The 261,853-nt window shown below is 44.1% G+C and overlaps 1 protein-coding gene and 1 long non-coding RNA gene across 4 annotated transcripts; both read right to left on the bottom strand.

Annotated features, from left to right (window-relative positions):
- Positions 1 to 24,844: 24,844 nt before the first annotated feature.
- On the bottom strand, positions 24,845 to 31,861 carry LOC141094470 (uncharacterized). The gene is made up of 3 exons (XR_012233082.1): positions 30,079 to 31,861; positions 26,370 to 26,418; positions 24,845 to 25,838 (listed from the first exon to the last, which is right to left on the bottom strand). It is a non-coding gene; the product is annotated as an uncharacterized lncRNA (long non-coding RNA).
- A 20,194-nt stretch (positions 31,862 to 52,055) lies between these two features.
- TSC22D1 (TSC22 domain family member 1) lies at positions 52,056 to 176,823 on the bottom strand. 3 transcript variants are annotated; one of them, XM_073580289.1, is made up of 3 exons: positions 173,527 to 176,823; positions 58,576 to 58,627; positions 52,056 to 53,785 (listed from the first exon to the last, which is right to left on the bottom strand). In XM_073580289.1, exons 1-3 carry the CDS (start codon positions 176,253 to 176,255, stop codon positions 53,510 to 53,512), a joined length of 3,057 nt encoding a protein of 1,018 aa, XP_073436390.1. In that variant the 5' UTR covers positions 176,256 to 176,823; the 3' UTR covers positions 52,056 to 53,509. The 3 variants fall into 3 exon arrangements, with proteins under 3 accessions (XP_073436390.1, XP_073436391.1, XP_073436392.1); XM_073580290.1 differs by lacking the exon at positions 173,527 to 176,823 and adding an exon at positions 69,457 to 69,732; XM_073580291.1 differs by lacking the exon at positions 173,527 to 176,823 and adding an exon at positions 58,738 to 58,958.
- Between the last annotated feature and the right edge of the window lie 85,030 nt (positions 176,824 to 261,853).

Here is a 261,853-nt window from a genome sequence, read left to right as displayed (position 1 = left end):
AAATGTGTACAGCACTCTGAGGTCTCCTAGGACTGTATCTAGCCTTTATCACTTTAACACAAAAGACAGCATGAGGATACATTCACATACCTGTGTGATACATCCTAGTGCTGTCAACTTTGTTCTCGGACCCATAAAGTTTCATTCAGCCATACACGCATCAATTTTAAAAATGGATCCGTGTTTCCGGTTCATGAGACTCAAAGCATGTTCTATTCTCATCAGTTTTACAGATCTAACTCGGCCATTAAAGTCTATGAGGAGCCATGTAAAACGGATCACACACTGTTTACACATACTTGGTACTACAGAGGTCTATCTGAGTTTCATTCATTTTAATTGATACATTATTAAACTTCAATGGATTAAAAAGTACAGTCTATTTGCTTCAGTTAAAAAATAAGCACAATAAAAAAATAGACTGCAACTAGGATGACACATTAGCAAAATAGCTCCGTTTGTTTCTGATGGTAACACGCACACATACAGTTATGTGAATAATTGTTTGCCCCTTCCTGATTTCCTATCCTTTTTCATATTTGTCACACTTAAATGTTTCACATCACCAAACAAATTTAAAGATTAGACAAAGATAACACAAGTTATCAAAAAATGCAGTTTTTAAATGAAGGTCTTTATTATTAAGGGAAAAAGAAACACAAACCTACAGGGCCCTGTGTGAAAATCTGACTGCCCCCTAATCCTAATAACTGGTTGGGCTACCCTTACCAGCAAGAACTGCAATCGAGCATTTGCGATAACTGGCAACGAGGAATTGTGGCCCACTCATCATTGCAGAATTGTTATAATTCAACAATGTATTTTTTTTTTTTGCTAACACATAAATCTTCACTGTGGTACTGTCATACTCTCTCTGTACAGTTTATTCAGTGTCTTAGTTTATTTTTTTTTTTTTAACTCTATCTCAATGGCATTAAGCTGTTATGAACTCTCAATCCCCAGATTCACCCAAAAAAAAGCAACCGTATTTTTCGGATTATAAGACGGCCTTTTTTTCCTTCAAATTTGGGAGGAAAATGGGGGGGGTGTCTTATAGTGAGCTTACAGCAATGGGCCGCAGCAATGGAGTTGGGTCACAGGAGGCAGGGTCGCTGCTTCAGGAGACTGGTGGCGGCAGGAGTTGCTTGATGCTGCGGTGCCTGGACTTTCAGAAGATGGAAAAGGAATAGGTACAGATTGTCGAGCGAGTGCAGGACACATGCTCGGGATTCTGGAGCCACAACTGCACATCACAGGTCAGTGTGACGTGCATGGGAGGGGGGTCATAGAGTAATGAAAAGCGGAGACAGGGATTTCTTCCAAGCACCGCACGCCCCGGAGTCTGGAAGAAATCATTAGCACAATGAAATAAAAGTCTATTTCTCCACATCTAGACAGCATCTACTGTATGAGGCATACAGGTAAGACTAGATTAACACTTATATTACCTGTATGCCCATAGTAAAGGTACCGTTACACCTAGCGATGCACCAGCGATCCCGACCAGCGATATGACGCGGTCAGGATTGCTGGTGCATCGCTAGGTGGTCGCTAGTTGCTCGTCGGCGCCACAGGAAGCCCAGCAGGAAGTGGCCGACGAGAAATGATCCAGGAGCTTCTCGCGCGATCAGCGATAACCAGCAGGGGAGCCGGTTGGAGGTAAGTATCACATGCAGCGATATCACTGCAATGTCACAAAGTCGGTGACTTTACAGCGATATTGCTAGCGATATCGCAGTGTGTAACGGGGGCTTAATAGCTGAAAAATGTCCCAGGGGGTGACAGATTCCATTTAATTAGTTTAAAAATGGCTAAAAACAGAAACCTCAGAACTCGATATGTTTCTGGCGTACTGAGCCATCCTTATTCATAGGATAACACATTGAGGTGAATGAACTGAACTCTCTCTCTCTCTCTCTATATATATATATATATATATATATATATATATATATACACACACATAAATTTCCTTCTCACCCCCACTGGGAGTGGTCTTTATTGCCCTTTCTCATTCTCGGGTCCTCTACCAGAGGCCTGGGAGTTTGAGGGTTCTGCGCAGGATCTTAGTTGTTCCTAGCATTGCGCTTTTCTGGAAAGAGCTCAGATGTTGCTCCTGGGATCTGTTGTAGCCATTATTCCAACTTAGGGGTCACTGCTCCAAGTGCTCCTATCACCACTGTAATCACTGTTACCTTCACCTTCCACATCTTCTCCAGTTCTCCTTTGAGGGCCTGGTATTTCTCCAGCTTCTCATATTCCTTATTTCCGATGTTGTTGTCACTTGGCACTGCCACATCTATTATCATTGCTGTCTTCTGATCCTTGTCTACTATGACAATGACTGGTTGGTTAGCCAATACCTGCTTATCCGTCTGGATCTTGAAGTCCCACAAGATTTTAGCCCTTTCATTCTCCTCCACTTTTTCCGGGGTCTCCCACCTGGACTTAGGAGGACTTAGCCCATATGCTGTGCAGATGTTCTGGGTCGCCCTCCCAGGGCTGTGGGGTACTCGGTACCGGGCCGGTGTCAGTGGGATGTGTCACCTCAGAGCAGCGGTGACCCGGACCGTGGCCCTGGGCGCCCAAGTAACAGGAAGATGTGAATGGTGGAATGTAGTTAATGGAATAGTTCGTGACGCCACCTGTGTTGTTCGGCAAGGGAGGTGTTAAGCCGACGCTGCAGACAGATCCTCTGGGACAGATGGTGTGATGCAGCAATGATGTTATAGCCCTCCACAGGCAGGGCTGTTGTCCCAGGGCAGGATAGGTGAAGAGATACTTAGATGGTGTAGTGTCCGGCGCAGGGGATTTAGCAGTGCCAGGCGGACGGACGCAGGAAGGAATGGAGGACACCAGGGCATGTAGTTCCAAAGCTTTACTCACAGTCTGTAGTGCCCACTTCTGTGCCGTGTCCTGCGGGTCAGGGACTCAGTCAACCTCCAGGCAAGATGGAATGCTCCCTTCCACGCTCCGCCAACTTATGTACCTTTTCTGAACGTCTCCTCTATAGCGCCTTTAAGTGTGAAGATCTCCTAGTACTGAGTTACACTGGAGTTCCTCCTGACAGATGTTCCCAAGAACTCTACTTGCACGGCAGACAGCTATAGCCTGCTTCGGGGACTCTCTACTCCTAAGTCCCAGCTCTCTATCCGTGTTGCTGTTGTGCCCTCAAGTCTTAGATGGGAGTAGTGCATTTACAGCCCACTACTCCACCGGTGTCTGCTGCAGAACCATTAGTGTCCATACAACCTCGGGGACCGGGCCCCAGCCTTGCGCTTAGAACTTCTAGGTAGGGTTCTTCCTCTAACCCACGTCCTCTGTGTTCCCTTTCACTCCTACGTTCCGTACGTGTCCTTCCCTCCTGTGGAAGCTCAGGCTTCAGTTCAATGTCTTTCTCCTTCTTTCCTTTTCCGTGCCAGCTGGCTCAGATCACTGAGGCAGCTGCAGCACTCCTTCCTCCATCCCTCTTCCAGGGATCCCCACTCCTCTCCAAGTGGCTTCCTCTCTCAGACTCACTTACTGACTGACTGACTGACTGACCTGTAATCCTAAACCATCCCGCTCTTTTATGTATTCTCAACTCCACCCACCTCCCAGCACGTTTAGTGTTCCAAGCAGGGAACCACCAAAGGTGCTCTGCTTCTCTCTAAGCAAGGAGCCGCAATGTGGTTTTGCTGAACTACTCTATTGTGTGGGGTGCGAGTGTTGGAGCGTGGTCAGGAGCCTCCAACTTACCTGGATGGTGGGGCACAACACCCTAGGAGAAGGTGCAGTACCTCTGTGGTGACTAAGCCTCAGGGGTGCCACAGTTCCTGTATGCAATTCCCGATACTTGGTTGTGGCATTCAGTATATGCTGTTCCTTCTTGCATTTTGCATCCTGACACTATGTGTTGGATGGTTTCTTTGCATAGTCTACACACTGGGTCTTGTCTTGTGTGGTATGTTCCTGCTTCTATGGATCTGGTACTTAGTGCTTACTCTTGTGCCGTTATGATTAGTGCCTCTGTGCTGTCTCGGAGTCCAGTTTTCTCCAGCCATTGGTAGGATTTCTCCATGTCAGCCACCTCCATTATCTGTCGATGGTACATCCCATGCAGCAGCTTGTCTTGCCATGACGCTTCATGTTCCTGTTCTTCCTCCCAGATCTGTTGTTGTTGCTGCCTTAGGCTTTCTCTCAGCATCTCATCTTTTGGCGCCATTCTTCTGATGTAATCCTGGATTCTCCTTGTTTCATCCGTGACCACCCTCCTTTCTGTTGGTATACAATCTTTGGGTGCCAGACTAAGGGTGGAGACTTCCATGCATAGTGAGGAGCTTTCTTGTCTTCACATCTGCAGCTTCCATCTCTTTTTTTTTGGCCAGCACACTATACCAGCAGGGTGTCTGATAACTGGCAGGGCATATGTATTGATGGTGCAGATTTTATTCCCATTGAGCTGGCTCTTCAGGACCTGTCTTACCCTTTGATGGTATTTGGATGTTGCTGCTTTCCTTGTCTCCTCATCATGGTTATCGCATCCCTGTGGGATGCCGAGATATTTGTAGCATGTCTGTATATCTGCTACGTGCCACTCCATCAGTCTTGACTATTTTGCCTCTCTTTCTTACCAACCGGCCGCACTTCTACAGTCCAAAGGACATCCCGAAGTTTTCACTGTCGATCCTTGTCAGGTGGATCAATGAAACAATGTCTCGTTCGTTTTTCGCATTCAGATTGATGTCATCCATGTAGAGGAGGTGGCTGATGGTGCTTTCACTCTTGCACTTGTATCCATAGCCAGACTCTGTAATTATCTGACTGAGGGGGTTCAAGCCTATGCAGAACAGCAATGGGGACAGTGCATCACCTTGGTATATGCCGCATTTGATGGTCATTTGTGCTAGTTGACTTGAGTTGACTTCCAATGTTGTTCTCCATAGCCCCATTGAGTTTCTGAGGAAGGTTCTTAATTTACTGTTGACATTGTAGAGAGCCAAGCTCTGGTACCGCTCATTAAAGTCATGAATATGCACATATTCAAGACTTTAATGAGCGAAGCCAAGAGGGGTCACTTTCAGCCTTAAAAAATGGGCTGAAAATATTGGCTTATACTCGAGTATATATGGTATATAAAGAGATACATTACTTGAAAAAAGAAAGAGGACAACACCTTCAAAAATCATACAATGGCCTAATCTATATATGTAGTTGAAACCAGAAGTTTACATAGACTATATAACAAAGACACATATGCATGTTTTTCTCAATATCTGACATGAAATCAGAACAAACCTTTTCCGTTTTAGGTCAATTAGGATTACCATAATTATTAATATTTGCTAAATGCCAGAATAATGAGAGAGAGAATGTTTAAAGGCCCCGTCACACTAAGCAATATCGCTAGCGATATCGCTAAAGCGTCACCGATTTTGTGACGCAGCAGCGATATTGCTAGCGATATCGCTATGTGTGATACTTACCTCCGACCGGCTCCCTGGCTGGTTATCGCTGATCGTGCGAGAACGTCCTGGGCCATTTCTCATCGGCTACTTACTGCTGAGCTTCCTGCTGGCGCCGACGAGCGACGCGTGGACGCGGGCGGGCGGGCGGACATCTTCATCGCCGCGTCTGACAGGTAAGAAACGACCGCTGCTGCATCGCTACATCGCTAGTGAGATCTGCCTGTTTGGCAGCTCACTAGTGACCACTTAGCGATGCACCAGTGATCCTGACCGGGTCATATCATTGTCGGGATCACTGGTGCATCGCTAAGTGTGACAGGGCCTTAAAGGCATTTTTATTATTTGCTGCAAAGTCAAAAGGTTACACACACTAAGATTAATATGCCTTTAAACAATTCTGGACTGCTCATGTGATTATGTCATATATTTGGAAGCTTCTGATAATTATTTTTCATATATTTATTAGTCACATTTGCTTTTTATATTTTATATTGATTAGACACAATTGTTATGTTATTGTAATTGTCTTTTCTATATGTTTCTTCTTCGGATGAACACAGCCTGCGTTCCTTTAATGACATTATATATATACACTCACTGGCCACTTTATTAGGTACACCTGTCCAACTGTGTGTTAAGACTTAATTTCTAATCAGCCAATCACATGGCGGCAACTCAGTGCATTTAGGCATGTAGACATGGTCAAGACAATCTCCTGCAGTTCAAACCGAGCATCAGTATGGGGAAGAAAGGTGATTTGAGTGCCTTTGAACGTGGCATGATTGTTGGTGCCAGAAGGGCTGGTCTGAGAATTTCAGAAACTGCTGATCTACTGGGATTTTCACGCACAACCATCTCTAGGGTTTACAGAGAATGGTCCGAAAAAGAAAAAAAATCCAGTGAGCGGCAGTTCTGTGGCCGGAAATGCCATGTTGATGCCAGAGGTCAGAGGAGAATGGGCAGACTGGTTCGAGCTGATAGAAAGGCAACAGTGACTCAAATTGCCACCCGTTACAACCAAGGTAGGCAGAAGAGCATCTCTGAACGCACAGTGCGTCGAACTTTGAGGCAGATGGGCTACAGCAGCAGAAGACCACACCGGGTACCACTCCTCTCAGCTAAGAACAGGAAACTGAGGCTACAATTTGCACAAGCTCATCGAAATTGGACAGTAGAAGATTGGAAAAACGTTGCCTGGTCTGATGAGTCTCGATTTCTGCTGCGACATTCGGATGGTAGGGTCAGAATTTGGCGTAAACAACATGAAAGCATGGATCCATCCTGCCTTGTATCAACGGTTCAGGCTGGTGGTGGTGGTGTCATGGTGTGGGGAATTTTTTCTGGGCACTCTTTGGGCCCCTTGGTACCAATTGAGCATCGTTGCAACGCCACAGCCTACCTGAGTATTGTTGCTGACCATGTCCATCCCTTTATGACCACAATGTACCCAACATCTGATGGCTACTTTCAGCAGGATAATGCGCCATGTCATAAAGCTCGAATCATCTCAGATTGGTTTCTTGAACATGACAATGAGTTTACTGTACTCAAATGGCCTCCTCAGTCACCAGATCTCAATCCAATAGAGCATCTTTGGGATGTGGTGGAACGGGAGATTCGCATCAGGGATGTGCAGCCGACAAATCTGCGCCAACTGTGTGATGCCATCATGTCAATATGGTCCAAAATCTCTGAGGAATGCTTCCAGCACCTTGTGGAATCTCTGCCACGAAGAATTGAGGCAGTTCTGAAGGCAAAAGGGGGTCCAACCCCTTACTAGCATGGTGTACCTAATAAAGTGGCCAGTGAGTGTATATATATATATATATATATATATATATATATATACACATACATACATATATTCTGACCAGCAACTTCTAAGTATGAACAGATGCAAGCTGCGATAGCTGCATTATATAACATAAAAAAAAGAAAACGCAGCAGCACTCTCCAGCTCTGGCAAAAATTAAAAGACCACCACATCAAAACTCTGTCATGGGCAGCCCATTCTCCAGACCCTGAGCCCCATTGAAAACCTCTGGAATGTAATCCTGAGGAAGATGGATAGTCACAAGCCATCGAACAAAGAACAACTGGTTATTTTTTTTGCGCCAGAAGCACTGTGAAAGACTGGTGGAAAGCATGCCAAGACGCAGGAAAGCTGTGATTAAAAATCATGGCTATTCCACTAAATATTGATTTCTGAACTCTTCCAAAGTTAAAACATTAGTATTGTTGCTTCTAAATGATTATGAACTTGTTTTCTTTGCATTATTTGAGGTCTGAAAGCACTGTTTTTTGTTATTATTTTGACCATTTTTCCTTTTCACAAAAAAAACACAAAATTTATTGCTTGGAAATTTGGAGACATGTTGTCAGAAGTTTGTAGACTAAAAGAACAATTTACATTTTACTCAAAAATATACCTATAAAGAGAAAAATCAGACAAACTGAACATTTGGAAGTGGTCTCTTAATATTTGCCAGAGCTGTATATAAGCCAAGATATATGCAAACACTGAAGACATTGAATCTCAAGTATGTTATCATTCAGTAAGATGTATTACAAAAATGAAGGTTCTTAGCGCATAAATTGGCCAATTCATGTATGCCCATCCACCATGGCAAGGCGACTTCTCTCTGATGGGTGCCTGTTCTGCTGTACTTATTGTACCTCTCTTGAGCTATCACCCTACAGTTAAATGGACAAATTTGTCTCTCTCGGGCCATGAGCCTACAATTCAAATGGGTAAGTAAAACTGATGAAAATCACCTGCTGGTCAATGGGAGGAGTTCAGAGTCAGGCTGGAGGAAGTCACACATTCCATAGTAAAAGGTTGTTGCTTTGGCTAGCTGCTATACTTGTCAAGAATAGTGAAGCTTCCCAATAATGTCTCTGATACCCGAGACTATAGCTGATATTATTGGAAAAATAAACCACCCTCTGCATATGCAAACGTACCTGACTAATCCAGAAGGGTTTTTCTTCACTGACAGGAGTCTGGCTTTACAAGCTGGAATCAGGCCTCCCTGGATGTAATTGACATCTTCCTAACTTGCTGCATTTTCTCTTCTGTGTATGAATTCCCTCACATGCACCCGATTCAACAAAGTGATTACAAAAGAATTCTAGCGTAAAATGCTTTGAAGAGTTGGAAAGTTTTTTGGCAACGCAACGTTTTCCTACAATGTTGCGATTTTTGTTGTTTTCAGGCCAGATCTGCCAAAATGGGTGGAGTTGGGTGGGACTGAAGTGCGGTGGGGCGTGGCACCGATGCGCGTGCTACTTTTCAGAAAAACCTGATTCATTAAAAGGTCTATGACTCCAGCATGCCTTCTCATCAAGACAGGCCTGTGTGTTTGCTTCCCAGACCCAGAAGAGAAGATGGACTATGTTGTGGAGGCAATTTTCCATTAATTATGGACAGCACAGTGGCTCAGTGGTTAGCACTGCAACCTTGCAGCGCTTGGGTCCTGGGTTCAAATCCCACCAAGGACAACATCTGCAAGGAGATATTATGTCTCCCCGTGTTTGCGCTGTTTTCCTCCAGGTTCTCCGGTTTCCTCCCACACTTCAAAGACATACGAATAAGGAATCTAGATTGTGAGCAATTCGGGACAGTAATAATATCTGTAAAGTGCTGTGGAATTAATGGTGCTATGTAAGTGAGTAAAATAAATAAACCAGTCTGTATGTGACAATTTGCAAAGGTGACCAATCTATTGGATAAACAAAAGTCACATGGAGCGCCAATTGTCCCAGAGGCAAAACTTGCACTTATCGGGAACTAATGACTTATCCACAAACAATCAGAATAAGAATACCCATTTTATGTATGTGGAATGCAGAAGAAGAGGTTAAAATATAGCTTTTACCAGGATCCCTTGCTCTGCTTCAGTGTACCAGAGAACATGCTATCAAGCCACAGCTGAGGGTAAGTAATCTACTGCATCATAAATAAATAGACAGTAGACTTTTGGAGAAGTCAGTTAATGGTGATGAGCGAACGTGCTTGAATAATGTGGTATCTGAGCATGCTCTGGCATTATCAGAGTATCTTGGGCATGATCGGGTAATATGTTCGAGTCCCTGCGGCTGCATGTTTTGTAGCTGTTAGACAGCCGCAAAACATGCAAGGATTGCCTGTTTGCTAAGGAATCTCGTGTTGAGGCTGTCTAACAGCGGCAAAACATGCCGCCGCAGGGACTCGAACATATTATCCGATCATGCCCAAGATACTCAGATAACACCTGAGCATGCTTGGATACCACGCTATTCAAGCACGTTCCCTCATTAATACTAGTTGACACATTTTATAGACACCCATTTTAAAAAAAGCCCCAAAAACTTGTTCTATGCAGCAACTCTCTCAGTGTAATACCTAAGTTGCACTTACGATTCATCAAGCTCGCCATTCACTTTCGCACTACTACTTTGGGCCCATGATGTCTTTTGGGTCACTAGTGGGCAGAATAATAACCACACATAGCAGGAACAGGATGTTTACATGCTGAGTAAGAGACGTAAAGTGACAGGTGCTTGTCATATCACAGCAGATTGCTTCCCTGAACAATCTATGCAATGTTCACAACCCAGAACTGCAGCACTATGACAGACAACTGTTATTAAAGCTCATGCCAAGGGCTGATTTGCCCCGTATGTTGCTGCGAAGTTCTTTTACTGTTATTACACTGGTTGACACCAGTCATGACATAATAGCACTTATCAGATCATTGTAATATAAAGAGACAGGCGAAACTAGGTATTTTCTTGAAGTGCTTGATCTTTCCTTTTGTAATCTTATGAGCAATATGTTATGTCACTTTTTGCTTCATCTATGGTCACTTCATACAAGACTGCTGCTTTTTTCGTAGTGTATTTGTAGATATGCGAATGCATCAAGTCTGACCATTGTCGACATCCAGGTTATGTTCTCTTAAGTGTGGAGAAGACAAAGGGAGGGGAGCGTTGGAGATAAGTGCTGGGCATCAGGGAATCATTGTTTGGCAGGCTGCCGAGCCATCTTGGTTGTTTGGTTTCTAAAAATGAAGTAAACAGGAGAGACAGGGGCGTATGATGGAAGAAACGCATCACTACAGCAACAATCTTCATTTAGATTTATCTGTATATTATAGCTATTAAGAAGTATATCACATGAGGAAACAGCCCAATAATCATGTGTCTTTCTGTATAATCACTAATATACACTTATACTTTACTTATAAGTACACTGTGTGCACAATTATCAGACAAGTGAGTATTTTCAACACCCTTTATCAAGGAATGCAGAATGATTAGGCAGCTTGTTTTCCTCATCCAAAATGGACCAAAAAAGAGTAAGTTCTTCTGAAAAGTCAAATATTGTTACAAGTCTTAAATATGGATGCAAAACTCTAAGGCCGGGTGCCCACGATCCAGGACAAGTAGCGCGTTAGACAGCGTATGTTTGCTGCAAGTAAATCTGCATGTGTTCAGTGAACCGTGTGGATTTACGGTAATCAGTACATTTCTATAGATGTCATTTCTGTTGCATCTCTGCAAGAGAAATTGACATGCTGCAGTCTTAAAAGACTATGTTCGCGGGTGATTCTGGAAATCCCATCCACTATGCTGTAACATCTGGCCGCTGCTGGTTTGACACTGCATAAATATACAGCATTAAACCCGCAGCAGTTCCTGATCATGGGCACATACTACTAAAATTGCTAACATATTGGAATGTGATCACATAATCATCAAAAGTCAGGTTGTCAGGTCAAAGGTTGGTTGTCAGGGTCCCAAAATACATGTTGAAGAAAAAAAGCTGCACACTACCAAAGACATGAGAAGAATGAAACGTGAAACGACCAGGAACCCATTATTCTCCAGTGCTGTCATATTACAGAACTGCAACCTCCCTGGAGGACCAAAAGTACAAGGTGTTCAGTGCTCAGAGACATGGCCGAGATAAGGCAGGCTGAAACCCGACCACCACTGAGCAAGACACAGAAGGGGAAACGTCAAGGACCGGGCCAAGAAAGATCTGAAGACAGTTTTTTCAAAGGTTTTATGAACTGATGAGATGAGAGTGACTCTTAACAGACCAGATGGCTGGGTCTGTGGCTGGATCACTAACCGACACAGACATCTACTTCAACTCAGACACTTGCAAGGTGGAGGTGGGCACTGCTATGTGCTCATATTATTAAAGAGGAGCTCCCAAATCTACAGCCAGTTTTTAGAAGACACTTTTTTCAAGCAGAGATACAGGAAAAAGTCCGCATCTTTCAAGAAAACCGTGATATTTACGCAGCACAATGCTTCATCACATACATTGAAGTCTCCACTTCTTCCAGTGATGTGTCACCTACTGGAATGCTTGCTGTAGTTTTGATAGTCACTATTTAATCAGCAAGAGATGATCACTGGAGGACTGAAATCCAAAAATATTCTCTTTTGATTGAGCCCTTTGCAGTAATTCTATATTTTTTATACTTCATTTTTTTTACACTGTCACGCAATTCTGGATCTGAAAGTGTTTCTTGAAGAAATCTAGAATTGTAGATAGTACATTTTGAATATACATAAGCTTCAGTTATTCAGATATATTAAGTTTTAGGTATGATTGTAAGTTAATAGAGAGGTTAAATAAGGTGAATGTTGCTGGAAATGTTAACCTATTTCTCTTGGTTATTAAAATGTCAGCTTGCTGTGGTTGATTGAACACTGTTTGGACTTAATAGGTTTGCGTGTACCTAAAGCTGAAGCTACTTACATTGATAATGCAACAATGCATTAAGCAGACAATAACATAGGCTATAATAGTATTTGTTATTATACATAGATTAATGTTTCTTGACATTGATAAGAAAAGCCATGAACATTTTTATTTGATAACTTGAAATAATCAATTTTGGAATATTTGTTATCAGAGAAATCTGCTTCTTTCTCCTCTTGATCATTCACGCTCACTTCATAGGTAATATCTGTGCTGGTGAAGACCGCTATTACCATTACTGAGATAGGAGATGGTATTTGGTGCTTTTAAAATTCTATAGAGAGTGAAGGTGGAGGAGGAGGGAGGAGCGAGAGGCAGAAACTGACATTCTATGGAGTAGGGAGTAGCGTCAGGCAGACACTGACACTCTATGAAGGAGGGAGGAGCGAGAGGCAGACACTGACATTCTATGGAGTAGGGAGGAGCGAGAGGCAGACACTGACATTCTATGGAGTAGGGAGGAGCGAGAGGCAGACACTGACATTCTATGGAGGAGCAAGAGGCAGACACTGACATTCTATGGAGGATGGAGGAGGGAGAGGCAGACACTGACATTCTATGGAGTAGGGAGGAGCGAGAGGCAGACACTGACATTCTATGGAGGAGCAAGAGGCAGACACTGACATTCTATGGAGGATGGAGGAGGGAGAGGCAGACACTGACATTCTATGAATTAGGGAGGAGCGAGAGGCAGACACTGACATTCTATGGAGTAGGGAGGAGCGAGAGGCAGGCACTGACATTCTATGGAGGAAGGAGGAGGGAGAGGCAGACACTGACATTCTATGAATTAGGGAGGAGCGAGAGGCAGACACTGACATTCTATGGAGTAGGGAGGAGCGAGAGGCAGGCACTGACATTCTATGGAGGAAGGAGGAGCGAGAGGCAGACACTGACATTCTATGGAGTAGGGAGGAGCGAGAGGCAGGCACTGACATTCTATGGAGGAAGGAGGAGCGAGAGGCAGACACTGAAATTCTATGGAGGAAGGAGGAGCGAGAGGCAGACACTGACATTCTATGGAGGAGGGAGGAGTGAGAGGCAGACACTGACATTCTATGGAGGAGCAAGAGGCAGACACTGACATTCTATGGAGGAGCAAGAGGCAGACACTGACATTCTATGGAGGATGGAGGAGGGAGAGGCAGACACTGACATTCTATGGAGTAGGGAGGAGCGAGAGGCAGACACTGACATTCTATGGAGGAGCAAGAGGCAGACACTGACATTCTATGGAGGATGGAGGAGGGAGAGGCAGACACTGACATTCTATGAATTAGGGAGGAGCGAGAGGCAGACACTGACATTCTATGGAGTAGGGAGGAGCGAGAGGCAGGCACTGACATTCTATGGAGGAAGGAGGAGCGAGAAGCAGACACTGACATTCTATGGAGTAGGGAGGAGCGAGAGGCAGGCACTGACATTCTATGGAGGAAGGAGGAGCGAGAGGCAGACACTGAAATTCTATGGAGGAAGGAGGAGCGAGAGGCAGACACTGACATTCTATGGAGGAGGGAGGAGTGAGAGGCAGACACTGACATTCTATGGAGCAGGGAGGAGCGAGAGGCACACACTGGCATTCTATAGAGAGAGTAGCGAGGGGCAGACACTGACATTCTATGGAGGAGGGAGAGGCAGACACTGACATTCTATGGAGGAGGGAGAGGCAGACACTGACATTCTATGGAGGAGGGAGAGGCGAGAGGCAGACACTGACATTCTATGGAGTAGGGAGGAGCGAAAGGCAGACACTGACATTCTATGGAGGAGCAAGAGGCAGACACTGACATTCTATGGAGGATGGAGGAGGGAGAGGCAGACACTGACATTCTATGAAGTAGGGAGGAGCGAGAGGCAGACACTGACATTCTATGGAGTAGGGAGGAGCGAGAGGCAGGCACTGACATTCTATGGAGGAAGGAGGAGCGAGAGGCAGACACTGACATTCTATGGAGTAGGGAGGAGCGAGAGGCAGACACTGACATTCTATGGAGTAGGGAGGAGCGAGAGGCAGACACTGACATTCTATGGAGTAGGGAGGAGCGAGAGGTAGACACTGACATTCTATGGAGTAGGGAGGAGCAAGAGGCAGACACTGACATTCTATGGAGTAGGGAGGAGCGAGAGGCAGACACTGACATTCTATAGAGGAGAGAGTAGCGAGAGGCAGACATTGACATTCTATAGAGGAGAGAGTAGCGAGAGGCAGACATTGACATTCTATAGAGGAGAGAGTAGCGAGGGGCACACACTGGCATACTGCTGCAAGTTCTCCTGAAATACTGTTATCTCTTATGCCAGTAATGGGAAAGTCTGTATTCATTGAAGGAGGGAAAAGAAGCAGATTTCTCTAATAAGATAAACTAAAAAAAAGTTTCGCATTTTCAAGTGCACTATTGATTTATGAAAAAACAATTAAAATGATGGTTACACAAAATCATAAGTATTTGATACACTGCTGATCTTGCAAGTTTTCCCACATACAAAGAAAGGGAAAGGTCTGTAATTTTTATCATAGATACACTTCAACTGTGAGAGAAAACCTTAAAAAAAATCCAGAAAATCACATTGTATGTTTTTTACATAATTAATTTGCATTTTATTGCATGAAAAAAGTATATGATACAATAGAAAAACAGAACTTAATATTTGGTACAGAAACTTTTGTTTGCAATTACAGAGGTCAGAACGTTTCCTGTGGTTCTTTCCTTTTTTTTTTTTTTTATCTTTTCAATGATTTTTATTAAAAGATTCAAAGCATAACAACGTCAATCATAGGTGATTCAATTTTCACAATAAAGTATACAGACGGTGTAATACCAGTAACAAAGAGGTATTATTTTCCTTTTTTTGATTAATAAAAGACATCAGAAGGAAGGTGAAGAGAGGTAAAGAAGAGAGCATAGTGGAAGTAGAAGAGGAACTAAGAGAGGGTATAGGAGGGATAAGGGGGGGGAAGGAATCTGACGATGTCATAAGACAGGCTTCAAGTGGTTCATGAGTTGAAGGATGGTCTGTATCTGATCCATAAGCGCCAATTTTCTTCGAAAGAACGCTGTGTATGATTCACCGAGGCAACAACTTCAGCCATATGAAACAATTGGTCTACCTTTGACTGCAGATGTTGAAGAGTAGGGATCTGGGTTGAACCCCAACAAGTGGGGATTAAAAGTTTGGCCGCAGCAATAATATTGAGAACTAGGACTGAAGACCCCTTCTGCTTGGAACCCATAGGTAGGTTTAATAAAGCTGTTTCCGGCGATAACAACACTGATGCCCCTGTAACTTCCCTAGCGAGCCTTTCTGTTAGTGCCCAGAAGGGTCGAAGGGCAGGGCATGTCCACCAAATATGAAAGAAGTCTCCCTTACCCCCTCTCACAGCGCCAATAATTGTCCTCTGTCCTAGCCCGCGCTGGTGTGGTGTACCGTCGTGATACTATTTTGAAAGCATTCTCTTGTATTTTCACGCAGCTCGTTGGGCCATGTGAATGTGCGTATATGTAATCAATTTGTGGTTGTGAGAGTTTATAACCCAAGTCCTGTTCCCAATGGGCAATATATGCTCTCCTTAGGGGCAAATCTTTAGACAGAAGCATCATGTAAATTGTAGAAAGGACCTTGGTTGGTCTTAACGATTTAGAGCAGAGGATTTCATATGGTGTAAGTTTGCGTGATGTGTCTGGGCAAAAACGTATGTGTTTCAACAACTCTCTTAGAGAGTTAGATTGAAGAAAATTAAGGCTCAAGGGTGTCAATAGGTCGTTCAGTTCCGACAGCGGGAGGAGTGCCCATCAGACATCTGATCAATAGAGATTTGTCCCAGCCTCCACGCCAGTTCTCCTCCCTCCTTTAGTACATCTAACTGAGGTGATAGGGCATCTGAGAGTCTCAGTAGTGGAGACAAGGGGGGGATCAAGAAGGCGTGAAGATTCGACCAGACCCTAAAGAGGCTCAGGTGAGATAACATTTTCTATGTTGACCCAATATTTGTCATTAGTGTTTCTTATTAGGTCTACTGATTGAGATAACACAGCTGCATAATAGTAGTTTTTAATGTCAGGGGCTCCCATTCCCCCTCTGCGCTTCGGCAATGTCAATGTGCGTGAATTTATACGGGGCCTTGCTTCCTTCCAAATGTATTTAAAAAATATGTAATTAACTCTTGAAAGGTAAGAATTTTAGACATGGATGGGTAGAGTTGAAAATAAGTACGTAAATTTGAGGAGTATCAGACTCTTTATAAGGTTCTTCCTCCCCATCCATGACAGAAAAGGATCTCTCCATGACTTAATAGTGGACTGTACTCTGTCCAATAGGGGATAATAATTAAGTTGGAAAAGATCTTTATCGGACCTGGCTATTTTAATACCCAAGTAGGTAATACTTCTGCTAGGCCAAGTAAACGGGTTTAATTCTTTTAGCTTATCCAATGTGTGGACAGGAATATTTAGGTCTAAAGCTTTGGATTTTGGCGCGTTTATTTTAAAGTTGGCAAGGTTGCCATATTCCTCCAGGATTCCCAACAAAGCAGGGAAGCCTCGAAGAGGGTTCATCATCAAGACCAACAGGTCGTCGGCAAAGACCGCAGTCTTACGATGGATTTGACCGATTTTGATGCCTTCAATCTCCGGGCTCTGCGGTATTGCACATAATAGCGGTTCCATTGTTAAGATGAAGAGGATTAGGGACAGAGAGCAACCCTGTCTTGTGCCATTCCAGATGGTAAATGCGTCAGTCAAGGAGCCGTTGACTCCAATACGTGCTGAGTGGTCTCTATACATTTTCTTTGTGGCCGAAATAAGTTGGGCGGGGAAGCCAAAACAGGCCAACGTCTCACCTAGGTAGGTCCAGTCCACTCTGTCAAAAGCCTTTTCTGCATCTGTCCCAAGGAGCACCAAGGGAAGGCCTCTCTGCCTCACAAAATGCATAAGATGAAGAATTCTTTGTGTGTTATCTCTCCCCACTCTTCCCCCAACAAAGCCCGTTTGGTTTAACGAGATTAATTCTGGCAAAAATTTAGCAATTCTTCATGCAACCATGCTATCGAACATCTTTAGGTCAACATTCAGCAAGGATATCGGTCGGTAGCTACTACACAGCTCGGCATCCTTGCCTTCCTTGTAAATTAACAATATTCTGGCTTCTAGAGCCTGAGTAGGGAAAGAGCTGTGCCCCAGAATGGAATTGCACATGTTTAATAGACGAGGAAGGAGAATCTAGGGAAATGTTTTGTAGTAAATGGAGGAGAGACCATCTAGGCCTGGCGCCTTACCTGGCGGGCAGTTTGACAGAGTGGACCGGAGTTCGTCCAGCCGAAATGGTTCAATCAGTTTATAATAGTTTAATAGGTTCAGTTGTTTATAATAGTTTAAGAATTCTGATTTTATCGGATAATAATCAAGGGTGCCGGGTGCCTTTCGAATTTTTAATCGCGTGGATATAGGTACGAGATTGGCGCTGCCGGATTTTGGAGATCATGAGCTTTAGAAGCTTTGTCTCCATGTACAAACATTATAGTTCGCCAAGAAGCGTACCATTTTGCAGACTGTAAATTTAGAATGTCCTTTAACTGTTGTCTTTTTTGCGACAGTTGGGCCAGGGTCTCAGGTTCTGTTTGTTTTTTATGTTGAGTCTCGAGTGTGGCTATTTCAGTGTATAATGTGTTTACCTGCTGTTGTTTTTGTTTATTCAGATAGGAGGAGATTGAGATCAGTTCTCCTCTAATGACTGATTTATGGGCTTCCCATAAAACCGGGGCAGAAACCTCACCAATGTCATTCTGATGAAAATATTGGTTGAGCAATTTAGTAATTCGATCATGAGCAGAGGGAATATTCAAGATTGATTCGATGAGCTGCCAAGACCTACATGAGGGGGAAAGGTTTAGCTAGAGACATTTCTAGCGTTACTATTGAGTGATCGGAGTATATATTGTGTAGAATATTGGATCTTTTTGCATTGGGAAGGAATCTTTTGGGAATAAAGATATAGACAAGCCTGTGGTAGGACCCGTGAGGATGGGAATAAAAAGTGAAGTCTAAGTCGTTTGGGGGTAGGTATCTCCAGATATCAATTATTTGTGAGGATTGGATCCGTTGTTTTATTCTACTAAGATCTCTGAGGGATATTGCACTTTTCTTTTTCGTTGTATCTATTAATGGCTCTAGCGTGCAATTCAGGTCACCTCCCATGATAAGCATACCTTCTTTAAAGCCTTCGACTTTTTTCAAAGTCGCTAATAGCCACTTCAACAGTTTTTTGTTAGGAGCATACAGACTGCAGATAGTGACCAAGTTCCCGGCTAATAGGCCTATAATCAATAGATACCTCCCCATAGGGTCAGACAGCTTTTTGTGTAGCCGAAAGGGCACCCCCCTTGCTATTGCCACTGAGACACCCCTTAAGCCCACCTGCGTGGTGGTTGCATGAAACCATGTGTCGTAGTGTGATCTCTCAAAGTTGAGTTTCTTGTATCAATAGAACGTCTGCTCTTTGTTTCTTAAGTAGGGTCAATGTATGGTGCCTAGTGGACGGTGAGTTCATGCTATGGGCATTGAATGTTGCAAAGGTAAATACCTTATCACGAGAGTCCATGAGTAATGTGGTAGAGGATGGTCGGGCTACGCTTAGTAGATTTCCACTGTTTCCTCAGTTGTGCTGTGGGGTCAGAGCTAGTCAGATGTAAAGGAGGAGAGAAGGGAAAAGATGAAGGAAAAAGCAAAGAAAAGGAGTAGAAAATGAACATCATTAGCTTCAAATTTGAAACAATTCTACTAAAAAACATAGCTATCGATCTGTTAGGCATATTTGTCAGCCAATAGGGGAGGAACTAAAGCTTCAACATGTAGAAAACACCCATAGCCTAGAAGGATTTATACTCTGTGGCAAAATAGAGTAAGGGGGGGGGGGGGGGGGGGAGTAGGGGGTAAGGATAACCGGGGAGGGAAGTTATATCAGAGCATCAAGTGTTTCCTGTGGTTCTTGACCAAGTTTGCACACTAACCGTAATGTTTGAGACTGTGGTCCCAGCTCTCTTCAGGTCATTGACCAGGTCCTCCTGTGTAGTTCTGGGGCGATTCCTGATCTTTCTCAGAATCATCCTTATACCACGAGGCAAGATCTTTCATGGAGCCCCAGACTGAGGAAGATTGACAGTTATCTTGTGTTTCTTCCATTTATTAATAATTGTGCAAACAATTTTGTCACTGGTGTCCTTAGACAGCTCTTTAGTCTCAGCCATGGTGGAGAGGTTGGCGTGTGATTGATTATGTGGACTGGTGTCTTTTATACAGTTAATGAATTCTGACAGGTGCAATTAATACAGGTAATGAGTGCAAAGTAGGAGGGCTTCTTAAAGAAAAACTAACAGGTCTATGAAAGCCAGAATTCTTGCTTGTGATTTTCAGTTTTTTATTTTTAGATTCTGTCTCTCACATTTGAATTGTACCTATGATACAAATTACAGACCTCTCTATTCTTTGTAGTTGGGAAAACTTGCAAAATCAGCAGTGTATCAAATACTTATTTTCCCAACTGCATAAACTTGAGGTTATAAAGGATTTTCAAAAATACGTCAAGTTACGATTAATTCATCCATTTGTATTAATAGATTTTGATCAACTTGTTCAGTGCTGGCCTTAAAGGTTATTCTCAAATTGTTTCTTGAGCCGCTCAGGGCTATGCAGTCTCCTCACTTCCTGGTTTTGGATAGCAGTGGACAGTAGTATTATTAGAAATACCAAGCTTAGCACAAGTTCTGCTGTAACACATTCAGCTACCAGTGCCTTGATCTGTATCTACATTGTTATCACTATTTAGGCATATAGAGATAAGGCATTTGAATAAGCACAAGGGAAGAGAGTAAAAGCCATCATTAAGAGAAGAATCCGATGGTGAGAGCTGGTGATTTTGCAAGATTTAAAACAGCAACTCAACAGGAACTGAGTGAAAAGGCCCCTTTACATTTAGCGATGCACCAGTGATCCCGACCATGATGCGACCCGGTCAGGATCGCTGGTGCATCGCTGTGAGATCTGCCTGTGTGGCAGCGCTAGTGAGCTGCCACACAGGCAGATCTCACAGCGATGCAGCAGCGATACAGCGGTCGTTACTTACACACAAAAAAATCTGACAAACACACATGGTTAACCATGAGTGTAACTGGATTAATGCAGCCTATCATCAACTACCATATAAACGCATCAAGAAGGAGTCCAAAACGCGCGTCGGGGAGGACGCGCTGATCCAGCAGGTGACAGCACCCGATATGTCCGCCACTCAGGAGGTAAATGTACCATTATATAAAATATCATGTGGATTATACTGTGAGGATCGTCTGAGCGGTGGTCATACCGGATTGGCAGCAATTAGTTAATATCTATTGTAAGTGACAGCCATTGTTTTCCAAAAGCCGCTTGGGAGGTGTTAACTGTCCACGTGGAGATACTTTCATGAATGTTTATTTGAGTGTGTAATACGAGTAACTGTTTCAGTTACTCATTAACCCCTGTACCATATTGTAACAGCTGGGAGTATAATATTATCACTGCAAGGATTGTATATTGTGATAGCTATTGTTATCCTAAGCCGCTTGCAAAGTGTCAACTGGTTACTTGGAGATAATAGAGGGGGAAGCCAGCACTGCTTAAGGTTAGAACGCATAAATTGGAGTGCATATGCACATAATGTCTAGCTGTATTCAAAAATGAGATATTTAGCAAAAAAATTGATCAATTCAATTGAGCCACCCCGCCGCGCCAAGGCAATGTCATATGGGGGGTCCTACTCTATATATTTTTAATAAATGCTGTGCCATTACGGCCTCCTAAATACATTTAGAGCATGACCACATCAAGTGCAATCTGTACCTGAACATTACTGGATCGCTCCCATGAAGCAAGTGCAGATGAAGGCCAACCAGGTCTGAACACAGACATATCAGGAATGGCCTCCACACATTACCTGACCAGCAAACATAGATGAAGGGCGATGTTGGTCCAGACACAGGTGCACAATTAAATAAAGCTTGGGGCAGGGTGGGGCTGCCGTGTGTGTGCACAGCAGCCTAATCCATCGCAATGAACACAGAAAAATTATGGCGGACATAACCAAGCGTGCACGGCAACAGTGGTGGTGAGCCACAAACCAACAACAAGAAAATAGAGGGGGAAGCCAGCACTGCTTAAGGTTAGAACGCATAAATTGGAGTGCATATGCACATAATGTCTAGCTGTATTCAAAAATGAGATATTTAGCAAAAAAATTGATCAATTCAATTGAGCCACCCCGCCGCGCCAAGGCAATCTCATATGGGGGGTCCTACTCTATATATTTTTAATAAATGCTGTGCCATTACGGCCTCCTAAATACATTTAGAGCATGACCACATCAAGTGCAATCTGTACCTGAACATTACTGGATCGCTCCCATGAAGCCAGATGAAGCAAGTGCAGATGAAGGCCAACCAGGTCTGAACACAGACATATCAGGAATGGCCTCCACACATTACCTGACCAGCAAACATAGATGAAGGGCGATGTTGGTCCAGACACAGGTGCACAATTAAATAAAGCTTGGGGCAGGGTGGGGCTGCCGTGTGTGTGCACAGCAGCCTAATCCATCACAATGAACACAGAAAAATTATGGCGGACATAAACAAGCGTGCACGGCAACAGTGGTGGTGAGCCACAAACCAACAACAAGAAAATAGAGGGGGAAGCCAGCACTGCTTAAGGTTAGAACGCATAAATTGGAGTGCAGCAATCCAGCAATGTTCAGGTACAGATTGCACTTGATGTGGTCATGCTCTAAATGTATTTAGGAGGCCGTAATGGCACAGCATTTATTAAAAATATATAGAGTAGGACCCCCCATATGACATTGCCTTGGCGCGGCGGGGTGGCTCAATTGAATTGATCAATTTTTTTGCTAAATATCTCATTTTTGAATACAGCTAGACATTATGTGCATATGCACTCCAATTTATGCGTTCTAACCTTAAGCAGTGCTGGCTTCCCCCTCTATTTTCTTACTTGGAGATACCTTGATGAATATCTATTGGAGTGTGCAATAAGAAGTAATTGCTATAGTTCCCCATTAACCCCTGTACTGTATTGTAACAGCCAGTTGTATAAATTATTGCTGCCAAGGGTTGTTTTATTATTAATTAGAAATCATTAATACCCATTATTAGGCATGTAAGGGGGATTATATATATTCATATTGGTACATCAATATTATGGGCAATAGTGATGAACACCATATAGTGCTTTTGGTGATTATATATGTGGCTGTTCCTGTTGGATTAGATGCGTTTTATGTGAATCATGAGTGACAAGTGTCATGTATTATTTCGTCGTCTTCAGTAGATAATTGGCAGTATGGATTTTAATTATGTATTCTAATAAAAAATTGTATTTTTTACGAGAATATTGGCCTTCTGATCATCTGTTTTCTTGATGCGTTTAGCGGTCGTTACCTTTCAGACGAGGCGATCCTGACGACCTCCCGTCCGCGCGTCGCTCGTCGGCGCCAAGCAGGAAGCCCAGCAGGAAGCGCCCGACGAGAAATGGAGCTGCGCGATCAGCGACAGACAGAGGGGGAGCCGGTCGAGGTAAGTATAACACATAGCGATATCGCTGCTGCGTCACCAAATCGGTGATGCTTTAGTGATATTGCTAGCGATATCACTATGTGTAAAACCCCCTAAAGGAAGGTGATCAGATAGTTGCAGAATAGAAATCAATAACTTGGAGAGAGCCGACTGGTGAATTCAGAGTTATCTCCTCTTTTGGAATGTAACTACTATGCACTCTTAGCCATGGAAACTAGCTGTACAATATGTAAGATAAAAGCTCTCACAGCAGGAGAATGACAGCAGATAGCTAAAACAAGTCAATTGCAAACTTGCTTTTTCATGCTAAGGGTACCGTTACACCTAGCGACTCACCAGCTATCCCGACCAGCGATATGACGCGGTCAGGATCGCTGGTGCATCGCTAGGTGGTCGCTAGTGAGCAGCCACACAGGCAGATCTCACCAGCGACATCGCTGGGGACGGGGATCGCTACTTACCTGTCAGACGCGGCGATGCTGCGTCCTCCCGCCCGGCTCCACGCGTCGCTCATCGTAACAGCAGGAAGCGCCGCAGGAAGTGGCCGACGAGGAATGATCCAGGAGCTTCTCGCGTGATCAGCGATAACCAGCGGGGGAGTCGGTCGGAGGTAAGTATCACATGCAGCGATATCGCTAGCAATATCGCTGCAACGTCACAAAATCGGTGACTTTACAGTGATATTGCTAGCGATATCGCAGTGTGTAATGGGGGCTTAAAGCAATTTACTCCAAATGCGTTGTACTGCAATGTCCCACAGTATTAACTACCTTAGATTATTTGATGCTGTTGAGATATCCTGGCACCTCTCTCTGGCTCTTTGGTGCTAGTAATAGTACTATCAGTGCTTGCACCAATTATTTTAATGACACGCAATAATATTTATGAAAAAATACTTTGTGCATTTACTCTCAAGAGAATTTTACTTATACTCTTTGACTCATATTAAAATAAATCTTTAATTTGAATTTTTCTCTCTTCTAGCAATTTTTCAAATTATCCAGAGCATCAGGATGGGTATGTGAGAGAAGAAGTAGAACATCTGTATTATGCTAGAAGTCATAGTGGATGAAGCCATAGCTGCGAGTTGGTGGACATCTTGAGAACCCATTATATATAATGTACATACAAAGTTTATCTTATAGAAAGACAAGTTGGGAGATGCTATCCTTAGTCGTGATGGGCTTAATCATCAACAACTGTGCCAAGGAAAGACTTATTTCTTTCCTAAACATTCGTCAGCTAATGCACGTCAGTTGACTATTACCATACCATTTTTTCATTATTTAATCTATTTAGTATTTTTATATATTTGCTGTGGATGAGAAGGTTTGTGGCCAGTATGCTTAAAGTATACATTAGGGTATCTTCAAACAACGTGGCCCCAAAACACATAGTTCTTCATAAATGCTGCATTCAACAGATATTGCAGCATATCCTATGCCACAGTTGAAGATAGGGGGAAAAAGCTGCCATGTGGTTTAGGACAAAAATAGCTTTAGGAATATATCCTTGTACTCCATCTTTAAGAAAAAAGTGCTGCAAATCCGCAGTAAAGTCTCATATTTATCACATGTAAGCATATTTTATGTGATGTTTTAGGTACTAAAGATTAAATAAAATTTTTTGATGTTTTACTTGGTTAATGTGCTATTCATTCCATTGAAAGATTATAAACGATATATAAATATCCAGAATTAATTCTCATACTGCGCCAAAAATTAATTACAATATGCCACCTCAGGGGAAAAACTGGTGTATTTATATCAAGCAGTGAACGTCACAGAGCTGGACTCTCTTGGGCTGTTTACTGGAAAGTTTCCTACTGCACTTATTGTTCTGTGTGTCACAAATAACAGGGGTATTGGTGGTTTATTATTCAATTTTCCTACTGCTTTATTGGATTATAGACTTATTTAGGATCTGTGCAATGCATATGTGATCACGTTCGTAATATCACTCTGGCTCTGTTTCAAAGGTAATGAACTTGGCACTCAGATTTTGTTGAAAAGGAATGAATTTTATTGGCATCCAAAAATATCTCTAAACGTTTTCGGTCCAGTAAAGGACCTTCATCAGAGAGTTATTAGATAGCTGTTGAAACATATATGAAAAATAGAAAATCAGAAAATATAATGAACATCACATGATGCACATTGAAAAAAATAAAAATAAAAAATTAAAAAATGGTGAGTCAGTCAATACGGCGCATCTTTGTGAGTAGGACACAGGAGAGTGTTCCACAAAAACCACGTGGTCAGAAATTTTCTGTGAGTGATATCTATGTATAACTCGGTGTCAAGAAAAAACCACAATAAAACAGCTAATACTTATGTTCATTCCCATAAAACCATTCAAGATAGTGAAAGGATATAAGTGCTCCAAGAGAAATAGGTGCAAATTGTGGCAGGTTCAGAGAGTGATATTTATTGTATATGCAGGCCGGGTATTTTTTGGTCCTCCTGGGAGGAAAGAGAAGGAAAACATCAGGCTATATATCACATACCATATTTACAGTGCGACGAACATCCTATGGTAAAGTGCTCATATTGTAAATTGCCCATTTTAAGGGGTTAAGTGTGGGGGTTTACCTGGATGCTTTGCTTATATATATGGAAAAACGCTCTTTGGTATGGCGACATCTGTCGCTGTGGAGTAGCGCTGAAAAAGGATACCATGCGGTAAGTGTACATGTTGGGAAAAAAAAGGCGCAGAAAAGATCAGTAGCCATACAATTTACCTGTAGTGATGGCCCCTTCAGGCGTGCGGTCTGTACCGCTGTAAGTGGAGGACGCCATGTTCAGTTATGTGCTTCCGGGTTTTTAACCAGGTGGGTTGGGGCAAAGTGTCGCGTCATCGTGGTCATGTGATGATCACAACAGCGCCTGCGCTTGTAAGTAAAGGCGCTTGGTAAAGCCGTGCTTGTGCGGTCATGGCAACGGCGCCTGCGTTCTAGGAGCAAAGTCGCTTAGTCAGGCCACGTCATAATGGTCATATTATCTGAAGAGGCGCGCATGCGCTGTATGGAAAAAAGGGAAAAGAAAAAGGAGGCGCTAATCATCTTGTGTGTTAGTGCGTTTGTAAGCGCCTGATGATGTGCAGTAATAAATAAACTGTAATCTGATGTCAAATGCGCCTGTATTTGAATTTAAAGGACATGGCTTAGAAGCAAGGGTTAATATGTAAATCTATGTTCTGGATAAGAGATTATCAATAAGAGATTATCATGGCTACGGTATCTATTTCTGTGTCTAGGAGGGTTAAACCCTCGTACCTGTATAAATATATATATATATATACACACTTACTCGCACACATATGTACATACATACATACACATATATATATATATATATATATACACACACACACACACACACACACACACACACACACACACATAGGGAAATATTCCAGATCATATATGGAGCATATAACAATGATATATCAATATTTACTAAGCACTATATGATAGAGTAATAACCCAATGGAATGTGTTCCGAGAAAATAAGGCTCTCTGTATTGAGAGTTAGTGAATCATATACTATACCGAGTGAATAAGGGTGCCCAGTGGGGAGGTAAGAGGCGGATTACCGGTTCTATTAGGGAGAAAAGAAAAGGAGAACAAGGTTATTTTCATACACTTATTCTGTTAAACACATATTCAGAGGTTAAATCATCCCATCTCATAGGAAACTATGTACATCATAGTCTCTATTCAGTCCTTTAGGTTCCAAAGTTTGGAGTGTAAAAATCCAGTAAGCTTCCCTCCTTTTGAGGGCCTTAGTCCTGTTCTGACCCCTCCTGTGGGGTTCAATTTGTTCCAAAACCTGGAATTTGAGTTGAGAAATGCTATGGCCTTTCTCCTGGAAATGATGGGGTAACGGAAGGTGCGTTCTCTTGCATCTAATGTTCGACTTATGTTGAGATATCCTATCTTTGACCATCTGTGTTGTTTCGCCTACATAGGCTAGGCCACATGGGCACTTGATCACATATACTACATGTGTAGACTCACATGTATAGAATCCCCTAATCGGAATGGCTTGTCCAGTTTGGGGGTGAAAAACTTGATTACCCCTCTGTAGGTTGTTACATTGTAGACACGACAGACACGGAAAAGTCACTTGCTTTTGAGTCTGGAGGAATGTCTGCTTGGATACCAGTAAGTTTGAGCCTGCATCTGCTCTGACTAACCTGTCCCTAAGGTTCCTGGGTCTACGGTAACATGGGAGAAAATGTTGCTGGAATTCCAGAATGACAGGATAACTACTAGATAGAATACGCCAGTGTCTGTTAATAATGGCCTGAACCTTTCTTGAATAAGAATGGTAGGTGTTCACAAATGGTATGCGGTTACCGGGGTTTTTTGTTGCAGGATTTTTACTTGATCTGGATTTTGTTAAAAGTCCTATGGGATAACCCCTCTCACTGATTTTTTTTGTCATTTCTTTCAACCTTAGTTCCTTTGTGTCTTCATTAGTGACAATCCTTTCGACCCTGCTAAATTGGGATCTGGGGATTGATCTCCTAATGGCTGGTGGGCGATAACTTTCGTAATGTAGGATGCTATTCCTATCTGTTGGTTTGACGTATAGATCAACTGAAATTTCTCCTTTATCATTTTTGCTGACTAACGTATCCAGGAAGCTCATTTGTCTTGTGCTGTATTGAAGACTAAATTTTAGTTCTGGCTAAATGTTGTTGATATAGTTATCAAATGTAACAATGTATCGCTAGGACCATTCCAGATACAGAATATGTCATCAATGAATCTGACCCAGACACTAGAGTGTCGTATAAATAGTGGGTGGGTGTAGACAAATTCATCTTCAAAGAATGCCATATAGGCCACGGCGTATGGGGGCGCTACGTGTGACCCCATTGCGGTACCCTGTCGTTGGACATAAAATGTATCCTGAAATAGGAAGTAATTTTCCTTTAATACCAATCTCAATAGGTTAGAACAAAGTTTGCGGATTTTGATATCTGTGCCCGCTTCCTCCATAAGTTTTTCAGTGGCTCTCATACCCTTGTCACGTGTAATAGACGTGTATAGGCTATTTACGTCCCATGTCATGAAAATGGATGTTGGTGATAGAGGTCCTAGAGTCTTAATAAGCATTAAAAACTCATGTGTGTCCTTCAGGAATGATTTTGTGGTTTTTACCAATGGAGTAAGGCTCTTTTCTAATAACATGGCAGGTGGTGACAAGATAGATTCCGTGGAGGACACAATCGGGCATCCAGGTGGTTTTTCTAATCTTTTATGTATTTTTGGCAAAACGTAAAATACAGGTGTGATGGGATCTGTTTTAAGAAGAAAATCCCCTAATTTCTTATCTATCGTCCCTTCGCTCATGTGATGATTTATAATTTGTTGAATCTTGTTGATGATAGAATTGAGAGGATTACACTGGTCAACAGCATTTTTGGTGCCAAAGATATTTCATCGAATTTAGGGTATTTTTGGGGTGCTGATTCTGAATATGTCATCAGTTTTGCCAGATTGGCTCAAGTTTTTGAGATTTTTGGTATCTTATTTATAGCACTTGTTGGTAAATGCGACGCATCATCTCATTAATTTCTTTGGATTAGTACTTGAACTGAGCAGTTCTCAATATAGTTTTGTGTTAATTAGTGTTCTAAAAGTTTGTTCATAGCTTGATTTTTGCACTAACTTTATGTTGTTGTCTGTTTTCCAGTGAAAAGCATGAACTCATCAAGAAGAAGTTGTCTTAACGATCCAGACTCATTCTGTTACATTTGTGGTGAATACACACTGCCAAAACATAGAAGAAACATAACAGACTTCGTAAAAAAAGTGTATTTTGCCTATTTTGGGGTTATGCTTGGGGACCAAGACAAGTTTTGGGCACCACACATAGTGTGCAAAGCATGTATCGAATTATTACGAAAATGGAGCAAAGGACAAAGAAAAAGCTTCAAATTTGGTGTTCCAATGGTGTGGAGAGAGCCAAAAAATCATCATGATGACTGTTATTTATGGTAAACACAGGTACAGGCACATCTTCACAATGAGGGACAGGCCTTCTTGCAGATTCCATGTTACTCCCATTTTCGTTTCTTATGCTTATTGAATCCTTGCACTTGCACTGCACAGAAATAACAGTCATCATGATGATTTTTTGGCTCTCTCCACACCATTGGAACACCAAATTTGAAGCTTTTTCTTTGTCCTTTGCTCCATTTTCGTAATAATTCGATACATGCTTTGCACACTATGTGTGGTGCCCAAAACTTGTCTTGGTCCCCAAGCATAACCCCAAAATAGGCAAAATACACTTTTTTTACGAAGTGTGTTATGTTTCTTCTATGTTTTGGCAGTGTATATTCACCACAAATGTAACAGAATGAGTCTGGATCGTTAAGACAACTTCTTCATGATGAGTTCATGCTTTTCACTGGAAAACAGACAACAACATAAAGTTAGTGCAAAAATCAAGCTATGAACAAACTTTTAGAACACTAATTAACACAAAACTATATTGAGAACTGCTCAGTTCAAGTACTAATCCAAAGAAATTAATGAGATGATGCGTCGCATTTACCAACAAGTGCTATAAATAAGATACCAAAAATCTCAAAAACTTGAGCCAATCTGGCAAAACTGATGACATATTCAGAATCAGCACCCCAAAAATACCCCAAATTCATTAAAATATTTTGGACACCAGAAAAAAAATTTTTTTTCGTTGACCTGTGTTATCAGAGATGGATATGTATACATCCCTATCATTAAGCTGTCTGTTGATCTCATTCAGATAATCTATCCTGTCCATAATCACTATGGCTCCTCCCTTGTCGGCTGGCTTGATGACTAGTGACTTGTCTGACGATAGCTGGTCTAAAGCAACTTTCTCTTGTTTGGATAGATTGTTATGGTAGTGAAATTTGCCCTGATCTACCTCCCTGCTCAGGTGGTGTATGTCCCTCTCTACCAAGATGAAAGTTTCCACTGGTGGACTATTTTTTGGGGGCATGAAGCTACTCTGTGTTCTGAGTCCTAGCTCTTTGAACCGTAGTAAGGTTGGGTTACTTTGGCCTGTTGTCATAGTGGGTTGTTGAGAGAAGTATACCTTTAGCCTTAAGTTTCTATAGAATCTGTGTAGATCCATATTTAATTAAAAAAAAATTGAACTTATAAGATGGACAAAATAACAACCCTTTTTGAAGTGAATTTAACTGCTCTAAATCTAGGCTCTTTGATGAGATGTTGATAACTAATGGCGTGTTACCTGTGATCTGGTCATAGAATCATAGAGGACCTCCTGGGCCATCTGGTCCAACCCCCCGCTCAAAGCAGGATTCGCTAAATCATCCCAGTCAGATGTCTGTCTAGCCTCTGTTTGAAGACTTCCATTGAAGGAGAACTCACCACTTCTCGTGGCAGCTTGTTCCACTCATTGATCACTCTGTCAAAAAGTTTTTTCTAATATCTAATCTGTGTCTCCTCCCATTCAGTTTCATCCCATTGCTTCTAGTCTTTCCTTGTGCAAATGAGAATAAAGTTGATCCTTCTACAATGTGACAGCCCTTTAGATATTTGTAGACAGCTATTAAGTCTCCTCTCAGTCTTCTCTTTTGCAAACTAAACATTCCCAAATCCTGTAACCTTTCCTCATAAGACAGGGTTTGCAGACCGGTCACCATTCTGGTCGCTCTTTTCTGAACTTGCTCCAGTTTGTTGATGTCTTTTTTAAAATGTGGTGACCAAAACTGGACACAATATTCCAGATGAGGTCTGACCAACGAGGAGTAGAGGGAAATAATGACTTCACGTGATCTAGACTGTATGCTTCTGTTAATACATCCTAGAATTGCATTTGCCTTTTTTGCTGTTGCATCACACTGTTGACTCATATTCAGTCTGTGATCTATTAGTATACCCAAGTCTTTTTCACATGGTCGTTCTGTTGGTTCTGGCTTCCCCGGTGACACTGGCCGCCCCGCCTTGTCTTCCTCTTTGGCGGCCCCGGTCTTGGCCTAAAAAAGAAGTTGAAGTAGCGCTGTGGGTTGTACCAGATCTGCTGTCCCTGATGAACTTTGTGAAGTGCGACGTCTGGGGAAAAGTTGTGTATCTCGCCATCCATACAAGCGATTCTGCAGGTAATCTGTATCTTGCAAGAATTTCGATCTCTTCCTCTTTTCCAGGTCTAGCCTGTGTTATGACAGACTTTCTTGGTTTTTTTGCTTGATCTCTTGGAATTCCTCCTGTGTCATAGTGCTCGAGAGCTGACTTTCTATAGCACATATTTGAGAATTAATAGTGTCCAAGTTTTTCTGCAAAAAAGATAGAGTCAGGATCATTAAGTCAAAAGAGCACTTGTTCAAGATGTGTTCGAACTTGGTACAGTATTCTTTGTCTTCTTTAAAAAGAGTTGGTTGTAAAGGTACCCTTTAAGCCTCGTGGTATACGTTGGACACGTAAATATTTGGCTAATGTAATGGAGTGAAGCTCCAAATTCACCGCTCTTCTTGACTCCCGTTCTAGGTCCCTGTTTTTGATTTCTCGTACAGGGGTCTGTAGGAAGTCGCTTGATGCAGTTACTATGGAAACGATCTCTGCTGTCTCCGTTGCGTTGAAAGAAAAAGTTTCGCTTGACATCATTGGATGGTGCTCTTGTGAAGGAAAAATTCAAATAGTAGAAACAACAAGGCACTCAAAAATGGTAAGTCTCAGTTTGGTGCTCAAGTAGGGTATCCAGCCCTTATATAGCAAAGGTAATGAACTTGGCCCTCAAATTTTTTTTGAAAAGGAATGAATTTTATTGGCATCCAAAAATATCTCTAAACGTTTTCGGTCCAGTAAAGGACCTTCATCAGAGAGTTATTAGATAGCTGTTGATACATATATGAAAAAGAGAAAATCAGAAAATATAATGAATATCACATGATGCACATTGAAAAAAATAAAAATTAAAAAATGGTGAGTCAGTCAATACGGCGCATCATTGTGAGTAGGGCACAGGAGAGTGTTCGACAAAAACCACGTGGTCAGAAATTTTCTGTGAGTGATATCTATGTGTAACTCGGTGTCAAGAAAAAACCACAATAAAACGGCTTATACTTATGTTCATTCTCATAAAACCATTCAAGATGGTGAAAGGATATAAGTGCTCCAAGAGAAATAGGTGCAAATTGTGGCAGGTTCAGAGAGTGATATTTATTGTATATGCAGGCCGGGTATTTTTTGGACCTCCTGGGTGGAAAGAGAAGGAAAACATCAGGCTATATATCACATACCATAATTTACAGTGCGACGAACATCCTATGGTAAAGTGCCCATATTGTAAATTGCCCATTTTAAGGGGTTAAGTGTGGGGGTTTACCTGGATGCTTTGCTTATATATATATGGAAAAACGCTCTTTGGTATGGCGACATCTGTCGCTGTGGAGTAGCGCTGAAAAAGGATACCATGCGCTAAGTGTACATGTTGGGAAAAAAGGCACAGAAAAGATCAGTAGCCATACAATTTACCTGTAGTGATGGCTCCTTCAGGCGTGCGGTCTGTACCGCTGTAAGTGGAGGACGCCATGTTCAGTTATGTGCTTCCGGGTTTTTAACCCGGTGGGTTGGGGAAAAGTTATGCATCATCGTGGTCATGTGATGATCACAACGGCACCTGCGCTTGTAAGTAAAGGCGCTTGGTACAGCCGTGCTTCTGCGGTCATGGCAACGGTGCCTGCGCTCTAGGAGCAAAGTCGCTTAGTCAGGCCATAAACAATTCTATGCTCTGGATGACTTTTTATACATAACATTCCAAAAAAGCATTTAAAAATTTTGCAGGGTTAAATTTCTCACCCATACACTATTCTGTGGTTTGGGGTAAATATCTGTGATATTATCAAACAGTTCACATCCATACACTATTCTGTGGTCTGGGGTACATTTCTTGTGATTTATAAAGCTGAAAAAAGTGTTAAAAAATTTTGCAGTCTTAAATTTCTCAGCCATACAGGTTCACGTGTTCTGTGCTACATTTCTGTGATATCTAACTCTTCAAAAAAAAAAAAAAAGTTAAAAAAAATAGCTGGATTACATTTCTCACCCATATACTATTCCATGATTGGGGGTAAATTTCTGTGATATTACTGTATGTAACACTCCAAGAAAGCATTACAAAAATTAGCATTAAATTTCTCACTCATACACTATTCCGTGGTTTGGGGTATATTCTGTGATATTATCTAACATTACAAAAAAATCATTTAAATTAGCTGCATTACATTTCTCACCCCCTACACTATTTCATGGTTGGGGTAAGTTTCTGTTATATTATTTAACACTACAAAGAAGCGTTAAGAAAAAAAATCTGGATTACATTTCTCACTCATGCACTATTCTGTGGTAAATTTCTGTGATGTTTACGAACACTATCAAAAGCGGTAAAAAAAATTATCTGGATTACATTTCTCACCCATACACTATTACGTGGTCTGGGGTAAGTTTCTGTGATATCAACTAGCACTACAAAAACGGTGTTAAAAAAAATTAGCTGGATTACATGTCTCACCCATACACTCACTATTTTGTGGTCTGGGGTAAGTTTCTGTGATATTATCTAAGACTACAAAAAAAAGTTACATTTTTTTGTCTGGATTACAGTTCTCTTCCATACACTATTCCGTGGTCTGGTGTACATTTCCTGTGATCTATGAAACTGATAAAAAGCGTTTAAAATTTTTGTAGGGTTACATTTCTCAGCCATACAGTATTATGTGGGCTGGGTACTTTTCTGTGGTCTCTAAAACATAGAAAATGTGATTAAAAGTTTGGTCAAATGTTAGGCTAGCCATAAGGTACCAAGAGATGGCATCCTGGGGGGTGATAGTTACTTACAACCATCAGGGAAAAGTGGGTGCATTGATGAGTTTGTGACCCGTAATCATCACATCTCGTTCAACCATTGGGCAGTAGACAGAACACTTGCCTTGAAGGCTGCAAGAGCTGGCACTGGAACTTGGGTCACAATCCTCAAGATGGAGAGGCAACATCACTGGTATGCAGTGGGTGTGCTCCTAGAAGGAAGACAACATGATGAACCCATCTTGAGGAATGAACAAGCTTGGGAGTGGCTTCTAAGATGGCTCGAGATAGGGCTACTACCACCCCGAGAAATCGTACTGTCCTTGGGGGTTCCCCATCTCCTATGCATGAGCAGCCGATAGTGTAGGTGACACATGGGGCTCTTGCACATTTCTATATGCTTGGGGCTCCGGCACTACCTGAAGCCAAGTCACTTACAGCCCAGGCACCTGGGAATCGGGATCCAGTAAGCAGGTGGAGGCAGTCCCCCCAGCCTCAAGAGGAAGGAGAAGCAGACAACTGAAGATTACTGTATTACCCTGCATAATTTTTTCCTGGCTTTGTACAAAACCTTTACAAGTGTAGGAGTACAGCAAGTACACTTTTAAAACATTTGAATGAAACCCCCCAGCTGTTGCCTTACAAGGGTCTATGGATGAACCTCCTCATAAATTTTGTCTGTCTTTGCACTTTCTGCAAAGCCTTTATGTGTGTATAAGTACATAAAGTACACTTTCAAAATATTAACGCTCAAATTTTTTTTTTTTTTTTTTTTAAGGATTTAATGACTAATCTATACAATTTAGCATAGTTATTGTTGCATTACTGCGGAATGTAAAACTGACAAAAAACGTAGAAAAATATTTCTGGATTAGATTACTCATCCATAGAGTATTATGTGCTTTCTTTCACATTTTTGGTGGTATATAACACTACAAAAAAAAGTTTAAAAATATTGCTTGCTTACATTTCTTAACCATACACTATTCCGTGTTCGGACGTACATTTTTGTGATACATAACACTCAAAAAAAAGTTTCAAAATTTTCCAGCCTCTAAAACTTTCAAAAACGTATTGGTATTATATTGCATATCCATACAGTATTACATGTTCTTGGGTACATTTCCTTGGTATATAGCAAAAAACTTGCTCCAAAATTGATCAGTGTAAAATATTGCTCATCCATAGACTTTTACATATTCTTGGGTAGATGTCGTTGCTATACAAGCCTCAAAGAACTTGTTCAAAAATGTATTGGTATTATATATTATACTTCACACTATACCTTGGAAATCAAGGTCCCAGAGTCTGGAAGAAGAGTAGAGACAGACAATCCAAGCTGCTTGAGGTCTAGTGTGTGGTTTCCACAAATCAGTGATGGTTTGGGGAGCTGTGTCATCTGCTGGTGTAGGTCCACTGTTTTATCAAGACCAAAATCAGCACAGCCGTCTACCAGGAAATTTTAGAGCACTTCACGCTTCCCTCTGCCGACAAGTTTTTAGAGATGGAAATTTAATTCTCCAGCAGGACTTGGCACATGTCCGCATTGCCAAAAGTACCAAAACAACAGTATCACTGTGCTTGATTGGCCAGCAAACTCGCCTGACCTTAACCCCCATAGAGAATATATGGGGGTATTGTCAAGAGGAAGATGAGAGACACCAGACCCAACAATGCAGACAGCTGCAGGCAGCTATCAAAGCAACCTGGGCTTCCATAACACCTCAGCAGTGCCACAGGCTGACCGCCTCCATGCCACGCCGCATTGATGCAGTAATTGATGCAAAGGGAGCCCCGACCAAGTGATGAGTGCATTTACTGAACATACATTTCAGTAGGTCAACATTTCGGATTGATTTTAAAATAATTTTTTCAAGCAGGCGTTATAAAGTATTCTAATTTACTGAGAATGACTTTTCGGTTTTCATTGGCTGTAAGCCATAATCATCAACATTTACAGAAATAAACACTTGAAATAGACCACTCTGTAATGACTAAATCTAATATATGAGTTTCACTTTTTGTATTGAAGAACTGAAATACATTAACTTTTTGATATTTTAATTTTGTAAGATGCACCTGTAAATAATCTTTAGCTGCTCTTTCATCTTGATCCACAAATCAAGACGGTTTAACTTTCCATGCTACCTTGGCTGGTTTATAGCCCGATATAATTCTGTTAACGGACCAGGCTTATGTCTCACGAAGAACTGGTGGCCGTCCTACCAGGCTGGCAGCGATCTGTTTTACTGGTGCGTGTCAGGGTTGTGAGTGTGGTGCCACATCAGTGACTGCTTGGGCCACATCCTCTCACACCCTGCACCTCCCTGGGCACATGTGGACAGGGGATGTCTGTGTAAAGTGTACTAAGCTAACCCTACGTGTTGGAACGTCACATTGGTGAAAGTGGGGATACTGCATTATGTGATCCATCTGACTTAATAGTGACATCAGGCGGGGTGGTGAGGTGCAGGTTCATCACATGTGATGGTAGCGATGGGATTCTTTGTGATCTCTCCGGTGTCAAGAACTGTACTAGCTCAAAAGGGTACTTCTACTTTATACTGAGCAAAGGGTCTGAATACTTATGACCATGTGATATTTCAGTTTTTTAAATTTGCAAAAATTTCCACTTTTTTTTTAAGTCAAGATGGGGTGCAGAATGTACATTAGTGAGAAAAAAAAATGAACCTTTTTTGAATTTACCAAATGACTAATGAAAGAGTGAAAAATTTTAAAGTGGTCTGAATACTTTCCGTACCCACTATATGTACACAGTATATACTATATATACACACATATATATATTCAGTCCAGATATTGCATCAGTGCCCACCTGACTAATTATGCCTCTGCTTAGGGGTGATCTAAGTACAATGTACAACTATATAAATGGTCAGTGCAGTTCTTTCTAAAGGTGTTTCACCAGACCTTTAACCATGTCTAGGGCGGAATGTTTGTTTACTAGGTTTTGCTATCATCCTAGATATTAAATCTTAACTGTTAGGCTACTTTCACACATCAGTTTTTTGCCGTCAGGCAGGATCTGGCTATTTTTAGAAAAAACGGATCCGGCATAAATTTTGGAGAACTGTAGAAACGGATCCGTTTTTCTGCTGGATCCGTCTAGCAGGTTATATCTGTTTCCTGGGGGCTGGCCAATTGGATCTGAGCATGCGCAGACTTAAAAAAACGGATCCGGTGGCTGGATCCGTCTTTTTCTGGATCCGGCGCATTCCGGCGCCAATAGACTTTCATTGTGGCAAAAAGCCGGAAGCGTCGGATCCGGCGCTTCCGGCTTTTTCGCCGGAGACAAAAAACGTTACAGTAGCCGTTTTTTCCAGACGCCGGAATGAGACAAGTAGCCGGATCCGGCAAAAAACGGATGAAACGCAATGCCATCCGGCGCGATCCGGCGCTAATGCAAGTCAATGGGGAAAAACTGGATCCGGCATTGCATTTCGCCGGATCCGGTTTTACAAAAAAAAGCCGGATTGCGCTTGAAGGCAAAAAACTGATGTGTGAAAGAGGCCTTAGGCTATGTGCACACGTAGCGGAACTCTCGCGGAAATTACCGCGAGAATTTCGGATTCCATGGGAAAATCGCATTTAAATTCCGCGATTATCCCGCGGAAAAACTAGCGTTTTGCAAGCGTAATTAGCTTGCAGAATGCTAGCGTTTTCCAAGTGATCTGTAGCATTGCTTTGAGAACTGATTGACGAGTATGACCAACCTGTCAAACAGTGTTTGACGAGTGTGACCAACTTTTTACTAATGAGGCTGCCTATGTATCATCAGTTGATCAGTTGTAAAAGATAGGATGTAAAAAATAAAAAAAATAAAAAATATTGTTATTGATACCTTCCAGTATCCCGCGCAGCCTTCCCGCCTCTCTCCACGCTCCCGGTCCCAGTAATCCTTTGCGCAAATGACCGCGAGACTTCGCGCTCCCATCGCGAATGACCGCGAGACATCGTGCTCCCGCGAGATCGCGACGTCATCGCGGTCGTTCTTGCAAAGGATTACTGGGACTGGGAGCGTGGAGAGAGGCGGGAAGGCTGCGCGGGACGCCGAAAGATAAGAATAACAATATTTTTTATTTTAATTCTATTTTTTACAGGGATATGGTACCCACAGCCCCGAGGAGAGTCTCCTCTCCTCCGGACCGTGGGTACCATCCGCAAATGTTCTGCTTACTTTTCGCATGGTGTGCACAGCCACATGCGGAAAGTAAGCAAAACAATGCATTCCTATGGGTGCGGGATCACCGCGATTCCGCTAAATTAATGAGCATGCTGCGTTTTTTACCGCGAAGCGATTCCGCACAGCATTGCGGAATCCCATAGGATTGCATGGGTGCTTATTTTTCGCGGCAAAATCACGTGTTTAAAACCGCCGCGAAAAAAACGCGACGTGTGAACATAGCCTAAAAGCAATGACATTATTAAACTTTTACCGCACAATCCCTTTAAGTTTGTTTGATACAATTAACAAGAGAAGACTGGTTGAATTTCTTGAAAAACATATTACTAAGTTAAATGTATTTTAGATTTCTGAAGATGGGATGTTGGATGCAGATTTATTTAGATTTCCACAGATGGAGTCAGGAGGGTATTGGATGCACAGGATTACGGGTTGGCCTTTATGGACCTGTGCTTTATTTCACCACGAGTCCATAATAGCAAGAATATAAATTGCTAATGGACAGTCAGGCGCCAAGAGATGTCGGCACGCTTTGTTGGGGTTTATGAAGAGTAAGGGAAAGGGCTGAGCGAGGCGTCAGCTGCCATTCACTGGAATATTTAATTAAATGTCTTCTAGATATTTGGGTGGTTCTTGACTTTTGACCCACCCTGTACATTGAGTGAAGAGATTTACCACTTCACTAGTGTAGAATGTTCCATAACATCCTTTATTTAGTGCAGCAAGTGGGCTTTTACACAGGCCATAAACAATAAAAATAGCTTGAGCTATTCCTGGGTTAGCTTTATGTAACAGATTGCATCTCAACAATTTCTTTTAGTCCAGACACATTAATCCTTGACTCTTGACAGGGAGCATGTGACACTGACTAAAACAAGATGCGCAAAAGCTCCTTACGGTGCTTTCAAACTGCGTTTTGGCATGCGTTGGTTTGACCTGTCGTGGCTTACATCCGAAACCCCCTGAAAACAGGAGTCAGGCGTATGCGCCATCAATTCTAATGGTGCCGACAGAGTGAACGGGTGCTCTGTCATGCATCATTTTCTGGCATACACGTCTACTGGAGAACTACACCCAGATGCAGTCTACTAGGTCTGTGTCTGCCTCCAGTAGGCGTATATGCCTGAAAATGATGCATGCCAGATAGACTCCAATGGACAGAGCAAACGTGCCATTGCCCCAATGGAGCATATGCCCGACTTCCATTTTTTCGGGGAATCATGGTGGTCTGCTGCATTCTGCTAGTGCATTTGTAATCTAACATGGTGTTGGTAAGGCTGTTTCTTTTTCTGCAATGTTTTTTGAATTTATGTCCTTCAGTGAGCCATTTTTGATTTTAGTGCTACGACTCACACGTGTGAAGACCCTTGACGTGGGTTGTGAGCTTGTGTATTTGGCCAAAATGTCGACCAGTACCCAATGTAATGTATTTATCGTATACATTATTTTACATTTTTTGCAAGATGCAGTCAGGCTTTTTAGTGTTGGTTAACTGGGACATCTGTCCCTGTGGAGTGCACTCATAGTGAGGGACAGCCCGACTGATCTAATAGTATGGGCATCATTAATAGGCTGTCAGCCAGACACTGTGCATCAACAACTATCTGTTTGACTGGCGTCCTATGCAAGCCTCATTTGTGTGCATTTTTTACTAGGTAACCAATTGGTAGGTTTTTGAGTGTGTTTTCATCAGTATTTTGCACCTGTGCTGCCCCTGCCTTTATTAGGAGGGTCTGCTGTACATTCCTAATGCATTTGTAATCTGACTTGGTGTTGACAAGTCCATTTCTTTTTCTGGTGGGTTCGGAGGTAGGCCACAACGGGACCAACGAACGAATCCTTATACATTGAAGATGTAGAAATGCCTAAATTTGTTATAGACACAATGAGATCACAAGATGACTCATGTCACCAATGATGACGCTAGATGTTGGTACCAATGGCAGGGCAGGCACTAAAATAGATGGCCAACATACCTGGAAAGATCTAGACTATAAAGTTAAATAGAGGAAATGTTTCGTGCAAACAGAAGGTAATGTCTTATTGTGCCATACCAAGAAACTGTTCTGAAGGAACACTTTAGATGGTCAGATGCACTAATCACAGTGTGAGCAATGAATGTTCCTGTATTTGCTGATTGGCTTTGATGTGACTAGTGAAGTAAGAATGTACAGTACTTAAAATGTCTCATTTATGAGGGCACCGTGTGTCGGCTCTTTATTGCTCATTGAATGCTACGTAGAAGGAGTGAGTTAATGATGCAGCCAGTTCTGTAGAAATCCACACAACACACTATTAAGTGACTTATGAGGTTATTTGCTACATTTTATTTGGCATTCTGTATATAATAAAGCAATCAAATCAACATGTTGTTAGGGTTAGGGTGTGTAGTGTAGCATCTTATGGCCGATGCCTGGTTTTACACAATCAGCCTGTAACATTGGAAGTAATGAGTTCTACTTCACCAAGGAGGTGTGAGCTTTCATTGGAAACAATGCGGCTAATAAAGATGTAAATATATAGGAGTTAAAAGTGTTATCACCATTCCAAGGTTGTTTTTAAGTTAAAAAAAAAAAATTGGGAATTATTAAAGTGGGATGAGATTCACAAGAGAGAATAACTACAGAGTGTGTCACGAAAAACAGAACTCAGATCGTGTCCAACATCTTACTCAATCCAGCAAAGAATTGTGATCGTGCTGAAGATGGGTCACAAACTTGGATGTTTAGGCAATATAGACAAAGAAACACTCCAAAAAATAACCATAGGATACATAGAATATTGTTGGTGTTTTCAGAAATAATTTATCGAAATCTTTATGAGAGATAAAAAACAGACTCAGTTTTAATTCATCGTAATAAAATCCCATTTCACCTAGAGGGTTAGTCTTGTCCGTTGACTTCTGCATCAAGAGGTGAACAGGGCTGGTATTGTACACCTGTCCCATGGTAATGACTAACTGCACGTGTCCCAACAGGTGACAGCATCTGCCCAGCTCACCTAGTGCAGAATTGAGTGGATCAGGACTAAGGCCGGTCTCACATTTGCACATGGAGGAGCTGTGGAGGGCTGTGGACTTCTTCCGTGAAGCTCCGCCCATGGCCGCACCTCCTCCAGTCAGCTCCGCCTCCGTCGGCATGCGACCTGCGTACCCTATCTTTAGCATTAGGTACGCAGGCCGTGCCGATGTTTTGCGGATGTCTCCGCATGTGTCGTTTTGACGGTGCGGCGACCGCACCAAAATGCAACACGTTGCTTTATTCACACTAGTAGGGATGTGCTATTCAGTATGATGTTGCCAGTCACGCAACATAAACAGAGCAGGGGGAAGAGAAGCCGCTGCTTTGTCAATGTGAGGCCAGCGGCAGCCGCTAACGCTGCAGTAGGGGCGGTATGTGACCTCTCTGAGCTGGCAGAGATTGGCGCCAGGAAACAACAGACAAGTAGTCTGAAACTCCCTGCTTGTTAATTTTTTACTACATGTCTATAAACTAAGTAGTCCTGGATAACTCCTTTAAGACAAGCCTTGAAAAAGTACAAAATAATATATTAATGCACATTGGAAGCTTTCCATAGACAAACTGCTAGAATTTACTATAATCCCAGTAATTTACTATAATTACTATGAAGTCAACCCTGGGCTATGACAAATATTAACACTATAGACTCCACAGTATAGAGAATTTTGATGGTTGCCAAGTGGGAATGTATCTGGTTAGCACTGCAGCCTTGCAGCGCTGGGGTCCTGGGTTCAAATCCCACCAAGGACAACATCTGCAAGGAGTTTGTATGTTCTCCCCGTGTTTGTGTCAGTTTCCTCCCACATTTCAAAGACATACTAATAGGGATTCTAGATTGTGAGCCCCAATGGGGACAGTGCCGATAATATTTGTAAAGCGCTGTGGAATTAATGGCGTATATAATTGAATAAAATTAACAAAATAAATCTTTTCAGCAATATATCATAAAAGACATGGAAACTGGATGAAGCCTGAAGAGATTCGATATCTGATGATGTGCTGACGGAGCCTGTGTCATATCATAGTCACAACCAAAGACTCAAGTAAATCACTCAGTGTTATCAGATAGTATACTACTGTCCAAAAATGACCTGGCACTACTACTGTCATTGGGACACATGTCAAGATGCCCAGTGACATTTAGTCTTTACATACCACTCAGTGTAATCTGTAAAAAAGAGCTAGCACTAAGAAACTGCTGATAACATGACCGTAATGGAAGTGGTGGATTTTATTTCAACAAGACTAATAATAATAGGGTCCCATAATTTTAGGAATCGTCTTACAGGATCCTTAAACATGGATCAATTTTAAAGGCATTTTCCCGAAATCCATAACATAATATCTTATCCTCAGGGTAATGGTCATATTGCTGGGATCACCATGATCACTAGGAACCTTTAGTGACCATGGCTTCATTTACCATCTACAGTGGCATGTATAAGTATGGGCACCCCTGGTCAGTGTACAGTTTATATAACTTTAAATTTGGTATGGCTTCTAAATATCTCAGTCATTAATGTCTAAACCGCTGGCAACAAAAGTGAGTACACCACTATGTGAAAATGGCCAAATTGTGCCCAAAGTGTCAATATTTTTGTGGCCATCATTATTTTCAAGTTAGTTCTCTTGGGAATAGAGTTCATTAGAGCTTTACAGGTTGCCACTCCGCCATGACGACATCACGGAGCTAGTGGATATTGGAGACCATGCGCTCCTCCACCTTCCATTCATCAAGGGAACCATGAATGCTAACATGTACCGTGGCATACTGAAGCAGAACATGATCCCCTCCCTCCAGAAACTGGTCCGCAGGAAAGTATTCCATCACAACGACCCCAAACACACCTCCAAGACTACAGCTGCCTTGCTAAAGAAACTGAGGTTATTATTATTATTTATAAAGCACCATTGGTTCCATGATGCTGTACATGAGAAGGGGTTACATACAAATTACAGATATCACTTACAGTAAACAAACTAACAATCACAGACTGATAGAGGGGAGAGAGGACCCTGCCCTTTCGGGCTTACATGCTACAGGATGGTGGGGAAGGAGACAGTAGGTTGGTGGGTTGCAGCAGTTCCAGTGTTGGTTGAGATGATATCACCGGTAGTGGTGAAAGGTGCTGGACTGGCAAAGGATGTCTTCAGCCCTAAACCCTATTGAGCATCTGTGGGGAATCCTCAAATGGAAGATGGAGTAGCGCAAGGACTCTAATTTCCACCAGCTCCATGATGTTGTCATGGAGGAGTGGCAACCTGTGAAGCTCTAGTGAACTCTATGCCCAAGAGAGTTAAGACATTATTGAAAATAATGGTGGTCACACGAAATATTCACACTTTGGTCACAATTTGGCCATTTTCACATAGGAGTGTACTCACTTTTGTTGTCAGCGGCTTAGACATTAATGGCTGTGTGTTGAGTTGAAGGGCACAGCAAATTTACAGTTATACACGCTGTACGCTGACTACTTTACATTATATCAATGCATCATGTCTTCAATGTTGTCCCATGAAAAGGGGTGTACTCACTTTTGTGATATACTGTATATATAATTTTTTTGTTTTTCACTTTAAAAATTAGAAAAAGGAAAATAGGCTGATGCAAAGGTTTGGGCACCCTTGGAAGATATCTGTGCTTAGCTAACTTTGACCAAGGTTTTAGACCTAAATTAGCCTGTTAGGTTTATGGCTTGTTCACTATCATCGTTAGGAAGGGCCAGGTGATGCAAATTTCCCAGCTTTATCAAAACCCAGTCTTCTATAACCTTTCGCCAAAAAACAGAAGAACCTATCACTACTAAACAGCTGCTAGCACCTAGCACCCTGAAAATGAAAATGGTGGAGGCCCACAAAGCAGAAGGCTATAAGAAGGTAGTAAAGCGTTTTCAAGTTGCCCTTTCCTCAATTCGAAATTTAATTAAGAAATGCCATTAACAAGAACAATGGAGGTCAAGTTAAGGTCTGGAAGACCAAGCAAAATTTCTGTGAGCTGCTCTTAGGATTGCTAGAGAAGCAAATCAGAACCCCCGCTTGACTACAAAAAGAAAGATTTAGAAGACTCTGGAGTTATGGTAAATTGTTCTACTGTTATGAGACACCTGGACAAATATGGCCTTCATTGAAGAGTCATCAGAAGACAACTTCCCCTGTGTCCTCACCATAAAACTCAGCGTCAGAAGTTTGCAAAAGAACATGTAAACAAGCCTGATGCATTTTGGAAACAAGTCCTGTGGACCAATGAGGTTAAAATAGAACTCTTTGGCCACAATGATCAAAAGGTATGTGTGAAGAAAAAAGGGCACATCATTACGGGAAAAGAACATCTCGCCAACCATTAAGTATGAGGATGGATCAATCATGCTTTTCGGGTTGTGTTGCAGCCAATGGCACGGGGAATAATTCATGAGTAGAGGGAGGAATGGATTCAATGTAATTTCAACAAACGCTTCATGCAAACATGACATTAACTGTAATAAACAGCTGAAGTTGAAAAGAGGATGGCTTCTACAAATGATAATGATCCTAAACACGTCAAAATCAACAATAGACTACCTCAAAAGGTGCAAGCTGAAGGTTTTACAATGGCCCTCACAGTCCCCTGATCTGATCATCATTGAAAACCTGTGGCTAGACCTCAAAATAGCAGATCATACAAGACAACCCAGGAATCTCATAGAACTGGAAACATTTTCCAAGGAAGAATTGACGAAAATCCCTCAAATAAGAATTGAATGTCTTAGGCCTCTTTCACACTTCAGTTTTTTGCATCAGTCAAAATCCGCCAAAAGGACGGATGGCGGATCCGTTTTAGTACTGATGACAACGGATGCCACCTGTCAGTTTTTTTTTACGGATCCGACAAATGAAGAATTTTAAAGGAATCGCAGGGGAGGGAGGGAGAGAGAGAGAGAGAGAGAGAGAGAGAGAGAGAGAGAGAGAGAGAGAGAGAGAGAGAGAGAGAGAGAGAGAGAGAGAGAGAGAGAGAGAGAGAAATTTTTTTTTCCCCCGGCACCCAGAAAGAATTATTTCGGGTTAAATGAGTGTCTGGAGGATCCGCCAGCGAAAGAAACGTTGCAAGCTCCGTTTTGAAATCTTTGAGGATGGTGACAGGCAGCAACTTTTGACGGATTCTCAAAAAAAACGGATGCAACGGACGGCAATCCGTCACAATCCGCCATTAATGGAAGTCAATGGGGAAAAAAACAGATCCTCAAAAGAAAACTGAGGATCCGTTTTTTTCAAAACCTGGCGGATTGTGACTAATTGTAAAAAACTGAAGTGTGAAAGAGGCCTTAGGTGGTGACAAAGAACATCTACAGGCTGTGATACTTTCAAAAGGGGTGCTACTAGGTACTAACCATGCAGGGTGCCCAAACTTTTGTAATTTTCAAAATGTAAGGCTACTTTCACACTTGCTTTTTTTGCGGTGCGTTTTTTGCGCACACAAACGCATGAAAAAACGCATCATGCGTTTGTGCGCTTTTTTTGTGGGTTTTGGTGCGTTTAAAAACCGCATGCGTTTTTTGCGCATACGTGCGCACGTATGTGCACCCATAGACTATAATGGGTGTTTTGCTGTAAAAAACGCATTGCGTGCGCATGTGTTTTTTGGGGCAAGTTGGATGCACAAAAAATGCAACAGGATGCATTTTGTGCGCCCGAGCGCACAGTACAAAAAAACGCATGAGCATACAAACGCGTACAAATCCATATGTATGCGCACCCATGTAAAAGATAGGGGAAAAAAAGGCATGCGTTTTTTTAGCTAAAAAACAGCGCAAAAAAAAAAAAAAACACAAGTGTGAAACCAGCCTTAAACATGAAATACAACAGTAATGTGTCATCTTTAACTTTAGGCCTTCTAGAGATTATTTCATCTTCAACTTGTATAACTGTTCACAAGTAATTTTGACCAGGGGTACCCAAACTTTTACATGCCACTGTATGGAACTACATGCATACCACCACTGATTCACGGGGGGGGGGGTTGGGTCTCTGTTCTGTTAAAATGTGGATTCTCTCTACAGTCATGAGAGTACAATCCTGAATAATAGAGACCTCAAATTTTTTTCTATTACTATCAGTGGACTGCAGCTGAGAGCACTGGCTGACTTTGCATTTGGGGCAGTGTATATACTGTAGTATTCAGGGGGTATTGTGGCCAGTTTTTTTTAGGGTATATTATTAAGTGAATAATTATGCATCTGGCTGATATGTGGAGCTTCAAGGACTCAGTAGGAATGCCCATTCTGCAATGTCTGTCTTCAGAGCTAATGCCATATTGGATTTCCATTGGAATCCCTGAAAAACTGTATTCTGACGAGAACCCAGACAAAACCATTCACTTGAATGAAGCAGATGGGAGTTGCTGTGTTTGGTCCTGATTCATCAAGACTGCTGTTCATGCCAGTCTTAATAATGAGGCATGGTCAAAAGACTGGAGTAAAATTTCTAGGGCAAGGTATGGCACAACTCATCATGAATTAGATGAACAAGCGTCACCACACTCCATCCCACCCAAGTTCCACTCATTTTTGACAGACCTGGTGTAATAATGGCACGTTGCAAAATTTTTACATTGTTGCAATGAGCAAAAATGTTGCAACTTTTTGAAAAGTGGGTTATGCTAGATTTTTGGCACAAACCTTTTGATGAATCAGGGTCTACAAGTCTAAAAATAATAGATTTTAACATGGAACAAAAAAAACAAAAACCACTTGCCAAAAATTAAAACAGATTTAAATATCGCTATGTGTGATACTTACCTCCGACCGGCTCCCCCGCTGTCCATCGCTGATCGGGCGGCTCCATTTCTCGTTGGGCGCTTCCTGCTCTGTGAGACGAGCGACGCTGGACGCGGGCGGGAGGACGTCAGGATCGCTGTGTGTGAAAGGTGAGTATCGTGCGCTGCGTCGCTGCTGCATCGCTGTGAGGTCTTTCTGTATGAAAGCTCACTAGCGATCATTTAGCGATGCACCAGCGATCCTGACCGGGTCGTATCGCTGGTCGGATCGCTGGTGCATCGCTAAATGTAAAAGGGCCTTTAGACTAAAGTCTAAATCTCTATGGAGGGGTAGGTGTTATGATTGGGTCACCGAGGAGGAAATCAAGACCAAGCTAAGCCACAGAAAACCAGAGAGGTTGGTAACTAAGCAGATTGCAGACCCCTGATCCTATCCACACAATTAGCAGTAGCCGTGGAGCGTACCTACGATGATCCTAGACGCCTTGACACAGCCGGAGAACTAAATAAGCCTAAAGCAAGAAAGGGGAAATCTAAACTGCCCCAGAGCAGACCCCAAAGGAATAGATAGCCCCCAAACATATATTGTCGGTGACACAAGATGAAAACACAAACGCAGATAGGAAAACAGACTGAGCAAACGATGGGGCCCACACTAACTAGACAGGAAAGGAAAGACTGTCTGCAATCATGCAAAAAACCCTGCAAACAATGCCCAACACGTCTGATAGAAAAATACTGAAGTCACCAGACTTCGCCCACTATATCAGCACTCTGGTATATTCTGAAAGACCAAAAAGAGGCCAATCTAATAAGGGACAAAAACAAACTGGCACAAATAGTAACATAAGGATGAAAATTCAGCACAGCCCCAGCCGGGGCTGGCTGACCACACAAAACTGAAATAGACAAAACCAAATCAAATGTGAACAATAGCAAAAGAACACTTAGCTTGAGCATGCAGGGACTGAGCTGGAAACTAAGGGTACCGTTACACTTAGCGATGCACCAGCAATCCCGACAACGATATGGATCGCTGGTGCATTGCTAAGTGGTCGCTAGTGAGCTGCCACACAGGCAGATCTCACCAGCGACATAGCAGCGGTCGGGGGTCGCTGCTTACCTGACAGATGTGGCGATCCTGACGTCCTCCCGCCCGCGTCCACGTGTCGCTCGTCAACGCCACAGGAAGCGCCCGACGAGAAATGGTCCAGGACCTTCTCGCGCGATCAGCAATAACCAGCGGGGGAGCCGGTCGGAGGTAAGTATCAGACTGGCACAAACAGTAACATAAGGATGGAAATTCATCACAGCCCCAGCTGCTGCGTCACAAAACCAGTGACGTTTCAGCGATATTGCTAGTGATCTCGCTGTGTGTAACGGGGGCTTAAGACCTCAGGAGGCAGGAAAAAATCACCAGCAGGGATAGAGGGAGTCGACTGTCTTAAATCGAGTCAGAAACTCCATATCTCCAGTCATCCTCCTCATTATCAGGTGGCAGGCCTCTGTTAATTAGATCAGCTCCATTACCTCCAGTAACCACCAGAGGGAGCCCGGGAAGATAACTCGCGACCCCTCTATCAATATTATTATTATGCATTTATATAGCGCCATTTATTCCATGGCGCTTTACATGTGAAAAGGGGAAAAATAGACAAGTATAATAAACATGTGTAAGACAAAGGACACACAAGTACATAAGAAGAGGGGAACCTGTCCGCAAGGGCTCACAGTCTACAGGTATATCCAGCTCCACTACCTTCACTAGTAACCAGAGGAATGACAGAAAGCGAATTCACAACAGGTAGGATCCTGTTGCAATTAAAAATGCCTGCGGCTAAGGGGCGGAGTGCTCAGTCAGAAGGCTAATACAAATCAAAAGACTGACCGTCACATCCAAACATAAATCAGGTCTGAACAGATGCTTACTAAGAGTAGTCAACTCAATAGTATTTGAGTTGGCTACTCTAGCTAGATAAGCACCTGTTCAGACCTGATTTATGTTTGCCTGTGACAGTCAGTTTTTTATATTTATATAACAATTAATAGTTTCTGACCAATATGGACTTCCATGAACTTCCGCACTGTAGGCGAATACTACATCGCACTGTGTGACATATGCAAATTACTATTTTGATATGAGTGCAAAATGCAGATTTATTTCATGCATCTTCTCATTAGTATCTATTAGGAAGGGATCACACTACCATGTGTGATGCGAGAAACTCGCAGGAGTCTCTCACATCAACACCCGGCACTGCCGCCGGCACTCAGGACCGGAGCTACGGCTGCATGTATTTCTATGCAGCCGCAGCTCCGGTCCTGAATGCCGGCAGCAGCGCCGGGTGTTGATGCGAGAGACTCGTGCGAGTTTCTCGCATCACGCACGGTAGTGTGATCCCGGCCTTAAAGGGATTGTCCAGGCTAAGAAAAATCAGGAGTTTTTCATTTCTTAATATTCTAGCAGAAAAGTCTTGCTGGCATGTGACCTTAAGTACTGAAATCGCATACATGTAGTCACGTGACTGGCCAGCCTCACAAGGAATCGCGGTGTGTACATAACACACTGTCAGGATTTGGCCATCAGCAGACTTTTCTTCTTAGACTGGATAACCTCTTTGACTGAGTCAAATTAATAAAAGGAAAGTATACCATATTTTGCCATTATATATAAAGACAAAATCTATGTATACAAACACTACAACCTGTATGTGCAGCATGGTGGCTCCGTGGTTAACCCTTCCCTTGCAGGTTAGCATGTTCACTCCGGTTTCCTCACTCTACTCCAGTTTTCTCTCCAAGCTCCAAAGACTCCGGCAATTAGGATTTAGATTGTGAGCAATAATTGGTACAAGGGTTGATGTGTGTGATGTCTCTGTACAGCGCCATGAAATATGTTGGCGCTATACAAATAAACTACAAAGAAGTAGCTCATTCCTTGCATATCGTTACATAAACCACTTAACAGACCATACACTGCATATTACAGGACAGTCCCTGATCCCACAATACCCTTATTTATTCCAGGTAACAATGCATACTCAGTCACCCAACTGCACATTATTGTGGCCATACATGTGATAAATGGAGCAATATTTGCTTATGCATTCTGTAATAAAAATACACAATGAGCAAGATCAGACAACAGCAATAGTGTGGGCAGCGACCCGCTCCTGTATATAGGGTCTCAGGCTTCATAATGATGCAAGTTTCTTGCTGGATATTCACAAAGCGTGATAACTATTCTTCACAGATCATACATTAATGGAGATACGTCATCTCTGCAGCAGACCGCTCACCTGGAAGAAATGTCGGCTACTTCATGTCCCAGCACCCACGTAATGGCAGTCTCAGGCCCTTGTGTCTGGTCAGTCCATTAATCCATAGCTGAGTAATGTTCATTGTCACGAAGCTGTGAGCACTCAAACATTTCATTACACGCCATGATTAATCATGCATTAGGCTGATGGCAGAAGTGGCCAATCCTAGATGAAAATACTTTAATACTCTGAACATTCACATATAGGATTTGTTCACATGTCCATTAGCCATTTCTGTTTCTGAGATCATAAAAACAGAAATAAAACATTGCAGTAAAGGAGACCTTCACATCGGAGGGGTCATAAAATGTCATTGGTTTGCCTCATTTCCAGCATATTTATAGCATTTATTTTAGAAAAACATTCTTCAATTTTGCTTTATGTACTAAAGAAGGCAATATAACATGAGCCAGCCAACCCCCTCTAATTCTAGGCTAGTGAGCCATCCTGTGTATAGCAAGGCAAGTAACCTTTGCCGAGGTAGTATAGATGCAGCAGATACGAAGGGAGTCACTGACATTAGGAAGACTCCAGCCATTTCTGAAATGTGCAAAATGAAGTAGATTAGAAAAGAATGCGATCTCACAAAATGAAGATCTGAACAATGATCCTGTAGAAAATCATCTCAAATCTATACCAATACCAGTATGACGTCTAATCTGCTGTAATCCAGATAGGAAATCCTCATCTGGGAGCGATGGAGAAAAAAAAAAAAAAAAAAAAAAAAAAATTTACATGCAGGTGCAATATTTTGGGTTATTCCAGCAGTAGTGGCCAGAAAAAAAATATTTGAGTCTTAGTGGTTTTCCTCTGACTGCACGAAGACCAAATTCTTGAAAAAGAAAAATCTTATTTTTGGGAAGAGAATAGATGCATTAGTTTTTTTTTCCTCCAATTTACAGCATTTGAGATTTAATGAAGCTTTCTCAAGAGTTATTTAGAATCCGATAACCTGGCCTTTGCTGCTACAGCTGCGTACATGTAATGATTTAATATACCTCCTATATTATAAAGGGTTATATATTCGGCTTGGTGCACATCTATGTCAGACTCTTCTTCACCATCGGAAAAAGGCTTCTCGGCAAAAGAGCGACCGCTTTATTTGTACTGTGTCCTGTCAACTTGTACTGTCCTGGGCGTTTTGTTTTTAAATCCACGATACTGATCCAGAGATACAAGCCTTTTTATTGCTAATTTGTATGGTTTTCGCCAAGGTGGGTTTGCTCACAGGGTAATAATGCAGAGCGGCCTAAAGACACGAGGGAAACCAGTGAGCAACGCCTGCTTGGTAAAGACCCTAAAAATTAGCACCAAATAAAACGCCCCATGACTCTGAAACTATATGGGGGATTAAAAAAACAAATGGAGAATTCAAGGGAGCAGGGATAAAATTAGAGCAGACAGGGTCACAGGATAAGTGAATAGGGCCTTACAACACATTTATACATACAGGTCATGGCTAAAAACGTATATATGCTCCCAAACCAACACCAAGTACACAAATGTGTACACTGGAAAATAACAAAATGCTGAAAATAGCCAAGAAACGATGGGTTACGTCTGGTCACCACACCCTGAGAAGACAGAAAATAGAAGGCACGGGGGATATGGAAAAAGGCAGCCGGCCAAATATAGTAAAGGATTCTGAAACTAAATCAGGTACGGAAAAAAATCCTCAGAAATGGCTGAAACCCATATAATATGGCTGTTGTAATAGGCTGTAAGATCTCATGCCAACGCGCTCCAGCCCCTGAAGGATTTGTAAAACCACGCAACATTTTCCATGTAATCTTCATGTGCCTGCAGGCTGTTTGCATGGGAAAGCCTTCATGGCCGGTGATGGAGGAGGAGGGCTGTTGCTAAGCAAAGCTGGGCCTCATAATAAATCTACTGCGATCAGCCTGAACTCCCTGCATTCGGGAATATGCCAGCACAGCACATTTTCCAAGGAAAAGTTCTACTTGTGAGCCTGAGCACAGAAGAACGAGGGATCTGAATGGCTGGATGGACGTCTAAACGAGAAATAAACTACCCTGTGGCCAACTCCCTTTAGACGGGGCGGCTCCATTTGTCATGGGCCCCTCTGCGATGCCGAAGTACTCCGACTCTGCGTTACCAACAATGTATGCTTTATTGAAAGTTGACAAGTGCAACAGTTAAATACAATGACGTGTTACAACTGTTTAGAGAACATGCACGACATATGCATACTACCTTACAGCTCAAATATTCCATGTTAGCAGAAAGTGGTCAGTATCTGGAGTGATTAAACAAAAAAAAAATAAACTTCAGTGAACTGGATTTTACTTCAAAAAGATACTCCAGCCAAGGCAAATCCAATAAAAGACACTAAACGTGGCATGAATCTGCCAGATTGTAATCAACTGTGACTCAATAGCTTTTGTTGAACCACAAGTCTCAGCATGCTACGCCAAGCAATATTGGACAGCGCATGTAGTGAGACTTGTATTTCCACCGGTTGTCTAAGTCGCCCCCTAAACAGTTGTGCGGGTGTGCTCTCGCCTTCAGTGCCAGGAGAACCTGCATCTACAGTTCCTCTAACATAAAGGGTAGCAGCTTTAAAAAGAAAAAAAAAAAAAAAAATTCAGTTCAGCCAATGAAACCACTAAATTTCAATCTGTACAACCTAAGTAGTACTTACAAGTTTTCCTATTTTACAGCGTACTTACACTACATACACAAATATACAGTAGGCAATTAAACTTCATTGAAATAATATTCCTAATTTCCAACAGCATCTTCTCATAACGGATCAGTGCATCCAATCCTAATAATACGAGATATTGCAAATCAAGGGCTCAGCTGACCATCGGTCGATCACCAGGGACTTCATGACACCTTTACCCACTAGGAATGTGCCGATGTGGCAGAAAAGCTTCCTCCTCGCTGCCGAGGAGTGAAAACCTCGAGTTACTTCCAGTCCACTGCTTTCTCACCGCCAAGCCCAACCATACTTGCATTGTTTACAGCCGTGCACATTATGGGCAAAATACAATAAAATTATTTTTAAAAAAACAAACAACTTTTCTTTAAGGAATCACAGCTCGCATACAATGCAGTATCCATGTATTTACAGAGTCGCTTGTAGTCCACAGACCAGTCCCAATGTAACACGCTTCAACAGGAGGTGGAGTGAGACGGTGCTTTAATACTGAAAACTGGATGATTGCAACCAAGCGGGTGGGTAGCCATAGCAGAGTGGGGGGGCATGTATTTCTACCTGTTCCTTATTAAATAAGTGGAGATAAGAGGCACATCCAAGGGAATCTGGCGGATTCTGCAGTCACTGAAATTATTAGGACACTTCATAGCTATAAAAGAAGGCCGAGATTCTGGCCACCTCCTCAGTAAATGTCAAACTCCAAGCTCTTAAAGCACTCAAAACCATGTTACCATCAGATGGTATTATACACAGGGCTCTCCAGAATAATAAGACCTGATGGTAACAAAACTATTCAGCACTTGTCAGGATGGTGGAAATGGATGCTCGCTGGACAAGTCAACTTGACTCAAGCCCCATTTGTAAGGTATTGTGAAGAAATCTGCTATGCGGATGGGCCTGAGCTTTGTAAGGTGGGCTGTGCAGGTGCCGTGGTGCTTGTTGCAGGCTGGGACGATGATGATGAAGATGAGGAGGAGGGAGGAGAACCATTCTGAAGCTGAGCCTGGAACTGGGCGAGCTGCTCTGGGCTTGCCAGGGTCTTTAACAAGCTGTTTTCCTGTTCCAACTGAGAGTTTTTCTCATTCAGCTCCTTAATTTGCTCCTTGAGGACTTCAACTTCCTCCCTGACTGCATACATGAGGTGGCTCTTGACCAAGTCCTAAAATGGAGAGATTGATCATCATTACATACCAAACAATCAGGCTGGATTTCATGCAATTGGGTAAAGGGAAGAATACAATCGTGGGTTAGGAGTAAAAGGACGAGGGAATACTAAAGAAGCATCAGTCCTTTATACATTGTCCTCTTGTGGATCTATCCGGTGTCAAAACCTCAGTGAAAAAAATCTGGCCATGCGATACCAACCAATGCTATACATGCAGTAGAACTAAGGTATGTGACAAACCGTCAGCTTTAACCAACTAAACCAGGAACTAAGAAAGGTTGGTAGGTCTCAGTGATACCCTCCTGTCTTAGGAATAAGGACGGCTATAGATGTTGGCAAAACCAGACAATTTCATTAGTAAGTGATGTTTGGCCATACATTTATTTTGAAAAATAATTGAGTATGTAAATGTTCTCAAAGGAGATGAGTGGCCACCAGAAGAGTCTGACAGTAACAGATACTCCTCTTGCCATTCAGATCAAAAAATGTATGCTCAGCCTAACAGACCATACATGTGTAAGAGAGTAGGGAGAAATATTGGCTGATTGTATATTAATGTGAGGGCTATCAAAGGTGTATGGACACTTTAAAAGAGAAACCATTAGATTCATGCTGCCCTATAAACAACTGTAGCCAGATTTATCCTGCGTCTCAGAGAAAACGTAGTTTAAGACGGGGAAAATTGTATGACATGACCAGACTGGTGTGATCTGGGCTGACATGTCTCTCCCTGTGAGTGCGTACAGTGTCAGACCCCTTAACCAACCACAGCAGTGAGAGAGGTATCTGGCCGTGGGTGCAGCAGACTTGTAAGGTCTTTCCCTATAGTCAGATGGTGGAGGGGAATCTGGCCGTGGGTGCAGCAGAATAGTCAGGTCGATTCCTATGGTCAGATGATGGAGGGGAATCTAGCAGAGGGTACAGACTAGTCAGGTATCTCCTTATTGTCAGCAGGTCGAGGCGAATCTGACCAGGGCTCCGCCAGACTAGTCAGGTCTCTCCCTATGGTCAGCTGGTGGAGGGGAATCAGGCAGGGGGTGCAGCAGGCTATACAGGTCTCTCTCTATGGTCAGGTGGTGGAGGGTAATCGGGCAGGGGGTGCAGCAGACTAGTCAGGTCTCTCCCTGTTATCAGGTGGTGGAGGGGAATCTGGCAGGGTGTGCAGCAGGCTATTCAGGTATCTATGGTCAGGTGGTGGGGGGAATCAGGCAGGGGGTGTAGCGGGCTATACAGGTCTCTCTCTATGGTCAGGTGGTGGAGGGGAATCTGACGGGGTGCAGCAGACAAGTCAGGACTCTCCCTGTGGTCAGCTGGTGGAGGGGAATCTGCCAGGGGGTGCAGCAGACTAGTCAGGTCTCTCCCCATGATCAGCTGGTGGAGGGAAATCTGACAGGGGGTGTCTGGCAGGGGAGTGCAGTAGGCTATTCAGGTCTCTCCCCATGATCAGCTGGTGGAGCGGTATTTGGCAGGGGGGTGCAGCAGACTAGTTAGGTCTCTCCCTATGGTCAGCTGGTGGAGGGGGATCTGGCAGGGGGTGCAGCAGACTAGTTAGGTCTCTCCCTATGGTCAGTTGGTGGAGGGGAATCGGGCAGGGGGTGCAGCAGACTAGTCAGGTCTCTCCCCATGAACAGCTGGTGGAGGGGAATCAGGCAGGGGGTGCAGCAGACTAGTCAGGTCTCTCCCCATGAACAGCTGGTGGAGGGGAATCAGGCAGGGGGTGCAGCAGACTAGTCAGGTCTCTCCCCATGAACAGCTGGTGGAGGGGAATCAGGCAGGGGGTGCAGCAGACTAGTCAGGTCTCTCCCTGTGGTCAGATGATGGAGGGGAATATGACGGGGTGCAGCAGACTAGTCAGGTCTCTCCCTGTGGTCAGCTGGTGGAGGGGTATCTGGCAGGGGGTGCAGCAGACTAGTTAGGTCTCTCCCTATGGTCAGCTGGTGGAGGGGGATCTGGCAGGGGGTGCAGCAGACTAGTCAGGTCTCTCCCTGTGGTCAGATGATGGAGGGGAATCTGGCAGGGGGTGCAGCAGACTAGTTAGGTCTCTCCCTATGGTCAGTTGGTGGAGGGGGATCTGACAGGGGGTGCAGCAGACTAGTTAGGTCTCTCCCTATGGTCAGTTGGTGGAGGCGAATCTGGCAGGGGGTGAAGCAGACTAGTTAGGTCTCTCCCTATGGTCAGCTGGTGGAGGGGGATCTGGCAGGGGGTGCAGCAGACTAGTCAGGTCTCTCCCTGTGGTCAGATGATGGAGGGGAATCTGGCAGGGGGTGCAGCAGACTAGTTAGGTCTCTCCCTATGGTCAGTTGGTGGAGGGGGATCTGACAGGGGGTGCAGCAGACTAGTTAGGTCTCTCCCTATGGTCAGTTGGTGGAGGCGAATCTGGCAGGGGGTGCAGCAGACTAGTTAGGTCTCTCCCTATGGTCAGATGATGGAGGGGAATATGACGGGGTGCAGCAGACTAGTCAGGTCTCTCCCTGTGGTCAGCTGGTGGAGGGGTATCTGGCAGGGGGTGCAGCAGACTAGTTAGGTCTCTCCCTATGGTCAGCTGGTGGAGGGGGATCTGGCAGGGGGTGCAGCAGACTAGTCAGGTCTCTCCCTGTGGTCAGATGATGGAGGGGAATCTGGCAGGGGGTGCAGCAGACTAGTTAGGTCTCTCCCTATGGTCAGTTGGTGGAGGGGGATCTGACAGGGGGTGCAGCAGACTAGTTAGGTCTCTCCCTATGGTCAGTTGGTGGAGGGGGAATCTGGCAGGGGGTGCAGCAGACTAGTTAGGTCTCTCCCTATGGTCAGTTGGTGGAGGGGGATCTGACAGGGGGTGCAGCAGACTAGTCAGGTCTCTCCCTGTGGTCAGATGATGGAGGGGAATCTGACGGGGTGCAGCAGACTAGTTAGGTCTCTCCCTGTGGTCAGATGGTGGAGGGGAATCTGACAGGAGGTGCAGCAGACTAGTCAGGTCTCTCCCTATGGTCAGTTGGTGGAGGGGAATCTGGCAGGGGGTGCAGCAGACTAGTTAGGTCTCTCCCTATGGTCAGATGATGGAGGGGGATCTGACAGGGGGTGCAGCAGACTAGTCAGGTCTCTCCCTGTGGTCAGATGATGGAGGGGGATCTGACAGGGGGTGCAGCAGACTAGTCAGGTCTCTCCCTGTGGTCAGATGATGGAGGGGGATCTGACAGGGGGTGCAGCAGACTAGTCAGGTCTCTCCCTGTGGTCAGATGGTGGAGGGGAATCTGACAGGGGGTGCAGCAGACTAGTCAGGTCTCTCCCTGTGGTCAGATGATGGAGGGGAATCTGACGGGGTGCAGCAGACTAGTTAGATCTCTCCCTGTGGTCAGATGGTGGAGGGGAATCTGGCTGCGGTGCAGCAGGCTAGTCAGGTCTCTCCCTGTGGTCAGTTGGTGGAGGGGAATCTGGCAGGGGGTGCAGCAGATTAGTCAGGTCTCTCCCTATGGTCAGTTGGTGGAGGGGGATCTGACAGGGGGTGCAGCAGACTAGTCAGGTCTCTCCCTGTGGTCAGATGATGGAGGGGAATCTGGCTGCGGTGCAGCAGGCTAGTCAGGTCTCTCCCTGTGGTCAGTTGGTGGAGGGGAATCTGACAGGGGGTGCAGCAGACTAGTCAGGTCTCTCCCTATGGTCAGTTGGTGGAGGGGGATCTGGCAGGGGGTGCAGCAGACTAGTCAGGTCTCTCCCTGTGGTCAGATGATGGAGGGGAATCTGACGGGGTGCAGCAGACTAGTTAGATCTCTCCCTGTGGTCAGATGGTGGAGGGGAATCTGGCCGCGGTGCAGCAGACTAGTCAGGTCTCTCCCTATGGTCAGTTGGTGGAGGGGGATCTGGCAGGGGGTGCAGCAGACTAGTCAGGTCTCTCCCTGTGGTCAGATGATGGAGGGGAATCTGGCTGCGGTGCAGCAGGCTAGTCAGGTCTCTCCCTGTGGTCAGTTGGTGGAGGGGAATCTGGCAGGGGGGCAGCAGACTAGTCAGGTCTCTCCATATGGTCAGTTGGTGGAGGGGGATCTGACAGGGGGTGCAGCAGACTAGTCAGGTCTCTCCCTATGGTCAGTTGGTGGAGGGGGATCTGGCAGGGGGTGCAGCAGACTAGTCAGGTCTCTCCCTGTGGTCAGATGATGGAGGGGAATCTGACGGGGTGCAGCAGACTAGTTAGATCTCTCCCTGTGGTCAGATGGTGGAGGGGAATCTGGCCGCGGTGCAGCACGCTAGTCAGGTCTCTCCCTGTGGTCACCAGCCAGCTGTCTGATACATATACCTGGCACAATGAGCCTCTGATTCTTGCTGCCATCCCAGCTATATAATATGCCACCATGAACAGTAACCCAGCAATCACTAACAGGACAGCCGGGAATATTTTGGGGAGCAGACCGTGACCCGTCAGTTCCAGGAGGACCACAAAGAAGCTGCTGCGCGGCTCAGGTGGCCACTGAATGCCGTCTATGTGGGGCTGCTGTGCGCAGGCTGCAGACACGGCTCGGTGTGGGCTCCGTACACTGCCGTGGGGGCAGCAGGACGTGTGAGGACAATAGCCGGGGAGCGCGGCCGCCCGGTCTACACTGGCTGCAGCCGGTCTGAGCCGAGCAGGTTGCCGCATAGTGTTTTCTTCTCCGTCAGTGACGTCAGAGGAGCCCACCCCGCCCCCTGCACTGACTGCGCGCGGGCCAATCAGCGGGCGAGCTATTTATAGCCGGGAGTTGAAGCTTCTCCTCTTGCCTAGTAACAGGGATGTGTAAGGAGCCGATAACAAAGGGGGCTCTGCCTGCGCCTCCCGTACTCACCATGGCTTGCTCGATCTTGTTGTCGATCGCTACCACACTGGCCCCGGAGGCGCTGGAAGAAAGCAGAAGAGAGGCCGTTAGTACACGATCACACGGCCGCCGCCGCACTGACAGCCCGCCGCCATCACACACATCCCGGGAGCAGGCAGGTGCCGCCATTACCTGCTGTCTAGAGTCACCGAGGCGCTGTCTGTGCCCAGCAGGGAGGACAGGAAGGAGATGGAGAAGTGCCGCAGCTGGTACACGCCGAGGTCCATGGCGGCCGCCGCTCTACATCGCTAGCGGGCCGCGGAGAGAGACATGGAGCGGCCGCGTGTGGTGCTGAGGCTGCTGTGGGAGCGAATGTCCCGGCTCAGCGCTCCGGGCGCCGCTCAGCGCCGGCCTCATTACATAACACACGAGCCGCGCGCTGATTGGCTGCCGCCCGGCTCGGCCCCGCCCACCCGCCACCCTTCCCTGCCCGGGAGAGCAGGCAGCAGCGAGCAGTGAGTGATAGTGGTGAGTGATGGCGCAGACAGCTGCGGAGGTGACCATCGCCAGCGGAGCGGCACATTCCGTCACTGCACACTGGCCACTGCCATCACCCCGGGCAGCTCCGACAGCAGCGGCATGGACGGCGCAGCAGCGCCCTCTGGTGGAGGCAGGCGAGAACCGCACATCCCGCTGCACTGCCGGAATATCGCCGGGGTCTGCTGCCGACACAGCGGGGGCAAGAGCCGGGGCTGCGGCACAAGGAGGAGGGCACTGGGCCAGGCCTCTAATCACACAGGTACGGCCAGTACCCAGCGCCAATCACCAGCCTCCCCATCCAGCACACTGTGTACTGCTGATGCCAGAAACCAGCCCAGGCAGAGAAGGGTGAGGCACAGCTGGATATGGGGGGCCAGAGACCCCCAAATGATGACTGTCTGCGGCCCCCACCCTCCCAAACCAGGGATCGGCTACACTGGAGGGCTTATAAAGAGGACCTGTCACCAGGTGGTCAAAAATGGCCAATTACTGCCACTGCCTTATTCCCGCTGCTCCAGTGCCCGCCACACCGAGTCGGAGGCATTGTGTCATCATTAAGTGAATCTGTATGGTCTTCGCAGGGTAACAAGGCGGAGCAGCCTGAGGCCACGCCCCAGAGAATTGAGCCACGCCCCCGAGCAAAGACCATAAAACTTACTACTAAATAAAGAGTGGGGGCATCACTCTGCTACACTGGGTGGGAATACAGTAAGGACAATTTTGACCTGGTGACTGGTCCTTAAAATAAACCGTTGTGTTCTAAAAGCACTCATGAAATATTCTGTACACAGAGGACAGGCAGAGCGCCCAACGCCCCTACCTCACACCGCCGATCCGGTCACCTTGGCCCTGCAGTCCTGTCTGAGCTCAGCAGGTGGGCGCCATCTTGTATCTACACTTTGGAGTCAAGTGGGCGGTCCTGTTCGGTACAGATAAAACCTACTTGAGAAAAAATCCTCCAATTGATTCATATAAATTTTATTGAACCATGTCTAAAAATGTAAAAGGGATGACAACACACAGGAAAAACAAGGAAACATCGAGCAGGAGGATGAATTGTACCCAACAATAAGGGCAGGTATAGAGGAACTTGCAATGAGATAGTACTGTAAATACAAGGAAATAAGGGCTGAGACCCACCGTGCAGCACAGAGCTGGGCTGCTACTATCGGAACAGAAAGGCTCCACAAACAATGCACAGCAAATGGATGAGGCGAGATATAGGGTGGGGCTGAGCCCTGATTTCCTTGTATTAACAGCACTTTACTGTTATTTATCACTTAGGGATCTCATTGCAAGTTCCTCTATACCTGGTAGAATTCATCCTCCTGCTCGATGTTTCCTTGTTTTTAGCTGTGTTGTCATCCCTTTTACATTTTTTTAGACAAGGTTCAATAAAATTTATGTTTTTAAATGAATCAATTGGAGGATTTGTTCTCATGTAGGTTTTATAGTCCTCACAGTCCTCCGTGTTCAGGACTTGGGCTATTCTTTTCTATTTGGTACATATACAGCAAAGGGCGTCAATCAGCGATTAGGACCGCCCACCGGACTCCTAAGTATAGAAAGCACATGGATTTCATCTGGTAAAATACAGGTTTTCCCCAAAGCTAATAAGTAAATTAATCTGCTTGTCGGCAGTTCTGAGAACAGTCAGATGTTGTATTTCCATAACTGTATCTGAGAGAAGCAGCCAGGACAAGGAATGCTGCTCCGGAGGAATGCCTTACTCCTCAGAGGGTCGGGAGCAGGATGGTAGAAAGGGTGGCAGGAGGGATGAATCGGTAACACCTCGGGTAAAAAGGTCTAGATCTAAATTATAACCAAGCGCATGGCTGGTCTGGGGTGTCTCAAAGGGAGATCGATCTATTTACACACACGTGTACTAGCCTAAAGGGTAGACCGCTCTACTGCCCTCTATAACTTCTAGTACCCCAGCTACATGAAGTTTTACACAAACAGATGGCTAAGGTGACACTAGAGGGGTTTTCCAGACATTGATAACCAGACTTCACAGAGGCGGTGTCCAGTGCCATTTACTTGAGCGGCAGTATCATACTGTGCTCCAGCACACCGACCAGCCAGGTTAGCAGGAGTCGGACCCCCACCGATCTGATACTGATGTCACCATTCCTAATGATTGAGCATATCAAAGTTCCAGAAAACCCCTTTCAGAGACAGAAATAGTCACAGCTGAAGCCTACAAAGGGTCCCGTTACTAATAACACACTACAATACTGCCTGGAGTAATCTTAGCCTGGCGATCCAGGACATGCTGCCGGACCACCCCATTGAGAAGAATGTGGTCATTCAGCACAGTTTTTCCAGTCACCGATTTGCTTTAAACAAATCAGCGGTTCAGCTGTCCGCGACATAAGCAGAATGCGGACAGAGGAGAAGGGGCAGGAGCCGCCAGCAGCCATCACTGCTCATCCTGGCTTCAGTATTAAATGATTACTCTAAATACTTGCATTAAAAATACTGAATGAACCGATGCTGTACGGGGCAGGGGGCGTGCCGCTGTACGGGGCAGGGGGCGTGCCGCTGTACGGGGCAGGGGGCGTGCCGCTGTACGGGGCAGGGGGCGTGCCGCTGTACGGGGCAGGGGGCGTGCCGCTGTACGGGGCAGGGGGCGTGCCGCTGTACGGGGCAGGGGGCGTGCCGCTGTACGGGGCAGGGGGCGTGCCGCTGTACGAGGCAGGGGGCGTGCCGCTGTACGAGGCAGGGGGCGTGCCGCTGTACGAGGCAGGGGGCGTGCCGCTGTACGAGGCAGGGGGCGTGCCGCTGTACGAGGCAGGGGGCGTGCCGCTGTGTAGGCCACGGTCATCAGACTCAACTGGAAACAAGGATCCACGTTCATTTATTAGGCTGTGTGCACACGCTGCGGATTTTGCTGCGGTTCTGCAGCGGTTTTGGCCGCTGCGGAGTATAGTACCATGATTCCCTATGGGAATCAAAAACCGCAATGCAGATGATGCAGAATTTTCCGCGGTTTTCAATCCGCAGAAAGAATTGACATGTCAATTCTTTCTGCGGATTCTGCTGCGGTTTGCCATCTCCTCCATTGAGTAGATGAAAAACCGCAGGGCAAAACCGCAGAGCAATCCGCAGGTAAAACCGCAGGTATTTTGACCTGCGGTTTCACCTGCGGATTTTACAAAATCTGCGAGGATGAATCCGCACCTAATCCGCAGTGTGTGCACACAGCCTTATAGTGCATGAGCAGAGACGATCTATAAGCAGGCTATCTACTTCATGCCCAGTCATTGGTGTCCTGAGTAGAGGATCCTCACCCCGCTGGGATTTTTTTTTAAAGGAACCTGCATATTTTTCCATGATGTATTTTGCTCTTAAATGTCATTTTTACAAATTGTTAAGCTCCACTATGACCGCAGATATTCCCGTGTTGAATAATGTCAGCATCTACAAACAAGTCACTAAAAGAACATTGTGGAGAAAAAAAACCATAAGCTAGACCAAGATTGGTGCTGAGAATGCTGGAGCACAGTATAGAAATTGACTGTGTGTCCAAGTACAGTGGCCTACTGCGCGCTTATACGAGAGCGGCCCAGCGCGCGCTTATACGAGAGCGGCCCAGCGCTGCAAAGTTGCTCACATTCCCACTAGCAGTGCATACAGGCATTTGCGGAAACTGCCACTAATTACTGTGTTTATGCGACATTTGCTCCATGCTGTGAGAAATATCCCTATTACTATATTAGAGCAGCAGATGCACAGCCGCTATATATATTTATCATAGTGGGTGAACTGAATACAGTGGGTACAGAAAGTATTCAGACCCCTTTAAATTTTTCACTCTTTCATTGCACCCATTTGGTAAATTCAAAAAAGTTAATTTTTTCTCATTAATGTACACTCTGCACCCCATCTTGACTGAAAAAAAAAAAAAACAAGTGTAGAAAATTTATTAAAAAACAAAAACTGAAATATCACATGGACATAAGTATTCAGACTCTTTGCTGAGACACTCATTTAAGTCACATGCTGTGCATTTCCTTGTGATCCTCCTTGGGATGGTTCTACTCCTTCACTGGAGTCCAGCTGTGTTTATTATATTTCGGCTAAGTGCACACGTACCGGAACTCTCGCGGAAATTACCGCGAGAATTCCGGAATTCCATTCCGCGGGAAAATCGCATTCTAAATTCCCGCGATTTTCCCGTGGGAAAACTAGCATTTTGCAAGCGTATTTAGCTTGCAAAATGCTAGCGTTTTCCAAGCGATCTGTAGCATCGCTTGGAGAACTGATTGACAGGTTGGTCACACTCGTCAAACACAGTGTTTGACGAGTGTGACCAACTTTTTACTACTGAGGCCGCCTATGCAGCATCAGTAGTAAAAGATAGAATGTAAAAAAAAATAAAAAATAGTGTTATTCTTACCTTCCGACGTCCCCCGCATCCGTTCCCAGTAATCCTTTGCGAAAATGCCCGCGATGGCGTCCGTTCTCGCGGGATCGCGATGTCTCACGGTAATTCGCGATGACGTCGCGCGAATTACCGCGAGACTTCGCGATCCCGCGAGAACGGACGCCATCGCGGGCATTTTCGCAAAGGATTACTGGGAACGGAAGCGTGGAGAGAGGCGGGAAGGCTGCGCGGGACGCCGGAAGGTAAGAATAACAATATTTTTTATTTTAAATTCTATTTTTTTACAGGGATATGGTACCCAAAGCCCGGAGGACAGTCTCCTCTCCTCCGGACCGTGGGTACCATCCGCAATTGTTCTGCTTACTTTCCGCATGGTGTGCACAGCCACATGCGGGAGGTAAGCGGAACAATACATTCCTATGGGTGCGGGATCGCCGCGATTCCGCAAATTAATGAGCATGCTGCGTTTTTTACCGCGAAGCGATTCCGCGGCGGTAAAAACAGCAGCATTAGCACAGCATTGCAGAATTCCATAGGAATGCATGGAATGCTTATTTTTCGCGGCAAAATCGCGCGGTTAAAACCGCCGCGGAAACGCGAAAAAAACGCCACGTGTGAACTCAGCCTAATAGGACTTGATTTGTAAAGGCACACACCTGTCTATATAAGGGTACCGTTAAGGGCCTGTCACACTAAGCGATATCGCTAGCAATATCGCTATAACTTGTGACGTTATAGCGATATTGCTAGCGCCATCGCCATGTGTGACACTTGCCTCCAACCGCTCCCCCGCTGGTTATCGCTGATCGCGCGAGAACGGCCTGGACCGTTTCTCAGCTTCCTGCGGCGCTTCCTGTGCAGAGACTAGCATGGACGCGGGCGGGCGGAAGTCAGGATCGCCTAGTGTGACAGGTAAGTAGCGACCCCCGTCCCCAGCGATGTCGCTGGTGAGATCTGCTTGTGTTGCAGCTCACTAGCGACCACTTAGCGATGCACCAGCGATCCTGACCGCGTCATATTGCTGGTCGGGATCGCTGGTACATCGCCAAGTGTGACAGTACCTTTACACTTAGCGATGCACCAGCAATCCCGACCAGCGATATGACGCGGTCAGGATCGCTGGTGCATCGCTAAGTGGTCGCTAATGAGCTGCCACACAAGCAGATCTCACCAGCGACATAGCAGGGGTCGGGGGTTGCTACTTACCTGTCAGACGAGGCGATCCTGACATCCTTCCGTCCACATCAACGCGTCGCTCGTCTCCACAGCAGGAAGCTGACGACGAGAAACGGTCCAGGATGTTCTCGCGCGATAAGTGATAACCAGCGGGGGAGCGGTCAGAGGTAAGTATCAGACACAGCGATATCGCTAGCAATATCGCTATAACGTCACAAAACCAGTGACTTTATAGCGATATCGCTTAGTGTGACAGGCCCTTAAGACCTCCCAGCTCATGTCAGACCTAATGAGAAAAATGAGGTCAAAGGGACTGGCCAAGGAGCTCAGAGACAGAATTGTGGCAAGGCACAGATCTTTCCAAGGTTACAAAAGAATTTATGCAATACTCAAGGTTCCAAATGGCTGCAATGAAACAGAGTGACAAATTTAAAGGGGTCTGAATACTTTCCATATCCACTGTATATACAGCAGGTAAATACAATTCATGGCAGGTCACGGTATGTCAGCCTGCACTTCATGTATTTTCAAAGAATGCATTACGGACGATCACGATGGAAAAAACACAAGTTGAGCTGAACTGTAAAGCGTTAACCAGCTATACCCAGTATCATCTACTGAAAATAGCCAGGACTGGATGATATGATAGGAGCATGTTCTTTCATATCTCCTGGCAGAAAAACACCGAAATTTATACCAAATAATCCCCTGAGCCATAGACAGATGTCCTGTACACGGAGGTCCCCATAGGAAGTTACAGAGGAGGTAAAAGGCTGGATTATCAGAACACGCGAGTGTGCATGCTCCTCGCACATCTGTGCAGCACACGAGACGCTCCGCTCCCACAAAGTGCTGCCTGACCCACACCTAATCCTTATTGTGACCTGACAGCTCTACATACTTGTTATTTTAGCAAATACTTATATTCTTTATTATACATTATTTTTTTTTTTTAGATCTTAACGTTTCTGGTGTTCCTCTGTTATAACTAGTAGACATTTTACAGTTGTGCTCAAAAGTTTACATTCCCCGGCAGAATTTTTGCTTTCTTGGCCTTTTTCAGAGAATATGAATGATAACACCAAAACTTTTTCTCCACTCATGGCTAGTGGTTGAGTGAAGCCTTTTTTTGCCAAACTACTGTGTTTTCTCTTTTTAAATCATAATGACAATCCAAAACATCCAAATGACCCGTATCAAAAGTTCACATAATCTGATTATTTTAGCCCAATAACATGCACAGAAGTTGACACACGTGGGTTTGAATCGCTACTAAACGTAACATGCTCACCTGTGACCTGTTTGCTTGTAATCAGTGTGTGTGCATAAAAGCTGAGTGAGTTTCGGGGATCCAGACGGAATCTTGCATCTTTTATCCAGCCACTGACATTTCTGGATTATGAGTCATGGGGAAAGCAAAAGAAAAACGGATCTATGGGAAAAGGTAGTTGAATTGCATAAAACAGGAAAGGGATACAAAAAGATATCCAAGGAATTGATAATGCCAGTCAGCAGCGTTCAAACTGTGATTAACAAATGGAAAATCAGGGGCTCTGTGAAAACAATACGGTCAGGTAGACCAACAAATATTTGGTCCACAACTGCCAGGAAAATTATTCAGGATGCAAAGGAAAACCCCCAAATAACATCAGCTGAAATACTGGACTCTCTGAAAACTAGCCGTGTGGCTGTTTCAAGATGCACAATAAGGAGACACTTGAAGAAAAATGGGCTGCATGGTCAAGTCGCCAGAAGAAAGCCATTACTGCACAAATGCCACAAAGTATCTTGCCTACAATATGCAAAACAGCACAGAGACAAGCCTCAAAACTTCTGGAACAAGGTAATTTGGAGTGTTGAGACCAAAATTGAACTTTTTGGTTACAACCATAAACATTACATTTGGAGAGAGGTCAACAAGGTCTACGATGAAAGGAACACCATTCCTACTGTAAAGCACGGAGGTGGATCGCTGATGTTTTGGGGATGTGTGAGCTACAAAGGCACATGAAACTTGGTCAAAGTTGAAGGATAGATGAATGCAGCACGCTAACAGCAAATACTGGAGGCAAATTTGCATTCATCAGCCTGGAAGCTGCGCATGGGACCTACATGGACGTTCCAACATGACAACGATCATGAAAACACAAGGCAAAGTCGACCTGTCATTGGCTACAGCAGAACAAACTGTAGCTTCTGGAGTGGCCATCTCAGTCTATTGATCTCAATATCACTGAGCCACTCTGAGAAGATCTCAAGTGCACAGGTCATGCTAGGCAGTCCAGGAATTTACAGGAACTGGAGGCTTTTTGCCCAAAAAGTAGGCAGATTTACCATCTGAGAAAATAAAGAACCTAATCTACAACTACCACAAAATACTCAAAGCTGTCACTGATGTTAGAGGGGGCAATACACAGTATTAAGAAATGGGATATGTGAACTTTTGATCAGAGTCATTTGGGTTGTCATTATGATTTAAAAAGAAAACAGTAGTTTGACAATAAATGGCTACACCCAACCACTAACCATGAGTGGAGAAAGAGTTTTGGTATTATTCATAATCTCCGAAAAAAAGCCAGGAAAGCAAAAATTCTGCTGGGGTATGTAGATTTTTGAGCACAACTGTATGAATAAAATGGACAACTGGGTGTTATCAGGGCTGTAGCGCTACCACTCATTCCTGTCCAATCAATATTGCCATTGTCAAACCGTATGGACAGACCCCTTTGACAAGGAAAATGGTAACACCAGTTGTCAATTTTTTCACAATTAAGGAGGAAGAACCGAGAAATTGCAGTTATGTTAATGATGCTCCAGAATATCAAGGACTACTTATGTCAGGAGAAGTGACCGGTCTGCTTGAAAGCAAATCTGTCACCAAGCTTTTCCCTCCTAATCGAACAGCAGAGCATGATCTAGGGGATGGGACCCTGTTTCCAGCGAAGTGTCACTTACTGAGCTGTTTGCTGCAGTTTTGATAAAATTACTTTTATCAGCAGATTATCACTAGATGACTAGTAAACCTGCTGCCATGTAGTCCTCCATATTTATCAGCGCTATATAACCCCCATCCCCACCACTGATTGGCAGCTTTTTGCCTATGCACAATGTACACAGAAAGCAGCCAATAAGGGGTGTGGGCAGGGTTATACAGAGCTCAGCATTCAGAGAACAGCTAACAATGCAACAGAGAACAGTCAATTTATCAAAACTACAGAAAGCAGCTCAGTAAGGGATACATCGCTGGAATTAGGGTCTTTTCCCGTATAGCATGTTGCTCTCAGATGGGTAGCAAAAACTTGGGTGACAATCCCTTTAAGGCTGTGCGACCACAATAAGTTTTTGATGCTGCATATTTTTACTGCATCAAAAACAAACTGTCTTACAGTTTCAGCAATGTGGAACACTTTTTTTTTTTTTTTTTTTTTTTTTTTTTTAACACCACATAAACTAACGTGCGTGAGTCAAATCCACGGTATGTTAATTTCTCGTGAGAGCACAGGGTTTAGGAGCAGATTTTTCCTATAAATTTGCATTCGATGCAGAAAAAACAGGTAAAAAAGCAGCAGAAACGCACTAGAAATGCTTTTAATCCGACTGAACATGGCTTTCTCAAAAACAAATACCAGGAATGATCAAAAACAAAAGTAGTTTTATTTAAAAATTGACATGAAAGGAAAAAAAAAAAAAGCAGCATCAAAAAAAGCAATAAAAGCAGGCTAAAAAAAACCCAACAAGTAACCCAATTTACTTAAGTGCGGAAAATTAGCAACATCAAAAACTCCCCACCAAAAGCTCGTTGTGGGAATGTAGCCTAAAGCTCTGGCCCATTGGATCTGGTTTTTCCAAAATCTATTGGCACCTTCCAATGTGGAACCACTAGAACTCACTGGATGCAAGGCCTGGAGAACCACGGCTTTGCCTCATTCATGGGTTGCTTCAATTTCACACTGCAGGAATTAGTGGCAGCTGTAGGGGTCTACATTGTTGGCGATCATGGCACTGATGATACAGATTTTCCTATGATAAAACTCATGAGAACTCAGATATGAAGCATTAAAAATCTCCAAACAATCCGTCCACAGTTTACAAGAAACGTGCCGAGCTCACACCGCCGCCACAATACTTTCTATAAGATCTACCGGCCTTGTGACGCACCAAGGGTTACAGTGAGACTACAGCAAATGCACTGACTCAACCGTGACAGTGAAATGACTGACATGTCGCTGGACTTTAAAGATTTTTAAGAAACGTTCTGAATCTATCATGTGTACTGCGGTTAAAAAAAACCCCTCCAAAATGTATAAACGGTGCCGGATCACCACCCAATGATATTGGTTGTGCCCCAATAGGTCATCATATTGTTACAGCGTCTAGTTATGTCACACTAGTCGTGTCAGTAGGCTCGGCACATCATACAAGGCGTCTTCTTGTCCGCCCTGTGGGAAAGATTAATAAAAAAACAAGCAGTCGTCCCAGGTAATCGGAAGCAGAGACCTCAGGGAAGGGAAGACTTTAACCTTCACGGCAGCAAGTCCCACAGTTAATCCCTTCCTACAACCTCATTTTATTGTACCAGGCGGAGAGATGAAAGACTTCCTGGGAACAATCACTCCCAGCGGTCCATGAACACCCAGCCACTATTGTATCAGACGGCCATTAGTGTGCATTGCTATGTCCAGCACACAATCTGGGGGGAGCCTACAGGATCTGCGGACCAGCGTCGCCATTATTGCATTTGGGTAAAAACATGGCAGGCAACGGAGTTATTTTTTCGGGGGACAAAAAAAAAAAAAAAAATCTACCTTTTCAGATGCTGCTCCAGCTCCAGGACAAGCACCTTCATGGTGACTGTGCAAGAACCTCTGCTATGGTGAATGGTCCATGGCACGGAGCGATGTGGTGGAAACCTTCTGACTAGCTGCCGGGTTAACCCTTCATGCAGTATCATTTCACAGATCGTCCAGCGCTGCCGGGGCACATCTCTACTCTGCGATTTCTATGGAACCAGGGGGTGAGGGGGGAGGAGACGATTTTCCTGCGCCAGGATTCACAGATCTCTTGTATGTTTAGCGGAGATGTTGGTGCCTGGCTTGGCTTTGAGATCAAGAGAAGGAAACAAGGGCAGATGATGACAACGCGAGCTGCGGATCACGTGACAGTGTTACATAAAGCATCAAGAGAGATTAAAATCTTTACGACTGGGAGATTTCACATCCCGCTAACACAGGAGCTCGCTTCTTTCGACGGTGGGCTAATCCGGTTATGAAATCGCCGGAGCAGCCTGGTAACTAATTGGTGCAGATTTTCCCCTTTTCTAATCCACTTACAAGGAGTCTGTTACTACACTTCAGCTCTGAATGTTAACCCCGATCCACCTCCAGGTAGACATGGAGCGTTAAGGCTGGGGAGCTGCTGTCAGCCAGCAGGTGCAACACGACTGAATACAGCGGGGCACTAATCCAGCCAGTACAGGGTTAAAGAAATCCACTCACTTGAGTCACAAGTAATTATGGCTTGGGCACAGAGCTCCTGTCTGGAAGCATTACCATCATGATGAAGACAACCTGAAAACAAGTCACGGCTAAAAAAAAATAAATAAATACATATGCCACGTCTTCCTGACGGAATGCAGACATATGGAGAAGTGCAAGCTGGGCAGAAACGGAGCACAGGGGAAGAGGGGTATGCCCACCTCAACATACCCAAGCCAAACGCTATAAAGCATGCTAATAGATATGGAAGTACGGAATATGTATCCATGGAATATAAAATATATATCGTCTATACAATTTCCAGAAATGTGAGCACATGCACAAGGCTCTCTGCGATTGCTAATGGTTGCAGGTCTATCGTTCTCCCAGGGGTACGGAGAGTGCAGGAACATTAGGAAAACAGTCATGTTCCCTGGGCCGATACATGCAGTCATATACAGCTTATCCTAAAGTCACCTAGAAGGTTTCCCGGAAATAACTAAGGGCAGGAACACATGGGGGGGGGGGGGGGAGATTCAGCCTCATCCGGATCACCATTCTGCTGCGTTACATATGCACGGTTTTGTCCCATTCATTTAAATGGGTGAAAAACACTAAAAGAAGTGACATGCTGCAGATTTGAAAAGAAAAACATTGACGGCTTAAATCCGTAAGGAGAAAATAAGTGGCGTGTGGTGAGATTTCCGAAACCTCATTCACTTTGCTGGTAGGGTAAAAATACTGCATTTTCGGCAGGAAAACAAAACTGCCAAGTGTGAACAAGCCGTTACAGTAACAGCTCTGTGGGTGAAATCTCACCAATTCTTATCACACATTGTATACACAGGCGGATACCGGGGATCTGAAACGTGCAAATGCTGCGGCCCCAGTAATATTGCCGTCGAATCTGCAGCGGCTTTGTCCCTTGTGTACAGTACCCTCTGCAAGCTTTCCAATGCTTGCTGCTACGCACAGAATATTGGCTTTCTGAATATCTTATCAGCTTATACTTACCGAACTGCCAAGGAACACCCAGACGTGGCAGTAATTGACCCCACTTCAAATGTATCCATTGGGTGCAGCTTTCACAAGCAAAACCCTGAGGGTGCGCATACACCTAAGGCTAGTTTCACATTTGCGTTTCAGGGCGCACCAATGGCCTGTGCACGGCCGCCGCTAAGCCCCGCCCCCTGCAGCGCCCCTCCGATAGCTCCGCCTCCGGGTGCATGACGCTGCATGCGTCCCCTATCTTTATCACTGAGGACGCAGGCCGTGCGCAGTATGCGTTTTGGCGGCGCCTGCGTCCTTTTGACGGTGCGCCGACCAGCGCCAAACACAACGTTAGATGGTCCGCCAGTCCCTCAGACACCACCTTAAAGGCCCCGTCTCACATGAGATCGCTAGCGAGATCGCTGAAACGTCACAGGTTTTGTGACGCAACAGCGACCTCTCCAGCGATCTCGCTACGTGTGACAGTGGCAACCAGCCCCCCCCCGCTGGATATGGCTGATGGTGCTCGAATGTCCTAGGCCAGTTTTTAATAGTTGGCATCCCGCTGGCCAGCATGCATTGCTGTGTTTTGACACCGACGAGAGACCTCGCTGGCGACGCAGAACTCAGGGACGCAGGCGTGAGTCATCAGAATAGCTGCTGTGTGACAAGGTCCCAACCGCCGAGGTCGTTATACAGATCGCCGTATCATTGCTGCGCCGTTGAATAGATCTGCCTGTTTGGTAGCTTACTAAGCGACCATGTAGTGACGCACCAACGATCCTTACCAGGTCGTATCGTTGTCAGGATCGCTGGAGCGTCGCTATGTGAAACGGGACCCTTACTCTATGCTAGATCTGAGGTACACATTTGGAGTATGCCCTGTCTGAAGCATGGACATATGCCACTGCCAGTTCATAAACTGGCCTACATGTTCAAAGGAAAGCCCAGCATATACCGAAACGACACTTGTCATACACTAGGTGTTGGAGGGAAACTGGACATATCCATTGTGGAATTCTCCCGAAATACTGACTATCAAAAATGACCAAAGACTAGGTGATGGACTGAGCAGTGATGTGTAGAATAAAACATACTCAAGTTTACATCCACAGACATGGCACTGAGGATCTCCAATGTGTGTTCTTGTAACACCTGCAGAGGTCAGGAGCCGAGGCGTCAACAATTCTAGAAGACCACCACAAACGTCTATTTTACGTAGCAAAACGCCAACAATGAAATTCACATCATTGGAAAAACAACAAGATAACTCAGGGAAATGTAATGTGAGGTAACAGAACGCAGGCCATTGCTTAGTTATGTGTGAATTCTCCTTTTCATAGATTAAAACCAGTTCAATTATTAAACAAACTGGATTAGTCGGAGAGCAAAGCACTGGAAATTCTGTGAAAAACGGCCTGCAGCTACAACCGAACCCAAGTGAAGTGCAGACATGGGTTTTCTTCTGCTATCACATTGAGGAATTCAGCACCAGCCCATTGTCCTGGCCACCGCAGAGTCTGATGTGTAGCGACACGTTGTGCACAGAAGCAGCCACCATACTGGTAAATCAAGATCTTTCCAGCTCTGGCAAGTTTCAGTGAAGAAACTGCCGCTTTCAGCTCAGTGGGATTCAGTATGAACACGTAGCTTGGTAATTATTATCATAGGACTCTTTTCACATGACCCTCCAAGTCACGCACATTACGGGACCTTTCCCTATGCGCAGGCTATGGCTTCTCCCTACCAGGGCTGTGGAGTCGGTAAGCCAAACCTGCGACTCCGACTCCGACTCCTCAATTTCCCTTACACCGACTCCAACTCCGACTCCACGACTCCGACTCCCACACATATTGCTTATATTTAAGTGAAAAATTTATTGTAGTACAATGTGAACCTCAGACATTTAATCATTTTTATGATCCAATAATCAAGATATTTAGATAGAACAGAATATATATTGGTGTACTACCCGGTTTTCATTCTTTTTGGTACAGATACTATATGGATAGACAGATATGGATAAATGGATAGATAGAGCAGATTTCTAATCTGCTTTTGCTATTGAAAACATTATCTATGAGCTCAAAAACCTTTCAGGTGATGCAGTTTTTTAAAAAGATGATCTGCTTTTGCAGCTGAAAAACGTATCCTCAAAAAACACAGGAAAAATGCTGTGTGTGAATGTAGCCTTAGATCAGGAATATAACAGCCATTTATAGGACATTTCATAACTTTCCCAAATTCCTATGAAAAAATATTCAGCACATCCTGCATTGAATTACTGTACCCAATTTATTATATATTTTAGGAGTCGGAGTCGGTCCATTTTATACCGACTCCAACTCCGACTCCACCAAAATGAGCACCGACTCCGACTCCACGACTCCGACTCCACAGCCCTGCTCCCTACACAGGTTTTACCACTAACATCTGCACCCCACCAACGTCAAGAACGCAACACCCAAAACTCCACATGTTAAAGACCAACAAACGTAATAAGTGTGAAACCCCTTTGACTACTTTGTGACCAGGCCAATTTTCAGTTTTTGCCCTCTCTGCAAGAGCCAGACCCATTTTTCTCTGCCGACACCAGGGCTCGTTGCCTTGCGGGACGAGTTGTACAGTCATGGCCAAAAGTTTTGAGAATGACACAAATATTAATTTTTACAAAGTCTACTGCTTCATTTTTTCTAATGGCAATTTGCATATACTCCAGAATGTTATAAAGAGTGATCAGCTTAACAGCAATTACTTGCAAAGTCAATATTTGCCTAGAAAATGAACTTTATCCCCCAAAACACATTTCAACATCATTGCAGCCCTGCCTTAAAAGGACCAGCTAACATCGTTTCAGTGATTGCTCCATTAACACAGGTGTGGGTGTTGATGAGGACAGGGCTGGAGATCAATCCGTCATGATTAAGTAAGAATGACACCACTGGACACTTTAAAAGGAGGCTGGTGCTTGGCATCATTGTTTCTCTTCTGTTAACCATGGTTATCTCTAAAGAAACACGTGCAGTCATCATTGCACTGCACAAAAATGGCCTAACAGGGAAGAGTATCGCAGCTAGAAAGATTGCACCTCAGTCAACAATCTATCGCATCATCAAGAACTTCAAGGAGAGAGGTTCCCTTGTTGCCAAAAAGGCTCCAGGGCGCCCAAAAAGACCAGCAAGCGCCAGGACCGTCTCCTAAAAGTGTTTCAGCTGTGGGATCAGCCACCAGCAGTGCAGAGCTTGCTCAGGAATGGCAGCAGGCAGGTGTGAGTGCATCTGCACGCACTGTGAGGCGGTGACTCTTGGAGCAAGGCCTGGTCTCAAGGAGGGCAGCAAAGAAGCCACTTCTCTTCAGGAAAAACATCATGGACAGACTGATATTCTGCAAGAGGTACAGGGAGTGGACTGCTGAGGACTGGGGTAAAGTCATTTTCTCTGATGAATCCCCTTTTCGATTGTTTGGGACATCTGGAAAACGGCTTATTCGGAGAAGACCAGGTGAGCGCTACCACCAGTCTTGTCTCATGCCAACTGTCAAGCATCCTGAAACCATTCATGTATGGGGTTGCTTCTCAGCCAAGGGAATGGGCTCTCTCTCAGTCTTGCCTAAAAACACAGCCATGAATAAAGAATGGTACCAGAATGTCCTCCAAGAGCAACTTCTCCCAACCGTCCAAGAGCAGTTTGGCGATCCACAATGCCTTTTTCAACATGATGGAGCACCTTGCCATAAATCAAAGGTGATCACTAAATGGCTCAGGGAACAAAACAGAGATTTTGGGACCATGGCCTGGAAACTCCCCAGATCTTAATCCCATTGAGAACTTGTGGTCAATCAAGAGACGGGTGGACAAATAAAAACCTTTAAATTCAGACAAAATAATAGCATTGATTTTGCAAGAATGGACTGCTATCAGTCAGGATTTGATCCAGAAGTTGATTGAGAGCATGCCAGGGAGAATTGTTGAGGTCCTGAAGAAGAAGGGTCAACACTGCAAATATTGACTTGCTGCATTAACTCATTCTGTCAATATAACCTTATGCTACTCATAATATGATTGCAATTATATTTCTGTATGTGATAAAAACATCTGACAAACACACATAAAAACCAGAGGCCAGCAGATCATGTGAAAATATAATATTTGTGTCATTCTCAAAACTTTTGGCCATGACTGTAGATTTGAAAAATGGGAATTTAATTCAATAGTGCAGCAGAATTGTAAAGAAAAATCCCCTTTCTCCAACAATTCAGACACTGGTTTTTGGATTTTGGTTTCAGGGTTTTCATTTTTGGGTAAAAATTACCTGTTATTTTTATTCTCAAAATGTCTACAACTACAGGTTGCGCCGCTATAACGTTTCCCACTGATGGAGCTGCACGGGAGCATGTGGTTTGTGTGGAGAGCTGGTTTCTGTTGGTACCATATTAACGTTCATATGACTTTTTAATAACTTTTTATTTAATTGTTTTAAAGATGCGAGGGGATATAAAGAAAATAAACTTTTTTTTCCCTAACATTTCCTGTTACCATAGCAATACCATTTTTATTCATTTTCAGAATAGGTAAAAAAAGAGCTATCCTTAGTATGGGACCTATACTGTAGGTGATCAATATCTGACTGGTGGGGGTGCAGCATCCAACACGCCTGCCAATCATCTATTCCCGGTGCCAGCTGCAGTGTGGAAGTATATGGCTCCATCAACCGCATCATGCTTATGGTCAGGTACTGCACATCCACCCCTATAGGTATGAATAGGGGGCGGATGTGCAATATTCGGCAAAGGCCTCTGGTGCAGTGGAGCTTAACAACTGGGCACCTTTTGCCACCGTGGGCTCCAGGTGTCTCGCACCCACCTATCAGATATTGATGACCTATTCTAATGATAGGCAACCAATATAAAAGTACCAGACGACCCCGGTAAGGCCCCAATACACTGTCAGCTGAATGCGCAGACATCGGCCAGTTGTCTAGTCTGTATGGGGCCTCCAGTCTCTGGAATTTCCATTCTTGGCATTTCCATTAGTTCAGTGAGGAGTTTGGCACTGTTCTCTCAGAGCACAGGAGTGCTTGGCCGAGCTGTTCGTTCCTAGTCGAGCGAGAGCGCTCAGCCTAAGCATTCTTCATCCAGGAAAAACCATGATGAAATATAAGGCGGAGTCTCAACTAGCAAAAACCAAAAGACAAGACTCAAAAAATATAACTTAATGAAATGTTAAAAGCTCTCCAAAAATACAATTTAACCCCTTAGTGATGGAGCCAAATTTAAAAAATCTGACCAGTGTCACTGTGTGGTAATAACTCTGGAACCCTTCAATAAATTATAGTGATTTTGAGATTTTTTCGTTACACATACTTTATGATACTAGTAAATTCAGGTTGATATGTTTTGTGTTTATTTATAAAAAAAATCAGAAATTTGACAAAAATGTAAAAAAAAATTAGCAATTTTCAAACTGAATAATTATCCCTTTAATTCAGATAGTCATACCACACAAAAATATCAAGTAACATTTCCGCTTTGCATCAGCACCATTTGTAAAATGTTACATTAAAAACAGCACCCCTGACATACTGAAAACTGCTGTCAGGTAGTTTATTAATTCCTGAAAAGTACCTGAAGGCTTAATACAAAGTGGCATGACAGAAATGAAAAAGTTGATCTTTACCACCTAAATGTCGCTGACTTTTGAACAGGCCAATGTAATCGGCAGACTCTAAGGCTGTGTGCACACGTAGCGATTTTTAAGCGTTTTTGCCGCGATTTTCGGCGCGAAAACGTTTAAAAATCGTGCACAGAACGCCCCCCATGCATTCCTATGGCATTCCGCACATGCTGTGCTAATGCTGCGCTTTTTTCCGCGGCGGAATTGCATCGCGGAAAAAATCGCAGCATGCTCATTCTTTTGTGCGGAATCGCAAAGAATTGCCGCGATTCTGCACCCATAGGAATGCATGAGAATAGCTTACTTCCCGCATGTGGCTATGCCCACCATGCGGGAAGTTAAGCGTCTCATGTGCGGTTGGTACCCACGGTGTGTCGGGGTATATTTACCTTCCGGCGTCCCGCGCTGCATTCCCGGCCTAGCGTTCCCAGTAATGCCTTGCGGCACGGTCCAGTGATGACGTGGTCTCGCGAGATCGCTATAGCAACGCGAGACTACGTCATCACAGGTCTCGCAAGGCATTACTGGGAACGCTGTGGCCCGGGAATGCAGCGCGGGACGCCGGAAGGTAAATATACACCGATTTTTTTATTTTTTTTTTAGCATTTTAACATTCTTTTACTATTGAGGCCGCATAGGCGGCCTCAATAGTAAAAAACCTGGTCACACTTGTCAAACACTATGTTTGACGAGTGTGACCAACCTGTCAATCACTTTCCAAGCGATGCTTCAAATCGCTTGGAAAGTGCTTGAATATCGCACACGAAAATCGCGGCAAAATCGCGATCATAATCGGGGTAAAATCGCGGTGAAATCACGCGGAAAAAAACGCGCGATTTCCGGGAAGGAGTCCGGTTTTTGGTGTGCGTTTTAACACGCACCGTGGGCACATAGCCTAAGGCAGCTATTTGCTCATGAATTGCCATGGCAAACATCAGGACCACACAATCATGATCTCGGGGTGCCGATGGGGATAAAGAGGGAGAAGTCACACTCTTTTAAACATTTATGTGAAATTGTCACTATTGACAGCATTTAAGGGGTTAAACAGATATGGACGGTGACAAACTGATCGTGGCTAATGCAGCAAATTATCAGCTATAGTGGACAGCCGACAGCTGCTGGATTGTCACCTGTATGGGGATGCTATTCTCTTATATCTCAGGTCAGTTAAAAGACGTATTGACGGTCATTAAAGTGTTAAAATTACAGAGGTGAATCAATATATGAACATAGAGATAATAGTGGTTCAGCAGAAAGCAAATCAGGGCACTGCATTGTCAGCATGCCAATAGTACCCGATGAACCCTGAAGACGCTGGGGGGGGGTTGAACGCGTCGGGACATGGGATATACATTCACACAACATAGGGTCCGGTCCGATTCTTTCTAAGATAAATAAGATCAGTATTGCTTTATGCATTGCATTTTTCCTGGTATTTTTTTGATAGACAGTAACATTGGTCTTTTGAAATGATTACATGAACTTTTAAGCCATTATCTGTCTTTACAATTGATTTTGGGGATGTTTTTATTGGACATGTATATATACAGGGATTTGGCACATCTTTCAGTGTCTGGGCAATGTTCCTATATGTCAGATTTTCGGATATATCCAGGATATTCTCTCTTAATACCTTACCTGTGCTACTCGTTATTGTACACCTAGACTATAATTAAGTCTTTAGGATTATAAGACGTTGAGCGGGGGCACCATTTTGCATTCTGGTAGGGATTATTAGGAAATTCTAGACCCCCCTTCCCCACTATGCATTAACTCGCTTTGCGCTAAACCGTTATATTAGGCTGTGTTCACACACAGCGTTTTTTTTTAGCGGTTTTTACCGCGGTTTTCACTATAAAACCGCTAAAAATAAGCTGCACAGTCTTTTGATGCGTTTTTTACCGCGAAAAAAACGTATCGCGGTAAAAAACGCAGCATGCACATTAATTTTGTGGATTTTTCCGCGGTTTTGGCTTCTTCCATGCGTTTAGAAACCGCTGAGGTAAAAAACGCATCAAAACCGCGCAAAAACCACCGCGGAAAAATAGGTGCGGTTTCTGGGAAGGGATTCAGGTTTTTGTGCAGAAATTTTCTGCAACGTGTGCACTTAGCCTTATTGATCACATTTGGATTCACCTCTATAATTAAAGTGTCTTTTGGAGAGTTTTTAAAGATATCATTAAGTTATACAACCCCTGGCAAAAATTATGGAATCACCGGCCTTGGAGGATGTTCATTCAGTTGATTTTGTAAAAATAAGCAGATCACAGACACTAAAAGAAATAAAGAACAAAAAATTGGTAGTCAGTAATGGTTACTTTTTTAAACCAAGCAGAGGGGAAAAATTATGAAATCACTCAATTCTGAGGAAAAAAAAAATATGGAGTCATGAAAAACAAACAAAAAAACACTCCAACACATCACTAGTATTTTGTTGCACCACCTCTGGCTTTTATAACAGCTTGCACTCTCTGAGGCATGGACTTAATGAGTGTCAAACAGTACTCTTCATCAATCTGGCTCCAACTTTCTCTGATTGCTGTTGCCAGATCAGCTTTGCAGGTTAGAGCCTTATCATGGACCATTTTCTTCAACTTCCACCAAAGATTTTCAATTGGATTGAGATCCGGACTATTTGCAGGCCATGACATTGACCTTATGTGTCTTTCTCAACGAATGTTTGCACAGTTTTTACTCTATGGCAGGATGCATTATCATCTTGAAAAATGATTTCATCATCCCCAAACATTTTCAATTGATGGGATGAGAAAAGTGTCCAAAATATCAACATAAACTTGTGCATTTATTGAAGATGTAATGACAGCCATCTCCCCAGTACCTTTACCTCACAACCCCATATCATCAATGACTGTGGAAACTTGCATGTTCTCTTCAGGCAGTCATCTTTATAAATCTCATCGGAACGGCACCAAACAAAAGTTCCAGGATTATCACCTTGTCCAATGCAGATTCACGATTTATCACTGAATATGATTTTCATCCAGTCATCCACAGTCAACGATTGCTTTTTCTTAGCCCATTGTAACCTTGTTTTCTTCTGTTTAGGTGTTAATGATGGCTTTCACTTAGCTTTTCTGTATGTAAATCCCATTTCCTTTAGGTGGTTTCTTACAGTTTGGTCACAGACGTTGACTCCAGTTTCCTCCCATTCGTTCCTCATTTGTTTTGTTGTGCATTTCCTGTTTTGGAGACATATTGCTTAAAGTTTCCAGTCTTGACGCTTTGATGTCTTCCTTGGTCTACCAGTATGTTTGCCTTTAACAACCTTCCCATGTTGTTTGTATTTGGTCCAGATTTTAGACACAGCTGATTGTGAACAAACATCTTTTGCAACATTGCGTGATGATTTACCCTCTTTAAGAGTTTGATAATCCTCTCCTTTGTTTCAATTGACATCTCTTGTGTTGGAGTCATGATTCATGTCAGTCCACTTGGTGCAACAGCTCTCCATGGTCTGCTCACTCCTTTTTAGATGCAGACTAACGAGCAGATCTAATTTGATGCAGGTGTTAGTTTTGGGAATGAAAATTTACAGGGTGATTCCATAATTTTTTTCCCTCAGAATTGAGTGATTCCATAATTTTTTCCCTGCTTGGATTAAAAAAAAGTAACCATTACTGACTACCACATTTTTTGTTCTTGATTTCTTTTAAGTGTTTCTTAAAGCCAGAAAGTTGCCATTTGAATTGACTTTAATTTTGTAGAAAAAAAAACAGATCACAGACATGGCACAAAACTAAACAACTGAATGAACATCCTCCAAGGCCGGTGATTCCATAATTTTTGTCAGGGGTTGTATTTTAGGAGCTTGTTTTTTTGATTATGTATATGGGGGCCTTTAGATGCAAGTGCCAGCTATATAATACAGCTGAGCCCGCTCTATGCTTACTGTATGTCCACCAGAAATGTACCACAGGGTGAACAAAGGGGTTAAGGGAGTCTGCTTGGCTCGACAAAACCTCATAACATAACTCTATAACAGGGATGAAATTTGTCTTATTCTGTCGGCATATAAAGTGCTACCCATCAAGTAACTAAGAAGACTTGAGCGAGTAAAGACCCCCTACACAAAAGCAAAAAGTGAGAGGAACATACTGTTTTTAGCAGGACTGAATGACCACCTACAATCTTCTGACTCCCCTGACAGTCAATGTTAAGGTATAACGATCAGGCATGTTGAATTTCAATGCCCAACCTTTTTTCCCTCCCAGGAGAAAATCCGCTGTCGGAGGAGTCTGGCAGCAGTTTACTGTGTTTTTCCCTTTTAAACACATACGAACGATCTGCTGATACCCTTAGATAGCTATGTGCACACAATCAGTAAACGCTGCGAGTTGCACGCTGCGTACTTGTGCAGGGTCCAAACCGCAGCAGCCAGATGTTACAACATAGTGGATTGGATTTCAAGAAATATGCCCACAGACGCCCGCGGAACAGCCACGGAGACGGACATGCGGTGCGTCTTTCCAGACAGCAGCATGTCAATCTCTCTTGCGGAGATAGAAAAGAACAGTGATCCATGGGATAGCTAAGATGAGTGATCGTTGTTAAATACCACTCGGGAATGGTTGAATGTTATGAATGGGTCACCGAGGAGAAAAAAAAAACAAAAAGCCAAATCACAGAAAACCAGAGAAGTTGGTAACTATGCAGATTCCTGATCTTACCACACAACTAGCAGTAGCCGTGGAGCGTGCCTACGATGAACCTAGACGCCTCATCATGGCCGGAGGACTACATAAGCCTAAAGCAAGAAAAGGGAAAACTGCCCCAGAGCAGACCCCAAAGGAATAGATAGCCCCCGCACATGTATTGACGGTGAAACAAGATGAAGGCACAAACACAGGCAGGAAAATAGGCTGAGCAAATGATGGGGCCCAAACTAACTAGACAGGAAAGGAAAGGCAAGTCACTGTCTGCAACCTGCAAAAAAAACATACAAAAATAATGTCCAACACTGATAGCAAAATTAACCCTGAAGTCACTAGACTTCTCCCACTATATCAGCACTCTGGAATATTCTGAGACAGAGCAAAAAGAGACCGAACTAGTAAGGGACAAAAAGCCAATTGGCAAAATACTGATAAATAAGAGTGGAAATTCAGCTCAGCCCCCAGCCGGGGCTGGCAGACCACACAAAAAAACTGAATAGACCAACAAAATCAAGTGAGAACAAGAGCAGAAAAACTTAGCTTTAGATGACTGGAACAGAGCTGAAAACCAAGAGCTGACATGCCAGAAGGAATCACCAGCAACTGAATAGGGCATCGGCTGTCTTAAATCCAATCTGAGAATCCTGAGATCCAATCATCATCCCCATCCTCAGGTGGCAGATCTCCACCGATCAAACTAGCCGCACCACCTCCCGACACCACCAGAGGGAGTTCAGAAGGGGAACCAGAGAATGAACTCACAACAGTTGAAATTGTCCATGTATTCCCTCCATTACACTGTAATCCAGGCAGCCTGGTCATAATTGGCCAGCTATTGCTATATTGGAATATAATAGGCAAGTCAATTATGAAGGGCGTTCAATAAGTTATTTAGCCCAGCATGTTTTGTCAGTTTAAGGCTAGGTTCACACTAGCGTTTGTGTACGCAGCGTATCGTCTGCATGCGCAAATGCATGTTTACGCCGCTTTTTTTATCCACATCAGCTTACACGATGGAAAAAAAAACCCGCTGCGTTTACATGCGTTAGTATTTTTTCAGCGCATGCATTCGGAGAATTTCCTTGACACAAGCCACACCCAATGGGCGTGTCTCATTTCCCAGACATGATTATGTGAAAAACGCATGCGTTTCGCATGCGAACTGATGCAAACGCATGCCCCTGTGTACACCATGTTAAAGACAGGGAAACATGACGCATACGGATTGCTGCGGATGAAACGCTGGACAAACAGACGCAAATGTGAAACCAGCCATAGTGAGGTGAGCTTTTCTGTGCATGTTGAGACATGTCAGGACATGCAACAAAAGACTAACGAAAGCACTGGAAGAGACAGGATGGCAAGTGCAGTACAGTGCACCTCTACAAAGAAAGAGGGATTTGAAGATTCATTCCATGATTATATTCTTCACAAAAGGAAGAAAAGAAGCCAAAAGAAATCCATGGTATATATGGTGATAATACATCTTCCTACTATCAAGAAGAGTTTTGGGCTAAGCAGTTTAAATGTGGCAGGGAATCAATTGAAGATGACGCCCCCATTCAGGGTGACCTGTCGAAGTATCTTCAGAGGAAACGTGCTGTAAAGTGGACGCCACAATTCTCGAAGATCACTGGGCCAAAGTCTGAATTATAGCTCATGAATTAGACATTTCAGTTGGTACGATTTCCAGCATCATTTCTGATGTTTTGATGTCAAAAGGTCAGTTCCCAGAGGGTGCCACAAACGTTGACGCCTGAGCAAAAAACATGTAGCTAGCAATATATTCAAAAGAATTTAGACATGCATACAAAAAATCCAGGAGACTACTATTCCCAAATTATTATCAGAGATGAAACATGGGTCCAGCAACATGATCCTAAGCCTAAACAAGAGCCCATACAATGGAAGCACAAGTGCTCTCAAACACCAAGAAGTTTTGTGTCCAGCAATCAGCTGCAAAGATCATGGCAACAGGTTTTTGGGATACAGAACGTGTTTTATTCCTAGAATTCATGCCACACGAGACAATTACTGGAGACACCTATGCCTCAACAATGAAGGCATTACGTGCGAATCAAAGAGAAACGCCGTAGGAAGTTGCTTGCAGGAGTGATCAAGCTTCACAACAATGTGTCAACTCACAAATCTCGCAAATCACAAGCTGTTATCAGGGAATGCGGACTCATGGAGCGCAACCATCCACCCTACAGTATAGACTTGGATCCCAGTGATTATTTCGCATCCTGAACAAATTTGTCTCCTATTTGGAGGGCATTCGATCACTGAAGGAATAAGTGTTTAAAGGGGTATTCCCATCTCCAAAACCCTATCCCAATACGTACTAGGTGTGATAATATTAGCAAATACTTCCAATTAGAAGTGTAGTAAAGCTTTTCTTATTCATTATGTCTCTTTCCTCATGTGCAGGCATTGCAGGATCTTTGACAACTAGCTAACTGTCACTATCAGTTGTCGTAACCATGAATACCTTAGGTCCTGCAATGTCTCCACAAGAAGAGAGCCACAGCGAATCAGAACATCAAGGGAAATTACATTGAAAAGTAGCAAGTTTAACTTTCTCAGAAAATTTTGTTTTCATATTCAGGTAGATAAACTGAACACCCATCGTATCTATAAATGTGATGGAAGTAGTGATATACAGAGAAGATTGATATAGTAATAGGTAATAAACTGGTTCTTATTATAGGAGGTGCACAAGTCTGTCAGCAGTTGCTCCATCATAGTGCATTTCTGTCAGCCTAACCACAAGGCACAAGCAACTCCAACAAGTAAAATATGTAAAGAGGTAACACACACATCCCAGTCCAGCTAGGTCTACTTCCTAAACGCAACCTCAGAATCCTGAGAGAACAACTTGTCTGTCTCAAGACCAACCAAGCGGAACATACCTTCATAACCACAGGAATTACAAAGCTGCCTCTTCGAGGATATCCAGCAAATATTCTGAAAACACAAAACTGCAGCACCCAAAAGGAACCACAAGCAAGTGATGTCTAAAAGTGAAAAAATGATCTGGATTCTCACAACATTGAAACCCGTAGTTAATGGCTACCACGACCACCACAAAACATGCCGAAACCACTCCAGTCCATGTCATGTTCTCACCGTGCATTATGACCACTGCCTAAGTAATATGGTCAATTCTTGTCCAATATATATTTGTTGAAAAATCAACCATTTTTATATTATAAAAGCAGTCTTTAACCCCTGACATGGCTAAATTTCATTTTTCCACCTTTATTTCTCACCTTATGACAAAAGCCATAAATTATCTTTTCCTTCAACATAGCCTTATTAGGGCTTGTTTTTTTCAGTAGAACAAACTTTGAATTATACCAACCATTTCGCTATGTCATGTAATGAGAAAGAAAAAAATCCAGTGAAATTGCAAAAAAAAAAAAAAAAAAAACAACAGCAACTTAAAGTGCACAGGTATAACCATAAATAAAAAAGATATACATGTGTGTGTATCATTAAAAAAAAAAAAAAATAATAATAATAATAATAATAATAATAATAATAATAATAAATATATATTTTGTGAGCCCCATCTATATCTATCTATCTATCTATCTATCTATCTATATATATATATATATGTGTGTGTGTGAAAAAAAAATTTCACGTGCACCATTTTGTGAAACACATGACATTTTCATTTTTTGGTCAATTGAGCAGCTTGGGGGCTTATTTTTCTTTTAATGCAGAGCTGATGTTTTAATTGATACAATTTTGTGGTATTTACATTTTGATCTTTTCCTATTGCGTACTTTGTAGTGTTGCAACAAAAAACGAAAAAATTCAATTCTGGAGTTTTGATTTTTTTTCTCTTTATGGCCTTTACTGATCGGGTTAATTTGATGTTGTACGAGACTTTTACAAAGATGGCAATCCACATGTATTTTTTAAATTTATTTTTAATCTGAGAAAATGGGGGCGATTTGAACTTTTTTCATTTTTTTATTTTTTGCACTCTTAATTTCTCTCTTTTGGGATATTGTTCTGCGATCATCCATACTATACACTGCAAAACCGCAGTATTGCAGTATACAGTACAAAATCACTGTCATGGTAGGCATGGAGGTCTTCAGCCAGGTCACGGCCATCATGGTCAACCCATCGGCACTCGGGATAGAGGGCACATGGACAGAGCCTCCTGAGTCGCACGCAGTAAATGAAGGTCAGAGATTGACTGTAAGATTTAAGGCGTTAACAGCTGCGGGAGGCCCTCTGCTCCACCTGATACTAGGAAGGCTGAGCTGCAGCTCAGTGATGATATGCCCTGAGACTGATGCTAGGAAGGCTGAGCTGCAGCTCAGTGATGATGTGCCCTGAGACTGATGCTAGGAAGGCTGAGCTGCAGCTCAGTGATGATATGCCCTGAGACTGATGCTAGGAAGGCTGAGCTGCAGCTCAGTGATGATATGCCCTGAGACTGATGCTAGGAAGGCTGAGCTGCAGCTCAGTGATGATGTGCCCTGAGACTGATGCTAGGAAGGCTGAGCTGCAGCTCAGTGATGATGTGCCCTGAGACTGATGCTAGGAAGGCTGAGCTGCAGCTCAGTGATGATATGCCCTGAGACTGATGCTAGGAAGGCTGAGCTGCAGCTCAGTGATGATGTGCCCTGAGACTGATGCTAGGAAGGCTGAGCTGCAGCTCAGTGATGATGTGCCCTGAGACTGATGCTAGGAAGGCTGAGCTGCAGCTCAGTGATGATATGCCCTGAGACTGATGCTAGGAAGGCTGAGCTGCAGCTCAGTGATGATATGCCCTGAGACTGATGCTAGGAAGACTGAGCTGCAGCTCAGTGATGATGTGCCCTGAGACTGATGCTAGGAAGGCTGAGCTGCAGCTCAGTGATGATGTGCCCTGAGACTGATGCTAGGAAGGCTGAGCTGCAGCTCAGTGATGATGTGCCCTGAGACTGATGCTAGGAAGGCTGAGCTGCAGCTCAGTGATGATATGCCCTGAGACTGATGCTAGGAAGGCTGAGCTGCAGCTCAGTGATGATATGCCCTGAGACTGATGCTAGGAAGGCTGAGCTGCAGCTCAGTGATGATGTGCACTGAGACTGATGCTAGGAAGGCTGAGCTGCAGCTCAGTGATGATATGCCCTGAGACTGATGCTAGGAAGGCTGAGCTGCAGCTCAGTGATGATATGCCCTGAGACTGATGCTAGGAAGGCTGAGCTGCAGCTCAGTGATGATGTGCCCTGAGACTGATGCTAGGAAGGCTGAGCTGCAGCTCAGTGATGATGTGCCCCGAGACTGATGCTAGGAAGGCTGAGCTGCAGCTCAGTGATGATATGCCCTGAGACTGATGCTAGGAAGGCTGAGCTGCAGCTCAGTGATGATATGCAGCTCAGTGATGATATGCCCTGAGACTGATGCTAGGAAGGCTGAGCTGCAGCTCAGTGAGGATATGCCCTGAGACTGATGCTAGTAAAGCTGGGGTGCAGCTCAGTGAGGATATGCCCTGAGACTGATGCTAGGAAGGCTGAGCTGCAGCTCAGTGATGATGTGCCCTGAGACTGATGCTAGGAAGGCTGAGCTGCAGCTCAGTGATGATGTGCCCTGAGACTGATGCTAGTAAAGCTGGGGTGCACCTCATCAAATACTGTGTCTTTGGTGCAGTAGGAGCAGTAAGAAGACATGAAATCACTCTAGGTTCCTTTTAAATGGGTTCTTCTTTCTCCCCCATTTTCAATTAACATGTAGCTAGTCACAATTCTGGGGGTCTTAGTGGTTTGTACCTCCAGCTATTAATGTTTTCTGACCCATTTTATATTGGGTTACAAAATAATGTTATTAGAAAACTTATTTTGGTCCATCCAGAGTTTCCAGTTTCATACAGTCAACGTGGTACAGTGTGCTTTATAGAGGAAAAAGTTGACTATTTCGGAACGAAATCAATCTTCCAACACTCTGGCACCTCTCCAGTCCGTCCTTAACTCTGCTGCCCGACCAATTCATCTCTCTCCTCGCTACACTCCTGCTTCCCTTTTTTGCAAATCCCTTCACTGGCTCCCAATTTCCCAGCGTATCCAGTTAAAACTACTAACACTGACCTACAAAGCAATCCATAACCTTTCGCCTCCATATATTTCCAAACTAATCTCCCAATATCTTCACTCACGTAATCTCCGGTCCTCCCATGACCTTCTATCCTCCACACTTATTTGCTCCTCACCCAATTGCCTCCAAGATTTCTCCCGAATATCCCCCATCCTCTGGAATTCTGTGCCCCAACATGTCCGGTTATCCACCACATTTGGATCCTTCAAACAGAACCTGAAAACCCATCTCTTCAAAAAAAAAAAAAAAAAAGCTTACAACCTGTAATGACCACCTTGCCCCCTCAACACCACTGGAGCTACTGCAACCCCCGACCTACTGTCTCCTTCCCCATAATCCTGTAGAATGTAATCCCACAAGGGCAGAATCCTCTTCCCTCTGTGTACCAGTCTGTCATTGTTAGTTTGTTTACTGTAAGTGATATTTGTATTTTGATGTCACCCCTTCTCATGTACAGCACCATGGAACCAATGGTGCTATATACGGTAGGTACGGAAAGTATTCAGACCCTTTAAATTTTTCATTGTTTTATTGCAGCCATTTGGTAAATTCAAAAAAGTTCACTATATTCTCCACACCATCTTCACGGGAAAAAAAACAGAAATTTAGAAATTTTTGCAAGTTTATTAAAAAAGGAAAAACTGAAATATCACCGTCATAATCATAGAATCGTAGAGTTGGAAGGGACCTCCTGGGCCATCTGGTCCAACCCCCTGCTCAAAGCAGGATTCGCTAAATCATCCCAGTTAGATGTCTGTCCAGCCTCTGTTTGAAGACTTCCATGGAAGGAGAACTCACCACTTCTCGTGGCAGCCTGTTCCACTCATTGATCACTCTAACTGTCAAAAAGTTTTTTCTAATATCTAATCTGTGTCTCCTCCCATTCAGCTTCATCCCATTGCTTCTAGTCTTTCCTTGTGCAAATGAGAATAAAGTTGATCCTTCTACAATGTGACAGCCCTTTAGATATTTGTAGACAGCTATTAAGTCTCCTCTCAGTCTTCTCTTTTGCAAACTAAACATTCCCAAATCCTGCAACCTTTCCTCATAAGACAGGGTTTGCAGACCGGTCACCATTCTGGTCGCTCTTTTCTGAACTTGCTCCAGTTTGTTGATGTCTTTTTTAAAATGTGGTGCCCAAAATTGGACACAATTGGACACAATAAGTATTCAGACCCTTTGCTCAGACACTCATATTTAAGTTACATGCTGTCCATTTCCTTGTGATCCTCCTTGAGATGTTTCTACTTCATTGGAGTCCAGCTGTGTTTAATTATACTGATAGGACTTGATTTGTAAAGGCACACACCCGTCTATATATGAGCTCACAGTGCACGTCAGACCTAATGAGAATCATCAGGTCAAATCAATTGGCCAAGGAGCTCAGAGGCAAAATTGTGACAAGGCACAGATCTGGCCTAGATTACAAAAGGATTTCTGCAGTACTCACGGTTCCTAAGAGCACAGCGTCCTCCATAATCCTTAAATAGAAGAAGTTTGGGACCACCAGAAGTCTTCCTAGACCTGGCCATCCAGCCAAACCGAGCAATCGTGAAAGAACCACCCCAAGATCACTGTGGCTGAGCTCCACAGATGCAGTAGGGAGATGGGAGAAAGTTCCCCAAAGTCAACTATCACTGCAGCCCTCCACCAGTCAGGCCTTTATGGCAGAGTGGCTCGACGGAAGCCTCTCCTCAGTGCAAGACATGAAAGTCTGCATAGAGTTTGCTACAAAACACATGGAGGACTCCCAGACTATGAGAAATAAAATTCTCTGGTCTGATGAGATGAAGATAGAACTTTTTGGTGATAATTCTAAGTGGTATGTGTGGATAAAACCAGGCACTGCTCATCACCTGCCCAATACAATCCCAACAGTGAAACATGGTGGCGGCAGCATCATGCTATGGGGATGTTTTTCAGCTGCAGGGACAGGACAACTGGTTGCCATTGAATGAAACAAATTCCGCCAAGTACAGAGATATCCTGGATGAAAACCTCTTCCAGAGTGCTCTGGACCTCAGACTTGGCCGAAGGTTCACCTTCCAACAAGACAATGACCCTAAACACACAGCTAAAATAACAAAGGAGTGGCTTCAGAACAACTCTCTGACCATTCTTGACTGGCCCAGCCAGAGCCCCGACCTAAATCCAATTAAGCATCTCTGGAGAGACCTGAAAATGGCTGTCCACCAATGTTCACCATCCAACCTGATGGAACAGGAGAGGATCTGCAAGACAGAATGGCAGTGGATCACCCATATCCAGGAGTGAAAAACTTGTTGCATCATTCCCAAGATGACTCATGGCTGTACTAGCTTAAAAGGGTGCTTCTACTCAATACTGAGCAAAGGGTCTGAATACTTATGACCATGTGAAATTTCAGTCTTTCCTTTTTAATAAATTTGCAAAAATTTCTACATTTCTGTTTTGATGGGGTGCAGAGTACATTAATGATAAAAAATGAACTTTTTTGAATTTACCAAATGGCTGCAATGAAACAAAGCGAAAAATTTACAGGAGTCTGAATACTTTCAATACCCACTGTAAATAAATAATTTGTTAGGTATGGAGCGCAGATTTTCCCAGAATAGTTTGTGGATTCAATATAAAGAGGCTCTAAGTCGGGGGTGGGGAATCTTTTTTCTGCTAAGGGCCATTTGGATATTTATACCATCCTTCGGGGGCCGTACAAACTCCACCCACAAAGTACATCCTGACTGGCACTGGTTTCATGACTTAATCTTTCATTACATGCCCTTCAATGTTCAGTAGTGAACACTGCGCGTGTGTGCTAACAGAGCAAGAAGAAATTAATGAGCTTGTGGCAAACAAAATACAGCTCCCTGCCCAAGAATGCTGTCCCTGAGAATCTGCTCGGGGGCCTGATAAAAGGTCATTGAGGGCCGTAAATGGCCCAGGGGCCTGAGGTTCCCCACTCCTGCCCTAAGTGATAGAAAAGCAGAATCCCCCCGCAAGTGAACCCATTTTCGAAATTATAAGCCTTAGGGAATTTATCTACAGATGTGGTGAAAATTTTGACTCCATGGGTGTTTTCCAGAAACAGGCAGCAATGGATGTTGGTGAGTGAAAATTGCAAACTGTCGTTGTAGTGACGAGTACATTATGCTCAGCTCATGCTTCTAGAGACACGCACCTGTAAATTAGGCAGGCTCTCATCACTACAGAAATGACAAACATGTGGGCTCTATATGTGGTTTAGGCACACTGGTGCTCAGAAGGGAGGGGGGGCATTCGGATTTGGGAGCGGAGAATTTGCTGAATTTCTTTTAAGGAGCCATCTCGCTTATCCAGAGCCTTTGGGCTACCAGTAACGTGGAAGCTCCTATATTTCCCTTAACAGATGACAGACCTGAGTGGGGACTTGCTTTTTTTGTGGATTGAGTGGAATCTTTTATTGGGAACATTTTACATAACGTTTACGATCATATTTATCTGGCGCTCTACACTGAGCACTTACATCGGGGTTTCCATCTAAATTTCCAAGTGACGTGACAAATGAAACCCCCGATGGTTCTATTCACTATAATGAGGCAGCAGAGTTACTCAGGACTCCATCTGGTCTCTGTTCAGCAGTGTCCTTTTCAGAAGTGCACAAAACTCTATCTGACAATACCGTATTTTTCGGACTATAAGACGCACCGGACCATAAGACGCACCCCAATTTTCAGAAGGAAAATAGGGGAAAAAAAAATGTGTCAAATGGGGGTCCGTCTTACAGTCCGAATTCAGCTTACCTGGGAAGGGATCCGGCACAGGTGGAGAAGTAGTCACAGGGGTCACTCAGTGGTCCAGGCTCGTGCGGTGGCGGCTCTGTGCTGGGGCAGGTTGGTTGTGCTGGGGCAGCTGTGCTGGGGCAGGTTGGTTGTGTTGGGGCAGCTGTGCTGGGGTAGGTGCAGCTGGGGCAGCTGTGCTGGGGCTGGGGCAGCTGTGCTGGGGCAGGTGGGCTCTGCGATGGTGGCAGCGGGCGGGGACGAGATCTAAAGCCGCGCATGCGCCGTCCCCGGACCGGCGGCCATCTTCCCGGCGTCCATGCTCCCGGAGGCCACCGCAACATGACGGCGGCCAGCAAGGGATGTGCGGGGGCCTCGGGGCTGCGAAGAAATGCCGGCGGAGCCGCCGCCCCTGCACCGGAGCACAGCCCGCTGACACCACTGCACCGCAGAGCACCGCCCGCTGCCACCAGCGCACCAGCCAGAAGGTTAGTACCGTGTATTGCGATCATAAGACGCACCCCCCACTTTCCCCCAAAATATTTGGGGAAAAAAAAGTGCGTCTTATGGTCGGAAAAATACAGTACTTTCCTGCAATCCAAAAAAGACGGACACCGACGGATCACAGGACCTATGGCATTCACAGTGACTCCATTCACCTCACTAAAGGGTATCTTTCGCTGGGGGGTTCTGTCTGAATAACGTATTTCAGAGATTTACAAGGAAAACCGGTGTAAGCGCTCACCGCATAGCGCAGGATAAATGTGCGCCAAGCACTTACTGCGATCTTTGGGAGGCAGAATGAAAAAAAAAAAAAATCAACAGCAGATGAAGAATTGATTTTATATATTTTTTATGCCATTCCTCGTGCGGTATAAGTGATTAGGCAACTTTATTCTGTCCACAAATAGAGAAAACATGTATCCGGCACCGTTGTATGATGTATAAAATACCCTTAATTTCGGCACATATATTCTCACATCCACATCAAATATACCACCTTAATCCCATATCGAAAAAACAAGGAGTTTCAATGTTGAAAGGAGAAAAAACAGGATGGCACTCACCGTTCACATAAAGTAGATTACTTTATTTCAACAGGACCTGTTGAAGCGCATTGGGCGCGAAACGGCTGTCGTGCGTCTTTCAGCACATTGCTCCTATGCCTTGTTTATGTGAAATAAAGTAATCTACTTTATGTGAACGGTGAGTGCCATCCTGTTTTTTCTCCTTTCAACATTGAAACTTTATTCTTTGGGTCGGTGTGTTTACAGTGATACCAGATTTAGATCGGGTTTCTGTGTTTGGCTACCGTCACACACAAAGGGTATGTGCACACGCTGCAGATTCCGCTGCGGTTCAGCAGCGGTTTTGGCCGCTGCGGACCCGCAGCAGTTTTAGCTGCGGTGTACAGTACCATTCAAATGAATGGTAAAAAAAAAACCGCTGTGTAGACGTTGCGGAAAAATCCACGCGGATTTGCTGCGGTTTTGAAACCGCAGAAAGAATTGACATGTCAATTCTTTCTGCGGAATCCGCAGCGGGTTCCTATCTCCACCATTGTGGAGATGGTGAATCCGCAGGACCAAACCGCAGGCAAAACCGCAGATAATCCGCAGGTCTTCTGCGGTTTTTGCAAAATCCGTGCGGATTAATCCGCAGCGTCTGCACACACCCTAAGGCTGTGTGCCCACGTTGCGTTTAATCGTTTCTGCAGTGCTTTTAGACAAGCGTTTCTGCTGCGGAAACACTTAAGAAAAGCATCTAATGTAATATAATGGAAAAAGCACATGTGCTAATGGTGCATTTTTTTCCGCTGCGGAAACGCTAAGCGTAAAAAAACGCAGCATGTTCATTAATTTTGCGAAAACGCACGCGTTTCTGTATACATTGAATTGTATTGCAAAAACGCATAGGAAAACGCATGGTAAAACTCTTACAAATGCGCTTCATAAAACGCATGCGTTTTCCCGGGAAGAGGGTGTGTGTTTCCGCTCAGGAATATTCTGCATGAAAAACGCTACGTGGGCACATATAGCCTAAAAGACGCTTTTTATTGCCAAAACTAGTTTTTGCATCACCATATATTGAGAGCTATAATTTTTCCATATTTCGGTTAAGAGTCATATAATGGCTTGTTTTTTGCAGGTCGAGCTGACATTTTTATTGGTACCATTTTCGGGCACATGACATTTTTTCATAGCTTTCTATTCTGATTTTTGGGAGACAGAATGAACAAAAACCAGGAATTTCTTTTTTTTTTTTTTTTTTTTTTTTAAACTGTTCTGCGTGTAGTAAAAAGGCAGTTTTATTCTTCGGGTCAGTATGATTAAAGCGATGCGACATTTATTTTTTTATGTTTTGGTGCTTTTATACAATAAAAACTATTTTATAGAAAAAAATTATTTTTGCATCGCTTTATTCTGAGAGCTATAACATTTTTCTGCTGATGGAGCTATATAGCGGCTTGTTTTTTGCGGCACAAGATGACGTTTTCAGTGGTACCATTTTTATTTACATCCGTCTTTTTGTTCGCGTTTTATTGCACTTTTTTTACGGTGTTCACTAGAGGGGTTATCTGAGGCAATGTGCACATGGTGCGGATTCTGCTGCGGATCTGCCGCGTTTCTGGCCGTGCGGGTCCGCAGCAGTTTCTGCTGCGTTGTACAGTACCATGGTTTCCAATGGTAAAATCAAAAACGCTGTGCAGATGCTGCGGATTTTTCCGCGCGGATTTGCTGCGGGTTACAATCCGCAGCATGTCAATAGTTTGTGCGGAATCCGCTGTGGTTTCACATCTCCTCCATTGTAGAGGTGTCAAACCGCAGGGCTAAACCGCAGCCTAAACTGCAGGTCTCTTTGACCTGCAGTTTTTCCAAAATCCGCACCACAGAAAACTACATGTGCACATAGCCTAATGGGGCAGTTTCACAGAGCGGGTCGTTACGGACTCAGCGATACCAAATATGTGCACTTTTATTTATTTTTTGGGGGAATTTAAAAAAAAATATTTTTACACTTAATATTTTTTTTCATTGTCCTGTTCGGAGGTATCTCACTGTATAGTGTCAGATCACCGATCTGATACTCTGCACTGCAGAACAACACATCAGCATTTGACAGGCAGGGAAGGAGGCGTCTCAGGTCAGGTAAAGCAGTAAAGCTGCTAAAATACCTGCCCTCGCATGGACTCAGAGAGCCTTTCAACCATTTATTTCTAGAAACAGATTGCCATATGACCACCTATTAACATTCCATACAACTCCGCACTGGTCACAATGTAGCCCATTACAGTGTAAAACACATCCACCTGCTTCTAAAGAAAATCCAGGCAAACCATTCTCCTTTAACACTAAGGCCACATTCAGTATTTGACCTCAGTATCTGTAAGCCAAAGCCAGGAGTGGGTGATGAATACAGAAGTGGTGACGTGTCTCTATTATACTTTTCCTGTGATTGTTCCACTCCTGGTTTTGACTTACAAATACTGAGTAAAAAACTCTCCAAACACTGAACGCGTCCTAAGAAGTGATGTGATGGACATTCACAGAACCCAGGGAGTGAATGACACATGATGTTCTCTAATGCTACCTATAACACAGGGCTGGGACTCCAGTGTGCACACCAGAAAGTGTGAAGCTGCAGCACCACCTGGTGGACAGAGTTGAACTGACCTTTACTAAGAAAAAAAAAGAAAAAAAAACATTGTTTTGCCAAGAATCACTGACATTCAGCGCAGAGGTCTCCAAAAGAAAAAAAAAATACATAGGCAAAATTAAACATAAGCAAAGAAGGGTGTGTGTGTGTGTGTGTGTGTGTGTGTGTGTGTGTGTGTGTGTGTGTGTGTGTGTTAAACTCATTCACACCCACAACAAAAAAGTAAAATATATACAAATACGCACTCCTATCTCCACACACACACAGTATATACAGTAGGCATTACACACAGACATATAAACGGTGAAAGCTTTTCAGGACACCACCTACTTATCAGGAGCAGTTTTCCTGTGACAGACGTTCAGTTTGTAAGTCCCAATGGGGACAGAGATGATATCTGTGAAGCGCTGCTGAATATGATGGCGCTGTACAAGTATAATAATCACATAATACGCATACTACTTGAGAAAGCGTGCGTCGGTGTAACGGTGGGGGTCTGGCATCTCTGAATCTTAAGGCTGTGTTCACACAAAGCGTTTTTTTTTAGCGGTTTTCGCTATAAAACCGCTAAAAATAAGCTTCCCAGTCATTTCTATGCATTTTGCACATTGATGCGTTTTTTACTGCGAAAAAAACACATCGCGGTAAAAACGCAGCATGCTCATTAATTTTGCGGATTTTTCCGCGGTTTTGGCTTCTTCCATGCGGTTTGAAACCGCTGCGGAAAAAACACATCAAAACCGCGGAAAAAAAGCGCAAAAACCACCGCGGAAAAATAGGTGCGGTTTCTGGGAAGGGATTCAGGTTTTTGAGCAGAAATTTTCTGCAACGTGTGCACTTAGCTTAAAGGGTTACTGGTCAATTTGAAAGCATTACAAAAGTTCAATAGCAAAGAGAGAGCAATGAGCATATTCTGCATATTTTTATCTCAAAAAAGGCTGAATATTTTAATAAGCAGTAATCGCAAAAATATTGCACGGTTCTAGTGATGAGCGAGTATACTCGTTGCTCGGGTGATCTCCGAGTATTTTGGCTTTCTCGGAGATTTAGTTTTCATGATTTGTGACTGCTGGACAGGCTGAATACATGTGTGGAATGCCTGTTTGTTAGGGAATCTCCACATGTATTCAGCCTGTCTACATGTCGCCAATCATGCAGATGAGACGACAAAATCTAAATCTCCGAGCACACCAAAATACTCCGAGACCACCCGAGCAACGAGTATACTCACTCATCACTACACGGTTCGCCATCTGTGAAGATGGGTATAAGCCATTAATAGGACTCATCATGGTGGGCAGATTTCCTTTCCTGCCATCTCTATGCTCGAGTATGCAGAATCTCAGAATTTGCACTCAGGGGAGAAAAGGTGGCGGGGGGGGGGATCAAGATTTTGTTTTTAATATTTAATGTCTTTTTTTCCTTTTTTTTTTTCAACAGTATTTTGTAAACTCCCGCTTGATCCTGCAGTCACCCGATTTTCCATGTTAGCATATCAAAGTATCACCCTATATTTCAAAAGTCACGGTCTCCTACGAATGCCAGCTAGTGGCTGTCTTTCATACAAGTAGTCATGACTAGAGTTGAGCGATACCGTCCGATACTTCAAAGTATCGTATCGGATGGTATCGGCCGATCTTTAAAAAAAGTATCGGTATCGCCGATTCCGATACCGGAAGTCCCATTCAAGTCTATGGGACTTCCGGTATCGGAATAAGAAAAACCCTTTCCTGCCCTTGTACAGCCTCTCTGGGGTCTGTACGGGCCTTTCGGGGGGCTGTGCCGGCCTGCCAGGGGGTCTGTGCCGGCCTGCCAGGGGGTCTGTGCAGGCTCCGGTGGTCTGTGCCGGCCTGCCGGGGGGCTGTGCCGGCCTGCCGGGGGGCTGTGCCGGCCTGCCGGGGGGCTGTGCAGGCATCGTCCGATGGGACTACAAGTCCCATCGGGCGATGCCTGCTACCATGACAGTGATTGACACATTAGCCAATGATGGGACAGTAGTAGTCCCATCATCCGGCTAATGTGTTAAATGTAAAAAAAAAAAAAAAAATTACATGCTACATACATACAACATGCATACTACATACATGCTACATTCATACTACATACTACATTCATACTACATAAATACTACATGCAACATACATACTACATATATACTACATGCATGCTACATACATACTGCATGCTACATACATACCACATATATACTACATACATACTACATGCATGCTACATACATAACACATATATACTACATGCATGCTACATACATACTACATGCTACATACTACATATATACTACATGCATGCTACATACTACATGCTACATACATACTACATATATACTACATGCATGCTACATACATACTGCATGCTACATGCATGCTACATACATACTACATACATACTGCATGCTACATACATACTACATACATACTGCATGCTACATACATACTACATACATACTACATGCTACATACATACTACATACATACCACATACATACCACATACATACCACATACATACCATATACATACTACATGCATGCTACATGCCACATACATACCACATACATACTACATACATACTACATGCATGCTACATACATACTGCATGCTACATGCATGCTACATACATACTACATACATACTACATGCTACATACATACCACATATATACTACATACATACAATACATTCATACAATACATACATAGACATACAGTACATATAACATAGAGTAACATACTTACCAATACTTGTCACATTGTTCCCCGAAGCCATTGTCTTTTCCGGAATAAATATTAACATAACAAACCACAAAAATACTCACCCACGATCCGAAGCAGTCCACGAGTGTGTCCCACGACGATCTTGGGTAGAGAACTGCAGCATCAGCTGTTGCTGCCGTTCTCTACGGGCTGCAGGAATCCAATGACGGAAGGTAGGTATCCTTCCGCACTGTATTCCTCCGCCACTTAAAAAAAAAAAAAAGTCCCTAGTCTCACTTTATGCCGACTGCTTCGGATCGTGGGTGAGTATTTTTGTGGTTTGTTATGTTAATATTTATTCGGGAAAAGACAATGGCTTCGGGGAACAATGTGACAAGTATTGGTAAGTATGTTACTCTATGTTATATGTACTGTATGTCTATGTATGTATTGTATGAATGTATTGTATGTATGTAGTATATATGTGGTATGTATGTAGCATGTAGTATGTATGTAGTATGTATGTAGCATGTAGTATGTATGTAGCATGCATGTAGTATATATGTAGCATGTATGTAGTATGTATGTGGTATGTATGTAGCATGTAGTATGTATGTAGCATGCATGTAGTATATATGTAGTATGTATGTAGCATGTAGTATGTATGTAGTATGTATGTAGCATGTAGTATGTATGTAGTATGTATGTAGTATGTATGTGGTATGTATGTGGTATGTAGTATGTATGTAGCATGCATGTAGTATATATGTAGTATGTATGTAGCATGTAGTATGTATGTAGTATGTATGTAGTATGTATGTAGCATGCAGTATGTAGCATGTATGTAGTATGTATGTAGTATATATGTAGTATGTATGTAGCATGTAGTATGTATGTAGCATGCATGTAGTATATATGTAGTATGTATGTAGCATGTAGTATGTATGTAGTATGTATGTAGTATGTAGTATGTATGTAGTATGTAGCATGCAGTATGTATGTAGCATGCAGTATGTATGTAGCATGCAGTATGTATGTAGCATGCAGTATGTATGTAGCATGCAGTATGTATGTAGTATATATGTAGTATGTATGTAGCATGTAGTATGTATGTAGCATGCATGTAGTATATATGTAGTATGTATGTAGCATGCATGTAGTATGTATGTAGTATGTATGTAGCATGCAGTATGTATGTAGTATATATGTAGTATGTATGTAGCATGCATGTAGTATGTATGTAGCATGTAGTATGTATGTAGCATGCATGTAGTATGTATGTAGCATGCATGTAGTATGTATGTAGCATGTATGTAGTATGTATGTAGCATGTATGTAGTATGTATGTAGCATGTAGTATGTATGTAGCATGCATGTAGTATGTATGTAGCATGCATGTAGTATGTATGTAGTATGTATGTAGCATGCAGTATGTATGTAGCATGTATGTAGTATGTATGTAGTATATATGTAGTATGTATGTAGCATGCATGTAGTATGTATGTAGCATGTAGTATGTATGTAGCATGCATGTATCATGTATGTAGCATGTATGTAGTATGTATGTAGCATGTATGTAGTATGTATGTAGCATGTAGTATGTATGTAGCATGCATGTAGTATGTATGTAGTATTTTTTTTTTTTTTTTTTTTTTTTTTAACATTTAACACATTAGCCGGATGATGGGACTACTACTGTCCCATCATTGGCTAATGTGTCAATCACTGTCATGGTAGCAGGCATCGCCCGATGGGACTTGTAGTCCCATCGGACGATGCTTGCACAGACCCCCGGACATCAGCACAGCCCCCCGGCAGGCCGGTACAGACCCCCACAGGGTGCACAGACCACCGGCAGGCCGGCACAGCCCCCCGGCAGGCCGGTACAGACCCCGGGCAGTCCACACAGCCCCCCGGCAGGCCGGCACAGCCCCCCGGCAGGCCGGCAGAGACCCCCGGAAGGCCCGAAATGACGGCGCATCATGATGCGCACACACCGCGCATCATGATGACGTCAGGCCGTCAATCAACTGAACTTCCGATTCCGATGCCGAATTCCGATATTGAAAAAATATCGGAAGTCGGTATCGGAATTCCGATACAGCAAGTATCGGCCGATACCCGATACTTGCGGTATCGGAATGCTCAACACTAGTCATGACAGGTATGGGGTCATTCAGAAGACCCCCAGCCATCACTGCCATCCAAGGGAGCATTGCAGGGGAGTCATTGGACGGTTAGAACAGCATACCCCCGGATTGCGGTGTACAGGCAACTGTCAAGAGATGGACAGTTGCATTTAACAGGTTAACAACAGAGGGCAGAGCTATGCGCGTGGCTGTTGGCGGCAGATAATGGCTGACTAACACAGCCATCATATGCCAGGAAAGATGTGGCCTCAGCATCAATGGAGACCCGCCTTATGTATCAGTATGTCAAATCTGATTAAGGGGTTAAAGGAAATCTGTGAGCAGGTCCGATCTGAAAGCAGCATGATGTAAGGGCAGAAACCCCGAGTACTGGGCCGACTCCTGCAGTTTTGATAACACACTGTTCCATCTCCTGCAGATTTGGCAGTTCTCTGAATGCTGAACTCTGTATAACCCCGCCCACACCACTGATTGGCAGCTTTTTGTGTACACTGTGCATAGACAAAAAGCTGCCAATCAATGGTGAGCGCGGGGTTATACAAAGATCATGAATATGGAGGACTACATGGCAGCAGGTTTACTAGTCCTCTAGTGATAATCTCTTGCTGATAAAACGTGATTTTATCAAAATTACAGCAAGCAGCCCAGTAAGGGACATACCCAGGGCTGTGGAGTCGGAGTCGGAGTCGTGGAGTCGGAGTCGGTGCTCATTTTGGTGGAGTCGGAGTTGGAGTCGGTATAAAATGGACCGACTCCTAAAATATATAATAAATTGGGTACAGTAATTCAATGCAGGATGTGCTGAATATTTTTTCATAGGAGTTTGGGAAAGTTATGAAATGTCCTATAAATGGCTGTTCTATTCCTGATCCAAGGCTACATTCACACACAGCGTTTTTCCTGTGTTTTTTGAGGATACGTTTTTCAGCTGCAAAAGTTGATCATCTTTTTAAAAAACTGCATCACCTGAAAGGTTTTTGAGCTCATAGATAATGTTACTCAATAGCAAAAGCAGATTAGAAATCTGCTCTATCCATATCTGTCTATCCATATCGTATCTGTACCAAAAAGAATGAAAACCGGGTAGTACACCAATATATATTCTGTTCTATCTAAATATCTTGATTATTGGATCATAAAAATGATTAAATGTCTGAGGTTCACATTGTACTACAATAAATTTTTCACTTAAATATAAGCAATATGTGTGGGAGTCGGAGTCGGAGTCGTGGAGTCGGAGTCGGTGTAAGGGAAATTGAGGAGTCGGAGTCGCAGGTTTGGTTTACCGACTCCACAGCCCTGGACATACCTGGAATCAGGTTCTCTGTCTCTACATTATGCTGCTCTCAGACTGCAAGACTGCAAAAATCTGATGACAGATTCCCTTTAAGTGTTTTAGTCATATGATCAGTCATTTCTACAATGTAATAAAGATGAATTATATTGCCGTTACTTATCTTGTACTATGTGCTATTGATTAGGACCAGAAACCTTCTGTTGTAGCCAATGTGCATACTGGCTGTCTTTCCTCAGAACATCTCCTTGATAGCCAAGAGTCTTCACTGTAAAGTACACCACATGGACAAAAGTATGCGGACACACATCTTAATCACTGAATGCAGATTTCTCATGAGTTCCATTGGCACAGGTGTATAAAACAAGGTCCATAAAAGGCATGGTTGGGGGAGTTTGGTGTGGAAGAACAGAACAATGGAAAGGACACCATTGTAGGAATTTACTACAGGCCGCCTGTGCAAGCTGAAGATAGTTGTCATGGGAGATTTCAACTATCCTGACATTTGTTGGGAATCTCTCTCAGGCAAAACTAACAGGTCAAGGAAATTCTTATCCTCTCTTGCTGACAACTTTATCTTCCAAAAGGTAGGGGAGAAAACAAGGGGAACTGCTACCTTGGATCTAATCCTTATAAACAAGGAGGAAATGGTTGAGGAGGTAAAAGTGGCTGGGACCCTAGGAGGTAGCGACCATGCTATTTTAGAATTTTGGATAACTAGAGAAGGAAGACCTGTGAAGACTCAGACGTCAAGGTTAGATTTCAGAAAGGCAGATTTTAAGGGATTCAGAAAGAGAATTGGAGGGATCCAATGGCTGGATATCCTTAAGGACAAAAATGTCCAGGAAGGATGGGAAACCTTGAAAAATGAAATTCTCAAAGCACAATTGAGAGGGAAGAATAGGAAGCATTTAAGGAAACCAGGATGGATGAACACAGAACTTAAGAACATGCTAAAAAGGAAGAAAGAAATGTTTATAAAATGGAAAGAGGGAGGCATATCTAAAGAAGAATAAAATGATGTCTGCAGAACCTGCAGGGCACAAATCAGATTATCTAAAGCTGACAATGAATTGAGGCTTGCAAGAGACGTCAAAAGCAATAACGGATTTTGGGGATATGTCAAAAGTAAAAGAAAAGTCAAAGATGCTATAGGATTTTTACAGGATGAAAATGATGAAACGGTAAGACAGGATGTTGAGAAGGCCAAACTTTTAAATTCCTATTTTGCATCTGTTTTCTCTCAGAAAGGAAATGTAACATCAACGGTTCTTCACTGTCCTATTAAGGGATTAGAAGAAGCCAGGATATCTATAAACAGAAAGATAGTGAGGAAACACTTAGCTAACCTAAATGAATTCAAGTCTCCAGGTCCAGATGAATTACACCCCAGAGTACTGAAGGAGATAGCAGAAGAAATTTTTGAACCCCTCTCCATAATCTTTGAAAATTCTTGGAGAACAGGAGAAGTCCCAGAAGACTGGAGAAGAGAAAATGTTGTTCCTATCTTCAAAAAGGGGAAGGTAGTGGACCCAGGCAACTATAGGCCGGTGAGTCTGACTTCTATACCAGGAAAGATCTTTGAACAAATTATTAAACAACATGTATGTCAGTACCTGGATAAGAATGAAGTGATTAAACAGTCAGCATGGGTTTGTAACTAATAAGTCATGTCAGACTAACTTAATTTCCTTCTATGATGGAATCACTGATTGGGTGGATCAGGGAAATGCTGTAGATATAGTATATCTTGACTTCAGCAAAGCATTTGACAAAGTATCTCACACAATCCTTATTGAAAAAATGACTAAGTATGGAATGGACAAGGCAACTGTTAGGTGGATTCATAACTGGCTTAGTGATCGGACGCAAAGAGTGGTCGTAAATGGCTGCACATCCAGTTGTAAGAATGTCTCAAGTGGGGTACCACAGGGCTCTGTCCTGGGCCCTGTATTGTTCAACATCTTTATCATCGATTTAGATGAAGGAATTGAGGGTAAACTGATTAAATTTGCTGATGACACAAAGCTAGGAGAGATGGCTAATACTAGAGAAGAGAGAGAGAGGATTCAAAAAGATATAAATAAACTGGAGCAGTGGGCAGCAACTAACAGAATGGTTTTTAACAGGGAAAAACGCGAAGTACTACATCTGGGCAATAAAAATGAAAAAAGCATATAACAGAATGGGAGGAATAGGGCTAAGCAACAGCACATGTGAAAGACTTGGGTATACTAATAGATCACAGACTGAATATGAGTCAATAGTTTGATGCAGCAGCAAAAAAGGCAAATGCAATTCTACGATGTATTAACAGAAGCATACAGTCTAGATCACGTGAAGTCATTATTGCCCTCTACTCCTCTTTGGTCAGACCTAATCTGAAATACTGTGTCCAGTTTCAGGCGCCACATTTTAAAAAAAGACATCAATAAACTGGAGCAAGTTCAGAAAAGAGCGACCAGAATGGTGACCGGTCTGCAAACCCTGTCTTATGAGGAAGGGTTGCATGATTTGGGAATGTTTAGCTTGCAGAAGAGAAGACTGAGAGGAGACTTAATAGCTGTCTATAAATATCTCAAGGGCTGTCACATTGTAGAAGGATCATCTTTATTCTCGTTTGCACAAGGAAAGACTAGAAGCAATGGGATGAAACTGAAAGGGAGGAGACAGATTAGATATTAGAAAAAACTTTTTGACAGAGTGATCAATGAGTGGAACAGGCTACTACAAGAAGTGGTGAGTTCTCATTCAATGGAAGTCTTCAAACAGAGGCTGGACAGACATCTGTCTGGGATGATTTAGCGAATCCTGCTTTGAGCAGGGGGTTGGACCAGGAGGTCCCTTTCAACTTTACGATTCGCCGAACAGTGCTGACCCCAACCCCATCTTTTGCATTTAACAAGATTGGAGCTTGTGAGCCAAACAGTCTCATCCAACATCAGTGTCTCACCTCACATATGCTCCTCTGGATGAACAGGCAAAAGTTCCCATAGACACTATAAATATTTTTAGAAAACCTTCTAAAAAAAAAAAAGCAAAAGCTATTGTACATGCAAAGGGAAAAACTCACTCCATATTAATATTAAAGGGGTTGTCCAGCCTTATGTTACCAGTCTGCAGCCACTGCATGCTGTGAGGATTAGCCAGGGCCGGCGGGCGAGTGTGTGTGCGCGCAAGTATGTGATTTACATACATGCGGTCAAGTGCCGACTAGCCGTGCACAGCCTCACTCGATGCAAGTGTATTAGACGTCTAGTCGGAATGTGGTCGGAAGTATGCACGTCGCTCCTGCAACCAGTATTGGATAAATCTAACAGCGAGTGCGATGTCACAGAGATACTGCAGACTTGTACCCTATGGCCAGACAACCCCTTTAATGTCTATGGATGTAGTATAGGAGGTCATTAAAGCCTTTGCAGCAGTAATGTGTAGGTGTCCCAATACTTTTGCCCATACAGTGCATATATACATTTTAGAACACGGACAGACAGTAAGAGGGATACAGATAGAGTTATCTGATGATAGATTTTTATATGCAAACTGCAAAACATGAAAACTCTTACCTGAAGTAGCAAACCAAATCGTTATTTCCATGCAAGGAAGGAGAATGAGGGAGAGAAAAAAAAAATAAATTAGTGTCTTGTCCAAGAAATACTAAAAAACAAAAAAGGCTTATACAAGCATCTATAAATCTAAAGAATGACTGACAAGAGGGTCATCATACTCTGAGGGCTGCTAGCTCTAGAAGTACAGATAGGAGCAACCTCCCAATGTTACCGGATTTATCTACAGATGATCCGTTGTAGGATTCTATGCCCTCCGATTACATATACAAGCCACGTGGTCACAATAGTGCCGCACAGTGGGGTGAAGTGGTCACTACATGAGATTACAACATTAAGAACTGTGTGCTATAAGCTAGACAGTACCGATTGGGTAAAATCTTTACAAAAGAGAGATCCTTCCTTTCATACAAATGATGTGGCCGACCTGCATACATTTAAGTTAGGGTACATCAGCATACAGATAGCTAGCAGGCACGTGGCGTGCGGTGACGTGGAACGGCTATGGGGAACAATATAATACCATATTCAGCTTTGAGTTTACAAATCCAGTCCTCCAGAAGGTGGCAGTGTAAGCCCATTTATCCACCGCACTAACATGGATGTATAGTGACATCTAGTGACCATCAAGAGATTGCAGCCAGAGACAACATCAATGTTGATCATCACGTGTTTTATACTGAACTTGATCATAACTTAATCTTATACAAATATCATAGCAAATCAAACCATGACAAAAGAATTCAGATTACATCAGGCCTCATAAATGTTAAGTCTTGGTCCACGCTATAAAAGCATTAACATTCCCACAGTGCTGGTGACATACAACATATATCATCTATATGTGATCAGACAGATACCAGACAATCACTATGTACAATCAGCAATGACGGAAAAGGTTAATGTATGGCTGGACTTGTTTTTCCCAAATGCAGTATACTCTAGGTATGGCATCTATCAGTTTATCTGGTGAGATTACCATAAGATTCTTTTAACATTTAAAAAAAAGTTATAAGGTGCTAATAAAGATGCAATGAAGATGCTGGAAATTTGTGGCATTTTCTACAAATGTTTAAAATAAGTTAAAAAAAAAAAAATGTTGCCAAGAAGCCTTTTCTACAGGACAACTACTGTGAATGAGTAATAACGTAATAATGGATAGGGGCGAGAATGAGAATATCAGAGATAAAACCAGTGACACAATAGAGGAACATAAAAGGAGGCCATAAGGGGGCTTTACACATAGCGATATCGCTAGCAATACCGCTAAAGCGTCAACGATTTTGTGACGCAGCAGCGATATTGCTAGCAATATCGCTACATGTGATACTTACCTCCGACCGGCCCCCCCGCTGGTTATCGCTGATCGCGCGAGATCGGCCTGGTACATTTCTCGTCGTCGGCTTCCTGCTGGCGCTGACGAGCGAGCCATGGACGCAGGCGGAAGACGGACACCCTCGCAGCGTCTGAAAGGTAAGAGCGACCACTGAGCACTGCTGCTACATCGCTGTGAGATCTGCCTGTGTAGAAGCTCACTAGCGACCATTTAGCGATGCACCAGCGATCCTGACCGGGTCATATCGTGGTCGGGATCGCTGGTGCATCGCTAAGTGTAAAGGGGCCTATAGACATTGGATTAGTATCGTCCAAGCCCACCAATCTCAGAGGGATTAGAAGACCAGCTGGGGGTAAAATCCAGCAGCCCAAACTGTAATTTATACATCTCTCATCCTTTTGTTCTCAGAGGAGATAAGCCATCAGCAGAAATGTCTGGCCACTGCATTCATGCCTGACCCATGTGTTCTCAATGGGGAGAGTGGAGTGTTTGTATAAAGGAAGGGGAGAGGATGGTGATGTGTCGCCAGACCATCATCTTAAACAGTTATTTCAAGGTGGACAAGTTATTACCCATCTACAGGGATGACTGCTGGGTGTCCGACCACTGGAACATCCACTGCTCCTGAGAACAGACCCAAATGCTCCATGCATATTTAACGCACACTACAAGGAAACGTGATGAAGGCCGGCTGCAGACGAGAACGGTATCTGCGTTTCATCCAGAAAACTCGGACGATAATCAACAAGTTTTCATTTGATTTTCATCCGTATATCTGTTTTTTTGTTGTTTTTGTTGTGATCACAACACTACATACAGTTTCCAAGGCCTATAACAGAAATGTATCCAGAAAATTCAAATGCCACTTGGATGTTCTGAGTGGGATGGGTTTTTTTTTTTTTTTTATAAGCACCCATAGACTTGCATGTGTGAGTCTTGAGATTCAGAACAAAGTAGAACATGCTACAATTTTTTTCTCACGGATTGAGAAAAAAAATCAATTATCTGAAAAGCACTATTGAATAACAATAAATTAAAATAAACATTATGGGGAAACCCCTGTAGTACAGCTTTATTCTGGTGGTTTTGGAGAAGACTTTATAAAATGCTAAGTATAACCCAGTGGTAACAGGCATGCTGTACAATTATACATACTCGTACATTGAGGATAGGAGGCCTTTCCATGCCCCCTGCAGCCCCCCCGTCCTTTGCGATTTATGCCCTTTACAGTACAGACTTCGTCAAAAACCTAAATAAAGCATGAAACTGAAAAAAAGCCTCAGACTTGTCCATGCAAACTGCTCTGGTAAGATTTCCAACAAAACGATTACCTAAGTACATGCGGAGACCAAGTCATAGATGAATGACCTGAATATCCTGTGCCCAGCAGATATCGGGGGCCGTGATCTTCAGCACCGTAAGGTGCAGACTGTCAGAACGCGACTCCTGAGCTCACAGTACATTGCTTATGGAGGGCTTCTGACAGCTGCAAACTGGAGGCAGAATGAGCTTTCATACTGTGATCTGGTGTCGGCAGCACATCCTCTACTCAAGGGAACAAGAATTTTGCCAATTCACCGCTGATCTGTGGCCGGTTTATAAGGGCCAATGATAGGGGAATGGATGCACCTATAAACATGCACTCGGCAGCCTATCAGCCGCCTGAGAAAGCCTCTCTGGCTGTGTTCACATCGCCACTAAAGCTTTCACTGCAGTTATAGGATCAGACATACAAAACATTGCCAGTACCGGAAAACCACACCACCAGACAGAGCAGGACTGGCACCATCGCTTGTTGCCCAGCACGTATAGTCAATGAGGAGAGGGGTATAACATACTGTCAGACATCCTTGATGGAGGTCTTGCATCCAGTGAGAACAACAGATTAGGCATGCTGACATCCAAATGTCCAATCCCCCCCCCCCCGACATTTGGCAATGGGGAAAAATTTGGACACCCATTCATATTAGATTGTTGAAATCAGCAGGATTTAGAGGAATATTCCCATTTATAGCAGCTTATTCTACCATTTCTTAGACCCTCTAAAGATGTTTATAAATCAGAACCATTTTTCAGTAAACCATCAGGTCACCCCAAATAAAATGCTGTATTAAAGGGAATATGTCACCAGCTTTTTGCTACCCTCTCAGTTTGCCAGCTTATGTATTATGGCCATAATATTAACAAATACCTTACATATATTGATATGTTTTTGTGCACTTTTTATCTTTTCAGGGTGCAGTTTTGCCCAAATGGTTCTGTAAACTGTGGCCTCTGATCACACAGGATACATTAGAGTTAGCACTGGGCAGTCCCCCTATATGGTGTTACTAAGAGGCTGTGAACCATATGCTCTGCATTCCCTGTGTGAACATTGCCACATACGGATTACTTTTTTGCACTGGTGTGCCACACGGCCAATCCCTGATTGTAGGCTGGCTGTTTCATTAGGTATTATTGCACCTGTGCAGTTGCCATTTTACTTGGGTCCGCTGCACCCCGATAGGCCTCAATACAAATGCACTGTCTATACAGGTAAGCATCTCCTCTTGTTTGGGTTTTTCCTCTCAGAGCAGCAGTAGGTAGGGACTGAGACCCTCATTCCAGCAGTGTGTCAATCACTGTGCTGCTTGCTGTCAGTTTGTTAGAATCACTGTTTCAATGTGCTGCGGATCTACCAGTTTTCTCATTGCTGAGCTCTGTACAGTCATGGCCAAAAGTTTTGAGAATGACACAAATTATATTTTTCACATGATCTGCTGCCCTCTGGTTTTTATGTGTTTGTCAGATGTTTTTATCACATACAGAAATATAATTGCAATCATATTATGAGTAACAAAAGGTTATATTGACACTTAGAATGAGTTAATGCAGCAAGTCAATATTTGCAGTGTTGGCCCTTCTTCAGGACCTCAGCAATTCTCCCTGGCATGCTCTCAATCAACTTCTGGATCAAATCCTGACTGATAGTCTATTCTTGCAAAATCAATGCTTTTATTTTGTCTGAATTTGAAGGTTTTTGTTTGTCCACCCGTCTCTTGATGATTGACCACAAGTTCTCAATGGGATTAAGATCTGGGGAGTTTCCAGGCCATGGTCCCAAAATCTCTATGTTTTGTTCCCTGAGCCATTTAGTTATCGCCTTTGCTTTATGGCAAGGTGCTCCATCATGTTGAAAAAGGCATTGTTGATCGCCAAACTGCTCTTGGACGGTTGGGAGAAGTTGCTCTCGGAGGACATTCTGGTACCATTCTTTATTCATGGCTGTGTTTTTAGGCAAGACCGAGAGAGAGCCCATTCCCTTGGCTGAGAAGCAACCCCACACATGAATGGTTTCAGGATGCTTGACAGTTGGCATGAGACAAGACTGGTGGTAGCGCTCACCTCGTCTTCTCCGAATAAGCCGTTTTCCAGATGTCCCAAACAATCGAAAAGGGGATTCATCAGAGAAAATGACTTTACCTCAGTCCTCAGCAGTCCACTCCCTGTACCTCTTGCAGAATATCAGTCTGTCCATGATGTTTTTTCTGGAGAGAAGTGGCTTCTTTGCTGCCCTCCTTGAGACCAGGCCTTGCTCCAAGAGTCTCCGCCTCACAGTGCGTGCAGATGCACTCACCTGCCTGCTGCCATTCCTGAGCAAGCTCTGCACTGCTGGTAGCCCGATCCCGAAGCTGAAACACTTAAGAGACGGTCCTGTCGCTTGCTGGTCTTTCTTGGGCACCCTGGAGCCTTTTTGGCAACAAGGGAACCTCTCTCCTTGAAGTTCTTGATGATGCGATAGATTGTTCACTGAGGTGCAATCTTTCTAGCTGCGATACTCTTCCCTGTTAGGCCATTTTTGTGCAGTGCAATGATGACTGCACGTATTTCTTTTGAGATAACCATGGTTAACAGAAGAGAAACAATGATGCCAAGCACCAGCCTCCTTTTAAAGTGTCCAGTGGTGTCATTCTTACTTAATCATGACGGATTGATCTCCAGCCCTGTCCTCATCAACACCCACACCTGTGTTAATGGAGCAATCACTGAAACGATGTTAGGCTGGTTTCACATTTGCGTTTTTTAGCGCTGGAAAAAAACGCTAACCTGCGCATGCGTTTTTTCCCCTATCTTTAACATGGGTGCGCATACTTGCGCGCTTGTAAGCGCATGTATGCGATTTTCATGCGCTGCGTTTTTTTGGGGTGTGCGATTGGATTTTCCAGACGCATCATGTTGCATTTTTTGGCCCTGCAAAAAAGCGCATGCGCACATATGCGCACGTTTTGCGCTAAAAAGGGCCATTATAGCCTATGGATGCGCATATGTGCGCACTGGCATGCTCATGTAAGCGTTTTTTTGCATATGCGTTTTTTTTTTTAACCATGGAATTTAGGGGTTTGAGTTAGAGTTAGGGTTAGTTAAGGGGGTTTAGGGTTAGGGTTAGGGTCAGGGTCAGGGTTAGGGTTGGGTTTTGGGTCAGGGTTAGGGTTTAGTATGGTTTGGTTAAGGGTTAGGGTCAGGGTTAGGGTCAGGATTAGGGTTAAGTATGGTTTTGTTAAGGGTTAGGGTCAGGGTTAGGGTTAGGGTTAGGGTCAGGGTTAGGGTTAAGTATGGTTTTGTTAAGGATTAGGGTCAGGGTTAGGGTCAGGATTAGGGTTAAGTATGGTTTTGTTAAGGGTTAGGGTCAGGGTTAGGGTTAGGGTCAGGGTTAGGGTCAGGGTTAGGGTTAAGTATGGTTTTGTTAAGGGTTAGGGTCAGGGTTAGGGTTAGGGTTAGGGTCAGGGTCAGGGTTAGGGTTAGGGTCAGGGTCAGGGTTAGGGTTAGGGTCAAGTATGGTTTTGTTAAGGGTTAGGGTCAGGGTTAGGGTTAGGGTCAGGGTTAGGGTTAGGGTTAGGGTTAGGGTTAGGGTCAGGGTTAGGGTTAGTAAAGTCATGGTTTGGGTAGTGTGAGGGGCCACCTAAAAATGTTGGAAAAAAACGCAAACGCGGTAAAAACGCGCTAAAAACGCATACAAACGCATAAAAACGCTGCGTTTTTTTCATGCATGCTCATAAAAATGCTTGAAAAAAACGCAGCAGTTGTATGCTTATGTATGCGTTTTTTCAATGCGTTTTTTTGCGGGAAAAACGCGCTGCAAAAAAAAGCAAGTGTGAAACTAGCCTTAGCTGGTCCTTTTAAGGCAGGGCTGCAATGATGTTGAAATGTGTTTTGGGGGATAAAGTTCATTTTCTAGGCAAATATTGACTTTGCAAGTAATTGCTGTTAAGCTGATCACTCTTTATAACATTCTGGAGTATATGCAAATTGCCATTAGAAAAAATGAAGCAGTAGACTTTGTAAAAATTAATATTTGTGTCATTCTCAAAACTTTTGGCCATGACTGTATAACTCCGCCCACACCACTGATTGGCAGCTTTCTGTGTACACTGTAGAAAGCTGCCAATCAGTGGTGGGGGTGGAGTTATACAGAGCTAAGCAATGATCAAGACTCACCTACATGGCAGCAGGTTCACTAGTCTCTTGTTGATGAAAATCAGTTTCATCAGCAGATTAAAATCACAGCAAGTAGCCCGTTAAGTGACATTGCTGGAATCAGGGTCTCTGTCTCTATATTACGTTGCTCACAAATTTGGCAAAACTTAGGCGATAGATACCATTTACGTCAACTGCAGATAGGGAGGAAGGGGGATGGAGTGGCAGCTTTTATGCTGCAGAATGATCGAAGGAGAAGCTGATGTAGGGAAAAATCTGAATGGCTCAGAGCGTTGTGGAAGGAGGACAAGTAATACATTCACAGAACTAGATGTGCAAAGTCCCCAAAGATGCACTATTACAGCTACATAGCACTAGAATTGCACTTATCCCTTAGGCAACTAGACAGTTTTTATTAAGCACAATATAAAACTATTTCCCTTATAGAAACAAAAAGTCCATATCATTATGGTACTGCGCTAGTAACACAATAATATAGCACTTTACGCTTTTTATAAAAGCACTTTACGCCAGATGTCACTGCTGTGATTGGAAATCCTGTTTCTATAAAGCGCTCACTTTATAGGGCTCTGCTAATGGAAACCGCCAGCAGTGATAGAGTTAATGCTATCTATACATGCAGGGCCGCTCTGTGATTTTCCATTAGAGCAGTTGTAAGCAGCATTGGTCCCTGTGCGATATCGCACAGGACGACACATTGCACATGCCGGTCGGCATCTGGGATAACTTGGTGACAACTCCTGTGGAGCTATAGCGGTGGACCGATAGGTTGTCACCTTGCTTTCCATACACAGTGTCTTCAGCGTTTTGGAGGCATTCATAAGTAGAAACCATCTGCTCTCCGGCTAGCAGACACATATGTGAGATGCACAGCACAATTCCTTTCCAGCTCCCGTTTCCAGCTGCAGGTCCATCTACAGCTCAGTGCCCACATGTCGCTCCTTAGACTATGGCACGCCATCACAAAACACTAGAAACTTCCATCTAGGGTCCAGAAGCATGGCTGCAGGATAAGACCCGGATAAAGAAGTCTGGACAACATCGTGGCCATATCTGCATAACTTTGGTCTCCTGCCTTTGATCAGCAGCAAAGTCTAATCTGTGTGACAGCGAAACAAAGATAAATGGCGCCTTTGTTTCTGGAGGTTTCTATTAAGTTGTATTCAAAAGAACAAATCTGCCTCCGAGTTGCTGGACACTTCCACTGTTGGAAGCTTTAAAGGAACACTATACCCATAGGCAGAGTAATGTGAGTATAGATATCTATAGATAGCAGCCCCATGCAAGAACATGATATAAACATCCCCGGCCTGAAATTGGACAAAAAGTTACAGACTGTACCCAACATATAGGTAAGACCCATTACTGTCCCTTCAATACTATACTGAAATGTATACTTACTCATGGAGCACCAATCATGAAGACACGCAGACTGATGGGGCATATGGCTGTAGATGGGCAGGGTGGAGGGTTCTCACATTTTCTCCACCACCAGCAGACAAACACAATAAAGACACAATGAGGTCACCGTCACTCCTTGGTGATTCAAAGACGACTGGTACAAAGCCCGCGACTACGGCACTGTCTGAAGGCAAGCTGGACGTGGCAGACTATTCGCGGCTTTCTTTCTGTGCCGGGACGGCCGTACATTAGCATATTTGCTTACTGTGGGGGATTAGCTTGGAGCCTGGAATCTCATTTTATACCCTTTGTATTGACAGTATGAATACAGTAACTCTGCCAGATCCCAGCAAGGCAGGAGCTTTTATCATAAAATATTCAGAGACCATTACACTACACAAAACAGAGATAATAAAAAAGCAGCAAATGTTAGTTTACCAGTGCCATTACAATCCCAGGCAATAAGTGCAAGGACTCCAGCTAATGTGGCATCGTGGGCGACACAAGCAGCTTGTCCTTTATGTAGCAGATCCAAAATGACTCTAAAAGCAAGTCTCCTCAGATCCATTAAGCTTGCAAAAATAAAAATCAGTCTATGCTACCTAAATCCAGAAACTCCAAATCCTATTTTATCTAGGGGCCAACAAAAAGTATCGAAAACACCAGAAATTGGCTCAGTTCAGGTGCAAAACTCATGGGTGATTATTATCACCACTAGAGTTGAGCGACTTTGGTCGGATCGGGTTTCGTGAAACCCGAATGAAACAAAATAAGTTTCAGATGAAACTCGTCCGACTAGAGCAAAAAAAGTCGCAGTTTCGTCCGACTTTTATTTCTCATTGACTTGCATTGGGGTCGGGTTTCGGACGAAACTCCGACTTTGTTTTGCTCTAGTCGGACGAGTTTCATCTGAAACTTATTTTGTTTCATTCGGGTTTCACGAAACCCGATCCGACCAAAGTCGCTCAACTCTAATCACCACCGATAACAGCTGATCAGCGGGTCTGTCGGACCCCGGCCAATCACACCTATCTCAACGATAGGCTATCAATATAAAGTAGTGGACAACCTCTGAGTGTTAGTTTAATTTGAAGTGACCTGTGGTTGGTTCAAGATGTTTGGAACAACCTCCCTACCAAGTTCCTTCAAAAACTGTGCAAGTGTACCTAGAAGAACAGATGCTGCTTTATACGGCAGAGGGAGGTCACCACATATTGATTTGATTTAGATTTCCATTTTGCTCACTTTGCACTTTACTGTACATTCATCAATATAAATTCACACTTGTATTTTTGAAAACATTCTTTGTCAGCATTTTTTCCCTACACCTGCCGAAAACTTTTGCACAGTACTGTACATCTAATGTTGTGACCAGCTTTACTACAGAGATGGATACATGCATTGTATGCAGAATTGGAGCCCTATATACATTTTTTAGTGTTCCCTTTAATTGAGCAGTGTATATGTGTACATATCCACAGTTCAAAAAAATAAAGAACACTAAAATACCACATCCTAGATACCACTGAATGAAATAATCCAGTTGAATAAAGATTTGCACTATATAGTGGAATGCGTTGAGGATAATACATTATAATGATCAATGTAAAGCAATATTAATATCCTATGGAGGTGTGGATTTGGAATGATACTCAAAATCAAAGTGGAAAATCAAATTACAGGCTGATCCAACTACAGTGGAAATGCCTTGTAACAAAAGAAATGATGCTCAGTAGTGTGTGTGGCCTCCACATGCCTGTGTAACCAACCTACAACATCTGGACATGGTCCTGATGAGGCAGATGTCTTGAGGGATCTCCAGACCAGGATTAAAGCATCAGTCAACTCCTGGACAGTCTGTGGTGCAATGTGGCGTTTGTGGATGGAACGAGACATGATGTCCCAGATGTGCTTGATTGGATTCAGGTCTGGGGAAAGGGCAGGCAAATTCATCGACATCAACATCGATGCCTTCATCATGCAGGAACTACTGAAACTTTAGCCACATGAGGGCTAGCAATGTCATGCATCAGAAGGAACTCAGGGCCCACTGCATATGGTCTCACAATGGGTCTAAGGATCTCATCCCAGTACCTAATGGCAGTCAGACTACCTCTGGCGAGTACATGGAGGGCTGTGCGACCCTCCAAGGAAATGCCTCTCCTCACAATTACTGACCCACTGCCAAAGTAGTCATACTGGAGGATGTTGCAGGGAGCAGAACATTCTCCATGGCGTCTCCAGACTCTGTCACATCTGTCGCATATGCTCAGTGTGAACTTGCTCTCATCCAAGAAGAGCACAGGGTACTAATGTTGAATCTGCCAATTTTGGTGTTCTCTGGCTAATGCCAATCGCCCTGCACGGTGTTGGACTGCAAGCATAACACCCACTTGTAGACGTCTGGCCCTCATACCACCTTGATGGAGTCTGTTTCTGATTTTACCAGGCACATGGATGTTAGTGGCCTGCTGGAGGTCAATTTACAGGGCTCTGGCACTGCTCCTCCTTTGTGCAAAGGAGGAGGAAGTCGTCCTGCTGCTGGGTTGTTGGCCTCCTACAGCCCATCTCCTGATAGCACAGTGTCCAGAGCATGGAGCAGCTGACAGACAACTACCCTTCTTGCTACAGCTTGCATTGATGTGCCACACTGCACTACCCGAGCAACTTCTGTGGGTTGTAGACACCGCCTCATGCTACTGTACCTCTAGGGCTGAGAACATTGACAAAATGCAAATGTTACCAAAACATCAGGCAAAAAGGATGAGAACAGAGAAATGGTCTGTGATCACCCCCCGCAGAACCACTCCTTTTTACAGGGGTTGTCTTGTTAATTGCCTATCATTTCTACCTGTTGTCTGTTCAATTTGCACAACAGCAGTAGAAATTGATTCACAATCAGTGTTGCTTCATAACTGGACAAGTTCATTTCGCAGAAGTGTGATTGACTTGGAGTTACACCATGTTAAGTGTTCCCTTTATTTTTTTGAGAAAATATATATGTACGCACGCATGTACTGTATATATGGCCTGAACTGCCCCGTGTGCGCACAGGCAAGAGGAGAGTGCTTCTGCCCTCTTGAGCAGCATTGAGAGAGCAGTAGGGGTCTGAGAAGAGGAGTGCTTCTGTCCACAAACCTGCAGGGGCTTTTGACTACAGTATAAAAAATAAAATGTACCAAAATTTAGTTGCAGATTTAAAACTATGGCAGAAAATGTGCTTAAAAAGGGAAGTGTTTGTTACAGCGGCATGACAAGTCACATGCCACAGTGCCCAGCGCTTCCATACATCACAGATCACAAGTGCTTACATTCTGGCCAGGAGCCATTTATTCCTCCCAACCAAATGAACGGAGCTAAACTTTCAGCTACGATTTAGACCGTTATTAAAACATTTGTGGCGCAGGGTGTCACGTTCCAACCAACTAACTGTATTAATCACCCTGTGACAAACCCAAGCAGATGGTTAAGAGAAACCACTCAACACTCATTCACTGAAGCAAAGTTGCTGTGAAAGTGGAAAACCATAGAGGGGACTCATGAATAATTGATGAGCTTGAAAGCATTTCTCAAAGTCCATTCATTTCTTTTAATGTTTAGTCTATTGTGCATATATACCATGAGTAACAGAATGAGCTCACTGAACAGAAATGCAGGGAAATGCAGGGACGAATCCACAGCCAAAGGAATTACAGCACCCCAACACCGATGTGAGCAAGAAGTGCCAGCCTGCTTGTACTAGACAACATGTTACATGATCATTGAGGTTTGTGTGGAACATGGAGCCGAGAAAGCATACATCCAAACCGAGCCAAGAGGAAATGCTAAGAGGAGGGCTAGGTGGGGTCCTGCTCCGTGGAAAACTGCTCACGGCTTAGATGGGCTTTTTTATTGTTACAATAGGGAGCGTGCAGCGGAAAGAGCTGGGTGTTCTCTGGGGGTACGCTGCTACAGAAAGGACGCCACAGCTATTCTGATTGTTAGATCAATATTTTAAATACTTTATTCATGATGCTGAATCATTAGTTCAGTACTTTCACAAGGATCTCTTGGTTTTAATAAATGACTATTACACATGGTACGTTAGTAAGTTATGCATCGGTTCTATGGGCAGAGTATGCAGGCAGTATATGTGAGTGCGGTGGGCACTGATCTAGGGGCACAGGACTGGCACAACAGAGACGAGTGGAGCCATACACTGGAGGGTTCGCAAAAACCAATGCAAAAGAAAAAGCAGAGCATTCGGCCGTAGCAACAAATTAGGTATCCAGTTTTAAATGGCCTGAAAAATAAGGCTGGAAAAGGACCGACTGCTGTGTGGTCACACTAGTTTCATGAATCTCCCAGTTTGAGCTGTATTTCATTCTAAGAAATGGGGGGGATAACAATTAGGGTATCATAGCCACCATATTAACCGGATTGTCATGGTATTGGGAGGGTACATTCCCCTTTAAAAAAAAAGTTAAAATCATCAACTCAGCGATTTCTTTTTTTACTTTACCTCTGGACTGGTGCTTCTAATTTAAGTTTCCTGCACCTACCCTTATACTTACCGGCCATAGTCTTCACTTTCTATCCGTCAGTCTCCAGCAGTTTGTAACCTGCCCAATTGCTCCAGTGTTTACAAGAATGAGCTGAGGGCCTCTATGCAATGCAACTCTATGAGCCTTGTTCTGGGTTTAATAGACAAACAGAGCTTGTGACCATTAATTCTGAATTCTGGAGAGTCAGAAGTTGTGGTCACAAGATGGTACCCCAGGACCGGCGCGGAGCTGATAAAAGGTGAAGGCGGTGGGCAAGTATAAGACAGGAGGTAGAAACCTTAAATTAGAAGCACCACTCCAGCACTGTAACAAAAAAATAAAAAATAAAACGCTGGAGTGGTGCTGTAAATACCGTTGCAAATTCATAGCTAATACAAGGAGAGCCCCTAGTTCCCAGGTTCTGTATATGGAGCGTTATTCAGTCATCTGTTTGTTCTTTTACAGGCGCAAAACTATTTCTTTTTCAGCCGCTTGTATTCCATGTATCCATTTTTACTATCCCGTGTGTCATTGCTTTCTTGTCCACAAAATAGACCAGAGTAGCTTCTAATAGAGGCATGGACATGTGTAGGGTCAGGAAACACGCCTGTCCACCAACATGTTACAAAGGGTTGTCGAAGGGTGCCTAAACAGATAAGCCCCCCCCCCCCACACACACACACACACACACATTAAACAGCAGTTGGCCAAACACTGCTTCAGCCAATTGACCGGCAGACAGCCATCTCTACTGTTTCTCCCACAAAAGCAAGCCGTCGTTCAGCCGAGCACTCCTGTATTCTCTGAGAAAGCCTCCGACTGACAGATCTGCCATCACCTTATCTCCGGGAAAACAGAGCAATTAGCAGTCTGAAATCAGACATGCCCGATCAACATCTTCCCAATCAGCTGGCCGGCAACCCCACACGCAGTGTTGGCCAAACCCGTTGATATCAGCAGGTGCAGCTCAGAGTGTGTGTATGGCTGTATTTGGGGGGGGGCTTAAGATGCTTGGACCCCCAATGACCAGCCCTGTTCATTTTTTTTTTTAAAGTATGATTAGGAGCGTCTTTGCCAGAAACGCAATAGTTTTATTAATTTTTCTTTTCCTAGACATTGTTAATTTAATAGTTTTTTTTTATACTTACCGAACGGACGTGTTGCATTCCCCCTCCCTCATTTTGTTATTGTGGTGCTACACCAGCTGGACCTAGCACCGTCCAGTTACAAGGTTCTCGGCTATCTGCAAGATTTTAAAAACGTATGACGATATTTAACTGGACGCACGTCTCCAGGGAAGAAAAAAAGAAGTGGTTATCCTCCCTGCATCTAGCCGCTGAGGCTGACCAGTAAATGTTCACTACACCCCGAGTAAGTGCTAATCACTCCCCCTGCTCAGCATATACACACTGAGGGTGGGTGGCACTCACTAGAAGCTGCAGGGGAAATATAACTTTATTCTCTCTCCACAACCATGCATCAAAGTGCAAAATGGGACCATGGCCTTAGGAAACCCAGACACTTGGTGCTAGCTGCAGATTTATGCAATTCAGAAAAATCAAATATTTCCTTTTCAGAACGCCATTGTAAGTCAACAGTATGTATATGATCACCTCTGTATGCACAGCCGCCATAAAAGCCTCAAAAGCAAATTCTTCAAGTATAGGATTAAATGTCGTGTGACAGGTCGGTGGTACAGGCCTGACATCCATCAGTGTACTCCATCCTGCCAAACGCATAGCACTGCTCATCTGCACCAACAGTTATTGTATTACAGGGTAAAAACGAAAGACCTTTTCAGCATCTTCTGAAGCACAGGGGGCCAGTCTGACATTTCTGTCCACAAGACGGTTTCCCCAATATACCGGTTTTACTAAATATCTCTATAGTCCATAAATCAGAATTCGGGGATATCCTGTCTTACAACTCTACCCTATGCCGTTCCTGCCATCACTCTTAAAACTGATGGAAGAAATCGACAATTGGACAATATTATCCTAGCCAAAGGGGCGTGTTCCTAGATACTCTGGGACTGTCAACTGATAACTGGGATGTGTCCCTAAACTTTGGCCAATCTACTCATTCATTCGTAGAAGGAATGGAGGGACAATACAATGCAGTGTTTTATATTCATTACTAACACATATACAAGTCTACAGAGCCGAGAGGTCCTATTTCACTAAAGTTACAACTTTCTGGCGGTTCCACATATCTATCTCATCAGGAAAGACTGGAAGGAGTAGAAACCTGCAGATCGATGGTGGTTTCTCTGGTGGATACACCAAGGTCGCTGTGTCTCTACCCGAATGACGCACCGTGTGCCCAGTGGGGTCGATGCGCCGTGCACCCAGCACTGTTTACAAGGAGTAACATGAAAAGATCAATGTCTAACGCATCTGAAAAACACAGAGCAATTCCAAGTCACGGGACTTATTACACTTCACTGATTAACTAAAGAAAATGTTAATCAACAATGTCATATGCGCGACTGTTTACGCGCAACTCCCAGTCCCGTTTAGCTGAAGGCTCCCATTTGGCTGGCAAACAAACCGTGAAGGTGACTAGCACAAGTGCATGACCTTGGGCTCAACTGTCCGGCTAAATTGCTGTTCCCAAGTTTTACAGTAACTCATAATGACTGGATGGATTGTAAATGGTAGATTACTAGGCGTTCATGCGCCATTATAACAAGGTATGTGACCCGGAGACGCCGCCAATAACTGGAAAGTATAAATTGTAGACACACTTTTATTGATTTATACATAGTGAGCTGGCTCGCTCTCATAAGAAAATAATAGCTCTTTGCTCTTACAAGACACGGGAACTTTCCACATTCAACATGTGTTGAGCAAGTGATTTTTTCAGGGCTATTTTTAGAGCAGCACAAACACGGTCTACATCTATGTGCTGGCGATAGATTACAGTAGGAGGATTTCGGCAAAAACTGGTGCACGCGGCGGGCATATTCAACATCAATTGTTTCATCGGACGCCTGATCCCTGTACATGGCAATGCTGTGGCTCTTTGCATCTACAGTTTCCCAGCACGAGCCATTACACCTGTACACGGTAACCGATAACTCCCATCCTGTACACCTATTACTGCTGCCCGCTGACACAATGCTGGCATTATCACAGGCATAGAAACAGGCACGGCACCAGCCAAAAACAGTCAGTGAAGTAATCACAGATTCTTGTGGAAAGTTTAGTTGGAGGACTTCATGTCTAAATATGGTCTCTGGCCCTCTCCAATCTCTCCAGAAAGACAATAAATTGTGATACTGACTGCCAACAAGTGACAACACTTGTGTTAGTAATGCATATCTGGATACTAGAGGAAGGCTTATTAACTCCAAGAGAGGGCTAATATTCTCCACCTTTCCATCAGCAACAATGGCTGCATGTAGGCAGTAAGCCAGCCCCCTTCACAATACAGTCACATGCACACACGGAGGTATTGCTCTTGTGTTGAAACCATTGGATCCGCCGAGACCATAGAAAGGGTGCTGAATCCAGGATACCCAGTAACATTTGACCAATGAACAAGCATCACATACACAACAGAATATATTTCTGTGGGAATGGACAACCCTTTATTCTCTCTCCACAACCATGCATCAAAGTGCAAAATGGGACCATGGCCTTGGGAAACCCAGACACTTGATGCTATCCGCAGATTTATGCAATTCAGAAAAATCAAATATTTCCTTTTCAGAACGCCATTGTAAGTCAACAGTATGTATATGATCGCCTCTGTATGCACAGCCGCCATAAAAGCCTCAAAAGCAAATTCTTCAAGTTCTTCAGCAAAGCAGAGGCTGTGGGCCCGACAGACCTTGTCTTTCCATTTATTGCATTTTCCCTATAGTAGTCTGAAGCTTAATGTAATCTGTAACAAATAATCCTCCTTATTGAAGCTTAATGTTTCAGTATAAAAAAAACAAACATTTTTCACTGGAAATTTTGAACTGCCAAGTGTGTTCCCATGTTCAATGAAATCTGGCCAAGCTGGAAGTTTTCAAAAAGGCCAGTCAATCTTATAAGTATGAGGGTGTAATGGTGTGCACACGCATGGAGAGGTTGGGATGAAAAGCTGTGACCAAATGAGTATCCAACAGCTATCTAAACCATATAATCACTGGTCACAGCCCTCACTCACCTAACATTTAACCCCTTTCTGACATTGGACGCACTATCCCATCCACGTGATTTGGGCCCGTATGACCGCGGGGGAGCGCAGCTGATCGCGGCCAGTTGTCAGCTGATTATCACTGCTGAGACCTGGCACTATGTGCCAGAGGCGGGTCACGGACCGCACCCCGCACATTAACCCCTGGCACACTGCAATCAAACATGATCGCAGTGTACCGGGGGCATAGGGAAGAATCGCGCAGGGAGGGGGCTCCCTGCGTGCTTCCTTGAGACCCTCGGAGCAACGTGATGTGCTCGCGTTGCTCCGAGGGCCTCCTCCTTGCAGGCCCCCGGCTCCAATATAGCCGTGGGGGACGCGGGGGTCCTGCAGGGAGGCGGCTTTCTCAGTGCCTGCTGAGAAAGCCTTCCGCAGTGCCTGTCAGATCACTGACACTATACAGTGATGCCTGGGACAATATAATAAAGTGAAAAAAAAAAGTAAAAATATTTTTTTTTAAAATTCCTAAATAAAAAATATTCCCTAATACTTTTTTTTTTTTTGGAAATTAAAAAAAAAGTACACAGTTAATATCGCGTCCGTAAAGACACGCCCTATAAAACTGTCCCACTGCCACTGGTTAACCCCTTTAGTGAACACCCCTTCAAAAAAAAAAAAAAAAAAACCCAAGGCAAAAACAATGCTTTATCATCATACTGCTGATGAAAAAGTGCAATAGCATGCGATCAAAAAGATGAATATAAATAAGCATGGTACTGCTGAAAACATCATCTTGTCCTGCAAAACAACGAGTCACCATACAGCGTCATCAGCGAAAAAATAAAAAAGTTATAGCTCTAAGAATAAAGCGATGCAAAATAATTCATATAAAATTGTTTTTATTGTATAAAAGCTCCAAAACATAAAAAAAAAAAATGATATAAATGAGACATCTCTGTCATCGTACTGACCTGAAGAATAAAACTGCTCAATTTTACCACGCGGAACGGTGCTGATGAGGAAGTAACCAGAGTAGGGCATCATGTCATACCACGTTTTTGCCACTTACCCACCAAGCACCCACATTTTACATTTGAGAATCACAGATTTTACAATTATTCCTAATCACCATTATAGACATCAGTAAAAGACAAATTGTCTATATTAAGTAAATGAGCCGATGAATGATTTGGGAATCCTTTTCTAGGCATCAGAAGGACACGCGAGCTTAATGATGGCAATAAGTAGATTGTATGTAGGTTTATTCCCAAGAACAGTTATATCAGATGAATAAGTATTTCATAGCCTATTTTATTCACTGAATCATCTTTATTTTTGGTGAGAAGCTAAAAGGGGCCATCACTGCAAAACAAGCAATTGTTATAAAACAACAAAATAAGCAATACTAACCACCAGGATTCCAGCACCGATGAACCGGCGGTCTTCCTGGTCTTTCCTTACAAGAGGCCATCATGCCACTATTAATAGTAGCAGGGATAAACAAAATACTGTTAAAGCTGGATACACAACTTCACAGGGCTGGAAGTATTTTTTTGAGCCAAATACAAAAGTGGAAACAGAATAGATCCAAGTATTTCTATTAAGTAATTCCTTCCCTTTGGATCCTCTCCAGGCTTTGGCCAAAAAGAAGTGCATCAAAGCTGGATGTGAGGCTGCCCGTGCTAGGAGTCATTTTGACCAAAAAGAAATTGCATTTTAATTTATAATAAAAGGGCCAGCAGCAGGTTTCTAGGAAAATGGCAACCTGGCTAAATGTCATCGTCAGGGAACTCCACCCAAATAACCACTAGCTGTAATGTACCAACAAGTTGTAATAACGCGGCAGCAGCTTGTAAAGTTTACACAAGAGAGAGTACTCAATGCACATTGCACTCATTCATCCACTCAATGCCGACTTTTATTCCCCATTGACTGGCATTGGGGTCGGGTTTCGGACAAAACGCGGACTTTTTTTGCCCTAGTCGGACCAGTTTCATCTGAAACAAATTTTGTTTCGCGAAACCCCATCCAACTAAAGTCGCTCAACTCTAGTCTCAACCCCAAAAATTTTATTTTAGACAATTTTTTTTTTTTACTTTCAAAAGAGTAACAGGAGAAAATGAACCACTACATTTGTTGTGCAATTTCTTTTGCGTATGCAGATACTCAATATGTGGGGAAAAACCACTGAGTGCACGGCAAGGCTCGAAAAGAAAGGAGTGACAGTTTGGAGCTCAGACTTTGATAGAATGGTCTGTGTGCACCATGTCACGTTTGGAAAGCCCGTGATGTGCTTAAACAGTAGAACCCCCTTCCAAATATGAACATACTAGTAGGCCCGTGTAAACTTTTCACACATTGGTCGTCGGGGGTGCAGGCAATTTCAGAAAAAGCAAACTGGTCAAATGTAAATGTATTTCATGAAATGATGAACACAGACAGGTATTTATATATGTAGATTGTTAATACAATAAATTTGTTTGTTAAGTACAGGCCAAAAAATGTCTTCCGGTTGAGGTGCCACCTGCAGGTCAATGTGTCTTTTTGCAGTTTTATGAAAATGAATGTTTAAACTGTATTTAGTGATAAAATCGTGAATGTGTGGTTTGATTGGCTCTTTTCTTGCTGAAGGGAGCAAGTTTACCTTTATAATGGTGTATCATTGGTGTGTGTGGGGCGAAGTAATCAGCGAAAAAGGAGTGCATGTTTACAAATGTGTTTGCATATGTGACTCACCAGCAGTGAAGTGTGCAATCCTCCAATGTGCCTGAAATAGGCTGGGCAAGCACTTGAGCAAGCTGGAAAGACCCCAAGGCAAATGTTTGGATTTGTTTGTGATGTCTGTAAGCAGCTTTGGGGTAGTGTGCTGCCACCTGCAGGTAATGTAACCTTTCAAACTGTGTATCATTTGTTTGTGTGGGTGGAGTATGAACAGAGCAAATGTGTAATTCAGTAGGCAGTGCATGTTTACAAATGTGTTTGCATATGTGCCTCGAAAAAATCAATGATAATAATGAGTTTTGTTTTACTGGTTAGATAGTTACATACTTACATAGTTAGAAAGGCCAAAAAAAGACATTTGTCCATCCAGTTCAGCCTATAATCCATCAGATCTACGTCCTTCTAAAGAACCTAATAACTGTAAGATACAATATTGTTACGCTCCAGGAAGACATCCAGGCCTCTCTTGGACCCCTCGACTGAGTTCGCCATCACCACCTCCTCAGGAAGGGAATTCAAGATTCTCACTGCCCTAACAGAAAAGAATCCTCTTCTATGTTGGTGGAAAAACCTTCTCTCCTCCAGAAGCAGAGAATGCCCCCCTTGTGACCATAACATTCCTTGGTATAAACAGATCCTCAGGGAGATATTTGTATTGTCCCCGTATATACTTATACATGGTTATTAGATCGCCCCTCAATCTTTTTTCAAGACTAAATCCCAATTTTGCTAATCTCTCTGGGTATTGTAGTTCCCTCATCCCCTTTATTAATTTTGTTGCCCTTCTTTGTACTCGCTATAGTTCTTTTATATCCTTCCTGAGCACTGGTGCCCAAAACTGTACACAGTACTCCATGTGTGGTCTAACAAGGGTGCGGTTTAACCACAGTGTAAGACTTCATAATGTGGCACTAAGTGTAAGTTACGCGGAGTGTGTGTGTATATATATATATATATATATATATACACACACACACATACACATATACATACACACACATACATATACACATATATACACATATATAGCCAACCAATCACGAAGCATCTTTCATTTCGCCAGAGCTGTTTAAAAGAAGCTAAGCTGTGATTGGTTGCTATGAGCAACAGTTTTCAAACTCCACAACAACACCTCAGCAGACACTGACATGGTGGGAGAAATCTAGCATCCCTGGGAACATAAGCTCCCAGCCATTGTCTGTCCCCCAGAAAGGAGCAGAGAGCACATGACAAATAAATCCCCACTCCCTGCCCATATCCCCATCACACATCCTCCATCCCATAGGCACATCTTCCCTCTTAATGGGATCTCCTGCATGTAAGTTAGGGAAAATCCATCCAGCGCTTTGGTTTGACCCCAGGCCTCTCTTAAAAGGATCCCCGGTATGGAAGTTAGGACTCTTCCACTCAGCTCTGTGGTTCTGACCCCAGGGTCTCTTAAAGGGATCATTGGTATGGAAGTTAGGGCAATTCCACTAAGCACTCCGATTCTGACCCCAAGCCCCTCTTAAAAGGATCCCCCGTACAGTTTTGACAGCAAATCCACTCTGTGCTTTGGTACTAACCCCAGGCCTCTCTTAAAGGGATTATTGGTATGGAAGTAAGGGCAAATCCACTCAGCGCTCTGGTTCTGACGCCAGGCTGACGGGATGATGTGGGATATTAGTGGTAGTAGTCCGGTGGCTCTGGCTGACGTGGGATATTAGGGGTAGTAGTCCGGTTGCTGTGATGGGATGATGTGGGATGTTAATGGTAGTAGTGCGGTGGGTCTGGCTGACGGGATAGTGTGGGATATTAGGGGTAGTAGTCCGGTGGCTCTGGCTGACGGGATGATGTGGGTTATTAGGGGTAGTAGTCCAGCTGCTCTGACAGGATGATGTTAGATATTAGTGGTAGTAGTGTGGTGGCTCTGGCTGACTGGTCGATCTGGGATATTAGGGGTAGTAGTCCAGGAAGAAGCACTTGCGGTGCGAAATGCGCGTTGGGGTCCAAGTGTTCAGCGTGTCACTTGACATTATACTTGTGGGGAACACCATTCAGGTAATATGTATTATCTATGGGTCTATGCGCTCGAATTCGTATAATATGCATGGGTCACTTTTTCATCTGGATATGTGCAAATGTGTGTTTGAATCTGTGCAATATACATGGGTCATTTTTCTGTCTGGACATGTGCAATATCACTAGGAGCAGGACTCCATTGAAAGAATATGTTTAAATGACAGGCAGATTTGGTCTGTTTTTGCACAATTAGTCTTTTTCTGTGTCTGCACGAACGCGGCACTTTTTCTATATACATGCATTTTTAGGAGTATTCTCCAATATTGGACTGCATGAAGGTGTTTAATATTTAAAAACGCATAAGTGTATGGAAACCTTATAGATGTGAATTGTTCATTTGAGCTTTCATTGAGATATATTTCTTTATGACCAGACCTTGCTTTTCCTGAAATAATTTTGTGTGTTCCTCAATTTATCTGTCTTCTTTTGTTCTTTTTGCCTGGTTTGAGGCAGCAACGTTTATATTTTTTTAATTATGGATTATTTTAATAAAAATTATTTTGTGTCTTTTTGAGTAGACACTTCTTGGTCGTATTGTTAGCTCAGTGGCTACATGATCAAATATGTTTGATGATCCCTTTGAAATGAACCAGACATTCATCTAGAGATGTCCCGCTGTACAAGTCAGAAAATTTTCTGCTGAAGTGGTCAACTACTGGCCGAATTTTATATAGATGATCAAAGTAAGGATCATCTCGGGGAGGACACTGTGCATTATCACTAATGCAAAAATGTTTGGACTGCTTCAAAATCGTTTCCTTGTCATAGACATATGGAATACCTGTGTGCTGTAGAGTATCAGTATTCCAGTATTGCCGAATCTCTCGTTTTATGACTATACCCATATGCAGCACAACTCCCCAAAATGTCAGTCTCTGCTGCATTTAGGCTATATACCCACATTGCAGAAATGCTGCGGAAATTTCCGCAACATTTCCGCACTCCCGCCGCGGGTAAAACACATGCGAATTTGCATGCGTCTTTCCTGCGGAAAACAAGCGTTTTGCAAGCGTTTTTAGCTTGCGGAATGCTTGCTCATTCCAAGCGATTAGCATCGCTTGGAATGTGATAGGTAGGATGTTAAAATAAAAAAAGTAAAAAATATTGTTATTCTAACCTTCCGACGGCCCCCGATCTGCTCTGCGGCGCTCCCGGCATCTTCCGGTCCCGTCCCAGTATTGCTTTACGCGAAGGACCCGAGATGACGTCACGCTCGCGAGAGCGCGACGTCATAGCCATCATTCGCGCAAAGCAATACTGAGATAGGAAGATGCCAGGAGCGTGGTGAGAGACTGGAAGGACTACGGGGCCGCCGGATGATGAGTATATCACTATTTTTTTTTTTTTATTCTATTTTTTACAGGATTATGGTACCCAGGGCCTAGAGGACAGTCTGCTCTCCTCCAGACCCTGGGAACCATCTGCACATGATCTGCTTACTTTGCGCATGGTGGGCATAGCCACATGCGGAAAGTAAGTGGATCAATGCATTCCCATGGGTGCGGAATTGCCGCAATTCCGCAAAAAGAATGGGCATGCTGCGGATTCTTCCGCTATGCGATTCCGCAGTGGAAAAATCCGCAGCATTAGCACAGCATTGCGGAATCCCATAGGATTGCATGGAATGCGTTTTTGCAGTGGAAAAATGCCGCGAAAATGAAAAAAAAAAACCGCAACGTGTGCACACAGCCTTACATGAGTCCATCTGGCATACGACGACGTGGGACTTTGGGTGAAAAATTGATGGGCATACACATTTGTCTGGGCCACCATAAGATTTATTATATCCTTGCTGAAAAAATTTGAAAAAGGCCATTTCAGTGAGGCCGGTGGTGTCAAATTAGATTCCTGAGCTGCACATGGAATCCGGAATAACAGGCTGATAATTTTCGGGGGGTGAAGTCCATATGGGATCGATTGCAGAAGGTGTTGCCTGGATGCTAGTGAGCTTTTCTGTGGAAGAGGGACGAGGTCAGAGGGAGGATCGAGGAGGAGAAAGAGGAATGTGGGATCTTCCACACTAACTGAAGGCAGGAAAACGATCCAGAGGCAAGTGAATAGCGTCTTCTTGATGAATGGGCAATTTTTATTTTGTTCTTCAAAATACTGGGGATGTGTGAAGGCTCAGTGTTTAGAACTGTTTTGCAGCGCTAGTGTCCTGGGTTCAGATCCCACCAAGGACAACATCTGCACTGAGTTTGTATGTTTTCCCCATTGCGTGGGTTTCCTCCAGGTTCTCCGGTTTCCTCCCACATTCCAAAGACATACTGATAGGGAATTTAGATTGTGAGCCCCATCGGTGATAGCAGTGATATAATGTGTGCAAGCTGTAAAGCGCTGCGGAATATGTTAGTGATATATAGAATCAGAATCGTAGAGTTGGAAGGGACCTCCTGGGCCATCTGGTCCAACCCCCTGCTCAAAGCAGGATTCGCTAAATCATCCCAGTCAGATGTCTGTCCAGCCTCTGTTTGAAGGCTTCCATTGAAGGAGAACTCACCACTTCTCGTGGCAGCCTGTTCCACTCATTGATCACTCTAACTGTCAAAAAGTTTTTTCTAATATCTAATCTGTGTCTCCTCCCATTCAGTTTCATCCCATATAAAGAGATTATTATATTAAGTGTTGCTTTTACACGTGTATTGTGTGGGTCTTGTGTAATGGGTATTATAAAACGTAGAGAGGAAAAAAAAAGGAAGAAAAAAAAAAGGAAAAATGTAGAAGAAACACTTAGGGTGTGTGCACACACTGCGGATTCTGCTGCAGATCTGCAGTGGTTTCGGTGCTGCGGATCTGTAGCAGTTTCTGCTGCGGTGTAGAGTACCATTAAAATCAATGAAAACTGCTGTGCAGACAGTGCGGATTTTTCCGCGCATTTGCTGCGTTTCAAAACCGCAGCATGTCAATTCTTTGTGCGGATTCCGCTGTGGTTTGGCACCTGCTCTATGGCAGGTGTCAAACTGCAGGGGAAAACCGCAGGTCTTTTGACCTGCAGATTTACCTGCAGCTTTTGACAAATCCGCACGGAAAAATCAGCAGAACAATCCGCAGCGTGTGCACACGGCCTTAAGGAAAAAAAAGGAAAAGAAAAATCAGTACATGTAAGGCTGAGTGCAGACGTACTTTTTTGCCCTGCGGATTTTTCCGCGCAGAATTGAAGAAATCCGCAGGTCAAATGACCTGCATTTTTCCTGCGGATTTCTTCGTTTTCTTGCGGTTTTCCCCTGCGGATTTCCCCCTGCGGATTTGGAGAATGGAGCAGGTGGAAAACCACACAAAAGAAGTGACATGCTGCATATTTTGAACCACAAGAAAACTGCGCGGAAAAATCTGCAGCGTCTGCACAGCGTTTTTTTTTTTTCTATTGATTAACATGCTACTGTACATCACAATGCAGATATGCAGCGTTTCTGTGCGGTAAAATCCGCTGCGGATCCGCTGGATATCTGCATCGTGTGCACATGGCCTAAAAAAAAATAAATAAAAAGACAGATCGCAGGAGACAAGAGGCTGGATAGATATCGCAGGAAGATTGCACTGGCCACCAATGAATTTTCCTCTCAGGGTAAATAAAATAGGGGGGTATGCAACCACTCGGCACGCCAACTCTGAGGTAAAGATGGAGCGCAGTCATGATCGACATTTTAGATGAACCCATTTGATGTCGATTGGCTGAATAATAGTTACTGACCAATCAGCCCCAAAGGGTACAGGCTGTGTGCACACGCTGCGGATTTTGCTGCGGTTCCGCAGCGGTTTTGGCAGTTTCTGCTGCGGTGTACAGTACCATGATTCCCTATGGGAATCAAAAACCGCAATGCAGACGGTGCGGAATTTTCCGCGCGGATTATCTGCGGTTTTCAATCCGCAGAAAGAATTGACATGTCAATTCTTTCTGCGGATTCTCCTGCGGTTTGCCATCTCCTCCACTGAGGAGATGAAAAACCGCAGGGCAAAACCGCAGAGCAATCCGCAGGTATTTTGACCTGTGGTTTCACATGCAGATTTTACAAAATCCGCGCGGATGAATCCGCACCTAATCCGCAGTGTGTGCACACAGCCACAATCAGCCGAGGTGACATCGCAATCAGCTCATCCATTGTGACTGCTGCGATTGATGCGGTCTCTGTCCCAGAGAGAGCAGCCATCTTAACTGTTACCGTGAGATGCAGCGCGATGACCGAAAACAGAGGTGCCATATACACTGTACTTTGCGGTAACGCAGTGCCGTATATTATGACGCATTTCGTGAAGGGGTTAAGGGCTCGTGTACATGGCTGTCTAAATCTGACAAATACTATCGGTGGTTTTCGAAGATAACACTCGTACATAGGTTATTCTATGGGGCTGTACACGTCTGATTTTTCCCTGGCACCAAATGGCCCAAGGAATAAAAATAGAAAAAAAATTGACTCAGCTTATTTTCACAATATTTCAATATTTTACCTCACAAAATGTATCCCCTGTGATTTCTTGCTGTAATGTCAGTATTGTCTCTTGTGAAAGCACAGGTCAAAGAAGAGATGACATGAGAGGAGAAGACAGCAGATGGGGAGAGAGAAGGCGCACTGGGGTGAGACAGCTCAATCTGGACAGCGCATGAGGGGAGAACACAGCACAGGAAGGAGAGAGACAGCAGACAAGGGGGATAGCACATGGGGTAGACAGGTCAAAGAAGAGAGCACAGACGGGAGAAGTCAGCACATGGGGAAAGAGAGAGTGGAAAGGTGGGTGAGCACATGGGGGGGGGGGGGGAGAGAGATTCTCAACGCTGCAAAGCCTGCCCCCATCGTGACATTACCGCCCTCCAGATGCCATCAGGCCTCCATCTAGTTAATGAATATAATTCACAGGTCCTGAAGTGGAAACAGTAGTAACCTCCTCTGAATGTTGTCTGACACAGCAAGCTCCCAATTTATGGGGCATTTATAAATGAAGGCCAGCCACCTACATATTTTTGTTTCAATTTCCTCACACTCCGCAGTTTAAAGGCTATCTCACCGATGCGTGTGAATGGTGATGATGAATTCTCCATTTATCCTTGACCTACACACAGACTAGCACTACCCGGCAGGCTCATGATCTTAGGAAGACTTCTCACTGTCAGCTGACCAGAAAATAAAGACTTGTGAACCCAAGCCCCCATGTGAGCGGCATGCCCCACATGACACAGAGCTGCATCTTGAAGTGACAGTACACAGCATGACGCATATAGGGGTAAACATACACCATCATATTTTAGGTGCAGGGGCCCTTTGAAGAGAAGGAATGTGTTTAGCTTTGCATTTCTTTCCATATTTAGTAGATGTGCTGCAGTGAGTGCTAAAGACTCCTTACTGACAAACATGTAACCAAGTCCATGTAGCTGTTCATCATAAGAAAACACATTAGTACACCTTGTTATACACCTTCTACAATGGCACGTGTATAAAATTAGAATATCAGGCTATAATCTGAATGGCCAGCATACATACCCCCCCATAGCAGCAGATCGCTGCGTTACACCAGGTGCGAAATGTGCTTACATTGTGAAAGGGGACAAAGCTGCTGAAAAACCCTATAACAATTTACCAAAGGATTTTTTTTTTCCTAGGGCAAGAAAAGAACCAGGAACGTTCCCACTGGACATTTCTGCTTTGGATCTACAGCAATGGAAATTTTATAGAAAAAAACGCATGGCAGTATTTACAGTCGAGAAAACGACAGCAAGTAACGGTGCAGGTAATCCGCATGCACACCCCATGCAGTGAAATCTGCAGCATAAACTGAAAATCTGAAGATTTCTAATCCACACTGACTATTCTCTACAGCATAGGTGCGATACTTCTAAAAATGCTAATTATGCAAATTGTCTCTTCAGAGAGGAAGAGGACTAGAACTCTAGTGCCACCTATTGGAGGTAGCAATCCTAAAAGTCAAAGTTGACCCTTTAACGATCATGTAACTAGGCTCGTTAAAGGGTCAACATTGACTTTTAGGATTGCTACCTCCAATAGGTGGCACTAGAGTTCTAGTCCTCTTCCTCTCTGAAGAGACAATTTGCATAATTAGCATATTTCCCAGAGGAGCATTGCGGCTTTAAGTCTCCTCACCTCGACATGCTTAGCATGTCATTCTCCGCAAGGAGAAAGGATACTTCTTGGACTTCTAAAAATCTCATGCACAACATTGGCACTGTAAAATGCCACAGGATTTCAGGTAGAAAAATCCACAATCATAGAATCATAGAATCATAGAATCGTAGAGTTGGAAGGGACCTCCTGGGCCATCTGGTCCAACCCCCTGCTCAAAGCAGGATTCGCTAAATCATCCCAGTTAGATGTCTGTCCAGCCTCTGTTTGAAGACTTCCATTGAAGGAGAACTCACCACTTCTCGTGGCAGCCTGTTCCACTCATTGATCACTCTAACTGTCAAAAAGTTTTTTCTAATATCTAATCTGTGTCTCCTCCCATTCAGCTTCATCCCATTGCTTCTAGTCTTTCCTTGTGCAAATGAGAATAAAGTTGATCCTTCTACAATGTGACAGCCCTTTAGATATTTGTAGACAGCTATTAAGTCTCCTCTCAGTCTTCTCTTTTGCAAACTAAACATTCCCAAATCCTGCAACCTTTCCTCATAAGACAGGGTTTGCAGACCGGTCACCATTCTGGTCGCTCTTTTCTGAACTTGCTCCAGTTTGTTGTCTTTTTTCAAATGTGGTGCCCAAAATTGGACACAATATTCCAGATGAGGTCTGACCAAAGAGGAGTAGAGGGAAATAATTACTTCACGTGATCTAGACTGTATGCTTCTGTTAATACATCCTAGAATTGCATTTGCCTTTTTTGCTGCTGCATCACACTGTTGACTCATATTCAGTCTGTGATCTATTAGTATACCCAAGTCTTTTTCACATGTGCTGTCACTTAGCCCTATTCCTCCCATTCTATATATGCTTTTTTCATTTTTATTGCCCAGATGTAGTACTTTGCATTTCTCCCTGTTAAAAACCATTCTGTTAGTTGCTGCCCACTTCTCCAGTTTATTTAAATCTTTTTGAATCCTCTCTCTCTCTTCTCTAGTATTAGCTATCCCTCCTAGCTTTGTGTCATCAGCAAATTTAATCAGTTTACCCTCAATTCCTTCATCTAAATCGTTGATAAAGATGTTGAACAATACAGGGCCCAGGACAGAGCCCTGTGGTACCCCACTTGAGACATTCTTCCAACTGGATGTGCAGCCATTTACGACCACTCTTTGGGTCCGATCACTAAGCCAGTTATGAATCCACCTAACAGTTGCCATAGTGTCCCACAGAGCACCAACTGTGTACTCCCCAGGTGAGCACTGAGAAAGCAGCACATGCTCCGTCCTCTTAAGGCCTTGAAGGGTTAATCTCAAATTGTCTTGAGCAGATCACAGCTGTGCAGTCTCATTTTCTGGTTGCTTGGGGGGCATGTACGCCTCCTTGAATGACTGCTATGACAAGCGTTCATCCTGCTACAGTACATTAATGCTCTGTCAGTGTTCCCTCTGAGTTTTCACGGTCTTCCCAATATTTACACAATGAGATAACAGCATTTGTACAAGCCCACAGCTCAGGTACTGCAATTAGGAGTACTGCTCTGGAAGCCAACCATGGCGGGGGCTCGTAATTTTACAGCACTGATACAGAGCAGAAGTTGAGAGGGACAGTGAGGGAGGAAAGCAACGAACTGCTGTACAGAAACTAGTGGACTCTATGGACGTGGCTGGGATGTTACGTGTTAGCTCCTCTCCTAGAATTTAACTATTACGCATGCACACTCAGACAGAATATCGGTAGTCTCTAGTGGCCACACTCCATGAAAACCAGCAGTAAAGTATGAAAAGACAAAAGCACTCACTGCAGGAGACAGCAGACAGAAAAGGAAAGTCAATGGCAAACTTTCTTACATCTGTCCAACTAACGCAACTTAATATCATGAAAATACTCCTTTAATAGACCTTTGAGGGGCATTTTAACATTAATATTTACAATTTCTCATGTTACTGGGAGCTTGTATATTAGTCCTAGTTACAGGAGAAATTCAGTCTTGTCCACATAGTCCACATAGGTCCCAACAGCTCAACTTTTTCCTACACCCAGTGATCACATGACTGCTGGGTCCGAATGAAGTAGGGTCATCTATACCATGTGCACAGCTCAGTAATAAACCTTCTCTGCCCTCTCTGTGGGAAGTCCAGCTGTGAGACAGGTGGCTCCCTGCTGCATGATCACCTGCAAGCAATGGCATTTTAGATCATCAGTGCAGAGTGAGGGTGTGTGCAGAGTTTCTGCTGCGGTGTACAGTAGCATTATAACCTATGGAAAACGAAAACCACAGTGCAGACGGTGCGGATTTTTCCGTGCGTATTTGCTGCAGTTTTCAATCCGCAGAAAGAAATGACATGTCAATTCTCTTTCTGCGGATTCCGCTGCGGTTTGCCATCTGCTCCATTGTAGAGATAACCCGCAGAGTAAAACCGCAGGGTAATCCGCAGATAAACCGCAGGTCTTCTGACCTGCGGATTTACCTGCAGATTTTACTAAATCCACGTGGACAAATCTGCAGAGCATTCTGCAGCGTGTGCACACACCCTAAAGTGTGAACCGCCAGGATGGATAAAGTCTATGGGCAGTTCAGAAGCATATAGAATACAGCTGTAGAATAGGTTTGGGGTTTTTTTTTTTTTCACGGTCTGAAGGAAAGCTCATGACATCCAGTCTAAACTGAAAGGAGGCAGCGTTTAGAACAGAGCGATTGTTATAGGAGCTATATCACCTACAGGGCTGTGTGCTTAGCTTATACTTAAATTTTAGACTGACAAACTACCTTTTAAATTGTGTCCAAGTCCCTCAGTGTTTCTCAACACAAATGAGGATAACTTTATAGAATTCCTAAAATGGTCTAAGAATAAAATCTGATTCAGATATCAGAATCTATAAAATGCACATATGGTAGTAGAGCCAGCAGGAGTTGGGGAGCAGTAGTTAGCAAGCAGCAGACTTTACATTCAGATGCCAGTTGGGGGAAGCGATTCCATGTGCGGTCACATTACAGCCACCAAGGCACAGATGCTTCCACAAGCTGTTAAGTCACCAAGACTTTCCTTTTAGGCTATGTGCACACGTAGTTTTAGGTGCTGCGGATTTGTCCGTGCGGATTTGGTAAAATCTGCAAGTGAAGGTACTGTCACACTTAGCGATGTACCAGCGATGCCGACCAGCGATATGACGCGGTCAGGATCGCTGGTGCATCGCTAAGCGGTCGCTAGTGAGCTGCCACACAGGCAGATCTCACCAGCGACAAAGCAGCGGTCGGGGGGGGTCTTTACTTACCTGTCAGACGCAGCGATCCTGACGTCCTCCCGCCCGCGTCCACGCTCGTCTCCTCACAGGAAGCTGACGACGAGAAATGGTCCAGAACGTTCTTGCGCGATCAGCGATAACCAGCGGGGGAGCGGTCGGAGGCAAGTATCAGACATAGCAATATCGCTATAACGTCACAAACACCAGTGACGTTATAGCAATATTGCTAGTGATATCGCTTAGTGTAACAGGCCCTTAAATCCGCAGGTCAAAAGACCTGCGGTTTACCTGCAGATTAGCCTGCGGTTTCACACCTCTACAATGGAGAAGGTCTGAAACCGCTGCGGATTCCGCACAAAGAATTGACATGCTGCGGATTTTTCCACGCGGATTTGCTGCAGGTTCAAATCCGCAGCATGTCAATTCTTTGTGCGGAATCCGCAGGGGTTTCAGACCTTCTCCATTGTAGAGGTGTGAAACCGCAGGCTAATCTGCAGGTAAACCGCAGGTCTTTTTACCTTTAAATCCGCAGCATGTGCACAGCGTTTTTCAGTTTACCATTGAAAATAATGGTACTGTACAACTCACCTAAATCTGCTGCGGACCCGCAGAGCCTGAAACGCTGCGGATTCGCAGAAGAATCTGCAACGTGTGCACATAGCCTTAATGACCAATCCCTAGGGTTGCCGCTGAGATCACAAGATTTGTCCACTTCTTGTACTCTATGATCAGGTTGCTGGGAGTGCATACACTTCATGAACACTGTTAAGTGACAAACATCTCTATTAAAAATGCACGGACTCCTTAAATAACAAGTCTGCCATAACACCAGAACATGGATCTCTCTAATGTCCATTAATGCGCCAACAGTGGCTTTCACCAGAGGTCATGTATCTGCAAATCTAGGTATCGATCTATGTATAGATCTTTTGCATAACCCCATAAAAGTAGTGAGTGGTTGCACCCTCATCTCCAATTAAATGTGGACTTGGGCACAGAGATTGGCAAGAAATTACACACTAGTTATAATTCACATCTCCACATGGCAAATTTCACAGCAGATGTTTGTGTGGCTGAAATCCATCCCATAGATCTATTAATCTGATAAGATTTATATCAGACCCACATGATCCTCCTAATGACCCTGTAAAAAGTGATAAAATTTACATCCAAATAACTGCACCTAAAAAGCAACAAATTACAAAAAAGTTGGTTTCAGGAGCGGTATAAGAGACCATTCATGTGGATTTGCAGATTTCTTCTACATATTTTGGGCCCATCTTAATAATCAACATTTTTTTTGGAACAAAGTAAGAGAGCAACAAAAAAAAAAAAAAATATTCACGGTCATGCCTGAAATGGGTGACATGCACATCCTGTGTCATTAATCACACAATATTTGTTAGATTCAGATAGCAGCCTAAACCGTAACACCAACTAGACACGCTGTATAGCGCCTTTACCTCATTGTATATGCAGTCCGATCTGAACAGAGCAGAATAATATACAGGTTTGTGTGATAAGAATCAGTATAACGTATAATTTAGTCATTAAAATCCGAGGTGCTTGTATACTTATGCATCCAGTGGAAGGTCCTACTAGTAGACTGACAGGATTCTAATGAGCGGTCCCTGTATGGCTGTGCATGCAGGGATGCCTATGTATACAAACACCAGAGGGGGAGGGGGTCGAGACATCTTGTTTTCGGTTTGATGAAGGAGTAGCAGATCCCCAAAACACGCAACGTTTTAAAGAAGCTGTATGAATAAAACAGTATTTTTACTTGACCCCTGGACTGATCGCGCCAATTTTATCGTCTTTTTCTACTACTATATGAATCTACTCTAGGTTGGTGAACAGTCTGAAACTCCTTGGCAGAATGCAGTCATATCAGGGGACTCCAGGCATCAGAACTCTCTCCTGTTACTTTCACCCTATAAGGGTAAGTGCACACATTGCGGATTGTGCTGCGGATTTTGCAAAATCCGCAGGGTAAAAGACCTGCGGTTTATCTGCGGATTAGCCTGCGGTTTGACACCTGTACAATGGTGAAGGTGTAAAACCACTGCAGAATCTGTACAAAGAATTGACATACTGCGGATTAGAAACCAAAGTAAACCCAAGCGGAAAAATCCGCAGCATGTGCTCTGCGTTTTTTGTTTTTCATTGATTATAATGGTACTCTACAACGCATCAGAATCTGCTGCGGATCCGCAGGGCCAAAACCGCTGCGGATCCGCAGCAGAATCCGCAGCATGTGCACATAGTCTAACAGAGCAAGACTTTGCTTTTAACAGTTGCAAAGATGTGCGCCCCTTTGTTGGATACCTTGGCTTTGTACATTAATTCGATGAAAGGTCACAAGACATTGTCGTCTTCCAGTTTTATTTTTACATAAAACACATATCAATCTGAACACCTCCTCCTGCTCTATAACATCCTGCTTGCAGATCACATACCACAGTCAATATGACAGGTCCCCTTTACACAGTTATTCACAAAGCTCCCGAGAGTGCCCTGTCAGAGTAGAGTGGTAGCCACGCATTTGCACCATTCATTCTCTATGGAACTGCTGGACGTATCGAGTCAGACACCCACCAATTCACAAATTACCACCTATACTTTGGATGGATTAGGACCTTTCACCACCAGTTTCAGCATGTTAAATTGGCCACATCATGGGATAGTGACTGCACAGCAGTGTAAAATGCACGGTAATTTTTATTTTTAAAAATTTCTCCTTTTCGTTGCGGAGATATAAGCTTGTAAAGTTTCGGTTATACTTTATGTTAAGTCCAGACAGGTGTTACCAGAGATTAGTCTCTGAAACATGAACTTCTTCTCCTGCATAAGGTTGACCAATCATAAGCAGGCAGCAACATACTGGGAAAATAAGAACACGCCTCTACAATAGCCTTGAACAGACTGTTTGGCCAGGATCACACTACCACGTTATTTCTATGAATCGGTCCTGAGTGCCGGCGGCAGCTCCGGGTGTTGATGCAAGAGACTCATGCTAGTTTCTCGCATCACACACGGTAATGTGATCCCGGCCTTAGACATGCAATAGCAGACAACCACACTTATATGCTTAAACTGGTGAAAGGTCCACTTTAAATGTTGGGTTTAGTCCTATAAAAAGCTTGTGCACCAGGCAAAGTTCTGTGCATGCACTCTGTAAGGCAGCACAATGTGTCACTATTTGGTGCTTCTAAAAAGGCACACTATTGTCCCCTAACAGCAACATGCTTTATGAGAAAACCTCCATAAAATGAGAATGGTACAAGTTTAGGCCCAACGAGGGCTACGAGATGCTTTAAGTATTAAACTAAAATTTGAGCAAAGGGTCCTAGAATAGTAAAGCACATGGAAGCTGTATAGCAGCACAAACGTTACATGATGGCAGTTACATGGCAGTTTGAGAGTTTGTTCCAGCTTGGGACTATCAGAGGGAAAATACACAGTTGTTACAACTGAGTTTTGCAAGACTTTTCACCTACAAAAGTTTGAACTATGATGCAGAGAAATCTACAGAATGCTATGAAATCTGTGAAGCTTTTATTCTTCTTGTGGATGGAGTTTCAATTCCATATTAGAACGGATTGCACTTTATATTGCTGCTGCAGAGTTTGGAACAGGACCATAAATCTGCTTCATACACGAGTTAAAAGGAGTCTTGCATCAAACTGAAAATGTAGCCAAAAGATATGTACCCATCTGCAGCTGGGAACCAGGATCCAGCAGCAAGCGAACAAATGGGCGCTCGAGAGGACTATACTAGCAAGTTAGCTACCTTATGTGCAGATCATTTAGCTATATTTTTAATGGAAATACATGAACCCGTATTTTGGGATAGTGGGCAAAATTTAGTTTATGCTTTTAGTTTAATTTTAGCCTTTTCATAACTTATTGCGGTATCTCAGTGAGGGAGAATTTTAAGAGGATACAAAGATTACTAAAACCACAGTTACCTTTTAAAGAGGTAGTCTCAAATAGCATAAGGACGTCAGAAGGAAAAAAAAAAAAAAAAAAAAAAAAAAAGACATCCAGCTTGGGACCCCTCGTGTGAGCCAGAATGGAGAACTACATAGGGCAGCACGTTGGCTCAGTGATTAGCACTGCAGTGCTGGGGTCTTGGATTAAAATCCCACCAAAGACAACATCTGAAAGGAGTTTGTATGTTCTCCCAGTGTTTGCGTGGGTTTCCTCCCACACTCCAAATACGTACTGATCGGGAATCTAGATTGTGAGCCCTATTGGGGACAGAGATGAAGTCTGTAAAGCACTGTGGAATATGAAAGCGCTATATAAGCAATGCATAATAAAAAAAAAAATAAAAAAAAAAACCACTATAGAAATGGCTCCCAATCTGGGAGAAGAGATGGTGAACTAAAACATACCGTATATACTCGTGTATAAGCCGACCCCCCCTAATTTTGCCACAAAAAACTGGGAAAACTTATTGACTCGCGTATAAGCCTAGGGTGGAAAATGCAGCAGCTACTGGTAAATTTCAAAAATAAAAATAGATACCAATAGAAGTAAAATTAATTGAGACATCAGTAGGTTAAATGTTTTTGAATATCCATATTGAATCAGGAGCCCCATATAATGCTCCATACAAAATACACCCCATATAATGCTGCACAAAGGTTAATCATGGCCCCATAAGATGCTTCATAGAATATGCCCCATATGCTGCTCCATAATGGTTATGGCCCCATAAGATGCTCCATAGATTATGCCCCCATATGCAGCTGCAAATTAAAAAAAATGACACTCATCTCTCCGTCACTGGGGGCCAGGTGCCGGTGTCAGCGCTGGCTCAGGACCTGGCACTTGAGGTATTCACCTGTCCCCGGTCCAACACTGCTTGCCACTGTCTGCTGGGTCCCTCTGTCAGTGACTGTTCAGGCAGCAGAGGCGGCGTGCACTAACTACGTCATCACGCCCTCTGCTGCCTGAACGTCACCGAGAGGACGCAGAGGACAGCGGCGAGCAGTGTTGGAACGGGGACAGGTGAATACTGCATATACTTACCCCCTAACTGGCACGGTCTCTGCAGCCCCCCCCCCCCCCCCCCCGCTCTCCCTTCCTTCAGCGGTCACGTGGTACTGCTCATTAAAGTCATGAATATGAGCAAATTCATGACTTTAATGAGCGGTAGCACATGACCACTGAAGGGAGACCGTGGGAAAAGCGGGGGCGCTGCAGAGATATGCCCGGGGGGGGAAAGTATGATCTGACACCCCACTCCCCCTCCCACCCCCTGGCGTATATGACTTGCGTATAAGCCGAGAGGGGGACTTTCAGCCCAAAAAAAATCCCGGCTTATACGCGAGTATATACGGTACACATTCTTTGGGGTTCCTTGTTGCGAAAGGCTAATAGATCATTGGCTTATCTGATGCGGCAAGTGCAGCACAGATTCATCTCAACTAAAAGATGAGATTTATAGATCAGTAATAGAACAGACATTTATAGGACATTTCATTAACTTTCCCAAATTGTTATGACAACATTTACCACACATCCTACTGTACCCAATTTATAATATATTTTGGGAGTCGGAGTCAGTCCATTTTATACCGACTCCACAGCCCTGATTTCCACCAGACAGGAGAAAAGCAGTATGCAGGCACAGCCGCCATCTGGAGGGCAAAAGTGCAATATTTTGGAAACTCTATAATGAAGTAGTCCTATGAAAACGTTACCGTGAATGATGCAAATTTATCTCATGCATTGGTAGAGAACAAGAGCGAGATTTGAAATGGTGGTTAAATTGCCACATACAGTACAGTATATACCTCTAGGAGATTAGGAGTTTGGCTTTGGGGCAGAAGGGGAAAGTTTAAAAAACAAACGATTTTTAAGGTGTTACGGTATATGGGCAAAAAAAAAAAAAAGGCTTTTTTTTTAGAATTGTTATTTCTACCAAAAAGTTAGTAGTTCTGATTATATTGTGTTACCACATGTAAAAACAAAGCTCAACGTTTTCTTCTTCACACTATTCAGTAAGGAGTAAATTGTAATTAGGACTCATACAGGACTGGGACACTGTTTCACAACCATGTCAAATAAGTGGAATACAGTCTGGCTGTGTTCACACGTAGCGTTTGTGTTTTCGCGGCGATTTTAAACGTGCGATTTTGCCGCGAAAACTCAAAAAATAAAAAAGCATCCCATGCAATCCTATGGCAATCCGCACATGCTGTGCTAATGCTGCGGATTTTTCCACGGTGGAATTGCATCGCGGAAGAATACGCAGCATGCTCATTCTTTGTGCGGAATCGCGGGAAAATCCGCACACATAGGAATGCATTGTTCTGCTTACTTTCCACAAGTGGCTATGCCCACCATGCGAAAAATCTCTGCGGCAATTCCGCAACGTGTGCACATAGTCTCTCAGTTCTGTACGACCACAAACCCAAGCCCAACCACAGGCGTAATGAGCTCTGACAGCGTCACATGGATCAATGGTACAGTCAGTTCAGGTCATTAGATCTGCTACTTTTTCTATATTTCACAGAACAACTACATCCAAACTCATGGCACCTTACAAGCTCATCATCTGCTTTCCTCTGGAGTGCCAGGCAGTCCCAATTACCAGACATATATTAAAGAGAAATCTATCTCCCACTACAGACTTTATTCTGTAAAGCGTACCTGTCATTTCAGGTAACATCAGAACTAGCTGCAATATGTATATAAAGAATAACACCATTTCTAGACATACGACTCATACTGTACTTTTTACTAGTTTCCCTCTCTACAGGTTGTAATTTACAGTTGTCTATGCTGGGGGGATGAGACCATCTGCTCCAATATTTCCCTTAAATACCATAATGCACAAAGACGACATAAGGCATTCCTCTCTGTCGCACACGTTCACATGTAGCAGCAGTACTGAGTAGTGTAGCTATGAATCCAGCTTTGCGGTGACAAACACTAGAAAACATCATCACCCTCTCACTGCTCCTTACTCCTCTCCACAGACTTCAATAGGTGGCTGATATGGGACAACTCACTTTGCTCACAGTCAGTCTTGTTTTGATAAAGACAGACTTTAGGAGTTTGAGAGACATGTGAAGTGGCTCATAAAAGGAATCAGAGTTGGAAGGGACCTCCTGGGCCATCTGGTCCAACCCCCTGCTCAAAGCAGGATTCGCTAAATCATCCCAGACAGATGTCTGTCCAGCCTCTGTTTGAAGACTTCTATTGAAGGAGAACTCACCTCCTCTCGTGTCAGCCTGTTTCCCTCATTGATCACTCTGTCAAAAAGTTTTTTCTAATATCTAATCTGTGTCTCCTCCTATTCAGTTTCATCCTTTTTCAGGAAAAAAAAAAAAAAAATTCTCTGAAAGAGATATATTAACATTTGTTATTTTTGCTTGTACTATGGACTTGTGAAGTGTTTGCTGAAAGAATAGTGAACATTTAATAAATGGCCGTAGACCTGAAACCTCTGGATGGTATATGTCCTAGACTCACCCCTTTATGTATCCAGTATTTTGTGTGAGGTCTTGGAGAACAGTTTTCCAATTTATGTGTCATAACATTTTTTAACCTCGCCTTTGCCTCAGTCACTTTTTTATACAAATTTTAAAAAAAGCAATGAAACACAATGGTAGAGTTGAAAACCTCAAATTTACAACAAAAAAAAAAAAAACCTGCCAGATTGTCAATTTATGTAATGTAATAGTCAAAGCCGCAGCAGAAGCGTGTAACACATGGCTCACAGTACACACAAAGGAGCCAGTGCACAAACAGGTACCGCACTGAATCAGCTGCTCTTTATGTCGTTCCAGTGAGGACCATGCAAACAAACTGAGTGCAATACAGAACAATCCTCCACCAAAGCATGGCAGAGCAATAAAGGAGGGCACAAAACTGCTGCATAATTAGAAATTCGCCAGTCGTAGGGTACAGGGAGATTAAAACCACTCAGTAATGCATTTGCCCATTCTCTAGTCATCCACCACTACCAAGAACTCCCCAATTCTGGGAATATCGCAGGTAGACCAGGACGCAGCGATGCTAATATTAGGGAACTCCCACTCTGCCCATGCTTTTCTGAACGGGACTAGTTTATGCCTTATGCCAGAGACAAGATATCAAAAAACCGTTTTACTACCTGAATGCCCATGACACTCAGGTACTGTGGTCATCTTAGGGATCATGGACCTTGACAAATGTGTACATTGGCTCTTCCCAATATTCGATAATGTGACACGGCAACACAACAAGGAATGAAACTGCAGGCTTCAATACCAACCCTGTGCTAACACTACATTCTCTGCACGGCATCTGTCACTGGAGCAGTCACCATCTCGAACACTGCTATTTCATCACTACAATGACAGATGACCAATTCTAGCATAGAGAAGGATGTACGGCACTCCACTCTGGGATGCCCAAATAGGGTTCCACCCCAATATGGTTATGAAGAACTTTACACGCCTTAGATGCATAAACATTTTATTGTAGAAAGAATACAAAATAAATCAAAAGAGGACGTTATGGTCCATAATCAGACCTTGATTGCTGGTGAAGAGTACAAAGCTCTTTAAGGCTATGTGCACACGTAGATTTTCATCCTGCGGATTTTTCCGCGCAGATTTTAAGAAATCCACAGGCCAAATGACCTGCATTTTTTCTGCAGATTTCTTCATTTTTTATTGCCGTTTTCCAGCGGTTTTTGTGCGGTTTTCTACTGCGGTTTTCCCCCTGCGGATTTGGAGAATGGAGAAGGTGGAAAACCGCACAAAAGAAGTGACATGCTGCTTTTTTTGTACTGCACAAAAACCGCAGCGTCTGCACAGCGGGTTTTTTTCCCATTGATTTACATTGTACTGTAAATCACAGTGCGGATCTGCAGCATTTCTGCGCGGAAAAATCCGCTGCAGGTCCGCAGGAAGTCGTGTGCACATGGCCTAAAACCATTCTAGGATAGATCATCAATACCAGGTAAGTGGGTTTCCAACACCCAGTATCCCATCCATCCAGCCCAACGCAAGCAGATGAATCGCACAGCTCGCCCAGCCATGTAGCGTCTGCTGCTGGATCTACAGATCAGCTCATCCTCGTCTGTAAGCTCCTCGCACAGAACAGCCATTTCGGCTGGGGAAGGGAGCTTGAACTGGCAGCACCTCAGACTCTGGCATAATGCACACCTAAGGGTATGTGCACACGCAGTGAAATCTGCTGCGTTTCCGCAGCGGTTTTGGCTCTGCAGAAACGCAGCAGATTCTGCTGCGTTGTACAGTACCTTTATTTTCAATGGAAAAAAAAAAAACACAGTGCACATGCTGCGGATTTTTCCGCGCAGTTTTGCTGCGGTTTACAATCCGCAGCATGTCAATTGTTTGGTGCAGAAACGCTGCAGTTTTACACCTCATCCATTATTAGGTGTAAAACCGCAGGGCAAAACCGCAGATAAACCGCAGGACTTTTGTCCTGCGGATTTACCTGCGGTTTTCTCTCCAAAATCCGCACACCCAAAAAACTACGTGTGCACATAGCCTAAACTGAAACCATATGGCATTTCACAGCAAACTTGTGGGCATAAAGCTTAGTTTGGGATAAACGTATTACATCATTTTACGACTGGCAGGAAGGTGGGTATATATTTAAAGGGTGTGACAGATGAAAAATGATCCATTAACAACTTATGATTTGGAGGAAAGAGTCTTCCAACCACTGGCAGCCGCATTGATTGGCAGAATGGGAACTTGCATCCCAGTTAGGATGGAGAAGCAGTGTCATAGTCCACCGTTGCTCTATCCATTCTCTATGGGGATACCAAGTGATGTGCTCTGCCTTTTCTGGCAACCCCATAGGGAATAAATGAAACCTTGGCTGGGCGTCCAACCTGCTACTCCATTCTGTAATGGGTGACAATAATTCTGTGATTTACCGATCAGCACGACTCCCAGCTGTGGGTAACCCACTGATCAGCCAGTTATTGCCTATACTGTAGATTGGTAAAACCTTGTTTTCACATGACAACCCCAATGCTAAAGATGGACACCTCACCAAATTAATAGATGGGATCTTATTTATACTCAAGAGCCTGGCTGTATGACACTATCTGGAGAGTAGGGTACTACGGAGTGTGAGCCAGGGACCAGTCTGACCTTCCCCCAGGTATGTACCATGATTAGGACTATCGTATAAGTGACACTTGCTCCATCAGTGACTATAAACTCTGCATGACCAGATTTCACGTCTAGCTCTTTTTCATACGTTGCAGCTTCTGCAATGTATCTGCTCAGCGCTTTGTTTTATCGCTCCAGGCAAGTTAAAGCCATTTAGCTGGAATGTGGATGAAGCCGACTTTCTGCATACAAGCAATTGAAACCTTTACATTCATTTCTCTGTGTGTGGTTCATCTAGGGATCATGGAGAAGACACAGCAGGCCTGTCCTGTAATACATACACTGCAGTGTCTAAACCTGGGCGCTGACATCCATGACATAAGAGAAATAATGTAAGATACAAATGCTCTAGGCTTCATTACTTGTGTTTACTGCACATCAGACAGTGGTGGTCCGCTTTCAGTGAAGGAGCGGCCATACATGCATTACAGAAGCCTATCAGCGAATTCAGGAACTAGCAGGCTCCTATAAAATAGATATTCAATGGGGTTTTCCTACATTCACAATTTAAGATGTGCCACGCAAATTATATGGGAGGTCTAACACCTGGGATTGCTGCTGGTTTCCTGTGCCTTCAGCTAATACCACTTGTCTGAGAGTCTGCCCATTCATTTTAGATATTAGGGGACAGGAGAGGGGTCTCAGTACCCTGGGCCCCACTGATCAGCACTTGGCTGGAAGGGTAGGCAGTCTAAAAGAAATCTGACATGGCAGCATACAGTGCATGTGTGCCTTCAAGGAGTTTGGTGGAAGCCCCAACACTGGAGAATGGTCAGAAGGGCTCGTGTACATGACCGTATAGGGCGAGTGCTCTCCGTTGTTTTGATGAAAAGACTTTGTCTCAATGCTATTCAAAAAAGCAGTGCACATGTCCGATTTATTACTCGGGCCGGGGGTGGGGACGAAGCATGCACAATTTGCCTCCAATATTCGGCTTACACTTGACCATTCATATCTATGGGTGCGAGGAAAACATCAGCCCACACTGACATCAGAGTTCGGTCCGATTTTCATAAACTGACTGAATGGAGAGGATGGAGAAACTTTTTCTTCCTCAACCCCAGAAGAGCATAATCCAACCGTTTTCCCTCGGATAAGGTAAAAAACAGTCATGTGATGCTAGCCTAAGGCAAAGTTCACATCAGCATACGAAAAATGGTTTGATTGGTCATGCATATGGCGTCCTGTTTTATACATCAGCAGTTAATAAATGTACAAGGCTAAATTCAATCTCCTATGTATCCATAAAAGTCGGATGCCCCATATGGGATCAGATAAATTCAATAAAGTTGAATTGGCGAGTTTCATCTGAAATACAGAACGAAACAAGTGTGTGATATTTTTCCCCCACAGACATTTGGTGCTAAAGAAAAAAAAAAAAAAAAAAATGGCTACCTGAACAGCCCAGGTGAATAACATTGGTCTGAGAGCTATCTGTGCGAGGCCAGATTGTGTTTTCACAAACAGCGCCCCAGTCCGTAAATTCAGTGATGTAAACTTGCTCTAACAGATTCACTTTACAAAGGGTTTCTGTTCTTGACAAAATAATGGCATTTACCATTACATGGACCTGTAGTGCCACAGGTTAAATCTGAGGCAACAATATGGCTATGTTGTGAATGTGAAGATCTGCTGCACACCCCTAAAGAGGAGAAGATTGCTCTCTACAAGGAGCCAACGAGGATTAAGACTCCACTCACTTGCTTTGTATTTTTCTGCCGATTTTTGGTTTCTGGACCGCAGACCAGTCACCATAGAAAATTTTTTTGGGAAAAAAAAATAATATATATTTATCTGATTTAGACACTTCACCTATACAAAATGCTGGCCAGAAAATAGGATCCCGGACCCTCAAATGTTCCATGTTCTTGGCAGATTGCCAGAGAATCTCCAATGTCAGTTCAGCAATGTCTACAAATCTATTTAAAGCCATGGCCATGCTGACAATTAAATTCTTCAAGCAGGAGAACAGCTTCCTGAAAATACAGTCCAAATGAATGAATGCTTCGTTCATAGACAGGTTTTTGTTTGGTTGTTGATGCGATTGTGGAGACCTATATTCCCGAGCACAATAAGTCCCAGAAGTCTTTATCTACTGCATCAGTTCTAAATATCAGACTAAATATCATCCTTCTTCTCCGCTAGATTTCTGAAACTCAACATGGACAAAACAGAATTCATCATCTTTCCCCCATCTCACGTGACCCCCCCCTACGAACCTATCAATTACAGTAAATGACTGCCCACTCTCCCCAGTCCCACAAGCTCGCTGCCTCGGAGTAATCCTTGATGCTAATCTCTCCTTCAAACCACATATCCAAGCCCTTTCCACTTCCTGCCGACTTCAACTCAAAAATATTTCACGAATCCGTTCATTCCTCACCCAAGAATCTGCAAAAACCCTAGTCCATGCCCTCATCATCTCTCGCCTTGACTACTGCAATCTCCTGCTCTGTGGCCTCCCCTCAAACACTCTCGCACCCCTCCAATCTATTCTAAACTCTGCTGCCCGACTAAACCACCTGTCCCCCCGCTATTCCCCAGCATCTCCCCTCTGTCAATCCCTTCACTGGCTCCCAATTGCCCAGAGACTCCATTACAAAACCCTAACCATGACATACAAAGCCATCCACAACCTGTCTCCTCCATACATCTGTGACCTCGTCTCCCGGTACTTTCCTGCACGCAACCTCCGATCCTCACAAGATCTCCTTCTCTACTCCCCTCTTATCTCCTCTTCCCACAATCGCATACAAGATTTCTCTCGCGCATCACCCCTACTCTGGAACTCTCTACCACAACATATCAGACTCTCACCTACCATCGAAACCTTCAAAAAGAGCCTGAAGACCCACCTCTTCCGACAAGCCTACAACCTGCAGTAACCACCGATCGACCAAACCGCTGCACGACCAGCTCTACCCTCGCCTACTGTATTATCACCCATCCCTTGTAGATTGTGAGCCCTCGCGGGCAGGGTCCTCTCTCCTCCTGTACCAGTTATGATTTGTATTGTTTAAGATTATTGTACTTGTTTTATGTATACCCCTCCTTACCTGTAAAGCGCCATGGAATAAATGGCGCTATAACAATAAATAATAATAATAATAATAATGTAAAGGAGTGATCAGAGGAATGTGTTTAAGAAATAACAACAATTGTACTATCAAAGGCAAGAAAATCAGTGTCGACCGGCAATCGGCCCATGTAAAACGGCACATGCTACAATCATGCGAACATTGCCGTTCTTGGACCAGAATGGTCATTGCGGCACAAAAGGGACACAGATACCAAAACCAAAGGTTCACATACTTTTTCATCGCTCCGATGTCATATTGGATCATTTTCCTTAAATCAAGGACGGTAATATGTGCCACTCACTTGTTTGAGTTGGTAGTCTATCTAGTTTTAGAAATGTTGTAAAAGTCAGAAGTTTTAGGTCAAATTTAGGCAGAAATATTGAAAATTCTGAAGGAGTTCAGAAACTTTCCTGCACACTTCCTTGGCAAGAAGAGAAAATGATCAGCAAAGGTTTCAGAAGACCGTCCAAAATAGTATCATTACAAAATGGGGTTGTGAGCAGCAAGGCTACATCCAGGGGAGAATATAATGTGCATAACGCTACAACTACTAGTGGTTTCCCCATCAACATTTCATACTGTACAGAGGGTCTTCATAGCAAAGTTCTCAAAATAATAGATTTATCTATCATCCATAGACTTCTATGCAATGAAAAGCAAACCATTTTATAGGCCCAGACACATTGTCAGCCAAAGCTGCAGATTTTGGCTTTCCTGGATAGCCACCTAACATTGTATTGGTGGTCACCAGGGTCATTCTATGGTAACTTGCGTTACATTCACATGCCAAAAACTGAGTTAATAATGGCTACACACTAGACTGTTCTTTGAAGGCAGGCACAAAAATGAGTGAATGTACATTGTACACTAAACTATTCTCAATAGATTTCAACAGTTTGATTTTTCAAGAATACAAATTAAATATAAAATATAAAATACAGTGTTATTACTTGGTAACTTACGTTACAACACAATGTAGTAACTTACGTTACAAAGCTGATGGTAACTTGCGTTACAATACCATTACTTCATATGAGAAGTAAACTTTTTGTAACGTAATTTACTGTGCTGTAACGCAAGTTACCATGGAATGACCCACCAATATTTTCCTTGAATGCAAATGGGCATTTGCTGGCAAAGCCTTTTAACCCCTTCCTGACATCAGACGTACTATTATCCCGTCCATGGGACCCGGGCCCCTATGCCCATGGACGGGATAGTACGTCTCAGCGCTCAGCAGCGCCCACGTGGTGAACGCCGCTGATCGCGGCCGGGTGTCAGCTGATTATCACAGCTGACACCCGGCACAATGTGTCAGGGACGGTCACGGACCGCCCCCGACACGTTAACCCCTTACACACCGCGATCAAACATGATCGCGGTGTATCGGGGATTAAAGGGAAGCATCAGCAGGGAGGGGGCTCCCTCCGTGCTTTCCTGAGCCCCCCACGGCAGCGCAATGTGCAGCGCTGCTGCGGGGGGCTCCTTCCCTGCAGGCCCCCCGAATCCAAGATGGCGACGGGGGCCTGCATGGAGCTGGCTTCCTCAGTGCCTGCAAAGCGCAGGCATGAGGAAATTTGCAGCAGTGCCTGTGACAGATCGCTGATCTGTCACAGTGATCTGTGATGTGACAGATCAGCGATCTGTCACAAGACAGTGATGTCCCACCTGGGACTATGTAATAAAGGGAAAAAAAAAAAAAAAAAAAAAAAAAAAATCGCCAAATAAATTAGAAAAAAAAAAAAAAATATTCCCCCATTTCTTTTTTTTTTTTTATTTCCAAAAAACAGATTTAATGGGGGAATATTTTTTTCTTCTAATTTTTTGGCGATTTTTTTCTTCAATTATTTTAACTTTTTTTATTTCCAAAAAACAATAAAAAGGACACATTAGGTATCGCTGCGTCCAAAACGACCTGCCCTATAAAACTGTCCCATTAGTTAACTCCTTTATCGAACCCCTTAAAATAAAAAACGAAGCAAAAAAATGATTTATTATCATACCGCCAAACAAAAAGTACAATAACACGCGATCAAAAAGACGCATATAAATATCCGTGGTACCGCTGAAAACATCATCTTGTCCCGCAAAAAACGAGCCGCCACACAGCGTCAGAGAAAAAAATAAAATAAAAAAAAAAAAGTTATAGCTCGCAGAATAAAGCGATGCAAAAATAATTATTTTTTATATAAAATAGTTTTCATTACATAAAACCGACAAAACATAAAAAAAAAAAGACCTAAATGAGGTATAGCTGTAACCGTACTGACCCGAAGAATAAAACCGCTTTATCAATTTTACCGCACGCGGAACGGTGTAAACGCACCCCCCCCAAAAGAAATTCTATGAAACGCTGGTTTTTGTTCATTCTGCGTCCCAAAAATCGGAATAAAAAGCGATCAAAAAATGTCACGTGGCCGAAAATGGTACCAATAAAAACGTCAACTCGTCCCGCAAAGAATAAGACCTCAAAAGACTCGGTGGGTCAAAATACGGAAAAATTATAGCTCTCAATAAGTGGTGATGCAAAAATTATTTTTACAATAAAAAGCGTCTTTTAGCGTATGACAGCTGCCAAATATAAAAACCGCCATAAATAGTAAATCAAAACCCCCGTTATCACCCCCTTAGTTAGGGAAAAATGATAAAATAAAAAGAAAATGTATTTATTTCCATTTTCCCATTAGGGTTAGGGCGAGGGCCAGGGCTAGGGTTAGGGCTGAGATTAGGGTTAGAGGTGTGTTGGGGTTAGGGTTGGAGTTAGAATTGGGGGTTTCCACTGTTTGGGCACATCAGGTGCTCTCCAAATGCAACATGGCGTCTGATCTCAATTCCAGCCAATTCTGAGTTGAAAAAGTCAAATGGTGCTCCTTCCCTTCCAAGCTCTGCCATGCGCCCAAACAGTGTTTTACCCCCACATATGGGGTATCAGCCTACTCAGGACAAATTGCAAAACAACTTTTGGGGTCCAATTTCTCCTGTTACCCTTAGGAAAATAAAAAAATGGGGGCAAAAATATCATTTTTGTGGAAAAAAATGTTTTTTTTATTTTCACGCCCGGGCGTTTTAAACTTCTGTGAAGCACTTGTGGGTTCAAAGTGCTCACCACACATCTAGATAAGTTCCTTGGGGGGTCTAGTGTCCAAAATGTGGTCACTTGTGGGGAGTTTCAATAGTTTAGGTACATCAGGGGCTCTCCAAACGCACATGACACCCGCAGACCATTCCATCAAAGTCTGCATTCCAAAACGTCACTACTTCCCTTCCGAGCCCCGACGTGTGCCAATACAATAGTTATCTCCCACATATGGGGTATCCGTATACTCAGGACAAATTGGACAACAACTTTTGGGGTCCAATTTCTCCTGTTACCCTTGGGAAAATAAAAAAATTGGGGACTAATTGATCATGTTTGTGGAAAAAATACGAATTTTTTTATTTTCACGCCCGGGCGTTATAAACTTCTGTGAAGCACTGGAGGGGTCAAAGTTCTCACCACATATCTAGATAAGTTCCTTGGGGGGGGGGGGGGAAGGTCTAGTTTCCAAAACGGGGTCACTTGTGGGGTGTTTCCACTGTTTAGGTACATCAGGGGCTCTCCAAACGGGACATGAATTCCAGCCAATTTTGCATTGAAAAAGTCAAACGGCGCTCCTTCCCTTCTGAGCTCTGCCATGCGCCAAAACAGTGGTTCCCCCCCACATATCAGGTATCAGCGTACTCAGGACAAACTGCACAATAACTTTTGCAGTCCAATTTCTCCTGTTACCCTTGGTAAAATAAAAGAAATTGAACCTGAAGTATTTTTTTTGTGAAAAAAAGTTAGATGTTCATTTTTTTTTTTTTTAAATATTCAAAAAATTCCTGTGACGCATCTGAAGGGTTAATAAACTTCTTGAATGTGGTTTTGAGCACCTTAAGGGGTGCAGTTTTTAGAATGGTGTCACTTTTGGGTATTTTCTATCATATAGACCCCTCAAAGTGGCTTCAAATGTGATGTGATCCGTAAAAATAAAATGGTGTTGCAAAAATGAGAAATCGCTGGTCAATTTTTAACCCTTATAACTTCGTAACAAAAAAAAATTTTGGTTCAAAAATTGTGCTGATGTAAAGTAAACATGTGGGAAATGTTACTTATCAAGTTTTTTGTGTGCCGTATCTCTGTGATTTAAGGGCATAAAAATTCAAAGTTGGAAAATTGCGAAATTTTAAAAACTTGCCAAATTTCGATTTTTTTCACAAATAAACACAAGTTATTGAATGAAATTTTACCACTACCATGAAGTACAATATGTCACGAGAAAACAATGTCAGAATCACTGGGATCCATGGAAGCGTTTCAGAGTTATTACCTCATAAAGGGACAGTGGTCAGAATTGTAAAAATTGGCCCGGTCATGAACGTGCAAACCACCCTTGGGGGGTGAAGGGGTTAAAGAGGACCTTTCACCAAAAGTTGCCATATAAACTGTGCACTCCTGAAAATAGCAGGAATGTACAGGAAAAACACCAAAATTACTGGTGTACAATGTGGGCGTTTCCTTTTGTCCAGTTCTTTAGATGTGTACTTTCATCCCACTGACACTGTCCAATCATAAAAAGGCCAAGTCCCTAGGCATGAAAAAGTGCTGACCTTAATCAAGTGTCCAATGAGGTGAAAAGTGTGCAAGCAAGGTCACGAGACATTGTCTCACATGACTACGTCAATAATACATTCATCCCTTATAGCCCGTAGTTGGCGCATACGTCCAAATCACGTTTTGTGGGAAGTTCGGACGTAAACCCCGACAGGGCCACTGAACGGGTGTACGGACGCAATGTGAAAGCACCCAAATAATTACCCCCAGTCCTCAAGTGTTCTTGCGATGCTATTCTCTCCAGTTCGGCTCCCCGCCTCCTCTCCTGACACTTTACTAACAGAAGGAATGGGGATGCGAGGTAAAATTTGGCGAATGGTCCTCGACAACGTATCCTTATTGAGAACACACACTGGCATCTGCCCACCTTAGAGACCCACTGTGTAAAGCCCCCGTCACACAGCGAGATCGCTGCCGAGTCACAAGTTTTGTGACGCAACAGCGATCTCACCAGTGATCTCGCTGTGTGTAACATGTATCAGCGACCGGCCCCCCCCGCTGGGTATTGCTGATAGTCTTCGAATGCCCTGGACATTTTTTTGATTGTTGGTCTCCCGCTGGCCAGCACGCATTGCTGCGTTTGGCAGCGGGAGACCATCGATCAGCGAGCTGGTATCCAAGGTAAACCGCGGGTAACTAGGCGCGTGCGTCGCTTAGTTACCTGATGTGTACCTTGGATACCAGCGTGCTGGCGCTGGGAGCTGGTATCCAAGGTAAACAGGTTTTGAGCACCGCGCAGCGCTTAGAAACCCACTGTTTACCTTGGATACAAGCTCTCAGCACCAGCACGCTGGTATCCAAGGTAAACCGCGGGTAACTAAGCGACGCGCGTGCTTGTTACCAGCGTCATCGCTGGTCCTGATCGCTGGTGAGATCTGCCTGTTTGGCAGCTCACCAGCAATCATGCAGCGACACACCAGCGATCCTGACAAGATCATATCGTTGTCGGGATCGCTGGTGCGTTGCTGTGTGTGACGGGGGCTTTAGTCTTGTGAAAAGGGATCTAGAAGACCATTAACATTTATTTTGGAGGTTTTTCCTGGCATACAGGCTTACCTCTTTCCCAAGAAACAATCTTGATGTGAACTTCCATGACTCCTATGATAAGATGGAGAATGCTAATGTTCTACAATTTAAAAGGGTTTCCACTAATGGACAGCTTCTTCTTAGCAGCTAAGATGGCCAGATTAAAAAACTCAAAAATCCCAAATAGATATATTTACATTTACTTCTGTTTCTGGCCAGCATGTCTGTCTTCACTAATCGATCAACAAAATACCGAAAGGCTGCAATGGACCAGTGGGATAACAATGTCATGTGACTGCCAGGAGACATAGTGCCAATTAGTGGCGATGGGTCAGGTCTTATCTTATGTAGGAACAATTTAACCGTTAAAAAAAAAAGGATTGACCGCTAGTGGAAACCCCTTTAAATTTAAGGCATTAATACATTACATCTCCAAAGGGCATCATGTGGCCTTCAGAAATATCACACATCAAGATCGTTTAGTTATTACCCTAAAAAAAGGATTTACTACAATTTAATCACTATTACTATGAAAAACTACACTTTTTTACGTTAAGTTTTCATTAACCCCTTCATGACCCAGCCTATTTTGACCTTAATGACCTGGCCATTTTTTGGAATTCTGACCAGTGTCCCTTTATGAGGCAATAACTCAGGAACGCTTCAACGGATCCTAGCGATTCTGAGATGGTTTTTTCGTGACATATTGGGCTTCATGATAGTGGTAAATTTAGGTCGATAATTTTTGCATTTATTTGTGAGAAACGGAAATTTAGAGAAAATTTTGTAAATTACGCAATTTTCTAATTTTGAATTTTTATTCTGTTAAACAAGAGAGTTGTGTGACACAAAATAGTTAATAAATAACATTTCCCACATGTCTACTTCACATCAAGCACAATTTTGGAAACAATTTTTTTTTTCTTAGGAAGTTATAAGAGTTAAAAGTTGACCAGTGATTTCTCATTTTTACAACAAAATTTACAAAACTTTTTTTTTTTTTTTTTGGGGACCACATCACATTTGAAGTCACTTTGAGGGGGTCTATATGGCAGAAAATACCCAAGAGTGACACCATTCTAAAAACTGCACCCCTCAAGCTACTCAAAACTACATTCAAGAAGATTATTTCCTTACAGGAACTAAAGCAACGTGGAAGGAAAAAAAATGGACATTTTAATTTTTCCAACAAAAATTTTATTCACCATCAATTTTTTCATTTTCACATGGGCAACAGGATAAAATGGATCCTAAAATTTGTTGGGCAATTTCTACCGGGTACACCAATACCTCATATGTGGTCATAAACCACTGTTTGGGCGCACGGCAGGGTCCGGAAGGGAAGGAGCGCTATTTGATTTTTGGAATGGAAAATTAGCTCCAATCGTTAGCGCTTGTCATGTCGCATTTGGAGAGCCCCTGTGAGCCTATTTTTATTTTCACAAGCTTAAGAAGACAAACTGGACAACAGTTTTTAGGGTCCAATTTTTCCTGAGTATGCTGGTACCCCATATGTGGGGGGGGGGGTAATCACTGTTTGGGCACACGTCGGGGCTCGAAAGGGAAGCCGTGACGTTTTGAAATGTCGACTTGATGGAATGGTCTGCGGGCGTCATGTAACGTTTGCAGAGCCCCTGATGTCCCTAAACAGTAGAAACCCCCAAGTGACCCCATTTTGGAAACTAGACCCCCTAAGGAGCTTATCCACATGTGTGGTGAGGTCTTTGAACCCCCAAGTGCTTCACAGAAGTTTATAACGCAGAGTCGGGAAAATAAAAAAATAAAAAATTTTCAACAAATATGTTTTAGCCCCCAGTTTTTTATTTTTCCAAGGGTAACAGGACAAATTAGACTCCCAAAGTTGTTGTGTAATTTTTCCTGAGTACGCTGAAACCCCATATGTTGGGGTAAACCACTGTTTGGATACATGTCGGGGCTCGGAAGGGAGGGAGCCATGTTTGACTTTTTGGACGCAAAATTGGCTGGAATCAATGGTGGCGCCATGTCGTGTTTGGAGACCCCCTGGTGTGCCTTAAATAGTGGAAACCCTCTCAATTCTAACTCAACCCTAACCCCAACACACCCCTAACCCTAATCCCAACCATAACCCTAACCACAAGCCTAATCCTAATCCCAACCCCAACACACCCCTAACCCTAATCTTAACCCTAATTCCAACCCTAACCGAAAAATAAAAATAAATATATTTTCTTTATTTTATTATGTGTCCCTACCTATGGGGGTGATAAAGGGGGATTTATTTACTTTTTTGTATTTTGATCACTGTGATAGTTTATCACAGTGATCAAAATGTACCTGTAAAATGAATGAATGAATCCACCGTCTGGCAGGTTCGCAGGCGCACTGCACATGCGCCCGCCATTTTGTAAGAAGGCGGCGCCAATGCAAAGAAGATGGCGGGACACCGGGAGGTACCGGGACTCAGGAGGTATCGGGGGGGGGGCGGAGCGGAGGAGGAGCAAATACTGACTGCCGCTGTCAGGTAGCGGCAGCACATCGCCGCCGTCAGTCGGTGTGTGGGGATGGGGGTTGAATCACGGTCTCCAGCCATGTCCGATTGCTATTGCAGCATCGGTCATGGCTGGATTGCAATATTTCACCAAATATCATTGGTGAAATATTACTATCGCTCTGATTGGCTGTTTCACTTTCAACAGCCAACCAGGGCAATTGTAGCCACGGGGGGGCTAAGCCACCCCCCCCCCCCCGTGGTGAAGTACAAAGGGTCCTGCGACTGCGGGTCAGGTGACCTTTCAGTGATCTCGGTCACCCGACCCGCAGGAGACAGAGGGCAATTAATTCAGGATAATTAATACATAATAATTAATACATAGGGGTCACTGGTCGGATTGGCACAGCTTTTCATGACGCCTAAGTGGCATCATTGGTCGGGAAGGGGTTAATGTGTTTCTTTCTCACTGAAGATATTTGACGGAAAATGCATGCTCATATCCATAGACTTCTATGGGCTCAGTATGCTAAAAGAGTGTCCGAATAACTTCATTTTAAAGTACTGAAAAGCTTGTCACTCACTTTTCTATATAAAGCAATGACATAATATGCATATGATGGATTTTACAATGTAAGTCAAAGGACAGCATATATAAAGTACGGCAAATCAGCAAGCATCCGGGAAATATACAAGCGTATGCACTTGTGTGTGTGTATCAAGCCGACTTCAAGGAGTTCCAAAAGTACACTGCTTAAAAAAATAAAGGGAACACTCAAATAACACATCCTAGATCTGAATGAATGAATGAAATATGCTCATTGAATACTTTGTTCTGTACAAAGTTGAATGTGCTGACAACAAAATCATGCAAAAATCATCAATGGAAATCAAATTTATTAACCAATGGAGGCCTGGATTTGGAGTCACACACAAAATTAAAGTGGAATGTAATGTCCTTAAAACAAGTCAAAATGAGGCTCAGTATTGTGTGTGGTCTCCACGAGCCTGTGTGACCTTCCTACTGTACAACGCCTGGGCATGCTCCTGATGAGGCGGCGGATGGTCTCCTGAGGGATCTCCGACCAGACCTGGACTAAAGCATCCGCCAACTCCAGGACAGTCTGTGGTGCAACGTGACGTTGGTGGATGGAGCGAGACAATGTCCCAAATGTGCTCAATCGGATTCACGTCTGGGGAACGGGCGGGCCAGTCCATTGCTTCAATGCCTTCATCTTGCAGGAACCTCTGACACTCCAGCCACATGAGGTCTGGCATTGTCCTGCATTAAGAGGAAGCCAGGGCCAACACCACCAACATATGGTCTCACAAGGGGTCTGAGGATCTCATCTCGTTACCTAATGGCAGTCAGACTACCTCTGGCGAGCACATGGAGGGCTGTGCGGCCCTCCAAAGAAATGCCACCCCACACCATTACTGACCCACTGCCAAACTGGTCATGCTGAAGGATATTGCAGGCAGCAGATCGCTCTCCACGGCGTCTCCAGACTCTATTACGTCTGTCACATGAGCTCGGTGTGAACCTGTTTTCATCTGTGAAGTGCACAGGATGCCAGTGGCGAATTTGCCAATCCTGGTGTTCTGTGATAAATGCCAAGCATCCTGCACGGTGTTAGGCTGTGAGCACAACCCCCATCTGGGGACGTCGGGCCCTCAGACCATCATGGGAGTCCATTTCTAACAGTTTGTGCAGACACATGAACAATTGTGGCCTGCCGGAGGTCATTTTGCAGGGCTCTGGCAGTGTTCCTCCTTGCACAAAGGCGGAGGTACCGGTCCTGCTGCTGGGTTGTTGCCCTCCTACGGCCCCCTCCACATCTCCTGGTGTACTGGCCTGTCTCCTGGTAGCGCATCCAGCCTCTGGACACTACGCTGACAGACACAGCAAACCTTCTTGCCACAGCTCGTATGGATGTGCCATCCTGGATGAGCTGCACTACCTGAGCCACTTGTGTGGGTTGTATAGTCTGTCTCATGCTACCACGAGTGTGAAAGCACAATCAACAGTCAAAAAGTGACCAAAACATCAGCTAGAAAGCATTGGTACTAAGATGTGGTCTGTGGTCCCCACCTGCAGAACTACTCCTTTGTTAAGTGTGTCTTGATAATTTCCAATAACTTTCATCTGTTGTCTATTCCATTTGCACAACAGCATGTGAAATTGATTGTCAATCAGTGTTGCTTCCTAAGTGGACAGTTTGATTTCACAGAAGTTTGATTTACTTGGTTATATTCTGCTGTTTAAGTGTTCCCTTTATTTATAGACCCTTAGAAACCTGGAACAGGAAGGCAAGCATTTGTTTTTTACAGTACTAAAAATTGCAGCAAATGAAGTTTCCTATACAGCTGGCCACTGCAAAAAAAAAAAAAAGTTTTCAAAAATGTACTTGTCAGAGCACAAGTTGCGGAATACCCCTACTGAGCCCTTGACCAATACCATTAGCTGTTGCAACGGTGACGTTTGGCTCATTCACTCCCTTTCTACCACGTTTTTAGGTTGACGTGCAGGGTCCACCATAATAGTCGCTTATCTTCTAGAAAACACACAACACTACTGAGAAAAAGAAGATTTGCACACTGCAGGATAGAGCTTGTGTGTAAGGCTAAAGATAGTATCAGCAGTGACAAGGAGCCTCAGTGAACAGGTTTTCCTGGATGTCACATTTCTTATGTAATCATAAATATAACTGAGCTTTACACCGAGTCTGAAGCTGCAGCATGTAACATCCTATTCTTGCCAAGAACTCATGAATTCAGCACAGGGCGCAATGGCCATTCAGTAGATACTTCAGGAAAGCTGCCTGTGCATGCAAACATTTCCACATATAATAACGGCAGTAAATAGGGTCCCATTCACACGACAAAGCGCTAAGGCCTCTTTCACATTTCAGTCTTTAGGAGGTAAGTTGAAATACGTCGTTAAGAAAAAATGGATTCGCCATTTTTTTTTGGTGGAATCCATTTTTTTCCCATAGACTTACATTAGTGACGGATGGTCATCCGTTTTTTGACGAATCTGTCATAATTTTGGCGTCCGCTGTCTGGAGTGGACGGACACTGAAATGGTTTTGTCTGCATTGAAACGGCGGATCGCGACGGATCCATCGCTGTCCGCCATGTGCTATAATGGACGCCTATGGGTGACGGATCCGTTGCAAACCGTCAAATGACGGAATCCGCCAACGGATACCGCTTTTTTATGCTGAGCATGCCCAAAGAGCTTCTATTCATGTCATTTAACCCCACAAGCCGTTCTGGCACCGAAAAAAATAAAAAATCTCTCTCTCGTTCTGTTCCTTTAAATTTCATACACTTGCTGCTGCAACGGATCCGTTTTTTTACACTTTGACGGTTTGGGACTGACGTCAAATGACTGAAGTGTGAAAGAGGCCTAAGACTATCCTTTTGATCGTCTCCATTGTGCTGGTAAAGGCCAGTTTAGCTTTCCCACTGATTTTGGCCGAGTCTGTAATGTGTATTGGGGCCACCAGCTCCTCCCCACCATGACAGATTGCAAGGAAAAAAAAAAAGGATTGGGCAGTTGGATTTCAACATGCCCAATGATTATATTTTTAATGAACAAGAGAACATAATTAGAGAAATCCATCAGTGGCTTAAAGGGGTTGGCCAGATTTGGGATGAAAGCCTGCAGACCTTATGCGACTGCAGACTTCTGAATCCTGACATTAGACGAGTGCGGCCATGTGTGTCTAGTCAGCACATAATTGCATACTGTCGCCTTCGCCCTGACTGTGTGTGCTGTATTCAGAAGTGCAGTCACATGGGGAATGCAACTTTTTTCCCCAAACCTGGACAACCACTTTAAGGATCATTTAATAGTCTGTTTACACAGGAAGACTGCTTAACAATGCACCCTGAATGATCCTTAATAGATAATGGCAGCCTGTGCGCACTGAACTGTCCTCAGCAAAGCGTGCTCCGTTTATAAAAGGCAATGCGCTGCAGAGAACAATGTTTTGTGCAGCATGAAAGATCATTTCACCTGACTAACGAGTGATTTCTGCAAAACGCATGAGCCTCACACATTTATCATCTTTAATAATCTTTATTTTTATATAGCGCTAACATATTCCGCAGCGCTTCACAGTTTGCACACATTTTTATCACGCTCCCCGATGGGACAAATTGCAAGCCCCCAAGACCACTCAGGCCTCCTCACCAGGCCAGTTGTCTTAGTGAAGCCTGATGAAGAGACCTGAGCAGTCTCAAAAGCCCGCAATCCGCCACCATCAAAGGACAATAAAACATTCAGACTCCTTATCTATGAACTGGTCCAATATTTATGTTTCTCCCTCTCCCATAATGATAGTTCTCCTTCTCGTCACTTGTCTTAGCTATTGCATTTTTTTCTGTGCTGTATTGTGCATAAATATGTGACTTTTCAGATTTTGTATTAGTCTATGCCTGATGAGGAAACCTGAGTAGTCTCGAAAGCTTGCAATGTGTTACCATCTTTTCAGTTAGAAATTAAATGGTATCAACCACTGAGGACTCTCAATTCTGAATATTTTTCTATCTACTGGCTAACACGGTACAAAGATATACATCTTTCCTGCAGTTCTTATGCAAATTTTAAGCTGTGTTTTATAGTACCAAAGTCTGAGATTTCATTAATCTCAAGCACATACATTGGTTTTATTTTCCTGATCGATTTGAAAAACTGTTAAGTTTTTCAAAACTGCAGCATGTCGCTTATGTCAGTGTTTTTTCACCCATAGGAGACAATGGTTAAGTGCAAAAACACAGGTATCAGTTTTTGCTCCCATTTGTGGTGCAAAAACCTTCAGGAAGTTAAATCATGAATTTGAGGGGCACTTAACTATCAGCATGCATGAGACACAACAAAAATGCAGCAAAAAGACCCACAACAAAAATGCAGCAAAACCTGCTTTTTTTGTATCCGCTTCAAGCAGGTTGTCTGCGGGAAAAAAACACAGCAAAAAACACAATGTGTGAACATAGCCTAGTTTCTCATCTCGTAAGTTATTAATAGCTGCTGAGAAAAAAAAAAAAATGGACTGCAAACGGTTGACAAATGAGGAAAATAAAATTAAAATGTCAAATTTTCTGGTTGAAACTGACAATTTTTTTTAATAAGGTTGTGTGAACCACCTACCCTTAGGCTTGTGCCCACAGTAACGTTTTTAAACGCTCAGGAAACAGGTCTCCTTCCCAGAAAACGCACTGAAAAAAAAACGCGCTTTTTTTGCTGCGATTTTTGCGGAAAAACTGCGCGTTTTTGATGCGTTTTTTTTCCGTGCGTCTTCTGGACTATAGGAAATAGCTAAAAACGCAGACCTAAGTGGAAATTAATGAACATGCTGCGTTTTTTACCGCTAAGCGTTTCCTTAGCGGTAAAAAACGCATCCATTGGCACAAAAAGGCCAAAAATGCTTTAAAATGAATGGGATGCTTCTTTTAAGCGTTTTTGATGCAGCTTGACCCCGAAAAACGCATAAAAAACGCAACGTGGGCACACAGTCTTATAGTAACTTCCAATTTTAAAGGAAGAATAGTCCACGTTACATGTGACAGATCACTTCATAAATCAGGGTAAGTATTCCTGGCATATTAGCTAATGGTAAGGCTCTGTGCACAGCGGATTTCATAAATGGCCAATAACACACTGATACAACTGCTTTACATAAGAGCATTACTAATACTCAAAGCATAAAGTCCACCACGACCATCAATAATCCAAATAAATCCGAACACAAATCTGCAATGTAAAGACACCAACAATGCGACATACTAACTGTATCTGCCTAATACTCTACCCGTCTGCATGGATACATTTATACGGACTTTTAGAAAGCAGATGGATTTACATGTTTATTATACTGCAGGCAATGAACATTACTTATGTAGAATATCATTTTTGAAGTTCACCCGCCACATCTCCATTATTGAAATCAACAAGTGCAAAGCCTTCCAGCACTAAAGGTGTTAACAAAAGGCTTTTGTTCTCAACCTCATCTGGCAACAGAATCATCAACAGTCCCTGTATACAAAGCGGCAATGGAAATTCACCGGCTTATTTCTAGATCACAATTATAACAAGGAAGAGTCAATACTGCCGCTTGGGCTACTTTACTAATGTTTCCTGAAATAAAAGTCCTGGGAAACAATCCTAAAACTGGTTATTCCTAGACATTCACACCACCCTGAAAATGACAATACTCTACGACTCCTTGATGGGGTGGGCAAGATGGCCAAAAATGAGAGTCAAAAAAGACATCTATTGGAGTTAATGAAAGAGTGAAGCCTCAGGTATCCGGAGATTTATGCTCTATAATGATTGGCTACCTGTCTGGTGTGTTGTTACAGGTAGGATAAAACAGAACGCTACTGAAATATCCAGAAGAAAAGAGCCAGTTACCCATAGAAACAGATCAACTTTCATCTTCTAAACTGCTCAGGAAAATTAAAGGGGTACTTCAGTCCCATACAATTATGGTATACATAAGATATGTCAATTGTCTGATAGAAGCAGGTCCAATTGCTGGGGCCAGCATCCATCTCGAGATCGGGGATCTGTCTTGTGTTGCTGGGAATGGAAAGGTCCGAGCATGCGCTGCTCTAGCCAGTCACATCTAAGAGAGTGCTAAAAACTGCAGCACAAGATGGATGGACAGATCCATACATACATGACCACCTCTCTGTCAGAGGAGGGTCCTGTGAATATGCCATGAACACTGAGATGGGGTAACTCCTCCAAGTGAATGATGACTGGGTGCTATTGGCTAAGGCTCATGAAGCTTACTGCACTTTCCAAACCTTGCAGATATGGCAAGAAATTATTCTAATGAAGATATGGCTGCAAGTGAATCCATCACAGTGCTGCCAGAATCATGGCTGTGGCGTTGGTAAGCCAAACCTCCGACTCCAACTCCACAGCCCTGCCAAACTACTGAGCATGGACAAAGTGCAGCACAGATTCATCTCAACTTATCCCAATTAATCATATATTTTAGGAGTCGGTCCATTTTATACCAACTCCACAGCCCTGGCCGAAAGTCCTAGTGTCTGTGCCAAGAAGATCCGTGCAGAAGACAATCCTAGTCTATGGCTTCTCGAGATGCAGTGTGAACACCTTGTTAGCACTCCGACATATTCCCACGGCAAACATCACTTTAAGAAGCCTTACAAGCCCCAGCTCAGTTTGACTAGCTGCCTCGTGGACTGAAGAATGATTTCCCTCTACTTTGAAGGGCAGGCCACCAGATAATGGACTGCTACTCAGACATTTAATGACCAGTTTCTAACAGGAATCAATGTAAATATGACACAATCACTACTATGACTAGTAGCAGCTGCCACCAAAGCAAATAGGGTCATGGGATGCATTAGAAGAGGTCTGGGGACACGAGATGAAAACATAATTCTCCCTCTATACAAATCACTCGTCAGACCACACTTGGAGTATTGTGTGCAATTTTGGACGCCGGTGCTCAAGGAAGACATTACTGAACTTGAAAGGGTTCAAAGGCGGGATACTAAAATGATAAATGGAGTTGGTTCACTACAATACCCAGAAAGGTTATCAAAATTAGGTCTATTTACTCTAGAAAAGAGAAGACTTAGGGTCCATCTGCTCTATTAGGGCATGTGGATTCATGGAAAGAATTTGGCATCATTAGTGTCGGGCCACCCATAGACCTTAAATGTCCAGGCAATCCGCACTTTACTCTGCACTGAAACTATGAAGTGTCAATGCAAAGTAAGCAGCCTGCATGTGTGATCGTGACGCTGCGGCAGCAGGGAGCCGACTACCAAGCCTCATGCCGAGGAGTGTATAAATTGGATAGATCACGGGCATTACAAGACCAATGTTATTCAGTAGCGCTTTTCAGAAGAGCAATTTTTTTTTTTTTCAGTCCAACATTTTTAGTGTAGCTATATGAAAAAAAAAAAAAACAGGTCACACACTGATGTCACATGGGCATCACACGTGCATAAAACAACAGACACAGATGGAACAAAAACACTGAATTTTCGGGATGAAACTCAGGTGATTTTTCATACACTAGTCTTAAGCCAACCTTGGACATAGCCCTAAGATCTATTACCATCTCGGCCATTCCAATCATTGTATATACAGTGCTGAAAATGCACTGTGTATACAGTATAGGAAGCGCTAGCAGCTTGTCTCCTCCGGACCTAATGCTGGGTCCTTGGAGAACCCATGAACACTGCTATTCAGTTAGGAGGCCAATACCCAGCTCCAGTTACAGGGGAAATCAGCAATTAAAAAAAAAAAAAAAAAATCAATACGTTAATATGTTAAAATGCCTCTCCAAAAAGTCCGTTTCTAGCCACACCACAAATAGAAAAAAAGGACTAAATATAAAAGTTTTATAGAGAAATAAAAATTTGTTAAAGGGAATCTGTCACTCCATTTTTGGCCTATAACATGCGGCCACAGCCATCAGGGGCTATCAACAGCATTCTGTAATGCTGTAGATAAGCCCCCGATGTAACCTGAAAGAAAAACGAGTTCGGTTATACTCACCGGGGGGGTGCGGTGGGTGTCATGGTCCGATGCCTCCCGTCATCTAGCGATGACGTCGTCCTCCTTGCTTCTGCCGAAGCTCCTGCGCAGGAGTACTATATCTGCCCTATTGAGGGCAGAGTAAAGTTCTGCAGTGCGCCGGGAAAGGTCAGAGAGGTCCGGTGCCTGCGCACTGCAGTACTTTATTCTGTCCTCAACAGGGCAGACAAAGTACGCCTGTGCAGGAGCCGTGGCAGAAGTAAGAAGGAGGATGTCATCGCTAGAAGATGGGAGGCGCCGGACCGGACCGCAACATCCATCAGACTGGGCCCCCGGGGGAGTATAATCTAACTCGTGTTCAGGTTACATTGGGGGCTTATCTACAGCATTACAGAATGCTGTAGATAAGCCCCTGATGGCTGTGGCCGAATCTTATAGGGCAAAAATGGGGTGACAGATTCCCTTTAAGCAGTTATTTGTTGTCATAAAAAGAAATAGAAAAAGTTTTTTTAATGAAAAATAGACATTTCGTAGTTTTCTTTTCTATTATGGAAAAATGTATATACGTTAATCAGTTGTGAAGATTAGGCTATTCCCTTTCCTGAGCAGGCACATTGTCATTTTTTGATACATATACAAGTGCTTCTCACTAAATTAAAATATCAAAAAGTTAATTTGAGTTCAATACAAAAAGTGAAACCCATATAATATATAGAGTCATTGCAAACAAAGTGATCTATTTCATCAACAGAAACAAACACTTGAAATAGATCACTCTTTGTAATGACTATATAATATATGAGTTTCACTGTTTGTATTGACGAACTGAAATAAACTAACTTTTTGATAATATTCTAATTTTGAGAGAAGTACTTGTAATGACGAAAAAACTCGAATTCTCGCCTGGATATTCAATTTTTTTTTTTCACAATTCTTCACAGAGGGAGAGGAGTACCAGCAAAACCTATGAGATCTCAACATCTCATGCACACACGGTTTCTTTCCTCACTGAATTTGAGAACTGCAGTGTTTTTTAAATCTGCAGCATGTCAATACCTTCAGCGTTTTTTTTTTTTTTCACCCACTGAAAAGCAATGAGGAGGTAAAAAAAACACTGCAAAAAACGTTGAAACCAAAAGTTATTTTTATACAAAGTGCTTTTACTGTAAAAAAAAAAAAAAAAAAAAAAAAAGGTTTTGGCTGTAGAAAAGAAACGTAGCAAAAGTATTGGGTGTGAACAGAGCCTTATTGTGGTTTAACAAATCCGACATTCATGATCTGAGTACAGAATGGCCGCCGGTCTCCTGAACTGAACTCAGTCTCATAAGAGCATATAAGGCAATTTAATTCTAGTCAGGAGACCCTCGGCCAGTCCATACACAGAGGTCTGGACTCAGACCATGAATGCCAGATGTGTGCCCAATAGAGATGAGCAACTTTGGTCGGATCGGGTTTCGTGAAACCCGAATGAAACAAAATTTGGATGAATGTCATCCGCTCAATGCCGACTTTTATTCCCCATTGACTTGCATTGGGGTCGGGTTTCGGACGAAACTCCGACTTTTTTTTGCCCTAGTCGGACCAGTTTCATCCGACTCAAATTTTGTTTCATTCGGGTTTCACGAAACACGATCCGACCAAAGTCACTCAACTCTAGTGCCCAACTTTCTGGAGCAATACAAGGTAACCAAAATTGAATTCACATGTCCACGTTCCACAGTCCATACACAGACCGCAATATAGAAAACAACATGAACTAGCTGCCTCATATACCGTATGTTTATGAGCAACCAGATGATAGCTGCATACATTGCAGTTTCCAATTCATCGGTGGGTGCAAGACCTTTACCGATTTCATATAGACCCCATGTATAGGTGAATTGGTAAGTACTGGGCAACCCCTCTCTGATGTAATGTCATACATGTCAGTGTTGAAGGGAACCTGTCAGCAGGATTGTGCACGGTAACCTACACACAGTGTCAGGTCGGAGCAGTTATACTGATTAAAATGATACCTTGGCTGTTGAAATCCATCTTATGGTTGTTCTTTAATCCTTATTTTCAGTTTTTAGTTAATGATATGCTCATGCCCCGGGGCGGTATGTGAGGGGTCTTCATGTGGTGCTCGGCTCAGGTATTCATAATGCAGACTGCTGATAGGTCACTGATCTCTCACTGACCTGTTCCCTAGTTTGCATAATGAATATCTGTATATACTAAAAAAAAAAAAAAAAAAAGTCTATCAGCAGTCCGCATTCTGAATACCTAAGCAGAGCATCACATACATGAACTCCCGCCTTAGGGCATGAGCATATCATTAAAGGGAATCTGTCACCCCTTTTTTGAGATATCATATCATTCAATTGTGTGTCACATAAGGATTCTCTTAGTACTTTTGCTTCCCCCTGACCCCGCACCTTTCATGCATAAATACCTTTTTTGTATTGGTTCAGATGTATGTAAACCGCCACGGTCCGGTCCGCTGGGCGGGGCTTATTCACCTGCTCCCCCCCTCCCTGTCTTGCTCTACACAAGAAGAAATGCGTAGAGCAAGACAGGGAGGGGGGGGTGGGAGCAGGTGAATAAGTCCCGCCCATCAGACCGGACAGCGGCAACTTACATACATCTGAACCGATATAAAAAAGGTATTTATTCATGAAAGGTGCGGGGTCAGGGGGAAGCAAAAGTACTAAGAGAATCCTTATGTGACACAGTTGAATGATATCATATGATATCTCAAAAAAGGGGTGACAGATTCCCTTTAACACAAAACTGAAAATAAAGATTAAAGAACAACCACAAGACGGATTTCATCAAACAATGGATCATTTTAATCAGGATAACAGCGCCGACCTGACACTGTGTGTAGGTTACTGTGCACAATCTTGCTGACAGGTTCCCTGTGGTTTGGGGGATTGCGGCCCCATGCCCCTGAGCTCCCGAGACAACAGAGTCCAGGGAGTCAGGGGACTGCTGATGACAGTGCATGTTTTCTGCTGGAGACATTCAATTGCCAACTCTATGCACCACAATAGCTATACTAGCCACCGACCAGAGGCTAGCAGCTGATGTCTGCCACTCCAGCTGGGGTGGAGGAAAAGAACGCTCTTCTGTGAGAGAGAAGTCAGGTGAGAAGTTTTGGGGATTTTTTTCCATGTATGTGAACAACATTCAAAGATTTGGAGCAAGATAGGGGACATTACTACAAGATGGGACATTAATACAAGAATATGATTAGGATGGGGACATTACTACAAGAGGAGGACCAGGATGGGGGAAATCGTTACACGATTGGGGCCAGAATTACTATGTAATTGTCAAACAATATTAACCCCTTTCTGACCTTGAACTCAATAGTACGTCCAAGGTCAGATTCCCCGCTTTGAAGAGAGCTCCGGCGGTGAGCCCGCATCAAAGCTGGGACATGTCAGCCATTTTGAACTGACATGTGCCCGCAATAGGCGCAGGTGGAATCGCGAGCCACTCGCGCCTATTAACTAGTTAAATGCAGCTGTCAAACGCTGACAGAGGCATTTAACAAGTGCTTCTGGCCGCCAGGCCAGAAATACGCACATCGCTGACCCCCACCATGTGATTGTGGGTCAGCTATCCGTTGGCATAACAACCTGAGGTCTCCTGGAGATCTCTATGGTTGTTGATGTTGGATTGCAATGCTGTAATTCTGCTACATATAGGACATCTGAGCGTCGCCTATATGTAGCAGAGGTGATCGAGTTGTGGCAGCTTCTAGCCTCCCATGGAGGCTATTGAACCAAAACTTAAAAAAAATGTTTTTAAAAATATGAAAAGAATGAATAAAAGAGGTTCGCCCCATTAAAAAAAAAAAAAAAAAAAAAAAAAAAAACACATTAGGTACCGCCACGTTCAGAATCGCCCGATCAATAAAAAAAAAAAAAGAAAAATAAAAAAAAAAAAAAAAAAAAAAAAAAAAGGCTTGACCCGATCGCTAAATGGCATAGCGGGGAGAAAAAAAAAAAAAGTCAGAACTACTTTTTTTGGTCGCCGCGACATTGCATTTAAACGCAATAACGGGCGATCAAAAGATCGTATCTGCACATAAATGGTATAATTAAAAACATCAGCTCGGCACACAAAAAATAAGCCCTCACCCAACCCCAGATCATGAAAAATGGAAACGCTACGGGTATTGGAAAATGGCGCAATTTTTTTTTTTTTTTAAGCAAACTTTGCAATTTTTTTTCACCACTTAGATAAAAAAGAACCTAGACATGTTTGGTTTCTATGAACTCGTAATGACATGGAGAATCATAATGGCAGGTCAGTTTTAGCATTTATTGAATCTAGCAAAAAAGCCAAACAAAAAACATGTGTGAGATTGCACTTTTTTGCAATTTCACAGCACTTGGAATTTTTTTCCCGTTTTCGAGTACAGGACATGTTAAAACCAATGATGTCTTTCAGGCTGTGTGCACATGTAAGCTTTTTTTTCGCTTTTAAGCGTTTTTACCAGCAAAAACGCATTACATTCATTATAATGAATGCTGCACTTTTTGTGCACATTGATGCGCATCGCGGTAAAAAACGCAGCATGCTCATTAATTTTGCGGAAAAATACGCATTGCTAGCTATTTTCTATGAGACTGGGGCTGAGCGGAAAAAACGCATAAAAAATGTGCGTTTTCTGGGAAGGAGTCCGGTTTTCTGTCAGGAATTTTCTGCATGTGCGTGCACATACCATCAAAAGTACAACTCGTCCCGCAAAAAATAAGCCCTCACATTGCCATATTGACAGAAAAATAAAAAAAAGTTATGGCTCTTGGAAGGGGAGCGAAAAACGAAAACGCAAAAACGAAAAAGGCTGGGGTCATTGAGGGGTTAATGTATGGGACAAGAAAAAAAAAGTTCAAAAATATTTTGCCACTAAGAATGAGGTTTTAAGTAAAAAAGCAAGTAAAAAATTGCACAAAACGATCAGAAAGTCATATAGAAAAAAAAAATGTCAGCAAAAATACCTTGTCCCGCAAAGAACGCGGTCATGTTCAATTTTTACTATGTGTAGCCCTTTTATCAGGCTGGGCTTATGAACCCTGTCTTAGAGCTACCTCAATTTTTCGCTGACCGATGACAGGTGTCAATGGTGGCTTTTTTTGTTGAATGAGTTGAAGTGTCTACCGAAATTATTTTGGGATAGATAGAGTTTTTTGATTGTTTTTACAGAATTTTTGGGAGACAGAATGGACCAGACAAAACAATACCTGAATTGCTATTATTTTTATTTATGCCATTCATCATGCAGAAAAAGTTATCAGACGGATTACAAAGGAGATAAAAATCATCCGCTTTTTTTCTGAATGAAACTAGGATTTTTTATTTTTATTTTTTTTTTTAACACTGTCGTGTAATCTCGAGGGATTTCTTTTTCTGGGGGATGAGTTGCAGTTTTTTTTTTATTGTTACCATTTTGGACTACATTAACAATGTTATCGCTTTTTTCTGATTTTTGGGTGGCAGTGACAAAAAAAAAAAAAAAAGAATTTTTTCCTTTTTATAACACCATTCACTGTGCAGTAACTGCGCGAAGACAGCTTTATTCTTCAAGCAAATGTGTTTACAATGATACCAGATTTACATAGATTTTTCCTGTTTTGCAACTTCTGCACACTAAACTAATTTTTACAAAATAAAATGTATTTTTGAATCGCCCTACTATGAGAAAAATAACTTTTCTTACCAGCTAGGGTTTTTCTTACATAATGACCAATTTGTTTTTTCAGTATTTTTTTACCTTCTGATCACTATTCCATTTATTTTGATGAAAAAACTAGTTTTTACGCAATTTACTTTTGCAGTCTTCATCAATTGCGTTAAAGCATCACTCCAGCATATTAATACCGTGCTGCCACTAACGTAAGGTCCCTTCACTTATAATTACCTGCCGCTGTCTTCATCTATAAGGATGTGTGCACACATTGCGGATTTGGCTGCGGATCCGCAGCAGTTTCCATGCGGTGTACAGTACCATGTAAACCTATGGAAAACCAAGTCTGCTGTGCACATGCTGCGGAGAATTCCGGGCAGATTTGCTGTGGTTTATTTTCTGCAGCATGTCAATTCTTTGTGCGGAGTCCGCAGCGTTTTCACACCTCTGCCATTATAGGAATCAGCAGGTCATTTTACCTGCAGATTCAGCCAAATCCTCGAGGAAAAATCCGCAGCCAAATTCGCAACGTGTGCACATACCCTTAGGCTACGTTCCCACGATCAGGAAGTAGCATAACTTTGGACATAGCGAATGCTGTAGATAAGCCCCTGATGTCAATGACGGCAGCTGATAGTCAAAAAAAAAAAAAAGGTGACAGATTCCCTTTAAGGCCTGTTTCACACTTCCGTTTTTGACCATCAGTCAAAATCCGCCAGTTTTTTAAAAAAACGGATCCGCCTTTTTTTTGCGGATCCGCAAATTTTTTTTCGCTGCAGGATCCGCATTTTACAGTGCGCATGTCCGGAGGAAGGAATGCAGATGGAATTTTAACCCTGAAATCCTTTCTGGCAGACGGAAAAAATTAATTCATTCTCTCTATCTCTCTGACATCCGTTTGCATCAGTTACAAACGGATCCGCTTTCCGCCATTTTGGCGGATTTTAACTGACAAGAAAAAAACGGATGTGTGAAAGAGGCCTAAGCAGGATTGTATGAGCTGTTGCTAACTGAAGTGATACATTTTGCCTACAAATGCTGCACTTTAATATCTCTGTCACATTCTACTCAATTGGTGTCAAAGCAGGTGGAAAAAGCTGGCACATATCATACACTCCATTTTTTGTGAATCTTGTTGAGTACCCATTTCCCAGTGGGTGGGGGCTAAGTGTGTGTGAACGAGACACTAGGTCCCTACAGAACACGTTACAGAAAGTAGATTAGGCCTGTTTCACACTTCCGTTTTTGTGTCCGCCAAACGGATCCGTTTCCGTTTTTTTGACGGAAACTGATGCAAACGGATCCGTTTTTTTTAAAAACGGATCCGTTTTTTTGACGGATCCGCGGTAACCGTAATGGAAGTCTATGGGACAAAAAAACGGATCCTGCAAAAATGGCGGATCCGTTTTTTTACGGAAAACAACGGATTTTGACGGATTTGAAAAAACGGAAGTGTGAAACAGGCCTAAAACCACAGCACCGAACACTTACAGGAAGAGGCGAGCAGCTGCACAGAACCTACAATGAGAAGTTTGATTTCCTGTCACTGGTATCTAGCATGCAATCATTTACACAAGCAGATTTTGTTGCACTTTTAGTGTAATGTTTCTGACCAAAAGCCAAGAGGTATGAATCCAAACAGAAGGAAACCTATGGAGAAAAAAAAACAAAAAAAAACCCACACACACACACAAACTACCAAAAGCGAGTGATCTCTGCCTTACACAAAACTTACAACAAGCAATGGATTTTTTTTTTCAGTGGTGCAAGAATAAACTGAACTTTTCACCCCCGTCGTAGCCGCTAATATAAATATGACAACGCCGGCTTCGTGATGAGCAGGCCTGGGAACGTGATGACAAATCTCTTGTGCTTGCTAATAAAAAATAGTGAATACCTGTGCTCATATCCATTATGCAAGCCAATGCAGATGAGGAAAACCACAGTAAAATCTCAATGAGCTGACATCAATTCCAGACCATCTCAAATAAAACTAAAGCCGGGTTACATGTGAGACTCAAGGATCACGGTCTGCCAAGAAGCCAAGGGACTGAAGCCACCGGGACTGCACTTCTGGGCTGAGGTTGGGTGGGAGCACAGGAAAATCCATACAACACGAAGGGAAATTGTGACATTCAGATCCCACCAAATGAATAATACAGGATGCCTGTTATGTGTCAAGGACAATAGTCCCAACAACATCTCACAGGCCTAAGACACAGAAAGTCTACAATGGGAAGCAAAGACGGGAAACTGACTTCACTGGAATATTTCACGTGACAATAGAATACAATGACAGTGATGCCATTCTCACCTTTCATCTTCTCCATCAACCATAGGAGTGGTCAGGGGTAGAGACTTCAAAGGAAGTAAAGATCCCGCTCCTTGAAGACCACCACTTGTATCCAAAGAGGACCCCTCCAGAACATGCGGTAGGCCCACCATTGAGTGCTCCATCAAACGCCGAGCATCCTCAATCTGGTTTGCCACTGACTGAATAAGAGATGGTGCAAAGAACTGACCAGAACTACCAGCCATCTGAAGAGCAATATTTTGTGCAATAGGGACACTTGCAATAACTGGAGCATGATTTCCACTCTGGACCAAATTCCCATTTTGAGGTGTTGGAAGTTGAGGAACAGTAGGTGGTGGGCCCAGGGTGGTAGCTGCGGGCGATATTCCAGTAGGTACACTCGTCCCCAGCTGTTGAATGGCTGAAACATTGGTAGCTGCGGGTAAAGGACTGACTGCGGGTACTTGCGGAGTGGTCATTCCCTGTACAGCGGTGGGTTCAATAAGTTGAGTCGGAGGTTTTGAAGGGAGCAGAGGATTTTGAGGTGCAATCATTACAGGAGGTGGATGAGTAGGAGCACCAACTGGTATCCCCTGCGTGGAAGGAAGTACCGGCTGAGAAGGAGCTGGAACACTTGGCTGCATAAGAGATGGTGTAGTTTGACTAGTAGATACCTGGTGCACTGAAGTTGGCAGATTGCCTTGTTGCACAACACCTACAACTTGTCCACCAGTTGCCGGTATGGTGGGCTGAGAGTGTACCACAGGCTGTGTTGGAGCTACACAGGTTGGTGGCGCTTGTGCCGATACAGACTGTATCTGCCCCTGCAAAACTTGTGCTTGGATAACAGGTACTGATGCTGCGGTACTACCCGCTCCAGCTGATGCAGACGGTATAGGAGCCACTCCTGTCTGAACAATTTGGGGATGCTGCATGTATTCAGGTAAACTCCCTGGTACAGAACTTTGATTTGTTGGCATGACATGGCCAGTAGTCATCTGAGTTGGAGCAGTTGGTGGATGTGCATACTGTATCGTTGGAGGCTGTTGTTGAACTGTCGGCAGATTTTGTAAGGGCTGTGCCGGTTGAGAATATGGCAACTGTGGTGGGATCATCGTAGAAACTGCTGGTGGCTGATGCCCTATAGAAGATGGGACACCAAGTATGTTAACAGCAGCTGGCTGCACAGCAACAGGGGCATTCATAGCAGCTGGCGGAGCCTGTCCTATTTGTTTCTGGGGAGAATAAGTGGCATCTTGTGAATGAATCTGTAACTGTGCAAGCTGAGGCTGAGAAACACTCTGTGGTATATTTGAAGGTGGCACATTCTGAGCGAGAGGGTTGCTGAAGTCAATCTGCTGGGGTCCCAGTGCTTGAAATCCTTGCATTGCAGGTGCCCCCATTTCGCCACTTCCAACACTTTCTGTGTAGTGACTCAGAGTGCTGATATTGCTACTCACTGAGCTCCCACTGGTGCTCTCTCGCTCAGACGTCATCTCAAGTGGGTTTTGTTTAACACACTCCACTGCTTTGTTGACCGCAGATCCCTCTGAAGCAGCTGCTGCATTTTCTTTGTCATAGAACTCCATACAAGTCCATCTGCCTTTTCTGAACGGTTCTGAACTGGAGTCTAACTTTACAACTCTAAACCTAGAGGTCGCAGCAGCTGAAGGTGCTGCCTGCTGCTGCCCTGCAGCTGGTCCTACAGGGGCACTAGTAGCATTGCTAGGTATACTTGATGCAGCAATATTTCCATTTCCAGAACCTAAATGAGGATTAACATTTCCAGAGACAGCACTGACATTACTAGTACTCGTCACGCTGGTGGAGCCAACATTTACACTAGTGGGCACAGGACCCACAGGGGCTGCCACACTGCTGACATTTTGGATATTGACATTGTGTGTGGTACCACTACCTGTTGCAGGACTGACCCCTGCACTAACAGGCCCACTTGCTTTACGCACGATGGGTGGCATAGTCCCCACAGCTGGCGCTGCAGAAGAAGCAGGTGCTGTCGTCTCTGTAGATCCTTGAGAAGCCAGTTTCACAGATGTGGGATTGTGAGAAGCTGCAGACACAGAGGCACTGGATAAGCCATGATGGGTCGGCATTGGAAGTCCATGATGGTGATGAAGATGGTGCACGTTGCCATTTATCATAATATTCTGGACATTAGCAGGTAAATGTTGATGAAGGTGCGGTTGATTTGGAGACACGGCGCCAGGAGTTTCAGCTTCTTGAAAGTTATTCAAGGTCTCCTCGGAGGAGCTTCTCTCAGGGCCGCCGAGATCTGTAGCCCTGGACAACGACACATCCAGGATTTCCGAAGACGACAGGTCTTCAGTGTGGGACTCGTCCAGGTCATCGTAGCTCTCAGTGTCCTCCGCTATGCTGTTATTAGAGCTCATGCTGGCTGAGATTTGAGCAGGGGTGACACTGGTAATCTGAAAGCCACTCTTCTTTTTAATCTGTGCCCCAGACTGTACCATGGGCTGTGCCATCAAGTTCAAGGTTTGGGGAGGATGCTGCTGAGGTCCAGGTGAGGAGGAGGAGGCGGGAGGCGGGGGCTGCACCAGCAGAGGAGACTGGTACTCATCAGAGGCCAGGACGTGCCCCCCGCCTCCAGGACCACCTGTTATGCTCACAGATGAGGGGGTCGCCCCGGTCCCACTGCCCCTCCTGGGGAGGTCCGCCGGCTGCGCCATCTTCCTGCCTGCTAGATCTGCAGATGGATCGGGCTGGTGCATGCTGACTCTCCTCCTCTCAGCCCACCCACCTTCACTCCCCGAGCTGGGAGCAGGACCCCCGCTGCACGGATGGAGCCCGGGCAGCTGCTGCGGACAATGCACGGATGTGGGGTCAGTGCTGGCACGCCGCCTCCCGGTGCCCAGCGCTCAGCACGCTCCGTGCCCTGACAGCGGGGAGGGCAGCGCGGCTCGGAACCCGGGATCCGGGGCCACAAGGCAGGTGTGGTCACTCTGCTGCCGGGAGACGAGGATGACGAGGATGCGGTGTGCGGAGATGGCCGGGACGATGCAGCCGGTGGCCGCGGCCATCACTGACAGTCCTCAGCACAGCTCCTGGCCGGGGCCCATCCTCCGCACAGATAAACAGCCGTGTCCGAGGAACGCTGAGGAGAATCCGGGTCAGCGGTAGCGAGGCCGGCGGCTCATGGACTCCTCAGCCTGGCTCTGTCCCCCGTGACTCTGCCTTTCTTTTCTCTCGCAGTGTCTCTGGGCTCCGGCTCCCTGTTACACGGCGCCTGTGCCTCCCTCCCCCTTCCTTAATCTTACACGGTATTGGAGGACGGCGCCTGCCAGCCGGGGAAGCAGCTCACTTAGGGGCGGAGAATCTGGAAAAATGGCCGCCGGACATGCGCACTACGACGCTAGCGGAGCTGTAGCAAGACGGCCGGCCTGCAGGGGGAGGGATAGAGTCGAGCATGACGCAGCGGGCTCGCCCGAAGCTTGACGGAAACTGCCGAACGCAGGGCGAGGGTTTCGGGAGCGCTCGGGCTCTCACAGGGATGACGTCAGTGCGGGAGTCATGCAGACGTGTCCTGCTTGTTGAATGTAGGGCACTGTGTGAGACATAGGCCATTGTGCAACGGCCTGGACACGTGGAGGAGGCAGCACCGGGGAGCAGGGACCACCCGTGTGTCATCTGCACCGTCACACTGTGACTGCTACTTGTGTGATGTCAGAGGGAAGTGTCTGCCATCTCCACACTACAGCGTCCCAGGAAGCGGCAGCCAACTGGTGACTGATGTACAGTGGCCATGACTAATAGAAGGTGTGGGTCTCCGAACTCCCCACAGGATCCCTCTACACCGGCCACTGCAGCCCCCGAATTATCCCCCGCCTCATAAGCGTCTGTTGGACTCCCTACAGCTCCTCAGGCTGTTGTAACCTGCTGTATTCACGAGATCCCGAAGGAATCTGAGCCCATTCCTCATCAGCAGCGGCCTCCGCTTCAGTAGTTCCCGTTTGTGCTCTGCAGCCGCTTCCTTTGTATCCCACCAAATACTTTCTAAAGGACCTCTTCAGAAACCAACAATTGGTGGATTTTGAGGTTGTGCTTGGCATGATTGTCCTGCAGCAAGGTCCAGTGATGTCCAAACGTCAGCTTTCTATACTGTAGAAGGCATGGCATTTTCCCATATGATTTCCTGATAATTTGATGATTTCCTGTGTTGTTCTTCACACAGCTGAAGGTTTCCAATGAAAGAGGAAGCAGCCACAGAGCATCACCAAGCTACCACCATACTTCATTGTAGGCAGGGTGTCCTCAGCACATGCTTCATTCTTCACGCACCAACCTGCAGACATAATGCTGATTCATAGGCCCAAAAAGTTCGAGTTATGTTTCATCGCTCCACACAGCATAATCCCAAAACGTCTTGACTTAGTTATATGGTTTTGAGCATAATGTCACCGACTTGTGCTTTTGAATAAGAAAACATGTTCGTCTTGGTGTTCAGGCACTGAGACCCTCAGCATTCAGTATACATCACACCATACAAACTAAAACCTCACTGTTCTTCCAACTGTATCTAAGAACTTTTAGGACTTTATTCATTAAAGGGAATCTGTCACCTATTTTTTGGACTATCACAGCCATCAGGGGCTTATCTACAGTATTCTGTAATGCTGTAGATAAGCCCCCGATGTAACCTGAAAGAGAAGAAAAACGAGTTATATTCACCCAGGGGTGGTCCGGTTTTGGTCCGATGGGTGTCGCAGTCCGGTCCGGCTCCACCCATCTTGTAGCGATGACGTCCTCTTCTTTGATTCCCGTCGTGGCTCCGGCGCACTGCTCTGACCTGTTGAGGGCAGAGCAGAGTACTGCAGTGCGCAGGCGCCGGACCAGGTCAGAGCGGTCCTGCGCACTGCAGTACTTGCTCTGCCCTCAACAGGTCAGAGCAGTGCGCCGGAGCCACGACGGGAAGCAAAGAAGAGGCAGTCACCGCTAGAAGATGGGAGGCACCGGACCGTGACACCCATCGGACCAAAACCGGACCCGGGGTGAGTATAATATAACTCTTTTTTCTTCTCTTTCAGGTTACATCGGGGGCTTATCTGCAGCATTACAGAATGCTGTAGATAAGCCCCTGATGGCGGTGCCGGCAGCTGATAGTCCAAAAAATAGGCGACAGATTCCCTTTAAAGGGAATTTGACAACAGGTTTTTGCTAACCTATCTGAGAGCAGCATGATGTAGGGTCAAAGACTCTAATTCCAGTCTTATATCATTTAATGGGCAGCAAGTTTTGATAACATCTCTGTTTATCTTCTGCAGAAATACTAGATCTCTAAATGCTGAGCCCTATATAACCATGCACACACCACTGATTGACAGCTTTCTGTGTCTACCATGCATAGGCATAAAGCTGCTTATCAGCGGAGGCGTGGTTGGACTACGTAGCAGTTAGTTTACTTGTCCTCTTCTGATAATTTCCTTAGGATAAAACAATGATTTTCTTAAAACTACAGCATGCAGCCCAGTAAGTGATACTTTAATGGAACCAGGGTCTCTGCTCCTACATTATGCTACTCTCAGATTGTGACAAAAACCTTGTGACAGATTCCCTTCAAGACTTGTGTTTAGAAAGGAACAAGATGCACTGAATTCAGTAGCATAGCTACCAAGTCGCCCTGGGCCCCTTGCTCAGAGGGGCTCACCCTGAGATACTGCCACCATTAACTATATCGGCATGCACAGCATATCAATATACTTAAAGGGGTATTCCCATCTCCAAGATCCTATCCCAATATGTAGTAGGTGTAGTAATAATAATATTAGCAAATACCTCTAATTAGAAATGTAGTATAGTTTTTCTGATTTGCTGTGTCTCTTTCCTCATGTGCAGTCATTGCGAGACCTTAGGTATCCATGGTTATGACCACTAGCAACTTGCTGTCACTATATCAGTGGTCATAACCATGGATACCTAAGGTCCTCCAAGAAACATAGCGAATCACAAGAACTATACTACATTTCTAATTGGAGGTATTTGCTAATATTTCACCTACTACATATTGGGATAGGATCTTGGAGATGGGAATACCTCTTTAACCCTTTTCCAACATCGGGCGTAAATTTACCCGTGTCGGACTCCCTCCCTTTGATGTGGGCTCCGGCACGTCAGCTGTTTTGAACAGCTGACGTGCCGGGAACAGCTGCTGGTGGAATCGCGATCCACCCGAGGCTGTTAACCCGTTAAATGCAGCTGTCAAACTCTGACAGCAGCATTTAACATGCGGCATTCGTGCCAGAAATCCACCCACAGGTGACCCCCGTTATGTAATCGCAGGTCACCGATGAGTTGGCATGACAACCAGAGGTCTCCTGAAGACCTCTATGGTTGTCAGTGCTGGATTGCTATGAGCGCTGCCTGGTGGTCGGCGATCATAACAAGTCAGCAATTCTGCTACATACAGGTGATCTGTATGTATGTATGTATGTATGTAGCAGAGCCGATCGGGTTATGGCAGCTTCCAGTCTTCCATGGAGTCTAATGAAGCATGGCAAAACTAAAAAAAAAATGTTTTTAAAAATATAAAAAATATATAAAAGTTCAAATCACCCCCATTTTGCCCCATTCAAAATAAAACAATAAAAGAAAATCAAACATACATATATTTGGTATCACTGTGTTCAGAATCGCCCGATCTATCAATAAAAAAAAGGATTAACCTGATCATTAAATGGCGAAGCAAGAAAAAAAGTCAAAACGCCAGAATTACATTTTGTTTTGTCATCGCAGCATTGCATTAAAATGCAATAACAGGCGATGAAAATATCATATCTGCACCAAAATGGTATAATTAAAAACTGCAGTTCAGTGTGCAAAAAGTAAGCCCTCACCCAACCCGAGATCACGAAAAATGGAGACGCTGCGGGTATCAAAAAATGGCACAATTTTTCTTTTACAAAGTTTGGAATTATTTTTCACCACTTAGATAAAAAAAGAACCTAGACATGTTTGGTGTCTATGAACTCGTAATGACCTGAAGAATTATAAAATCATAATGGCAGGTCAGTTTTAGTATTTAGTGAACCTAGTAAAAAAAGCAAAACAAAAAACAACTGTGGGATTGCACTTTTTTTGCAATTTCACCGCACTTGGAATTTTTTTTTCCCATTTTCGAGTACATGAAATGGTAAAACCAATGGTGTCATTCAAAAGTACAACTTGTCCCGCAAAAAACAAGCCCTCACCTGGCCATTTTGACCAAAAAATAAAAAAGTTATGGCTCTGGGAAGAAGGGGAGCAAAAAACGAAAATGCAAAACCAAAAATACCTCTGGTCGTTAAGGGGTTAAAAGGAATCTGTCACCCCATTTTCGGCCTATAAGCTGCAGCCACAGCCATCGGGCTTATCTACAGCATTCTGTAATGCTGTAGATAAACCCCCGATATAACCTGAAAGATAAGAAAAACGAGTTATATTATACTCACCCGGGGATCCAGTCCAGTCCGGTGGGTGTCGCGGTCCGGTCCGGTGCCTCCCATCTTCTAAAGATGATGTCCTCCTGACTTTTGCTGCGGCTCCTGCACAGCCCTGTTGAGGGTAGAGTAAAGTACTGCAGTGCGCAGGCGCCGGACCTCTCTGACCTTTCCCGGCGCCTGCGCACTGCAGTACTTTACATTGCCCTCAACTGGGCAGAGAAAGTATGCCTGCGCAGGAACTGCAGCAGAAGTAAGAAGGGGGACATCATCGCATGAAGATGGGAGGCGCCGGACCACGACACCCACCGCACCTGCCCTCAGGTGAGTATAATCTAACTTGTCTTTCTTATCTTTCAGGTTACATCGGGGACTTATCTACAGCATTACAGAATGCTGTAGATAAGCCCCTGATGGCGGTGGCCGCATCTTATAGGCCGAAAATGGGCTGACAAATTCCCTTTAAGCTCTGTGGCAGAGCAAAGAGACCCAATCTCCTTTAACTAAGGCTGTCTATTCTGTAGACCACAAGTCACTTTAAACCTGCAGTCTACAGAACAGCAGGTGATGCGCCAGCATAAGTATGGGAATTCAGAGTCCAGGCGCAGTGATATCTTTGTGCCGCACCGGGACTCTGATGTCCTGTGCGTGCAATGACAGCACGTTGTTTTGCCCACTGTCCAGCTTTGTGGGGTGGACTCATCAAGATCCTGGATTAGGCGAGTACTGGATGTTTTTTATTTTACTTAAAATGGTGGGACTGTGGGGTATCATACATTGGGACCCTTATACCGCATGGAACATTTTACAGCGTGGGAGCTAATATGGGGCCATTATACAGTGTGTGAGCTAATATTGTGTCTATTAAAAGGCTGGGAGCTAATATATGGCCATTATATAACGTAGAAGATAATGTGGGGGCTATTATGTTTCATGCTTCTGTGTTCGAACCCTTTAGCCTGTGTTTTGTGGTCGACTTCTCTGTCTGTGGAGCCACTGCAGACATACCTTGGCTCGAGTGTTTAGTTTCTGTTATTGTGGCTGCAGTCTGTTTAACATCACACAGGTTTTTTCATTTGTCTGCCTTATCACCTTTCGGGTGCGGCTTTATATTCTGTCCCCCTGCTGACATTTCCTGCTGGTGATAGTTTCTTATAGATGTTCAGCCATTCTGCTGTAGCTTAAAGCCAGTCAGTGAAATCCCAGCTAGGGTTTTTCTCCTTGCTATTTCTGTTCTTAATTCCGTGGGGAAAATGAGATAATCTTGTAGTTATGATACCTTTCAATGGCTAACAAAAATAAAATAAATGATGTTACAAAGCATGCTTTCAAGACTTCGTAGGTCTCTTCCTCAGGCATGATATATGGTTCTTCTACCTTCTATTTCTTTTTGGGAAGTAGGCGGCATATTTTATTGCTTGTGTTTATTTTACATACTTTAGTATCTTTCCTTTTTTCAGCACACTTTCCCTTTGGCAGGTAATTCACACTCTTCTCTCTGGTTCTTTAGGAGATACATGATGTGCTTGATAGCCTTTTAGGTAGCATAGGTTGCCAACTTCTAGTCTGTGGTTAGCGCGATGTCTGCTCTCTCAGGAATCACTAGGGACTGCGAGATCAGACTCTCTAGTCTATACAGGAACCGGCAGGGTCAGTTGCAGTATTTATATCTACCTATTATTCTGAATGAGTAGCTACTTTAGCATAACACTTTTTACAGTTGGGAGCTAATATGGGGCCTTTATACAGCATGGGAGCTAATATGGGGGTCATTATACAGGTCGGAGCTAATATGGCAGCCATTATACAGCATGAGAGCTAATGCAGAGGCCATTATACAGCGTGGGAGCTAATATTGGGGCCATTATACAGGTTGGAGATAATATGGGGGCTCTAAAACAACTTTGAAGTTAATATGGGGCAATTATACAGCGTGGGAGCTAACATGGCATCTGTTATACAGGTGTGAGCTAGTATGGGGGCCATTATACAAGTGAGAACTAATGTGGGGGCCATCGTACAATATGGGAGCTAATTCGAGGGCCATTATACAGTGTGGCAGCTAATGTTGGAGCAATAGATAATGCCGGGGCCATTATACAACATCGGAGATAATGTGGGGGCCATTATACAGCATGGGTGCTAATGCAGGGGTCATTATACATTTTAGAGCGTACCTTTGGGGCTATCATACAAAGTGGGGACTACCGTGGTGGCTATTATACAGTATGGTAACTAATGCGGACATTATACAGTATGGGAGCTAATGCAGGGGCCATTATACAATTTAATGCTACTTTGAGGGCCATTATACACTTTAGGTGCCTTTATATAGTGTGGGAGCAGCTATGGGGGGGCTGTCATAAACTGTATGTGCCATTCTACAGTGTGGGGACTACTGTGGGGCCCTTTATACAGTGTGGGAGCTACTGTGGAGGTCCGTCAAATTGTGGGACCTACTTGGCGGCCATTATACAGTGTGGAAGCTAATATAATGGTCATTATACAGTTTCAGGGTTACTGTGGGGCCCGTCATTAAAGTGTGGAGGCCATTACATAGTGTGGGGGCAACTGAGGGGACTACTCAGGGGTGAACCTAGCCTCTCTACTGCCTGAGGCGAACTGCAAAATGGCGCCCCCCCTCGTAGTAAAATCAGTACAAATAAATCTGATTTACTCTTTACTAGTGTAACCTGACGCACATGTAAAATACACACACTTTTAAATAGGAAAATATTTGAAACATCGATCTTTACACTTGTCTTCAGAGACTCAATGCCGCTTGAGGCGAAGTGAATAACTTGCTTCATTTTAGTTGCGCCCCTGGCCGGGGAACAGTGCTTACTGTAGCGCTTCTTCCCCGGCGGCCGTCCATGTGGTACTGATGCGGCACAAAGTTGCCACACGTATTACACACATGGACACGGATATCTTCACTACCGTTTTTTCCGGTACCAGAAATATCAGGATGTGTGAAACCAGCCTAAAGCCACAATCACACGTTCAGTATTTGGTCAGTATTTTGCCTCAGTATTTGTAAGCCAAATCGGGAGTGGGTGATAATACAGAAGTGGTGACGTGTTTCTATTATACTTTTCCTCTGATTGTTCCACTTCTGGTTTTAGCTTACAAATACTGAGGTAAAATACTGAACGTATGAACATGGCCTGATAGAGGGTTTCTGCTACTTCTGACTTCCCGCAGACAGAAGGTGCAGTTACAAGATGGCGCCGATAAAAGGTGGAGACGGTGACATTATACACAGGAGCTCTGTATATAGTGTATAGTGTACAGGTAATACAGTGATCACCAGTGACATTATACACAGGAGTTCTGTATATAGTGTGAGTGTACAGGTAATACAGTGACCACCGGTGACATTATACACTTGAGCTCTGTATATAGTGTGAGTGTACAGGTAATACAGTGACCACCGGTGACATTATGCACTGGAGCTCTGTATATAGTGTCAGTGTACAGGTAATACAGTGATCACTGGTGACAGTATACACAGGAGCTCTGTATATAATGTATAGGTAATACAGTGATCACCGGTGACAAGATAGACCGGATCTCTGTATATAGTATGCAGTGTATAGTGTCAGTGTACAGGTAACACACTAACTCATCAGTGACGTCTCTAGGTGAAGTCCTTCATCTTTGCTTTTCATCTTTCATCCAGCACAGACCGCTGTCACATCTTCCAGCCAGGGCTCGTCTCTGCAGGAAATAACACAGTTATCTAGTGCACCACTTCCAGAACACTTTACTTAAAGGGAATCTGTCACCCTTTTTTGCGATATATAATGATATCATTCAATTTTGAGTCACATAAGGATTCTCTTAGTACTTTTGCTTCTCCATGACCCTGCACTTTTCATGCATAAATACCTTTTCTATATTGGTTCAGATGTATGTAAACTGCCGCTGTCCGGTCCGCTGGGCGGGGCTTATTCAAATGCTCCCCCCCTCCCTGTCTTTCTCTACGCATTTCTTCTTGTGTAGAGCAAGACAGGGAGGGGGTGAGCAGTTGAATAAGCCCCGCCCATCGGACCGGACTGTGGCAGTTTACATACATCTGAACCAATATAAAAAAGGTATTTATGCATGAAAGGTGCGGGGTCAGGGTGAAGCAAAAGTACTAAGAGAATCCTTATGTGGCACACAATTGAATGATATCATTATATGATATCTCAAAAAAGGGGTGACAGATTCCCTTTAACTTTATCCCAAATTCTAAACTACACCAGATGAAGAAAAAAAGCAACAGTGTCGCTTTGCACATTAACAGGACCGCCCAACCATTTAAAAGAGTATCCTCAAAAATAAAAAAATACATCACTGCAGTAATAATATTCCTTAATTGGAATGTAAAGCAGGAATAGAACAATCCACAAAATAGATTATCTGTGTAGCAAGGTGGATATTAAAACTTAACCTTTATTAGATAAAATTGTAAAAAGCCAAAATAGTCAAACTAAAACAAAGGGGTACCACAGTGAAGGAAGTGCCCTATAACCAATGAACAGAAAAAGGGGGGGGGGTTGTTAAAAAGGTACTACTGGCCTCTCAGATCCTCAATATTAATCTGACCTGATAGCAAAATGACTATAGTTGCCCATAGGATATGTTATCCACTTGCCGAAGTAAGTCACAATGACATATATGGGTATAACATCTTTTTCTTATAAGCACCGCTTATTTGTACCATATAAATGAGATCATGTATAGACTATTCATCCTATGGGCAACTATAGTCACTTTCTCTCTCCTTTCTTTCTTTCCCCTCTTTCTTTTTTGTTCTTTCTATCTATCTCTGTTCTTTATTTCTTTCCCCTCTTTGTCTCTCCCTCTCTGTTCTTTCTTTCCATTTATTTTTTTCTCTCTGTTCTTTTTTCTGTCCACTTTCTTTTTCTCTCTGTTCCTTTTCTTTCTTCTTTCTTTCTCTCTGTTCTTTTTCTCTCTCCCTCTCTGTTCTTTCTTTCCCCTCTTTCTTTTTTCCTCTCTTTTTTTTTCTGTCCCCTCTTTCTATCTGTTCTTTTTTTTCTTTCTCTCTTTTTCTTTCTTTCCCCTCTTTCTTTTTCTTTCTTTCTCTCTCTTTCTCTCTGTTCTTTTTTTCTCTCTATCTCTCTGTTATTTCTCTCTCTCTCTGTTCTTTCTTTCTCTGTTCTTTCTTTCTTTCCCTCTCTGTTCTTTCCCATCTTTCTTTCTCCCTCTCTGTTCTTTCTTTCCCCTCTTTCTTTTTTTCTCTCTCTCTGTTCTTTTTTCTGTCCCTTCTTTCGTTCTCTCTGTTCTTTCTTTTTCTTTCTTTCCCCTCTTTCTTTCTTTCATCTTTTTCTTAACTTACTCTGTTCTTCCTTTTCCTCATTACTAGTCAATGTGCCAACAGTACCAGCCACTGTGCCCATAATGCCAGCCACTGTGTCCTCAGTACCAGTCAGTGTGATCAGCAGTGCTAAATGGCTGCAGTTGGGGCGTGGACAAGGGTGTGACTAGTTTTGCAATGGGTGTGGTCGGGGCGTGGCCCAAAATTTGCCGCGGCGCGCTGCCCACGATGCAGCCTTTGTCCCTCTTTCCCTTCTTCAAAAGTTGGGAAGTACGGTTTGATGGAGGGGTATTCTCAGATAGTGAATGGGCTACACAAACACACACTTACATATAAAATGACTTTGATCAGGGAACGTGATAGGCCGCGCTAAACAGATGTGGATTTATGGAGCACCTAAAACTATGCAAGTTGTGGATAGTCCTAATTTCTTGGGGCATTCCAGAGGATTGGCGCAACGCGGGAGAAGAATTAGAGCCGGGAGTGGGGGATACGGATTAGTGCAGAAGTTAGTCGAAAGCTGTTTGCAGAGCATAACGAACGGGTAGGCCGATAAAGAGAAATGAGGGAGGAGATGTAGGGGGGTGCCGCACTGTGGAGAGCTTTGTGGGTGAGAACAAGTAGTTTGAATTTGTTAGGGACAGCGGAACGCACTAAATAATAAATAATAATAAGTGCGTTCGCCGCCCGGGGTCCACCGTGCAGGAGATGTTATACTGCTGCTATGTAATGGCAGACACACAATATGGCGATATTACGCACGTGGGTTGAACGTCACCCGGAGTGCGCTGGGCGATCTCTGTTTCTTCACAGAGGCGCCGAGGCGTAAAGTACAAAGACCGAGCCTGTTGACGTCACAGGACTCAGTGGAATGCACGCATGGTATATGGTCACAGGACTTGGGGCCAAGAAACAGGGTCCGCGTCCCTCTAGACCTATCGTGCGTGCAGCATCGCAACCGCGGACACCAAGGAATACTGCTGACTGCAGTGTGGCGACAGACACTGCCGCTATATGATAACGCCCGATAGCAGGCGCACTGTCGGACGCTAGCACTGTGGCGGATGCGTATTGTGGCCTGTAGCTTGCCACTGGCTGGCGCTGACTCTAACACTAGTTCCCTATCCACACACATAATATCAAAGATAAGGGAATCTTAATGAGTCATTTTCAAGTCCATACATCCATCATCATTCACACAGTTAGCAACTAGAGTCTATACTAGCGCATGGCAGAGCAGCCATGCAAACCTTTTATAGCCTGGAGCTTCCGGAAGCTTCCAGATCCCAGAGATGGGCCAATCAGATCTGGAGAAGGACCTGTGTATGTGACACCCGATCTCCAATGGGAGATCGTCTCATGAGCATGCTCAGTGGAGCGACAGAAGGACTTAGCCTCTGGAGCGGTTTGCTGCTGAGCAGCCTGCATTGCTATTGCTGGCCCAAAGGTGGCAGCAACAGCCAGACCCACAGAGCAGGTCTGGGTAGAGCGTCGGGAACGACGGGGCTGCTGAGCAAGCTCCTCTGCGGTCGATGGAGGATGGGAGACCGCAGAATGTGAGGCTCTGGATTCATGCTCTGGTGCTGCAGGAACCTGACGCCTAACAGAATTAGATTCTATAATGAATTGGCAGCCATTGTAACGACTGGCAAAGAGCGGACGCGTCTGAGTATCGCTTAGCCAGATGGACGACCCTGGCTGCTGCATTAAGGATGGACTGGAGACGGGAAAGTCGAGTGAGACAGAGGCCAATTAATAGAGCATTACAGTAGCTAATATTGGGGCCATTATACAGGTTGGAGATAATATGGGGGCTCTAAAACAACTTTGAAGTTAATATGGGGCAATTATACAGCGTGGGAGCTAACATGGCATCTGTTATACAGGTGTGAGCTAGTATGGGGGCCATTATACAAGTGAGAACTAATGTGGGGGCCATCGTACAATATGGGAGCTAATTCGAGGGCCATTATACAGTGTGGCAGCTAATGTTGGAGCAATAGATAATGCCGGGGCCATTATACAACATCGGAGATAATGTGGGGGCCATTATACAGCATGGGTGCTAATGCAGGGGTCATTATACATTTTAGAGCGTACCTTTGGGGCTATCATACAAAGTGGGGACTACCGTGGTGGCTATTATACAGTATGGTAACTAATGCGGACATTATACAGTATGGGAGCTAATGCAGGGGCCATTATACAATTTAATGCTACTTTGAGGGCCATTATACACTTTAGGTGCCTTTATATAGTGTGGGAGCAGCTATGGGGGGGCTGTCATAAACTGTATGTGCCATTCTACAGTGTGGGGACTACTGTGGGGCCCTTTATACAGTGTGGGAGCTACTGTGGAGGTCCGTCAAATTGTGGGACCTACTTGGCGGCCATTATACAGAGTGGAAGCTAATATAATGGTCATTATACAGTTTCAGGGTTACTGTGGGGCCCGTCATTAAAGTGTGGAGGCCATTACATAGTGTGGGGGCAACTGAGGGGACTACTCAGGGGTGAACCTAGCCTCTCTACTGCCTGAGGCGAACTGCAAAATGGCGCCCCCCCTCGTAGTAAAATCAGTACAAATAAATCTGATTTACTCTTTACTAGTGTAACCTGACGCACATGTAAAATACACACACTTTTAAATAGGAAAATATTTGAAACATCGATCTTTACACTTGTCTTCAGAGACTCAATGCCGCTTGAGGCGAAGTGAATAACTTGCTTCATTTTAGTTGCGCCCCTGGCCGGGGAACAGTGCTTACTGTAGCGCTTCTTCCCCGGCGGCCGTCCATGTGGTACTGATGCGGCACAAAGTTGCCACACGTATTACACACATGGACACGGATATCTTCACTACCGTTTTTTCCGGTACCAGAAATATCAGGATGTGTGAAACCAGCCTAAAGCCACAATCACACGTTCAGTATTTGGTCAGTATTTTGCCTCAGTATTTGTAAGCCAAATCGGGAGTGGCTGATAATACAGAAGTGGTGACGTGTTTCTATTATACTTTTCCTCTGATTGTTCCACTTCTGGTTTTAGCTTACAAATACTGAGGTAAAATACTGAACGTATGAACATGGCCTGATAGAGGGTTTCTGCTACTTCTGACTTCCCGCAGACAGAAGGTGCAGTTACAAGATGGCGCCGATAAAAGGTGGAGACGGTGACATTATACACAGGAGCTCTGTATATAGTGTATAGTGTACAGGTAATACAGTGATCACCAGTGACATTATACACAGGAGTTCTGTATATAGTGTGAGTGTACAGGTAATACAGTGACCACCGGTGACATTATACACTTGAGCTCTGTATATAGTGTGAGTGTACAGGTAATACAGTGACCACCGGTGACATTATGCACTGGAGCTCTGTATATAGTGGAGTCCAGTTGGGAGTGGATCAAGGTGACACTGAGGGGTTTTGTTGTTTCCATTGTGAGAAAGTAGCGAATTGTAGATGTTCTTTACGTGTAGGTGGCAAGAGCGAGCAAGAGATTGTATATGGTAGGTGAAGGAGAGATTGGTGTCAAACATAACACCCAGACAGCGCACCTGCTGCCTAGGTGTTATTATGGTGCCACCCACGGAGAGGGAGATCTCAGATTTAGGGAGGTTAGTAAATGGCGGGAGCAGAAGAAGTTCAGTTTTGGAAAGGTTGAGTTTCAGATAGAGAAAGGACATGATGTTGGATACTGCAGACAGACAGTCACTGGTGTTCTGTAGTACAGCGGGGGTGAGGTCAGGGGATGACATGTATAGTTGTGTGTCATATAGCGGTGATATCATTGTTGGTCTTTGTGTAGAGATTTTTTTTCAGTTACAACAGAATCATCTTCTGAGATTTCACTATACCCACGATTAGGTTGAGCTTCCATAGTTGTAATCAGCGTTACCTGGTTAGGGGTCCACTCAGACGTTTCTCCCTTTTGATTTGAACTCCTAGCTATACGTGACTAAATTCATTAACAGGCGCACACCACTTCATAAATTTGGTGCATCTTGTCTTTTGTGTGCATTTCAGTGTGCCTCACCAGAAGCGTTACTCCGGTTAGGGAGCAGTAGTAACAGTTAAACTTATGACATAAGAAACGCCGCCGTTATTGATGAATTTGATGAGCTGGTATAGCCATGCAATGTCCCACCTCGGCTCCTCCCCAGCTCTCTCCATTTTGGCAGAGCTGTCCAAATCTGAGTCACAAAAGTTTTGCGCAACTCTGCATTACGCAAACATTGTGCAACTTTTAAAACTATTTACGCCAGTCTTCTGGTGAGTTTGTGATCTTTTTGTATCGTTTTTCTTGTTTGTGTAAGGCATTGAGCTCTTCTTGTAACTTTTTGGACTACTGTCTTGACAGCCCACGAATATTATTGACTTGGAGGCCGTTGCCCATGAGAAATGTACTAAGATTTCTCAGGAACCCTGTCATACTCTGACATGGGTAAGTCCGGCGTATGACACAGCATACAACTACGGTGGGATGGAAAACGGGAGTGGAAGGGCCAAAAGGTAGGGATCAAGGGATTGGACACCTCCTGACACCTACCTGTGCCTGTCCCTAAACTCCCCTAACGCCCTATGTGGGTCTTTCCTAAACTCCCCTAACGCCCTATGTGGGTCTTTCCGCCTGCTGCCGCCACGTGTCTAGTCCCTGATTGTCTCCTCAATGTACTCTGACTAGTGCACTGCAGATGGTAAAACACAGGGGAAGAGACAAACACAGGACATACAGAGAAAAAAGGACAATATACTCCGCTTCAGGCTCTGCTGCAAAGCTCCACAGCAGCACAGACAACAGCACCAGGAATCTGAACTCCCACAGCTGCAGCAAAACCACTGACACAGGAGAGCTCCTCACCCCAGGCTGGTCTGCAAAGAATAACTATTACCGGCGATCAGCTGATGGGTCATGTGACTGTTTAAAGGAAGGTTGGAGTGGTCACCAACCAACATCAGCTGACCATCCAAAAAGAGACTGACATTAACTCTTTCTGGACCAAAAGGAAAAAAACAGCAGAACAAGAGCTGCCACAAATCTCATTGTAACAAACCCTGCCAGAATCTGGAGTCTGGCTATTTGTCCTGAGGGGGTTGAATAATTCTGAGACTGCATTGGTCTTTAAAAGTGGCATTTTGTAATGAATCTGGAGAAACTCTATGTTATATTACTTGTGTTGAGCTTATAAATTGGTCTTGTTTCATTGATTTATTGAAAACAGTAACAGATGTGTACATTTTGTTAATAAATCGTATTTGTAATGGAGGTTGAATAATTTTGATTGCAACTGTAATTTGTCAATCCAACCATGATTTTGCACTTCGAGCTTCAGTGCCCCTTTACATGGACCAATAATTGACTGAGCAAACATTTGTAAGAACAGTTGTTCCTTATTATTCGCTTGTGTTAACTTGGCAGCAATCATTAAACACTCTTTCGGCAGCTGATTGCACTGCAACCCAAAAAATAATCATTGTTAGCAGCCGACGTCCCCGTGTAACCAGGAAATGTGCTTCCGACAATATCCAAACTGTATAGGGAGCAAATGATCAAATCCAAGGGATGTTCCATGTCTAGTACATGCAGATACCACTACTGAGACCCACAACGATCTTCAGAATGAAGCCCCATCATGGGCTGTGATCAATGGAGAGGTGGTCGGAATTCCCATATAAACACTTGATGAGTTACAGCTTGCCTCAATGGGATTTGCCATTTCTTTTTAACCCCTTCCCGAAATGGCCAATTTGAGTTTTTGTTTTTGCCTCCCCTTCTTTTAAGAGCCATAACTTTTTTTTTATTTTTCCATCCACATAGACGTTTGAGGGCTTGGTTTTTGCGGAACGAGTTGTACTTTTGAATAACACCATTAATTTTACCAGATAGTTTTTTTAAACCTTGTTTTCATTGAATAGAAAAAATGTTCCTCACAGACAACAATGCAAACATTACTTGAGGCATATATGTCAGCAAATCTATTCCAGAAATTGCATTGGTTTAAAAGAGGGTAAACCAAAGCAAAGAAAAACTGGGAAAGGGGAGTGAAGGAGGGGAGAAGAAAGTATGTCAGAAACAGGTACATGTTTTGCATAATGGACACCCAGCATGGGTGCTTGACTTTAATCTCAGGACTAGTGTTGAGCATTCCGATACCGCAAGTATCGGGTATCGGCCGATACTTGCTGTATCGGAATTCCGATACCGACTTCCGATATTTTTTCAATATCGGAATTCGGCATCGGAATCGGAAGTTCAGTTGATTGACGGCCTGACGTCATCATGATGCGCGGTGTGTGCGCATCATGATGCGCCGTCATTTCGGGCCTTCCGGGGGTCTCTGCCGGCCTGCCGGGGGGCTGTGCCGGCCTGCCGGGGGGCTGTGTGGACTGCCCGGGGTCTGTACCGGCCTGCCGGGGGGCTGTGCCGGCCTGCCGGTGGTCTGTGCACCCTGTGGGGGTCTGTACCGGCCTGCCGGGGGGCTGTGCTGATGTCCGGGGGTCTGTGCAAGCATCGTCCGATGGGACTACAAGTCCCATCGGGCGATGCCTGCTACCATGACAGTGATTGACACATTAGCCAATGATGGGACAGTAGTAGTCCCATCATCCGGCTAATGTGTTAAATGTTAAAAAAAAAAAAAAATACTACATACATACTACATGCATGCTACATACATACTACATGCTACATACATACTACATACATGCTACATACATACTACATACATGCTACATACATGCTACATGCATGCTACATACATACTACATGCTACATACATACTACATGCATGCTACATACATACTACATATATACTACATACATACTACATACATGCTACATACATACTGCATGCTACATACATACTACATACATACTACATGCATGCTACATACATACTACATACATACTACATGCATGCTACATACATACTACATGCTACATACATACTACATACATGCTACATACATACTACATACATGCTACATACATACTACATGCATGCTACATACATACTACATGCATGCTACATACATACTACATATATACTACATACATACTACATACATGCTACATACATACTGCATGCTACATACATACTACATACATACTACATACATACTACATGCATGCTACATACATACTACATATATACTACATGCATGCTACATACATACTACATGCTACATACATACTACATATATACTACATACATACTACATACATGCTACATACATACTGCATGCTACATACATACTACATACATACTACATACATACTACATGCTACATACATACTACATATATACTACATGCATGCTACATACATACTACATGCTACATACATACTACATATATACTACATACATACTACATACATGCTACATACATACTGCATGCTACATACATACTACATACATACTACATACATACTACATACATACTACATGCTACATACATACTACATATATACTACATGCATGCTACATACATACTACATGCTACATACATACCACATACATACTACATACATACTACATACATACTACATGCTACATACATACTACATATATACTACATGCATGCTACATACATACTACATGCTACATACATACCACATACATACTACATACATGCTACATATATACTACATGCATGCTACATACATACTACATATATACTACATGCATGCTACATACATACTACATGCTACATGCATGCTACATACATACTACATACATACTACATGCTACATACATACCACATATATACTACATACATACAATACATTCATACAATACATACATAGACATACAGTACATATAACATAGAGTAACATACTTACCAATACTTGTCACATTGTTCCCCGAAGCCATTGTCTTTTCCGGAATAAATATTAACATAACAAACCACAAAAATACTCACCCACGATCCGAAGCAGTCCACGAGTGTGTCCCACGACGATCTTGGGTAGAGAACTGCAGCATCAGATGATGCTGCCGTTCTCTACGGGCTGCAGGAATCCAATGACGGAAGGTAGGTATCCTTCCGCACTGTATTCCTCCGCCACTTAAAAAAAAAAAAAGTCCCTAGTCTCACTTTATGCCATTGCTGTGTGGGAAATTCCCACACAGCAATGGCATAAAGTGAGACTAGGGACTTTTTTTTTTTTTAAGTGGCGGAGGAATACAGTGCGGAAGGATACCTACCTTCCGTCATTGGATTCCTGCAGCCCGTAGAGAACGGCAGCAACAGCTGATGCTGCAGTTCTCTACCCAAGATCGTCGTGGGACACACTCGTGGACTGCTTCGGATCGTGGGTGAGTATTTTTGTGGTTTGTTATGTTAATATTTATTCCGGAAAAGACAATGGCTTCGGGGAACAATGTGACAAGTATTGGTAAGTATGTTACTCTATGTTATATGTACTTTATGTCTATGTATGTATTGTATGAATGTATTGTATGTATGTAGTATATATGTGGTATGTATGTAGCATGTAGTATGTATGTAGTATGTATGTAGCATGCATGTAGCATGCAGTATGTATGTAGCATGCATGTAGTATATATGTAGTATGTATGTGGTATGTATGTAGCATGTAGTATGTATGTAGCATGCATGTAGTATATATGTAGTATGTATGTAGCATGTAGTATGTAGCATGCATGTAGTATATATGTAGTATGTATGTAGCATGTAGTATGTATGTAGCATGCATGTAGTATATATGTAGTATGTATGTAGCATGTAGTATGTATGTAGCATGCATGTAGTATGTATGTAGCATGCATGTAGTATGTATATGGTATGTATGTGGTATGTATGTAGCATGCATGTAGCATGCATGTAGTATGTATGTAGTATGTATGTAGTATATATGTAGTATGTATGTAGTATGTATGTAGCATGCATGTAGCATGCAGTATGTATGTAGCATGCATGTAGTATATATGTAGTATGTATGTAGCATGTAGTATGTAGCATGCATTATTATTATTATTATTATTATTATTATTATTATTATTATTATTATTATTATTTATTGTTATAGCGCCATTTATTCCATGGCGCTTTACATGTGAGGGGGGTATACATAAAAACAAGTACAATAATCTTAAACAATACAAGTCATAACTGGTACAGGAGGAGAGAGGACCCTGCCCGCGAGGGCTCACAATCTTCAAGGGATGGGTGATAATACAGTAGGCGAGGGTAGAGCTGGTCGTGCAGCGGTTTGGTCGATCGGTGGTTACTGCAGGTTATAGGCTTGTCGGAAGAGGTGGGTCTTCAGGCTCTTTTTGAAGGTTTCGATGGTAGGTGAGAGTCTGATATGTTGTGGTAGAGAGTTCCAGAGTAGGGGTGATGCGCGAGAGAAATCTTGTATGCGATTGTGGGAAGAGGAGATAAGAGGGGAGTAGAGAAGGAGATCTTGTGAGGATCGGAGGTTGCGTGCAGGAAAGTACCGGGAGACGAGGTCACAGATGTATGGAGGAGACAAGTTGTGGATGGCTTTGTATGTCATGGTTAGGGTTTTGTAATGGAGTCTCTGGGCAATTGGGAGCCAGTGAAGGGATTGACAGAGGGGAGAAGCTGGGGAATAGCGGGGGGACAGGTGGATTAGTCGGGCAGCAGAGTTTAGAATAGATTGGAGGGGTGCGAGAGTGTTTGAGGGGAGGCCGCAGAGCATGAGGTTGCAGTAGTCAAGGCGAGAGATGATGAGGGCATGGACTAGGGTTTTTGCAGATTCTTGGGTGAGGAATGAACGGATGCGTGAAATATTTTTGAGTTGAAATCGGCAGGAAGTGGAAAGGGTTTGGATATGTGGTTTGAAGGAGAGATCAGCATCAAGGATTACTCCGAGGCAGCGAGCTTGTGGGACTGGGGAGAGTGGGCAGTCATTTACTGTAATTGATAGGTTCGTAGGGGGGGTCACGTGAGATGGGGGAAAGATGATGAATTCTGTTTTGTCCATGTTGAGTTTCAGATATCTAGTGGAGAAGAAGGATGAAATAGTGGACAGACATTGAGGGATTCTGGTTAGTAGGGAGGTGATATCTGGTCCAGAGATGTAGATCTGTGTGTCATCAGCATAAAGATGATACTGAAAGCCATGAGATTCTATGAGCTGTCCCAGGCCAAAGGTGTAAATAGAGAACAGCAGGGGCCCTAGGACTGAACCTTGTGGGACTCCGACAGATAGGGGGCGAGGTGAGGAGGTGGTGTGTGAGTGGGAGACGCTGAATGTCCGGTCTGTTAGGTATGATGAGATCCAGGAGAGGGCCAAGTCTGTGATGCCGAGGGATGAGAGGGTCTGTAATAATAGGGAATGGTCCACTGTGTCAAAGGCAGCCGACAGGTCCAGGAGGAGGAGGACAGAGTAGTGTCGCTTGCTCTTGGCAGTTAAGAGGTCATTGGTGACCTTAGTAAGGGCAGTTTCAGTGGAGTGGTGTGACCGGAAGCCAGATTGTAAGCGGTCGAAGAGGGAGCAAGAAGAGAGATGGGAGGACAGTTCAAGGTAGACGTGTTGTTCCAGTAGCTTGGAGGCGTATGGGAGAAGTGATATAGGATGTAGTATGCATGTAGTATATATGTAGTATGTAGCATGTAGTATGTATGTAGCATGCATGTAGTATATATGTGTTATGTATGTAGCATGTAGCATGCATGTAGTATGTATGTAGTATATATGTGGTATGTATGTAGCATGCATGTAGTATATATGTAGTATGTATGTTGCATGTAGTATTTATGTAGTATGAATGTAGCATGTATGTAGTATGTAGTATGAATGTAGCATGTATGTAGTATGCATGTTGTATGTATGTAGCATGTAATTTTTTTTTTTTTTTTTTTTACATTTAACACATTAGCCGGATGATGGGACTACTACTGTCCCATCATTGGCTAATGTGTCAATCACTGTCATGGAAGCAGGCATCGCCCGATGGGACTTGTAGTCCCATCGGACGATGCCTGCACAGACCCCCGGAGCCTGCACAGACCACCGGCAGGCCGGCACAGCCCCCCGGCAGGCCGGCACAGCCCCCCGGAGCCTGCACAGCCCCCCGGCAGGCCGGCACAGCCCCCCGGCAGGCCGGCACAGCCCCCCGGCAGGCCGGCACAGCCCCCCGGAGCCTGCACAGACCACCGGCAGGCCGGCACAGACCACCGGAGCCTGCACAGACCCCCTGGCAGGCCGGCACAGCCCCCCGAAAGGCCCGTACAGACCCCAGAGAGGCTGTACAAGGGCAGGAAAGGGTTTTTCTTATTCCGATACCGGAAGTCCCATAGACTTGAATGGGACTTCCGGTATCGGAATCGGCGATACCGATACTTTTTTTAAAGATCGGCCGATACCATCCGATACGATACTTTGAAGTATCGGACGGTATCGCTCAACTCTACTCAGGACCCAACGACACCAATGTAGACCCCCAACAACCAAAATGTATCTGTAGCTGTTCTCCCAGAGATATCACTACATAGGTATTTCTCCTAATAGTATCTGCTCTTGATACCAGACTGTTGGTCGAAAACAAGTTTTAATGTCATCCTGGATGCGTTGTGGATGCGGGGAGATGAAACTTTCCCAAGTTTCAAAAAAGGACTGCACCTCTCCCTCTTTATACAAGGAGGCCTCAACCCAATACATCTGAAGCAGAAACAACAGTTTTTTTTAGAAAGATCTTTAAAGGAGGGGCATGGTCGTGGATTCATGTCTGTAGAATGGCCTTAGTACCTGCTGCCGCCACTATATGTAATAGTTTACGGGCCCCTGGAGAGCAGGTGTATTTATCTGGTTTTAAATATCCAAAGTTGACCCATAGTGGTTAGTCAGGAGAAAAGTTTGTCAGATGTGTGGTGGTGAATTGTCGTACTCTGACCCAAAATGGTCTGATGACCGTGCATGCCCATAGGCAATTTACCATATAGTTTACTGGAAAACAGTAAAAAAAAAAAATTCCAAGTACTGCTAAATTGCAAAAAACCATGCAATTCTGACATTGTTTTTTGGGAATTGTTTGCATGACCTACATTGTGTGGTAGAAATGACCTAGCAATAAATATGATTCTCCCCATCAGTACGATTACGGCGATGCCAAACTTGTGCAATTTTTTTGTCATTTTAGTGATGAAAATAAAATAAAAATAACAAATTTGTAAAAAAAAAAAAAAAAAATTTGGATTGTGTCGAAATTTTCTGAGACCTGTAACATTTTTCTGTTTGGTGGAGCTGTGAGTGCTTATTTTTTTGCAGAAAGAAACAACATTTTTATTGATATTATTTTGGGATAGATACAGTATTTTGAATGCTTCTTTGCAGTTAAATTATCAGCTCTCTCTCATTTCTCAAGTTATAATTAGTTTTTCACTTCCCCATTTATTACTAATCCCATGTTGAGAACTGTTCTGTGCTTTCGCCTGGGAATGGATTTGGTTCGGTGCTAAGCTACTCCTGTCCCAAGCACTGCCATTGTCCTGACCTTGGAGACGGGGTTATCATATGCACAGGGAAAATGTCTCAATCTTATGGAGCATTGCGTTCTGGAGTAGTAGGATGTTGAATGTCGTATCTCCCATGGATTTCACTGCCTGGGGAACATAGAACACAGTGTACCTCGGTTGCCAGGCAACGCAGGACGCTGCTGTGTCTAGTACTAGGCAGTGGTGGGCTTGTGTCCACTCTGCGGTGCTAGTTAGCAGGGAGTGATTAACTGGGGGTGATTGGGAGGTATTCAACACCTGATCATTTACAGTGGGGAAAAAAAGTATTTAGTCAGTCAGCAATAGTGCAAGTTCCACCACTTAAAAAGATGAGAGGCGTCTGTAATTTACATCATAGGTAGACCTCAACTATGGGAGACAAACTGAGAAAAAAAAAATCCAGAAAATCACATTGTCTGTTTTTTTTTTCATTTTATTTGCATATTATGGTGGAAAATAAGTATTTGGTCAGAAACAAAATTTCATCTCAATACTTTGTGATATATCCTTTGTTGGCAATGACAGAGGTCAAACGTTTTCTGTAAGTCTTCACAAGGTTGCCACACACTGTTGTTGGTATGTTGGCCCATTCCTCCATGCAGATCTCCTCTAGAGCAGTGATGTTTTTGGCTTTTCGCTTGGCAACATGGACTTTCAACTCCCTCCAAAGGTTTTCTATAGGGTTGAGATCTGGAGACTGGCTAGGCCACTCCAGGACCTTGAAATGCTTCTTACGAAGCCACTCCTTCGTTGCCCTGGCGGTGTGCTTTGGATCATTGTCATGTTGAAAGACCCAGCCACGTTTCATCTTCAATGCCCTTGCTGATGGAAGGAGGTTTGCACTCAAAATCTCACGATACATGGCCCCATTCATTCTTTCATGTACCCGGATCAGTCGTCCTGGCCCCTTTGCAGAGAAACAGCCCCAAAGCATGATGTTTCCACCACCATGCTTTACAGTAGGTATGGTGTTTGATGGATGCAACTCAGTATTCTTTTTCCTCCAAACACGACAAGTTGTGTTTCTACCAAACAGTTCCAGTTTGGTTTCATCAGACCATAGGACATTCTCCCAAAACTCCTCTGGATCATCCAAATGCTCTCTAGCAAACTTCAGACGGGCCCGGACATGTACAGGCTTAAGCAGTGGGACACGTCTGGCACTGCAGGATCTGAGTCCATGGTGGCGTAGTGTGTTACTTATGGTAGGCCTTGTTACATTGGTCCCAGCTCTCTGCAGTTCATTCACTAGGTCCCCCCGCGTGGTTCTGGGATTTTTGCTCACCGTTCTTGTGATCATTCTGACCCCACGGGGTGGGATTTTGCGTGGAGCACCAGATCGAGGGAGATTATCAGTGGTCTTGTATGTCTTCCATTTTCTAATTATTGCTCCCACAGTTGATTTCTTCACTCCAAGCTGGTTGGCTATTGCAGATTCAGTCTTCCCAGCCTGGTGCAGGGCTACAATTTTGTTTCTGGTGTCCTTTGACAGCTCTTTGGTCTTCACCATAGTGGAGTTTGGAGTCAGACTGTTTGAGGGTGTGCACAGGTGTCTTTTTATACTGATAACAAGTTTAAACAGGTGCCATTACTACAGGTAATGAGTGGAGGAAAGAGGAGACTCTTAAAGAAGAAGTTACAGGTCTGTGAGAGCCAGAAATCTTGATTGCTTGTTTCTGACCAAATACTTATTTTCCACCATAATATGCAAATAAAATGAAAAAAAAACAGACAATGTGATTTTCTGGATTTTTTTTTCTCAGTTTGTCTCCCATAGTTGAGGTCTACCTATGATGTAAATTACAGATGCCTCTCATCTTTTTAAGTGGTGGAACTTGCACTATTGCTGACTGACTAAATACTTTTTTTCCCCACTGTATGTCAGCATCAGGCGGGCTATTTAAACCCTGTTCCCAACTCTGGTCTTTGCTGTTTATTGCAGTTCCCACTGTATGTGTAGTGGTGGTGAGTGGTGCTTATGTAAGGAGGTGGCAGAGACCCTCGTCTGTCCCCTTCACTCCCGTGCGCCAGGCCTGTGCACGTTATGCGGCAACCGAATGGTGTATTTATATACATTAATGTTTTGCTGGTGTTAATGCAATCTGTAATGCCCCGTTTACTCTGTATTGTTCTGTGCTTTACACTGTCATATTTGCCCTAAAAGGAATGGGAAGTTCCTGTTCCAGGGAGTGCACAGGCAGTCTTGCCCAGGGCAAGGTGCTCTGTAGTAACCAGGAGCTGACTATACCCCTGGAGGGGGAAGTAAGGACTGCTGCCCCGAACCCACGGGCAGTGAAGTGGGTACCGGGACTGAGTAGTGCCCAGTTAAGGACTTTAAGCATCCAGGAATTGGCTTGAGGACTGTGAATATTACTGCAGCTGCCATTGCCGCCGCCATTGCTGCTGCTGCCGATAAGGCAGTGAAAGAACTAGGAAAAGAGCGGGAAGTTTAACTGAATAATTGTAAGTACATTTTTCCACTTTTTCTACTTTTATCACCTGATCTCTACTCTACGATAAACTGTTATCCCTGTTGGATCCTGATTGCTGGTGTCGCAGTGACTGTGGAGAAGAGGTAAATTGTCTGAGGTCTTCTATCCTGTCTATTTTATGTGCAAGGGGCCAGGGTGCTCACTGACTGTTTTGCTCAGTGGACTCTGTTCATGGACTGTAGCTTTAAGTGACTCTGCCATTACTACCACCTAGAGTTGAGCGACTTTAGTCGGATCGGGTTTCATGAAGCAAAATTCGTTTCAGATGAAACTGGTCCGACTAGGGCAAAAAAAGTCGGAGTTTCGTCCGAAACTCGACCTCAATGCAAGTCAATGGTGTCATGATCTCAGTGCGGGTTTGACTCGCACACGTGGGGTTAATGTCTGGAACCAGTGCTGATGACTGGCATTTCTGGGGTTAAAGGATGTGATCCCGGTGCAGGCTTACCTGCACACCTGGGGCTATGATTGTGGCCTCTCCCTGGTTCTGGGGGAGGCTTCTTATAGCCTCAGGATGCTCCCATCCCTGTCAGTTATACTTCGCCCATGACATTGTGTGGTGACCCCTGAGTGTGTTAGTGCTGTGTTCTGGTTACTTGATTCTCTGTGTATGACTCGGTCTGTTCCATGGATATCGCTTCGGATTCTGCCTGGTACCTCCTATGTCTGTTTGGTTTTGATCTCTGCTTGGCCCTGATTATCCGCTCTGTCTCCTCCCTGGTACTGTACTGATATCTTGTGTATGACCTTCTGCTTTGTCTGACCTCCCGTCTGTTTATCCCTCCTGTACCTCGCTGGTCTGTACTGTGCATGACTTCTGCTTTGCCATAATCTGAGTTCTCTGGCGCTAAGCCCCGCCCCTTGCAGTCACATGACCATAGGTCCTGTGCAAGCTTGCTCATTTTCAGTGTCCGCAGGTCCCGTGCCTCTTTACTTTCCAGCGCTGACTGGGCCCTGACACTATTAGCTTGTAGCACGCTTTGTCACCTCTGCTGCCCTGCTCCCCAGGTAACTCTTATCACTGCTTCTGTACACAGGACACGTGCACTGGCTCTATGAGCAAGTGTAGTGCGGTGTCTCTGACAAATGGGGAATAAAAGTCGGCATTGAGTGGATGAATGTCATCCGCTCAATGCCGACTTTTATTTCCCATTGACTTGCATTGGGGTCGGGTTTCGGACGAAACTTTGACTTTTTTTGCCCTAGTCGGACCAGTTTCATCTGAAACCAATTTTGTTTCATGAAACCCGATCCGACTAAAGTCGCTCAACTCTACTACCACCCCATTCCACCTTGTTACACTTACAGTATTGGTTGCTTTCTTTCAAGGTTGGTCTCAGGGTTCATTTCCCTTTCTCTTTGTGTTACATTCCCAGGGTTTCTCGCAGAGGAATCCACACATCCTTGACTAGGCTCCGGCCCTGTCACCAGGCGCCAGCTGCCGGTGACAGCTGGCCTGGGAAGGGCTTTGCTAAAGTATCCCTCCTAGTTACTGAGAGCTGGTTGAAGAGTCTCCCCGCCCTTTAAGGCTCGCTTAGCTGGGGCAGCTTGCGCCAAGTTCATCTGTGGCTGCTTCTTTGCTGGTTTGGCCCCAGTCTTGCTTGCTGTGATTGTGCATAACAGCCCATATGTTCAATGTGAGGGTGATATGTCCCATCTTTGTAGATGTCTTTATGGATTTTAATTTTCCACTATGACATAGCCCCATTAAAAATCAAACCAGAAATATATATTTTAGCAAATGAGTGGCAGAGAAATTAAATTAAAATTAAATCTGTCACCAAAGCTGAAAAGCATTAGTGCGCCGGTGAAGTATGTCCTGGAACACAGCAAAATACTTCCAGGACATAGTACTTCCTTTAGTGCATGTGCACTAAAGCTTTTCGGCTTTGCCTACAGTTGGGCAAAGCATACTGCGCACGTGCGGAAGAAAATTTGAATGCGCACACGTGGGACCTGTATGCAAACAAAGCTATTCACAGAAAGGAATGCGTACAGCATGCCGATTTGGAGTGGAGAGAGGGACCAGAACCAACACCCATCGGACCGGACCGAGGATATTTACATACAGCCCGAGAGCAATATAAAAGGTTTTTATGGGGGATTCAAGGGGAGTCAGGGGGTTTCACAAGTAGTTGGGGAATGTATAGCTCACACTCTATTAGATGATATTTTTAGTTGATAGGCCAAAAACCTGGTGACAGATTCCCTTTAAATAAATAGGCTGAAAAGTCTGCTCACTTGTAGTAGACTTCTCCGCATCTATCCCCGCAAGGAATAGATTGAGCAACCAGTCCAATAGAAGAAAAAAGAGAAAAATTCCAGCGAGAAGCAATATTTGATCCATTAAAATTCCATAAATTTATTAAAAAAATATTCAGAATTGAGAGTCCTCAGTGGTTGATACCTTTTAATGGCTAACTGAAAAGATGGTAACACATAAGTAAAATGGCTCCACAGTATGCAAATCTTTTCATGGCCAAGCTTGAAAGCGACTTTTTGTCCTCATGCCCCATCAGGCCCCTGGCCAACTACCGCTTCATTGATGATATTTTAATCATCTGGACGGAGTCTGAGCAACAGATAAAGACGTTCCACGAACAGTTTAATCAATTTCATCCCACCATCAATTTAACACTCAACTACTCCAGCACTGAGATTAACTTTTTGGACACCATCATTAAGCTAAAAAACAATGAATAGAGACATCCCTGTATCAAAAGCCAATCGACCGTCCAACATACCTTAAATGGGACAGTTTCCATCCAAAACACATAAAGAACTCTATTATCTATAGCCAAGCCATCAGATAAAATCGTATATGTTCCAACCCCATGGATAGAGACAAACACCTTGGTCGCCTCAAAAAGACCTTTTTGAATCAGGGCTGCCATCCAAGAACAATTGAAAACCAAATTACAAGAGCCACCAGAATGTCAAGGAATCACCTGCTACATTACAAAGCTAAAGAAGAAAATAACCGGGTGCCTCTAGTAGTCACCTACAACCCAAATCTGGAAGTGCTAAGGGGAGCTGCACGGAAATTACAACCTTTACTACAAAAAGATGCCCGATTACAATCCATTTTTCCAGACCCCCCACTGCTGTGTTTTAGGCAGCCCCCAAATTTAAGAAGCATCATTGTCAGAAGCTCCCTGTCCTCTCCAACAGCTGCAGGAACCTTTCCTTGCAACCAGAAAAAATGTAAAACTTGACCATTTATAATGACCACGGACAAGATAAAGATCCCCAACTCACATCAGGACTACAAGATCGCAGGTACTTTCAGCTGCATTACATCTAATGTAGTGTACTTAATTATTTGTACTAAATGTCCAACTGGGGGTCTGTATGTGGGGGAGACAGGGCAAAAGCTTAGAACAAGGATGAATGCTCATCGTCACACAATACGAGAAAAAAGAATGGATCTACCTGTGGCAAAACATTTTTGTATCCCTGATCACAGCAACATGGATATGAAATTACTGGTATTGAAAGGTAACTTCACATCTCAGAGAGAGAGACGCGTTTGGGAGTATAAATTTATGACGACCTTTGACACTCTCAGTACTGGAATGAATGTGTCGCATGGATTTATGTCTCTTTACATCAATTAAGGAATTTGCTTTCAAGACCTGGTGGGGGCATCACAACACACTAGGAGACCCCAATCAGAGGACTATAAAACATCCGGACTCCTTATCTATGTACTGGTCCAATATTTATGTTTCCCCCTCTCCCATATTGATAGTTCTGCTTCACGTCACTTGTCTTATCCATTGCATTTTTTCTGTGTTGTATTGTGCATAAATATGTGACTCTTCAGATTTTGTATTAGTCCAGCCTGAAGAAGAGACCTGAGTAGTCTCGAAAGCTTGCAATGTGTTACCATCTTTTCAGTTAGCCATTAAAAGGTATCAACCACTGAGGACTCTCAATTCTGAATATTTTTCTATCTACTGGCTAACACGGTACAAAGATATACATCTTTCCTGTATCATAAATTTATTAATACATTAGTAAAAGAGGGTTAATCGGGTATACCACTACAGCACTTTACAGCATCATGCACATAGAACTGCATTAACTGACGCGTTTTGACATCTGTCTTAGTCCTGGCAGAGAAATTAACTTTTAATCCATATACAGTACATGTTGTCCTATTTCAGAAAACGTTTGCGGTAGTTATAAAAATAAAAGCAAACCAAGTATTCCCTACTGAGGTGTAGCATCGGCTCTCGACCCCTGCTATGGTGTCTGTTGTTTGTCTGCAGTGCTGACATCACATGGACAGCAGTTCAGCCAGTCAGTCAGCTCAAAAAGAAAAAAATAAATCAAGTTCTACGTACCTCACACTACAGTTGAAAAATACAACTTGACGAGCAAAAAAAAATTGAATATGTTGATAAAAAGTTAAAAATGTTATAGATCTCCTGAAAGGGTTAATCTTAATTGTTAATTTTTGTGATATTTAAATCACTGATCCACTTCAAAAAGCTCCGTGTGAACATAGCCTTAGAATTAACCTCTGATGATTAGATGTCATGTCACATGTCGTCTCACAAACAGGCTGAGGAAGAGAGACTACAGCATGGCCCTAATAACCTTTATGCTGCCTAGATCTGATTTTCAGTGCCTTATAGCCATATGCATACTTCTGCAGTGAAGTGGTCTGAAATTCTATTACAGGTGAATCTTGCTGGAAAACTCCACATCCAATAGTTTGGAGTTTTATTGAAGCTCAATTATATGCATAGTTTTGTCATTTAGGTTCTGGATAACCTCAGGAAATCTGTAACTAACTTACTGCTAATCGTTAATCTTTTGTGTATTTCTGAACATCATAGTGCATTTAACCCCTTTCTGCCATCGGACGCACTATCCCATCCATGTGACTTGGGACTTAATCCCCATGGACAGGATAGTACGTCATAGCAATCAGGGGGGAGCGCCGCTGATCGTGGCCCGAGTGTCAGCTGATTATCACAGCTGACTCCCGACACTATGAGTCAGGGGCGGTCACAGACCGCCCCCGGTACATTAACCCCTGGCACACTGTGATCAAACATGATCGTAGTGTACCGCAGGATTAGGGAAGAATCGCGCAAGGAGCCCCCTGAGACCCCCAAAGCAGCGCGATGTGCTGCACTGCACAGAGGGTCTCCTTCCCTGCAGGCCCCCAGATCCAAAATGGCCGCGGGGGCCTTCAGGGGCCTGCAGGGAGGCATGCAGTAGCGCCTGTCAGATCGCTGATCTGACAGAGTGCTGTGCAAACTGTCAGATCAGCGATCTGACACTAGATAGTGATGTCCCCCCGTGGGACAATATAATAAAGTTAAAAAAAAACTAAAAGTGTAAAAATAATTTATAAAAAAATCCCTAAATAAAAAAAAAAAATTCCCTAATAAATTCATTTTTTTGGAAATAAAAAACCCCCAAAACAATAAAAGTACACATATTTAGTATTGCCGCGTCCGTAATGACCAGCCCTATAAAACTGTCCCACTAGTTAACTTCTTAAAAAATAAAACTAAAAAACAAAGCAAAAAACAATGCTTTATCATCATACCGCCGAACAAAAGTGCAATAATGCGCGATAAAAAAACGTATATAAATAAGCATGGTACCACTGAAAACGTCATCTTGTCCCGCAAAAACCGAGTCACCATACAGCATCATCAGCAAAAGAATAGAAAAGTTATAGTTCGTAGAATAAAGCGATGCAAAAATAATTATTTTTTATATAAAATTGTTTTTATTACATAAAAGCGACAAAACATAAAAAAAGTCATTAATGAGGTATCGCTGTAATCGTACTGACCCGAAGAATAAAACCGCTTTATCAATGTTACCACACGCGGAATGGTGTAAAAGCACCTCCCAAAGAAATTCATGAAATGCTAGTTTTTGTTCATTCTGCGTCCCAAAAATCAGAATAAAAAGTGATAAAGAAAGTCACATGCCCAAAAATGGTACCAATAAAAAAGTCAACTCGTCCCGCAAAAAATAAGACCTCACATGACTCGGTGGGTCAAAATATGGAAAAATTATAGCTCTCAGTATGTGGTGATGCAAAAACTATTTTTACAATAAAAAGCGTCTTTTAGCTTGTGACAGCTGCCAAACATAAAAAGCCACCATAAATAGTAAATCAAACCCCCCATTATCACCCCCTTAGTTAGGGAAAAATAATACAATTAAAAAAATGTATTTATTTTCATTTTCCCATTAGGGTTAGGACTAGGATTAGGGTTAGGGATAGGGTTAGGGCTGAGATTAGGGTTAGGGATGTGTTGGGGTTAGGGTTGGAGTTAGAATTGGGGGATTTCCACTGCTTAGGCACATTAGGGGCTCTCCAAATGCAACATGGCGTCTGATCTCAATTCCAGCCAATTCTGCGTTGAAAAAGTCAAACGGTGCTCCTTCCCTTCCAAGCTCTGCCATGCGCCCAAACAGTGGTTTACCCCCACATATGTGTTATCAACCTACTCAGGACAAATTGCACAACAATTTTTGGGGTCCAATTTCTCCTGTTACCCTTGGAAAAATAAAAAATTGGGGGTAAAAATATCATTTTTGTGTTAAAAAATATGATTTTTATTATTTTTATGGATCTACATTATAAACTTCTGTGAAGCACTTGGGGGTTCAAAGTGCTCACCACACATCTAGATAAGTTCCTTGGGGAGTCTAGTTTCCAAAATGGGGTCACTTGTGGGGGTTTCCACAGTTTAGGCACATCCGAGGCTCTCCAAAGGCAACATGACAACCGCAGACCATTCCATCAAAGTCTGCATTCCAAAACGTAACTACTTCCCTTCCGAGCCCTAACGTGTGCCCATACAGTAGTTTTCTCCCACGTATGGGGTATCAGCGTACTCAAGACCAAATTGGACAACATTTGTGGTCCAATTTCTCCTGTTACCCTTGGGAAAATAAAAAAAATTGGGGATTAAAAGATTATGCTTGTGGAAAAAATATGATTTTTACTTTCATGCCTGGCGTTATAAACTTATGTGAAGCACTGGGGGGTTCAAAGTGCTCACCACATATCTAGATAAGTTCCTTGGGGGGTTTAGTTCCCAAAATGGGGTCACTTTTGGTGGGTTTCCACAGTTTTGGTGGCTCATGGGCTCTCCAAAGGCAACATGACACCCACAGACCATTCCATAAAAGTCTGCATTCCAAAACGTCACTACTTCCCTTCTTAGCCCCAACGTGTGCCCATACAGTAGTTTTCTCCCACATATGGGGTATCAGCGTACTCAGGACAAATTGGGCAACAACTTTTGGGGTCTAATTTCTCCTGTTACCCTTTGGGGACTAAAACATCATGTTTGTGGAAAAAATATGATTTTTTTTATTTTCATGCCTGGGGGTTATAAACTTCTGTGAAGCCCTTGGGGGTTCAAAGTGCTCACCACACATCTAGATAAGTTCCTTGGGGGGGTCTAATTTCAAAAATGGTGTCATTTGTGGGAAGTTTCCACTGTTTAGGCACATCAGGGGTTTTCCAAATGCAGCATGGCGTCCGATCTCAATTCCAGCCAAAAATGTAAAATGGCGCTGCTTCCCTTCTGAGCTCTGCCATGCACCCAAATAGTGGTTTACCCCCCATATATGGGGTATCAGCATACTTAGGACAAATTGCACCATAACTTTTGGGGTCCTATTACCCTTGGGAAAATAAAATTTGGGGGTGAAAAGATAATTTTTGTGGAAAAAATATGATTTTTAAATTGTACGGCTGTACGTTATAAACTTCTGTGAAGCCCTTGGGGGTTCAAAGTTCTCACCACTAGTGTTGAGCATTCCGATACAGCAAGTATCGGGTATCGGCCGATACTTGCTGTATCGGAATTCCGATACCGACTTCCGATATTTTTTCAATATCGGAAGTCGGCATCGGAATCGGAAGTTCAAAGTTGATTGACAGCCTGACGTCATCATGATGCGCGGTGTGTGCGCATCATGATGCGCCGTCATTTCGGGCCTTCCGGGGGTCTCTGCCGGCCTGCCGGGGGGGCTGTGTGGACTGCCCGGGGTCTGTACCGGCCTGCCGGGGGGCTGTGCCGGCCTGCCGGTGGTCTGTGCACCCTGTGGGGGTCTGTACCGGCCTGCCGGGGGGCTGTGCCGGCCTGCCGGTGGTCTGTGCACCCTGTGGGGGTCTGTACCGGCCTGCCGGGGGGCTGTGCCGGCCTGCCGGGGGGCTGTGCTGATGTCCGGGGGTCTGTGCAAGCATCGTCCGATGGGACTACAAGTCCCATCTGGCGATGCCTGCTACCATGACAGTGATTGACACATTAGCCAATGATGGGACAGTAGTAGTCCCATCATCCGGCTAATGTGTTAAATGTTAAAAAAAAAAAAAAAAAATACTACATACATACTACATGCATGCTACATACATACTACATGCTACATACATACTACATACATACCACATACATACTACATACATACTACATACATACTACATACATACCACATACATACTACATATATACATACATACTACATACATACTACATACATACCACATACATACCACATATATACATACATACTACATACATAACACATATATACTACATGCATGCTACATACATACTACATGCTACATATATACTACATACATACTACATACATACATACTACATATATACTACATGCATGCTACATACATACTACATGCTACATACATACTACATATATACCACATACATACCACATACATACTACATACATACTACATACATACTACATGCATGCTACATACATACTACATGCTACATACATACTACATATATACTACATGCATGCTACATACATACTACATGCTACATACATACTACATATATACTACATGCATGCTACATACATACTACATACATACTACATATATACTACATATATACTACATGCATGCTACATACATACTACATGCTACATACATACTACATATATACTACATGCATGCTACATACATACTACATGCTACATACATACTACATATATACTACATACATACTACATACATACTACATGCATGCTACATACATACTACATGCTACATACATACCACATACATACTACATACATACTACATGCTACATACATACTACATATATACTACATGCATGCTACATACATACTGCATGCTACATACATGCTACATACATACTACATACATACTACATGCTACATACATACCACATATATACTACATACATACTACATACAATACATTCATACAATACATACATAGACATACAGTACATATAACATAGAGTAACATACTTACCAATACTTGTCACATTGTTCCCCGAAGCCATTGTCTTTTACGGAATAAATATTAACATAACAAACCACAAAAATACTCACCCACGATCCGAAGCAGTCCACGAGTGTGTCCCACGACGATCTTGGGTAGAGAACTGCAGCATCAGCTGTTGCTGCCGTTCTCTACGGGCTGCAGGAATCCAATAACGGAAGGTAGGTATCCTTCCGCACTGTATTCCTCCGCCACTTAAAAAAAAAAAAGTCCCTAGTCTCACTTTATGCCATTGCTGTGTGGGACCCATGCAGCAATGGCATAAAGTGAGACTAGAGACTTTTTTTTTTAAGTGGCGGAGGAATACAGTGCGGAAGGATACCTACCTTCCGTCATTGGATTCCTGCAGCCCGTAGAGAACGGCAGCATCAGCTGATGCTGCAGTTCTCTACCCAAGATCGTCGTGGGACACACTCGTGGACTGCTTCGGATCGTGGGTGAGTATTTTTGTGGTTTGTTATGTTAATATTTATTCCGTAAAAGACAATGGCTTCGGGGAACAATGTGACAAGTATTGGTAAGTATGTTACTCTATGTTATATGTACTGTATGTCTATGTATGTATTGTATGAATGTATTGTATGTAGTATGTATGTAGTATATATGTGGTATGTATGTAGCATGTAGTATGTATGTAGTATGTATGTAGCATGCATGTAGCATGCAGTATGTATGTAGCATGCATGTAGTATATATGTAGTATGTATGTAGCATGTAGTATGTATGTAGTATGTATGTGGTATGTATGTAGCATGTAGTATGTATGGAGCATGCATGTAGTATGTATGTAGTATGTATGTAGTATATATGTAGTATGTATGTAGCATGTAGTATGTATGTAGCATATATGTAGTATGTATGTAGCATGTAGTATATATGTAGTATATATGTAGCATGTAGTATGTATGTAGTATGTATGTGGTATGTATGTAGCATGTAGTATGTATGTAGCATGCAGTATGTATGTAGTATACATGTAGTATGTATGTAGCATGTAGTATATATGTAGTATGCATGTTGCATGCATGTAGTATGTATGTAGTATGTATGTTGCATGTAGTATATATGTAGTATGTATGTTCCATGTAGTATATATGTAGTATGCATGTTGCATGCATGTAGTATATATGTAGTATGTATGTTGCATGTAGTATATATGTAGTATGAATGTAGCATGTATGTAGTATGTAGTATGAATGTAGCATGTATGTAGTATGCATGTTGTATGTATGTAGCATGTATGTAGCATGTAATTTTTTTTTTTTTTTTTTACATTTAACACATTAGCCGGATGATGGGACTACTACTGTCCCATCATTGGCTAATGTGTCAATCACTGTCATGGTAGCAGGCATCGCCCGATGGGACTTGTAGTCCCATCGGACGATGCCTGCACAGACCCCCGAAGCCTGCACAGCCCCCCGGCAGGCCGGCACAGCCCCCCGGCAGGCCGGCACAGCCCCCCGGAGCCTGCACAGCCCCCCGGCAGGCCGGCACAGCCCCCCGGCAGGCCGGCACAGCCCACCGGAGCCTGCACAGCCCCCCGGCTGGCCGGCACAGACCACCGGAGCCTGCACAGACCCCCTGGCAGGCCGGCACAGCCCCCCGAAAGGCCCGTACAGACCCCAGAGAGGCTGCACAAGGGAAAAACAGGATTTTTCTTATTCCGATACCGGAAGTCCCATAGACTTGAATGGGACTTCCGGTATCGGAATCGGCGATACCGATACTTTTTTTTAAGATCGGCCGATCCATTCCGATCCGATACTTTGAAGTATCGGACGGTATCGCTCAACTCTACTCACCACATATCTAGATAAGTTCCTTGGGGGGTCTAGTTTCCAAAATGTGGTCACTTGTGGGGGGTCTCCAAACGTGACATGGTGTCTGATCTGAATTCCAGCCAATTTTGCATTGAAAAAGTCAAACGGCGCTTCTTCCCTTCTGAGCTCTGCCATGCACTGAAACAGTAGTTCCCCCCCACATATCAGGTATTGGCGTACTCAGGACAAATTGCACAATAACTTTTGCAGTCCAATTTCTCCTGTTACCCTTGGCAAATAAAAGTAATTTTTTTGTGAAAAAAAGTTAAATGTTCATGTTCATTTTTTTTAAACATTCAAAAAATTCCTGTGAAGCCCTTGAAGGGTTAATAAACTTCTTAAATGTGGTTTTGAGCACCTTGAGGGGTGCAGTTTTTAGAATGATGTCACTTTTGGGTATTTTCTATCATATAGACTCCTCAAAGTGACTTCAAATGTGATGTGGTACCTAAAAGAAAATCGTGTTGTAAAAATGAGAAATCGCTGGTCAACTTTTAACCCTTATAACTTCCTAACAAAAAAATTTTGGTTCCAAAATTGTGCTGATGTAAAGTAAACATGTGGGAAATGTTGCTTATTAAGTTTTTGTGTGCCATTTCTCTGTGATTTAAGGGCATAAAAATTCAAAGTTGGAAGATTGCGAAATTTTCGCCAAATTTCCATTTTTTTCACAAATAAACGCAAGTTATATGAATGAAATTACTTTTGGATTAATCTTGGAGAGTGTATAGCTAAACAATAAAGTTTATGCAGGCAAGTTAACTAATAAGACAACCTTGACATGTTTTATTAACCCCTTTACACCCCAAGCCTGTTTGCACCAAATTTTACAATTCTAACGAGTGTCACTTTATGTGGTAATAACTCTGGAACTCTTCAATGGATCCCACTGATTCTGAGACTATTTTTCAGTGACGTATTGTACTTAATGATAGTGGTAAAGTTTCTTCGATATTGCTTTTATTTGTGGAAAAAAAATGAAATTTGAAAATTTAGCAAGTTTCAAACTTTTAATTTTTATGCCCTTAAACTAGTTAATAAATAACATTTCCGACATGTCTAATTTACATCAGCACAATTTTTGAAAAATATTTTTTTTTGTTAAGTTGACCAGCGATTTCTAATTTTTCCAACAAAATTTCCAACCATTTTTTCATGGACCACATTACACTTGAGGTGATTTTGTGGGGCCTATATGACAGAAAATACCCAAAAGTAACACTATTCAAAATAAACTGTACCACTTAAGTTTCTCTTAAACACTTTCAAGAAGTTTATTAACCCTTCAGGGGCTATTATTTTTGCAAGGGTGACAGAAAAAAAATGAACACCAAAATTTGTTGTGCAATTTCTCCTGAGCACGCCGATACCCCATAAGTGGGGGTAAAACCACTCTTTGAGCACATGGCAGGGCTCGGAAGGGAAAGCGCGCCATTTGACTTTTTGAATGTAAAATTTGATGGAATGCCATGTTGCGTTTGTAGAGCCCCTGATGTACCTATATAGTGTAAACCACCCCACAATTGACAACATTTTGGAAACTAGACCTCTCAAGGAACTTATCTAGATGTGTGGTGAGCACCTTGAACCCCCAGGTGCTTCATAGAACTTTATAATGTTGAGCCGTAAAAATGAAAATAAAATCACATTTTTCCCACATTGCCACAGAAATGTTTTTTTGCCCCAAATTTTGCATTTTCACAAGGGTAACAAGAAAATTTGCACCATTCAATTTGTTTTTCAATTTCTCCTGAGTATGCCGACACCCCATATGTGGGGAAAACTACTGTTTGGGCGTACGGCAGGGATCAGAAGGGAAGGAGCTCCATTTGACTTTTTGAACTTTTTGAATGCAAAATTTTTTGGAATCATTAGTAGATGAAATGTTGCATTTGGAGAGACTCTGATGTTCCCAAACAGTGGAAACCACCCACAAGTGACAACATTTTGCAAACTAGATCCCTCAGGGAACTTATCTGGATGTGTGGTGAGGACCTTGAATCCCCAGGTGCTTCACAGAAATTTATAACATTGAGCCATGAAAAATAAAAACAAAATCACATTTTTCCCACATTGTTCTTTTTGCACCAAATTTTGCATTTTCACAAAAGTAACAGAAGAAAATGGACCACAAAATTTCTTGCGAAATTTCTCCTGAGTACGTTGATACCCTATATGTGGGGGAAAACTACTGCTTTGGCACACAGCAGGCCTCAGAAAGGAAGGACTGATGTTTTGGAACACAGACTTTGCTGGAATGGTCTGCGGGTGTAATGTCTTGTTTGGAGAGCCCCAGATGTGCCTAAACAGTGGAAACCTCCCACAAGTGACCCCGTTTTGGAAATTAGACCCCTCAAGGAATGTATCTATTTGTGTGGTGAGCACCGTTTATAACATAGAGCTGTGAAAATAAAAAAATCACATTTTTCCACAAAATGTTTTGATTCTCAATATTTTTATTTTCACAAGGGTAATAGGACAAAGTGAACCCCAAAAATTGTGCAATTTCTCATTAGTACACTGATATCCCATATGTGATTTAAAACTACTTTTAAGGTACAGTGCAAAGGTCAAAAGGGAAGAAGGGCCATATTGGAGTTCAGATTTTTCTGAACTGGTTTGAGGGTGCCCTGTTACATTGGCAGAGCCCCTGAAGTGCCAGAACAGCAGAATCCCCCATAAGTGACCCCCCCATACAAACTCCACTTCTCAATGAATTCATCTAGGGGTACAGTGATCACAGGTGAGTCACAGAATTTTATACCATTGTGAAGTGAGGAAAAGTAATTACATTTTTACCACCAAAATTTAGTTTTAACCCCAGATTTTACATTTTCACAAGGGAAAAAGGGCAAAAATAGCACAAAAATTTGTCACACAATTTCTACCGAATGTAGAAATACCCCATATATGGCTGTCAGGGCCAGTGTTAGCAGCAGGCAGACTAGGCAGCTGCCTAGGGCCCCCACTCCCCCCAGGGGCCCCCAGTGAGCGGCACATCACGCAGCCGCTATGGGGACCGTGAGGCCGGGGGGCTCGACTCCCGCCAGCAGCAACTCCCCCTGCTGCCGCCGCCGCATTAAACTACATTATATTCTATGGGTGGGCTGTATTATATTCTATAGGGCGTACATTATATTCTATGGGGGGAGCTGTATTATATTCTGTGAGTGGGCTGTATTATATTCTATGAGGGGCTGAATTATGTTCTATGGGGGTACATTATAATCTATGGGGGGCTGCATTATATTCTATGGGTGGGCTGTATTATATTGTATGGGAGGCTACATTATATTCTATGGAGGTTACATTATATTCTATGGGGGTGCTGTATTATATTCTATGGGGGGAAAATTATATTCTATGGGGGCTGTATTATATTCTATGGGTGGGCTGTATTATATTCTATGGGTGGGCTGTATTATATTCTATGGGTGGCTACATTAAATTCTATGGGGGCTGCATTATATTCTATGGGGGGGCTTGATTATATTGTAATGGGTGCTTCATTATATTCTATGGGGGCTGCATTGTACTCTATGAGGAGGGCTACATTGTATTCTATGGAGGTGCTACATTATACTATATAAGGGGCTGCATTATATTCTATGGAGTGGCTGCATTATATTCTGTGGGGGGATGCATTATATTCTATGGGGGGGTTACATTATATTGTATGATAGGGCTGCATTATATTCTGTGGGGTGGCTGCATTATGCTCTATGGGGTGGCTGCATTATACTATATGCGCTGTCTGGGTGTTATATTTGACACCAATCTCTCCTTCACATCCCATATACAATTTCTTGCCTGCTCTTGCCGCTTACACCTAAAGAACATCTCTAGAATCCGCCCTTTTCTCACTATGGAAACAACAAAAACCCTCACTGTTGCATTGATCCACTCCTGCATGGATTACTGCAACGCTCTATTAATTGGCCTCCCCGTCACTCGACTATCCCTTCTCCAGTCCATACTTAATGCAGCGGCCAGGATCGTCCATCTGGCTAATCGGTACTCGGACGCGTCCGCTCTTCGCCAGTCCTTACATTGGCTGCCCATTCAATATAGGATCCAATTCAAAGTACTTGTTCTCACCCACAAAGCTCTCCACTTGCGGCACCCCCTTACTTCTCTTCCCTCATTTCTGTCTATCGGCCTAGCCGATCGCTGCGCTCTGCAAACGACTTTCGACTAACCTCTGCACTAATCCGTACCTCTCACTCCCGACTCCAAGACTTCTCCCATGCTGCTCCTATCCTCTGGAATGCTCTACCCCAAGAAATCAGGACTATCCACAATTTGCATAGTTTTAGGCGCTCTCTCAAAACACACTTGTTCAGAGCGGCCTATCATGTTCACTAATCAAAGTCATTTTATGTGTAAGTGTGCGTGTGTAGCCCATTCACTATCTCCATCCATCCTTCACTCCCTCAAGATGGCTGGACCTTCATTGTAAATATACAATTGTAAATACACACCTGTACTTTGCATCTCCCTCGTCTCATTGTAGATTGTAAGCTCTCACGAGCAGGGTCGTCTTATTTTGCTTTAATTATTGTATTGTTAACGTTGTTACTTTTGACTTGTGTTTTGAAACTGTTAAACTGTAAAGCGCTGCGCAATATGTTGGCGCTATATAAATAAAGATTATTAATATTATTATTATATGTGGGCTGCATTATACTGTATCGAGGACTATGGGGAATACATTATACTATATGAAGAACTATGGGGTGCATTATACTATGTGAAGTGAATTGCTCTACATGGATTACTAAGGTGGTGCATTATAATATATGGAGCACTACGGGGAGTGTATTATACTATATGGAGGACTGAGTAGAGTACTATACTATATGGAGGACTGAGTGTATTTTAATATATGGAGGGCTATGAGGAGTGTATTATACTATATGTAGGACTGAGGAGTGTATTATACTATATGGAGGACAGAGGAGTGAATTTTAATATATGGAGGACTATGAGGAGTGTATTATACAGTACTATATGGAGGACTGAGTAGAGGACAATGGGAAGTGTATAATACTATATGGATGACTGAGGAGTGTATTTTAATATATAGGATGGAATCTCCAGCGCTGGACTTCAGTTAAAAATACATCATTTATTGTAAATTCTTAAAATCGAACAGAAAAAAGTGTGGATATGGTTGGAGACCACCAGAGACCCCATCTGCCTGTATGTCCTTATCCACACTTTTTTCTGTTCGATTTTAAGAATTTACAATAAATGATGTATTTTTAACTGAAGTCCAGCGCTGGAGATTCCATCCTTTATTTTGCTTCAGTCAACACCCCTGATCAAGGTGACTCCGTGCGCAGGAGGATTATGGATCGCAACCGAGACTGGTGAGCTGACCTCCCTTCATTTTCCCTATCCTTCTATAATTATTTTAATATATGGAGGACTATAAGGAATGTATTATACTATATGGAGGACCATGAGGAGTGTATTATACTATATGGAGGACCATGGGGAGTGTATTATACTATATGGAGGACTATGGGGCACTGTTGTGAGTTCATTTTCCCCTTCACCGTCGATGTCTGATGAACTCCCTCTTCTGGTGAAGGAAGGTAGTGAGGCTGATTACTAAACACCTGATCTGGTAGATTATGACTGGGTAACAGGAAATTCTGACTGGATATAAGGCAGCCGACGCCCTTCTGAGTCGCTGGTGATTTCTCTGCTGGATTCTTGGAGACCAGTCTGATTCCTGCTTCCCAAAGATAAGTTTTTGCTCTGCTATTTGAACTTATTAGTTTTGTTTTGTTTACCTTGGTTTATGGAGTTCAGCCATCCCCGGTCGGGGGTGTGCTGAGTTGCATTTTTGTCTCTGATCAGTTTGTCTCTTTGCTCTGTCTTCAGAATTTACCTGAGTGCTGATATAGTCTTTTTGAAGTCCTAGCGACTTCAGGGACTGTTTTTCCTATCAGACGGTTGGGACATTTTTTGGTAGGGTTTTTTACGGATTGCAGACAGCAGCTTTTCTATCCTGTCGTTTTTAGTTAGCTTGGGCCCCATCATTTGCTCAACCTATCTTTCTATCTGTGTTAGTGTTTTCATCTTGCTTCACCGTCATTATATGTTGGGGGCTGCCTATTGCTTTGGGGTCTGCTCTGGGGCAGTTTAGATTTCCCCTTTCTTTCTTTAGGCCTATTTAGTTCTCCGGCTGTGATCGAGGGGTCTAGGGCATCGTAGGAACCCCCCATGGCTACTGTTAGTTGTTGTGGATAGGATCAGGGGTCTGCAATCCGATAGCTACCAACCTCTCCGGTTTTCTGGACTTAGCTTGTATTTTTGTTTTTTCGGTGACTCATTCATAACAGGGCACATTACAATATATGGATGACTATGTGGTGTTTTATACTAAACAGGCAAAATGCTGCATTTTCATTGAGTGATTGGATTGTTTATACCGGAACAAAAATCATTGTTTTCAGTAGCACATTTCCCAGCGTGTTGATCACATGATACTGTATGGGGACAGACTGTTCTAATAGTGATTGTTGGTTGGTGTAAAGAGGCTGGGAAACAAGCGTCGAATGACTTCAGTATTGTCGATCATTTGGGACCCCATTTTAAACTTTTGCCTAGGGTGCCACTTTGCCTAAAACCGGCCCTGATGGCTGTGCAGTGCAGCTTAGTCATACGACGAGACTCGGGAGGGATGGAGTGCTATTTGCCGCATTTAGCACAGATTTTCATAGAATAGTTTGCCGACTTCATATACAGAGCCCTCAAGTGGTAGAAGAGCAGAATCCCCATCTTGGATCCTATACCCCCTTGGGAATTTATCTACAGGTGTAGTAGCAATTTTTACTCCATGGGAGTTTTACATAAACAAGCAGCAGTGGATGTTGCTGAGTGAAAATTGCAAACTGCTGTTGTAGTGACCATTATGTTCAGAGCTGCCTTCAGGGCAATAGTGCTCTTACTGGCGTATGAGGACTGGCAAGCAGTGGGGTCCCAGAGTTTCTGTTCACAGGGCCCCAGCAATTCTGACGATTCAGTTACAGAACGTGCATCTGAGGATGCATGATCATCACTTAAAATCTATAGCCGTGTGGGAGGATATCCAGTAAACAGCCATCAGTCAATCACAGGCTGACAGCTGACGTCAGCGCGCACTTCACCTGCGTATGACATCACTGCCATACATCGGAACGTCCGCACCTCAGATGAATCTAGCAGAGGACACCACTGAACCTCGACCAGGTAAGGCCTCTTTCACACTTCAGTTTTTTACAATCAGTCACAATCCGCCAGGTTTGTGACAAGAAATTAGGACTATCCACAATTTGCATAGTTTTAGGCGCTCTCTCAAAACACACTTGTTCAGAGCGGCCTATCATGTTCACTAATCAAAGTCATTTTATGTGTAAGTGTGCGTGTGTAGCCCATTCACTATCTCCATCCATCCTTCACTCCCTCAAGATGGCTGGACCTTCATTGTAAATATACAATTGTAAATACACACCTGTACTTTGCATCTCCCTCGTCTCATTGTAGATTGTAAGCTCTCACGAGCAGGGTCGTCTTATTTCGTCTTATTTTGCTTTAATTATTGTATTGTTAACGTTGTTACTTATGACTTGTGTTTTGAAACTGTTAAACTGTAAAACGCTGCGCAATATGTTGGCGCTATATAAATAAAGATTATTAATATTATTATTATATGTGGGCTGCATTATACTGTATCGAGGACTATGGGGAATACATTATACTATATGAAGAACTATGGGGTGCATTATACTATGGGAAGTGAATTGCACTACATGGATTACTAAGGCGGTGCATTATAATATATGGAGCACTACGGGGAGTGTATTATACTATATGGAGGACTGAGTAGAGTACTATACTATATGGAGGACTGAGTGTATTTTAATATATGGAGGGCTATGAAGAGTGTATTATACTATATGTAGGACTGAGGAGTGTATTATACTATATGGAGGACGGAGGAGTGAATTTTAATATATGGAGGACTATGAGGAGTGTATTATACAGTACTATATGGAGGACTGAGTAGAGGACAATGGGAAGTGTATAATACTATATGGATGACTGAGGAGTGTATTTTAATATATGGAGGACTATAAGGAATGTATTATACTATATGGAGGACCATGAGGAGTGTATTATACTATATGGAGGACCATGGGGAGTGTATTATACTATATGGAGGACTATGGGGCACTGTTGTGAGTTCATTTTCCCCTTCACCGTCGATGTCTGATGAACTCCCTCTTCTGGTGAAGGAAGGTAGTGAGGCTGATTACTAAACACCTGATCTGGTAGATTATGACTGGGTAACAGGAAATTCTGACTGGATATAAGGCAGCCGACGCCCTTCTGAGTCGCTGGTGATTTCTCTGCTGGATTCTTGGAGACCAGTCTGATTCCTGCTTCCCAAAGATAAGTTTTTGCTCTGCTATTTGAACTTATTAGTTTTGTTTTGTTTACCTTGGTTTATGGAGTTCAGCCATCCCCGGTCGGGGGTGTGCTGAGTTGCATTTTTGTCTCTGATCAGTTTGTCTCTTTGCTCTGTCTTCAGAATTTACCTGAGTGCTGATATAGTCTTTTTGAAGTCCTAGCGACTTCAGGGACTGTTTTTCCTATCAGACGGTTGGGACATTTTTTGGTAGGGTTTTTTACGGATTGCAGACAGCAGCTTTTCTATCCTGTCGTTTTTAGTTAGCTTGGGCCCCATCATTTGCTCAACCTATCTTTCTATCTGTGTTAGTGTTTTCATCTTGCTTCACCGTCATTATATGTTGGGGGCTGCCTATTGCTTTGGGGTCTGCTCTGGGGCAGTTTAGATTTCCCCTTTCTTTCTTTAGGCCTATTTAGTTCTCCGGCTGTGATCGAGGGGTCTAGGGCATCGTAGAAACCCCCCATGGCTACTGTTAGTTGTTGTGGATAGGATCAGGGGTCTGCAATCCGATAGCTACCAACCTCTCCGGTTTTCTGGACTTAGCTTGTATTTTTGTTTTTTCGGTGACTCATTCATAACAGGGCACATTACAATATATGGATGACTATGTGGTGTTTTATACTAAACAGGCAAAATGCTGCATTTTCATTGAGTGATTGGATTGTTTATGCCGGAACAAAAATCATTGTTTTCAGTAGCACATTTCCCAGCGTGTTGATCACATGATACTGTATGGGGACAGACTGTTCTAATAGTGATTGTTGGTTGGTGTAAAGAGGCTGGGAAACAAGCGTCGAATAACTTCAGTATTGTCGATCATTTGGGACCCCATTTTAAACTTTTGCCTAGGGTGCCACTTTGCCTAAAACCGGCCCTGATGGCTGTGCAGTGCAGCTTAGTCATACGACGAGACTCGGGAGGGATGGAGTGCTATTTGCCGCATTTAGCACAGATTTTCATAGAATAGTTTGCCGACTTCATATACAGAGCCCTCAAGTGGTAGAAGAGCAGAATCCCCATTTTGGATCCTATACCCCCTTGGGAATTTATCTACAGGTGTAGTAGCAATTTTTACTCCATGGGAGTTTTACATAAACAAGCAGCAGTGGATGTTGCTGAGTGAAAATTGCAAACTGCTGTTGTAGTGACCATTATGTTCAGAGCTGCCTTCAGGGCAATAGTGCTCTTACTGGCGTATGAGGACTGGCAAGCAGTGGGGTCCCAGAGTTTCTGTTCACAGGGCCCCAGCAATTCTGACGATTCAGTTACAGAACGTGCATCTGAGGATGCATGATCATCACTTAAAATCTATAGCCGTGTGGGAGGATATCCAGTAAACAGCCATCAGTCAATCACAGGCTGACAGCTGACGTCAGCGCGCACTTCACCTGCGTATGACATCACTGCCATACATCGGAACGTCCGCACCTCAGATGAATCTAGCAGAGGACACCACTGAACCTCGACCAGGTAAGGCCTCTTTCACACTTCAGTTTTTTACAATCAGTCACAATCCGCCAGGTTTTGAAAAAAACGGATCCTCAATTTTCTTTTGAGGATCCGTTTTTTTTCCCCATTGACTTCCATTAATGGCGGATTGTGACGGATTGCTGTCCGTTGCATCCGTTTTTTTTGAGGATCCGCCAAAAGTTGCTGTCCGTCACCATCCTCAAAGATTTCAAAACGGAGCTTGCAACGTTTTTTCCTCTGGCGGATCCTCCAGACACTCATTTAACCCGAAATTCTCTCTCTCTCTCCAGCGATTCCTTTCAATTTCCTCATTTTCAGGATCCGTCTGAAAACGGATCCTGTGCCTTCCGTTCACATCAGTTCAAAACGGATCCGCTTGTCTGACTTTTTGGCGGATTTGAACTGATGCAAAAAACTGAAGTGTGAAAGAGGCCTAAGGAAAACTTTTTTTTTTTTTAAAGCTGCACTATGAGGTGCATTAAACTACTATGGGGTGAATTATACTACTATGTGGGTGCATTATACTGGTATACAGTATATGACTATGGAGTGCACTATACTACTATGTGGTTTCATTATACTGCTATACATGACTAGTGAGTGCACTATACTATTATACAGTATATGACTATGGGGATGCATTATACTAGTTTATATAACTATGGGGTGCATTATACTAGTTTATATAACTATGGAGTGCATTATACTTTATATATGACTAGGGAGGTGCATTATACTGTTATGGATGACTATAGGTTGCATTATGCTATCATATATGACTATGGGGTGCATTACACTACTATGGATGACTATCTGTGTGCCTTATACTGCTACATATAACTGTGGGCTGCATTATACTACTTTGGGGGTGCATTATACTACTATATATGACTATGGGGCGCATTATACTACTATATATGACTATGGGGTGCATTATGCTACTATAGATGACTATGGGGTGCATTATACTACTATGTGACTATGGGGTGCATTATACTACTATAGATGACTATAGGGTGCATTATACTACTATAGATGACTATGGGGTGCATTATACTACTATGGATGACTATGGGGTGCATTATACTACTATGGATGACTATGGGGCAGTATGGAGAGAAATGGGGGCAGTATGGAGAGAAGTGGGAACAATATGGAGAAACATGGGGCAATATGGATAGACGTGGGGGCGATATGGAGAGATATGGGGCAGTTTGGAGATACAAGAGGCAGAATGGGAGGACACGTGGGGTCCAGAATGAGAGGATACATGGGAGCAGGATGTGGGACATTATTACTGTAGGGGCTAATTAAGCAATATTATTTTTGAGGATACTGGTTTCAGTTTGGGGGAGGAGAGGTCCTGTTACTGTCAAGGGCGACACAGTCGCTTTTTTTCTTCATCTGGCCTAGTGTAGAGGTTGGTGAAAAATTGGGGAATTTGCTCTAGATAACTGTTACTTTCTGCAGAGATGATGTCACGGCAACAAGGGTCAAACAGCGGACAGCACAACAAACACCAACAACGGGATGGGAAAAAGGGAAGGAAGGCCCTAATAGTAGGGAACAAGGATGGGGCACCTCCTAACTCAGCCTGTGACTATACCTAAGCTCTCCTAATGCCTCATATGGGTCCTTCCCCCCCCCCCCCGGCATCACGTACCTGGTCCCTAGTATTCACCTCACCAGACCCTGACAAAAATGACTCCTAAGAACAGGGTCATTCCACTGCGTGTCAGTGGACCATCTCTGAAACTCTGAGCAGTACTCCTCAGCCGGCTGGCCCCCCTGCTTGATCTTACGGAGTCGAGAATCAGCCAAGGAGATGCCATCAGGATCCCCATACACCAGCACCAATGCCGCAAACAACTCGTCCACCCACCGCAAAGATGGTAAATCGGTCAGCAGGAAGAAGGGCCAGGATTGGAGATCACTCTTGAGAAAGGAGACTATAATCCCCACATGCTGTTCCTTACTCACTGAAGAACGAGGGTAAAGCCTGAAATATAAGTTGCAGGCTTTCTTAAAGACCAAAAATGTATCTCTCCCTCCAGAGAACTTGTCAGGGAGAGATATCTTGGGTTCCGGTTGAGTCAAGACATGAGCTGAGACAATGAACCCAGACACCTACTGAAGCTGCTGTATCACCTGAGACCACAACTCCATTAATTCATCCGTGAGGGTTTGGATCAGGCGAGCCAAAGCCTCTGCTTATGTCATAGGTTCACCGGAAAAATGGCAAGGTTGGTGTTCTGTCCTAACTGAATGAAGCAGACTTATACAGACAGCTAAACCGCTATACCAGGGTCCAATAAGGAGACTGTAGGTTGAGTCTGTACTTTTATTGAACTTGATATATTGGCCCGGTGAAATTATAAACAAACAATACATATAGTCAGTACAGGGTACAATAGGAATACATATACATACACTGTAGTACACTGTGAATGAACATTGCACACTAATAGCTGACCAGGGGCAGGACTGATTAAACCAGGCTAATATAGGACAGGAATTAGCTACAGAAAGCATGAGTACGTACCGGTGATGCAATCGCAAGGGGAGAGGAAAAGATGAGATGCTTCCTGGATGCAGGCTGAAGGAAAATGGAAGAAAGTGGAGGGAAAGCTACCATAATGCTTTGCAAAAGCTACCATATGCATTGCAAAAGGAGGGAAGAGATTCAGACATAAGGAAATGGAAAACACAATGAAGATAAGACTGCGAATATGACACTGGTCACTAGAGGGAGCCAAAACACTGAAAATAACAAAGTCTATGAAATGTATATTTCTCTATATTCATATTTGTGAAATACTGGAAATATCAACAAACAAATAATCAGAGATTACAAATTATATGTCAGAGACAGAACACTCCCTGTCTGGCATCAACGGATGTCACTATCCTTTTTTTTATGACAACACTAGGACCAGTTCCGTTACCAGTCTGAAGAATGTCTTAAGCTCATTCCCTTTGGCCATCCTCAGTTCAACTTTGTGGACGTTACCATCCTTGCTCGGGAATGTTGCAGTAACTAGACCAAGTGACCATTGGTTCCAGTAGACTTGGCAGTCTTTCACAAGAGCGAGGTCACCAATGCCCAGATTAGGCCTAGCAGATTGCTACTTCATCCGTGGCTGCAGGGTAGACAAATACTGGTTGCACCACCTGTCCCAGAATGTGTTTGCAAGACTTTGTACCTGTCTCCATTGGCACCTGTAGAGGTCCTTAGCATCGAATTCTCCTGGAGGGGCATTAGACAGTCTCGTTTTCTGGGTAAGGAGAGTAGCTGGAGTCAATAAGGGCTCATCAGGGTCGTTAGGGACTGGAACCAAGGGCCTTGCATTAATTATAGCTGCTGCTTCTGCCATGAAGATGATTAGGCTTTCTTGGGTAAGCCTCACTTCTCCTTCTTGAAGAAGAGTGGAGTCAAGAATTCTCCATACTAGACCAATCATTCGTTCCCAAGATCCACCCATGTGAGAAGAGTGAGGCGAGTTGAACGACCATGTGCAATTTCGGTCACTGAGGAACCTCTCGAGAGTCATAGTCTAGATTTGAAGGTATTCCTAATTGTTTTGCTGCACCAATGAAGTTAGTACCTCTGTCTGAACGTATAGGTTTGATAGGACCATGGATGGCAATAAAACGTCTCAAGGCATTGATGAAGCTTGAAGTGTCAAGTGACTCAATGAGCTCTATGTGGACAGCCCTGATTGACATACAGGTAAACATGACAGCCCAACATTTACTATTGGCTTGACCGCCCCTTGTATGACGTGTAACAGCTGACCAAGGCCCAAACACATCGAGACCAACGCTGGTAAAAGGAGGGTCTGGGCTGAGATTATCTGCTGGTAGATCAGCCATCTTTTGGGTTTTAGTCGAACCACGAAGCTTACGGCAGGTAATGCATTTGTAGATGAGACTACTGATGAGTTTCTTTTCACCAACAATCCACAGACCAGCAGTTCTGATGGCTCCTTCTGTAAATAGTCTTCCTTGATGCTTGACCAGATTGTGGTAGTGTTGTGCGATTAAGTAGGCAACATGACATTTTCCAGGAAGTATAAGAGGGTATTTCTCCTCAAACTCCATTTTAGCTTCTTTGCGTCGACCTCCTACTCTCAGCAGGCCGTTGTTGTCGATGAATGGGTCGAGTTTTCTCAATGCGCTGCTTGCTTGGAGCTTTGTTAGTAAGACATTGGATTTCCACAGAGTAGGTTTCTCTTTGAACAGTAAAGATGATGTGGTTTCTGGAAAATTCTAAGTCGGAGGTAACATACAGTAAGTATTTATACAGAGATGCCAACGTTAACATTTTTTTTGTGTCATAAGCTCTGGTGACCCTGAATGAGGGAGCTATATGAGTCAGGCAGGTGATGGCTCGAATAAGTGACTTCCAACTTGAAAATTTGTCGAATCTGTGAGATCCAAGCTGGATAGCAGAGGTCATTGTATGAGGTGTAGACACCTGAGGGCGGATTTCAGCATCTTAGTCCTCTCCTACTAGTTCAAAGGTGTCTGGACAACGTTCCTCAGTGTACAATAGTTTTGATCCTGAGAGCCATGTTGTGCTTCCTAGTTTACTTGCGTCAACTGCTCTAGTTGCGTGATCTGCAAGATTTTGGTCCATGGGAATGTAATGCCACTGTTTTGGATAAACTGATCTCCTAATTCGTAGCACTCCATGATTGACATAAATGTAGAATTGCCTAGTTTCATTGTGGATGTTTCCAAGGACTACTTTGCTGTCTGAGTAGAACTTGGCCTGTGTCAGGTTGATATCCATCTTGGATGCGATGGACTCTGCTAACTCAATGGCTAAGACTGCAGCACAAAGCTCTAACCTGGGTATAGTGTGCTCTGGCTGTGGAGCAAGTTTGGCCTTCCCCATAACGAATCCAATGTGGCTCTGACATTTGGAGTCCACAGTTTTGAGATAGGCAACAGCGGCAATTGCTTTGACAGAAGCATCTGCAAATACGTACAGTTTTTGGCTTTATATTTCTGTAGACGGCACAGGGGTGTATGGTCTTGGCATGTTCAGGTTGGAGAGGGCTGCTAACGAGTTCTTCCATGCTTCCCTCTGGATTCTCTTATCAGGAGGCAGAGGTGCATTCCAGTCAGATGTTTCCTTAGTTAAGTCTCTCAATAAGGCTTTGCCACGTATAGTAACAGGAGCTGCGAAACCAAAGGGATCGTACAGACTGTTGTTGATAGACAGGACACCTCTACGTGTGAAAGGCTTTTCTTCCTGGCTGACCTGAAAGGTGAAAGTGTCTGTCTGTAGATTCCAGAGAAGCCCGAGGCTGCGTTGCATTGGTGTGGGGTCTGACCCCAAGTCCAGGTCTCTGAGACCATTACATAAGTCTTGTGGACTCATTCCTCATCGCTTATACTCAGATCCTTGGCCGAGTGTTTGTGACCCTGGTGTGCTTTGTGACTGTTGTTGTGAGCTCATCTGTTCATTCACCTTTTGTGTCCGAGGATCTCCCTCTTCTGGTGAAGGAAGGTAGTAAGGCTGATTTGGATGAAAGAAACCAAACACCTGATCTGGTGGATTGTGACTGGGTAACGGGAACTTCAGACTGGATATAAGGCAGCCGACGCCCTTCTGAGTGGCTGGTGATATCTCTGCTGGATTCTTGGAGACCAGTCTGATTCCTGCTTCCCAAAGATAAGTTTTTGCTCTGCTATTGAACTTATTAGTTTTGGTTTTGTTTACCTTGTTTTTTGGAGTTCAGCCATCCCCGGCTGGGGGTGTGCTGGATTCTTATTCCTTGATCAGTGTTCTCTTTTGCTCTGCCGTCAGAATATTCTGAGTGCTGATATAGGGTTTGAAGTCTAGTGACTTCAGGGTCCTTTTTGCTTATCAGTTGAGTTGGTAATATTTTTAGCAGGGTTTTCTCGGATTGCAGACAGCAGCTTTTCTGTCCTGTCCTTTTTAGTTAGCTTGGGCCCCATCGTTTGCTCAACCTATCTTTCTATCTGTGTTAGTGTTTTCATCTTGCTTCACCGTCATTATATGTTGGGGGCTGCCTATTGCTTTGGGGTCTGCTCTGGGGCAGTCAGGTTTTCCCTTTTCTCTCTTTAGGCTTATTTAGATCTCCGGCTGTGACGAGGTGTCTAGGATCACCGTAGGAACACTCCACGGCTACTGCTAGTTGTGTGATAGGATTAGGGGTCTGCAATCCGCTAGTTTCCAACCTCTCTGATTTTCTGGGCTGAGCTTGTGTTTTGTTTTTTTCTCCTCGGTGACTCAATCATAACAGAATCACCAGCCATACCGCAGATTCTAGGGTACTCAAAAGCAGGAAGGAATTGTTAAGGGAAAAGAGAAAAAAAAAAAAAGAAATTGTCAGAATTTTTTTTTTTTGTGTGTATATTTTTTCCTCTTTTTCTCTGAGGCCGCAGGAGGAATATTTTTTTTTTCTGATGGAGTTTAAGCAATTGTCTGATCGTGTGGAGCAGCTTGCTGCTGAAGTGCGAGGAATTTCCGCCTATCTTGCTCATTCACACACTGCTGAACCAAAAATCCCCACTCCTGATGTGTTTTTTGGGGATCGGTCTAAATTTTTGAATTTTAAGAATAATTGTAAATTATTTCTTGCCTTGAAGCCTAACTCATCGGGGAACTCTGCGCAGCAGGTTAAAATTGTCATCTCCTTGCTGTGCGGCGATCCCGAGGATTGGGCGTTTTCTTTGACACCAGATGATCCTATTCTAACAAATGTGGATGCATTTTTTCAGGCCTTGGGGTTGTTGTATGATGAACCTAAAGCGATTGATCAAGCTGAGAATGCCCTGTTGGCATTGAGCCAGGGTCAAAATTCTGCAGAACTGTACTGTCAAAAATTCCGAAAGTGGGCGGTCCTCACCACTTGGAATGATGGTGCCTTGGCAGCTCTCTTTCGGAAGGGTTTGTCAGAAACCGTAAAAGATACTATGGTGGGATTTCCTGTTCCCTCTGGTCTTGACGATTCTATGTCATTAGCCATTCAGGTTGATCGGCGTTTACGTGAACGTAAATTTACACGGGAAATGCTGCCACCTGTTGAACAAATGTCTGAACCTATGCAATGTGATAGAGTTTTGTCTAGGGCGCAACGTCAGGAGTTTAGAAGATGTAATAAGCTGTGTTTTTTCTGTGGAGATGCCTCTCATATTATTTCTGTCTGCTCTAAACGAGAGAAACGTTTTGCACACACATTTGCTGTAGTTGGTGTACAACCTAAGTTTCTTCTGGCAATTACTCTGACCTGCTCCCTGTCCACATTTTCCGCTAAAGCCTTTGTGGATTCAGGAGCGGCCTGGAACCTAATGGATTTGGACTTTGCTAAACGTTGTGGTTTCACTATGACACCCCTGCGAATGCCTAATACTTTGAGGGGTATTGATGCTACTCCGTTGGCGAAGAATAAACCTCAGTTTTGGACCCAGGTGGTAATGCGGGTCGCCCCAGACCATCAAGAAAATTGCAGATTTTTGGTGTTGCATAATTTGCATGATACCATCATTCTGGGGTTCCCCTGGTTGCAAATCCATAATCCAGTTTTGGATTGGAAATCTGTGTCTGTGGTGAGTTGGGGTTGTCGGTGTGCTCTTAGTGACACTCCTGTTTTCTCCACTTCTCCCCAGTCGCATGAGGTTCCTGACTATTTGGCTGATTTTTATGTTGTGTTTAGTGAGAGTAAGTCTGCGTCTTTGCCTCCTCATAGGAGTTATGACTGTGCAATTGAGCTGAGCCCGGGGTGTAAATTTCCCAAGGGTCGACTTTTTAATTTATCTGTACCCGAACATGAGGCTATGCGTTCTTATATTAAGGAGTCGTTGGAGAAGGGTCATATTAGACCATCCTCTTCACCCTTGGGTGCTGTTTTTTTTTTTGTGGCCAAGAAGGATGGTTCATTAAGGCCCTGTATTGACTATCGCTCCCTTAACAAAATTACTGTTAAATATCAGTATCCGTTACCCCTGATTTCTGACCTATTTTCAATAGTTAAAGGTGCTTGCCGGTTTACCAAGCTTGACCTCAGGGGGGCATATAATCTTATTCGCATTAAGCATGGGGATGAATGGAAGACAGCGTTTAATACTCCGGAGGGACATTTTGAGTACCTGGTGATGCCTTTTGGGCTCACTAACGCCCCTTCTGTCTTCCAGTGCTTCATGAATGATATTTTCCGGGACTTTGTGGATAAGTTTCTGATCATCTATTTGGATGATATTGTGATCTTTTCCAGGGATTGGGACTCTCATCTGGAACTTGTTCGGACTGTGTTCCGGATTTTGAGGGAAAACTCCCTGTATGTTAAGGGATCGAAATGTCTTTTTGGTGTACAGAGGATTTCATTTTTGAGATTTATTTTGTCTCCGTCAACTATTGAAATGGACCCGGCCAAGGTACAGGCCATTTATGATTGGGTTCAGCCCACTTCTTTGAAGGCTCTCCAGAAGTTTTTGGGGTTTGCTAATTTTTATCGTAAGTTTATAGCCAATTTTTCTGTTATTGCTAAACTATTGACTGATTTGACTAAGAAGGGCGCTGATTTGCTGAATTGGTCTCCAGAGTCTGTTTCTGCTTTTCAGGAGCTGAAGCGGAGGTTCACTTCTTCTCCGGTTTTGCGACAACCCGATGTCTCCCTTCCATTTCAGGTGGAGGTGGATGCTTCAGAGACTGGTGCAGGAGCTGTTTTGTCCCAAAAGGATCCTGTAACATCTAAAATGAACCCCTGTGCCTTCTTTTCCTGAAAGTTCTCTCCTTCGGAACGCAACTATGATGTGGGGAATCGAGAACTGTTGGCCATGAAGTGGGCATTTGAGGAGTGGAGACATTGGTTGGAGGGAGCTAGACATCAAGGTGTGGTCCTCACTGACCACAAGAATTTGATCTACCTTGAGTCGGCTAAACGCTTGAATCCGAGACAGGCCAGGTGGGCCTTGTTTTTCACGCGTTTTGATTTTGTGGTCTTCTTTCTTCTGGGCATTAAGAACGTTAAGGCTGATGCCCTCTCTAGGAGTTTTTTGGCTGATTCTCCTATTGTGACGAAGCCTGCTACCGTCTTAGGTGAGGGGTGTTTTTTTCTGCCATCTCGCCTGATTTGAGACGTGCTCTGGAGAAGTTTCAGGAGGATAAGCCTGAGCGTTGTCCCAGTAGTAGGTTGTATGTTCCTGACCAGTGGAGGAGGAAAGTGATGTCTGAGGTTCATTGCTCCGCGTTGGCTGGTCATCCAGGTATTTTTGGTACTAGAGATTTGGTGAGTCGGTCTTTTTGGTGGCCTGCCTTGTCTCGTGATGTCAGAAATTTTGTGCAGTCCTGTGGGACTTGCTCCCGATCTAAGCCTTGTTCTCGTTCTAGTGGGTTGTTGATGCCCTTGCCGGTGCCCAGGAGGCCATGGACCCATATTTCAATGGATTTTATTTCTCATCTGCCTGTCTCTCAGAGGATGACTGTTATCTCGGTGATTTGTGATAGATTCTCTAAGATGGTCCATCTTGTACCACTCCCTAAGTTGCCATCTTCCTCAGAGTTGGTGCCCTTGTTTTTGCAACAGGTGGTTCGCTTGCACGGGATTCCTGAGAACATTGTATCGGACAGAGGAGTTCAGTTTGTCTCTAGATTCTGGAGGACCTTTTGTTCCAAGTTGGGAATTCAGTTGTCCTTCTCCTCTGCATTTCACCTCAGACCAATGGGCAGACGGAAAGAACAAACCAGACTTTGGAGGCTTATTTGAGATGTTTTATATCTGCTGATCAGGATGATTGGGTCTCATTTTTACCCTTGGCCGAATTTGCTTTAAATAATAGAGCTAGTTCTGCCACTTTGATGTCACCCTTTTTCTGTAACTTTGGGTTTCATCCTCGATTTTCTTCAGGGCAGATGGAGTCTTCTGCCTGTCCAGGGGTTGACACTGTGGTGGAAAGAATGCAGCAGATTTGGGACCAAGTGGTGGATAAGTTGTCTCTTTCCCAGGAAAATGCCCAGCGGTTTTCTAACCGGCATAGGACCATTGGTCCCCGGTTTAAGGTGGGTGATATGGTCTGGTTGTCATCAAAGAATATCTCTATGAAGGTGGATTCTCCAAAGTTTAAACCTAGATTTATTGGACCTTACAAGATTTTGGAGATTATTAATCCGTTCTCTTTTCGGTTGGCTCTTCCTGTCACATTTAAGATTCATAATGTGTTTCATAAGTCCTTGTTGAAGAGGTTTGTTGAACCAGTGGTTCCTATGGCGGCACTTCCTGACCCTGTGTTGGTTGAAGGTAACATGGAATATGAGGTAGAGAAGATACTGGATTTCCGTATGGCTAGACGGAGACTCCAGTATTTGGTTAAGTGGAAGGGTTATGGTCAGGAGGATAATTCCTGGGTCTCTGCCTCTGATATTCATGCCGAAAGATTGGTGCGTGCTTTTCATCGGGCTCATCCTGATCGGTCTGGTGGCTTGGATGAGGGTTCGGTGACCCCTCCTCAAGGGGGAGGTACTATTGTGAGCTCATCTGTTCATTCACCTTTTGTGTCCGAGGATCTCCCTCTTCTGGTTAAGGAAGGTAGTGAGGCTGATTTGGATGAAAGAAACCAAACACCTGATCTGGTGGATTGTGACTGGGTAACAGGAACTTCAGACTGGATGTAAGGCAGCCGACGCCCTTCTGAGTGGCTGGTGATTTCTCTGCTGGATTCTTGAAGACCAGTCTGATTCCTGCTTCCCAAAGATAAGTTTTTGCTCTGCTATTGAACATATTAGTTTTGGTTTTGTTTACCTTGTTTTTTGGAGTTCAGCCATCCCCGGCTGGGGGTGTGCTGGATTCTTATTCCTTGATCAGTGTTCTCTTTTGCTCTGCCTTCAGAATATTCTGAGTGCTGATATAGGGTTTGAAGTCGTGACTTCAGGGTCCTTTTTGCTTATCAGTTGTGTTGGTAATATTTTTAGCAGGGTTTTCTCGGATTGCAGACAGCAGCTTTTCTGTCCTGTCCTTTTTAGTTAGCTTGGGCCCCATCGTTTGCTCAACCTATCTTTCTATCTGTGTTAGTGTTTTCATCTTGCTTCACCGTCATTATATGTTGGGGGCTGCCTATTGCTTTGGGGTCTGCTCTGGGGCAGTCAGTTTTTCCCTTTTCTCTCTTTAGGCTTATTTAGATCTCCGGCTGTGACGAGGTGTCTAGGATCACCGTAGGAACACTCCACGGCTACTGCTAGTTGTGTGATAAGATTAGGGGTCTGCAATCCGCTAGTTTCCAACCTCTCTGATTTTCTGGGCTGAGCTTGTGTTTTGTTTTTTCCTCTTCGGTGACTCAATCATAACAGACTGTGATACTTTATGCTTGTTTGGTTTTGACCCGGTTCTGTCCCTGTTGCAAGTTCTGCCTGTTCCTTCTGTACTGCTCTGCTATTCCCGTGTATGACTCTTTTGCCTTGGACCTGACTACTCTCTGACTGCCTCCCTTGTACTGCGTTGCTATCTCTGTGTATGACTCATTGCTTACATTCTGACTATTCTCTGCTTGCTCCTCTGGTACCACGCCGCCCTCTCTGTGTATGACCCCCCGCTTGTCTGACCTGAGTTCCCCTAATCTTTACTCCAGGATTCCTGTAATAGAATCCTACAGTCATCTACTGCAGCAGAATGCTAAGCCACGCCCCCTGTGGTCACATGATCGTAGGTCCTTGTACTCTTTACTACCTTTAGTGTCGCAGGTCCTGTGCTCAGAATTTTCCCTGCAGTTTCAGACCCCGGGCCCTCCCGTAGTCTGGGTGAGTGACCCTGCTCAGCCGCGGAAGTCCGCCGGCGCTGACAGGATCCTGATAGAATGCTTCCATGAGTTCTTGGCTGTTTGAGGCTATTTTGTGGAGCCTGAGGTTCAAGCAGGCGAGCATCTCTTGGGCTCTCCTAAGCAGACTGGCAGTCTCATTTGAAGGCATGGCTTTCAGATAGTCATCAACATAATAGTCTTTCTATGAATTGTCTGACATCTGATCCATATTCTGTTTCTCCTTCTTGAGCCAACCTTTTGAGACTGTAAATGACAACTGCAGGTGAAGGACTGTGGCCAAAGATGTGCAATCTCATGCGATACTCTGTGACTTCTTTAGTAGGATCATTGTCTCTGTACCAGAAGAATCTTAGGAAGTTCCTGTCTCTCTCTCTCTCTCTCACAAGGAAACAATGGAACATTTGCTGGATGTCAGCGATGAAGGCAATGGAATCCTTACGGAAACGCTTAAGTACTCCCAGAAGTTTGTTATTGAGGCCTGGTCCTGTCAGTAGAACATAATTCAGGGAGATATCATCAAACTTGGCACTGGAGTCAAACACCACTATAATTTGGCCCGGTTTCTTAGGGTGGTATACTCCAAACATGGGTAGGAACCAGCATTCTTCAGAGTCTCAGAGTGGGAGCTAGTTCTGCATCGCAGTTTTCGAAAGGAGAAAAAGTGATCTTTCATCTCTGATTTCCTTTGCAGATTATGTTTGAGAGAGGAGAAACGTTTTAATGCCTGATTTCTGTTGTTCAGCAGACGTGGTCTGTGGGTTCTGAAGGGAAGAGGTGCAACCCAGCTGTTGGTCTCATCTTTAACAAGTCCTTTGTCCATTACCTCTAAGAACAACTTGTCCTCTACCGACATTGCCATTTGGTTGTATTGCTTAGTTCTCTGGAAGACTGTGCACCCCAACTGATCCTCATAGCTTCCTGACACCATACTGCTGTTGTGAGTAAAGTCTATTAAACGATTGGGCAGTTGGATGCTGTGTGGTAGTTCTCTGACATGGAACTCGTTGTTACAAGGTTGAAACAGAGATTGGCATCCTTTCTCCAATGTATTTGTCAGCATTCTTGTCACAGAAGTTGGGGCGTGCATGCGTCCCAAGCATACGTTTCCTATTATGAACCATCCTAGGTCTAGCTTTTGGGCATATGGAGCATTGTGGAGTCCATTGATATGACTAGAGTTGAGCGAAACGGGTCAAAAAATTTCAAAAGTCGCCGACTTTTGGCAAAGTCTGGTTTCATGAAACGAAACCCGACCCTAGGATGAGGTCGGCCACGAGGTCGGCGACTTACGCGCCAAAGTCGCGTTTCAAAAGTTTGTTTTGCGCTCTTTTTCAGCCAATCAGGATCCACGGACACTGTGGGCAACGTGATGACATAGGCAGGGTCACCACCATCTTTCAGAAGGGCATGCAAGTGATTGGCTTGCTTTGGTGGGCGTCACAGGGGGTATAAAAGGGCGTGCACGCCGACCGCCATCTTACTTCTGCCGATCTCAGTATAGGGAGAGGTTGCTGCTGATTCTGTAGGGAGAGCGTTAGGCAGGGAAGAAGACAAAAAAACTGCTTCTGCTGCTAGCGATTTGGCCTGCACAACACACCAGTCACTGTGTGTGCAGTGCAAGGGGAGGCTATATAGTGGTGTATCAGTGGTGTTGGTTGTTGGGCTGCCTTCTAAAGCTTCCTGACATTCCTGCATTGCTGTTTACCCACTGCTCCGCAAACTGCTTTTTTAAAAGCAATCCCAATTTTTTTTTTTGTCCTGCTGAGAAGAAAAAAAAACTGCTTCTGCTGCTAGCAATTTGGCCTGCACAACACACCAGTCACTGTGTGTGCAGTGCAAGGGGAGGCTATATTGTGGTGTATCAGTGGTGTTGGTTGTTGGGCTGCCTTTTAAGGCTTCCTGACAGGCTGGCATTGCTGTTTACCCACTGCTCTGCAAACTGCTTTTTTAAAAGCAATCCAATCTCCCTTATCCTCTAGTCACTTTTGTCACAGCTGTGCCATCGAGCCTGTGACATAGCGCTCAGATATCAGTGGGCCTCACACAATCCAAAAGTGTCCAGTGTCCAAAAGTGTGTGCAGAGATTCAAAATCTCCCTTATCCTCTAGTCACTTTGGTCACAGCTGTGCCATCGAGCCTGTCACATAGCGCTCAGATATTCATTGGGCCTCACACAATCCAAAAGTGTCCAGTGTCCAAAAGTGTGTGCAGAGATTCAAAATCTCCCTTATCCTCTAGTCACTTTGGTCACAGCTGTGCCATCGAGCCTGTCACATAGTGCTCAGATATTCATTGGGCCTCACACAATCCAAAAGTGTCCAGTGTCCAAAAGTGTGTGCAGAGATTCAAAATCTCCCTTATCCTCTAGTCACTTTGGTCACAGCTGTGCCATCGAGCCTGTCACATAGCGCTCAGATATTCATTGGGCCTCACACAATCCAAAAGTGTCCAGTGTCCAAAAGTGTGTGCAGAGATTCAAAATCTCCCTTATCCTCTAGTCACTTTGGTCACAGCTGTGCCATCGAGCCTGTCACATAGCGCTCAGATATTCATTGGGCCTCACACAATCCAAAAGTGTCCAGTGTCCAAAAGTGTGTGCAGAGATTCAAAATCTCCCTTATCCTCTAGTCACTTTGGTCACAGCTGTGCCATCGAGCCTGTCACATAGCGCTCAGATATTCATTGGGCCTCACACAATCCAAAAGTGTCCAGTGTCCAAAAGTGTGTGCAGAGATTCAAAATCTCCCTTATCCTCTAGTCACTTTGGTCACAGCTGTGCCATCGAGCCTGTCACATAGCGCTCAGATATTCATTGGGCCTCACACAATCCAAAAGTGTCCAGTGTCCAAAAGTGTGTGCAGAGATTCAAAATCTCCCTTATCCTCTAGTCACTTTGGTCACAGCTGTGCCATCGAGCCTGTCACATAGCGCTCAGATATTCATTGGGCCTCACACAATCCAAAAGTGTCCAGTGTCCAAAAGTGTGTGCAGAGATTCAAAATCTCCCTTATCCTCTAGTCACTTTGGTCACAGCTGTGCCATCGAGCCTGTCACATAGCGCTCAGATATTCATTGGGCCTCACACAATCCAAAAGTGTCCAGTGTCCACAAGTGTCTGCAGAAATTCAAAATCTCCCTTATCCTCTAGTCACTTTGGTCACAGCTGTGCCATCGAGCCTGTCACATAGCGCTCAGATATCAGTGGGCCTCACACAATAAAAAAGTGTCCAGTGTCCACAAGTGTCTGCAGAAATTCAAAATCTCCCCTGTCCTATAGACACCTTGTACCTTGTTTTACAATACTAAATAGTTTGTTGGATTTTGTCTACATTTCTACCAAAAATGAGGAAGGCTGGTGGAAGAGGCCGTGGAATTGGGCGGGGGTTGGCAGCTGGTAATGATAGTGTTGGTGGTGGATCTGATGGTAGTGGCAAGAGCAAAATAGGACCGAATGCAGGAGGTGTTGAGCCTGCGTCATCGTCTGGCTACATAAGGCCTCGAACGCTTAGTTTTCTAGGAGTTGGCAAACCGCTTTTAAAGCCAGAGCATCAGGAAAAAGTTTTGTCTTACATTGCTGACTCAGCCTCCAGCTCTATCGCCTCCTCTTCTTCAGTTGTAAAAAGTAAAAGCACTGAGTCGTCATTGGAGGCTCATGTTCATGAACCACACCTTTCCTTGTGTCCTTCACCCCAACCAAGATTGAAGGATGACGCAGGCCATACTACTGATTACTCCATGGAGCTGTTTTCACATACCATGCCTGGATTATCAAGTGAAATGGTGAATTACCCAGGCCAAGATGAATCTGACATGGAGTGCACTGATGCACAGCCGCTGATGGATGATTCTGCTGGTACATTCACTCAGAGCACTACATTGTCCTCGCAGTGTACAGAGCCAGATTCTGACCCTGATGAGACTCAGGTGCCCCTTCCCGCACACTATACCACCATACACGGTGACACAGAGGAAGGTGCACATGACATAGAAGAGGAGGTGATGGATGACCCAGTTGTTGACCCAGATTGGCATCCATTGGGGGAAGAAGGTGCTGCTTCCAATAGCTCAGATGAGGAGCATCCACAGCAGACATCGACATCGCAACAGCTGTTATCTGGCAGGCCAGGAGCACTCCAAAGACAGGTTCCAAACATCAAAAGAGTTGCTGGACAGCTTGTCCAGAGGGTCAAAAGATCACAGCGTGCTAGGCCGCAAAATGTCTGCCAAAGTAGGAAGAGTGCAGTGTGGCACTTTTTTGAACAAAATCCTCAGGATCAGGCCAAGGTTATCTGTAAGAAGTGCGCAAAGACCTTTAGCCGAGGGAAAAATCTGAAAAATTTGAATACCAGTTGCATGCTTAGACATTTAACCAGCATGCACTTGCAAGCGTGGACACAACACCAAACCTCAAGTGCCACATGTGCAACTGATCACAACGAAGGTAGTCAGCAACGCTACATTGTTTCCCCCACTGTAAGCCCACCGGTTAGCACAGCAGCAAATGTTGAGGTGTCGTTGCAAGGCCACAGCAGTCAGGGAATCCCACTGTTATATCAACGAAAGACTGATTCTAGGCCATCAGAAAGAACACCAACTCCATCACCATCATCAACCCTCTCTCAGTCCGCCCTGTCCACCGCTACTTCCACCATATGCAGCTCTCAAGTCCAGCTCACCCTCCCAGACACTATGAGTAGGTCAAGAAAGTACTCAGTCTCTCATCCGCGTACACTGGGTTTGAACGCCCACATTGCCAAACTAATCTCGTTTGAGATGATGCCCTTTCGGTTGGTGGAAAGCACAGCTTTCCGCGAACTCATGGCCTATGCAGTACCACGCTATGACCTACCCAGTCGCCACTTCTTCTCTCGCAAAGCCATCCCAGCCCTCCACCATCATGGAAAGACCGCATTGTCCATGCACTAAAGCAGTCAGTGAGCGGAAAGGTGCACCTCACAACTGATGCATGGTCCAGTCGGCATGGCCAGGGCCGTTACGTGTCCATCACTGCGCACTGGGTTAATGTGGTGGATGCAGGGTCCACAGGGGACAGCGGTGGTGGGACAGTGCTGCCTAGCCCACGGTATAGGAAACAGTTGGCTGTAGGCGTTCGACCCTCCTGCTCCTCCTCCAGAAGCGAAAGCTCGTCCACAGAGCGCAGTCGTACGAGCACTCCATCTGCAGCTGCCACTGTTGCACACGATGTGTCCCCCTATCGAGCAGCTAGTGGAAAGCGTCAGCAGGCTGTGTTGCAGATGATGTGTTTGGGCAACAGACACACCGCCGAGGTGCTGGCCGAGTACTTGAAGCGACAAACTGAGTCATGGCTGGGCAGTGTACATCTTGAGGCAGGCAAGGTAGTTAGTGATAACGGCCGTAATTTTGTGGCAGCCATAGCCCTTTCAAAACTCAGCCATATACCTTGCTTGGCTCACACCTTGAACCTGGTGATGCAGTGCTTCCTCAAAAATTATCCGGAGTTAACAGCCCTGCTCCAGAAGGTGCGAAGACTGTGCGCGCACATCCGCCGGTCGCCTGTACACTCCGTTCGTATGCAGAAGCTGCAGCGATTGCTCCACCTTCCCAACCACCGCCTCATTATCGACATTGCAACAAGGTGGAACTCCACCCTGCACATGTTGGAGCGGCTGTGCGAGCAGAGGCAGGCCATAATGCATTTGTGGGAGGATACACGGCCAGGCACTTTGAGAGCAGACATGGAGTTGACAGGTGTGCAGTGGTCGAAGCTGAAAGACCTCTGTAAAGTCCTTCAGTGTTTTGAGGAATGCACACGGCTGGTAAGCGCAGACAACGCCATCCTAAGTATGAGCATCCCACTTATGCGTCTGCTCATGCAAACTTTGACGCACCTTAAGGAGCAGGCGTCTGCAGCCAATGTTGATGAGGAGGAAGAGGAGGAGGGAATCCTTGATGACATTCAGCCATTGTCTGCTCAGGGATCTCTCCTGGACGAGTTGGAGGAAGAAGAGGAGGAGGAGGAGGATGATGGGGATGATTACTTAGGGGAGGAGGATGCATCTCGTGGGGCAAGTGAAAATGTTGGCGTGGCAAGGTCTGGTACAGGGTTTGTGCGTGACTGGAGGGATGTGGATTTGCCAGAAAGTGCTCCTCCAACCAGCACTCGCAGTGCAACATTGGCCCACATGTCAGATTATGCCTTGCGGATCCTAAAAAGGGACCCCCGCATTGCCAAAATGATGAACGATGACGACTACTGGTTGGCCAGCATCCTGGATCCACGCTATAAAGGCAAATTACAAAACATCATGCCACAGGAGAACCTTGACCTAATATTGGCTAATAAACAAGCAACTCTGGTAAATCGGTTGCTTGAGGCATTCCCAGCACACAGCAGCGGTGATGGTTCTCACACGAGCCGTACGGGCCGGGGGCAGCTTGGCAGAGGTGTTCATGGTGCACACAGCAGAAGTGGCATTGGAGACAGGGGTTTCATGACAATGTTGTGGACTGATTTTTCAAGTACCGCTCACACAACTGGTAATACTGCATCGATGGAAAGTGACAGGAGACAGCAGTTGTCAACTATGGTTACAAACTACTTTTCCTCCCATATCGATGTTCTCCCACACAGGTCATTCCCCTTTGACTATTGGGCCGCTAAACTGGACACCTGGCCTGAATTGGCACAATATGCCTTACAGGAGCTCGCTTGCCCAGCTGCAAGTGTGCTATCGGAAAGAGTCTTCAGTGCAGCTGGATCAATCCTGACAGAAAAAAGGACCCGTCTGTCAACCCAAAATGTGGATGATCTAACCTTCATTAAAATGAACCATGCATGGGTTTCCAAGGATTTTGTCCCACCTTCCTCTGATGACACATAGGGTGACAGAAAAATGGCTTGCTTTGGTCCACCTCTTCCTGGGACTTGACCTATTTCACCTTTTGCATCAGCTGAATGTCCAACATCAACATATGCCACTTTCTAAAACTCCCTAACTGTGCTGCCTCCCCCCCCCCATGGCCGGGGTCACCACCTAGCGCACGACACCGTGCGAGTGCAGTTGCCCTAGACAGGTGGGTAGGCCGACTCTTGGGCGCGGGCACTGGTACAGGGTCCTTCATAGTGCAATCAAGTGTCTCTGACGTTGGTGGTGCACACCCGCCGTCAGACACACCGCCGTACTATGAGGGGCCCAGTGCCAGTACCGACGCCCACGAGTGGGCCCCCCTTGCTTGGGCAGGGCCCCAGCATTTGCAATCTTTACCTCTCCCTGCTCCTCCGCTGTGTAGTCTGGGCCGTCAAATCCATACTGTGCCTGACACCGTCTGAGCCTGCCTACTGATGTATAGACATATATTTTGAATGTGTACACTATCCATACATGTTATCCGGGGAAACGGTACCCTTTCTAACCTTTGTGCAATCACGTGCAATCCATACTGGGCCTAACACCGTCTGAGCCTGCCTCCTGAGACATATATTTTGAATGTGTACGCTATCCATACATGTTATCCGGGGAAACGGTACCCTTTCTAACCTTTGTGCAATCACGTGCAATCCATACTGGGCCTAACACCGTCTGAGCCTGCCTCCTGAGACATATATTTTGAATGTGTACGCTATCCATACATGTTATCCGGGGATACGGTACCCTTTCTAACCTTTGTGCAATCACGTGCAATCCATACTGGGCCTAACACCGTCTGAGCCTGCCTCCTGAGACATATATTTTGAATGTGTACGCTATCCATACATGTTATCCGGGGATACGGTACCCTTTCTAACCTTTGTGCAATCACGTGCAATCCATACTGGGCCTAACACCGTCTGAGCCTGCCTCCTGAGACATATATTTTGAATGTGTACGCTATCCATACATGTTATCCGGGGATACGGTACCCTTTCTAACCTTTGGGCAATCACGTGCAATCCATACTGGGCCTAACACCGTCTGAGCCTGCCTCCTGAGACATATATTTTGAATGTGTACGCTATCCATACATGTTATCTGGGGATACGGTACCCTTTCTAACCTTTGTGCAATCACGTGCAATCCATACTGGGCCTAACACCGTCTGAGCCTGCCTCCTGAGACATATATTTTGAATGTGTACGCTATCCATACATGTTATCCGGGGATACGGTACCCTTTCTAACCTTTGTGCAATCACGTGCAATCCATACTGGGCCTAACACCGTCTGAGCCTGCCTCCTGAGACATATATTTTGAATGTGTACGCTATCCATACATGTTATCCGGGGAAACGGTACCCTTTCTAACCTTTGTGCAATCACGTGCAATCCATACTGGGCCTAACACCGTCTGAGCCTGCCTCCTGAGACATATATTTTGAATGTGTACGCTATCCATACATGTTATCCGGGGAAACGGTACCCTTTCTAACCTTTGTGCAATCACGTGCAATCCATACTGGGCCTAACACCGTCTGAGCCTGCCTCCTGATGTATAGACATATATTTTGAATGTGTACGCTATCCATACATGTTATCTGGGGATACGGTACCCTTTCTCACCTTTGTGCAATCACGTGTAATCCATACTGGGCGTGAGAACGGCTGGCGAACTGTTAAGCAAGCTACAGCACCTGTGGTTTGCACACGTAAGTTTTTCATTTTTTCAGGAATGACGGTTAGGCCTAATTCCGGAACTGCGGTTGACCTGCACTTACTGGGAAATCATTGTTCGCGGGTAATAATTGTAATCAGTGATCCCCATCACTAACGTTGTTCAGCGGGTTATCTGCAACTGTAAGCGATAAACGCTGGCCTTTTCAGTGTAGCGCACATGCAGCCACGGACATGTAAGGGCATGACACACCAGTTATTGGCCAATCTCATGTGCCAGAGCCTCACGTGTCCCTCTAGTAAGCCGGACTCGGACCGCGGGGCATGACGGAGTCTCGTTCGTTAACGGAATTAAGCTTGCAATGTGTGCATCTGTTCTGTAGCTGGCATGGCTGAGGTTTCCCAGGTGGAGTCGAATTTAACCGTAGGCTCCACTCCTGGTGGTGCCCTTCTGGACATTCCTTTAAGGTTCAGCTTTGCAACCATACTGCCCACGTAAAACAAACACTTTGCCTTCATGAACGCTGTTTGGAGGGTCATGACTCGTGGGAATAACGCCGCCCAATCAGTTAACCTGCTAGAGAGATCCTTCGTTGCTCCCAAGCATGACATCACACTCCCTAGGAAGAAGGTAATGCCACTGTGGCGACCGTACTCCTGGGGGCGACACAAGTGCACTGATGCCCAGCCACTGCTCGATGAATCTGCTGGTACATTGACCCAGACCACTACATTCCCCTCGCACGCTACACGACCTGAATCTGACCCTGATGAAACTCAGGTTACCCTTCCCATATACAGTTCCATCTTACACGGTGACAAAGAGGAAGCTGCAGATGAAAGTGCAGGTTCGGCCCACCCGCCATCAGACACACCACCGTCCTATCAGGGGCCCTGTGCCAGTGCCGTCGCCAACGAGTGGGCCCCCCCTGCTTGCCCAGGATCACAGCACTTGCAAAGTTGAAATACTGTGCAGTGAGATGGAAGATGGGGATGACGAGGAATCCAGACAAGTACAGGGATTCCCTAGCGAGGAGACTTATTTGATTGTTTTCAATGTTGGGACAGCAATTTTTGGGGAGCACTATACTCTGGAGAATGATAGATGGGGCCCACCATACACTGGAACATTCCAAAGGTGGACATCAGACACTGGAGCAGCATTTACAGGGCCCATTATACACTAGAGCATTAGAAATGGGGCCCATTATGTTTGGAGCATTATTTGGGCCCATAAGACAGTGGAGCTTCATCCATGGGGACCAACATATACTGTAGTATTATGTGGAGCTCATCATATACTGTTTCAAACATTATATGGGACCAATGATTCTGTATGGAGAAATAGATGGGCCTCGTCATGAGATGTAAAAAGTGAGGTATTTTTCATTGTACTATACCGCTATTTCTCTGCCGTATCGGAGCATGATGAGTTGTGGTATGTGTTAAAGGGGCGCTCTTTCGCCCAGGGCACATGAAAACCTGCAGCCAGCCCTCCCCCCCCCAACTTTAGCCAAATAACCCCCATTTTTCAGTGCGTAACTTGTATTATGAAGTTAATTAAGGTTGACAAGCTTAAGTAAGAAGAATTGATGCTTTTGGCATTCAAATGGGCACTGTAGGTGTGTTTCCTGTCCTCCTCTCACTACCGACTTTTATTCCCCATTGACTTACATTGGGTTTCGTGTTTCGGGACGACCCCGACTTTTCCCTATAATCGGACGATCTTGCTCGACCCGACTTTTGGAAAAGTCGGGTTTCACGAAACAAAACGCGACCCTAAAAAACCAAAAGTCGCTCAACTCTAGATATGACGTCTCACTTTATGAACAAGTAGGATATCTCTCCCCAACAGCAGTATTATCTGGGCCTGATGGTTGAGTTCCGTAATAAGGTGTGCTATGCGTTTTAAGTGAGCGTGATCGATTGCCACATCTGGCGTAGGTATTTCAGATCTGTTGTCTGGGATCTGATTACACTCAATGATTGTAGGTAGTGGTAGGCAGAATTGTCTGTCTAAGGACTCAATTTGGTAGTCAGTAGCTTTCCTGCCTGCTGTTGTCACAGTACCTGCACACGTCTTTAATGAGTAGGGGGTGCTTGGCCCTTTGATGTTGAATAGGTCAAAGAATGTTGATCTAGCCTAGGATCGATTACTTTGATCATCCAAGATAGCATACAGTCTTACAGCTTTGTCTCTATGGCCCTTTGGGTACACTCTGAAAAGGCATATTTTTGAACAGGACCTACTGTTTATTGTCCCTTTACAGACTTCAGTACATCGTGAAGTGATCTCTGACATAGCTGCATCAGTGTTCCTTTCCTCCCCGCCATGCTCACTGTCAGCTGATGTGTTTTGTGTACTCCATGGAGCTGGGCCAGGGTGTAGAGCCGTGTTAAGATCTGTGGTGCCACACTCTGAGCATTTTACACTGACCTTACAATCCTTGGCTAGATGAGTTGTGGATGAGAAGCACTTGCAGCAGATACTGTTCTCTTTCAGGAAGCTTCTGCAATCTGGCATAGATTTTCCTCTGAAGGCTCTGCATTTCAGCAGAAGATGAGGCTTCTGATGGAGCGGGCACTGCTTGTCAGGGTCTTGCACTTTTGTCTCTGATTGGGAGCAGCCAGCAGACCTGTAATTGGAACCTGGAAAAGAAACATAAGTCTTGTGCACTGCCACAGAAGTTCTGCATGGATTTGCAGCTGTTGATGGTGTGGCATATGACATTGCAAAGTTAAAGCTGGGATCGTTTCTAATTCTCGCTTGTTGGTGTATAAAGTCTACAAAAATAGAGAAGGGAGGGAATGGAACACTGTGTTTGTATTTGTACGTGGAAGCATGTGTGAGACACCTCTCCTGTAGATTGTAGGGCAACTTTTGGACTATAGGGTTAACACCTTTGGCTGTGTCAAGGAATACAAGTCTTTGTAGGTCATCTTCACAACTGGCAACATGGATTTCCGTTAGCAGGTCACTTAGTTCTCTAAGTTTCTGGAGACCTTTGTTAGATATTTTAGGAAAGTCATCGATTCTTTTGAACAAGGCTCTCTCTATTACCTCTGTTGAGCTGTAGCACTCATTCAGCCTCTTCCAGATCTCTTTGAAGCCAGTCTCAGGGCAGTTTATATTAATGTCTCTGATCCTTACTGCTTGTTTGACTAACTCTTCTCCAAGGTATTTAACTAAGAGGTCTATCTCTTCCCTGTGTTGTAGCCCCAAGTCTCTAGTGACATTTTGGAAGGAAGCTATCCAAGCTCTGTAACCTTCAGCTTGGTCAGTGAATTTCAAGAGTCCCTTGGCAACCAGTTCACGTTGTGTGAAGAACTTAGCAAATTCTGTTGTGAACCGGTTGTCAGCAGAGTATACTGGTGATAGGCCACCCTGATAGTGATGTGAGGTGCGTTTGTACCTGTTAGTATCCTCACTGTGGCGCCAGCCGGTGTCATATTGCTTTGATCTGACGTGCGATGTGTCAGCAAGGTGATTCACATTGGTTACCTGGTGAGGGGCAAGGTAGTCATTAGCAGAGTTGTTTTGCTCCATGTTTCCCTGGAGCTGAGCCTCGTGATGACGCTCGCTTGCTTCACTAGAGATGTTGGGTTCTTGTTCCGAATCCGGTTCAGGGTTATAGTTTGGATCGGGAAGTTCATTAACATACTGAGATGTGCATTGTGGTGAATCTTGCAGTGGAAACTCCAGACTTGACGTACTGCTTCAGCTATGCAGCTCAGTGTTTTGCGTGGTTTCTATCAATTCTGCTTCGGCTAGGGCTGCAGCAGCTTCTCTTTTTGCTGCTAGGCTCTCTAAGGCGGCATCCATGCGTGCCTTCTCTAACTGCGTCTTTCTCTCTTGCTCATCTCTTTCTAAGCATAACCTCCTCTCTTGATCATCTCTTTCTGAGCGTAACCTTCTCTCTTGATCCACCCTCTCTATGCGTGACCTTCTCTCTTGGGCTTCTAGGCGTGCTTTCTCTAATTTAAGTTCCATCTCTTCTACAGCAAAGCTTGCTCACATTTTGGTGACATCAGCATTTGTGCGGGCAATGGCGACCACGCTGCTGATGGATATAGTCTTTGAGGAGATGGAAGTAACAGATTTTGTCCTGTGTGATTTGTGGGACATGGTGTTTTGGGGGAATGCTTGGCTGTGCAGAGATTGCTGTAGCTGTATTAAGTCTCTGTGTGGCCAGTGACTTGAATCTCACTAGGTGTATGGCTGCAGTTTCACTAGTTACTGCAAGCTGGATGGCTGTCTTTTGACTGAATTCCCACTAGCTGGATGGCCGCCGTTCACTGTTCTGTCCTCACTGAATGAAGCAGACTTATACAGACAGCTAAACCGCTATACCGGGGTCCAATAAGGAGACTGTAGGTTGAGTCTGTGCTTTTATTGAACTTGATATATTGGCGCGGTGAAACTATAAACAAACAACACACAGTCAGTACAGTGTGCAATAGGAATGCATATTTGTTGTGAGTTCATTTTCCCCTTCACTACTGAGGCCCGAGGAACTCCCTCTTCTGGTGAAGAAAGGTAGTGAGCCTGATTGTCAAACACCTGGGGCTGATGATGATGACAGGCTGAGTGGAGTTAATGACTGGATATAAGGCTGCCGATGCCCTTCTGGCCTGCGGGTGATTTCTCTGTGGACTTCTAGGAAACCAGTCTGATTCCTGCTCATCTAAAGCTAAGATTTCTGCTTTGCCTTTTTGCATTAGTGTTTTGTTTTCCTTGCTTTTCTGGATTCTGCCATTCCCTGCTGGGGTGAGCTGAATCTCCTTTTGCCTGTAGCTCTGTCTTCAGAATATTCCTTAGCACTGACATAGCCTTTTTTGAAGCTTAGCGTCTTCAGGGCCTTTTTTACTGTCAGTTTGTTGGCTCTTATTTTCATAGGATTTTTCACGGATTGCAGACAGCAGCCTTCCTGTCCTTTCCTATCTAAGCTAGCGTGGGCCCCATCTTTGCTCAGTCTATCTTTCTGTCTGTGTTTTGTTCTTTCTTCTTGCTTCACCGTCATTATATGTGGGGGGCTGCCTTTTGCTTTGGGGTCTGCTCTGGGGAAGTTTAGATTTCCCTTTCTGTCTTTAGGCTATGTAGTCCTCCGGCTGTGATCGAGGGGCCTAGGGCATCGTAGGAGCCCCCCACGGCTACTGCTAGTTGTGTTGATAGGTTCAGGGGTCTGCAATCCGATAGCTGCCAACTTCTCTGGTTTTCTGGACTTAGCTAGCATTTCTATTTTTGCCTCCTACGGTGACTCAATCATAACAGAATCACCCGCCATACCGCAGATCCTAGGGTACTCAATTGTAGGAAAGAATTGTAAAAAAAAAAAAAAAAAAAAAAAAAAAAAGTGTGTATATTTTTTCCTTTAAATCTCTGAGGCCGTAGGGGGAATTTTTTCTCTCAATGGAGATAAAGCAATTGTCTGATCGTGTGGAGCAGCTCGCTGCGGAAGTGCGGGGAATTTCCGCCTACCTTGCTCATTCACATGCTGCTGAACCAAAGATTCCTACACCTGATGTATTTTTTGGGGATCGGTCTAAATTTTTGAATTTCAAAAATAATTGTAAATTAACTGAGCCCGGGGTGTAAATTTCCCAAGGGTCGGCTCTTCAATTTATCTGTACCCGAGCACGAGGCTATGCGAGCCTATATTAAGGAGGCGTTGGAGAAGGGTCATATTAGACCATCCTCGTCACCCTTAGGTGCCGCTTTTTTTTTTGTAGCCAAAAAGGATGGATCATTAAGACCTTGTATTGAGTATCGTGCTCTCAACAAAATTACTGTTAAATATCAGTATCCGTTACCCCTGATTTCTGATCTATTCTCCAGAGTTAAAGGTGCTTGCTGGTTTACCAAGCTTGACCTCAGGGGGGCGTATAATCTTATTCGCATTAAGCATGGGGATGAATGGAAGACGGCGTTTAATACTCCGGAGGGACATTTTGAGTACCTGGTGATGCCTTTTGGGCTCACTAATGCCCCTTCTGTCTTCCAGTGCTTCATGAACGATATTTTCCGAGATTTTGTCGATAAATTTTTGATTATCTATCTGGATGATATTTTGATCTTCTCCAAGGATTGGGATTCTCATGTGGAACATATTCGGACTGTGTTCCGGATCTTGAGGGAGAATTCCCTGTATGTCAAAGGATCTAAATGCCTTTTTGGAGTACAGAGGATTTCTTTTTTGGGATTTATTTTGTCCCCGTCAACTATTGAAATGGACCCGGCCAAGGTACAGGCCATTTACGATTGGGTTCAGCCCACTTCTTTGAAGGCCCTCCAGAAGTTTTTGGGTTTTGCTAATTTTTATCGGAAATTTATAGCAAAATTTTCTAGTATTGCCAAGCCATTGACTGATTTGACTAAGAAGGGTGCTGATGTGTTAAATTGGTCTCTGGAGGCTGTTTCTTCCTTACAGGAGCTGAAGCGAAGATTCACCTCTGCCCCGGTTTTGCGGCAACCTGATGTCTCACTTCCGTTCCAGGTAGAGGTGGATGCTTCTGAGATTGGTGCAGGAGCTGTTTTGTCCCAAAAGGATCCTGTAACATCTAAAATGAATCCCTGTGCTTTCTTTTCCCGAAAGTTCTCTCCATCTGAACGTAACTATGATGTGGGGAATCGGGAACTGTTAGCCATGAAATGGGCATTTGAGGAGTGGAGACATTGGTTGGAGGGAGCTAAGCATCAAGTCGTGGTCCTCACTGACCACAAGAATTTGATTTACCTAGAGTCGGCTAAGCGCTTTAACCCTAGACAGGCTAGGTGGGCCTTGTTTTTTACACGTTTTGATTTTGTGGTTTCTTTTCTTCCTGGAACTAAGAATGTCAAGGCTGACGCCCTCTCTAGGAGCTTCTTTGCTGATTCTCCTGTGGTGACCAAGCCTGCTACCATCTTAGGCGAAGGGGTAGTTCTTTCTGCCATCTCGCCCGATTTGAGACGTGCTCTGGAAGAGTTCCAGGAGGACAAACCTGAGCGTTGTCCCAGTGGAAAGTTGTATGTTCCTGACCAGTGGAAGAAGAGAGTGATGTCTGAAGTTCATTGCTCTGCATTGGCTGGTCATCCAGGTATTTTTGGTACTAGAGATCTGGTGAGTCGGTCTTTTTGGTGGCCCTCCTTGTCTCGTGATGTCAGGAATTTTGTGCAGTCCTGTGGGACGTGCTCCCGGTCTAAATCGTGTTCTCGCTCTAGTGGGTTGTTGATGCCCTTGCCTGTCCCCAAGAGGCCATGGACCCATATTTCAATGGATTTCATCTCTGATATGCCTGTCTCTCAAAGGATGACTGTTATTTGGGTGATTTGTGATAGGTTCTCTAAGATGGTTCATCTTGTACCACTCCCTAAGTTGCCATCTTCCTCTGAATTGGTGCCCCTGTTTTTACAACAGGTGGTTCGCTTGCACGGGATTCCTGAGAACATTGTATCTGACAGAGGAGTCCAGTTTGTGTCTAGATTTTGGAGAACTTTCTGTTCCAAGCTGGGAATTCAGTTGTCCTTCTCCTCTGCTTTTCACCCTCAGACCAATGGGCAGACAGAGAGAACAAACCAGACCTTGGAGTCATATTTGAGATGTTTTATTTCTGCTGATCAGGATGATTGGGTTTCATTTTTGCCCTTGGCCGAATTTGCTTTAAATAATAAAGCTAGTTCTGCCACTTTGATGTCACCTTTTTTTTGTAACTTTGGGTTTCATCCTTGATTTTCTTCAGGGCAGGTTGAGCCCTCTGCCTGCCCAGGTGTTGACACTGTGGTGGAGAGAATGCACCAGATCTGGGACCAAGTGGTGGATAAGTTATCTCTCTCCCAGGAAAAGGCCCAGCGGTTTTCCAACCGACATAGGACCATTGGGCCCCAGTTTAAGGTTGGTGATATGGTGTGGTTATCATCAAAAAATATTGCTATGAAGGTGGCTTCTCCTAAGTTTAAGCCTAGATTTATTGGACCTTACAGGATTTTGGAGATTATTAATCCGGTCTCTTTTCGTTTGGCTCTTCCTGTCACATTTAAAATCCATAATGTGTTCCATAAATCTTTGTTGAAGAGGTTTGTTGAACCTGTTGTTCCGGGGGTTGCACCTCCAGACCCTGTATTGGTTGACGGTAACATGGAATATGAGGTAGAGAAAGTACTGGATTCCCGTCTGGCTAGACGGAGACTCCAGTATTTGGTTAAGTGGAAGGGTTATGGTCAGGAGGATAATTCCTGGGTCTCTGCCTCTGATATTCATGCCAAAAGATTGGTGCGTGCCTTTCATCGGGCTCACCCTGATCGCCCTGGTGGCGTGGTTGAGGGTTCGGTGACCCCTCCTCAAGGGGGAGGTACTGTTGTGAGTTCATTTTCCCCTTCACTACTGAGGCCCGAGGAACTCCCTCTTCTGGTGAAGAAAGGTAGTGAGCCTGATTGTCAAACACCTGGGGCTGATGATGATGACTGGCTGAGTGGAGTTAATGACTGGATATAAGGCTGCCGACGCCCTTCTGGCCTGCGGGTGATTTCTCTGTGGACTTCTAGGAAACCAGTCTGATTCCTGCTCATCTAAAGCTAAGATTTCTGCTTTGCCTTTTTGCATTAGTGTTTTGTTTTCCTTTCTTTTCTGGATTCTGCCATTCCCTGCTGGGGTGAGCTGAATCTCCTTTTGCCTGTAGCTCTGTCTTCAGAATATTCCTTAGCACTGACATAGCCTTTTTTGAAGCTTAGCGTCTTCAGGGCCTTTTTTACTGTCAGTTTGTTGGCTCTTATTTTCATAGGATTTTTCACGGATTGCAGACAGCAGCCTTCCTGTCCTTTCCTATCTAAGCTAGCGTGGGCCCCATCTTTGCTCAGTCTATCTTTCTGTCTGTGTTTTGTTCTTTCTTCTTGCTTCACCGTCATTATATGTGGGGGTCTGCCTTTTGCTTTGGGGTCTGCTCTGGGGCAGTTTAGATTTCCCTTTCTGTCTTTAGGCTATGTAGTCCTCTGGTCAGAAAAAATCCATAAAAAATCACACAGCCCGCCTGCTAATACTATGGGCGTGATCAATAGGCTGCTCAGACACTTTTGCATCACATTTATCAGTGTGACTTATGCCTTATGCAAGCCTCATCTGTGTGCACTTTTTCCACTGGGCAGCCAGACCACAAATGGTTACTGGCTGTCCTTATCAGTGGAATGCACCTGTGCTGCCCAAACCTTTATCAATGGGGTTCTGCTGCATCCTGCCAGTGCATCAGTCAGGGTTTGGTGAGTTACCTTTCAAATGATTTTTTATGGATTTTTTCTGATTAGTGTTTGCTTATATTTAGTGTTAGGGACTCACAATATCTGGGGACCCTTGACGTTGGGTTGTGAGCTTATCTGTGTGTGTGCACAGCAGCCTAATCCATCACAATGAACACAGAAAAATTATGGCGGACATAACCAAGCGTGCACGGCAACAGTGGTGGTGAGCCACAAACCAACAACAAGAAAATGGGGGGGAAGCCAGCACTGCTTAAGGTTAGGACGCATAAATTGGAGTGCATATGCACATAATGTCTAGCTGTATTCAAAATTGAGATATTTAGCAAAAAAATTGATCAATTCAATTGAGCCACCCCGCCGCGCCAAGGCAATCTCATATGGGGGGTCCTACTCTATATATTTTTAATAAATGCTGTGCCATTACGGCCTCCTAAATACATTTAGAGCATGACCACATCAAGTGCAATCTGTACCTGAACATTACTGGATCGCTCCCATGAAGCCAGATGAAGCAAGTGCAGATGAAGGCCAGCCAGGTCTGAACACAGACATATCAGGAATGGCCTCCACACATTGCCTGACCAGCAAACATAGATGAAGGGCGATGTTGCTAAATATCTCATTTTTGAATCCAGCTAGACATTATGTGCATATGCACTCTAATTTATGCGTCCTAACCTTAAGCAGTGCTGGCTTCCCCCCCTATTTTCTTGTTGTTGGTTTGTGGCTGACCACCACTGTTGCCGTGCACGCTTGGTTATGTCTACCATAATTTTCTGTGTTCATTGTGATGGATTAGGCTGCTGTGCACACACACGGCAGCCCCACCCTGCCCCAAGCTTTATTTAATTGTGCACCTGTGTCTGGACCAACATCGCCCTTCATCTATGTTTGCTGGTCAGGCAATGTGTGGAGGCCATTCCTGATATGTCTGTGTTCAGACCTGGTTGGCCTTCATCTGCACTTGCTTCATCTGGCTTCATGGGAGCGATCCAGTAAATGTTCAGGTACAGATTGCACTTGATGTGGTCATGCTCTAAGTGTATTTAGGAGGCCGTAATGGCACAGCATTTATTAAAAATATATAGAGTAGGACCCCCCATATGAGATTGCCTTGGCGTGGCGGGGTGGCTCAATTGAATTGATCAATTTTTTTTGCTAAATATCTCATTTTTGAATACAGCTAGACATTATGTGCATATGCACTCTAATTTATGCGTCCTAACCTTAAGCAGTGCTGGCTTCCCCCCCTATTTTCTTGTTGTTGGTTTGTGGCTGACCACCATTGTTGCCGTGCACGCTTGGTTATGTCTACCATAATTTTCTGTGTTCATTGTGATGGATTAGGCTGCTGTGCACACACACGGCAGCCCCACCCTGCCCCAAGCTTTATTTAATTGTGCACCTGTGTCTGGACCAACATCGCCCTTCATCTATGTTTGCTGGTCAGGCAATGTGTGGAGGCCATTCCTGATATGTCTGTGTTCAGACCTGGTTGGCCTTCATCTGCACTTGCTTCATCTGGCTTCATGGGAGCGATCCAGTAAATGTTCGGGTACAGATTGCACTTGATGTGGTCATGCTCTAAGTGTATTTAGGAGGCCGTAATGGCACAGCATTTATTAAAAATATATAGAGTAGGACCCCCCATATGAGATTGCCTTGGCGTGGCGGGGTGGCTCAATTGAATTGATCAATTTTTTTGCTAAATATCTCATTTTTGAATCCAGCAAGACATTATGTGCATATGCACTCTAATTTATGCGTCCTAACCTTAAGCAGTGCTGGCTTCCCCCCCTATTTTCTTGTTGTTGGTTTGTGGCTGACCACCACTGTTGCCGTGCACGCTTGGTTATGTCTAACATAATTTTCTGTGTTCATTGTGATGGATTAGGCTGCTGTGCACACACACGGCAGCCCCACCCTGCCCCAAGCTTTATTTAATTGTGCACCTGTGTCTGGACCAACATCGCCCTTCATCTATGTTTGCTGGTCAGGCAATGTGTGGAGGCCATTCCTGATATGTCTGTGTTCAGACCTGGTTGGCCTTCATCTGCACTTGCTTCATCTGGCTTCATGGGAGCGATCCAGTAAATGTTCAGGTACAGATTGCACTTGATGTGGTCATGCTCTAAGTGTATTTAGGAGGCCGTAATGGCACAGCATTTATTAAAAATATATACAGTGGAGAAAAAAAGTATTTAGTCAGTCAGCAATAGTGCAAGTTCCACCACTTAAAAAGATGAGAGGCGTCTGTAATTTACATCATAGGTAGACCTCAACTATGGGAGACAAACTGAGAAAAAAAAATCCAGAAAATCACATTGTCTGTTTTTTTTTTCATTTTATTTGCATATTATGGTGGAAAATAAGTATTTGGTCAGAAACAAAATTTCATCTCAATACTTTGTGATATATCCTTTGTTGGCAATGACAGAGATCAAACGTTTTCTGTAAGTCTTCACAAGGTTGCCACACACTGTTGTTGGTATGTTGGCCCATTCCTCCATGCAGATCTCCTCTAGAGCAGTGATGTTTTTGGCTTTTCGCTTGGCAACACGGACTTTCAACTCCCTCCAAAGGTTTTCTATAGGGTTGAGATCTGAAGACTGGCTAGGCCACTCCAGGACCTTGAAATGCTTCTTACGAAGCCACTCCTTCGTTGCCCTGGCGGTGTGCTTTGGATCATTGTCATGTTGAAAGACCCAGCCACGTTTCATCTTCAATGCCCTTGCTGATGGAAGGAGGTTTGCACTCAAAATCTCACGATACATGGCCCCATTCATTCTTTCATGTACCCGGATCAGTCGTCCTGGCCCCTTTGCAGAGAAACAGCCCCAAAGCATGATGTTTCCACCACCATGCTTTACAGTAGGTATGGTGTTTGATGGATGCAACTCAGTATTCTTTTTCCTCCAAACACGACAAGTTGTGTTTCTACCAAACAGTTCCAGTTTGGTTTCATCAGACCATAGGACATTCTCCCAAAACTCATCTGGATCATTCAAATGCTCTCTAGCAAACTTCAGACGGGCCCGGACATGTACAGGCTTAAGCAGTGGGACACGTCTGGCACTGCAGGATCTGAGTCCATGGTGGCGTAGTGTGTTACTTATGGTAGGCCTTGTTACATTGGTCCCAGCTCTCTGCAGTTCATTCACTAGGTCCCCCCGCATGGTTCTGGGATTTTTGCTCACCGTTCTTGTGATCATTCTGACCCCACGGGGTGGGATTTTGCGTGGAGCACCAGATCGAGGGAGATTATCAGTGGTCTTGTATGTCTTCCATTTTCTAATTATTGCTCCCACAGTTGATTTCTTCACTCCAAGCTGGTTGGCTATTGCAGATTCAGTCTTCCCAGCCTGGTGCAGGGCTACAATTTTGTTTCTGGTGTCCTTTGACAGCACTTTGGTCTTCACCATAGTGGAGTTTGGAGTCAGACTGTTTGAGGGTGTGCACAGGTGTCTTTTTATACTGATAACAAGTTTAAACAGGTGCCATTACTACAGGTAATGAGTGGAGGAAAGAGGAGACACTTAAAGAAGAAGTTACAGGTCTGTGAGAGCCAGAAATCTTGATTGCTTGTTTCTGACCAAATACTTATTTTCCACCATAATATGCAAATAAAATGAAAAAAAAACAGACAATGTGATTTTCTGGATTTTTTTTTCTCAGTTTGTCTCCCATAGTTGAGGTCTACCTATGATGTAAATTACAGACGCCTCTCATCTTTTTAAGTGGTGGAACTTGCACTATTGCTGACTGACTAAATACTTTTTTTCCCCACTGTAGAGTAGGACCCCCCATATGAGATTGCCTTGGCGTGGCGGGGTGGCTCAATTGAATTGATCAATTTTTTTGCTAAATATCTCATTTTTGAATACAGCTAGACATTATGTGCATATGCACTCTAATTTATGCGTTCTAACCTTAAGCAGTGCTGGCTTCCCCCCCTATTTTCTTCTGCTGCATCCTGCCAGTGCATCAGTCAGGGTTTGGTGAGTTACCTTTCAAATGATTTTTTATGTAGTCCTCCGGCTGTGATCGAGGGGCCTAGGGCATCGTAGGAGCCCCCCACGGCTACTGCTAGTTGTGTTGATAGGTTCAGGGTTCTGCAATCCGATAGCTGCCAACTTCTGTGGTTTTCTGGACTTAGCTAGCATTTCTATTTTTGCCTCCTACGGTGACTCAATCATAACACATATTATACATTACACTGTGAATGAATATTGCACACTAATAGCTGACCAGGGGCAGGACTGATTAAACCAGGCTAATATACGACAGGAATAAGCTACAGAAAGCATGAGTACATACCGGTGATGCAATCGCAAGGGGAGAGGAAAAGATGAGATGCTTCTTGGATGCAGGCTGAAGGAAAATGGAAGAAAGTGGAGAGAAAGCTACCATAATGCTTTGCAAAAGCTACCATAATGCATTGCAAAAGGAGGGAAGAGATTCAGACATAAGGAAATGGAAAACACAATGAAGATAAGACTGCGAGTATGACACTGGTCACTAGAGGGAGCCAAAACACTGAAAACAACAAAGTCTATGAAATGTAAATTTCTCTATATTCCTATTAGTGAGTAACTGGAAATATCAACAAACAAATAATCAGACATTACAAATTAGATGTCGGAGACAGAACAGTTGGTAATAATGTCACAACCACAAAGGTTGGTCTAGCAGACTGCACAACAAACACCAATACGGGTTGGGAAAAGGGGAAGGAAGGCCCTAATAATAGGGAACGAGGGATGGGGCACCTCCTAACTCAGCCTGTGTCTATCCTTAAGCTCCCCTAATGCCCTATGCGGGTCCTTCCCCCCGCCATCGTCACGTACCTGGTCCCTAGTTGTCACCTCACTAAACCCTGGCTAGTGCACTGGCCGGCAAGAATGCTAGCCTCACCACTGCAGATAGTACAAACACAGGGGATTGTGATATGTGCGAGACAGACAAAGTAAATAAACAAGCAACTAGCTCCAGGCTCCGATGCCTAGCTGCATACTGCAGAGGATACAGAAACAGGACCCCGAACTCCACAGAAGTAGCAGATTCAGCTCTGACACCAGAGAGCTGCAACTCCAAGGCTGGCAGGCATAGAAAGCTCTATTACCAACAGTCAACTGATGCATTTTATGATTATTTAAATGTTGGTGGGAGTGGTAACCACCCACATTAGCTGACCTAGCAACACAGCAGCTTCCAGCAAGGAAAACTGACATTAACCCTTCCTGGCATGAAAGCAAAGAACAGCGTTTAAAGCAGAGCTGTCATAAATCCAAAAATGGATCGTGACAGATGAGTCCTGGCTGGAAGGAGTGATTGCGATCTCTGCTGCATGAAGATGAAGGACTTCAACTAGCAATATCACCAGTGAGTCAGTGTGTTACATGTACACTGACACTATACGCTGTATACTATATACAGAGGTCTTGTGTATAATGTTACCCATGATCACTCTATTATATGTACACTGACACTATGTACTATATACAAAGCTCCTATGTATAATGGCACTTATGGTAAAATTTGTTTTGTGTATTTGTTTATTAATGATCAGTATTGTAGAAGTCGGTCACAATATGGTTGCAATATGTGTGTTACACCCCTGGATCCGGTTCCTCACCTGGGGGTCTCCGTCCCCCAGCGCGTCTCCGGGCAGCTCCCACTCCACTCCCCGTCTGCCTATTCGGGGACGCGGCGCGTCACAGGTCTGCGCATGCGCACTTGCCCTTCCTCGGCTGCAGGGCATCTTGGGAGCTCGTGACCCTCTGGCTCCACCCCAATATGGCAGTGCCCACTGGGTATTTCTGGCCGGCGTCTATGCAGGTAAGACGCCTGTTTGTCGTTCTATGTGTCGCCTGCTCTCTTTCCGCAGCGTCTCCCTCGCCTCTCAGTTTCCTGTATCCTGACTCCAGTGTGCCCTGTGTCTCGGTCCTGTTTGCCATCTGGCACCACCGTCTGTTTCCTGCCTACTCCTTCTCCCTGTCTTGTCTGTCCTGCCTACCATCCTCCTTCGTCCCCTCTGCCACCCCGTCCTTGCCTGCTCCCTGTCCGTCCATCCTCTCCGCCTGTTCTGTTACTCCGCTGTATCTACCTGCCCTGTGTCTCCCATCCTCATTGTTGTTCCTCTTCCTTTCAGCATCTGGCCCCGGGCCGTCCAGGCTTTTCCAGCTCTTCTCTGCCTCCATAGTCCTGTGTTCCACCACCTTCGTCAGATCCCTCCGTTATTTACCCTAAGCTGCCCCTTTGGTTTCTGACTGTTGTGGTTCCATCTCCCTCGGGCCTGCCCCTATCACTCCCTGTATAGGGGATGGTCAGCACCTGGTCTGCTCGCCCTTGGGGGCTCTGGAGCCACAACCCAGAGGGTCCACTTCCGGGCAATCTCCCTAGAACCCTAACAGTACAAACAGGACATGGACCCCGCTGGAGCCACTGCAGCTCAGAAAGAGCTTGTCTATCTACGGGAGAATCAAACCCGTATCATGGCTTTCATGAAATCTATGGACTCCCGTCTCTCCGCACTCCAAGCCTCGGATCCAGGGAAAGCTTCCCAGTTGGCTGGACTGCAACAGGAGCTGGTTCAGCAGAGAGATACCCAGTCCCATATTCTGTTATATGGCCTCGGTGGACGACCGCTTGCTCTCTCTGCAGTCAGCCGCATCGTCTCCCGCTCCAGCTCTGGCTCCCCACCTGCCTCCCCGCCTGGCTAAGCCACCTCGATACAATGGTGACCCCAAGCTATGTCGCGGTTTCCTGAACCAGTGCCGCCTCCATTTCAAACTTCTCCCTCTGCAGTATCCCACTGATCGGGCCAAGGTGGCTTTCATTATCTTCCACCTGGAGGGAGACGCTATGGCCTGGGTTAACCCTCTCTGGGAGCTGACGACCCTGTGTCCTCCCAGCTATTCACCTTTATGGAGACCTTTCGTCGAGTGTTTGACGAGCCGGGTCGCCTAGCCTCTACCACAGAATCCTTGTTTAATCTTCACCAGGGGTCCCTAACGGTGGGTCAGTACGCCATCCGGTTTCAAACCCTGTCCTCTGATTTGGCATGGAAGCGTTGGTGGGAGCCTTCTAGCGCGGTCTTTCAGGACGAATTAAGGATGAGTTGGCTGGTCATGATACTCCCACTGCCTTGGAGGATCTAATTTCGCTGGCTACGCGTATTGATCTCCGGTTCCAAGAACGTGCCCACGAGAGGAGGATTCCCTGTTCTTCCCCGGCCATGCGTTGGCCACCCTGCCCCCGACCTGGGACCTCCTCCTCAGCTCCTATGCCCGAACCCATGCAAGTGGACCGGCTTAGACTATCTGGGCAATGCCGAGAGGAGAGGCGCACCCAGGGTCTGTGCTTCTACTGTGGCAGTGCCTCCCATCTGGTCTGTGCCTGCCAAGAACGTCCGGAAAACTCCTCCACCTAGGTCAGGTAAGAGAGGCCTCTCTAGGTGTATGTGACTCCTCTCTACCCCCCACTCTGTCCATCTTGCTGCACGTGGGTGGTAAGCGTTTTTCTTTAGCAGTCTATGTTGATTCCGGCGCAGCAGGTAATTTTATTAGGCACGAGGAGGTCGTTAAATTTTCTATCCCGGTGAGAAATTTGGAATCACCGCGGATTCTCGCTTCCGTAGATGGCCAACCCCTGCAGGAGACCATTACTCAAGTCACCCAGGAGGTAGAGCTCCAGGTAGGAGCCCTGCACAAGGAGAGAATCGCCTTTTATGTCTTAGCAGGCATCTCTCATCCGGTTCTTCTCGGTCTTCCTTGGTTGCGGACTCACGAGCCCACCTTGGACTGGCACAACGGCAATATTTTGCGCTGGGGGAGTCCTGCCGGGCACGGTGTCTGCTGTCGGTGCGTCCCGTGGGTGGTCCCCATTCCTCCTCCATTTCCTCCGGGTTGCCAGCCGTTTACTGTTCCTTCTCAGACGTCTTCAACAAGAAGGAGGCCGAGTATCTTCCTCCGCACCGACCCTACGATTGCCCCATCAATCTCGTCCATGGAGCCATTCCACTGAGGGGTAGGATTTATCCGCTCTCGCCCGCAGAGACGCAAGCCATGTCGGAGTACGTTCAAGAGAATCTGGCCAGAGGCTTCATCCGAAAGTCTTCTTCTCCTGCAGTCACAGGCTTCTTCTTTGTCGAGAAGAAGGACGGCTCTCTCCGTCCGTGCATCGACTACAGAGGTCTAAACAACATTACTATAGAGAATAAGTATCTGTTGCCTCTCATCCCCGAACTCTTTGATCGCCTGAGGGGACTGCAAATATTTACCAAACTTGATCTTAGAGGAGCCTATAATCTGGTCCAAATTCGCGCTGGGGATGAGTGGAAGACCGCATTCAACACTCATGATGGTCACTATGAGTACCTTGTTATGCCCTTTGGTCTCTGCAACGCGCCAGCGGTATTTCAGGAGCTCGTAAATGATATTTTTCGGGGTCTCTTCTCTTCCTGTGTCGTGGTCTATCTGGACGACATCCTTGTCTTTTCCCCGGATCTTTCCACCCATCGGCAAGTCGTACGTCAAGTTCTACAACATCTAAGAGAGAACCACCTTTTCGCCAAGTTAGAAAAATGCATCTTCGAGCAGCCTTCCTTGCCTTTTTTAGGTTATATTGTCTCAAAGTCTGGTCTGAAGGTGGATCCCGAGAAAGTATCCGCTGTCCTCAATTGGCCTCGTCCCCTTGGACTCAAAGCTATTCAACGCTTTTTTGGCTTTGCCAATTATTATAGGCAATTCATCCCTCATTTTTCAACTTTGACCAAGCCTATCTCCGCTCTCGTACGCAAAGGGGCTAATCCCAAACTCTGGTCCTCTGAGGCAGAAAACGCCTTCCAAACTCTGAAAAAGGAGTTTGCTACGGCTCCTGTTCTCCACCGCCCGGATGCCAATAGACCTTTCATCCTTGAGGTCGACGCATCATCTATTGGAGCAGGAGCGGTTCTCTCGCAAAGAACTTCCACTGGTCGGACTGTTACTTGCGGATTCTTCTCTAAGGCCTTCTCCCCTTCCAAACGCAACTATTCCATCGGGGACAAGGAACTACTAGCTATAAAACTGGCCTTAGAGGAGTGGCGTTACCTTCTTGAAGGAGCCATCCATCCCTTCACCATATTTACTGACCACAAGACTTTGGCCTACATTCAGTCCGCCCAGAGGCACAATCCTTGACAAGCCTGGTGGTCCTTGTTCTTTGGATGCTTTGACTTCGAGCTCCACTTTCGGCCTGGAGATAAGAATACCAAAGCTGATGCTCTATCGAGGTCATTCCAGCCCATCGATGAGGAAGGGAGCCCTGCACACATCATCGATCCAGCTAAGATCGTCACCCTGGCTCCCCTAAGTCTGGTCAACCCACCGCCTGAAAAGACCTTGGTATTGGACCGCGACAGGATAAAAGTCTTGCATTTGGGGCACTCCTCTAGGGTCGCTGTGTGGCGCCCCTGAGGCTCAGTCGCCACAGAGGTACTGCATCTCCTCCTGAGGTGTGGTATCCCACCATCCAGGTAAGGTGGAGACTCCTGACCACACTCCAACACCTGCACCCCACACCCCAAAGTAGTGTAGCAAAGCACCTTCGGCGGCTCCCTGCTTGGAGTATAGCAAAGCACCTATTGGTGGCTCCCTGCTTGGAACAAGAAACGTGCTGGGAGGTGGGTGGAGTTAGTTACATTACAAGGAGCGGGAAGAGTTTAAGATTAGAGGTCAGTTGGTTAGAGAGTTGGAGAGAAGAAGATCCCCAGAGAGAGGGATAGATGGATGGAAGTGCTGCAGCAGATCCCAGTGACCTGGGTCTGCTGGCACGGGAGAGGGAGAGAGAGAGAGCAACGTAGCCTGAAAGCCTGATTCTCCATAGAAGGAAAGATTAGTATGGAACGTGAGAAGTAAAAGGGAACAGAGGACGTG

The sequence above is a fragment of the Dendrobates tinctorius genome, unplaced genomic scaffold (genome assembly GCF_039654945.1).
Source record: "Dendrobates tinctorius isolate UK_male_01 unplaced genomic scaffold, ASM3965494v1 ptg000064l, whole genome shotgun sequence".
Taxonomy (NCBI): domain Eukaryota; kingdom Metazoa; phylum Chordata; class Amphibia; order Anura; family Dendrobatidae; genus Dendrobates; species Dendrobates tinctorius.
Note: the sequence above shows the minus strand (reverse complement) of the source record. Positions and strands in the feature narration are given on the sequence as shown.

What these genes read in the sequence shown, in the direction of transcription:
- TSC22D1 (XM_073580289.1), bottom strand. Translation starts at nt 176,255, where the DNA reads ATGCACCAGCCCGATCCATCTGCAGATCTAGCAGGCAGGAAGATGGCG. An exon ending in GTTGATGGAGAAGATGAAAG is followed by an intron (nt 58,628 to 173,526) that starts GTGAGAATGGCA and finishes GCTTTCTTCCAG; the next exon opens with CGCCTCCGGGGCCAGTGTGG. An exon ending in ACAAGATCGAGCAAGCCATG is followed by an intron (nt 53,786 to 58,575) that starts GTGAGTACGGGA and finishes TCTCCATTTTAG; the next exon opens with GACTTGGTCAAGAGCCACCT.